Source organism: Harmonia axyridis, chromosome 7 (assembly GCF_914767665.1).
Source record: "Harmonia axyridis chromosome 7, icHarAxyr1.1, whole genome shotgun sequence".
Classification (NCBI taxonomy): domain Eukaryota; kingdom Metazoa; phylum Arthropoda; class Insecta; order Coleoptera; family Coccinellidae; genus Harmonia; species Harmonia axyridis.
In genome coordinates, this window is record NC_059507.1 from 14,388,272 (window position 1) to 14,676,629 (window position 288,358).

Consider the following 288,358-nt stretch of genomic DNA (forward strand, 5'->3'; position numbering starts at 1 on the left):
TATTATATAGTTACCTCTATCTGCGGTCTTTGTGTTATATTTATAGGATTCTTGTTGAAGCCACGAATTAAAATACACAAATAATCTTATATACTCCTCATTTAATCGGTTTGGTTTTTTTGTGACTGCCAAAGGAGCTTTCGAAAAGTTGCGTTCTATGAAGGCTGATGTTGCTGGGGTGGCTAGAAAGTCGCTCGCCATTTCTGATAAGGTTGCAAATGCAGTTTTTTATTGATTGATTTTGTATCTCCATGATTTTTCGTTTCTTTTTATTTTTGTAGATGATTGGAAAAGTCCAAACAAGTCTAAATCAAAATCGGTAACTTCATCAGACTTTTTTTTCGAAAACACTTACTATACATTCAGTTTGGGTTTTGGCTGACTCTTGGTCAGTGCATGGTGAATAATAATGTTTTACCAAAAAAAAATTTTAAATTTAAACAGCCCCTCCTGGGTGTTGCAGTTTCTTTCTCAGTTAAAATATCAATATCTTGATCAAGACTCTACATATTTTCCGAAATTTTGACACTAATATTTTGAACCTTGATACTAACGAGAAAAAAGTGGTATGCACGCACTCTCGGGGCCTTCTGTGCGTCAAGCCCGTGATCTGTCATAAAGGATGTGATTTAAATACATTGAAGTACTTTTCTCATTTGACTTCAATATTCTGCTTATAATTATACAGAGAGATAATCATTATTCGTCAATTATAAGGTGTGTGAATAAGTCTTTCCCGTTTTTTTTCAAATTTTGAGCCTTTATTGTGAAAAAATGGTTACAAATGAATTATTGAAAGTATTGGCCATCGCTAGCTACAACTTTTCCCCATCCTTCTGGCAACATACGAATCCCGTTGCGAAAAAATTCGACCGGTTTGGCCTCTATCCAGTCATCCACCCATTTTTTGGCTTCCTCGTAGGAATGGAAGTGCTGGCCAGCCAGGCCATGCGTCATCGATCTGAAGAGATGGTAATCAGACGGAGCAATGTCTGGACTATACGGCGGGTGGGGTAGGACTTGCCATTTGAGCGTTTCTAAGTATGTTTTCACCGGCTGTGCAACATGTGGGCGAGCATTGTCATGTTGCAAAATAACTTTGTCGTGCCTGTCGGAGTATTGTGGCCGTTTTTCTCTTAGTGCGCGGCTCAAACGCATCAATTGTCGTCGATAGACCTCGCCTGTGATCCTTTCATTCGGTTTCAGAAGCTCATAGTAAACCACACCTAGCTGGTCCCACCATATACAGAGCATGAACTTGGCGCCATGAATATTTGGCTTGGCCGTCGATGATGATGCATGGCCGGGTAGTCCCCATGAATTTCTTCGCTTCTGATTATCGTAACGGATCCATTTTTCATCACCAGTCACGATACGATGCAGAAAACCCTTTCTTTTATGTCGCTGAAGCAGCTGTTCGCAAGTGAAAAAACGCCGTTCGACGTCTCTCAGCTTCAGTTCGTACGGCACCCAATTTCCTTGCTTTTGGATCATTCCCATGGCTTTCAAACGCTTGGAAATGGTTGTTCGGTCAACTCCCAATGCTTCAGCAAGTTCTTCTTGCGTTTGACACGAATCTTCATCAAGCAAAGTCGCCAATTCTTGATCTTCAAAGATTTGCGGCCGCCCGGAACGCTCCTTGTCTTCCACGTCGAAATCGCCACTTTTGAAGCGTCGAAACCATCCGCGAACACTTGAATCATCGACACAACCTTCTCCATAAGCTTCCTGAAGCAACCGATGCGCCTCGGCAGCAGATTTCTTCAAATTGAACCAATAAAGTGAAACTTCCCGCAAATGACGTCGACTCGGCTCAAATTTCGACATTTTCACGATTTCAAAAATTTATGATGCGAAAAAATTTCAACTAATGTGTTAGTGTGGAATTGTTGACAGATGAATAAGCTTTGATTATGACATATGTAACCATTAAATACTCGCACAGTATTGGTGGCGCCATCTCTTACAAAAAACGGGAAAGACTTATTCACACACCTGATAAAATTCCAAATATTCAAACCCCCCACCAAAAAAAAGTTCGACGTCATATTCAATTCACACCGCAAACGTTATCATCCGGAATATTTTTTCATACCGACGAAACATTGGGACGAGATCCAATAATCTCGATATCCCGGAATCTGTATTCGCTATGCATCTCCTTCGTGATAAAACCAGATGATAAATATCCCCTCATTACTGGGGTCATTCCCAGAGCGCCAGACCAACCAGGCAGGGGCGCCGCAAGGGGGCCTGCATGGCCCCATCCACGACAGATTACACCGTCGGGATTCGAAGTTTGGGCCGCAACTTTGTTCTTAATCCGTGATTTGCAAACAGTTTATTCCCTTTGCGAACTGGAATATGAATCTTGCCTATAAGATATCATTTAAATCCGAATTATGGGTTTGTCGTTATTTATATCTCTTTAAAAGCTTTTCCGGATAGCTTAGATTCAAGTTGGCGGCTTGTTATTGATTCGGAAACGTGTCAAAAAGGTGGAAAGTTGGGGTGATAATGAACTATTCGTGCTTATCTTTATGGTAGATATACATTTTTATTGCGTCAGGAAAATTCCTGATATTTAGGGTGTTTCTACATTGATGCGAAATATTTCAAGAGGTGATACTACAATGAAAAGTGTTCAAATGAATGTGAATGAATTTTCAAGGGTGCAGCTTGCTTGTTGCTTCACTGTGTAGGATCTGAGTTTAAAAATAGTTTTTTATAATACAAGTGGAGAAGGCAATCACGAGTTCAAAATTCAATAACGAGTTAAAATGAGCCTTCAATACGAGTAATACTTATACATTATTTTCTCTAATTCACTGAATTTTATTGCAATAAATGGAATATTTCAATAAATATCATTTAGTGATTTTTGCATTGAGAAATATTGGTTGTCAGAGGAGTTTTCTATAACAAATTTGACAGGGGAACAGCTGTTTGGATGTCTAATTTAATGTGCTGAATTCAAATAACGTATTCATTTTTAACTAGGAGCTCAAATTTTTAGATATACAATTTTAGAGAAATATAAGTTACTCACATTAGATATGTTAACTCAAATCCATTAAGTGTAGTAAACAACAGTAGATACGAAATTTTTATTTCACTTATACAAAATACAATATTATGTCGTACTTACAAACAAAAAAAAAAAACATTGAAGAAATCAAAAAGTCACTCAACACTTCGAAAGCTTCTTTTCAGCGACATTCTTGAATGTTTTTTTAAACAGCCCCTTCTTGAACTCCAGCAGTAATCTGCCATCATGTGCATGTCCCATATTCCTTGGTAGCGTTCCTCTATAACTTCAATATCTTGGTGAAATCTTTCACCTTATTTCCCACTCATGTCTTATAAATTTTCTGGAAAACTGTCTAAGTAGTTTATTTTTATGCTCATATTGCACCCTAGGGATTTGAAACTATTAAGCATCTTGTTAACCAATTGAGCTTTATGTTTGCCTAGAAAACTGCAACAAATGATGTCCAAGCTTCTTGTTCAACTTGATTCATTGAATTAATGAAGGCAGGATCCTTAATTGATTGTCTTTTTTGTGGGGCTTCAAATATCCCTGCTTTGAGTTTTTCTGTCCTCAACTGATGCTTTTTTACCTATATATGCAAAACATGACCCATTCTTATCAAGCGCCTTTACAAATTACTTCATTAAGCCGAACTTCATATGTAACGGAGGAGGTATGATTTTTTCTCTTACTTACCCGAGTTAGGGGATTTAAAGTGACAGTGCAGGTACCTGATAGGCAATGGTTCCACTATTTATAGATTCACCTGGAATTTACTCAATTACAGACTGACAATACAATCATTGTACCTACATTAATGAATATATGTATAATAATTTTAGAACTCTCATAAATGAATATAGCGAATGAAACCCACATTGGTAGATAAGTTTAGGTATCTAAAAAAGCAGAGCTGATAAAGAAAAAAGGAATGCATGTACAGATTAAGCGTCCCAAATATAGTTAAAATCTGCTCTGAAATCCCAGGCATCAAAAAAATTTGTTGTTGTTGACCTATGATTTGCAGTAGAATTCTTTGATCCAATTATCTCTTTCATATATATAATATATATATTTTTTTTGGATATAAGAAATTTTCATTTACATACTCAGGAATATAAAAGCTGAAATAGATACAATATTCAAATTATGATTTTGCATCTTAATTCTACAAATGCCAACATTAGTAAATTCGACATATAATAGAAACGAGAAAAAATATCTTTAAACGCTTTCCAACCGAGGAAAATATTCATCAGTGATCCATTTCCGTTTTCTCATGATGTTCCTGTCGCAGATGCAGCCGAAGGGAAATTTATCTGAAAAAAATGCGTGTTTTGACTTTCCGCTCTCCGTATTGGAAGGTTAATTCGATTTTAATATAGCGGTTTCAATCGGAAGAGAATTAAGACCACCATCTCTGGCATCGTCTCACAGCATAAACTTCAGATATTGCACTTCCGGCGTAGCGAAAGAAATAGAAAACATTTCGATATTGAAGTTTTTATTCTGCCTTGCGAAGATTATTTTCGAATTAGGGGTATAAAATGCAGATATCGGTTGAGGGAAAGAATAACCCACGATGGAAAGTCCATGGGAAAGATGCTGTAAATTTAAAACAGAAAAATATTATATTTTTCCGAATGACTGAATAGTTCCAGTAATTATTGATAAATTTCAAAATAATTTTCATGTCTCATTTTCGCGAAGCCTTATTACTATTAAGTCCTGAAATTTTCGAATTTTTTTTGTTGGATACAGTAAAATTAGGCTCCATTCAAGCTATATTCTCAAATTGTTCGAAAATACTGCTTAAAACTTACGTTTTTAAAATAATTCGATTCTCCATAAATTGAAGAGTCTTAGGAAAAACCTAAAAAATTCGAAATTAAGGAATTTATTCAAATTAGATTTTGAAAATGAATACTAGAAGAACAGGGGTGAGTACTAATGACTTTAATGATAATCATTGAGAACTCTACTGGGTGTTCGTAATGAGACAATTCATTGATGACTTATTCAAAAGTTAATACTGAGCATACTCCAAATGGCACACCCTATATTTCTCTAATGGAAGAGATAATAAAATTTGCTACCTGATAAAAAATAGAATACATAGACGGTATGCCGTTGGGAATAAGTACAATATTAACTTTTGAATAAGTCATCAATGAATATTTTCATTTTGAACATCCATTAAAGTTCTCAATGGTTATCAATAAGTCATCAGAACTTACCTTCGTTCTTCTAGTAATCAATTTCAGGATTTCATTCAAATAAATTAGTTCAATTAGAATTTCCAAATATCCTCCAATTTATGAAGCATCAAACATTTCAGGTGGTGCACCCTGTATATTTTAGCGCTTTTGAGTTACGTGTTCTTGAATTTTCTTTGCAGGAGCCTCTGTTATTCATCTCAGGCATCTTTTAATTTTCATATGAAAACGTATTATTGAATTACAAATCACCCTGACAAATTAATTGAAGGACGTTTTATCGATTTCATCAAAAACTCCCTCAATTGTTTGAAAGTGGGACGCTCTATAGAAATCGTAAATGACTAAGTTCTTGAAGGTGCATTTTAGTACCTATTTGTATCTTCATAAATATTCGATTTCTCGAATAACTGATGAGGTGAAGAGAACGATATCTCCTATCTCTGAAATTCCGAATAATATACAATTATCGCATCATTCTCGAGTTTTTTTCAAGTCCAAAGAGGGCAAAATTCATTCCTTGTCTTTCCCCGAACACAAATTGAATAGAATTAACCATTTCATCAGATAATGCTGAAATGTTTCACTCTCGAATGTCTGGAGGAAAAGCCGTCTTTTCACAACAAAAGCTTCCTAAATCATTCCAGAAATGCATAACAAAGTTATTCTGTATTTCGTAGTAGTGTTCTTGCTGGAAAATCGCGTAATTAAATTTGATACAGCACATTAATTAGAAATTTTAGCCCGAAGTTATGAGGTAAGAGTTGAGCCCGCCTCGTTCGGCAAAAGATAAAATAAATTCCCTTGTTTGTGAGATTAAAAATTAAGATTCTATTAACTTTATGCGGAATCGGGGCGTCTTTAAATCAACTTAGGAATAAGCGCAGTCAATCTTGTTTTACTTCGTTCTCGACTAAGATGGCCGCAAGGATTTAACCGATGTTGGGTCAAGGGGTGCTTATCGGCTTTTGCGCGCGGTTTCGTTCGCGGTGGAACTGATTCATTTTGATATTTGATGGATTTCGTCCTAATTTGATGAAAATAGTCAACATAAATCATTGTACAGGGTGGGCAAATAAGCGAGGTAAGCGGCTATATCTCTGGATCCCCTCATCGTAGAGACTTGCGGTAAAAAATTTTACCACTAAAGTGTACAAGAAAACAAACATGAAATTGTTTTGCAGTTCATACCTCTACCGCTAGGGAGCGTAATAGCTACCGTCGAGTAGAAAAATGAATTTTACTCGAAAATGTTTCATATGAAGTTGAAGAAAAAATATCATCACTGTAATCCTTGGAAACTTCTCTATCTTTTTGAATTGTCACTTTCGATTTTACGACATCAAATAAGGGTAGGTGAAAGGGAGAAATCTGATTGATTGAAACGCCTGTAACTTCAGTTTGGCTCAACATTTTTGAGCAAATTAGATCTCGTCTGAAAGATAATATCTTGTTGATTGAGAACAAAATATAGTCATGATAAATTTGTTTTTGCTGCTTTCGATAGGGGGTGCTAAGTCAGAAGTTCATTGTTTTGTTCATTTTACTCTGAAATTTCTGCTGTAATGATAGGATTTTCTCAACAGAAACAGAAGTTCCATCAAATTTGCATGAAAACACCTGAAGGTCGCAAAGCGATAATTTCATGTGTTCTGAAGTTATGGCCGAAAGAAGATATTCTTCAACTGATGCACTGCGAAAAATCAAATTGTGTTTTAAGTTCTGACAGAAACAGAATTCCCATCAAATTTGTATGAAAAAACCAAAAGATCGCAAAACGATAGCTTCAGGGGTTCTGGAGTTATGGACGAAAAAAGATATTCTTCAACTGATGCACTGAAAAACTAAATTGTGTCTTCTTTCGGCCATAACTTCATAACGTCTGAAGCTATCGCTTTGAGACCTTTTGTTTTTTTCATTCAAATTTGATGGGATTTCTGTTTCTGTTGGAACTTAAAGACACAATTTGGTTTTTCGCAGTGCATTAGATGAGGAATATCTTCTTTCGGGCATAAATTCAGAACGCCTGAAATTATCGCTTTGCGACTTTTAGGTTTTTTCATGCAAATTTGATGGAACTTCTGTTTCTGTTAAGATAATCCTATCATTACATTTGAAATTTCGGAGTAAAATGAACAAAACAATGATCTTCTGACTTAGCGCCCCCTATCGAAAGCAACAAAAACAAATTTATTATGACTATATTTTTTCCTCAATCAAAAAGATATTATCTTTCAGACGAGATCTAATTTGCTCAAAAATGTTGAGCCAAACTGAAGTTACAGGCGTTTCAATCAGTCAGATTTCTCCCTTTCACCTACCCTTATTTGATGTCGTAAAATCGAAAGTGACAATTCAAAAAGATAGAGAATTTTCCAAGGATTACAGTGATGATATTTTTTCTTCAACTTCATATGAAACATTTTCGAGTAAAATTCATTTTTCTACTCGACCGTAGCTATTACGCCCCCTAGCGGAAGAGGTTTGAACTTCAAAATAATTTCATGTTTGTTTTCTTGTACACTTTAGTGGTAAAATTTTTTACCGCAAGTCTCTACGATGAGGGGATCCTGAGATATAGCCGCTTACCTCGCTCATTTGCCCACCCTGTACATCAGCGTACAACTTTCTCTCCGTCGTTTTTTCCAAAGTTTGAGGCTCTATTTTAAAAAATTGGTTATACATTTATGTGACTCAAAGTATTGTTCACCGCTGGCCACTACTTTATTCCATCTTTCGGGCAGCGTACGAATCCCGCGTCGAGAAAACTGATCATCTTTCGAAGCGATCCACGAATCGATTCAATTTTTTACATCTTCATAATACTGGAAGTGCTGGTAAGCCAGGACGTGTGCCATTGATCGAAATAAGTGATAGTCCGAGGGAGCAACGTCAGGAGAATACGGCAGGTCGGATAGGACTTCCCAAGTATGTCTTGACCACTTTCGCAACATGGGATCCAGCATTGTCATGCTGTAAAATCACTTTCTCATGTTTCTCGTTTCTCAGCTGTTCAAAAGCAAATAAACGCCGTTCAACATCTTTCGGCTTCAACTCGTACGGCACTGAATTTCTTTGTTTCTGAATCATTAGCGTGACTTTCAGGCGTTTTGAAATAGCTTGTTGCGTCACTCCCAATAATCCTGCTAATTTTTGTTGCTCTTGACACAAGTCTTGATCAAAGTAATTCCTCCGATTCAGCTTCTTGGAAAACCTTCTCTCTTCCACCACTATGCTGGTATTCGACGTCAAAATCACCGTTTTGAAGCGTTGAAACCACTCTCGGTACGTTCTTTCACGAATAGTAGCCTCACCAGCGGTATTTGAAAGCATTCGATGAGCCTCAGCTGCAGATTTCTTCAAATCAAAGCTGAGAACTAAAACCTCCTGCAAATGACTAGAATTTGGCTCGTAAGCTGACATGTTTAATAGAGAATAACAGAAATCGACTAATATTTCGGAAGCGTTATGTTTACAAATACCTAAGCTTATTGTATGACATCTACGATCTATTCATTTCGACTAAAATTTACCGCTACAGCCATCTATTGCAAAACGGCAAAAGCAAAGTTGTACACTTGAAGTACACTTATCAAAAAAAATTTGGGCGAACAAATTTGTCCCTTTCGTTCCCTGCTATGATTATTTTATTATTATTATTATTTTAATTGTGAAACATTATTTTATTTGAGAAATAAACTCTCTTAGCTTTCAGAAAACATATAATTTATAAGGGTTTTGTACGTTTCAATAAAAATAGTGGGCACCACATTTTCGTGGTTGAGGCTTGTTCACCTATACAGGCCTATGCAACACAAATAAGAAAAAAGTTCTGTTGAGATTTGTTTTTCATCATCGTCCTTTACTGTAGCTGACAAACAATGTTTAGCTATTGAATCAAGGAACGAGTCTCAAAGAAATGCCAGGCAGCTGAATTTATCGAAGTGTAAAGTGAATAAAATTTACCAAAGGTATAGAGAGATGAATTTGATGTATTTGCACATATAGCATTTGGAACACAACTACTTCACATTTCTCTTCAGCAAGGTCCTTATTGAAAATGCCCAATACATACTATTATATCATAATCATATAATGAATATAATTATATTGCCAAAATAATATTCTTACAACTACTATTTAAGTATACTAGTATACACTATAGAAAATAAATCATTATTAATACTGACGTACGTTTCGGAATTTTTTTATTTTTTACAAATTTTTCCCTATCAGAGCCTTTCGATAAGAAAATTCACTCAAATTCTCTCACAAGTTTCATCATAGATTCATAGAAACAAAATGAAATGTCAGTGATAAACCAGTGGCAAGTGGTTATGGACTAAAACGAAATTTTTTCTTGTATCTCCGAAAATTGTACAACTAGATGCCAAAGAAACTCACAAGAATCATCACAGATATGTATTTTTGGGAATTATAAACCAATATTTTAAGTACAAAAGTTGAAGTGAACTTCGAAATGAACTTGAATTGTTCCCTTGCCCGTGTCAAATCTGCGCCCCTGTTCGACACCAGGGGTAGTGCAGAGAGACTGTTCCCACGGCTCTTTCCTTCCCTTCTGGTCGACCTTGTCTAATCTGCCTTTTATATATACTTTTTACCAATATTTACCGAGACGTCAGCTCGGGATCTGCTTTAGCTATGATTAATATCCCCAGAACAGTTGACAAGCGCATTATATCGTCCATCCCTGTAGACAATGCCAAAAATTATGGTATTGTAACGGTGGGATGGGGAAATCATTTCAATTGCAATGAATGGTTACGGAATTTCTGATCTGGAAATCGAATTAAATGCCTGATGGTGACTATGCTGTCCAAGCGGTGTGAGCCGACCTTAATGGATGAATCCGCTTGTGTCGCGACAGCAAAACTAATTGAAAAATTTCATGAAATGGGGCCATCTGGTGGGTAACATGGAAATCACGGTGCATACAAGAATATTAAGGAATGAGGTTTAACATAAAGGTTCATCTACATCTAGATGGGTGACAGTGTGACCCAAATTCGATGCTCACTGAAAGCATCTCGGGAACTATTTTCTCCATTTCATTATTTTCCATCGTTTCATCAATATTTTCTAACTTTTCTTGTGTTTGTTTTTTTTTAGATCAGTATTATTTATTCGTTCGTTTGATCTTGTTCAGTTATAACAATAATTATTTTATCCATTCTATTCCATTTTTTGTGAATTCTCTTCCATTTTATTCTCTAAACTTCCTATATTTTGCTTAATTTCGTTTGTATTTTGATTTCTAATTTATTTTGTATTTGATTTTGATTTATTTTGAATGTCTTTGCTATTCTGTTTCATTTCTTTCCTGTTTACGTTATTCTTCATTTACATTTCTCCAATCATTGTTTTACTTCTTTTCCATATTAGCCCCAGGCGCCTATTGTTATGAATCGATTATATTGTTTTATATTTTCGAATAGATTGTTCAATTTGAAATTTGATATTACGATGCAATAAAAAAACCATAAATTTTGACTTTTCAAAATTCTACTTATTTTTCTCAGGGGTTTCTCAGGATCCAAAAAATTTAAATGAGAATGAAAAATTGAAAATGAAACTATTAAGTTTAATACCTCATTAAATTTAAAATTACTTATTTATAATTCTCCAATCTTCTAACTTCAAATTTTTATCCAATCCTCTTCTGTGGTATATACTTCTCTATATTTATGGAGCTTACCTTAATCTTCAATCTGATTATTTTCAAATTTTGATGACTTCTTTTAGTTTTAAATTTTCTGATTTGATATTTAATAACTTGATTTGAGTGTTGTTAACTGTACTATGTTTCATTACTAACTGACTGAATATTAGCCCCCCGTTGGGCGCCAATTGTTATGGATCGACTATATTGTTCCATATTTTCCAATAGATTATTCAATTATTTTACTCATTCTCCTTTCTATTTTTTGTGAATTCTCTTCCATTTTATTCTTCAAACTATATACCTATATTTTGCTTAATTGTGTTTGTTTTTTGTTTTCTAATTCTAATTTATTTTGTATTTTGTTTTCGCTATTCTGTCTTTTCTGATTGTCAATTAATTAATTAATAATGGTTTTCTCATACATTCTTCTTCAGCTACATTCTCTCCAATCATCGTTTTCTTTCTTGTTCCTATATTAGCCTCTCGTTGGGCGTTAATTGTTATGGATCGACTATATTACTTCATATTTTCGAATAGATCATTCAATTTGAAATTTGATATAACGATGCAATAACAAAACAATAAATTTTGACTTTTCAAAATTCTACTGATTTTTCTCATTTGTTTCTCAGGGTCCAATAAATCAATTTCAGAAATTAGAAAAAATTTAATTGAGAATGAAAAATTGAAAATGAAACTATTAAGTTAAATACCTCTTCTGTGGTATATACTTCTCTATGTTTTTGGAGTTAACCATCAATCTTCAATCTGATTACTTTCACTGTTCAATGACGTCTTTTATTTTTAAATTTTCTGAATTGAAATTTAATAACTTAATTTGAGTGATGTTAACTGTACTATGTTTTATTACTAACTGACTGAATATAAATTTTTGTTGTAGAATCCAATACAATATATCATGTTTAATGTTCTTTTGTAGTTTTTAACAAATAGTTATTGTTTACTGCAAATTGCTATAGATATAAAGTTACATATTTATTTTTTTTTTATTTCAGCGAACTTTTAGTAACCTACCTTGTATTATATTACTTAGTATTTAATGAATTTTCTATTATTCTTTCATAAGGTGGAATACTCGCAAATTAGTTTCAGGGTTATTTGGTAGGCGATGTTCTGGATGTGTATCTCGACGGAAATTCAGTTGTATTTTGAATATTTTTTTTTCATTATTTGGGAATATTCGTTGAAGGAGCAGTCAAAAATGAAACGACTGATCTGATTGGATGATCATTTTAATGTAATTTAATCAAGGAAGACATGACCCGGTCTACATACCGATCACCTAGTTCCCATACCGCCACCCCAATTTTTAATCGAAACTAATTTTTACAGTCGGTCGACCCCAGCTGAACTTTCCTATTACACGTATTACTTCCACCAAACGGGCAAGTCCCTTGATTTCAATCAGCCAAATCAAATAAATGCGTTACTCACGACGACGCTGATGGCCACCCCGCATTTCACTGAGACCGATCGCACAGTGAAAAGCAGTGCGGCACGTGACCTGTCGGTATCAGTGGCCGCAGCGGTCACGTGACACCCTATCGGTGCCAGATCTCCGCCATGATGGTTTTCGATGCGACTCGTAGTCAATGGCACATCTCTGCCATTAATTACCATAATCTTCGTCGGTGTGGCTACCGCGTCATTGGGAGGAAGTGGATCTGTTGTGGGGCTAGGGTTGGTGAGGTGTCATCGAAAAATTATTATGATAATCTCCTCTGGGAATGACTTCGTGGATGATCAGATTGGAGATCTGTATACAATGCTGGACTAGAGGGTTGTGAAAAGTCAATTCGTTCAAACGTGGATAATTGTTGTATTTTTCATTGCTCTTTTGTGCTGCTCATTTCGGATGTTAAGTTTGAATATCTAAGTCATCATAAGTTTACTGAGAAGTACTGATTGACTTGTGCCGAGTTGGAGATTAGGAAAATGTTCTGGATTTTAAAGTTAAGAGGGGTTTATACCACGTGGCATTCTCATAATCTTCCGAAGTTTAACTACTTCTCTCTTCTCCGTGTTTTTGAGATCCCACCAGTTTTCAGTATGAGTGAAAATTCATAAAGAAATGTATCTTCGGAAAGTTATATCATGCATATATTTGTTCTTCAATGAAAAATTCATCTGATTGTCTGTCGGAAACGTCCAGGAAGGTTTTGCTATGTGTTTGGTGGCATTAGCAGGGAAGTATCTACGAAAACCTGCTCTCCTAAGGCACAACTGTTAACTCGGAACTGTACTGTCAACAATTGCACCGTCTGAAGGAAGCAATCGCCCAGAAGCGGCCAGCTTTGTCCTGTAGGAGAGGAATTGTGTTTCATCAGGACAACGCCAGGCGCTATACATTGATAGTGTCCCGCCAGAAGCTCCGGAAGCTTGGTTTGTCGGTTCTTATGCATCCACCTAGCCCCAAGTGATTACTATCTGTCCATGGCGAACAATTTTGCTGGTGGAAAATTCGCTTCAACACAGGCTTCTGAAAATCGAATGTCTCAATTTTTTGCCAATAGGGACGAGTGCTATGAGAGAGGCATAATCATATTACCTTAAAATTGGCGACAAGTTATTCGATCATTCCAACTGTGAAATTTTTTGAACTTGTTTTTTACTGCAAAACTTTAGGAAACTGAATATGATATGATTTACTAAAATCCATCTTTCATTGAAAAAACACTTGACTCAGTAGGTACTAACAAAAAATCCGCTATTTTGCTAATTTATAAACCTTTAATTTCTATGAAATTCTACTTATAGATGCATAATAAACAATTTCAACCTTTACCTAGTCAGTGTTTTTCTTCTTAAACATAGATATTCAATTCTGGCATATAAATTTCGTGTTAAATTGATAGAAAAATATTTACTAGGTATAGTATCTGTTTATAATCAAGTAATTTAATCATATACAAATTCAAATGGAGATTCCGACGTGAAGTTCATCTTGATTTTAAGATTGTGCACATCTTCATAACTTCAGATACATTGGGAACACATTATATGGCAGTATAACTTTCATTCGAATATATCGTATTAAAGCAATTAGAGGACAAAGAAAAACCACCAGTAAGTATGCTAATTCCTTGGTCACGTGAACTATCATAATTGAATAAATAAATAATAATGGGACTCAAGACTGCACGCTACTTTTAAATGGGGCTCCAGAGTACGAATAAAATCAGAATTAAAATAATGCAGTTGTACGTTATTAACTCAATTTCAGTCCCGAATGCCGTTTTAATCTCAATTTGAATAGTATTTTTTGTTCCAGTCTGGACACTCTTTCAGGAAGTTTCTTTTGGACAACACCTAATGGAAAGAATTATTAGTCTAACTACTCAGAATGTTCTCTGGGGAAAATGAGTAATTTATATTCGGGAAAATCTAGCTGGTGGCATTCAGAAATGATGTCTCTTATTTATATCATACAAACTTGGCGGATTTTGATTTCCATCAGCATCCAGTGATAAGTTTTGGTCGCATCTCCGTTGAAATTCGTAACAAAGGAGCAATAGTTGGGTTTGTGCAATATTTCTGTCTGATAAGATTCTCTATGAAAAAATCGATATAGTTCTCAGAATCATAACAATTTATTTGTATGTATAACAGCGCAAATTTGAAGGTTCAATAATACATGGTTTTGCATAATTTACTGGTTTGGAAAATTCGGAAATATTCGATATTAAACGTTATTTCAGATTTCCAGACTCATGGTCCAGTGAAACAGCCCAACAACAAAAACTAATTCGTAATACGATATTGAATAAACGAGTGTTCTCTTTCAATGGCGAAGTGGGGACAGTCACGGTTGCGGCCAGTGTAGAGACTTGATAGCGAGTGTCAAATATTATTCTCTCTCCATTAGGATGCGATGGACTTTAACCATATTGGATGAAAATAAATACCACAATTTTATTTTATTGTATGCGAGGAATTTGTTTGAGACAATGAACTACACAAATAATTTCCTCTGAGAAAATGAGTATTTCAATATTACGAAAGAAATCGTGTAAGATCGTCAATGAGTCTTGTAAGTGATTGCCTAGGTTGAAGCTTATTCCGAAAGCAAAGACTAATTTTTCTACAGAAAAGATATTGAAATATTAGAGGAGCGTTGGAATACAAGAATCTTTCTTGATGGTGATAATGCTGATGAATAAAGTCGAATTTTTGGGGAAAATGTGTTATTACTGGTAGTGCTTGGGGCTCATTGAGTCAAGTATTACTATAGTATATAGTATTACTATAGTATATAGTATTACTATAGTATAGGTAAGCATCACGGCTCCTTTTCTTTCTGATTTTTTTTCTCTGTTTTATTATGTTTGGCTTCACTTGATGATTATAATTTTTTTTGTGGTTACTCAATTTTAAATTCGATATATATATTTCTGCTCTATAGTGTGCGGTGCATATATAGTTGATTATTCTGTGAAATTTAATAGTTCCTGGGAATTTACTCATAATCAGTTTATACTGTCGTAAGTATCCCTTTTGCAGACATTATGTTTTTCTTGTTTCTTTTTATATAAACATAATGATGTATCATAATTTGTACATTCTGCAAATAAATATTTACTTACTTACTTACTTAGGTTAAAGGTAGATATATCGAAACAACATTATTCAGTGAATGAAAGAACAATTAGATACTGAAAAATAGCAAGCTCAAGCCATATTAGTGTATAATAGTATTTTAACTGAATATGACAAAAAACTTGAAAACTAGGTCCAGTGCTATATCTAATCAATCTCAATGAAGTGCAAATACCTAAGTGAAGGGCAGCACTGTACGATGCCTTCACGAAACTTTAGTTTTATCTCTTTTGTGGTGATTTTTTGTGGGTTTTTCTTCACGAGTATTTATATATATATGTGCATTGTGCAAAGTAGGTACATATCATCAATTTTTCTGCGAAAATAGAAAAGTTACCAATATTTCATTTTGTTTTTCATTCGCAAATTAAAAATTTATTTACTTTCTTCCGAGTAGATTATTGTTTAAGGAAAGTATGTGAAAATCGGTGATTTGTAAGAAGAAATATCTCTAATTTCGTTTTGAACTGAGCAGCCACGTGGCAGTGTTCCCTCTTAAGGGAGTTTTCTCAATTTTTTTCATCTATATGGTAAAGTACAAAAGAATTTTTACTTTCATGAGTCACGTCATCCTTTTTTTACACCGACGACAACAAATAACCTACCAAACCAACGAAACCCCAAATGCGAAAAACCCTTGACCAATTTTTCCAACGATCCCGTTTGCTCTCCCAATTCTCCGCCAACTAAATATTTGATGTGATGAATCTGACAGGAGGTACGACACTTGTGTTATTTCACCCCCACTTATTCGAGGCAGGCCGAAGCTTTACGCGATGCGCGATTGTCAAAAGCTTCACAATTACAAGCTCACAAGCTACGATCGCGCTAAACGCTGCCCGATCAAAACACTCATTCAGAGTTTGCCCGTGCTGAGGTTAGCATCGCTTTTCCTCCGTGACTTCAGAAGCGCGCGAAATTTTCGAATTTCCAACGTGTGTATGTTCTTTGCCGGTTCCATTGGAACTTGTTGAATATTTGTGTGTCTTTTATTTGAACGTGGATCGTTTTTTGTGCTTGGAGAAGTTTGATTTGGCAGTAGGAGAGACGAAGGGCTGTTGATAGAACGTGTTAGCCGGGTGGAAAGACAAGACTTCACCATTAAAGCTGTAAGTGGACTTTTCTGGTCTTCATTCTCTTAATAGATTAGGAATTCGAGAAATGTTTGAAGATAACTTTAAATCATTTTTATGGGCTTATAATCTTCCAATATGACTACATTGGTTCTGCAATCATGAATGAAAGTTCGTACATTATGTCGTTAATGTTTATATTTTCGAGTTAAAACACATGCTAACCTATTTCCTCATTATTGAGATGCACTTATACACTAAGAGATTTATGTGTTTAAATGAGCTTAGTTGAGTATACTCCACTTGATGACGAACATGCACTTAAAAAACCTCTCAGTAACCAGATTTCGTTCTACTTTTTCTTGTATTGAAGTCAAAGATTGACAAACATGCGATATCTTTAAAAAATGTAGATTTATTCATTTATACAACTATATCTACCCCCAATTAGGATTATCAAGTCTAAGAGAATATATCCAACGAAATTCTGAGTGAATCCATCAAATTCATGGGACCTCAACATTGAAAGATTAAAAGCTCAATTATGTAGTCAATTATCAAGGTACACAATTTTGATTAACGAAGCATCATTGTTTATAAATACCGTGTTTATATTCGATATCAATGTGAATCAGTTTGGACTCCTATAATGAGGTATTATTTGATACGGTGTTGAGTAAATGCTGCCAGAATTATGATTTGAGTGGTTGTAAACAGATTACTCAATTTGCTTCGTGACTTAATGAATTTCTTGATATCAAATGAATGAATGCGTTTACGCTCAGTCCTCCGAAACTGTTATTATGTTGCTACATTCCCCAAAAACATCGTTATGTGTTATGATGTTGATTTAGAGTATTTTGTAGAAAATCTAAAGCAGTTGAACTTCGCGTGTTGTAGTTTGATTACTAATTCATTTGCTACACACATACCTATTCTTCACTTATGGAAAACACGTTGTTGCTTCGATAATGTTACACCATGTTATTATTATTGTGATTGATGCGTCCTCATTGAGATGAATACTTACTCACACAGCTCGGGTATTAAATATTGTAATTTACTGAGATTATCTACACCAGACTATTGTGTGTAGGAGGAAAGATATTGCATACTAACTTGAATCTTATCAGCATTCGTATGTTCATTAATTTTAACTGTCTTTGCAATAATTAAATGTAATAACATGAATGCACGTTTTTCTGTTCACTATCGGTATTCAAATGGAAATTCAAATTGAGGATTTTCGAGTTCATTCTGATGAAATTGTTACTTGCTTTTGCTTTTAATTGTCAAGATTCACTCACATTGTTACAAATTATTTGAATTAATGTTTTTGATTAATGAATTCAAATATTTCCATTGACGACTTAATAAGTGAATTTTTGGCTATTTAAAATAACTACACCATCTGAAATTTTTAGAATACTTGAAAAATATTCGATGAACTGTTTCCAACTATAACTTTTATGTTATTCTAGTAGAATGAGACAACAATAAATGCTTGATTTTTTGGTGTTTCTCCGTTTACTAAAAATGTGTAAGACTATTCTTTGGCCAACTTGATTACCCGAGCTATCACCTAGTGATTTTTTTGGGATATTATATAACCTGTATATTGGAATAATTCAAATGGATAATTTTTCTAATCCCTTCGAAATATTCATAATTTACGTTTTGCTATTTTTTGAATATCAAACAACATCTTCGAGCTCATCCTAAGCAGACCCATAGAAAGTTCAAGAAGATGAACAAAAGGAGAAAAACCGAGTATTTCTGTGACAGCAGATCTGGTCGTATTGAGGTTTTGCCTGTAGGTAAAGAATACCAATTTCAAGCTTCATGCAAAATTTTCTGTTGTTCATAGAAAATTCAAGTAAAATATAAAAAAATAATGAGAGAAGCACTGACAGGAAATCAGCAACAAGTCAGAATATTTCAAATTTCTGGCTAAATTTACTGATGTCATCAAAATCGTAAAAATAATAATGATAATTGGTCCTTATTGCAGTTGACAGAGAAAAAAAATACATCAAAGTGATTGAAAAATATGGCAAAGGGCGAATAGAAAATGGATTCTAACATATGAAATGAATTCTATATTTTGTTCATGATTATTCATGGTCCTCAAAATTTACCCGCATCTGCGATCGTCACTCAGAAAGAGGTGAAATATTTTTTGTAATTCTCTACATTCGATTTGAATGTTCAACAAAAGGTAGAAACCTATTATCACAATAAAAACAAAAAACTCTGCGTATTGGGTTTGAGATCTGAATTACAAGTTTCCTCAAAAAAAAAATAAGAAACCTAACGAACCTATATTTCGAATTTGATCTTAATATCTCAAAAACTGAAAGAGCTATGCAGAAAAAATTAAAAAAATTTTGAAATATCAACACTCTGTAGTTTGGTAACGAAATTCTAATTTTGACCTGAAAAATACGCACCTGAAATCTTGATACCTACTGAATTTACAATGATCTTATATATACAGTTCTGTCGTTTTCAAGGGTGCAATTAACGCATGAATGAACAAGCGTTCTAAAGCTTCTGACTTCACGTCAGTGCTCTCGTCGTTTTTTTTTTCAATATTAGAATTATTGAAGTAATCTATGAAATAAGAGGAAATACTAACAATTGTGCAAAATATGCTGTTTTTGCTTCTTAACCATCGAAAGTGTTTAATTCAAAAAGAATTGCGAAATTACTATTATTCACACAATTATTATCGTTCAATTGTTTCGTAAAAATGAATTACCGTTCTGTTTTTATGGGAAGCACGCTAAAATCGATGCCATTCTCTCTAGTATGTATTTTACTCGACTGTTGGAAATCGAACTGAGCGAATTGCTTGGAAAATAATTGCTTGCTTTAGCTACTGTACTAGTTCTCACTTCGCTAGGAAATTACTCAATAATTAATTTCATACTCCTGGAACAAATCGATTGATAGATACTAATTACACGATTCGAAAACGTCGGACGTAATTTGATATCATTTCCACAAAAACTGGTTCTCCATTCAATTTCATGTTTTATTTTCGTGAGTTACTAATGCGACCACTACTTTGTAATTTTACGGTTAGTTACGTCACAGTTGGATGTTTAATGGAGTATTCCAATTTGGTTCCGACTATATACATTTCTAGTTTTCAGGATTACATTTCTTCGATGTACTGCTGAATGATTCGGTTCATTATTTCCAATAATTATAAAGGTTCGAAATCATTCGAGGGAAAAATAATTCTGTTCGTTTTCCGTCCCACTTCAGCTCTTCTAGGAATTATAACAGTTACTTGCATGAAATTCTTCACAAATCCACTAATACCATAAAATAGTACAGCTGAATATTCTCCTCGTACATGCAAGGTTTTCCAATAAGAGGTTTCACTTTGAAAAGCTCGCTATCTGGGCAGCAGTCTCTTATGACTCTGTCATCTTTTGACATATGACAAGTGAAAACTATGCCATCACTGAATATAGAAAGATACACGGTTCACCAAAGTACTGAAATTGTTAAACATTATTACAAAAATTTGGAAACTTTTGCAGTCACAGTTCGCAAAATTGAAGCACTTTTGGGTAGTAGTGAAGCACCTTCTGGGCTGGCAATTGGGGATTCACGGCTTGGCTTGATTTTCAAGCTACTTTGCTTGAGCTTGACTTGATTTCAAGTCAAACTCAAGTCAAGTAGTAGTTTTTCAAAGTCAAGTCAAGTATTTATTCATCAAGTACTTGAATCATATCAAGCTCCTTGATTTTTAGCAGTTATATTGTGTAGTGTCACATCAAATTAAAAAATGATGAAATGAGAAGGAACCTTGCAAAAAACACTTTCACTTACTAAACTTATTGTATGAAAGAACCGAAAATATCAACTATTTGAACTGAAACATAAATTAAATCACTATAAATCATCACAAAATCAAAAATAAGAAAAAATAAAGTTCCTTAACATTGAGAAACCTCCAGACCTGTTTGATTTCATAATTTTCCATCCAGGATCTAAGTCACATGAGGCATCTTGAAGATTCGTCGCCTAACCTATTGCGGGTTTTTGTAACTGTAAAAGCAGCTCTGAAAAATTGTCTTTCAACAGGAGCTGAAGATGCTGGCGTTGATAAAAAATCCTTGGCCATTTTGGCCAAGTTTGGAAAGATATTTCTGAAACTACCAAAACATACCAATAGATTTCCTAGAAATAAGTAACACTGGCGAATGCTTTAGTCTCTCGGCGCTCGAGGAATCCCCTTATTCAGTCTAAGCGCGCACGAGATTGCAGAAATATATGCCGTGCGATGCGTGCATATCAAACTCAAGTAATATCAAGTAGCTTGATATCAATCAAGCAAAAAATATCTAAAACCAAGTCAAGTCAAGCTCAAGTAAGTAATTTTTCACGAGCTACTGCGTTTTAATTCGATGGAATCCATAATTTTTCAATCATTGTGTTGAAATGATAGTTAAACAGAAATGAGCGTTTAAAAAAACACGACTTACATAAAAGTTGAAATTGCTCTTCTTACGAAACCTCGAAGGAGCAAAATGATTAGAACTATATTGGCCATAATTACGCATAACATTGATTAGACATGGTAGTCATTAAGTTCGCATTAATTCAATCTGGTTAAGCTACGACATTCGAGCAGAAGAAATAATATTAACCCCAACCAATATGGAAATATCTTCAGATTAAGTCCTAGTCTATAATTTTCTCGAAATAGGTTTGATCAAATGACGCCGTTCTTGATGTCGATGTGTTCAAAGCAAATTACCAATCTTCTTTGTTATTCGGTGATAACTAAGAAAATCCTATAAATCATTAGTAATAATACAACATTTCATTTAATCACGAAGCCAATTAGAAATACTATTAGCGATAATTAATCGATAAAATATCATGGGGCAAGATGCAATTAATAATTTAATCATTCTTAAATTGCTCGATAGCTCTCATGTTTATCGACAGTCTTTCAGCATTTTACTCGTGATGAAATAGTAGTAAATCAATATCTAGATACCTATATTCAATTTTTTGATAGTAAAATAAGGTGATGCTTCGAATCTGAAGAATCTTTCACCTTTGATTTTTATTTCTTTTCTTGTTCTCTTTGTTTTCATTAGTCCATTATTGTAAACTACCCTAAATTTTTCATAATATACTATTTTTTTCATTGATTATATCTCTTTTTGATTGTTGATAACTAAACAGTTTATATCGATTACGTAGTGAGCTGGCAGGGAAAGGGTATCTTAATTATTTCTTGAGAAATTATTTGACGAAGTATCTAAGTTAGCTATTGTATCTTAATTCCTCTTATTTTTTAACTAAAAGCAACTACTTATATTATCTCATACCTATACTTTTCAAAACGAAAAGTATTTGTAGTACCTACCCCCCACTTAATTTATAAAGGAACTAAAACAGTATCTCATCAAGCTTCTGAAAAATATCTTCGTATCTTTTCAGAAATTAATATATTTCGTTACTAGATTGGTAGTTATCAAAAGTATTTTTGAAAGCTGTCCAACGGGATACCTGCCAGTCTTTGTTACGATTCATATTTACATGTGTTTTGTTTAGGACCGAGGCAAATACTATTCTGACGTCTTTTTTTCATTCTAAAACATTTACAAGTAGCCTGTTTCAATCGAACTAACACAATATACGTGTATATACTATGTATATACGTGTATATATTATTTATATACGTGTATATACTATGTATATACGTGTATATACTATGTAATGTAATTACTATTCTGATGTCTACTTCCATTCTCAAACGTTATCAAGCTACCCTGATTAAATCGGCCTAACACAATATATCATGAATACACGTGTATATTTCTGCTACGTATGAAGAGCGAAGAAGCCTCCATCCGAGCGTGGCATCTCTTGGCCATCCCCGCTTCCTGAATTAACTCGATACATAAAAATTTAACACTAATCAATTAGAGGCAAACAGCCGTTGCCTCTGCAATAATTAACACATTTCAGCCCGAGTCATAATATATTTAGAAGCAATTAGGACCGTAATTTGTTGCACTTGTTCCAGGCGCGAAATGAATTATTTCAAAATAACTACACTCATTGTTCGCGTACATATACGAGATAATTAAAATCGCTAAGTGCTGGCCCGGGCGTAATTGGTTCAATTTGGAAGATGCCGACTATGAATTGATTATCAAATATTCAGGATCCGGATCCGTCCTGGAGTTTGCTGAACTGCTGCTAGTCGCCCGTTTGGATTTCGCTAATAAAATAACGGGGATAACTTTGGTTTTCGGTAATTGGCGATAGATGAGGGCGGAGGTGGTTAACTCAGGGGCTAATTTGGTGGCAGACGCATTTTTTTTCGAAGGAGGTGAATTTGGGTGTCAATTTATCTTTTTTATTTCTTTTCTTCGTTTTTGAGCGGCAGTTCTCGGACTCGTCACGATAACTAGATACTTGTCCAACGTGAAGTTTTGAAGATATAAAATAACAATTTCAATCTCCGTGCAAAATTTCGTATTGAAAGCTTCATCAGAACCATGGAAAATTCGAGCAGATAATCTTAAGAGGGAACACCCATACGTGGCGGCTCAGTTCAATTCAAAATTGGAAATACTCCTTTTTAGAAATCACCGATTTTTATAGAGTTTTCACTTGACTTCCTCGAGTAAGAATCTACATTGTAGAAAGTAACTATTTTCAATATGCGAATGAAAAGAAAAATTCTGGTAACTTTTCGTTTTTCGCAAAAGAATTGATGATATGTACAATATACAAAGTACTGATATATTTTCAAAATATTGGTGAATAAAACCTTTTAAAAATCATAACTAAAGAGGTGAAACTATATATATATATATATAATTTTATGGAAAAAATAATCGACTGTCGCACAGTGATGCCTTCTAATTATTTGCTTCGAAAATAGGAAGAAGATAAGGTGAATGTACAACCAATGCCAGAGGGGAAATTGATGGGTACCAAAGTTTGACTGATACGCGGAAAGCCACGTGGTGGTAATCCCTCTCAATTCTTCAGTGACAACAGATCCGATATAGACATAAAAATGTAGAAAATCCAACGAGGAAAAAAATTGGGAGCTTTTGTGCAGTGGTTCATACAAGCATGAGATCAATTAAACCTATGCCTAAAGTTACGTGGTTTTGAAAGGCGCATTAATGATCGAGTGCTCAAAGGCTAGCCTTCAGTTGCTACTTTTCTTATTAATTTATGATTTTCGGCGAAAATACTTTTTGTTCTTTATTGGCTAGAATGTTAAATTGAGTATTATTTTTTCAAATAAATGTTCTCGGAAGATAAATTATATCAGTTAAAAAAGGAGAATTTCCATAATTATACCCATTTTAGAATACGCCAACGTTTTGGTTTGATTGAATTGAATTTTTTTCAATGAATCCCATATTATGCAATAATTGATAATGTCGTTTCTTAAAATATATTTCATAACATTGCGTACTTTGATAGAATTCTGGTATATAAATATTGGTATTTTAATCAAACAATACCAGATGCAATAAAACGTTACTAGTTTATGGGCATGTACCTATTATGAGAAGTGAAGTGGAAGATCCATATAAATGACTATAAACGCCAGTTCACAATAGCATATTGCATAAATTGACCAGAATACCAATAACGCAAGATGAATTTGAATGATGAAAGAGCTTGCAGGACATAATGGTTACAATCGTACCATTATAGGTGTTTTATTGAATAAAATCTAACTATATAGGACTTCGATATTAGCATAGGTTGAAAACAAAAATGAAGACGATAAAGAATCAGATTATGTAGAACAAAATATGAAGAAGGCGAAAGTTATTGGCCTCGTTATTGGCAATAATGAAAATGCTAATATTACATATTTCAATTTCAAAAGAAATTGAATGAGACATGATGAAGATGGAGTTTATACCTACAGGAAATTATAAAACGTTCGCCGATTGTAGAAATTATTGAAATCCTCATTTCTTAACCTTCTTCAAAAATATTCAAATTACCCGAATTCCTTGTTTCTGAATTATTCATATGACTTTCAGGCATTTCGATATGGCTTGTTGCGTCACTCCCAATGATCTTGCCAATTCTTATTGCGTTTGACACGAGTTTTGATCAAGTAATGCCTCCAATTCCGAATCTCCGAAAACGTTCTCCCTTCCATCGCCATGCTGGTCTTCAACGTCAAAATTACCGTTCTTGAAGTGTTGAAACCATTCTCGCCACGTTCTTTCACTAACAGCGGCCTCAACATTGGTATTTGAGAGCATTCGATAAGCCTCAGCCGTAGATTTTATCATATTAAAACAGAAAATGAAAACCTCCCGCAAATGACGAGAATTTGACTCGTTAGCTGACATGTCTAATCGAGAATAACTTTATGATGCAGACACAATTCGTCTAATATTTCGATGGCGTTATGTTTACAAATACCTAAGCTCATTGTATGACATCTATCATCCATTTATTTCGACTACCACTTACCGCTAAAGCTATATTTGATAATATAATTTTTATTTCATTCAAATACATTTTCATCAATAACTGTAACCGATGAGAAGTAAATATAAACATAAAATATACTATACAGTCAATAGCGGACATAGAACAGACATCGCAAAATAACTGCTGCACCGTCTCGTTCACGGCGCACACAGAAGATCACAACGACAGTGGGGTAACTGAATCGTAACCCAATACGGCCAACAAAAAAATAACAATTTCCCTTAACAGGTTTATTCAATCACGAAACACTCGAAATTATATTCAAACCAGACGCACGCATAAACAAATCCAATTAAGGGCGCATTTATTCTGACAAGCGAACCCTCCCCTTCTGACTGGTCGCATATGTGTTGCCGGAACCAGAGGGGGGGGTTCCGTTTTGCCAAGGGTGGCTCGTTTGCAGAGGAATCGAATCTGGGATCGAAGAGAGATGATTTGGAAGGGTTGCCAATGAGTGGCTGTGCGCAACTGGAGGTTCATCACAGTTTAAGGATGAGGAATCAGAATTTAAGAAATTTAAAGGAAGTTTTCCAATAAAATTTTCAAAAAAAAATTGAAAATTTATTTTCTCTATTTTAGTATCGTAATGAGTACATTACAGTTCTAAAAACAGTGCTGTAATGAACTTATTACAGCATTGTTTTCAGTTATATATTTCGTTTTGTGGTTGTCCACATTGACTTTCAATCCTGTCAAATTTCAACAAACTTCAATTGTCAATATAATTTGGATATAGTGAAATGATTTACAACTCATTCGCAATTTCTATTGACTCTGGTGGTGTTAAATCGATTTCGTCAAACATTCTCGAATTCAATGCTTAATTATAAATTAATTCAAAATTCTTAACGCACCATTGAAATTCATATTCCGTAATCTGTCAATTTTCGTAACAGTCACACCAACTGCCAAGATACAATACAAAAGTCACTAGGATGTATAATCTGAATTTTTCATTGAATTTCGACAATGTTTCACAAAACTTGACTGAAATAGAGAAAATAACGTCTAATACTCGTTGCAGAAGGCAATTCCAACACTCGAAAACTCGCTCCAACGTCGCTCGTTTTCGAATTCCGCTTTCGTGTTGGAATAAGAGCCCATTCTGCAACTTGGTTTAGAATATACTAAAAAAGATAATAAAATCAGCTTTAAGCTTTAAGCGCTCATTATTCACGCAGCAATTCCATTAGAGACCACATCACTGTATGTACGTATATGTGGTCTCCATGAGCGCATTTGATGCATGAAAACCCCCGTCACTTCACAGAAGGTATTAGAAAAATATTCTGGAAAATGAAATAATCAAACTTTTCAAGGTTGTCAGCAAATATAGCTTTACATTTTTATCATCTCTTATAACATGCTAAATTAAAAAGATTCAACCGATATCACAGAAACTTGAATCGATCAAAAACATTTAGTGTAAAGTTTTTCCCAATTCAAAATGATCCAAAGTATACCTCATTGCCTTTTAATAAGTTTAGATTTCATTTTACATTTTTATGCATCTTATTATTTTGTTCAATAGCAATCTAAAAATATCAATATGATGTAACCGTTCGAATTGAAGTGTATACTACTATCGTTTCATTTGAAACTATTTGCAAAATTCATATGCAAAGGATCCAAGATACCTTGGTGGCTACCCAGTATTCATTACGTTCAATTCCAGCTACCCAACGATTATCATATAAATGGCACAATGATGATATTCAACAATAACAAAGTGGGCGTGGGTAGGAGAAAATGACAATTAAAAAATATATAGATTACGTAGTTGTTGAGTTGCCATTAGGAAGGATGATAGCAGTCATTATATTCTGTCTGTTCTTTTTCCTTAATAAAGCATTTCTGGTCTGCTTCATACTTGAAGATATATAATTCCCTTGGAATATCGAGTCATTTGTATGACATCAATTTTATCCACAAATAAACTGCTATTATGACTTTTATTCCATTGTGTCTCAGAACATACCAACACAAAGGAATCTTGAAATAAAAATTAAGCTGACGATTTTGAAGTGGGTGTTTAGAATTTCGAATAAAAATTGCAAAACTCCAAAACGTTTTATTTGTTGTCGAACTTCTCGATAAAGGGTAAAATTTTTGTTCAAATAAATGGTATCAATTGATGTGACTAATGATTTTTGTGTTGTATCTTGGTAGTTGGTGTGACTGTTACGATAATTGACAGATCACGGAATTTGAATTTCAATCCTACCTTTCGAATTCTGCAATAATTTATAATTACGTATTGAATTCGTGAATTATGTCTGACGAAATCGATTTAACACAACCAGAATTAAGAGAAATTGCGAATAATGTTGCAAATCATTTCATTTTATACAAATGATATTATATTGACAATTGACGTGTGTTGAAATTTGATAGGATCGGAAGTCATTGTAGTCAACCACAAAACAAAAAATATACCTAACTGAAAACAATGCTGTAAGAGTCTATAACAGCACTGTGTTTAGTACTGTAATGAACTCATTATGGTACTGAAATAGAGAAATCCTTTCTATTGCACTCTGAAGGAAAATTAGTGAGGAGTAGACTGTGGAAAGCAAGTTTTTTGTACTAAATAATTTTTATATGAAAGGTGAACTTTTGAGTGATCTTTGTCTATGAATAAATAGGTTTGAATTGTGCCCGGATCTCACTGAATAATGGACTGAATTTTCATCTCATCGCCACATTTCTATTCATTAGGACAAATATTTCAATTCCATGTTAATCCATCAAGTGAACTTTACAATTAGCTACTCTGGTGCTCGTGGTGTACGTCAACAACATATCCCATTTCAGCTTTCATTCTATATCGCCCTTTTATATTCATATTGCTGCTTTCAGGTAATTCAAAGCTTATTTTTACGAGCTAATTACTTTAATGGAATCTACTTGTCAGCTTTTCAATTAAAAAGAAGGGTGGCAATTAGCTGTATTCGGTTACCCAGTCGCTCTCATTACCATTCTTGGTTCGTATTACACACGCTTGACTGTTTACCATCTCTGCAAGATGAATGGCAATTCTGGCAACAAAGGGATTCGTGCGATAATGTTGCCTGATTGGTGGTTGGCTCATAGGTGGAATTCGATGAATGGCTTTGGCCTTGGTCGCTTGTAAGTGCCTAGCCTAACTAATAAAACAAAACTTTTAGTCAGAACAGTCAGACGTCAATTTCATTCATCAATATAAGGATCCAAAATAATTTAGGTTGGGAGAGTCAAATTGATTCGGTTTGCAAGAGTTTGTCATCCTCATGTGACGCCCTATACAGATTAAAAAGTTGACAAATTTGGGAATAGTGCTGATGTACTATAATTCCCACATCTACTCAAAAATAAAATATGGCGTGATATTCTGGGGTTGTTCTCCGTTGTCTTTGATTGCAGAAAAGAGCTGTTAGGTTGATTGCCGGAGTACACTTCTTGTAGGCAATTATTATTGATCTAGCTCTTCTCATAGTACCGTGCATATATATAATGGAAGTATTGATGTTCACTTACTATAAGTTGAATAATTTTAGGAAGAAAAATGATTACCATGATTATTGTACGAGATATGGAAATGAACTCTCTATACCTAATCATAAGTTGACAGTTTGTGAAAATGACCCAGTATACATGGGAATACTAATGTAGAATAAACTGCCAGATGACATAAAAAATCCACATCAGAATATGCAAGAAAGCCGTGAAGTTATTACTTTTAAAAAAAGAATATTATAGTGTTAAGGAATTTTTAGATGATGAAATAGATTTAAAATAATGGAGGAATGTTGTTGATTGTTGTTTATTTCGACTTATCCTATATTGTATTATACAAGCGTTGGATTAAAACATTTATTAATTTATTCACCTGACAAAATTAAGATTTTAAATGAGTTCAGATTCAAGGATGCCATAAAGCGTATATTAATTGAGAAAGCTTATTACAGACGAAGGCTAAGGAATTCAAAAGGTTATATGAAGAAGCAATGCAGGCCTACAAAGCAAAGCAGGATGTAGACTAAAAGTTTAATCTTTTCAATGTTTAGATATAATTCTTTTGTACTGTGTGTATTAATATGTTAAAAGTGAATAAATAAAGTTACAGTGTGGGGGAATACATGATAGATGGTCATTTCAGATAATATTTTTTCACTTATTACGTATTAAGATTCTAATATATGTTTGTGTTAATTTTCTCTTAGAAATAGCTTATTATTTTGTACTTCATTATATATGACTTGTTCCATACATTCTTTGTAATGTCGAAGGGATCAATAAGAATTTTGAATTTGAGGCCTGCTTTCTTTCAAGATTCGACTGCCGTATTTCTTAATTCGTTGTCAAATTCATTTTTATCCGTCCGGTTTTGTCTGGTTGGCCGTAAACCATAGAAAATTGGGTAGAAATTTCATTTGTTCATGAAAAATAATCACTCCATATTCATAGGATTGTTTCATCAGAATATCATTGCGCACTAGATCTCGATAGACTGATAGTGAAGCTAGTTTCTTTCCCATCAGAATACAATGCTTCATTAACACACGAAATTCAAATTTTTAATTTTTTTTCGAATGAATAAAGTTTATACACTGAAACCACTGGCACGTCAACCTTTGGATTATCATGTAATAGTATATTAATAATTGACGTTTGAAAGACTTTGGGACTAAAAATTATATAGTTCTTTAAGTGGTCTCAATTTTATATAATATGGGCTATGCTACTACACGTTGAAATATTCATCACAGAGGTTAATATATTCCATTTCTGGACGCGCGTCTAGCCCTGCCATAATACTCTGATATCAATTAAGTAAAATCTTGTAGCGCCAAAGTGGTTTCCGGTCAAGTCTTACCCGAATCGGCAAAAAACAGATCGGATATTATCGACATGATACCCTGCAGTCTTCTTGGCTCTTGCTGATTGGGAGAATCATCCTAAGTAAACACATCTGGTCTAGAGATTTGGCCCACGAGTAAATCGATGTTGCTTCTACAATTATCTTGAGGAATCGATGTTTGGGGTAGAATTGACCTATGCAAATGTTTGAACAAGTGTATTGGAATGGATCAACCCATTCTTGAAAGAAGTGGATGTCAGATTATGGGGCCCGTCTCAAAATGGCTGTTGTCTTATCTGAAATTGATGTTTTGCTATTGATTCAACGGAGTTCATGGAATATCGATATGGATAACAATATGTATATAACACTGAGAATCTTCAATACGGGTGTTGTTTTTCGAGGTATATAACTTTAAATTGGCATTACTGTTCAAGATGGCGACCGATTTAACAGCTGTCAAGTGCTTTATTCTCAGTTTGGTTTGGCAATTCATCATGAATAGACTCACGCCTAAACAACGCTTGCAAATAGTGCAATTTCATTTCGAAAATAATGGTTCTGTGCGGAATACGTTTCGCGCACTACGTCCATTTCATTTTGTTTAACGATGAAGCGCACTTCTGGTTGAATGACTACGTCAATAAACAAAACTGCCGCATTTGGAGTGAAGCTAATCCTCAAGTGTATGTCGAAACACCGTTACATCCAGAAAAACTGACTGTTTAGTGCGCTTTATGGGCTGGTGGAATCATTGGTCCGTACTTCTTCAAAAAGGATGATAGCCAGAACGTTGCAGTCAATGGTGATCGGTATAGAGCCATGATTACTAACTTTTTCATTCCTGAATTGAACAACCATGATGTCCAGGAGCTGTGGTTACAACAAGACGGCGCAACATGTCACACAGCTCGTGCCACAATCGATTTATTGAAAGACACGTTTGGTGCCCGCCTAATTTCACGTTTTGGACTTGTGAATTGGCCTCCAAGACCTTGTGATTCAACACCGCTGCACTACTTTCTGTGGGGCTATGTAAAGTCATTGGTCTATGCGGATAAGCCACAAACCCTTGACCATTTGGAAGACAATATTTGCCGTGTTATTGCCGATATACGGCCACAAATGTTGGAAAAAGTAATCGAAAATTGGACGTTCAGATTGGACTACATCCGAGCCAGCCGTGGCGGTCATATGCCAGAAATCATCTTTAAAATATAATGCCACAAGATTATCTTGCGGATAAATAAAATTCATGTCAATCGAATAATCCATCGTTGTTTTATTGCAATTTAAAGTTCTATAGCTTTAAAAAAACACCCTTTACTATTTCAATAAATAAGTTCAATAAATAAGAGTAGAAAAATGACCAATATTCAGTTTTAAATAATTAATAACATCAGTAAATCACCCTATACAACAATTTTTCTCGAACAAATTATCGATTATAAACTGAATTGAATTTCTAGTCTATCAAACAAGCCTATTGGTAATACTGCCACATTTGGTATCAGTGTTGTATGTAGCATTCATTAATGTCGAGTATACTTCAAATTATAGTAAATACGCACGATTTTTATGTATTATTTCATGGAATTATTGAACTGATATAATTAAATTCAAATGAGTCTATACCTATCCACTTGATGAAGGTTATTCAATATAAATATTGAATTATTACAGAAGCCTCGATTTCGGATATTGTATACATATTTTTCCAGGGATATAATTTCAACACTGACAAAAATTATTATATCAGCCAAGAGGAATAATGAAATTATCACAATAAAAATTGAAAAAACATATTGATTTATTTATCAAATTTATTAACTTTTTTCTTGAATTGTAGGTTTGACAATTTTATATCTTCTCTTGGTTGAAAATCTAATTTTTGTCATTGTTGAATTTGTATTCTGTAATAATCTAATATTCAAACTGAAATTGAACCAAACAGATAAAATTTCAACACTGACAAAAATTACTATATCAACCAAGAGAAATAATGAAATTATCACAATAACAATTGAAGAAAACATTGATTTATTTATTCTATTTATTAACTTTTTTCTTTTATGTAATTTTCACAATTTTATGTCTTTTTTGGTTGAAATATTACTTTTTGTCATTGCTGCAGAATTCGTATTCTGTAATAATTCAATATTCAAACCAACCAAGTCGAAATCAATAGAAATGCAATTACAGGTTTTTCGTTTATGAAAACTACTTCAGCTGGAAGGATAACTCATGCAAACTGCAAACCTGATCAAATTTATAAATTTTCTCCCCCTTCAACTGGTATGATGCGTGTCTTGTTTAATTATGGATGGGGAATATTCATACATGGAGCCACTTATTATTCAGAAATTTAATTAAAATGTTCGTTACTTAAGAACCATTACTCAGGAGAGAATAAAGCTAGTCTCACGTGTACGGAGGATAAAGTGCCCACACAGGTAGGGTGCCCTTGTAGGAGTTGTTTTACGCTTCCAACTGTATTAGCTGATGTCGAAGAATATTAAATTTTCTTGATTAGGTCGGCAATGAGATGCAAACTATTTTAGGAAAATTCAACGAACGGCAAGTTACACAAGGCAGCAGATTGTCAGTTTCTCTCGTACTTGTAAATAATATGAAACGTATATTTCCTACGTGGCTTTTAATTGAGTTATATTCACAATGGGATTACAAATTGAACCAATTGAGGCTTCTCCAATTGCTTTGAGATTTCACAGAAAGAAATTCAAGTTGCTGTACTTCTTAGACCCTATGGTGTGTGGAGCCTTTAGAGCGATATCTTTCAGTTGGTTACCTCTAAATAATACAGCATAATTTCCATTAAAATTGCATACAGGAGCGAGCTGGCCATTACCAAATTGAATTAGTGTTTATAGAAAGGACCAGATGATGAGTGACTCACCTAGCTCCCCAAAGATGAAAAACTCATTCAGGAAATTAATTTCGAAGGGTCCGCTTTAGTTCCACACACAATAGGAGGACTAGAGAAGGGTAAACTTTTTTCATATTCTGTTGTTTCCCAAATTGCTTTTATTCGAAGTTGATGGCACTTGGGATCTTTGGCATGGTGAATAAGGGCTACCTCATTGATAACCTACGGTGAAATTGGTTATGTTGAGTAATTGCTGCCCTATCATTATCACACCAGATTTTTGGTTTTATAATATTTGATACCTTCGAAACGTTTTTGTGTTCTTGACAGTTCGACTGAACGAATGACAAGTTGTTGGAAAGCTCAAAGATGTGATTTCATTCTTTTCGATGTGTAAGATGTGTACAACTTTGCTTCCGCCGTTTTGCAATAGATAGCTGTAGCGGTAAGTGGTAGTCGAAATATATAGATCGTAGGTGTCATACAATAAGCTTAGGTATTTGTGAACATAACGCCATCGAAATATTAGTCGATTTGTGTCTGCATCTTAAAGTTATTCTCGATAAAACTTGTCAGCTTACGAGCCAAATTCTCGACATTTGCGGGAGTTTCTAATTTTCTGCTTTCATATGAAGAAATCTGCGGCTGAGGCTCATCGAATGCTCCCAAATACCTATGGTGAGACCTCCATTAGTAAAAGAACGTGCTGAGGGTGGTTTCAACGCTTCAAGAACGGTGATTTTGACGTCGAAGACCAGCATAGCGGTGGAAGAGAGAAGGTTTTCGAAGATTTAGAATTGATCAAGACTCGTGTCAAACGCAACAAGAATTGGCAGGATCATTGGAAGTGACGTAACAGCCATTTCAAAATGACCGAAAGTCATGGGAATGATTCAGAAATAAGGAAATTGGGTGCCGTACGAGTTGAAGCCGCGTTTGTTTGCTTGTGAAGAGCTGCTTGCAAGGCAAAAATGGAAGGGAGTTCTATATCGCATTGTAATTGTAGACGAAAAATGGCTTCATTAGGATAATTTCAAGCGCAGAAAATCATGGGAATATCCCGGCCATGCTTCCACGTCGACGGCCGAGCATTGAAAAACAAACGGCTGCAATGCAACGAGAGACATGATAAAGTGATTTTACGACATGGTGAGGGCAGAGTTGGAGACATACTTGGAGACGTTTGAATGGGAAGTCCTACCCCACCTGCCGTATTCTCCAGACGTTGCTCCTTGGGACCATCACTTGTTTCGAACAATGGCACACGGCTTGGCTGACCAGCAATGATGATGAAAAGAAAAAATTGGATTGATTCGTGGATCGCTTCGAAAGATAGGAGGAAGGAGTGGCCAGCGATGGACAATACTTCGAATCATACAAGTATAATTAGTTTTTTTACAATAAAGCCTCGAATTTCGAAAAAAAATGGCGGAAGCAAAGTTGTATGCCTATTATTATTGAAATTATGATTTGAGAAAAACGATTCCTGACCATAACGTGATTATTTCAGAAATAACATTCGATCATAAGAGTATTTTTGTGAGTTACCGAAAGTCTCTATATCTTCCAAGAAAAATTAATATCCGAAGAGCTATATCGGTCATTTCTTCCATCCACTGCAACATCCCCTCCTTCTCCTCCGCTGCTATAGGGAGGGAACGAATGAAAATAGCTTTCCCTCCTTAATCTATCAAATTTTAATATCCATATCCATGGAGTTACGGTCATTTGTAAGTCGGAGCTTTCAGGATATCGTAGCCTGCTCTGATTTCGTTATTATATTTCTCCCAATCTATGTGAAAGCCTTTCTCTCACCCCGAAGCCAAGCAATTCCATCAACCGATAACATCTAGCATTATGACGCATTACAAATATTGGATGGAAATTGAATTATAAATGAACTTCGCGTCAGGGCGAGCATATTGCGTTTTCAATCATGTTTGGAAAGAGGGTCCTGCAACGATGAAATTCATCTATAAAATACCAAGTTAGTCAGATATGTCAGCTAGACGTTCATGGTAAGCTTCGACCGTTCAAACGAGATCTTGGTCGAATGACCTTCATAAGAGGTCGTCATAAAATAGTGTTGCATTAAAACATCCCAGGACACCAGATATTAACTCTTTCCTGATTAACCAAATTTAAATCGATATTCTGATATTTTATATCATCTTTGATTTTTCTTGAATTTTGACTAGTGCTTTTCAGATGGAGGGTTTTTCAATAAGAACTTTATTTTGATATTTAGAGTGGTATATACTACTTGGCATTGTCATGCTCTGCCAAAAACTTCGTTCTCCCACTTTTCAGGAGGAGTGAAGCCATCTCAAACGTTCTTCTGATTTACCATGCAAGAATTCAAAATACGTTTTTACGTCTTTAATTTTAATTTCAGAAGAATCGCATTTTCAGCCTTCGACTAGAGTTTTTGTATAATATACTTATGTGAAGATTCATGAAGAAAATAAATGTTTATTCCGAAAGTTATATCATGCATATATGTATTCTTCAATCAAAAATTCATCTAATTATTTTTTTCCTATTCCAAAAAAATTAATAAATAAGAACTTTCTGCAATGAATCTTTTTTTGCCTCCCTCTTTTTCTTAACTTTCAATACAGCCTTTGAAGGTCCAGAATCACCACCGGCTTTAGGAGCTTTTTCATCATTATTATGAAGTTTGAAATTAGTTGGTCGGTTTCTGGGAGCCGAAAAAACATAAGCTTGCTGAGAAAGTATAGGTTGAGAGGAAGCGATGATTTGAATCTATTCCGAAGTTTTTTGTTCATTGAAAGTTTATTGGGAATATTTCTTCCAGGCTACATCAAATAATTCTTTATTAATACATGGTTGCTCAAGGAAAAGTGCACCAGAAAAGTGCCATTGTTGACCCTCAATCTTGGCAAAGTTTTGGCTGTAAAAGAATGTGTACTATCTGGTGACCATTTCAGCAATGTGGTATCTAGGGCTAAGCAAGAACCTATCTGTCTCCAATTGACTGTATCCCATGTGTAGATGTTTCTACTTCAATTACCAAATCCTCTCAATAATAACATATTGGCTTGTGAATTGTGATATACTGTGTTGAAAGACCCAGTACCAAGTTCAAAAACTGGCACGCATTTCAAATTTAATACTATAGCCATATATTACACAGAACTCCGTATTTTTTGAAGACCACACAAAACTATGAATAGGTTCTTCTTTACTCATTGTTAACCCCATTCAAGCCAATAAAATTAAAACCTTGTATAGTAAGATCCCATTGTTTTATCAACTTCTGTACTTGTTAGTGAAAGAATTACATATATATAGTCAACCATTTAGCTTTCATTGGATCGGGGTACTAACTAGCAGGTTCATAACCCAAAATAATTCCTACAAAGCAACTGTATCGAGTCGCTAGATTACACCAAATATAATTGACGGTGGAAAAAGTGATTTGGCGAGTAATATTTCAGATGGAATTCTCATAAAACGCCTTTAAAGTAGTCCAATACATCAAAAGTTGGATGATTTCACCTTCATGAACCAATTCCTGGTGATATTTTCACTCATACGAAAATAAGCGGACCACACACGCTTCCATGAAGACACCCTCACTTAGGTCTGTACGTAGTTCAAAAGCTAAACGCCACCCTCGTTACAAGGCATTGTTTTGGACGTTCATTGGTCGAGATAATAAGCCCACTGGTTCAATTCATCCTCAACGGAATGAATACAGCGAGTTAACTATAACTGAAAATTAGAAGTCTCGAAACGGTTTCTATCTTAATTGAACACGCCGATTGGGGCAGATATCAAATTAGACGGGAGAGATGAAAAGAAGGGGGAAGGGAGGCCAGGATGTGCAACACAAAATACCGACCGTTAAACCCATTGAGTGTGGCTTGCCTTATATTTCATATCCCCAGTCAGGAACTAAATTGTATTACATCTTCCAATCTATCCGAGAGAGCCAAGAAGCCTCGCTTGCCGCTCCGAAACAAAGCAATCCCATCACCCGATAGCATCGCACATTATGACGTATTATTAGCGCATTACCGCTATTGGAGAGCGATTCAATTATTGGAATAGCGCCGATGTGGCTGGCGGACAAACTACGGTCAAATATCGCGCAGATTTCTTCCCCAGATTGGGACTTTTTCAACGGGCCCCAAAGTAATCAAGTTGGCGTTTTTAATCAAACCTTATTGGTATGTCCGTCTTACGTATCTCGGTGTGGGTTATTGCAGCTAGCTCCACTTTATCGGATAAGGAGATATTGGCTTGGATTTCATCTCAAATACGGGAATCTCATGAAGGCGTTGTTTCTGTGAGATTTTGCTATGCTCTCTCGTCAACCAAAATACCCTAGCAACGTTTTTTCTGTTCGATACTGTTCTATCATTGAAATGTGTACTCAACGAAAGCTTTATTATTTACATAGTAAGCCATGTTAATGAGAAGAAGGAAAACCTTTTACTTTAATATAAAAGGTAGTTACTCCCTAGAAATGAGGATTTGCTCATAACTGGAGTAAATGGTGATTAATAAAAGTCACAATTTACTTTTTGCATGAACTACCTAACCCTCCAACAATGATGCATCTTGTCATTGACAGATTATTTGTTGAACTAAAAGGATGTGTTGTGTCTTGTAGTGCAATCTGGTTGGTGTAGTATGTACATATCTAGTAATGATGGCTTTATATAGATATTTCTCGCTACTACTCATATAGATGAAATCATAATGAAGACATCTGGCGAACCCATTCACTGTGGGCTATCGATATACAGGTTGGGACACAGTCGATGGTACTCCGAAGCCAAAGCCTGTGATTTTAAAGGAAGATAACATTTTGAATGTATTAACTTATTTTAATTCAAATCCTCATGCTTGCACCAGAAGTGTAGAAAAAGATTTAGGCATAGCCAGAACATCTAGTCGAAGGATTCCTCGAAGGTAACACAAGCTGCTGAACAAAATTGCGAAATTTCAAGACTTAAAGCCAGGAGACTTTCAGAAAAAAGTCAACTTTTATGAAACTCCTGAACATAATTCAAGATAATATCAATTATTTCGTCGTAAGAAGCGAATTTTTCTAGAGAAGGCATTTTCGATAGGAAAAATGAAAATTTATGAGCTGAGGAAAACCCACATATTTTACAAGAAAATGAGTTTTCAGAAGCAGTTCAGTTTCAACATATTTTGACTAGTGCAAGACGATAAAATAACATTTTTAATTTTTTATTACAAATTTTGAGGACAGTTTGAATAATTTTTTTGACTATCTTCCTCTTGAGCAGTGAGGATGGAGGTCATCTTTACCAAGTTATTGTGAACTTTTTCTAGTGGTTGATGTAATTTTTTTGACCTTATGATTCAATTATTTTACGGTTGTCCAAATTCCCTCTTGAACATTGGTTCTATGTCAGGATAGATCTCATTAAACTTTCATGTTCTTGCTATTATTTGCTACAAATCATTGACAGTGCAGAATAAAATATTTCTATATTGTCTATATTATTTATTGTCTTGCATTTGAATTATGTCTAAAATATTCGCTGTGAAATGATCAAGTGGCTATGGCTAACCGAAAAAAGTAATATATTCAAAATATCTGACTTGTTAGGACTTTTTGACATAATCGACAATATCGCAGCGTTGAAAATAAAAACCAAATTTTCAATATCTATATACGTATACCTAATCTTTGGGGCATATGAAACTGTTGAAGTTCATCATATCATCATCTCCACCCATCTCGCTTTTGGAGCACCTGAATTAGATTGAATCAACATCTGTTGATCCCTTCTCCTATCGATAATTTGAATAGGGAGTTCCTCATTCTGTGGCTCCACTATAAATTGGTTCAGGCTCGTGAGTAATCAACTATTGATTCTTTTGGTCAATTTATAGCCAAGCTATAAATCCGAATGTTTTAATTAACAATTCAATCAACCCACAAAAACAGATTTAATTTGTTCTATGCGATGAACAATTTGAGAAGGCTCATTTGAACCTGCCTCGTTTTTTTGGATCGAAATTGCATCATCTATTCGAATGGAAAAAAAGCTTTTTAAATGAAGTGGGCACGTTTCGAATTGCTTTATTAGATAATTAATCGATTGATTCATGGTTTTCAGCATCAACGTTAACCTCAATGTAGATTAACAAGAAAGTACCAGGAATTGATCTTCAAAAAATCATGATTAGTTTTAAAGTCATATATGTCTTCAAGTTTATTTATACTCATCTATTTTGACGATTTATCTGGGTGAATACTTGAACACTTACTACTACAGCAGTTGAAGGCTTGAAGTTAATTTCATGCTGGATACAAGTTTATTATTATTGAATAACATCATTTTATACCTTTTATGTTACTTAAGAGGCCTTTTTTTTGTTGCAACAGATTACTTCGATGTAATGACAATCATATCACTTTTTCAATTTTCAAATATCCACCTAGAAGTCAAGTTTGGATAATTCAGGCGAATTTTGATTTTTTTTTCAATGAGTACTCAACTCCTATAGTTCTCTCTTGGCAAAACCCTCGGATGTGATGACAACTATATTCGATTCCGAAGTACCTTTTAAAATGGTCATTGATGACCGTATCAGTGCAATGAACATAAATAAATCGCTTGAGCAAAAGGTCCTCTATATGGTATAACGATGGTTTAAAATCAGAAAAAGGCACAGGGGTATATGGGCTTAAAACGAGGATCTCTAGATGTCTGGAAAGTATGCCCTCTATCTTGTAAACCGAGACACTAGCTGACTATACGTGCGCTAAAAGATGTCTCAAAAGAAACTTCAAAGGGTGTGTATTCACATCACTACGGACAGCCAGACCACGCTGAGATCCCTGGGATCATATAGACATGGTAGTGACATAATGTTATAAAGCAACTAATCAGAGGCAATAAAGTAACTCTACTATGGGTACGGAGGCATTGTGGTATTGAAGGAAACGAAAAAGCCGATGAACATTCAAAAAGGGCATCATGGTTAACACCTGTTTGTCCTTAGCTGTTGGCTTGAAAAGACCGATATAAGATAGCAGTCCAACAATGGGAGTGGAACAATAGAAAAATCCTTTGGAAAAACACTCCGGATCTTGCTCAGACAAAAAAATTTGTGGTGCTTTCACCGACCTATACAAGGCGGCTTCTAAAGCTACCACGAGCTGAGCTTCGGGTGATGGTGGTACTACTGACAGGACACTGTCGGTGAAAATACCTTTTCTACCGCATGGGTAAGTCAGCATATGAGATCTGCATGCTCCGTGGAAAGGAAGTAGAAACAGTCGAACATATAGTGTGTAGATGTCCTAAGAATCACTTACATGAAAAAGTCAGGATTGGATACTCAAGAAGTAAAAGCCAAGGCTCCTAGGGATGTTGTCGGTTTCGTTAACCGTATCGACTGCCTCCCTAGGTTTGTATGAATAGGTAGGGTTAAGAACAAAAGATCAAATTAGTCGCAGTTCCCGGAAAAGCTAACAAAGCCGCAAAAGCATCGAATCAGTGAATAATAATAAATTAATGATTGTTTCAACAAAAACCGTTCAACATCACTCGACTCCAACTCGTATAGCACCCTTGTTTCTGAATCATTCATATGACTTTCAGGCGTCTTGAAATGGCTTATAGATTCACTCCCAATGATCCTGCCAATTCTTGTTGCGTTTGACTCGAGTCTTGATCGAGTAATGCCTCCAATTCTGCATCTTCGCAAACCTTCTCTCTTCCACCGCCATGCTGTTCTTCGGCGTCAAAATCACCGTTCTTGAAGCGGTACGTTGTTTCACTGAAAGAAGCGTCACCATAGGTATTTGAGAGCATTCGATGAGCTTCAACTGCAAATCTCTTCATATTAAAGCAGAAAATTAAAACCTACCGCAAATGACCAGAATTTGGCTCGTAAGCTGACATGTTAAATCGGGAATAACTTTATGATGCAGACACAAAACGACTAATATTTCGATGGCGTTTTGTTAACAAACGCCTAAGCTTATTTATTTTGACTACCACTCATCGCTTCAGCCATCTATTGCAAAATGGGTAAAGCAAAGTTCTACTCCAATAGGTATAACTCCGACATTATGTAATTTAGGTATACGGACATATCAGGGAAAATATTCAAAGTTGCAAAAATATACAAGGTGATCTATTTAAAATAACAAAGTTGAAAATTATCCCAGAAAAAGGAAAATTCTGACAATAATGTAAATACCATCGTAATATCGGAAATATCCATGTATATCAATAAAAATCGTTATTATCAATTAGCAATAATTTTTTTCAAATAAGTATGACCTAACGAGTCAACCTCTACTGCAAGTATCCAACAGATGAAACCAGAGCACAGGGGTCGGTCGACGGGCCATTGTACCCTTTATTCAGTTAATATCGAGGCAATATTTCCGACGTGGAGTTTTTCCGTTGGCGTATAGAGCCCGGGCCAAGATGGAGCGCGAGGGCCGTGGCCATGTGAGCGTAATAACTTGATAGGGTCCAGGGGATTGAAAAGCAATTTTCCGCGTCCAGCGGCGTTTCAAGAAACCCTCCGATCTATCGCGCGCTCCCCGAATTTATATTTGAATATTTCCCGTGGCACACTCGTCCACCGGATGAAATATCTCCTGCGTCGTTCTGTTTTGTTTACATAATTCATCAGTTTTTCGTCGTTCCTTCAACGTCCAACCGAATGAATTCCTCGTGTTACGCCGAAAACCGTTTGCTGCGGTCGGCGACTCGATGAAATTTACAAATTGAAATTTCTACGTGGAGGCAGATCCGAACGTGGGGCCCGATATTGGACGGATGTTCTTGCTGACTGCCCTCTTGGGCCGTATCATACGGGTAGGTTGGAGAAATAGGAATTATTTGGGTTTTTGGATTGATAATTGCTTGTGCTCACTGAAGTTCGTACTGATTTTGATGTGGGAACGTGAATTGGTGTTAGCTACACATATCGCCAAAATTCTTGGAATCCTCTCGTAAATTGTAAAACTAGTATTTAATGTGAATGTTTTTTTGTACATAGATTTAGATTCAATTAAAGAGGTTACGTTTCACTGCGACCTAATGGTCTATTGTGCCCCCCATCAGAGCTATTCTCTCCATAATGTGATCTGCAGCTCGCCTTCCAGTTCCAGAGTTCTGATGAACTCCAATATCTGGGATGGCTTCAAGGAGGTTAATTCATCACTTCTACAAGTTTCTTGTCCAAAGCAGATTTTGCGTTGGCTAGCGATGGCGAGGCATTCCGTCACCAGGTGATCCGGAGTTTCTTCCCCCTCCCTACAGAATCTGCACACGTCATTTTCTGTTAGACCCATTCTTATGAGGTGTTTCTTAAGGCGACAATGCCCTGTGAGGAATACAGGGAGGAGGTATAGCATATTCTTTCTAAGATCCAGGTACTTCTTGGATCTTGTAGAGTCAAAGTTTCGAAGAAACTTTTTTTGGAGTGATCCAAACCAGGAAGATTCCGCCAGAGTTTTTCTCTTTCGGTTAGTTCTTTTTCCTGAAACTCTTTCTTGTAGGTACATTTGTCTACACCACAGAAAGGTTCCGGGCCAATAAAAAGTTTGTGCTCCTTTTCTAGCAAGTGTGTAGGTTTTTTGTACACATAACCTTGATTTCTTCCACATGTGCCAGACATACAGGAAGACATACAGGAAAGTATACGAAAAAAATTTCCTCTGATTTTACATACCACTCTTTTAAAAGTGGTTCATATCGATTTAGCATTTATGAGAGATTATTGAGTTTTTTTTGCAATAATGCCTGGCAATAGATTGTCAGTGTTCGCTAGAGGAACAATAGCGGCTTTGCATGATGAGGATCTGTCGAATCATCAAATCGCGGATAGACTAAGGATTCCTTGCAATCCAGTTATCCGAATAGTGCATTTGTAGCAGGAAACTAACAACGTTCACTGAAGACGTGGAACTGAGCGTCATATATGGTAACTAATGCAAATGAAGATCGGTATCTAGCAGGATATGTAAGTCGGAATCAAACCATAACAGTCTCAGCTGTCCGAACTCATTTAAGAATAACGTTTGGTCACTTAATTTGCAGTAACACTATACGGCGGAGACTTGCTAGAGTCAATTTGCGATCCAGGAGACTATTAAGAGTATCCAGGTTTATTCCCAGACACAAGAGTAGCCGTTCGTCTACAGTCTATAGAAACACAGAGCCTTTTTTCGGACGAAACCAGAATTTGTTTAGTTAGTGATAGTTGGCGATACAGAGTTTGGAGAGGGTCAGTGCAACACGAAAGACTATCTTTTTCCAGAGAAGTTATTTCACACCAAGAAGAATCAGTTATGTTTTGGGGAGGCATGGAGGCATAATGCATGTTTGTCGAAAAGGACCAGAATGTAGTAATAAATGTTATGATTTCCATTATATTCATTTAAAGATAGCCACCCATTCTAAGAAAGAATCTGAAACCGAATGGATAGCTTGGATAGTTTGGATTGGATGAAATTTTTGGATTCACCAAGTGGTCAATGGTTTCTTCTACGCCACACTCACGTAGTAGGATTTCATTAGTATCTCATTTGCGAAGCAAACTATTGCAACAAGCATGACCACTCCTGATTCGATTTAATTTTCACCCAATTTTCTTAAGAAGATTGAAACCTGGATCTTTGTTTGAAGGATCAAGGATTAGAATTTTGTTGAAGACATTACCGGAATTCCATTTCGAACGCCAAAATTCCTTGTCCCTTTCATTCGATTGAAGGAAACTAGTAATCCATAGAGATTTACGTGACTTTAATCTGGCAGTTATTGTATCTTGGAGCTAAGATATAGTTAAATATAAGTTTCTTGACTGTAACTTGGCTATACGAATGTATAATGTATTATGCTTTTACTGGTAATTTTCATAACTCTCCTTAAAAAACTAAGAGAGTTCAAACTAAGAGTTAACTCAAAAAATTATCAAAAATGAAATATCAACCTTATTACCATAGCATGGCTTGCCGAGAAATCGAAGTGGAAAACTTATTACCAATAACACTTCTGAGGTTAATGTGTATATAATTTGAACCCATAACATCAGAGCTAGAAAAAGCATTAACTGATCAAACAATGGATTGATTCAACATTTTTTTCATTCCATAAAACCATTCATCTGAACAAACAGAAGAATCGCAAGAAGGCTACCAATCAATCTTCAGTGCTTTGAATCGTTATATTTCCTCTCATTGACATAACATGGAGGCATAAAGTAATAAATCTCTCGAAACAAATTAGAATGATCGAACTGCATTCTCCTAGTCTATTTCTATATTGTCCACAGCGTATTAGCTGATTGAAGAGGCCAATTTAAATATTTGCGGTGGCACCACATTAATTGAGCGAGTAATGTGAAAGACAAGGTATTTTAATAAGGATAAAATTAAATCTTATTCCGTTTATATTTACATACCTCCTAGTAATTGGAACAGGTTTTTCAATGAAAACATCTGCGCTAACTTTGAACAGCAGGTACAAATTGCCGAAGCAATTGGATTCATATGTTCAATTAACCAATTCATGTTAATTTTTTGTTATTTACATAATGTACCTTGGTTTTTCTGGATACATAAACAACGAAAATTAGATTGGTTTAGAAGAATTCATTTAAGTTTTTCAGCGTTTGGCCAGGTCAGTATCTGGATGGGTGACCTCATAAATTGATAACATTTTTTTTTGCTTCTCATTTATCTACAAACTGTCGAAAGTTACATTAATTGATAGAGAAATGAGTAGCACAAAACAATGTAAATAATTTATTAGGTCACCCATTCAGATACTGTCCTCGCCCAAAGCTTAAAAAACTTATTTGGATTCTTCTAAACCAATGTATGTTTTTCGTTTTTTTTCGTCTAATCTCAGATTATTTTCGATATTCCCTACTCATTTCTAATTAAATTCATCGTAAATTCGAATATACTTCCTCGAATTCACCCCAATCAGAGGATTAATTACTTCGATGAATATCTAGAAATTGTCACAACTCAGGAAAAGGCTTCCAATTAATTCTGTTCAGGAATTCCTCATCTACCCATTGAAGTTGAGCATTTCGATGGTGATCCAGTTTGACTCTTTGTTTTCTGAAATTTTGTTTTCTCAATAATTGTAAAATACCCACCCGATTGAACTGCAATTAAGAAATTAGTTAAGTTGTTCAATATTAGAACGGATATGATGCAGAATTTCGTGAAAATAGCGATTCTGGTAATGGGCGATTTTCTCTGTAAAATTTCTATATCACAGAATCTATCAAAGTCCACTGATATTTTGAATTATTACCAAGGTTATGATTCTTCCAAGGTTTTTGCTTCATCTTGCAACAAAATTTCAATGTGAGGTTTTATAAATCTATCTCTAAACTTCATGGACGAAAAATTAACTATGTAACAATTTATTACCACCTTATTTTCTAGAATCAATATTTGAAATCTTATTTTATTATCAACACCATTTTTTCTAAATGAGCAATTTCGAAACATGCGTAAAAGGATTTAGAAAAAAACTATGACTTTTCTGATTGTCAAAGTACACAGAAATAAACCACGAAGCTATGTTAACTTTTACATTCACATTTTGTGCTTGGTTTCGTAGTTGAAATTAATATTCAAGGATATGGATTTTCAATATTCAATTTGAAGGTTAGAAAGAACAGCAGAGTTTATATTTTGTTCATGACGTTTAGAGACAAATTTATAAGAATATTTCCCTCCTGTCAAAAATTCTATTTATGTGGAGAACAATTATCGAAAATTACAGCGATAATTGCATTGTAGGAAGCGAAACTTCACTGCGATAATTGTTCTGTTCATAGATGCATAGTTTCTATGCATCTTACACAGTTCGAATCTATGGCAATTCCATTCTACATCAGTTTGACAAGTAATGTAACAGTTCATTCGGGAAATATTCCTCCGAATTACACTCGTGCATCAAAATGACCGGATAATTTCGCATTCCAGCGTGTTTTCTTTGAAAAACTGCATTCGGTCATTTTCATTTATGGAGAAAGAGCCCTCCACCTTCGGTGTCGGGCTCTTTCTCCAAAAATGAAAATGAACTCATGCAGTTTTTATGACAACACGCTGTCATGCAAAATTATCGGTAATTTTGATGCACTTGTGCAATTACCTACGAATATTTCCCTCCTGTCAAAAATTCTATGTATGTGGAGAACAATTATCGAAAATTACAGCGATAATTGCATTGTAGGAAGCGAAACTGCACTGCGATAATTGTTCTGTTCATAGATGCATAGTTTCTATGCAACTTACACAGTTAGAATCTATGGCAATTCCATTCTACACCAGTTTGACAATTGATGTAACAGTTTATTCGGGAAATATTCCCCCGAATTACACTCGTGCATCAAAATGACCGGATAATTTCGCATTCCAGCGTGTTTTCCTTGAAAAACTGCATTCGGTCATTTTCATTTTTGGAGAAAGAGCCCTCCACCTTCGGTGTCGGGCTCTTTCTCCAAAAATGAAAATGAACTCATGCAGTTTTTATGACAACACGCTGTCATGCAAAATTATCGGTAATTTTGATGCACTTGTGCAATTACCTATGAAAACAACCTCACGTTGTATGTAAGTGTAGTAACAAACCTACACACTAAACTCGATTTTCACAGAGGTGTAGGATAGTTGTCATGAAAACATTAAAACCATTACAATAAAAACCATAATACGCATTCTACATACTAAGTATGATGATAAACAATGCTCATTGAACAGTTTTAAAGTGAAGTGATAAATATATTTTCCAATAACTTCAGAAGAGTTATACCTGCATTTATAAAACATGTGTATGCTCTTTTCTAGGCACAAATATTACTTTGCATTTATAGCTTAATTTTTTTTCCAGGTGAGTTGATGAGGCATTTGTGAGATATGCATGAACTGTTAACAAAATAGTAAGTATGTGAGAGAATTCATTGTTTTCGAAGAAAACATATCAGTAGAATAATAATACATTTATGTGAATAGTATTGAATTCACAGAATTGCCGAGGCCTTAAGCAAGCTGTATTTATTTCTTGAATATCTTGAAAAATTGACAGCTCGAAAGAAAAGGGCGAGAGAGTCTATAATAAGAGAAACAGACTAATGTCTATATTAGAAATAAGAGAAAAATACTAACTCCTCGTTTCAACTACATATTTCAATGTAAAGGCTTTTCCAATAAGAGGTTTCATTTTTGTATTAAAAAAAACGTTGTTTGTGGAACGCCCAATTCCCAAGATCGTCAAACCTGGGTTTTCGTCAACACTACAGGCTACAGAAGCAATTTTCTCAGTTGTTCTTGAGCGATGCATAGGGACTCGATCCTTACATCACCAACTTGTCCCAAAAACTCAAATTTTTCAACAGTTTCATTATTGCCTGTCGAGAAGGTGCTTTAGTTTTACGAACTGTGACTCCGAAATTTTTGTTTTATAGTGATTTTTAAAAATTTCACCATGTATGTTACCATTTTCAGTAGTGGCGTAGTTTAATTGTCAAATCTCAAAAGATGACAGCTGCCCAGATAGAAGGCTATTCAAAATTGAACATCTTATTGCAAAACCCTTTATTTTGCAACAAAGGGGGTGGAAATTGTAAAATTTGGAGATCACCTCAACACCTAGCATAGAATCTTCAACAGCTAGAGCCACTATGTTTGTGGCTAGTTTGGTTTCAATGAAAAAATAAAACGGTATTGCGAAAACCACATCGCTCTATAAATCTCGTAAAGCCTTCCAATTTGAGACACACTGTACAACTGCGTTTCCGTGCATTTCCTGTTCATCCTACGCATTCGCTGGTTTAACAGCTCGACCAAACGGTCAACTAAGACGAACACGAGCGGTAGGCACATAACAGGAATCACCTTCCCGATGTTAATAGGGCTACATCTCAATTATATCGGCATTCTCGTTAGACGGATCATTCCTGGAAGCGCAATTACTGGGAAAAACACTGCATAATTTCAAATACTGTAAAAAGCAAAATTTAGAGATCGACCTGTAGCACAAAGTCTACAACAGCTAGAGCCGATATGTTTGTGGGAACTTTGGTTTCAATGAAAAAATAAAACGGTATTGCGAAAACCACATCGCTCTATAAATCTCGTAAAGCCTTCCAATTTGAGACACACTGTACAACTGCGTTTCCGTGCATTTCCTGTTCATCCTACGCATTCGCTGGTTTAACAGCTCGACCAAACGGTCAACTAAGACGAACACGAGCGGTAGGCACATAACAGGAATCACCTTCCCGATGTTATTAGGGCTACATCTCAATTATATCGGCATTCTCGTTAGACGGATCATTCCTGGAAGCGCAATTACTGAGAAAAACACTGAAAAATTTCAAATATCGGAAAAGGCAAAATTTGGAGATCAACCTGTAGCACAAAGTCTACAACAGGTAGAGCCGATATGTTTGTGGGAACTTTGGTTTCAATGAAAAAATTAAACGGTATTGCGAAAACCACATCGCTCTATAAATCTTGTAAAGCCTTCCAATTTGAGAAAAACTGTACAACTGCGTTTCCGTGTATTTCCTGTTCATCCTACGCATTCGCTGGTTTAAAAGCTCGACCAAACGGTCAACACAACGGTGTCGTCCCAACTAAGACGAACACGAGCAGTAGGCACATAGCAGGAATCACCTTCCCGATGTTAATAGGGCTACATCTCAATTATATCGGCATTCTCGTTAGACGGATCATTCCTGGAAGCGCAATTACTGGGAAAAACACTTCACAAACTGACCAATACCATCCGTCGACGACCTGCCGTTCGGATTTCAACTGGCCAACCCCTCTCTCGCCGTACGGACAGACAATTCATTATTGCAGGAACGAAGTATCGGAAAGATTAATTAAACTCTGTGATTACTCTGGCTGTCCCGTGTATAATTAAAGACCACATCGGGCTCATTTCCATAGGAATCAATCGGAAACGTTTTCGACGCCCACTTGGTACGTAGTATGATAACTGATGGAATGAATTCCGACTTAATTGAATTGTTGCCGATTTGGGCTTGTCGTGTCAGTTTTTTATCGGATTGTCGTTAAGAATGTTCGTCTGTTGATTAGATTTTCTCGAACGTAGGATTCAACGTGAACGGTGCAACAAGGGGTGTGTGTTGTCCGCGATGTCGTATTTTTGAGGTTAATGAAGATTGTCATATGTCAATGTTATCGACCTTGAATTTCACCTGTTTTGGAAAATTGATCGGAAGATCGAAGGAAATAGTTTACGGAATCAACCAATTCATTGTATTTTCTCTTATTTTGCGGCAAATCCGTTCATTCTTCCATACCTTGTTGAACCAAATCAGCATCAAACAGATTTCATGGTTCTATTCCATTATTATATGTTACTACTCGAAACTCTTCTGTCACAGATCTATAGAAAACTGTTCTGTCAGCCATTATTTTTCAATGTTAAATCACTAAACGAAATTTATGGAATTTCCATCAATTTCAGTAAAAATTCTACCACTCGTTCCACTTCTCCACTTCGTGGCTTGGCTCTTTTTTGAATTTTGAACTCGTGGAAGAATACACTTCTACCACAGCCGTCTTCAACTTGAAGAAGGCTATGCTTCTACACTTCTTCTGAAACAAGAAATGGGAAGAATGGGCTCCTTTTCCAACACGAATGCGAAATTCGAGTACGAGCGATGAAGGAGCGAGTTTTTGAACGCATGAGTGTTGGAATTGCCTTCTGCAACGAGTATTAGAAAATATTTTCTCTGTTTCATTCAAGTTTCGTGGAATATTATCGAAATTCAATGCAAAATTCAGATTAAAAATTCTAGTGACTTTTGTATTGTATCTTGGAAGTTGGTGTGACTGTTACGAAAATTGACAGATTACGGATTTTGAATTGTACGTTTCGAATTTCGAAATAATTTATAATTATGTATTAAATTCGTTTAGTTTGTCTGACCAAATGGATTTAACACTACCAGAATTGAGAAAAATTGCGAATAATGTTGCAAATCATTTCACTATATTCAAATTATATTATATTGACAATTGACGTGTGTTGAAATTTGATAGGATCGGAAGTCAGTGTGGACAACCACAAAACGAAAAATAAAACTGAAAACAATGCTGTAATGAGTTCATTACAGCACTGTTTTCAGAACTGTAATGAATTCATTATAAGATACTGACATACATCTAGTTTTAAAATCGAATTTTATTATTTTTTACTTATCATTTATACGATGAGGGTGTCCCCCGAGTTATCTCAAATACATTTCCCAGAGCCAACATATACAATATCATTACAGAAAATAACAAACTTGAAACGAGAAATTTTTCAGACCGTTCAGATGCGAATCAAAGTCATTCAGAAGGGTCTTCAATTAAGTGAGGTTGGAACTGACAAGCAGGCTGACTTGAACGACTTGCGATAAATCGTTTGAAACTATCTGTAGGTAGTTTGAAGTTGGACCGAAGGATAGAATCCAGTTGGGCGTTATTGGAATAGAGCAGAGACTAGAGAGCGAGGCCAACGTTAATTGAATTCTGTGTTTGCGGATGCTTATTACCAAATTAGCAACGCTTAATTACCGATGTGTTTTATTAGTAAACACAACTACTCGCTTACATTAGACCGCATTAGCGTTTGGAGCCCCACACTTCTGCCAAATCAGCCAGTTTTATTTGGTGTTGTTTGTTAATCTGCTTTCGCATTTTCACGGCGTTTTGTTGAGTGTGATGGGGGCTTAACGATGAAAATATTTCGGCGTAATGAAAGTCCACCTGATGGAAAATTAGCGGAAATTACAGTAGAGAATTGGGTTGAAAAGAAGCAAATCAAGGTTTAATGAACACAAACATTTTCTTGCTTGTCTAATTTTCCCATCTAAATTTAAATTCAGCACGGAAATATTATTATTATTATTTTCTCTGCACTATCGTCAATACGTAGAAAACTGATCCATTTATCTAGATACTGATCGTGTTTTACGCCAATTAAAACTAATTATTACTGAATTACTGAAAAATAGTTTCAGAATTTTTTGAAACAGAAACTAAGATATAATCTTGTTCCTCACTCATGTCTCCTACATTTTTTGGAAAACGGTCTAAGTGGCTGTGTAAAAAGTGTATTTTAATACTCATATTGCACCCTAACGATGTGAAACTGTTAAGCATCTTATTAACCATTTCAACATAGTTTTGAGCTTTATATGTCCCTAGAAAATTTTCTACAACTGCAACAAATGATGTCCAAGCTTCTCGTTCACTTGATTCATTGGATTAATGAAGGAAGATTCCTTAATTAATTGTCTTATTTGTGGGCCGTCAAATATCCCTGCTTTGAGTTTTTCTGTGCTTAACTGATGCATTTTTACCTCTATATATGCAAAGCATAACCCATTCTTATCAAGAGCCTTCCCAAATTTCTTCATTAAGCCCAACTTTATATGTAATGGATGCAGTATGATTTTTTTCTCTTACTTACCCGAGTTAGGGGATTAAAAGGGTCAGTACAGTTACCTGACAGTCAATGGTTCCACTATTTATAGATTCACCTGGAATTCACTCAATTACAGACTGACAATTAAACCATTGTACCTACATCACTGAATATATAATAATTTTAGAACTCTCATAAATGAATATACTGAATGAAACCCACATTGGTAGATAAGTTGATGTATCTAAATAAGTAGAGCTGATAGAGAAAAACGGATTGCATGTACATATTTAGCGTTCCAAATATAGTTAAAATCATCTCTGAAATCCCAAAAAAACTTGTGTTATAAATGAGAGCGCAATGATTATCTTATTATTTGGCTTACCAAAAACAATAAGAAAATTAAAGTATGAAAATGCATATGTTCATTTATTCTTATTTCGAAATACTCCGCACTAGCCAAGATAAATATAATTCGAAAATCACTCCATAGCACAGAAATTATAGCAGCTAGAGCAAATTTGTTTGTGGTATATTTGGTTAAATTTAATCAAAAGATAATACTGTATCGCGAAAACCTGATCACTCTGTCTTATAACCAAAAAATCCCATTAAATCAACAATCAACATATTTAGAACTCTCTGTATCTATGTATTTGATATCAGCAAATATTCACTAGCGGTTAGTTATTCAGATACTGAAAAATGCTTTTAGTGTTACGATTCCTGTACAAATCTAGTGTCATTATTTCATTATTGATGAAAATAAGTACTCATATATTATGCCATTTGCAAAATGAAAAAGGTTTTCGTATACCATAAAATTGCCGGTTGAATGTTGAAAAGCTGTGGTTGAATTTCATTAATATATATCACTCCAACCTTTCCGTTGGGAAACGTATCCGACGTATTTTCCAAAGGATTTTAAAACCGTCACCACTAAACATAAAGATAACGAAATGCATACATATATCCCTGAAACGATTGCCTCGAATTATATCTGTATTCTTTCAACGAGAAGTACACTCATGCCTCAATAAATTACAATTAATCGTATGAATCCAGCGTATTCTCTCATTATTAACTGCGTACGTCGGCAATAAACTCATTGCCACTTACAAAATACCTGAAATATGAAGTGTGTTGAAACTAGAAGCGCATTTGTTTTAATTAAGATTTAATGTACCTTTATTGCAGTGCTGGCAGGAACATGTCGACTGACAGAATATTCGAATAGAATTATCGTTTTTCAAATTGAAATTTTCATTGGAAGACAACACGAGGAGACTTTATATCGGTGAATAACGAAATTTTATGGCTTTTTCTATTGGGACTTTAACGATTGACATGGGTTTGAATAGGGGATAACGTGTAGACAAAACACTTTTTTTCTGTCGGACAAATCACTAAACCACATGTTCTCGAATTTCAAACCACCAAACCATCGGATGTTTATAGTAATAAAACTTGTCATCTTCCTTTCGCACTACAAATTAGCTTCTACCCTCTATTTCCTGCCAGATCAACACCCAAGTCATAACAAAGTAATTTCACTTTGAGGGTAATTTGTAACTATTTGTAACATCCGGTCCCAATTGTAAATCTTATGATTTTTTTTATGGAATTCGAGATTATCAGAGTTTCAGTATTATCTATCCAATGTTCTATAATTTGATTTATTTGTTTTGAGATTGAAGATTTTTATTTCTTCTTCTTACGTTAGGCTTTAGTTCCATGTTTTCTGCAATGCTCTTTATTCTTGGGATGCCGAAGTCCAGCTTTCTTACCAGCGTTTTGGTGGTCATCCTAGGAGACATCCTATTGGGCATCCTATCTATGTGGTCTCTCCACTGTCTTTGTTTGTTCTGGCCCATCTTACCACATTTTGTAGACGGCAGATTTCTCTAATATCTCCATTCTTCCTATGATTGTGTAATGTATATCCTGTTATATTTCTCAGTATTCGCATCTCTGTTGTTCTTAGTTGTCTTTTGGTCATGATTGGTCTAACACAGGTCTGTGAATTCGGACATTACTAGATATACCCAATCGTTTGTTTCTCCTATCATGTCAAGAAGATATCCTGATATCAGAGAAGCTTTTGTTGTTTGGCTCTACACCTCATTTTTTAGATTTCTGCAACTTGTTATTTTGGAGCCAAGGTATTTGTATGACATTACTAGCTCTATAGCCTTGTCATTTTTATTTAATCATAATAAATTGTTGGCTGAAATACAATTTCATATCTGTTCAATACTAATGACTAAAACATTGCAGGGAATGTGGAACTAGCATTTTAATGGACAGTTGTTGAAGCTATTTTCCAGTTAACTGTTGAAAATATATTAAATGTTATATCCAGACAAATTGAGTTCATAAATTAAACTACAGCAAAACACTTTCCAGAAGTAATATAAATTTAGATAAAAGAGAGGGGTTCTGATCGATCTTTAAGTTGATATTTTATGCTTATTTCTGACTTGAAAAAGTCTTATAAATAAACTCGATTCAACTTTAAAATAATAATAACAGTATTTTATTTATTTAGTTAATCGTCTCCCAATCATTTTTCGAAGATTGAATTGAATTCATATATTACAATAGTTTTTCATTCGATTTAATACTTGGTAATTTATTTTTGAGTAGAATTTAGAGTACAATGTTTGCATTCTATTCTTCTTCTCTTTGAGTGCTTGTTCCGCGAATACTAGGTAGGTCTGTCATTTTCGTATATCTGAAATAATCACTCAAAAATCCATGCCTAATTTAAGGAGAATTGTATCATCACAAGTCCTTATCTAGATAAACCGAGAAATAAACTAATCAAAAACAAAGAAATCATAATAAATCACATCTTACATTTGTTTATTCGCAGACTATATTTTGAGGGGATTTTCCGCAATGTCCAAGAATATAAATAACCACTCTGAGCTATGTACAAACCTTTTTCCGACCAGAATGAATGAAATCATTTAAGCTCCTGGTTGAAGTAAGACATTCCCTTTTCTCTAAATATCATATCCTTCAGCTGTTGATCCCCCATTTATCCTGCTACGATAAATTACATCATGAAAGTTTGGAATGACTTCAGACCTCATTTAGCAACAGTTTCAGATGTTTCCAAATTTCTCTATTCATCACCATCTCACCTACATGGACGATTGAAAAATACGATTATGTATATCCGCAGAGTCCTTTGAGGATATAAAATCCTAATGACCGCTATTTTCGGTTCTGTTACATCAAATTAGGCTTGACCAGGTGTACGAGTAAAGAGCCTAAAGGCCGTCACACACGTAGGATCAACAATTGAGATGTATTTATATCGTGCATGTTTCAAACCGAAATTTTTTTTATGAGTGTACATATTTTATTACCTATGAGGTATGGATACATTCCAACCGAGATTACAACACACTGAGCAGCTGAGGAATGATGTTTCGGTGAAAATATTTGTATTTATCATGATCGTCTTAACATTTTATGTTACAATTCCCGAAATTCAGTTATATTTCTAGCCTTTGAAATTCATAAATTGAATTATCAATCTTGCTCTAAAAATCTAAGGGCCAGTTGCACCATTTGCCTTATCGTTGATTAAAACTTTAAACATTGATTACTTTCTGATTTCTCTTGCACCATCTGTCAAATGACGTTTAATGTGGCCTAATCACCGATTACACTAAACTGGAAAATTTGGACGTTTATTTTCCCGATTAGTTTTAAACAGGGTATTAGGTCTATGATTCTGCGCGACTCAAAACGTCAAAACATATGACTTATTACATAACCATAAACATTATGTCTTTATGGACATAACCTGATGGTGTCACGTCACATTGTATGTTTCTGTGTTTGGTTTTGTGAGGAATTTCAAAATTGAAATATGGATTCTGATTCAGATCGTGAATTATCAATCAATGACAATTTATAATAATAATTTGTAATTTATTTTAACTTTGTCACCACAAGAACAGAGAACATTATACTAGAAAATTGAAATTCCTGATTTTACTATGATCACCGTCGATATTTTGAAATGTTGCCAAACATATCTCATGTTTAGCTAAACATCGATTATTATAAAACGGTGCAATCGGTAGAAATTATAATCATCGATTAGTACTAAACATTGATTAGGTAAACAGCGTTTATTTTTTGAATGGTGCAATTGGCCCTAAACGGTTTATCAACCGATATGACATTCATCAACACCATTTATGAAGGAATAACAATACTATCCAGAAATTTATCCATACAAAACTACCTAGTTTTATGAACTACCAAAGAGAGCACAAATTCTGTGAGATATTCACTAGTGAGCTTTATGGAAATCCAGAATGAGTATTTCTGCTGAACTAGACAATAATTGATGAGGGTAAGAATTGAAAAAGTAACATAAATTAACACAGTTATGGATACTTCATTGTTAACGTTTCATAAATACCTGGATAGAGACCAAATGGACGATTTGAAAAAAGATAAACTTCTATTCAGTTGTATCGAACTTAATAACATATTAATTCAAGGAATTAAGATTCATAATTTGCGAGAAAGAGCTGCACTCGTCTTTGAGAGCTTTCAAGATACATTTCAAGATTCTACTCTGCACGAAATGTGAACTGCAAAATTTTGAAATATTTTTGTTTCGGAGTTTACAATTCGTTGAGTCGAACACAATCGTAAGAAACCACTCTAGTATTGAAATTTGAAAATTACAAACATTTAGGCCTGCTGTTCCCATGGAACAGGCACGCCAAAACGAAAATTTGAGTCTCTTAAGGTAATCGAGATATTCGAGTTATCCAAAGTAAGAATCTCGTGCAGAAGCAAATTGATTTATAAATAGGAACGAATTAAATACTCTACAGCTAGATGTCTGGATGCAATCCAGAAAGGTCCTAGCTTCCGTTCTAAATGATCCGACAAGAAAATCTGACGATTTATTGCTGCGATGGATTATTTTTCGGATAAAGTGCTAGAAGACCGCCCAGTTGTTGGGGTGGAATTAGAAAAATTGACTTGGGGGTGGTTCGAGATATTTTGGAAACAATTTTGGACACCCAATACTAATTTACACGAAATTCATAATATTCAATACTTGATGTGATTCTTATATACTCTTCTTGAAAACACTCATTTAATGAAAATTGCATTGTATAAAATGTGAACATTATTAATTCAGTAATATACAGGGTGTTTTCGAAAAAAAAAGGGAAGCATTTGCGAACAAAAATTATATAGAAGACTGTCATTAGTTTTTTCGTGTAGAACTACGGTCTGAAATTTGTAAAATGTAAACAAAATCGAAACTAGTCAACTCTGTTTTAAGAAGAGGTTTTGCTGTAACAAACTGATGCTCTTTCTGTTCGAAAACATCATTAATTTTAATAATTATTTCGCTCTTTTGAAAATTATAAGGTCTCAATTCTACAAGTATTTGTTTATTCTGTCAACAATCGATTCCAGAATTTTATTATCATATTTGAATTGAAATGGACCAAATAGCATTTCAAAATTTTACATAAATCATATGAGGTTTCAATGCCTGATAGGTCTCAAGGTTTGAAGAAAAAAATCTCATCATCTTATACCTGGGCCAACCTCCTCGATTCTTTTCTATTTTGCTAAATTACAGAAACAGCTGTTGAAATGAAAATAATATTGGAATTATCTTTGGAGGTTTCAGTGGAAGTCACGTTTCGGTTGAGTGAATCCTTCCAGATCATGTCTCTGGGGATTTATTTGTTTGTATAGGTGGCAAGAAAAATATTTATGTGAAACCCCGTATCATTAGTATAGCATCCACCGTGATATAAGTAGCCACAGGCTTAGGACCTCCACTTCAGAGTAGAATTTAAGACAGGAACGTACTCCTGAATTTCAACATAGTTCTTCTGATTTAAATTTCGTTTTAGTTCTTTTATTTCATTGAAGCCATATTTATTAAGAATGTTCTCTTTATTTTATTACATTGAATATTTGGTCAGTCACGATTTATTAAGAGAAAAATTATGTGATTGAATTTTTGTATTTATTTAACTAAAGGGTGTTTTTTTTCGAGGTATATAAGTTTAAGTTGGCATTACTGTTCAAGATGGCAACCGATTTAACAGCTGTCAAGTGATTTATTCTCAGTTTGCTTTGGCAATTCATCATGAATAGACTCATGCCTGAATAACGCTTGCAAATAGTGCAATTTTATTTCGAAGATAATGGTTCTGTGGGGAATACGTATCGCGCACTACGTCCATTTTAGCGATGAGGCGCACTTCTGGTTGAATGGCTACGTCAACAAACAAAACTGCCGCATGTGGAGTGAAGCTAATCCTCAAGTGTAGGTCGGAACACCGTAACATCCAGAAAAACTGACTGTTTGGTGCGCTTTATGGGCTGGTGGAATCATTGGTCCGTACTTCTTCAAAAACGATGATGGCCAGAACGTTACAGTCAATAGTGATCGGTATAGAGCCATGATTACTAACTTTTTAATTCCTGAATTGATCAACCATGATGTCCAGGAGCTGTGGTTCCAACAAGACGGCGCAACATGTCACACATCTTGTGCCACAATCGATTTATTGAAAGACACGTTTGGTGACCGCCTAATTTCACGTTTTGGACCTGTGAATTGGCCTCCAAGATCTTGTGATTTAACACCGCTAGACTACTTTCTGTGGGGCTATGTAAAGTCATTGGTCTATGCGGATAAGCCACAAACCCTTGACCATTTGGAAGACGACATTCGCCGTGTTATTGCCGATATACGGCCACAAATGTTGGAAAAAATCATCGACAATTGGACGTCCAGATTGGACTACATCCGAGCCAGCCATGGAGGTCATATGCCAGAAATCATATTTAAAATGTAATGCCACAAGATTATCTTGCGGTTAAATAAAATTCATATCAATCGAATAATCCATCGTTGTTTCATTGCAATTTAAAGTTCTATAGCTCTAAAAAAACACCCTTTACAACATTGAAAGGGCACATACTTGATAGTGATTTCTTGCTTCCGAATTTTCCGAATTTAATTTTGAAAACACTGTTGTGATTCTAAATATCATAACACGATAACCAATCAGCCCCGGGCCTGCCGAAAATATTACAATTTGCTGAAATCTATATTTATTTATATCCACTACTCTGTCCACTCTCATTGATCCCTAAAAAAGGCATTCTGTCGAAAATATTCATGTTTCGGTGATATCAATTTTCCATTATTGAGTCTATCTATTTAATGATACTTCCGCTTTCAATTTCCACAATGGACTTCACGAATCGCCAAAAATAAATCGAAGCAATCAATTTTTATTAACATTTAATTGATTTCTGAACACAATGAGTATTCATTGAATTCATGACGTGACCTGCAACAAAATGGAATGCTTTTATTAAATTGCAGAATGCTTCTATTTGTATCATCAAGTAGGAATTTTGTTTGATACACAACAGGAATAATTAAGAAAACAAATTATTATCCTAAGCCCTTTGAATCTGTTGGAGTGCTGTTATCAGGTAATCGAATATTCAGAATAAATTGGAAATTTGGTTTTTCTGGATGAATTATGAAAACGTTTTTATTGATTTGAGTACTGCTTGATGATAATTGATATTAATAGGAATTAATTAATAGGGTTGAAATCTCTGCTGATGATCAACAACAGAACAGTTGTAACAGAGGTAACAGAAATAAATTGGAAATTTTCAGATAACAATGACGTTTTGGCAACTTGTTCAAATCAAATCAAATAACAAATATATTTCAACCAATAGTCAGTATGAAAATCTTAAGAATTTTGAAGATTCAAGAATATGTGGTTAAAGGTTACTTCATGTTTCAATTCTAATGATTTCTGCTCTATTCTTAGTTAGATGTCAAACTTATTTGATACAATATGATTTCATGAATATTGAGGTTCACCAATTTTTAAATTATTTCTCAAAGTGACGTGCCATTCATTTATCTGAAAATGGGAGATAGGTATTTACCTGAGAGTAATAAACATAGATAGAGGGTGCATATGTCATTTGCAGTGAGCAAATTTTGTCTCCAACATGAACTATCAAATTTGACATAAAACGCGCGGAAATTAAAACATATCAGTGATTCGATATTTCACTTAATTCGCGAGTTTCTCCACAAAGAACGCACTTCTTTTGTCCCATAGTGAATGAACGTTCAATATTAACTCAAAATATATTTAAATAAATACCTAGATATATCAGAAATTCAGAAAACAAATAGAAAAAGAAAATAATAAACATTCTGCTTATTATAAATTCAACAATTAGGAAAAATATCGGATTCCAAATATTCAAATCTGCATATATTTCATTTAATATAATATACATTCATAATGATATACCTAGTAAAATTGTGGATTTGAAAATATATCAATCTGATAACGTAAACTAACTATGTTGGGAACATGTAAAAATTGCGTATACTCACTCTATCTACGTTTATTACTCTACGGTATCTATACCCATTACTTGAACACAAAATAATAATCTAATTCTTCTATCTGAAAAACGGTCTACAGAGTTGGATTTTTTGATACCATTGAATTTCTGTAGAATGTCAGCAAAAAGTACCTACTAAGTTTCAGTTCTTTCTTTTTTTAGAGAATCATTCTTTTCCATGAAATACTCATAGCGAAAAAATATTGAAACATTATTTTAACGGATCAGTTGACCAGTTTAACTCGTTGCCATAGATGCAGCTGTTTGTCTACAGACTAATTCATAAGGTCTACATTAATGCACCAATGAGTGGAATTGAAATTTTCAGTTAGCCAAAGTGCCGTTAAGTGATTCGAATTAAAAGCACAATTTATGCGTTGTACATCATCCAGACAGAAAGCTTTTATTTTTTGATTGGAAGTTTGTTTTTCGTTTTGTCGAGAGCGACAGCTCTTAATTCTATTCTACCGATTTGTTGATGTGTTTCAGGAATGAACCACTTTCGTAATTATTTTTAAGGTCAGACAACAACTGAAAAGCTTACATAAAAGTTGGTTGCTATCTGAATATCATTTTCAACAATCGCTCAGTTGGATGATCTACGAATTTGCACATTACAGGGTGTCTTCTATATCTTCTAGTTCAATATCTTCAACATCTAACGGGTGTTTTTTTTCGAGGTATATAACTTTAAGTTGGCATTACTGTTCAAGATGGCGACCGATTTAACAGCTGTCAAGTGATTTATTCTCAGTTTGGTTTGGCAATTCATCATGAATAGACTCACGCCTGAACAACACTTGCAAATAGTGCAATTTCATTTCGAAAATAATGGTTCTGTGCGGAATACGTATCGCGCACTACGTCCATTTTATTTTGTTTAGCGATGAAGCGCACTTTTGGTTGAATGGCTACGTCAACAAACAAAACTGCCGCATTTGGAGTGAAGCTAATCCTCAAGTGTATGTCGAAACACCGTTACATCCAGAAAAACTGACTGTTTGGTGCGCTTTATGGGCTGGTGGAATCATTGGTCCGTACTTCTTCAAAAACGATGATGGTCAGTCGTTACAGTCAATGGTGATCGGTATAGAGCCATGATTACTAACTTTTTCATTCCTGAATTGAACAACCATGATGTCCAGGAGCTGTGGTTCCAACAAGACGGCGCAACATGTTACACAGCTCGTGCCACAATCGATTTATTGAAAGACACGTTTGGTGACCGCCTAATTTCACGTTTTGGACCTGTGAATTGGCCTCCAAGATCTTGTGATTTAACACCGCTAGACTACTTTCTGTGGGGCTATGTAAAGTCATTGGTCTATGCGGATAAGCCACAAACCCTTGACCATTTGGAAGACAACATTCGCCATGTTATTGCCGATATACGGCCACAAATGTTGGAAAAAGTCATCGAAAATTGGACGTCCAGATTGGACTACATCCGAGCCAGCCGTGGCGGTCATATGCCAGAAATCATATTTAAAATGTAATGCCACAAGATTATCTTGCGGATAAATAAAATTCATGTCAATCGAATAATCCATCGTTGTTTTATTGCAATTTAAAGTTCTATAGCTCTAAAAAAAAACACCCTTTAGTTCAATATAAATGTTTTTTGATACTATCAATCCCAGAATTGAATCACAAGCTTAATTTTGCAGAACCCTGCTTTTTTGTCATTCAATCCTGTGAATAACCGATTCGTTCCTTCGTTCGTACGTCTTCGGCAGGGTTTTTCTACGAATTAATTCACTCGCTTAATGATCAATTAACGAAATTATCCAATCAGTCTTAATTGGAAAGGACTTAGTGTGTTCTACTCAACCAACGAGCTGAAATAAGGCCTTTTCCATTGATTAAAATCGACTTAATGAAATCGATGTGTTGTAAAGGGCCTGGAAAATCCATTGATGAGATCCAGAGTATGGTTTTGCCCGGGTTTGGCTCTGAAGTTGCGTTAAGCCCCACTCCCACTGGTGCTTCGTTATTGAGAAAGAATTTGCCAGTTGTTGGTTGTATGCTTCATTTAGGGTGTTCTTAAATTGGAGGTACAAACTAAAATGACAGATTTCTTGGATAATTTTAAGAAAAAAAGTCCTATAAACACGGACCCGCAAACTCTTTGTTATCGAGAGTGTTTCTTGTAGTCCTACTCTTTGTGATAATTATATGTTCCAGTTTATTGAATTTTCATTAATCTTCGCTACAGATTTGGTGAATATGTACCAGAAATTATAATCAATTTATTCATCATAGCTTACTAAATAGATCTTCATAATAATTTGGAATTGCCTGAAGATTACTAGAGAATTGTTTGAATTTTTTTTCCTCGAAATCGGTAGCAGATACGACAAAACTACAAGAAACCAAAAAGTGCAGAACTGGATCTAAGTTTCTTTTTGCATTTTTCAAAACTCTCAGTGGTCCATCAAACAAAAGTACAGTAGGAAAAAATCGTGCTTTGTTCGAGAAAAAATAGGACTTTGTAGATTTGCTTTCAAAATTAGCTCACACCAAATATGCTATTATTGAAAAACTCTATTTATCTACTCCTATTGAATTATATATTCATTACAACTGCTTTTGAGCAATTAATAGTATATATTAACAAACAGCGTGAGTTATTATAACACACTACTATAACTCACTATAATAAATCGGAAAATATATCTGTGCTTCCATACTTCTCTGCTTCTATACGATTGGCTGAAAGGAAACATTCCATTATTGTTATTGAGGGGAGGGATGTCCGAGGAAATGTCACTTTAATAATTTTGACGTTATCAAATTAAGTTGATATCTAATTATTGCAAATGTTTTGCTGAAAACGATTAATTCAGATAGTGAAGATGAAATATTATAAAGGTATACATATCCAAAAGATAAACAGCTAATGTTACCATACAGAATTACTTGCCCGAATATAATATAAAGGAGTTTGAAAAAATTTTCAAGACGGTGTAGCAGTAAGATGATTAAGTCATCGTTTACAGGAAATGTTTTTTGGTACATTTCAATTCATTTTTATAGGCAACTATTAAGGTTTTTCAAAAGAGTTCTATTTCTGTACTGTGTACTGGATTCGAGCTAGCCGAAGCTAGTTCGATTGTGATTGGTGACACTAAGTTTCCATCTCTCTTGTACTCGGGATCGAGCACATATGTTTATTTCTCGTTCCTTCTGTCTATATTCTAAGTCTGTATTTTTTTCTTAGTATTTATTGATATAGTCGTAGATAAAGTATAGTATTCAACTTGCGGTAATGGTCATAACTCACTTGATGAATTACAGCACTCGCCTGCGGCTCGTGCTGCAAATTTCATCTGCGTGAGTTATGACCTACATTACCGCTCGTCAAATTATTATTATCTATTTACTATTAATCAAACTTTAACACCCTGTATCTCGAAAACAGAGATAAAGTCATATTGTGTAAAATTTGCGGTGTTTGTTACAGCAGCGAAATCATCTTCAAACCTGTCAGAAAACCTTTCGGTTTAGGTGACAGAATAATTTCTGACCTATTCTTCTTCCTCATCTCAAACTTAGCATAGGTAATAAGATCAGGAGTAGAATAATTCGTGAGCATCAAGCCTAATGCGAAAAGTGCTACGACAATTTTAGTCGTCGTTCAGATGTTTGTAATTATTTTCCGAAGCACTCTAGGCTCTTAATTGCATTTGCATCTTGACAGTTTCTTGCTTGGTCGCTATGTCAGTGCGAGTTAAGGTAAGAAAGATATATAAGTGGGCTATGAATTATTCATTTTGATACTCCATTGTTAATTGGGTCTTCGGTGACGTGATTTTTGAAATAGATTGTTGAGCGTTCTGGAATCCACTTCCATTAACATCACCTTGTAGCTTTCAGAGCGAATATTTTCCTACTCGATTAACTCTGTCTCTAATCACTTGGCTGCAATTCATGAATTTTTTCCCAAATGTTTGTGTTTCAGGGATTTTAATTTTTAATGGGTGATATAGCTTGATGAACTTCAATCCTAATGTAAATTAATGCCTTTTTTCATCTTTTTCACCGGAACAGAACGGTATGTCCATAATTTGTAGGGATTCAAGGCTTGGCTTGATTTTCAAGTCAAGGTCAAGTCAAGTAGTAGTTTTCCAATTTCAAGTCAAGTCAAGTTTTTATTTATCAAGTATTTAAATCATATCATTTACTTGATTTTTAGCAGTTTTTTTGTATAGTGTCACATCAATAAAAAAATGATGAAATCAGAAGGAACCTTGCAAAAAGCACTTTCATTCATTAAAATCATTGTATAAAAAAACCGAAAATATAAACTTCTTTGAAGTAGAAACATAAATTAAATCACTATAAATCATAATAAAATGAAAAATAATAAAAAATTAAGTTTCTTAATATTGAGAAACCTCCAGGCTTTGTTTGATTTCATAATTTTCCATCCAGGATCTAAGAAACATAAGGCATCTTATATATTTGTCGCCTAACCTAAAGGGTTTTTGTAACTGTAAGAGCAGCTCTGGAAAATTGTCTTCCAACAGGAGCTGATGATGCTGGCGTTGATAAAAAATCCTTGGGCATTTAAGCCTAGTTTGGAAAGATATTTCTGAAACTACCAAAATCTACCAATAGATTTCATAGAAATGTGAGAAAACTACTAATAAAGTCACACTGGCGAATGCTTCAGTCTCTCGGCGCTCGTGGAATCCCCATATTTAGTCTAAGCGCGCACGAGATTGCAGAAATAAATGCCGTTCGACACGTACATATCCAGCCTAAGTAATATCAATAGCTTGATATCAAGTCAAGCAATAAATATCTTAAATCAAGTCAAGCTCAAGTAGTTAATTCTTCACGAGTTTGATTTTCAAGTCAGTTAAAATGTCAAGCTACTTGGCTTGATGAATCCCTATTTGAAACGGTCATTTTTTATAAACGCCCTGTAACTTGAGAATGAATCAAGTTTTCTTTGATCAGCTTTCTGAAATCTTATGACCTATTTCGAAAAAAGACATCAGGGGTCCTTGAAGATGATTTCTGTAAGTCTCATAGTTATCGAGATACTCTTTGTGAACATCGAATTTGGGACACCATGTACACCAAATGCCATCAAAATCGGATAAGAATTAAAGAAGGTAAAGCTGTCAAATTGGTTAGCGGATACACAGACAGACATAAACGAGACAAAAGTTGTTGGAATCGGATACGGAAAAAAATGTTATCTCGAAAGTGATCACAAAGCTTTCTTCATCTTCGGCAGATTCGAAAGCACAACAATAACTTTTAAATTTTAACTAAAAAAAATGCAGAACCTGCCAAAACCACAGTATATCGAATCGATTGAGAACCGCCAACTCAAAAGTCCCTAAAATTGTCCACACACTGAATCCGCCACTTCTCATACGAATCAACAAATGTAATACTTCAAACAAACCTTCACATTCGTCGTAAACTCCCCATACTCATTCTACGAAGTGATCCTGCTAAAAAGGTATGTTTAAACAGAGTCATTTATGTTTGGAGAGCCCGTCTACTCCCAGATCCGTTTCCATTAGACTCAACTCGTGTTTTCCTCGATGTTTTCGCACCTACGTACTGAATTTGGAGTGTTTGTCTTATATCCTTTGTATAATTAATATGGGAGATGACGAGTGACGTTTTAATGGTTGTTATTATCTAATTCATCAGCGCTAAGCGCCTTAATGGGGTCCATTAGAGGGAATCTGTAAGAAATGGCCCGTTGTGTGGAAAAGTTTCGTTCAGAGAATGTTTATTATTATTGCTGTGACGCAAGACGCATTTTTGACGGTTCAACTTTTCTATGATTGTGGTGGTCTAGTTGGAAAGCTCCTCATGTCTATTCATGAGCTGATAAATTTTGCTGCCGTATATGGAAATTCTTCGAATAGGATGATAAGGATGTTTCCTTATTTAGATTCTGGTTGAGTAGTCGCTGTCAAATACCTTTACCTTGTAGAATTTCGATTCGAGTGGTTTTTCAATTTGTAGAATTCATTCTGAATTCTGTTGATTTTTCAATTTATCAAGTCCTTTTTTTTCAGCGTTCATTTTGTTACATTGTTAATTTAGAATTCTGTTCGACTTATGCGAATCGGTCTTCAAACTCGATTTTGTCTGGCCATATACACAATAATTTTCGTACAGAAATTATTAGGAATTCATCAAGCCAAGTAGCTTGACATTTTAACTTTTAACCAACTACTTCACTTGAAAATCAAGCTCGTGAAAAATTACATACTTGAGCTTGACTTGATTTTAGATATTTATTGCTTGACTTGATATCAAGCTATTTGATATTACTTGAGCTTGATATACACGCGTCGCACGGCATATATTTCTGCAATCTCGTGCGCGCTTACACTAAATAAGGAAACTCCTCGAGCGCCGAGAGACCGAAGCATTCGCCAGTGTGACTTTATTTGTATTCTTCTCCGATTTCTATTAAATCTATTGGTAGATTTTGGTAGTTTCAGAAATATCTTTCCAAACTTGACCAAAGCGGCCAAGGATTTTCTATCAACGCCAGCATCTTCAGCTCCTGTTGAAAGTCAATCTCCCAGAGTTGCTCTTAAAGTTACAAACACCCACAATAAGTAAGGCGACAAATCTATAAGATGCATCAGGTGTCTTAGATCCTGGATGGAAAATTATGGAATCAAACAAAGTCTGGAGGTTTCTCAATGTTAAGAAACTTTCTTTTTTATTATTGTTTATTTTGTTATGATTCATAGTGATTTAATTTATGTTTCTATTTCAAAAAGGTTGATATTTTCGGTTCTTTATACAATGAGTCAAATAAATAAACTAATGTGTTTTGCAAGGTTCCTTCTCATTTTATAATTTTTTTATTGATCTGACACTTCACAATGAAACTGCTAAAAATCAAGTAGCTTGATATGATTCAAGTACTTGATGAATAAATACTCGACTTGAGATTGAAAAACTACTACTTGACTTGAAATCAAGTAAAGCTCAAGCCAAGTAGCTTGAAAATCAAGCCAAGCCGTGAATCCCTAAAAGTGATCCATTTCGTGGCTACGAAAGTCTACTTAAAAAAAACATACTTTCATTTAGAAAGAATATCGATCAATTTTTCATTTAAATTTGACGCTTGGATCTTGCCATTATGTGTCGAATACAATATCCTTCGAATGTCCTCAGCTTGATCTCTTACAGGACTCGATACGTGTGATACGATCCTCACCCAATTTCACGTATGCCTTCGTTCTGTTTTTTTTTTTCAATTCGATTAAATAGTTTTTTTTTACGATTTATTGTTAAACGAAATTTCAAATGTATAAATCCCTGAAACGTCTGGACAGATTTCTCTCAATATTAATTGACGATTCAGACGACAATCTGAATTTTCCATCTAGTTTTTTTTTTTTGAAGTTATCATTTCAAAGGACGGATATTTTACTTATTGGTTTTTACGGAAATATCTACATTTTCGATATTATACTCCTTGCTAAACGTCATAAACTAGTTGACGCCAACATCAACAACCAAATTGGGTTCGAAGTGAAAACAATAAATAACCTAAAATTGGTCCGCTTCAGCCTGTCAGTCAATCATTCTAAATCCCAGTAGGTCTCGAAATCCTCCCCATATGACTAGTTTCTCATCTAATCCCGCACCCCCTTGCTCTTAAAAACTGAAACCGGCCTTCGAGCTTATACTCAGCCCAGCCAGATGGTTGCTATTAGCAGACAAGTGTGAATTTGGTGTCCGCAGTACGGTGCAGTATTATTTACCTAGATCCATTAGTATAATTAGTAACTGAATACCGTAATTATGGAACATGACGTCTCGGCTAGTAGTCAAGAAGGGATTAGGGTGGATATACCTGATAGGATTCCTTGTCCGGATTGTATACCAGCTTCGGAACATACTCGATGTTCGATAGGTTATTGTCGGACCTTAGAGCTAACACGTTCGATGCTGTAATGGACGAGATTTATTCATGGAATAACAGTCAGATATTACCTTGTAATCATTGTAAGTGTAACAAAAAAAATTGTTTTAATACGATCTAAATATAATACATAGGTGGATTGTGAAAATTTTTGGATAATCGAGCAAAAATATTTCGTACTCATTATAAGTGCAACAAAAGAAAAATCAAGCATCATTGATTGGTATGCTAAATTGAAATGAGCACCGAAGACGGCGAACGCAGTGGACGCCCAAAAGAGGCTGTCACCGACGAAAAAATGAAAAAAGTTTACAAAATAATTTTGAATGACCGTAAAGTGAAGTTGATCGAGATAGCAGACATTGTGAATATATCATCTGAACGTGTACATCATATCATTCACGAATATTTGTACATGAGAAAGCTGTGTGCAAAATGGGTGCAACGCGAGCTCACAATCGATCAAAATCAACAACGTGTTGATGATTCAGAGCAGTGTTTGAAGCTGTTTAAGTGCAATAAACCTGAATGTTTGCGTCGATATGTAACAATGGATGAAACATGGCTCCATCATTTCACTACGGAGTCCAATCGAGAGTCAGCTGAGTGGACTGCACACGATGAACCGAGTCCAAAGCGAGGAAAAACACAACAGTCAGCTGGCAAGGTTATGGCATAGTATTCTGGGATGCGCCAGGTATAATATTCATTGATTACCACCAAAAAGGCCAGACCATCAACAGCGATTAATATATAGCGTTATTGGATCGTTCATAGGATGAAATCGTTAAAAAACGGCCCCATTTGAAAAAAAAATGGTTCATTAAGACAATGCGCTGTGTCACAAATCAATGAAAACAATGGCAAAATTGCATGAATTAGGCTTCGAATTGCTTCTGCATCCACCGTATTCGCCAGATCTGGCCCCCAGCGTCTTTTTCCTGTTCTCAGATCTCGAAAGAATGCTGGCTGGAAAGAAATTCAGCTCCAATGAAGAAGTAATCGCCGAAACTGAGGCCTTTTTTTGAAGCGAAAGACAAATCGTACTACAAAAATGATATCGAAAAGTTGGAAGATCGCAATAATCGCTGCACCGCCTTCGAAGGCAACTATGTTGAGTAATAAAATCGAATTTTTCCAAAAAAATATGTTTTACTATGGTAGACCGGGTACTTTTCCATTGGCCTGTTACTAGTAATTGAACGTTTAAGACTCGGAGGGATTTCTGATATTAAGGGTAGAAATACCGGGTGATTATTTTAAGTTGAATCCGAGGTTGAATCAGTCAAAAATCTCGAAAAGAAAGCAACTCACGAAAAAATGTTTCGAATAAAAGGTTGATGGACTCGTGGGGGAAGTCCACTTATTATTAAATGGTTCTGGCATGAATGGACTTCCATATCAAAACCATCAACCTTTCATTCAGAATATTATTCCGTAAGATAATTCTTTTTTTGAATTTTTGACTGATGAAACAAAAAAATCCCCCTGTATAATTCCTACAAAGAACTGTACATAGACCAATCCTTGAAAATGCAATATAATTCCATCGAAATCAATATCAGTTAACTCGACAAACTTCCTAGTTTGACTGGCAACGGCTACAAGACACTCCGGTGTGCCATTTCATCTCCAGAAATGACTTTGTATGTCTCACACGTATTAAAACCACTATCCAAATATCGTATATCATCTAAAGAGCTTCGTAACAGACCACCTCGAGATAATTCTGACGAACTCGGAATGCTGGTGAAATTTGAGAGGGTGGTGTTGAGTAGATTGCGATTCAGATGAAAGGAATATTTTGCACTTCTATGTGGATTCGATGGTTTACTGAAAATGACGGAGTGAAGCTTCGATTTAGATGAATATGGAAAGTGATATGATTCATTAGGCTGCTGATTCGAGAATAATCAAATAATTATTCAGTAATGATGTAGTAGAATAAAATAATGGCTCCGGGAGAGAAGTATTCACCTGCTCGTTTGATAATTTGGTTAATATAATAAATCCAAATGTGTATTTATATGTTGCCTTTCCACATCAAAAGAATCATCCGATAAACATTAAATTTTGCACACAAATAGAAGTCAAATACAGGAATCATCATTTTAATTTTAACTCCAAAAAATTGCATGCGAGGAGAGAAGAGATGAGGTCTGCCTCATTCGTACCTGAAGAGATGTCCTCATATCTCCATCTCAAGAGACCTGAAGTAAAAAAATTACACATTCCACGTTTGTTGTAAATATTTTTGTTTTGCTCAAATTTTTTCTCCGAAGGCAACGAATGCATGCCTCATGTACACAAATTCGTGAATGATATGATGTACAGTGCATCCCATTTTGGGTGAGACAGCCAGGTTTCTCGCTTGTTATTTAAGATAGAGCCTTGCGGTTTTCACGTTCCTGTCCTACTTTTTCGTGAAACTCAAATTGGTCTAATCAGATTTTGCATAACTGTTTCCATTCAAGAGATACAGGGTGATTTTGGAAATTGATACTTTTTGGACCCCTCCTTTATCTCCAAAGTTATTAGAAATAATGCTGAGGTAAAGACTACGTCTGAATCAGAATTCTGCGTAGAATCCAGTGGCGTACTCAATATTTTTTTTCGGGGTATGGTTTTGAAGATTCAACACAAACTTATGTTTTTTTTAATGGAACACCATGTGTATCATTACTTCGTTGAATTCGTTATTTTTTTCGCTTCAAAATGATATATGACACTATGTAGGTAGGATGTTCAGAAATGTTAAAAAAACACTAAAACATCAAATAATGATGATTTTTCGTTAATGGGCAATGGATTTCCCATAGAAAAGAAGAATCAATAATGATAACAATAATTTATAGCGATGACAGCTAGATCAGATTGGTTTTTTCCCTCCAATGCCTACTTGATAAAACAATGCTCCCAAATGCATAGTAGCCATAATAACAACAAGGATGTTTGTGTCATCAATGACCTACTACTTTTAAAAATTGGAAATAATAATCCTCTTATTGAAACATAGAAAATTCATGGCCCATTCACAAAAAATCATCATTATTTGACGTTTTAGTGTTTTTTTATCATTTCTGAACATCCTACCTACATAGTATCATATATCATTTTGAAGGGAAAAAAATAATGAATTCAACGAAGTAATGATATATAGGGTGTTCCATTGAATCTTCAAAACCATACCCCGAAAAAAAATATTGAGTACGCCACTGGATTCTACGCAGAATTCTGATTCAGACGTAGTTTTCAGCTCAGCATTATTTCTAATAATTTCGGAGATAAAGGAGGGGTCCGAAAAGTATCAATTTCCAAAATCACCCTGTATCTTTTGAACGGAAACAGTTATGCAGAATCTGATTAGACCAACTTGAGTTTCACGAAAAAGTAGGACAGGAACGTGAAAACCGCAAGGCTCTATCTTAAATAACAAGCGAGAAACCTGGCTGTCTCACCCAAAATGGGATGCACTGTACACGTTCAGATGATATCTTCACAATGTCTGCTATCTCGATCAACTCCACTTTACGTTCATAAAAAATTATTTTGTGAACTTTTTTGATTTTTTCGTCGGTGACAGCCTTTTTTTGGAGTCCACTGCGTTCGCCGTCTTTGGTGCTCATTTCACCACGTTCAAACTTAGCATACCAATCACTGATTTTCCTGGTGCAGACCCCGGAAACTCTTCATCAAGCCAAGGTTTTGCTTCAACTGTATTGTTTCCCTTCAAACAGCAATATTTTATCAGCACACGAAATTCTTTTTTTTCACCTTTTTTTCGAATAACAAAAGTAGCTAGACTCACAACGCAATATCTCACAAACTAATGGTCGGACTGCTGTCAAATTTTGACACGTATCGTTTGAAGGTTGGTACTAACTGAAAATCATATGGATTTAATACCAGCACCGCCATCTATGCATCAGACCGGGGACTTTTCAATTGGCCTAATATTTGCTCATGCAAACTGATTCCCAAATATTATTATTCGAAATGATACCCATTTGTGGAAACAATCATAACTCATCCAGGATATTGAAAACTCTAAATTCCACCTTATTAAAGGGAAGGTATGAGGCACATCGGTATGTATCACTTGAATATCCCAATAAAGCAGAATAAGCACCCATCAATTCGAATGTACATCCGATACGGAAGACGGACGGTCTAATATATAATCAGTAATAGAGAAATGCACTTAAAAGAGACGTCCCATACTTCCCGAAATTTGGAAATAAACAAGAAAAATTGGACATAACTCAGATCCATTCGTAGATGGAGAAACGGCTGCCCAAACCATTCCGCTAATAAGACTCGGCCATTTGCTGTATTAGAAATAAAAATAACACAAATTGCAATAATAAAATGGACTTGAGACGTCGTCATCAATAGTGTCCTATTGCTATCTGTAATATACTTAGAGGGTCTGCATATATCAAATATCTGACCATTATCCAAATTGACTGCTGTAATCAACTAGAAAGAACCCGTTTAATCTTCTTTTATAGACCTCCATACTTTTATCTATCTGTATTTTTATTGTGAACGGAAATCCAGTTGATTTGAAGATGTGTTCTTTCGGTTGAATTTTCGAACCTCAACTATCGAATCATATCAATCAATTAGTTTAGTTCGTGAAAGTTGAATAGATTCTGTTGAATTAGTGAACAAATTATTGATCAGAACTAATCTTATAAGGGGTTATTCATCATGAAGTTATTCTCGATTAAACATTTCAGCTTACGAGCCAAATTCTCATCATTTGCAGGAGGTTTCAATTTTCTGCTTAAATATGAAAAAATCTGCGGCTGGGGCTCATCGAATGTTCTCAAATACCTATGGTGAGGGCGCTATTAGTGATAGAACGTGCCGAGAGTGGTTTCAACGCTTCAAGAACAGTGGTTTTGACGTCGAAAACCAGCATGGCCGTGGAAGAGGGAAGGTTTTCGAAGATGCAGAATTGGAGGCATTACTTGATCAAGACTCGTGTCAAACGCAAGAAGAATTGGCAGGATCATTGGGAGTGACGCAACAAGTCATTTCAAAACGCCTGAAAGTCATGAAAATGATTCAGAAACAAGGAAATTAGGTGCCGTACGATTTGAAGCCGAGATATGTTGAACAACGTTTGTTTGCTTGTGAACAGTTGCTTGCAAGGCCAAGACTGAAGAGATTTCTGCATCTCATTGTGACTGGGGACGAAAAATGGGTTCATTACGTAATTCCAAGCGTAGAAAATTATGGGGATATACTGGCCATTCTTCCACGTCGACGGCCAAACCGAATATCCACGGTTTCAAGGTCATGCTCAGTATTTGGTAGGACCAGCTCGGTGTGGTGTATAATGAGTTGTTAAAACCGACTGAAACAATCATAGGCGATCGTTATTGAATGCAATTAATGTGTTTGAGCCGAGCATTGAAAGACAAACGGCCGCAATACAACGAGAGACTTGATAAAGTGATTTTACAGCATGACAATGCTCGACCCCATGTTGCGAAAGCGGTCAAGACATTGTTGGAAACGTTGAAATGGGAAATCCTACCCCACCCGCCGTATTCTCTAGACGTCGTTACCTCGGACTATCACTTGTTTCGATCAATGGCACACGGCCTGGCTGACCAGCACTTCCGGTCTTTTGAAAAAGTAAAAAATTTGATCAATTCGTGGATCGCTTCAAAAGATGATCAGTTTTTTCAACGCGGGATTTGTACGCTGTCCAAAAGATGGGAGTAAGTAGTGGCTAGCGGTGGACAATACTCAGAATCATAAATTTATATCCAGTATTTTACAATAAAGCCTCGAATTTCGGAAAAAAAAACGGCGGAAGCAGAGTTGTAAGCTCATGTATAATGGAAATAAAGAACCAATCGATGACTACCAACTCTTTGATGAGTCACTTGAAATAATTCGAAAACGCAGAAACAACAAATTTTCCGCTTCTGAACGAAATGATCGGACGTGGGTACAAAATTGCGTTGAGCCGCAAAATGGAAAAGAATAAGGAAATGTAATTCTCGAATAAAAACGAATCCTCCAATTTCATTGAATTATCTCAGAGACCGTCATCGGGCTATTTTTCTTTCAATACATATCGAATTGAAAAACGTAAAATAATTACTCAGAAACAATGGAATTGTAATGGAAAGCTGAACAAAACCGAGCCTTAGAAGAATTCCAATAAAAACGATATCGCTGAAACTCAATAAGTGAGTAATATCTGGAAACAATAAGTTCCAGGCCACAATCGCAATCGCATAAAGTCAAATATCAAAGAATCCTGAAAATTATTAATGAAAGCAAGCAGACAGCGCGGTTATCAGGACCGAGTATTTCATCGAATTGCGATTAAAGGCAACCACCCACGTTCGGTGATCTCCTTCGTGGAAGCGTTTTCTAGGATGAGTCATTTGTTTCAGCTATTGGTGGACAGTATCGAATTCTAGTCAACGAATTTCAATTTTGTAAGTGTTCGTACTGATAAACTTTTTTTTAATAAGAGGACATAGTTGTGGCTGAAATAACGACTCATTGATTATCTCAGGACAAATTGAGTTAGTAAACACCACTCAATATTATTCCACACGGTATTTTGGCCACACCTCGCTTAGTAGACTAATGAAGTTGAGCTTTTGAGGAGTCGTTTCTATGGACAATTTTGAATTTAATTAGGTACATTATTTGAATTATTTAAATTCGCGCAGTTGTAGCAAAAGTATAGTGTGCGACATGTGGGAAAAAGTACTTTTTTTACTCATGCGTTTGCGGCACTCGCCCTTCAGGCCCGTGCCGAAAACTTTCACACTCGTGAGAATAGTTGGACTTTCCCCACAATTTATTATACAACTGTTATGAAAGATATTCTTCAAAGCTTAATGAATTTCAAAACTATGTACTGCTCATACTGTGAGAAATATTATTTCTCACGGCACATTGCCCACAACTCGACTGATATACCAATGAAATTGTGCTTTTGAAAAGTCGAATTTGTGCAGTTGTAGGAAAAGTGTAGAGTGCAACATGTGGAGAAAGTCCTTTTCTCACTCGTATGCTTGCAACTATTGTTGCACAATATATTATTCTGCACATGTTGCACACCATTCTTTTCCTACAACTGCCTAAATTTAAATAATATAAGTAATGTACCAGATTCAATTAAAAATGGCTTCGTTGAAAGAATCTATGCATTTCTTGCTTCTCAAAAGTCCAATTTCATTGGTCTACCAAGCTAGGTGTGGGCAAAGTGCCGTGTGGATTAATATTTCTCACAGTATCAGTAAGCTATGAAGAATATGCTACTTTCCATGGCAGTTGTGAGAAAAGTCCATTTTCTCACTCGTGTGTTTGCAGCACTCGCCTTTCAGGCTCGACACTTCCACACTCGTCAGAAAAGATGGACCTCTTGTTGCGCAATATACTATTCCTTTCGTCTACATTTAAATTTGTTCACAATATAAATTCAGTAACTTGAATTATTCCGCATTAAGCAAATGGGAATTCAAAGTATGGTAAAAACGAATTTGTAAGCATTCAAGCAAATGTGAATCCAAAGTAAAGCAAAACTGACAGGATGTGAAGGGAGAATACATAAAATAATTTGTCAAATGCAACCTGCTTGGTGTTTTTTTTTATATTATTAAGACAACGAAACCATGTTCTTTCATAATTTACACAAGACCAGCAGTTGTTCGATTGGTAGAACTTTTGAGTCGACTCCTTTGTAGAGACTCCAATTTTTGGGAGAAGTTTATAGTTATCCCGCAGTGGCGTGCCCCCCCTTAGAAAGGAGCAATAGGCCGGTGGAACGAACGACTGAATGGCGATTAAGGCTGTTAAAAAGAGAGAGGAAGAGCCGGGGATTTTGAGGATCAGGGTAGCCTTTCAATTAGTTTTTTGATTGATTTTGTAGCCGCCAGGAGCTCCACTTAATTGGAAGCGTTGATTACAGTCGAGGCCCCCTTTGATGTTCGCTGGGTATAATTGGTCTCTTCAAGATTGATTATGAATTCTGTTAATCGATTCCTCAGAGTCGGTTGCAGTTGCAGATATTGAATTTGTAATGAACAACTTCGAATAACTGAAGTCCCCCCTCCTTTGATTTGATCTCCACTCTTGCCATGAAATATAATTAACTAATTGGTTGTCGCTCTGGAACTCCTCATCCCGAGTCCGGATTCGTTAATAATTTTCTGTGGTTTTGACAGGGACAGCCTTATATTGACGTTGACAGTTGCAACAGGATTTGTTTTTGTTTTGTTCTATGGAACTAGTGGGTGAGAAAGCATTGGTAGATTTTACTTTGGCGGTACTTGATACCCTAAAAATATTAAAAAAATAAAAGTAATAATGAATATAATGAAGTATTTTTCGATATTTTCAAAAATTAAAATGAATAAGAGATCCAAACAGAGCGTATGGCACCGATTTTATGTGTTAAATAAAGTTCATTTTACAGCCAGTGTAAGTCAATTGAGTTTTGGTAATTCACTTGTGAAAGTATCATTAGGTTATATCCTCTATTTCGTCAGGCATCTGTAAGTACCAAAAATAATTCTGAATTTTTTAAGGAATATAAGTTTTCATGCAAAAACATACTAAGTTTTATGAAACTCGTTGTCAATATATTATTTCATAAGTAATTAACAAGAAACTAAGAAAAATATGGTATTTCACATTAGAATGGTTTTCACAAAAATACATAGAAATCTGATGCACATTGCAGACGTAATGGCTTTATTTTTATTTATTTTTTCTCACCCAATGAACGAACATTTTTCCTCATTTATAATTGTTGTGGGAATTGAGAAACTATTCAATATTTATCGGAATTTTTGAAACCAGAAGTTATTTCAACACTTGTTCTGAAATAATAAAAATTCGGAGTATCATTCACCATTTTAGTATTCTTCCTTGGCGTAAAACTACTTTTTGAATCCCCAAAATATTATTTTTTTTAATTAGTCCTAATAGTTTTTAGGTTAATTAGTTATACAGAGACACTTGGTATAGCTTTTAAATATTGTATTACGCCCATTAATAAATACCATTGATTAATGAAGCTTTCCAAGCTAAGGAAATATATCATAGGTTGAAATAAATCAACTCGAATCCGGTCCTGTATGAGCTGCTCCTTCGACGCCTGTATCTTATACGGTTATTTTCAATTTAGTTAAAAGGGCTTTGGCTACTGTAAACTCAGCTTCTTCACAAGAATCGACACTTATAATGCTGAAATTATTACACTTTCGCCAGATTACGGTTTTAAACTTATTATGAGAATTACGAAGATTAAAAAACATTCACAGACATTGTTTTTCCTTCTCTCTCTCTTACACGGAGTGGATGGAGTTGGATTTGTGATGGATTTCCATTATTCCATTAGTGGTGCAGATTTTTATGTACCAGTTGGGATGGGTCTTCCTGGTATCTCATAAAATACAGATAATAATACGTTTTTCGTAAATTCAAACTTTTCCAATTTTCAACTTTTGTAATTAAATGAACATATGTTTTATTTCAATAATAGGTATTCATTCGCTGAAAAGTCTGTCAATACTCAAATTATTCGCAAACGCCAATAAAAAATCTTTCGCCATCACGAATGAGTATAGAAGAAGAGTATATAACGACGTTGAAAAAATTTGACAATTAATTGAATATTGGGTGGATGTTTGCGAAATCGCCTCCTCGTATTTGTTATTTTTTTATTACTTTCCAGAATTCTAGAATGAATATGGATGCCTTAGTGTCATCTGCTCACCAAGGGTTTGGTGTTCTACGACTGAATGTCTAGATTTATGGTACGCTGTTCTGACCTAATGAAGTATGGGATAGGGCAGAAGCAATTCGTTTTTGGTGGTACAGTCGTTCAGTAGGTAGCCTAAAAAGCGTGAGGCATCTACCTACCAATGACCTCCCTCTTTCCGTGGTTTCCCCCATAGCTGTTACGGAACTCAAGCCTGATGTAGTTTCCCTCAGGGACTTGGTCGGCAAGCCTCCTCCCTTAGAACTTATCACCACGTGGAGACGCCTTTTGACCATAGTCTGCGACCTCTGCGAACTAGCACGACTAAAGCAAATCCTAAGTATTGACACCACAGGATTCATCTTAGACTACGTCTCATAGTCTAGGTCCTAAACTGGCACCTGGAGAAAAGTAGTCCCTATTTTACCACGTACTCACAGCCAAATGTTGGCATCTTCTTGCTTCCTTCTCTGCCTCTTGTGTCTCGTTCTGCTAGACCTGCCAATGATTTCCACCTAACTTTATGGCCTCTGTCTGATCTGTTCTATCTCCTCTTTCTGGACCGAGCATGATGGCTGGCTTCTTTGCTTCTCTCCTTGTGTTGCTCGTTCTGTTAGAACCTGTCGCTTGGAGGGGTAGAGATTTGAGGATGTTTTTAGGAGAGGGCGAGGTATTGGAAGGAATGTGGTGTTTGGGGAAACATGAAATTGTTGTAGTATGGGGAATGCAGCAGGCCGGTATTAGCGACTCCAAATTTTCTAGTCAGTATTAGTTTCACTGTCTACTTTACAACAGGGCAGTTATTACAAGCTCTCCCACTACGGCAGGTGCTGACCTCGCGAGAGAACCGAACCTAACCTAACTTTACCTAACCTCACAGATCATTGTTTAGATTAGGTTAGGTAAAGAATGTTTTGTGATAGTTTTTAATTATGGCAAAGTAGTATCAATGCCGATTTTTACGATTCTTCTTGAAAAAAAATCTAATAATAATAAAGAACTTTTATCTACTCCTATTGAATTATATATTCATTATTCAACTGCTTTTGAGCAATTAATAGTATCTATTAACAAACATCGTGAGTTATAATAACTCACTATAATAAATCGGAAAATATGGATCTGTGCTTCTATACTTCTCTGCTTCTATTCCTTTGGCCGAAAGGGAACATTCCATTATTGTTATTGAGGGGAGGAATGTCCGAGGGAATGTCACTGTAATAATTTTGACGTTTTCAAATTAAGTTGATATCTAATTATTGTGAATGTTTTGCTGAAAACGATTAATTCAGATAGTGAAGATGAAATATTATATAGGTATACATTTCCAAAAGACAAACAACTAATGTTACCATACAGAATTACTTGCCCGAAAAAAATATAAAGGAGTTTGTAGCAGTAAGGTCATTAAGTCGTCGTTTACAGGGAATGTTTTTTGGTATATTTTAATGCATTTTTATAGGCTATTAAGGGTTTTCAATATAGTTCTATGCCTGTACTCTGTACTGGATTCGAGCTAGCCGAAGCTAGTTCGATTGTGATTGGTGACACTAAGTTTCCATCTTTCTTGTAGTCGGGATCGAGCACATATGTTTATTTCCCGTTCCTTCTGTCTATATTCTAAGTCTGTATTTTTTTCTTAGTATTTATTGATATAATCGTAGATAAAGTATAGTATTCAACTTGCGGTAATGGTCATAACTCACTTGATGAATTACATCAAACTTCATCTGCGTGAGTTATGATCTACATTACAGCTCGTTGAATAATAAACTATTATTGAATACATTTTTTGAATTGTTTTTGTGAATCATCTTCAGACTTTAGACCTTTCCAACAGTAAACGTGCTTTGCATTCATCATTTTATAACGTGTTTTCAAAGATTCTTCATTTTTCATCATTGAGACGAACCCAATCATTTATGATCATTTTTGGCTCATCATTCTGAAGCTGCATTACATTCGGCATAACAAGTGCACAAGAACATGACCATATACTTCAAAATCTAAGGTTTATTCCACCCTTAACGGTTAGTGACCTAGGGCCCCTATCTTCTCCTCCTCGATATAATCCTTCCAGAATAAAATCAAGGAATTAATTCGTCCAGTTAGGTTCGAAAGTCGAACCCCGTTCACTCAGAGACTTTCCGGCAACACAAAAGAATAATAACCTGAACGATAAGAAGCACCAAACTTGAAAGTATCTGTGAAATAACCCCCTTAATTAAGTTTGTCATTTAACTCTACACTGACGGGGCAAATTTGGGTTTTTAATTATTTTTGTTCAGCATTTCCTCAGTCGGTTCATTATATAAAATTTAATTAAGCTGCAGACTGGTTCTAATTTAACGCTACTAATCAAGTATAAAGTTTTTTCGTTTAGACTACAGCTCGTTTGGCTGTAGAATTGACGTACGTGCGCCGAGAATCAAGCGTTGCATTCTGTTCTGTTATCCCTCTTGTATAGTCACTCTCTGTCTTTTTTCCCATTCGGTTCCTCTGTTAGTGTGCTGGTTATTTAGTTCCCTTGCAATGTTTAATTAGAATTTTAATAGAGGTCAGAAAAAGGGGGTTTCTGCCCTTGTTGTTTTCTCGAATGGACGTGATCTATTCAAGTCGTATGTTGATCGGACAGGGGAAGATCCGCTCTTTTCATCGGTCTACTAAGCGAAAAAATTTCAAATTGAATTCATACCATGGCAATGTGTGTTCTATACTGGGAAAGTTCCATATGACATTTCATCCCATTTTGATGTTATGAAAAGATCATTCAACTCATAGCAACAAGGGTTATCTACTTATTGAATTTCGAAATTTTCAATTCAATTCAATAGTGAATTGAAATATTTTCATTCTTAGAACGTGTGAATATTGCTCATCTGGAGCGGTATCTGAAAATCATTCCAATTCTAGTGAATACTTTTGACCTCTCTGCTAGGTATCCTCTGGAATGTTGATTCCAAAAAGAGACTTGGTAAAATCTGCTTATATCTTATTTTTTGTCAATGCAAACATTTTCTTGAGTTGCGAGTAATATGATCATAAAGATAAAGATTTAACTTCTTTGGATTGCTCGGATTTCACAGGTATAACAGTTTATGCAGCAATAATTGAATTTTAGCACTGTCACCAACATAAATTCGAAAGTTAGAGTCCAAATCAAAAATGAACCAAAAAAAAAAACATAGATTACAGAGACAAATATCAAATATCATAGAAACCAGGCCAAACAAACAATTTCGTGAGTTGTTTTCATAGAGTAATAAACATAGATAGAGGAAGTATACGTAAATTTTACATGTCCCCAACATGGTTAGATTACGTTGTCGGATTGTGATATATTTTCAAATCAACAATTTTACTATATCATTATGAATCTGTATTATCTTGAATGAAATATATTTATTTTAGTGATTCTTGATTAAATAAACAAATTTGAATATTTGGAATCCGATATTTTTCCTAATTGTCGAATTTATAATATGCAGAATATTTATTAATTTCTGTATCAACCTGCTGAAATCCAAGATTTGGCAACTTTGGCTCTCCTAGTGTCATCGTTTCACTTCATTTGGCGCGCTTGAAGTTTTTTTCTGAATTTCTGATATACATATTCAGGTATTTATTTCCATATATTTTGAGTTCATATGAAACGTTGATTCACTATGGAACATGAGAAGTGCGTTCTTTCTGGAGAAACTCGCGAATTGAGTGAAATATCGTATCCCTGATATGTTTTCAGTTCCGCGCGCTTCATGTCAATTTTAATTGTTCATGTTGGGGACAAAATTTGATTACTGAAAATGACATATGCTTTCTCTATCTATGTTCATTACTCTGAGGATCTCTCTAACGGAAGGCACATATTTCGAAGGTCATTTTGAGCTTGCTTTCATTTAGTTTCAATATTTCTAAATTATTTCCAAATTACTCCAAGAATAGTAATTTATAATGAACTATGTATTTAATATGTAGTGAGTTTCATTCTTATGGAATCTTTATTTTTCGAGTTATAGATAAAAAAATGCAGATAGCTTCAATGTCGAAGACATAGAGCATATTCCGAACCCAAATATTTCAAACTTCTAGGACTTCTTTTTCGAAAGTGATCGCTCTCAAAATCGGCGATGGACAGAAGTTACTTTGAAAACAAATCAAACTATTTCGTGCTTGAAATTCGAAAATTACATCCTACATTCCACAGATTTGAAAAACTCCATCAACTGACGACCTGACGTTCTGCTCACAATTGCAGTAGGCATCTCCATAGGTTTTTTGGCCTTAGGTTGTTACTCGACATTAGATTTCTCCAAACCTTAGACTTCGGAAGAATTATATTGAATATTTCCCTCCTGTCAAAAATTCTATGTATATGGAGAACAATTATCGAAAATTACAGCGAATATTTCCCTCCTGTCTAAAATTCTATGTATATGGAGAACAATTATCGAAAATTACAGCGATAATTGCATTGTAGGAAGCGAAACTGCACTGCGATAATTGTTCTGTTCATAGATGCATAGTTTCTATGCATCTTACACAGTTCGAATCTATGGCAATTCCATTCTACATCAGTTTGACAAGTGATGTAACAGTTTATTCGGGAAATATTCCCCCGAATTACACTCGTGCATCAAAATGACCGGATAATTTCGCATTCCAGCGTGTTTTCTTTGAAAAACTGCATTCGGTCATTTTCATTTTTGGAGAAAGAGCCCGACACCGAAGGTGGAGGAAAATGAACTCATGCAGTTTTTATGACAACACGCTGTCATGCAAAATTATCTTTAATTTTGATGCACTTGTGCAATTACCTACGATAATTGCATTGTAGGAAGCGGAACTGCACTGCGATAATTGTTCTGTTCATAGATCCATAGTTTCTATGCATCTTACACATTTCGAATCTATGCCAATTCCTATCTACATCAGTTTGACAAGTGATGTAATAGTTTTTTTCGGCAACCGTCCGGGAAGTGCTCACTTCCCGGACGCTTTTTCTCTGAGAAAGTAGCATTTCCCGGCCTAGTCCGGAAAGTACGTACTTCCCGGACTAGGCCGGAAAAGAATCATAGAATCCATAGAAACCGAGATAACGGCTGACAGTTCATATGAAATTAGTTGTCAAAAATTTGTATGTTTTTTGATCGCAATCGCAATAAAATATGAAAAGCAGCAGCGATAGTGTTATTTTACATGGTAGCCGAAAAAATATTGTACGCAACACGCCCGAAAATGGTTTTTTTGGACTCACAGACTTCCAGGACTCGCTTACGCTCGACCTGAAATTTTGTCTATTCGTCCAAAAAAACCCTATTTTCCGGACTTGTTACGTAAATTACTATTTCGGGAAATATTCCCTCGAATTACACTCGTGCATCAAAATGACCGGATAATTTCGCATTCCAGCGTGTTTTCTTCGAAAAACTGCATTCGGTCATTTTCATTTTTGACCCCCAACTTCGGTGTCGGGCTCTTTCTCCAAAAATGAAAATGAACTCATGCAGTTTTTATGACAACACGCTGTCATGCAAAATTATCGGTAATTTTGATGCACTTGTGCAATTACTTACGAAAATATTATACCGAAATTACAGCCTTGTGGAAACTGAAGCGCATCGAGAATATATATAAAACTGAAATGCATAATTGGTAAAGTGTTTCATTCAATTCAAAAATTCTATGCTATCCAACATGTGAATTAAAACCTATTCAATATGGTTATTGAAAAAAGAAAAATAATAAAGTCCAACATAGAAAAATAGCAACAAAAAACATCTTGTTCTGCTCAATGCTCGTGTATAATGCCAGCAAATAAAGGTCTAAAGAGCTGTTTCGAATGTACCAGCCCCATGGAAAAACTAAACTTCAGCAGCAGCCACGTTTTTCATGTTCATCCATCCATCTGAAATATTCCCTACCACAAACAAATATCTCCCTAATTGGGTTACTCCATACTTCATTATAAGTTTCAAGGAACACGCTCATAATTAACGTAATGAACTCTTTGCTAATTAGCTGAATGCAAAGTTCGTTAGAGTGAGAACTCGGAATGGAATACCTGTTTCGATACAATGTATCACATAGAAATCTTGAATATACAACACACAGCTGGCCAGAAAGTTTATTTATAAGCTCGGTGTTCAATTAATTAAACTTGCGAAGATACTTCGAACACGTGACGAATTTTCTGTTTCGCGCGCTTGTTCGAGTATTGAGCAGAAACGCCCACTATTTACATTGTGTTGCAACCTGCCCCTCTTAAATTACCCAGTGGAAATGTTGATTACTGGGACATCAACATTTCCACGAATTGGAGTAATCAGAAGTTAATTGAAAGTTTTTAGAATTACTTCTAGTCTTTTATCATACCGGTTTCTTCGAATTTGTAATCAAAATTGATGAATTGACAAATTGTTCACTATAATGTAAGATTATCGAAATATAGCTTCTTTTCCACGAAAAATATCTTTGGATGTGAGGTTCTTATTGAATATACTTAGTCCAAAGAGTAGGTCATCACTTTATTTCAATAGATAAAAACGAATCAGAAAACCCAGCAATTGGAAATGATATAAGGGAGGCCAGCAAACATTTAGTGGGTCCTGGGCTCCTCCTTGGACTTCTTCCCCTAGCGACGCCACTGATCTTTCAAAACTTTGTCCCGAACAGTACAGAAACTACTATAGGGTGTTTTTTTTAGAGGTATATAACTTTAAGTTGGCATTTCTGTTCAAGATGGCGACCGATTTAACAGCTGTCAAGTGATTTATTCTCAGTTTGGTTTGGCCATTCATCATGAATAGACTCATGCCTGAACAACGCTTGCAAATTTATTTCGAAAATAATGGTTCTGGGTGGAATACGTATCGCGCACTACGTCCATTAGCGATGGAGCGCACTTCTGGTTGAATGGCTACGTCAAAAAACAAAACTGCCGCATTTGGAGTGAAGGTAATCCTCAAGTGTATGTCGAAACACCGTTACATCCAGAAAAACTGACTGTTTGGTGCGCTTTATGGGCTGGTGGAATCATTGGTCTGTACTTCTCCAAAAACGATGATGGCCAGAACGTTACAGTCAATGGTGATCGGTATAGAGCCATAATTACTAACTTTTTCATTCCTGAATTGAACAACCATGATGTCCAGGAGTTGTGGTTCCAACAAGACGGCTCAACATGTCACACAGCTCGTGCCACAATCGATTTATTGAAAGACACGTTTGGTGACCGCCTAATTTCACGTTTTGGACCTGTGAATTGGCCTCCAAGGTCTTGTGATTTAACACCGCTAGACTACTTTCTGTGGGGCTATGTAAAGTCATTTGTCTATGCGGATAAGCCACAAACCCTTGACCATTTGGAAGACAACATTCGCCGTGTTATTGCCGATATACGGCTCTATACAAATGTTGGAAAAAGTCATCGAAAATTGGACGTCCAGATTGGACTACATCCGAGCCAGCCGTGGCGGTCATATACCAGAAATCATATTTGAAATGTAATGCCACAAGATTATCTTGCCGATAAATAAAATTCATGTCAATCGAATAATCCATCGTTGTTTTATTGCAATTTAAAGTTCTATAGCTCTAAAAAAACACCCTTTACAACCTGTACATACATTTTAATTGATTTGAATGTACTCAATTAGATTCAATAATAACGGGACAATTGAAAAGTCCCTGGTCTACCATTGTTGAACACTTTTTTTTGGCAAAATCTTTCCAGCGAGCATTCTTTTGAGGTCCAAGAACAGGGAAAAGTCGCTGGGGGCCAAATCTGGCGAATACGGTGGACGCAGAAGCAATTCGGAGCCCAATTCATACAATTTTGGCATTGTTTGCATTGATTCGTGACATGGCGCATTGTCTTGATGAATCAGCACCTTTTTTTCTTCAAATAGGTCTTTCTTAACGATATCATCCTTCAAACGATCCAATAACGCTATCTAATAATCGCTGTTGATATTTTGGCGCTTTCGGAGGTAATTAATGAATATTATGCCCTGCGTATCCCAGAATACTGATGCCATAACCTTGCCAGCTGACTGTTGGGTTTTTCCTCGATTTGGATTTGGTTCATCGTGTGCAGTCCACTCAGCTGACTGTCTATTGGACTCCGAAGTGAAATGATGGAGCCATGTTTCATCCATTGTCATTGAATGATAGATAAGCATGATAACAAAATGCAGAATGGTGTATATCATTCATCTGTAATTAATCAATCATTTGAGAGTCAATTCATTGCGCTTGTAGAAAACACGTTGTTCCTAACTTTTGTGTTCATCAGTATGTGCTTTTGTTATGATAAAAATCAGACCTTATTTCTCAAGAAATTAAAGCAAGATAACTAATTTTGGGTTTTTCCACCTCTATTCCTTATAATAGCACGCATTTGGTTGGGCTAGCTTTGAATTAACCCCTGTATTTATTTTTTACACTTTCCAATTGAAGCTTTTGGAGTTGTTGCAGATAAGTTAGGGTATTATTATTGAGGGTTCGTATGTTTCTCTGACATGTTCATTTGGGTCTGCACTAATTGCAGGCCAGTTTAAAACTTGCATGTTAACTTCTTCAAGGTAGTCGCACACTATCCTGGCCACGTAAGGACGTGCATTAAGGTGAAATTGTATAATGTGGTCTTGTAAAATATCCCTTTTTCCTTTTACTTTTCCAAAGAATTATTAATAATGAAAAAAAATTGATATTGGCTAGACCTATTCAATTCTTTTTTTCTTAAACTCAGTGTAGGGGTGGTTTGAAAGAAACCAATGTAAAAAATTAAATGAAACGGTTACAAAGTTTGCGGATACACAAACCGACAAACAAACACAAAACCAATAAAGTTGTTCGGAAAGGAAAATTTTCGAAATCGGAGATCACAAATTTTTTAATCCCAAAGCTTTCTCCTTGTTCGGTAGAATTGGAAGTAAAATGCAGTGATTTTCTGTTGCATGTCCTGTTTGTTTGGAACGAAAAACCCCCTAGTAAAATCCAGGATTACAAAGTATAGACTCAAACCGTCCAAACGAACCTCATTCAGGCCTGAAAATGGACTTTGTGTAGTAGGGATCTGGAAAGCAAATAGGTAATGAGATGATAAATTGAATGAGCCTAATCTAAAATAAATAACCGGAAGAAGGAGAAAGCAAAACAGAATTGAAGTAAGTGGCACTAAACGAACTAAGTGACGGATGGGGGACGGACAAAGGGAGACTAAAGGGGGACACACACGACAAGATAAATCTGGACGCCTACCGAAGTTTTAACATCGGAGTTAATATATTTTATATTTTTTTTTTAATACTGAATTATCTCTCATCCTTAAATTATGCACTGGTACGCTGCTATGTTATTTTAGTTTAAACTTGAAATTCTATGTGGGCTAGTAACCACACACTTTCCATGGTATTGTTTCAATTTGTGTTTGATCCACATTTCGATGACAAGGTGATCCCCATCAGAAACCATAGGTTATTATTATACAGTTTATTTTATAACTGAACGAGCTTTGTATCGACATTCTCTTTTTTTTAAATATTACAGAAACGAACATGAACTATCAATTTGAGCTAGGAAATTGAAATTGAATGGAATTTACCAATATTTCATGGAGATCCTCGAATGAGCTGATATCAATTATCTTACTTTTTTCTTCACTGAAATAGCAGAACTTTATCCTTACCACTCAATTAATTTTCTATTATTTGCAGCGTTTTCAATACTTGTTCATCAAAATACTATAGTGAGCTTTGTTGTTTAAACATCAACCACACGAATTTTTGATTTACACAATGAAATTTACACTGAAATAATCTCATTTTGATAAGGGCATTGAACGCGTGCTTAGGAAGAAATGTTGATATGTTATTACAAATGTTACAAATTTTACTCAATGGTTCATAAATTTTCCCATCAAATTTATGAATTGAAAAAAGTATTCAACCTTTTCGGGACCGAAATTTGAGAATATTTTTACGGCTCTCATTCCACTAGGCTACAGTACAATCATGGACAATAAAGTTATAATATAGATGATATAAGCAATGTTTTCAGACAGGATATTCTTCTCTGAAAAACTCCGAAACCAATTGCGCTGAAATCTTGCGGTGAAAAATATCTTATTCAGTACAATCTCAGTATTACACGTTCAAAATCTCATGATTCTTTGTAATCAATTTATGACTTTTTCGAAATTTGATTCCTTCGTTTTCTGCTTTTAAAATTCATAGCTCATAACATAGAGATAGGAGGTGGATCAATGCGGTATAGCAACTGCTTTCTGTATCCCAATTTCATGCGAATAGCTTTCATAGTTTTTGAGAAGAGTTCTGGATGGCGAAAATGGATGACTTTGTTTCAATTCGAAATTTGGATTTTAAAATCTTCAAAATGTGTGCTATGAAAATTACAGTGGTGCTCTTTTTTTCTCCTTTAACGCTTTCAAAGGTTCATTATTGAAAATAATCAACCGAAATGACCAACAAAATATTGGTTGGGTTTTTTATTAAAATATCAATATTTCAGGTAGAATATCCTTAATAGACAATAGGAATCAGTATAGAAAAAAATTGTCAATCAATTTGAAACTAGTTTTTCGAATAATATTGTCATTCATTGGATTTTACACTACGACCGGCAGATCTTCGCGTGTATGTGACCCTTAGGCGGAAGGACCGAACAGAGAGCGCCGTGCCGAGGACAATATAACCGTGAAATTGATCAGAGATGCCTCTCGATGAGACCGCGAGGCCATTTCGAATCGACAATGCCGACAGTGTAAGCAAATCCAGATCGAACAACTTGCCAGCGTCGAATATCCACTATACGGAATGTTTTTCTTCAAGGTTGGGGGTACTTTTAGGTCTTCATTTCGGGTAATAAACCTTTGAAATCGTTGGGAGGAAATAAAAAAAATTTTTAGCGAACTGCATTTGTAGGTGGCCATCTGTATTATGTTATATGACAAATTTATTTGAACTATTTCTATTTCTTTCTATTTCTCGAAGAAAGTTTGAAATTTATTGAATATGTATTTATTTATAACTTCAGGCAATTCACTTGAATTGTTCTACACGGCTGCAACAGAAAATCTGAAAGCGCTACCTTGCAAACATAGTAAGTAGATAACCGGCCTCCGGTCTACCATAGTAAAACACATTTTTTTTTGGCAAAATTCGATTTAATTATTCAACATAGTTGCCTTCGAAGTCGATACAGAGGTTATAGCGATCTTCCAACTTCTCGATATCATTTATTTTTCGCTTCAAAATAGGCCTCAGTTTCGGCGATTACTTCTTCATAGGTGCTGAATTTCTTTCCAGTGAGCATTCTTTTGAGGTCTGAGAACAGGAAAAAGTCGCTGGGGGCCAGATCTGGCGAATATGGTGGATGCAGAAGCAATTCGAAGCCTAATTCATGCAATTTTGCCATTGTTTTCATTGATTTGTGACAAAGCGCTTTGTCTTATGAAACAGCACCTTTTTTTCTTCAAATGGGGCCGTTTTTTTACGATTTCATCCTTTAAACGATCCAATAACGCTATATAATGATCGCTGTTGATGGTCTGGCTCTTTTGGAGGCAATCAATGAATATTATACCTTGCGCATCCCAGAATACCGATGCCATAACCTTGCCAGCTGACTGTTGTGTTTGTCCTCGCTTTGGATTCGCTTCATCCTGTGCAGTCCACTCAGCTAACTGTCGATTGGACTCCGTAGTGAATGATGGAGCCATGTTTCATCCATTGTCACATATCGACGCAAAAATTCAGGTTTATTGTACCTAAACAGCTTCGAAAACTGCTCAGATTCATTAACAAGATGTTGCTTTTGATCGATTGTGACCTCGCGCGGCACCCATTTTACATACAGCTTTCTCTTGTACAAATATTCGTGAATGAAACACGTTCAGATGATATCTTAACAATGTCTGCTATCTCCATCAATTTCACTTTACGATCATTCAAAATCAGTTTGTTTTTTCGTCGGCGACAGCCTCTTTTGGGCGTCAACTGCGTTCGCCGTCTTCGATGCTCATTTCACCACGTTTAAACTTACTTAGCATACCAATCAATGTTGGTTGATTTTCCTGGTGCAGACCCCGGAAACTCTTCATCAAGCCAAGATCTTGCTTCAACTGTAATTTTTCCCTTCGAAAAGCAATATTTTATCAGCACACGAAATTCTTTTTTTTTTCATCTTTTTTGAAATAACTAAAGTAGCTACACTCGCGACGCGATATCTCACAAACTAATGGACGGACTGCTGTCAAATTTTAACACGTTTCGTTTGAATGGTACTAACTAAAAATCATATGGATTTAATGCTAGCACCGCCATTTGTGCATCAGACCGGGGACTTTTCAATAGGCCTAATATTGTTCTATGAGTACATTATGTATATAATTAAAAATTTCATGGGAAAGGTGTTAATTTTTTTCCTTCAGATGATTGCAAGGGTTGAGGTACAGTTGTAAATTATGGAATAAAATTTGGTGTCGATAATCTTTTTCGCTTGCTTCTTCAGATACTTTGTCCGAAGACTCCGCTGGCGCAGACTTTGATTCCTCGTAAATATTACGGATGCGGCTATCGTTCATTACTGCCAGACTTGGGGGCGCTACCTCAGATCGATCTGATCTAGTTAATGGATCCAATCAGCCAGTAGTGCTGGACGAACGACTCCAGAATAATTTCGAATTCAATCATGAAAATGTTCCAATTCACGGTTTTATTGGCTCACAATCAGGAAAGCAATATACGAATTGCATAGGATATTAATGATGTGATTCATGAAGCATGCCACGACCTCTTACGTCGAATATCCAGACGAATTGATGTTTTCCTGCATCTTCTAGATTCAACCATCAAAGTTCGTTGGGTTTATTTGGAAGGGACTGCTATGAGGACAAATCAAATTATCGTTACGTTTGATTGTACCGATTCGTTTTGATCTCAGGGTAACAAACATAGATAGAAGGAGCATATGTCAATTTTAGTAAGCAAAATTTGACCGCAACATGAACTATCAAATATGACATGAAGCGCGCGGAAATGAAAACATATCAGTGATACGATATTTCACTCAATTCGCGAGTTTCTCCACAAAGAACGCACTTCTTATGTCCCATAGTGAATCAACGTTTCATATCAACTCAAAATATATTTAGATGAATACCTAAATATATCAGAAATTCAGAAAACAAACTTCAAGCGCGCCAAACGACGTGAAACAACTGATGACACTAGGAGAGCAAAATTTGCCAAACCTTGGATTTCATCAGGTAGATACAGAAAATAATAAACATTCTGCTTATTATAAATTCGATAATTTAAAAAAATATCGGATTCTCAATATTCAAATTTGCATATTTAATCGGAAATCAAGTGAGGTTGAGTGGCACCTTGTTTTGAAGGTAATTCGATAGCTTTTTCAAAAATGCCACGCACTCCACCTTTTTTTTAGTACTTCCCAAAAATAGAAGAAAGTAGTAGAATAGAATAGTTACGATGGCGAGAGTTTAAAATGAAACATTAAAATAATAAAAAATTTTTAATTCAAAAGGTTTTGAAAGTGTTGTCCTTTATTTTGTTGACAAATATAACCTATTTTCAAATTTGGCCTTTACGTTATGGAAAACTTCATCTTGAATTTCTCAGCATTTTGTACATATTCTAATTTTAAATTTTTTGATCTCGAGGCTGTGTCTTATACACAACCGACTTTGAATGTCACCAGAGTCAAACATTGGTGGTGGCCAATCGGTCATCTCCTACCAATCTCTTTGGAATGATCTGTGAGCTATTGCTTATTTTATCCTTTTCTCCTCAATTTTTCGAAAGTATCAACCAAAAAGTCAAGTATACGTAATTTTTGAAAAGGTTATCAAATCACCTTCGAAAACTGAACCTCCCTTCTCATTTGAGATTTTGCTTTCACGAGCTCATTCACAGGGATGATAAAATTGATGGGAACCAACCGTGATTTCCAAAAAAAGAGTTCACCCTTTTTTGTATTTTTTCTGAGGGGGCCGAGATATTAAATGGTGCTACCTTTTCAAATTGACACACATTTTAACTCTAGTTTCCTAGCTCTTGTAGTTTAGGAAATATGAGTTTTTGAAATTTCCAATCTGATTTCAAAACTAATCAGTTCAGTAAGAATCCCGTTGCTGAACATTCATAAGAATTTTTTTAAGCTGATAATATTTAATTTTTCTCGACTCTTTTCGATATATTTCACGTTGAGAGAGAAAATTTTGAACCATATTGTGAAATTTGCCCTGTTCGATATTAAGCATCATAATACCCCATGAACTGGTTTTTGTACATAATAATTCATTGAAAAATTCTTTAGTCTCGCCCTGATAGAATCCTGTATTCTCTCCCCTATGCAGAATACATCGAGCTCGAGCGAAGCAATATAAATGCTTAATTAGTTTTCGCAGAGGTTGTTGAATGCTTAAGCCAAATCCGCCTAGAGTCTAGACATCTTCGATCCTAATTAATTGCAGTTCTATGTCCATGAATAAGAAAATCCTGTCAGTTTTTATTCAATTATTTGAGTGAATCGTTATCGAAATGAATTTACCTCATTATTCCGTCAAACTCTATTGTACGCCAAAGAAAAATATCAATCTGATGGATATCTCAAAAGCTCAATTAATGAATAGTCAATAATTTCTTCTAAAAATTTTTTGAACGAAGCTCAACTGTGAAAGATATTCTAATATAAGGAAAGCACTTACAGCTTGCTTGATGGATCATCAATACTATTATAGAACTTTCTCCTCGTATCAAGTACACAAACCAAAGATAATTCAAGTGATGAATAACAATTATTTTCACTGAAAAAAAAAATAGTTGTGAAAAACAACTAAGTATTAAATTCCTAAGCATTATCCATTTTTGACCGAAAGTATTTGAGATTCAATCCCCTTTAGATTTTTGTCGATTTCAATTTGGGGCTGCTTTGAAACGGAAGGGCACTCAAAAACGGAGTCATTTCAACATCAACTTTTCCAATCAGAACATGCTACATCTATTGCGGGTTTTATTGGAAAAACTTCTGCTTTTTATAAATTGCATCGCCTAGTACGTGCTTCATAAAACAGGGCAGATTCCATTTTCAGATATTAGGATACTTTATCCTACCTCCTGTTGGGTTTTATTAAATATCGTAATGTCAGTTGAGGCTCGTAAACTTCCTATTGAAGCTTCATTTGAGAGAAGAGTTTACGTCATGAGGTTGAAAATCATTATCGATAAAAATTGGAGAAAAGTAGGGAATAAATAAATTCGACAATATAGATAATTTATTAGCTTCTAATGAAGACTTCATTCATGCTAAATGGAAGATCAAGTATTTTAACAAAAAAATTATTGGTGTATATATCAATTCATGTCTATTGATGTGATTTATCAATAACAAAGTTGCCTTCGAGAGTGATAAAGCGATTATAGCGATCTTCCAACTTTTCGATACCTTTTTTGTGGTACGATTTGTCATTCGCTCCAAAATAGACCTCAGTTTCGGCGATTACTTCTTCATTGGCGCTGAATTTCTTTCGAGCGAGCATTCTTTCGAGGTCTGAGAACAGCAAAAAGTCGCTAGGGGCCAGATCTGGCGGATACGGTGGATGCAGAAGCAATTCGAAGCCTAATTCATGCAATTTTGCCATTGTTTTCATTTGTGACACGGCGCATTGTCTTGATGAAACAGCACTTTTTTTTTCGTCAAATGGGGCCGTTTTTTAACGATTTCATCCTTTAAACGATTCAATGACGCTATATAATAATCGCTGTTGATGGTCTGGCCCTAATATCATTCGAAAAGGCACTGTCAGCTGCGAGGCAGTAAACATTATGCAAAAATTAGAGTTTTAATATAATAAACATCTTACTAAATCCGCAGAAAAAGTTTCTCACTGCCCATAATTCACTTTCACGTGAAATACAGTGCTTTCAAAAGTTTCCAATATCGATAAAACCATAGTTGATCCAAAATTAACCAGAACTTCATGAGAATACCATTTCGCATGATTCAAAAGTAGACTGCGAATGTGCGAATGATAAAAAATTGAGAGAAAGAGGTTGACTTCATTCGAAACGTGGAGATTCAGTTCCACAAACTTGTCAAGGAAGTTCCGAGCACGTCTTGCATTTCGCTTCATCTTGTATTATAGCACGTGACTGATGTTTTTCACAGAAATTAATTCCTTTTGAGGGGAATCGACGTGAAAACCTCCAATGATATTCGAAATTCAAATGGAAAGTGAAATGGCAAATTTCGCGCTGAACAGGGGCGCGCGGAGTGAATGAGAACGGCAGAAACCTTATGAAATAATGGTATATTGCAAATATACTGACTGACAAAGAAACTGCAACACCCAGCTGCTTAGATTCTGAATTTTTTTTTGGTAAAACATAGATAGTATAACAAACAGTAACTGATTGAATTTGGAGAAAAACATCGTGAAGGTTCTTTCATGTTAACAATTTTTGTTACTTAAATATTGTAGTCCTTTTTTGCAAGTTTTTTAAATTTTACAGTAAACCAGCTGCTCGGAGAGATCCAAAGTCGATGTTTAGTTTGAAAGAGGTCGAATTATTGTTATATGGGAGGTGGGGTTGTCATTTCGAGAAATCGCTAACCGTATGAACAGAAATCCAACTACTGTTATGAGATGTTGTCAAGCGTGGTTTGATAATGCCTAAAATCGAAGAAGAGTTAGGCATCGGACGTCGAAGCGGCACAAATGAAGTTCAATATCGACGTCTAATACTTATGGCCATCAGAGACTGATTTGCGACAAGTCGATCTTTGGCTGATGAGTGGTTAGGAGAACAAGTCCATCCTGTAACTGTCCGAACAGTTTACCTCCGGATGAGGTTTTTTGAACTACAGCATTATCTACCCCATCTTGTGTTACCTCTGACGGTTGAGCATCGCCAACAACGATAACAGTGGTGCAGAGAACGTCAATATTGGAATGTTGAATGGCATCAGGTCGTCTTTTCTGATGAATCTCGATGCTCCTTGGATGCACAAGATGGCCGAAGAAGGGTTAGACGACGTCGGGGAGAAAGACGTGAAACTCAGTTTGATGTTGAGCGTCAAGTACATCGGACAGTAGGCTTTATGATATGAGGTGCTATTGCACATGCACGTAGGTCACATTCAGTCTTCATTCGAGGTAACATGACAGCGCTGCGTTACCTTCAAGAAATAGTGGAGCCATATGTTCTCCCTTACCTCAACTGGCTCGAGAATCCAATATTTCAGCGAGATAATGCCCGACCTCATATTGCCAGAGTTAGTTCAAACTATTCCGAAGTGACCCATGCGAATCTTTTGCCATGGACCCCCAGATCCCCCGATCTTTTGCCCATAGAGCATGTGTGGGACATTATGGGTAGAAGGCCCCAGCCCTCACGGACTTTAGCGGCTCTGAGACATAAAGTACAGGTAGCTTGGGATTGTATCTCCCAAGAAGAAATAGACCATCTTATTGCATCAATGCCAAGACGTGTTGGGGAGTGTATAGATGATCGCCGTGGACAGACACAGGTTTACAAAAATTGTGAACCTTTCGTTTTCTTCTCCAAATTTCATTTACTCCTTGCTATATTTACTATGCTTCACAAAAAAAAAAATAAAATTTGAACAGCTCCTTCTGGGTATTGTAGTTTCTCAGTCAGTTAGTATAATTGTTCTTCTCGTCGGAGACTTTGTTGCAGGCACTCATAAAACCGGAAAAAAAAGGACGAAAACTCGAATCAGCGATGACGAGCGAAAAAAGCCCCATGAAATAATTTTTCCTTCTGTGAGAAACTTTATTGCAAATATACCTTTTTTGTTCTGGGCCGAAATAATTAACTTTATAATGATAGGGTGGAATAACTGAACAACTCGAATGAGATTATGAGAAACGCGGCGAGAGAATTTTTAATTTTTAGGGTAGTAAAAAGAAATAGGTAGTAATTTTAATTAAAAACTTGAGAAGTATCTTTTGTTCCTAGTAGCGCGAACAAATAAAGTTTGAAGGGCGAGTGTTTTGTATCCCTTAATTAGTAGGAAATTAAACCTTCAACGGATGGTCATTCAGGAAAATTCTTAGTTTACTCCTTGTTGATTTACGCTGTAATTTAAACGCTTGTTGAAGCTTCCGTGCTTTCTACGCTAATTTAGAACTTTTTTCGATTCAACATTCAAGCTTTATTGCCAGCGAACTAATTTTCTGTATTCTCTTCAACTATTTTGAATGAACTCAGATATTAATTAAATACTTCATTCATTCCTGTGAAGAAGTATCGAAAAAAATAATATAGAATAGGTACTTATTGCCAAATACTCTTCGATAATTATCAAACATAATGTTCGTTGTTGATTTCCATGTCACATAACATAACATCTTGGACAATCAATAATGGTTTAAAAATGATTGTTTTATTATTGCTGTTGGCTCCCCCTTGATATAATTAATTGAAAAAATTTATTGATAATTTAAAAATGAATACAAGTGAACTTTCAAACACTCTCAACGAGTTTATTGCAAATGCTCCGATGGCGTTGTTTTTTATTATACTTATACGTTATTTCTGATTATACTTATACAGGTGTAGGTTGTTGTTTGAAGTGAAAAGCAAAATGAGAGTTTCCTTGTATAATTTTAAGTGAAAGAAAGCCTTTTCAACATAGATCCGCAAACGCTTTGTTTTCGAGATACAGGGTGTTTCTTGTAGCTGATTACACCTATTCTTCTTGTGTACTTCTTCGTGCTGATTACACCTATTTATCGAATCTTTATCAATCTTTGTTACAGATTAAGTAAATAAGGACCAAAACTTATAATTAATTTATTCATTAGAGTTTTCTAACTGGATCTTTGTAATAATTTGGATTCTCTTGAGGATTATCAGAGAATTCTTCGATTTCTTCTCGAAATATGTAGCCCATACGGCAAAACTACAAGAAACCAAAAAGTGTAGTACTGAACCAAAGTTTCTTTTCACATTTTTCTAAACTATCAGAGGTCCACCAAAAAAAGTTCTGGAGGAAAGATATCACCCTGTAGATTTGCATTCAAAACTAGCATATCACATGACAAAAACGAAATTCGAATATACACTGTGTCCGTAAAGTATGGAACAAATTCAGTTTTAGCTAAACAGACCTTTTCAAGAAATAATCTTGAAACACGTCGATTTTTGATTTAATTTACCGCATTTCAAAATAATAATCTAATATACAGGGTGAAATACTTTGGAGTAATGACGTCACCGTCTTTTTTTTTTGAATGGAACACCCCCATTTTGTCTCAATTTTCCGATTACTCTAGCTGAGCTGATTCCAAAAATGTATCACATGTTGATTCCAATTGGTACAGGGTTGACAAAATTACAATAGTTTTGTGTATGCTCATAAAGTAACGCGTAACATTCTTTATTAGTTAAATTAACAATATTATCAAAAATACTTATTGTCTAGCGGCAATTGGTTTGAATGTAACATCCTGTAGTTTGTTACATTTTTAGATTAATAAAAATGAGCGGTTTCCAAACAAGTTTGGTACTTGTGGTCTAGCAGACAGAATGTGAAAGAAATTATTTCTTATCAATTTGAAAGAAACATAGACGTCTAGTTTCTGTGAAATGTCATTATTTGTTTATTGCCGCTAGACAATAAGTATTTTTGATAATATTGTTAATTTAACTAATAAAGAATGTTACGCGTTACTTTATGAGCACACACAAAACTATTGTATTTTTGTCCACCCTGTACCAATTGGAATCATTTTGTGAATTTAGAGATATTTCTTCTTACAAATCACCGGTTTTTTGTTTTTCCATATTTTCAATTTGCTTATAAAAGAAATAATTCTGGTCTCTCTTCATTTTTCGCAAAAGAATTGATCATTACTAAAGGGGCAACACTCTTATTTTGTGAAAATTTGTAAAAAGACTCCTTCCTTTCGACGAAAGTTAGAACTATTGTAATATTCCTAACTTCTACTGATTATGCAATCATTCTAGCAACAGCGCACATTATTTTTGTCCCTCCTTCTCTAGGGAAATATTGATAGATCACGGGAATTCTAAAAGAAATAAATTCTCATGAACCTTTAGATGTTCAATTGTGAAAATCAAGATGTATGTAATAACATTTTCTCTTGCAAACTTGTAGCCTTTGGTACTTGAGAGTTAGATTTTTCAAATTATTCAAGATACCTAATCTGTGAGGTGATAATGAAGAAAGTTGACAAACCATTCTGCAAAATCGCAATACTTTCCATATGAAACCTCCCCAAAATACGAACCCTCTCCAAACTTCTTCAATATACGTGCTTTTCCCAACCCTTGTTTATTGCATCTATTGGCCCGTGCAATCCAGTTCCGACGCATTAATATTTGATTGTGACATATACGGAGTTCACAATTTTCGGACGGAGGGCAAACATCTGCATGAAAATAAAATTTCTAATTCTTTTATTAATATTGGATGCGGGACCGAATAAGAAAGGACTCCCCTACGTTCTCTGCCCCTGCAAGTCCACCCCGTGTAGCCAAAAGGAGAAGGCTTGACGTTTTTATTAAACTAGCGAGGTATGTTACCGCTGGCCGGACTTGCCATATTTTATTATTGCCTTACATTATTTATCCGCATACACTGGCTTGAAATATGCAGGGTTGGACCAGGACCACTTCTCCTTAATGGTATCAGAAAAATGTTCCATAATATGATATGAAAGAGTATATCCAAAGTCACTTGGGGAAGCCAGAATGTTTTGATCATATAAGGGTTGTCTAAGATTCCAGCAATTCATTAGAAACAAGGGTATTCATTGCCTAACATTACTTTCAAATAAACCTTGATCTTATAGCGGAACGTCTCTAGAACCAGAATGTGTTGATTTGGTTGTTTCTATTGGATTATATAGTCCACGTTCCACCGCATGCCGATTTGGTTACTTTCATTGGCTGCAGCTATCAATCCTTCATAATCTTTCCTATGATTCGCGTGGACCAGTGCAGTCCGTAGGTGGATTCATAAAATAAGCATTTGTACTCGGATTTAGTTCGTTGTGTAACTAATATTTTTCTTTTTATTCGGGTAAAGTATATTCACTATTTCTAATATTCAAGAGTTCTCCAGAAATTTAATAGGGAGCAGGGTCAGCTTAGTATTAATTGTCTTATCAGTCCTTTCCAATAGATCCCAGTATGCTAGTTCATCGTCATATGAAGTAGTATGTGTCGATTTGTTCACTTTCATTGCTCGAAATAGTACACGTGTTCCCGCGTGGAGATTTGATCTCCCTTATTAGTGGGATATGTGCTCTTCTTTCAAATATCATCAATAGAATTTTTTGAGGGGGGGTTATTAAGACTCATCAAAGAAAATTCAAGCAAACACTGACGAAGGATCCTACAGTCATCGAGAAAATGAAAGAGGTTTTTAATGAATTCGATTATGATGTTGGGCAAAATTGTGTGACACAATGGAAAATGAAGATGAATGTTTTGCGAACAAGTCTATTCCTCCAGATGCTTTCGAAGTCGATTATGATACTTGACATACTGAAGAAAATGAATTTGCATCCTAAAAACCGTCATACCACAGATGTAAAGACTGTTTTATCCTCTGCCTAGAAAATGGACTTCACACACATTCACTACTGGAAATACTCAACTAATACTTATTATAATAGAGTTTTCCCTACCTGGGTTCGCATTGAGATTCATTTCATTTTCATATTGTGTGTAGTCTTAGTCCAACTCTGCAATGATCCAAGAACGTCGTATTCGAATCCTCATAAGAAAAAACCTAAAAATCAGAATAAATTGAAAAATTTGTATACTTTTACCTGTCCCAGAAAACCTAAATAACACAAGCGCTCGTCAAAATAAAGTGGTTGTTCTCACCACTGAAGGAAATATTAAAATGCACCATCTAAATTGCATCTTCTATCATGATTTCACAAGACTACCTAACTCTTCTAGAAGAGTGAATACCATTTAGGAGATTACTCTCTCGGTTTCCCGAAGTAATGTTACCATTTTCACATCTTCCCTTTATAATAGTTGGGGATGGAATGCTGCAGTTGTTTTTGTTTCGGATCCGCTTCAGATTTAGTATACTCATTTCCGCCAGAGTGTTCCATGATATTTTAAATACACCGCTAAACCGATATGAGAAGTATTTAAGAAATGTTTCAATTTTTTTTTATTGCATTTTTATATAATTGTAGGGGATGAGTGCTTACAAACTAACGATTGTCAGGGGGCAATTCAACAATGCCTTGATACTGAACATCAATTAAATTCAATTCAAATACTTGACCATCGATTATTGCATCTGAACATGAATCTTGTGTTGCAATATGGTAAAATAAACAAGAAGAGGACGCTGAATTGAATTTTCTATGACATTGGTGGATAGTAATGAATTTTTTTATGAATTTTGAAAATATTTTTCTTAAATATGTGAAATTTCAACTCTTTCAAGCCACGGAAAAACTATTTTTTTTTGTTGGAATTCTGCTTTCCTGGATATAATGAAGAATAATTTCGTCTTTCAAGATGGGTATGATAATAAAAGATGAGAATCCAGAAGGACTCAATTTACACTGAAGAAAGTATTGAATGCATTTAGAATGATTTAAGTACAGCGTGCTGTTCCTAAAACAGGAATCTCTTTTGGCGGGCCTTACCGACATCTCGAGTTTGTTGTGGAGAACTAGTCGTAGAGTGCCCATCCTAACCGACTCCTCATCCTTATGAGGAGAATAAACTAGAATGAAGGAAACTGAAATTTTTGATAAGTAAACTAGAATTCTTCAGTATAAGTTGCATTCTTTTGAAATCGACTTCGAACCCTTTTTTGCATTTCTATTAAGATCTTACCTGATTAAACAAACCTTCTTGGGATCGAAATTATTCATCATTCAGGGTTTTTCGGAAGGAATGATATAATTTCCAATGGTTAAAATGGCAACTGTAGTTTTACGAAATTATTCAGTTAATCGACTCATTATTAATCGTATTTTTGACAAATCTGAAAGAGTCCGTTTCGGAATTTTATATTTTTCATTACAATTTCTCATCAGTGTTTGAATTTAAAATCTCACAACTTGTATATTCATGTCACTAACAGAAATGAACAGTTCCTTTAATACGATTTATAGAGATAGCAACCTCAACAGGTTTTCAAGGATCTTCTCTCTTACTATTCTGTGAAATAGATATGCAAATCAACATTTATAATTGAAATATAAATCTTTTGGTTGATGGTTATTCTAAGCAATGAGTGATTACTTCTAATTATAGATTTCAAATGAGTTTCCTTCACGAAGGCAATCTAATTCAAATGACCTAAAAAATGTAAAAAAATAAGTCACAGTGTTGCGATTCTGTTCTATTTTAAACTATAAAGGGTGACGTTTTTCTATAGAACCGGTTAGAAAAAACACTTTTGGCAAAATCCCATGTGTGATTGCGAAATATACAGGTTGTCTGCGTCTAACAGCAACTTTTTGGGTAGAAGTGGGAGTCAGTATGACTACGATGATATGTCTCGGTAGTTGAAACAGTATGTCTGTTCCAGTATATCTTCAAGAAATGAGGTTTGAAGAATGGTTGCAGTTATACCTTCGGAGTCTGGTTTTTCTCCACAGAAAGTTGATAACCAGACAATGAAATATTGATCCATGTTTGGAGCAGGCAATCTAAAATTCAGGGGATCCTTTTTGAATTGCCAATTTCATATAAATTCGAGAAAAATGTTGATGGTGTTCAGAATTTGTTACAATTTTGATAATAAATCTTATGAAATAGATATTAAAATGAGTTTCTTTTATCTACATTATGCCCAAGGGCCCAAAAGATCATGCCCAAGGGCATAATGTGCTCAATATTCTCTTCAATATTGTATCGGTAAATGAGCAATATTTTTTGCAATCTTTTCAATTCCCTTTTTTAGCAATTTTTTCAATTCCTTTTTTTGTTACAGATAAAGAGCCGGCCTAACGGCCCCATGATGACAATGGACGTGTCCAAAGCGGAGGCTCCAAAGCCTGGCTCCAACACCGGTCAACAGGAGTGTGCCGGCTGCTGCAAACCCATAACAGAGCGTTACCTTCTGAAGGCCCTGGACCTCTACTGGCACGAGGACTGCCTGAAGTGCGGGTGTTGCGACTGCAGGTTGGGCGAGGTCGGATCCACGCTCTATACCAAAGCAAATTTGATATTGTGCAAACGGGACTATCTCAGACTGTTCGGTAACACAGGTTATTGTGCGGCATGCACCAAGGTGATACCAGCATTCGAGATGGTGATGAGGGCTAGGAATAATGTTTATCATTTGGAGTGTTTCGCGTGTCAACAATGCAACCACAGGTGAGGGTCTTTTCACTTTAGAAATTTGTTGAATCTTATGTATCGGAGTAAGCGTTGAGCGCTTAGCTTTAATATGATCAGCGCCAAAGCCTTGGCTGTCTTCAAGAATTGACTTACAACAACAATGTCATCGTTTTTCAAACAATAACCACCTAAAATCGAGATCGAATAACGTAGAGAACCTTCCTCATCACATTTTATTTGATTTAAAAATCACCATAACTTGGTTAACACTACAAGCTAAGCATTATAATATTTAGAGGTGTTTCATCAACGAGATACACAAAACTTATATCAATATAATGTCTTGTTTTGACCTCTATTTGCTCTATTGTCATGGGTCTGTTAGATTCGACTTGTAACTTAAAATGAATAGACCCAAAAGTTCAGTCAAAGCACAACACCGCTCTAACTTGACAACAACCCAAAAGATCAAAAAACTTCTGAAACTTCTGAACTTCTCATAGTTCATTTGTGTCCAACTGATACAGTTTCATCTGTTAACTACTCTATCGAGGATACAATGAGCCTCTTCAAGCCTTCAAGTTCTCGAAATCGACATTCACTTCTTGTTTTTTAAGGATTCAATCAGAGTTAGTTGATCTACTATCATGTTACTCCTATATGTCAAACACTAGTATATTATTATATAATAAATTTGTTGTTATCAGCTAAAAATAATAAGGTCTTCCTACTGGTTACTCGGGAATCAAGGAAAAGACTAATACACTTGTAGAGAGTGAGTACGAAAGCCCTCTACTGGCCCGTAACATTTCTGTGGTATAGAAAAATACACCTATGAGAAATAGTTTCGAAAGAACTTGAAAACCGAAACAGAGAGATATACATCCTCTGGCGCAATCATCCTGAGATGGATCACTCCAAAAAGACCGAAAGATCCAAAAATTTGCTGGATCTCAGTAACAACATGCTTCATCTTCTCACTGGCATCCTTGAAGGCATTGCCTCCTCAGAAAGCACCTAATGAGTACGGTTTTAAGAAACTCACAAGTGCAGATTAAGCGTGGAGGAGGAAGAAACTCCCGTTCTCCTAGTCGAAGAATATATATATATATATATATATATATTGAATGAAATTTAAGGGTCTTTAGGCTCGGGTTTTGGGAGTAAATGATTGACTACTCTTTATTCTATGCCAAGCTTTCGCATTAATTTAATGCTTCTTCAGGGCTTCTGCAAAAGATCAATAAAATACAATTAATAAATAACAAATTTTAGAAAACAAACAAATTTACTCACTGAATGTGAGGTTTTACATGGATAACATCTGCCACAAACGTTGTAACTAATAAAAACAAAAAATTATATTTTAATTTCATAGGAATTCTCCAAAAACACGTCAACTAAATCTATTTCACAAATTTAAAAACTCTTCCGGTTTATAATCTTATTTATACGCAATTTAGTAACTCTCATCTAAGATAACACAATAATGACATTTGATGGTTATGTTTCTGTTATTATAGAAAACTAGTCTCTCACTCCTCTATGTTCCCTGTCTTCTTTATTCATCTATTGGGCCGTCATAAAAAGGTTCCATTTTTATCCTTTCTAACAAATAACTGTATATAGAGCTTAATTTGTTCGTATCTGTCTTCTTATTTATGGTTTCATCTTCTTTGTTTATGTTAATCATTTCGTGAATCAATCTTTTTTGATAATTTCTCTCTGTTTTGAGTACCTCAACACCTTCAAAATTCACATGATGGTCCAGATTATGCGCATGCGCAGCCAATGCACATCTCTCTGGGTATTTTCTTATGTCCGATCTATGTAGCGCCACTCTACTTTTCAACCATTGGGAGGTATGTCCTATATAACATTTGTCGCAAGTCTCACATTTTATTTTATAAACGACATTACTTTGGAAGGATGTTGGAATGGGGTCCTTTATTTTGGTGTACAATGACCTCACCGTTTTTTGATTTTGGACTGCAATTTTGATGTTTTCCTCTCTGAACACATTTTTCAATTTTCCTGTCAAGTTTGTAACATTTGGATACGATGCATAATGTGTTCTATCTGTTGTCATATTTTGTTCTTCTGTTTGTTCATTTTGAGTGGTACCATTAGCATATAGTAATTTCTTAATCATGCTGTTAGGATAATCATTTTCTTTAAGAATCTGGTGTAATTTTTTTAGTCCTTCATCTATGAATGATTTATGGCATATTTTTGATATTCTTCTTTTCATTTGGTTTATTGTGTTAATTTTCACATTTATGCCATGGTCTGAGTGGAAATGAATAATTTTGTCTGAATGTGTGTCCTTCCTATACCATTTCAATTTTACTATTTTATCTTGTCTATATGCTCTAGTGTCTAGGAAGGGTACTGAGTGATGGAGATCTTCTGTTTCTAGTGTGAACTGTAAATCTACACAAACCGAGTTGAACAAGTCAAGTGTCAGTTGAATAAATGTTTCTGGTACTATCATCATGATGTCATCCACAAACTTTTTTACGAATAGAACAGTATATGGTAATTTAGGTAAGATTGAGTCCAACTGATGGTCCATAACATACTGTGCCAGAATAGGGGACAACTTTGAGCCCATCGCGCATCCGAAAATTTGTTGATAAAATTCTCCCTGAAACGTGCAGTAATTATTTTCAAGAAGAAAAGTGATTATTTCCATAAATAAATTCATGTCTAAGTTCGTGTGTGGTCTTATATTTTCCCACTTAAGCTTTAGAATTTCGATGATTTTTTTCTTTTCCAAATTTCCGAACAAGTTGACAACGTCCAGTGATATTAGTCTGTGGTCATCTGGTATCTCGAAGTCATTAATTTCCTGTGCATACTGGAATGTGTCTTTGACGTAGTATCTATTGTCGGTATTATAAGCACTTTTTAGCGCATCCGCCATAAACTTCGACAGTGAATTTACTGGACTATCTACGCCAGAAATAATTGGTCTTAGTGGATGTCCTTCCTTATGTAATTTTGGATTTCCATAAATTTTAGGTGCTACTCCATTATAAGTTTTCATTTCTTTGGCCTGTTTTGGTGTTATATATTTCTTCCGTTTTAACGTTTCAATGTATGAATTGCACTTTTTTTGAATGCTCTCTGTTGGGTCCCTAGATAGCTTTTTGAAGTCCTTAGAATGAAGTATAGTTTTCATTTTTTCCTTGTATATTTGATGATCCATAATGACAGTTGTACCACCTTTGTCACTGTTTAAAACAACAAGGTCATCGTTGTTCTTTAGAAATTCTTTTGTCTCTCTAAACCATTCATTTGTTGGGTTTTTATTATCTACATTTTTATGTAAATAATTAGTAATAATGTTTGTTACTCTGGCTCTTTTAATATTCTTTTGTTCACTTTGTACACCTTGGAGAATATACTCGGTGTCTGCTATTAGATTTTTAACATTTACATCTTTTTTTGTAGTTGGAACGTTGAACTTTGAGCCCAAGGATAGGAGGTTTTGTACTGTTTTCGGTATTGGTTTTTTTGATAGGTTTTTTATCCATTTTTCTTGTGTTTTTATATATTGGATGTTGTCTCTGCTTAGGTTTCTTATTTTCTTCAGGTTGTCTTCCTTGATTTTGTGAAATTTCTTGTTATATGCTATATTTATTCTTCTTTTGTATTCCACAAGTATGTTTTCCGGTAAATTCTGTAATTTTCTTGATATTTCCTCTGTGTATTTCTTCAACTTGTTTACTTTCTGATTTACTTGGCTTAATTCAAGATTGATCAGAAAGTAAACAAGTTGAAGAAATACACAGAGGAAATATCAAGAAAATTACAGAATTTACCGGAAAACATACTTGTGGAATACAAAAGAAGAATAAATATAGCATATAACAAGAAATTTCACAAAATCAAGGAAGACAACCTGAAGAAAATAAGAAACCTAAGCAGAGACAACATCCAATATATAAAAACACAAGAAAAATGGATAAAAAACCTATCAAAAAAAACCAATACCGAAAACAGTACAAAACCTCCTATCCTTGGGCTCAAAGTTCAACGTTCCAACTACAAAAAAAGATGTAAATGTTAAAAATCTAATAGCAGACACCGAGTATATTCTCCAAGGTGTACAAAGTGAACAAAAGAATATTAAAAGAGCCAGAGTAACAAACATTATTACTAATTATTTACATAAAAATGTAGATAATAAAAACCCAACAAATGAATGGTTTAGAGAGACAAAAGAATTTCTAAAGAACAACGATGACCTTGTTGTTTTAAACAGTGACAAAGGTGGTACAACTGTCATTATGGATCATCAAATATACAAGGAAAAAATGAAAACTATACTTCATTCTAAGGACTTCAAAAAGCTATCTAGGGACCCAACAGAGAGCATTCAAAAAAAGTGCAATTCATACATTGAAACGTTAAAACGGAAGAAATATATAACACCAAAACAGGCCAAAGAAATGAAAACTTATAATGGAGTAGCACCTAAAATTTATGGAAATCCAAAATTACATAAGGAAGGACATCCACTAAGACCAATTATTTCTGGCGTAGATAGTCCAGTAAATTCACTGTCGAAGTTTATGGCGGATGCGCTAAAAAGTGCTTATAATACCGACAATAGATACTACGTCAAAGACACATTCCAGTATGCACAGGAAATTAATGACTTCGAGATACCAGATGACCACAGACTAATATCACTGGACGTTGTCAACTTGTTCGGAAATTTGGAAAAGAAAAAAATCATCGAAATTCTAAAGCTTAAGTGGGAAAATATAAGACCACACACGAACTTAGACATGAATTTATTTATGGAAATAATCACTTTTCTTCTTGAAAATAATTACTGCACGTTTCAGGGAGAATTTTATCAACAAATTTTCGGATGCGCGATGGGCTCAAAGTTGTCCCCTATTCTGGCACAGTATGTTATGGACCATCAGTTGGACTCAATCTTACCTAAATTACCATATACTGTTCTATTCGTAAAAAAGTTTGTGGATGGCATCATGATGATAGTACCAGAAACATTTATTCAACTGACACTTGACTTGTTCAACTCGGTTTGTGTAGATTTACAGTTCACACTAGAAACAGAAGATCTCCATCACTCAGTACCCTTCCTAGACACTAGAGCATATAGACAAGATAAAATAGTAAAATTGAAATGGTATAGGAAGGACACACATTCAGACAAAATTATTCATTTCCACTCAGACCATGGCATAAATGTGAAAATTAACACAATAAACCAAATGAAAAGAAGAATATCAAAAATATGCCATAAATCATTCATAGATGAAGGACTAAAAAAATTACACCAGATTCTTAAAGAAAATGATTATCCTAACAGCATGATTAAGAAATTACTATATGCTAATGGTACCACTCAAAATGAACAAACAGAAGAACAAAATATGACAACAGATAGAACACATTATGCATCGTATCCAAATGTTACAAACTTGACAGGAAAATTGAAAAATGTGTTCAGAGAGGAAAACATCAAAATTGCAGTCCAAAATCAAAAAACGGTGAGGTCATTGTACACCAAAATAAAGGACCCCATTCCAACATCCTTCCAAAGTAATGTCGTTTATAAAATAAAATGTGAGACTTGCGACAAATGTTATATAGGACATACCTCCCAATGGTTGAAAAGTAGAGTGGCGCTACATAGATCGGACATAAGAAAATACCCAGAGAGATGTGCATTGGCTGCGCATGCGCATAATCTGGACCATCATGTGAATTTTGAAGGTGTTGAGGTACTCAAAACAGAGAGAAATTATCAAAAAAGATTGATTCACGAAATGATTAACATAAACAAAGAAGATGAAACCATAAATAAGAAGACAGATACGAACAAATTAAGCTCTATATACAGTTATTTGTTAGAAAGGATAAAAATGGAACCTTTTTATGACGGCCCAATAGATGAATAAAGAAGACAGGGAACATAGAGGAGTGAGAGACTAGTTTTCTATAATAACAGAAACATAACCATCAAATGTCATTATTGTGTTATCTTAGATGAGAGTTACTAAATTGCGTATAAATAAGATTATAAACCGGAAGAGTTTTTAAATTTGTGAAATAGATTTAGTTGACGTGTTTTTGGAGAATTCCTATGAAATTAAAATATAATTTTTTGTTTTTATTAGTTACAACGTTTGTGGCAGATGTTATCCATGTAAAACCTCACATTCAGTGAGTAAATTTGTTTGTTTTCTAAAATTTGTTATTTATTAATTGTATTTTATTGATCTTTTGCAGAAGCCCTGAAGAAGCATTAAATTAATGCGAAAGCTTGGCATAGAATAAAGAGTAGTCAATCATTTACTCCCAAAACCCGAGCCTAAAGACCCTTAAATTTCATTCAATATATTTATTTTGGCTCTTACAACAATATATATATATATATATATATATATATTCTTTTGAGAAAGAGCAATACAAAATATTAATTTCAAACAATCAAGCATATGTGTCGATGAATCTCAGTATTAGCAGAGGAAATGTAACGGGGCATCATACATTTCAACGTATGATACAAGAGAACAGATAAAAACCTCAGCAAAAACTCTGTCTCCCCGTATCGGTGTAGTGAGTGGTTTGTGTAAACGTTTACAGAATAAGCTGACATAATTTATATTGAAGGACTTCCTCTTCAACCAAAACAAAATTTCCTTTATCCTCTCTTTTCGGTTGACGACTCTATAATTTCCAATTGGATCCTAAAACAAAAAGAAAAGAAGCAGAAAGGAGTACTAAATATTAGTTTTCATTATATCGATTTGAAGTTAACTACCCATTCTAAAAAAGAATCTGAAACTGAATGGATAGCTTGGAAACCATCATGAAATTTATAAATCGGACAATCATTCACCAAGTGGTCAATGGTCTCTTCTACACCACACTCACATAGTGGGCTATCAATAGAACGCCATTTGAAGAGGGTACTATTACAACGACCATGACCAGTTCTAAGTCTATTCAAAATACACCAAATTTTCCTAGGAAGATTGAAACCTAGAACTTTTTTTGAGGGATCAACAATAAGACTTTTGTTGAAAACGTTAGAAGAAGTCCATCCCGAACGCCAAATTTCCTTGTCGCTTTCATTGAATTCAAGGAAGGTGTTAGTCCATAAAGGTTTTCGTGATTTCAATCTAGCAGTTCTAGAATCTGGGAAATAGGATAAAATAGGAAATGAGTTCGGATAGAAATGAAATTTATCCCAAGATTTCTTGACTGCAACCTGTCTTCGAATATGAGGTGGAACTATATGTGATAGCACCGGTAACCAAACTACATTACAAGCAAACGCAACAAATTGCTTCGGACCAGAAACTTGCAAAAAAGAGGATGTAAACTCATTGAAGATATCCCAGATACTGGAGTTCATTAGAAGTCGAGAACTGGAAGGTGCAGTGGTCAGAACATCTCTGATGGGGCGCTGATAGATCTTGAGTTTCAGCCAAATTCGAGGCCAAATTTCAAATGCAAAAAAAATTGTCTTGGAAAAGAATATTGCACAAGTGAGGATTTGAACTGCTTGAACCTATTCCAGATACTAAAGTACATTATAACTCGGGATGTGGTGAGAACATCTCTGAAAAGATGGAAAAAAGTCGAAGTGTATTGTAAGCTCAGTCAGTTTTAGCCAAATTGGGAGCAATTCAAATCTTGCATCCCAAAACATATCTCAAGATACTAATACAGGTATTGTTTCACCTTATTTCATTGAGGCTTTATAGCGATATATTGAATTTTTTGTTTTTGCGGACGATTGTCTATTCAATAGAGTACAAAACATGGAGGTATTTGTATCCATTTGGATAAAATATATATCTATGTGTCCTAAAATAATTGAATGGAACGGATCAGAAAGAAAAGAATCATCATCGATCGAAACAGAGTGAAGGTTCCTTTTCAAATTCACGCACACCGACTCCGAAGGCAAAGGGAAAGAATTCCTGTTTTCCAATCGTCGAAAGGTAATCTCCCGGACCGGAACGTCCTAGAGAATTCCATTTATTGAATCACCTCGGAAGACGTATACCTGTCCCCGAGATTGCCGTCCATATCATGATTTTTTCATATTTTCATTCTTCCTGACACGTGCGCTCCGATGTAAAATTGATTCTAAACGAATGAAGCTGTCCTTTGTGCAAATAATTCGTCCTGGTGGGTCCTTGAAGGCGCGCAGGACAATCCGGAAAACGAACCGGCCACATATCTATCAAGTCTCAAAGAGCAAGGGGGGTTCTGTACCTGATGCAGGAATGATTTCCCATATGACCCCTAAAGTGTGTAAGGAAGACTGTGCTGGTCACCGTATATGGGATAAGGGGTGAGTGTATGCAAATAAGGGTAACTCGGAACGTCTCGTTGGTTCTAAGGGCGGCCAAATTGGTTGTGCCATCGTATTTTTATTGTTGGCAGACTTTTGATGGGCAGGAAAACGATATGCTGGCGATTTTTGTGGAATGAGTTTGTTCTCACTGGAATCAATGAGAAGTTCGTGAAGCATTTTAATCTATGTTCAATTTTTCTATCCCAACACTACCATGAAACATCTTGGAAACATCGGGACTAACTTACTCATCTGCAAATATGGCTAATTAAAATCTAACTAGAAAATGTCAATTCTCAATTTTCCCAAGAAACCAACAGTTATCCATCTAGGTACTGGCCGTTTCCAAAGTATCTTGGCCACCAAACCGAACAAACTTTAGTTTTTAAGTACACTATCTTCTATACTATTATCTTGAAAAAGTATAAAGAATTGATCGATAAGATAAATCATAATATACCATAGTACCCAAGACAGTTGTCCTACTCAACGACGAAAAGGAAATCGACGAAAATCACTTTAAGCGGGATTTTTCAATGATTGTTAGGACTTCCCCAGCACATTATTGATCCGCCTTGAAAGAGCACAACTTCCCAGGCGAAATTGAGTTGTTCAAGTCCGCCTGGACCTCTTCAAACCCTTTCTCGTCGACTATCACTTTGTAAACCGAATCGTGACTCTTTCGAAAAAAGTACGTTGCGCTATTGTGGTAAAAGCCAGTCTTGGTGGTGTTCTGCCATTGCCGATGGGTAGCTCTATGTCCAGGTGAGATATTCTTAAAGGTCTTCTTGCCTCTAATTTGAGGAATGCAACCGTCTCCTTATGGTACTCATTGAAACTACCCGTCTATAGGTCCTCAAAAAATGACTTCGAAGTGCTGTTACAGATATCGTTCGATTCCTTCGAGTAAAATTTGGCATATATTGGTCTTACCTTCAAGATGTTACTCTGGGTCGACCAGGCAACGGTCTCTGGGAAAAAGGCCATTATGTGCCTCACTGAAGTCTGTGGAATATTCAAACGTTGCGCAATCTGGTGGATCGACAAAGCTTCTTGATGTAGGGCTACTATTCTTGCCTGTTCAAACTGAGAAACTGGATGTCCACAGCATTTTCCACGGAATATTCTCAATATTTACAACTCTCAATCTTCGCTGAAAACTGATCAACTTCGAATACACTTGTATTCTCCCGAACAAGAAACATTTTTTGCTGGCTTATTGTGTGTATTTAAGTGACAAGATAGTGAAGATTCCACACACAAAAACTTGTTATGTTACATTCAACAAGTTGAGAGTTGATAGGAGGCCCAGGTTGGCTTCAAAAGTTGGTTCCTTGAGCTCTTCAAGTATCATTTTGGTATTTAATGGATTATTCAATGGATTTAATGGAAATATTTTGTCTCATATCTTTTGTTCATTTGTTATTAAGGATTCTGCATATATTTCGGCCACCTACGTAACATTCACTTCTCTTTTTTTTTCTACTCAATAGCCTGTTTATACATTTTACTCATATATCCAAAATGAATCCTAGAATTGTGACAAATACTGCTTTACAGCAAAACCAACAGGAAATGCTAAAACCCAAATAACGTAAAAAAACAAAACTGCAATCTCAAATGTTTCCAAGCGGTATCACCACGTTTTAACCCCGTGAAAGCAAATTGATGGTAGTCCGTTTGGAAGAGGACAGAGACCGAAGGAACAATACAACCAAATTTGCAGCATCTACACACACACACCACACATACAGGCAGATATATTTGTACTTTGAGGACGAAGGGGCTCTTTTATATAAACAGTTTAATTGGTGTTCTAAATCATCCTCATTACCCAGGGATATAAAAGCATTGTGTTGACCTACGCTATATTGGATGGAGCGCTGCTCTTGTGTCCAACAAATGCTAATACAAGGAAGAGCAGGCACGTCTCTAGCTTTATATCATATACATTTAACTCGGCGTTGCGTTCAAACAGCAATATAATATTTTATGCTTACGCAAAAAATTTCTATTTGCGTTCTGAAACTTGATGGAACAAAGATTGGTTCAGCTCAAAAATAATCAATAATTGATTGATTTATCAGCAATTTCATACAGGGTGGCCCACCTGAAACAGTTCAGTCGAATTTCAATCTAGTTAGTTTGTAAATGGCTTCACTATTTCTTGAAGGCAATGCAGCGCTGTCATGTTACCTCGAATAAAGACTAAAGGTGACCTACTTGCATGTGCAATAGCACCCCATACCATTACGCCTACTGTGCAGTGTACATGACGCTCAACATTAAACTGAGGTTCACGTCTTTCTCCCCGACGTCGTCTAACCCTCATTCGGCCATCATGTGCATTCAAGGAAAATCGAGAGTCATCAGAAAAAACGACTGGATGCCATTCCACATTCCAATGTTGACGTTCTCTGCACCATTGTAATCGTTGCCGGCGATGCTCAACCGTCAGAGGTAACACAAGATGGGGTCGATGATGCTGCAGTCCAATTGACCTTGTCCTGCGGTAAAGTCGTAGACGTCGATCTTGAACTTCATTTGTGCCTCTTCGACGTTCAGTGCCTACTTTTCTTCGATTTTGGGAATTAACAAACCACGATTGACAACATCTCATACAGATATTGGACTAAATAACGAAGATCACCATTCATTGCGCCTCGAAGAGGTGACATGCTCAGAATTTTACTGTTGTGTGGATTAATAAAAAGTTGTTCCAACTCTTAGGGCCTCATTTGCAGGGTGATCATCTGTTGATACAAATTTTGAAGTGATAACAAGTCCAAAATTTCATTGTTTTGTGGCTCAATAAAAAGTTGTCCCAACCCTTAGGGTCTCAGTTACAGGGTGAGCTCTCATTATTTCGAATAAGTTTCATCTACTTGAGAGAGAAGTATTTCTTCAATTCTATATTAAAATATTTCATGCAGAGACGAACTATTTCGGAATTACTTCTTTCTGGCTGACACTGTAGATAATGTTTTGCAAATTTACTTATAATCGATATGGGGCTGAAAGACTTTCAGAACTGACTCCTGCCCTGTCCTACCAACTTAAACTCCTTTATGATGGAACATCCACCACGAACAATGATAATCGCGAACAAAACATCATATGTTATTTAATTAATCTCGAATATACGCAGTTTCCTCCTGTTTTAACAACGTCATTCCATGGGCTCATATGAGATTTCCCTATACATGTATTGTAGGTACATGGTATGACTGTCCCTCTTCATTGAATTTCGGGTTATTCAGCTCTGAACGATATTCGCACGTGCAATATACTCAGAGAATTAGAAGTGCTAGATCCAGAAGGAAACGTACTTTCAACTCGTTTTGTTGAGATGTGGTAAAAATTTGCAGCTTAAGCTGTAATCCTAACTTCAACCATTTTGTCTTGCCAGTTCCTTTGGCATAGAAACATTAATTCTAATTAGCACATTCAAGTAGAATTTTTTTTATCTAGTACCTTTTCTTCGAGTTTAAATTACTGAAAAGTAGTCTAATATCTTAGAAGTCTCAAATATTTTTTTCCAAGAAATTAATTGAATTATTTAAAGGTTTCTATGACAATATGTATATATTGAGAATTAATTTATTCGTTCATTATCTAGCCTCATATGTACCTAATCCTCGCAACGAAATATTTCATTTTCTGCAGTGAAGTACAAAAATTTCTGGCATAAAGAAAAGAAATATTGTGATTTGTACCGATTTCCACCCGAACTTAATATTCACAAAATAGAATATCTTCCAGCCAAATACCTCTTGATATTCTGTGTGGATGTGGACGTTCCAAACGCTCCTGAAAATTACATTATGTCACTTGAGGGTGGGTATAAATCATTCCCCAGGTTTCCAACAAGGTGGAGTTACTAAATTAATTAAACTGTCCTACTTCATTATATTTTACGAGGAATTTTCATCCGTTTTATGATCGAACGCTCGGTGATAATTAAAATTGGTTTAATCGTTGTCATTGCACCTCTCTACCGACGAATTCTCAATTTTTGAAGGTAGATTGATGGGTATAGGGATCTCTGTGTGACATGGATAGGAGGGATTGTTGGAATATGATATTGCTGTAGTTACCTTTGATTTTTTGTCGAATTGTGATGGTTCGATTCGATATACTGTATCAACCTGTTTTGCTTCCGAGTATAACTTATGTAGATGAAAAAACTTTTTTGTTTCCGCTCACAAAATTAATTTCAGACTATCCCGAACAATTATCATTTCGTTCGAATCAGGTCAATAGTAACTTCCTCGGTGATTCAATAAAGAGAAACATGGGGATATCCCGTTCATGTTTTTTCAATCAATGGCACACGTCCTGGCGGACCAACACTTCCGGTCTTATGAAGAAGTAAAATATTGGATAGATTCGTAAATCGCTTCAAAAGATGACCAGTTTTTTCAACGCGGGATTCGTACGTTGCCCGAAAGATGGACAATAATTTGAATCATAAATGTATAACCAGTTTTTTACAATGAAGCCTCGAATTTCGGAAAAAAAACGGCAGAAGCAAAGTTGTACGCCCTCGTGTACGCCTATGTAATAATATTCTGTGTATTTGGTCGATGCCGACGACAGGAACTTCTGAATATTGTTACTCACGTAGTAATTAAAGTTAGTTCTATTGGTAAAAGTAGAAGAGAAAAATATTGAAAAAAGGTCGTTTTCATAATTGTTGGAGAGAAAGAGGAATAAATTTAAGCTGATAATAAAATACTTATTTTTGCGAACACGACATTCCAAATGTTCATTATAATTAAAAGGTTTGAAGGATGGTTTGTGACAGAAGTTATGGATTCTCAATCTTCTTTGGCCAGCAGGTAATGGAAAATCACGCCCAATTTATTGAACTGACAATACAAAAGAAAATACCGAAATTAATTGAAATGCACTATCCAATTCGATTGGTGCATCGTTCGTTTACACCGGTGCTCGTCTGAACGACGATTTAGCCATTGTATTTCTACGGCCATATCAAAACAGGGATGCTGTGTGTGTGTGTGTTTGCCGCTACACGACAATGCTATGGCAAACTGCAGCTGATTATCAACTTTTGTTACCACCAGATAACAGTAGTGCCCCGATTTAATTTGTACAAACATAAATTCAACAATCAAGTAAACAATGGTTGGTTTATCACGATGTTCAGATTTTGACTTTATGGGGGCAGTTAGGTGGAAATAGGCGCTAATAAACGAGAGCAAGTCGGGACAGGGGCGGACTAAGGGACCATAATCTAATTTGTAATATTCTAGTGTGCGGTTATGTTGACCACATTGTGGCAGGAGTAATTGCATTAAAATCCGAATGAAGCACTCCATAATTATAAACCTATTTATAATCTTTTCTTGGTCGAATGCTTCCTTTCCACACTAAATACAGGGTGTCTCATTTAAAAGTGTCCACCCTCAATAACTCAAAAACGAATCAGAATATGTGAAAACACTCAGACAGTTCGATTCTTGATGATCTGGGATACAAAGCTTGTTTCTTCTAGCAACCTCCTGGAGAGGGTTGTAATCTCATCAGGAATTTGAATAGGGAAAGTGGGTAGTTTTGTAGCAAAAATGTATGCATGGATTCAAATTTGTATGAATCTGGAGTTTGTGTCCTGTAAAGTAAATATTCACAAAGTTACAGGGTGTGTTTATGGAATTATGATACCGATAAAACTAAATGAAACAGAGATGTTCTAATTGATCGTATAATTTCTATTGGAAGAAAAATATTAACAAACAGGATTAGTAAAAATTTACCACAAATTCTCAAATTTCTCACCATTAGATTGCATGCAGCGATAAAACCGTGATTATCTTTTGTTCGAAGACGAAGCAAAAATAAACAATAAGGTGATTAAAGAGTGTTAAATGCCTTTTTTCTCTCCATGCTCATCAGAATCTGCTCAGCGAGGTGTAGACAATACGCAAAGAGGTTATTGCTTTCAGAAAATTTCAGTTCTCTGTATTGTAGAATTATTGGAGGTGCGTTTTATCAGTTCTTAATAAAAATTACAAAATGGTTTACACGTTGGGGGAAAGAAAGGAAATGTTGTTCTAGTTCTCTCCCCCAACGTGTGAACCATTTTGTAGTTCTTATTGAGAACTGAACCTCTAATAATTCTGCAATACAGAATACAGAAACGAAATTTTCTGAAAGCAATAATGCCTTTGCTTATTGCATACACCTACACGTTCAACATAAACATCTTAATTCTGTTTTTTTAATTCTTTCCGCACGCATATCCTTGCGGAAAATAAATAGCAGGGGTTTTTCCCGCACTGTGTGGAAAGATACATTCCTAAAGAGTTGAGAACAATATTTTTTCCTCCATAGTTATGTCATCCTTGACGTTCGAGACATGACAGAGTTTAATTTATTCTCTAATACTAGCGTGCGGGAAAGTGACTCTTTCTGAATTAAAATGCGTTTGGAAAAAGAGTTGAAAGCTTACGCTCGTAAAAAAATATTTTTTCGAAATTAATGCTTTATTGAAAACAATGTGAACAGAAGGGAAATCGATTGGAATGGAAATTGAAAGGTTTCTTAGGTACTTAACATTACGATCTTTTGATAATGGAAATAATAAAATTAATGACATAAATTACTGTGTAAGTTATCGAATAGTAATTCATTCCAATAAAACAAATGAACTATTCTGAGGAATTGCTTCAGTTGGAAAATCTCATTATCAGAATGGAATTTTAGATTCGTAGCAATTTATTTGATTACCATTAGAGTTCCAAATTTCTTAAACTAATTTTCATGAAATTGATAACGAGTATGAGTTCCTTAGAAAAATTCAGATTGTCATTTAAAATATTTTTGGTCGTTATAAAATTTCAGTTGAATAGTTACGAAAATTATGAAATGAATGGAAGATAACGAAGCCTTGATATTTTGGTGAGACTGTGCTAACATAAAGGACAAACTCAACCTGACTGAATATAATGAAAAAAAAAGTTGAAAAACATAGAACTTATTTTTTCAAATTGTGACATTGTTGCTCTTTGATCCCACCCGTCTCTGCAGAAGATCCAGTTATGAGGTCCACTATTGAAGTTATGTATTCAATATATTTAATGGCCGACTATTTTCTACGTCCTTTTTTCAGTGTGTATAATTGAATGGAAGGTCCGTTGGCGATAAATTCAATTTGTTATCTTCTTTTGTCATCGTTTTGTTACGGTATAGTAATGGCGGTGATTCGCCATTTTATGTCCATGGTTATGCCGGAAGTTGCAACAGATTTGCGACCGTCCGGCTAGATGAGGCTCAGAAGTTTTGATGGAATGGTGGAAATGCGCTGTCATCAAATTTTCCGTTCGAAAATATTGATTTAGGAAAGTTTATACCGATCTATCAACTACTAAGCTCATTATCATTAATGACGTGGATTTGGGTGCAAATTGGCGAATGCGCTGGTCATAAGATTATTCCCAATTTGTTTATTCTTTCTGATAATGATGGTTGTAGGTTAGGTTAGGTTAGGGTATTATGATACGTTGTGATTAATCTATCGATTGATATCAAGTATAGATTACATAAAAACATTTTGTACCACTTTCATCGAGTTGACTGAATATTTTTGAGCGCTCGTTCACCGAACACAGCTGTAACTTTTGAAGCCGTCATCTTTTGACATTTAACAAGTAAAAAAATTACGCCATTATCTACTGCAAAAAAGGCAATACACGCTTCAACAACGCAATGAAATTGAGTGAAACGATTCGTTCGCGAAACTGAAGCTTTTTTGGGCAGTCCTGAAGCAACTTCTCGTTGAGACAAGTTAGTGATGTGAAGAATCAAAACCATGTGCGTTGCACATTTTTGTAGTAGGATTTGTCTTTCGCTTCAAAATAGTTCTCAGTTTCGATTACTTCTTCATTGGCGCTAAATTTCTCTTCAGCGAGAATTCTTTTGAGGTCTGAGAACAAAAGTCGCTGGGGGTCAGATCTGGCGAATACGGTGGATAAAGGAGCAATTCGAAGCCCAATTCATGCAATTTTGCCATTGTTTTCATTGATTTGTGACACGGCGCATTGTCTTGATGAAACAGCATCTTTTTTTCTTCAAATGCGGCCGTTTTTTAACGATTTCATCCTTTAAACGATCCAATAATGCTATATAATAATCGCTGTTGATGGTCTTGCCCTTGTGGAGGTAATCAATGAATATTATACCTTGCTCATCCCAGAATACTAATGCCATAACCTTGCCAGCTGACTGTTGTGTCTTTCCTCGCTCTGGATTCGGTTCATCGTGTGCAGTTCACTCAGCTGACTGTCGATTGGACTCCGGAGTGATATGATGGAGCCATGTTTCATCCATTGTCACATATCGACGCTAAAATTCAGGTTTATTGCACTTACACAGCTTCAAACACTTCTCAGAATTATTAACACGTTGTTGCTTCTGATTGATTGTGAGCTCGAGCGGCAACCATTTTGCACATAGCTTTCTCATGTTCAAATATTCTTGAATGATATGATGTACTCGTTCAGATGCTATCTCGATCAACTTCACTTTACGGTCATTCAAAATTATTTTGTGAACTTTTTTGATTTTTTGGTCTGTGACAGCCTCTTCTGGGCATCCACTGCGTACGCTGTCTTCGGTGCCCATTTCACCACGTTTAAACTTAGCATACCAATCAATAATGGTTGATTTTTCTGGTGCAGACCCCGGAAACTCTTCATCAAGCCAAGATTTTCATCTGTATTTTTTCCCTTCAAATATCAATATTTCATCAGCACACGAAATTCTTTTTTTCCATCTTTTTTTAAATAACAAAAGTAGCTACATTCACAACGCAATTTCCCACAAACTAATAGTCGGACTGCTGTCAAATTTTGGCACGTTTCGTTTGAAGGTTGGAACTAGCTGAAAATCATATGGATTTAATACTAGAACCTAGAACATCTGTGCATCAGACCGGGGACTTTTCAATAAGCCTAATAGTATAGAAAAAGGACTTCAAAAGTGTCCAATTTTGCCCACCCTGATCATTTTTGTGCAAATTTCCCCCTTAGAGATCACATATCTATACACAATTATGTGTTACTCAAGGGTTCAATTGGCGCATGATCAACGAGCACTCAAAAGCTCCTGACTTCACTTCAATTCTTCCCTCATTTTCATCAGCTATATCGCGACAATAGCCAAATAACCAAAACAAACCTCCAAACATGAAGATCATTTGCAAACCACATATTTGATCTAAAAACGCGTCATTCTCAACCGCCGTTTTGTCGCTTTGTCGAAAATCAAATCCGCGTCGGAATCCAATAAATATTTACACCTGACACACCGAAAATTCATTATATCGGACAACGGTTAAACTGCAGCAGAATATGCAGGCCATCAACACCGCATTTAGGACCTTTCTGTTCCGATTTATGACAGGGATCGGTGTTAGTTTTTCATCGTGGGAAGCGATGTTTGGCGCCTTGATTTACGCACAGCGATATCGCATCGGCGGTGGTATCACGGCTGTTGAATGGATGCAGCGCCAAAAATGATTTAGGCGGGTATCAAGTCAATATTGAAACCGATTCCGACTGCCTTTTCCATTTATCAAAACTGAACGCCAGGATGCGTATTTAGGGGATTTATCTGGTCGACGATGGAAGGATACAAGGTGGAGCATTTATAATAACACTAGCGGAAGCGAAGCATGTTCGTTTTATTAGGCCAATTGTAAAGACCCCGGTCTGATGGATAAATGGCGGTGCTAGTATTAAATCCATATGATTTTTATTTAGTACCAACCTTCAAACGATACGTTTCAAAATTTGACTGTAGTACTCCCATTAGATTGTGAGATATTGTGTTGTGAGTGCAGCTACTTTTGTTTTTTGAAGAAAGATAAAAAAATAATTTCCTGTGCTGGTAAAATATTGCCTTTTGAAGAGAAAAATACAGTTGAAGCAAAATCTTGGCTTGATGACAAGTTTCCGTGGTCTGCAGCAGGAAAATCAGCCATCATTGATTGTTATGCTGAGTTTAAGCGTGGTGAAATGAGCACCGAAGACGGCGAACGCAGTGGACGCCCAAGAGAGGAGGTCACCGACGAAAAAATCAAAAAAGTTCACAAAATAATTTTTAATGACCGTAAAGTGAAGTGAAGTTGATCGAGATAGTAGACATTGTGAAGACATCATCTGAACGTGTACATCATATCATTCACAAATATTTGTACATGAGAGCTATTTGCAAAATGGGTGCCGCGCAATCGATCAAAAGCAACAACGTGTTAACGATTCTGAGCTGTATTTGAAGCTGTTTAAGTGCAATAAACCTCAACTGAGTGGACTGCACACGATGAATCAAATACAAAGCGAGGGAAGACACAACAGTCAGCTGGCAAGGTTATGGAATCAGTAATTTGAGAGGCACGAGTTGAAATATTCATTGGTTACCTCCAAAAGGGCCAGATCATCAACAGCGACTATTATGTAGCGTTATTGGATAGTTTTCAGAATGAAATCGTTAAAAACGGCCCCAATATAAGAAAAAAAAGGTACTGTTTCATCAAGACAATGCGTCGTGTTATAAATCAATGAAAACAATGTTTAAATTGCATGAATTAGGCTTCGAATTGCTACTGCATCCACCATATTAGCCAGATTTGGCTCCGAGCGACTTTTGCCAGTTCTCAGTCCACAAAAAAATGCTCGCTGGAAAGGAATTTAGCGCCAATTGAGAGGTAATCGCCAAAACTGAGGCCTATTTTGAAGCGAAAGACAAATCGTATTACAAAAATGGTATCGAAAAGTTGGAAGATAGCTATAATCGCTGTATCGCCCTCGAAGGGAACTATATTGAATTAGTTATTTATAATACAAGTGCAGAAGGCATTGATATTCTTCCACGAGTTCAAAATTCAAAAACGAGCCACGAAGTGGCGAGTTTTGGAATGAACGAGTGGTAGAATGAGCCTTCTGTACGAGTATTATACATTATTTTCTCTAATTCATTGCATTTTCTTTGAAATTAATGAAATATTTCCATAAATATATTTTAGTGATTTTTGCATTGAAAAATGTTGGTTGGCAGAACTGATTTCTTTAAGGCAAATTGATGAATTGACAGATAAAGCCGTGGCGGAAAGTTCGGAGTAACAACATAGAATAATAAAATATAACCATGAAAACTGTGCGTTTCTGATATATTCTCGCACGATTTTGTTCTACAAGATGTGGAAGAATGAACGGGATAACCACAGAATTAGAGAAAATAAATTCGAATATTTCCAAAAAAAAATGTGTTTTACTATGGTAGACAGGGGACTTTTCAATTGGCCTGTTATATTCACTATATGTATATCGCCAGGATCGAGAGAATTCAGGTTTATTTCTTCCTAATACAACTTTCGTTTTGCACCTAGAAATCCCGAAAACTATAATCTTCATTTCACTCAATTTCGTTTATTTCCCTAGGAAATAGAAGACAAATCAGTGATGTCCTTTTCCTATATAAGCTCCTTAATAATATCTTTAATTATGAGTTTCATGCAGAGATCATTTTTTTGTGATTCTATTCAATTCAATACTTGAAGTGAATTGAAGTTAAAATTGTTTTTCCTCCTACGATTCCAAAGGTTTGTTATTGGAAATAATTAAACTAAGTCAAGTTAAATATATATGTCCTTCTAAGTGTATATCATGTTATGTCGCAGTATGTATAATTACAAATTCTCAATTGCTCAATAGTTCTTTGATTAATCAATTTTTTCGAGTTTTATTGTCCCCGCCTCAACTCTCTATCTTTACTAAAATAGTAATTTACGTAACAAGTCCGGAAAATAGGGTTTTTTTGGACGAATAGACAAAATTCCAGGACGAGCGTAAGCGAGTCCTGGAAGTCTGTGAGTCCAAAAAAACCATTTTCGGGCGTGTTGCGTACAATATTTTTTCGGCAACTATCTAAAATAACACTATCGCTGCTGCTTTCCATATTTTATTGCGATTGCGATAAAAAAACATGCAAATTTTTGACAACTAATTTCATATGAACTGTCAGCCGTCATCTCGGTTGCTATGGATTCTATGATACTTTTCCGGCCTAGTCCGGGAAGTACGTACTTTCCGGACTAGGCCGGGAAATGCTACTTTCCCAGAGAAAAAGCGTCCGGGAAGTGAGCACTTCCCGGACGGTTGCCGAAAAAAATAATTTTCAATGAATCATATTCCATTGATATTCAAATTAAACTAGTTCCTTTTGGAACATCTTCGTTTCCTACATCTATTTCATCAAATCTATCCACGGACAAAACATAAAGAAACCTAAAAACTAATGGTACAATTCGCATTTTCCAGTTACCTTTTTTTTCCGAATAACGACCAATATATTCCAAATTTTCCAGAGAGGAATTGACCAATATTTCACGAGTGCCGTATCTGTTTTATTGTTTTGTTGTTATCAATATTATTTAGCTACGTTAGGGGAACCAGTAAATGTATTGACAAGTTTATAATTGCAGTTTTTGTTCAGTTTCCGATTCACTTTATTGCACCATTAAGCCTTTTTATTGCCGTGGAGCTTCGACCAACTGCATATTTTATTTGTTTTAATCATACGGGTAATTTGACAGAGAAATAATCGAGCCATCCACATTCAGCTGTTTTTAATTCGTGCTTTCGGTTCCATTTTTCGACATGCATCGAAAAGAGCGATGTCACTGAGCTTCAGCATATTCATGTTCGAACGTTAAATATTAATGAGTGCATTCGATTCAGTTATATCCATTGCTGGAATATTTAATGGAAATATGTTGACGGTTCCAAATGTTCGTTACTACATTGGCATGTTTCTTTGGTTACAGATTTTGTGTTGGCGACAGATTCTATCTTTGTGAGAACAAAATTCTATGTGAATACGACTACGAGGAACGTCTAGTTTTTGCAAATATGGCTTACAACCCACCACCACTGTCACATTTAAAGAGGCAAACTTCAATACCTCCTGTAAGTATCTATCAGTTTGTTCTTGAATTTTCATCCATAATATCAATCGAGGACAAATCATTCATTGGGATATTCATATCTTATACTATTCTCACATTCTCAACAAAGATAATAATAATAAAAATCTTTATTTCACTACTCGACCCTTGTAGTCTACAAAAATTACAATTGAACACAACTTAATCTAAAATGAAAGTATACAGGAATTAAAAGAAAAGAAGAAAAAGTATGACTATATAAACAAACCTAATTCACAGAGACAATTAAGAACTCAGGAGCAATCCAGGAGCTAAGCTTTTATTTTGTTTCAAACATATTTTGATTAAAAAGTTTGAAATCATTAGGAACACCATTGCACAGTCAGTAAATATTATAAGTTAGTTAGATTTTCTAACCCTTACAAGCTCTAAGCTTCTCAGACATGAATCTATATCAAGAAGCAATCTAAGATTCTCGCTCAACGAAGATGAACATTCTTGTATTCACCCTGAGGCTCATTTCTCACTTGAGCATGTTTTTCCTGAGTGAGCGCTCTTACCACGTCATTTCAAAATTTACAGTAATCTTTTCTGACACCTCATTTCTTATTGTTGCAGACATCCCTTCCCAACCATCTACTCAACGGACATAGAACGCCCTTACCACCCTCTAATGGCGATCACAATAACAACATGTCTGGTAATGGTTCACTACCACCTTCTTCAATGGCAAATGCCCCCTTTTCAGTATCTGGTCACTTGAAGAATCCACCGATGTCTTTGGGAGCTACCAGCTGAAGATTTTAGATTATCTGTGATGAAGTCCATACATTTCTATATAAAATATTAATGAAAGAACTCTCAGCTTCATCCTTGTGCAGAAAACATGGGAGATTGTATACGAATGCTGATGAGAATGAAAGAGATGAATGCTCTTCGACTTTCAATTTCCTATTGTAAATAAACCTTTGAATGCTCAACACAGTACGTAATCTGTAAATTATTAATTGTGCAATAGAGAAACTTGGATGAATGAATGATAACTACAAGGTATATAAATTCCTGGAGCTGTAGATAATTCTTGAATCTCGAATGAAATGTATCATCTCGATTAAAGGATGAATTTGTACATAATATTGTTAGTTTTAGAATGGATGTTATACCAGTAAACATAATTGTTTTCTAAATAGATGTTATAGTTAACGATTACATTTCATTTTGTTGACGTTGCCATTTTTATATTATTTAAATTATTATTGATCATTTCAAATTGTAAAGTATTATAGTCCTCGTTTTGTACATAATATAACCTCAATTACATGTTTTCGTATATTACGATGAATAGGTGCCAATTGGATTCAAATTCTACTTTATGTAGTACAAATTTACTGTCAAATGTATTCAAACTACCAATGATTTGACCAAAGAAATAAATTTTACAACCAACAATATCTTTGATTTCCTCCTACATGAACATCTCCCAATTCCTCATATCCAAGTATAAAATACAGAATAATCAGAAGGAATTATTTCAGAAAAAGCAAATTCTCATTGAATGCATCAGAAATTAGTTGAAAATATGGTGGTTTTACTTATTCTGAATACTTCACCATAGTAATATAAAATTTTCGGTTAATTATTTTCCTGCAGTGAAAAAATGTTCTTCATTTCTTTTTTATTTTTCTTTTTTACATTTCAAACTATGTAGAATCTAAAGCTTTCCTTGGATTCAAAAATGTTTCTTATTTGAGAAATTACTAAGAAAAGGATGGATTTTTATTTACAAAACTGCGGAATATGAAACAGTAAACAGTTTGGGTACATAAGGTAAGTTGCTTGAAAACACAAAAGCACTGATCTCAGCTCCGTGAGGGAGTGGCTGAAGAGTGTCTTATTTCTTGGGTACTCATTGACCTAGCTGAGGCTTTCTACACAGTTAGTCATGAATAGATGAAACTAGTACTCTAGAACGCTAGATTATGAGGTGTAGGGAATAAGCTCCTGGAAAAATAGAAAGCAGTTGGTACAAATTGAGCAGCTGAAAGCAATGTCTAATATGAAGTACCTCAGGGTATATTTTTAGGTCCTATTTCATTCAATTTATAAGTGGGAGCCTCCACTTTCGAAACAACAAATTCGATGGAGATCAAATTTCGAATTCAGATATGGAAAACAGTTTGAAGATCCATTCAAAATTTCGTGTTAATCGAGTATTTAGAACCAGAGAAACTTCAAAGAGAATATATAATGAAAAAACCCTATATATCAGTGACAACAAGTTCAAACGTGTTGAGGTTGGGAATTCGATCGATTGTACATAAATAATAAAAATTTCAAGTTTTGGTCCTTATTTACCCAATCTGTAGAGAAGGTTAACGAAGGTTCGATAAACTGGTACCATCATCACAAAAAAGTATAAGTACAAAAAACACCTTGTATCTCGAAAACAAAGAAATTTGTGGGCCCATGTTTGACCTTTTTTTCTCAAAATTATCCAAGGTATCTCTCATTTTCCTTTATACCTTCAATTTAGGAACTATATATAGAGTATAATAACTCTATGAACCAGTAAAAACTCACAATTTCTACGAAATGTTTCGAACAGGGTGGTCCAACGAAAATATAAGACATCGATTTTCCGACTCTAATATGAAAATGTGGAAAATCACTTGGACCCGTCAATTTATGATTCGAGGGGGAACAACTTTTTTGCTTTTTCTTTCCTGTAACTTCAACCTCCTAACGGAGGTGAGCACTACCTCTGATTTCGAATAGGGATAAGGGGTGTTGCGATAGCTAATTCTGAAGATCGTGTCGAGTTCTATTGGTCCCTAAATTTTCGTTTCAAAATATCCATCGATAATGCAATAACAGAAAAAATGGTGAAAGAGGCAATGTGGAATGTATCTCGAGAATATTATTCGTATCCGACTCATTTTAAAGGTATTTAGTAGTTGTAAAGGGTGTTTTTTTAGAGCTAGAGAACTTTAAATTGCAATAAAACAACGATGGAATATTCGATTGACATGAATTTTATTTATCCGCAAGATAATCTCGTGGCATTACATTTCAAATATGATTTCTGGCATATAACCGCCACGGCTGGCTCGGATGTAGTCCAATCTGGACGTCCAATTTTCGATTACTTTTTCCAACATTTGTGGCCGTATATCGCCAATAACACGGCGAATGTTGTCTTTCAAATGTTCAAGGGTTTGTGGCTTATCCGCATAGATCAATGACTTTATATAGCCCCACAGAAAGTAGTCTAGCGGTGTTAAATCACAAGATCTTGGAGGCCAATTCACAGGTCCAAACCGTGAAATTAGGCGGTCACCAAACGTGTCTTTCAATAAATCGATTGTGGCACGAGCTGTGTGACATGTTGCGCCCTCTTGTTGGTACCACAGCTCCTGGACATCATGGTTGTTCAATTCAGGAATAAAAAAGTTAGTATTCATGGCTCTATACCGATCACCATTGACTGTAACGTTCTGGCCATCATCGTTTTTGAAGAAGTACGGACCAATGATTCCAGCAGCCCATAAAGCGCACCAAACAGTCAGTTTTTCTGGATGTAACGGTGTTTCGACATACACTTGAGGATTAGCTTCACTCCAAATGCGGCAGTTTTGTTTGTTGACGTAGCCATTCAACCAGAAGTGCGCTTCATCGCTAAACAAAATAAAATGGACGTAGTGCGCGATGCGTATTCCGCACAGAACCATTATTATCGAAATAAAATTGCACTATTTGCAAGCGTTGTTCAGGCGTGAGTCTATTCGTGATGAATTGCCAAACCAAACTGAGAATAAATCACTTGACAGCTGTTAAATCGATCGTCATCTTGAACAGTAATGCCAACTTAAAGTTATATACCTCGAAAAAAAATTACCCGTTACTTTTCCCCTTCTTTACTTGTCATTTCGTTATCGATAGAAATTTTGAAGAAGATTTCAGGATCAGATAGTACCCGTAAGATCTTCAAAATGAGGTATCGCAACACCCATCATCCCTATTCGAAATCAAGGAGTTGTACTCACCCCCGTTAGGGGGTGGCTGTTATGGAGATGCAAAGAGCGGAAAAGTTGTTCCCTCTCGAATCAGAAATTGACGAGTCCGATTGATTTTCCACAATTTCATTTTAAAGCCGGAAAATCAAGGTGTTTAGTTTTTGTTGTACCACACTCTATACATATAAGCTGAACTAATGCACGTATCGAACAAACTCTTCACAAAATCAGAAGATCAAGGAGTTACAAGCAAGTTCATAATGAGGGTATTAGGAAGTTAGTAAGTAGCCCAAGCTACCATAATATATGCGGACACGTACCCTCATAAAGCTTACGCCAAGCTGTGAAACTATTAATTTTTTTTGTTATGTGTAATATTATAAATCCGGCTTAAATCACTGAAGGATTATTCAGAGTTTGCGTGAGGAAGAAAGAACGTCTGTGAGTCACGAAGGTACAGGAAAAGTAGATTTCATGTGGCTCACCACGTTGCATACATTGGATTGTTATTTTATTTTTATCACTCTAAATCTGAAGGAACTGGATCCGCTAAAAAACGGAAAGAGAAATTGTTCTTTCAAGGGTTTTCGTGTACAAACGACCATACGTTTACTTTGTTACTTTCTAAACTGAAAGAACTGATATCTTTCGGAAAAATCATTCACCTGGCGTTTTAATTTCAATATAAGTTATCCCTATAATCCGCCAAATGAAATAAGTTTTAGCAATTCTATTTTTATGTATGCAGAGACTTTATATTCGAAAGTATATTCGAAGGTTAACTTCCTCCCTCAATTGATATTGAAGCTATTCAAGAAACTGTTTGAAATATGGGCCATATCAAACTTCGTTTTTCTTTTATCTTAACAAATATCCATGAAATCTAACTGAAACTTATGTTGTTAAAAACCAACCACACAAAAGCTCATCTAGGATTTCGTTGGAATCCTTTCACTAGAAATTAAAAAAATCCTAGAAACGCTGACTTCAGTAGCTTTTGAGTGTCCGTTTATCCATGCGCCAATTGTCCTTCCAAATTCCTTTAAATTGGTGGTTTTTTAATTATCCGTCAAACAAAATTTTAATCGGCCATATTTATGGAACCCCTACTCTGATTTTGCTGATTAAAGTACTCAAGTCGTGATCCGAACCTTCAACAGATCCGACCGAATTTTAGTTTTTACGTGTAGAAATAAAAGAATTTTTTGTAAATTTATTTCACTAACTTGCATTCGAAAACACCGTAGGTTTACTGAAGTTGAAGTTTCTTTGGTGAGATTTACAGGGGTAGTCAATAGTCATACGTCTTTTCTCTTACTCTTCTGTGAAATGGATATGCTAATCAACATTTACAATTTTAGAGAATTCAATTTCATGTTTTGGTTGATGTTGACAATATATGATAACATTAAATGAGGAAGGTCAAATGAGTCTACTTGATGAAGACAATCTAATATAAATATCGAAATCGGACATCATTATAACAAAATTTATATTGTTTTGCTATGTAGACTTTTCTTATTTAGAAATACAATTCCAACTGACAGAATATCAAAACTCCAGTGTAATAAATAATGATAGAGGGAGCATACGTCATATTTAGTAAGTATATTTAGTCCCCAATATGAACTATCAAATTTGACATGAGGGCGCGGATATGAAAACATATCAGTGATACGATATTTCACTCAATTCGCGAGTTTCTCCACAAAGAACGCACTTCTTATGTCCCATAGTAAATCGACGTTTCATATCAACTCACAATATATTGAGATAAATGACTAAATACATCAGAAATTCAGAAAACAAACTTCAAGCGCGCCAAACGACGTGAAACGACCGATGACACTAGGAGAGCAAAAGTTGCCAAACCTTGGATTTCAGCAGGTAGATATAGAAAATAATAAATTTTCTGCTCATTATAAATTCGACAATTAGGAAAAATATCGGATTCCAAATATTCAAATTTGCATATTTAATCGGGAACCACTCAAATAAATATATTTCATTCAATATAATAAACATTCATAATGATCAAATATCAAATATATCAAAATCCGACAACGTAATCTAACCATGTTGGAGACATGTAAAAATTGCGTATACTCCCTCTATCGATATTAAATAATCTATGATCAAAACCAACCAGGTATTTGGTCAGTTAGAACTGTATTTCTAGACAAAAAAGTATACATCAAAAGGATACATCAGATAGTGAAGGTTTTGGCGGAATGATTTTTATATTAGGTTGTCTTCATCAAGTAGACTCATTTGACTTTTATAATCATAGAATTGTGGGTTGAGATCCTTACACTGTGACTAACCAGTAGTTCACGGCCAAGGACAAATAAGGAAAATGAAGGAAAGTGATATAATTCAATTTATTTTTAACCTACTAAGAGAAGGTCTGAAGAAGATGATATTTTGGCTTTATCGTTTTTGAAGGACGCTAGTGACTTGGGTCGTTGCAGGTACTATTCGCCGGTCTTGGGAACAGATGTTGGAATCTTCGCTCTTCTCGTTGTCGGAGGTACTTCGGTGCAAGTGTTGCTTATATATTGTAGATTCTCAGAGAAGCCCTGAAAAGCCGATTTTTATGGGCATTCAGGCCGTTTTCGATTCGACCGTTAGCAAGACCTTTCTACAGATCCCTTAGGGGTGTGATTTTGATAACTCCAAATTTTAAACCGAATTCTTCCGTTTTTAGGATTTTCGTTCGCAATTCAATTTTCGAGTGAAAATTCCCTACAGAATATTTCTCAAACATTCTCCATCGAAAGACGAAATCGTGTATTAGGATATCATTCATATTCAAAATCATCAGAAATCACATCACCTCCTGAATATATCCCAATAATCTATTCAGGATTTTATCTCCCACTAGTGTTATAACAAACGGCATCATATTCACCTCACAATAACCCGATTTATGCTCCGCGATTCCCTCCGAGCTATCGCCTTTCACACCTCCTGCATCCAAAGACTATCGGACCGATGTACACTCCATAAAATTTCAGAGAAACCCGCGAACTTCGCCGGGACCACACTATTTGAATTTTAAGCGCTCTTTACGATATTCGCGAGACCTTAAAGAGGACAGTAAATCCCTTAGTTATCCAGTTTTCGCGTCATAAAGTAGATTTGGAAATAAGTCGGACGTAAGACTCGCATAAGAGCGGTGTATCAATGCGATTTTAAAGTCGTACAAATACTGAATACAAATACATATTTCAGGACGAACGAGCATGTTGGGGTGGAAGAATGGTGTCTTCGTGAGCGTCTCAAATGGGTTGTAGAGGAGCATGAGGGAATGTCTGGTGTGGGGGATTTGATATTTTGTACGGAGTCGGTTTCAGAATAATTTTATTGGTGAGCAGTGATTTTTGAATTAGGTGAAGGTTTTATATATTTCTTGGATATGTCTCTGTGACATCAATTAAGAAGACGCATGGATGAAGGGCAAAATGAAAATTGGAAAGATAATCGTATTTAAAAAAAAGAAAAAACCACTGAAGTCAGAAGCTTTCGGGCGCTCGTTCATATATGCAACAATTTCAACTTTGAAGAAGACAAAACTGAATGTAACGGTTGTCTTTTTTCGAGGTATATAACTTTAAATTGGCATTACTATTCAAGATGGCGACCGATTTAACAGCTGTAAAGTGATTTATTCTCAGTTTGGTTTGGCAATTCATCATGAATAAACTCACGCTTGACCAACGCTTGCAAATGGTGTAATTTTTTATTTCGAAAATAATGGTTCTGTGCGGAATACGTATCGCGCACTACGTCCATTAGCGATGAAGCGCACTTCTGGTTGAATGGCTACGTCAACAAACAAAACTGCCGCATTTGGAGTGAAGATAATCCTCAAGTGTATGTCGAAACACCGTTACATCCAGAAAAACTGACTGTTTGGTGCGCTTTATGGGCTGGTGGAATCATTGGTCCGTACTTCTTCGAAAACGATGATGGCCAGAACGTTACAGTCAACGGTGATCGGTATAGAGGCATGATTACTAACTTTTTCATTCCTGAATTGAACAACCATGATATCCAGGAGCTGTGGTTCCAACAAGACGGCGCAACATGTCACACAGCTCGTGCCACAATCGATTTATTGAAAGACACCTTTGGTGACCGCCTAATTTTACGTTTTGAACCTGTGAATTCGCCTCCAAGATCTTGTGATTTAACACCGCTAGACTACTTTCTGTGGGGCTATGTAAAGTCATTGGTCTATGCGGATAAGTCACAAACCCTTGACCATTTGGAAGACAACATTCGCCGTGTTATTGCCGATATAGGGCCATAAATGTTGGAAAAAGTCATCGAAAATTGGACGTCCAGATTGGACTACATCCGAGCCAGCCATGGAGGTCATATGCCAGAAATCATATTTAATATGTAATGCCACAAGATTATCTTGCGGATAAATAAAATTCATGTCAATCGAATAATCCATCGTTGTTTTATTGCAATTTAAAGTTCTATAGCTCTAAAAAAACACCCTTTACATCTGAAGGTTAAACTGGCGCTTGAATGAATAGCTATCTTGATTCGTTATCGAGTTACGGAGTTTTTCTGAATTGTTATTTTAGTTATACAAAATACTATATTATGTCGTACTTACAAACAAACAAAACATTGAAGAAATCAAATGGTCACTCAACACTTCGAAAGCTTTTTTTCCACGACATTCTTGAATGTTTTTTTAAACAGTCCCCTTTTAAACTTCAGCAGTAATCTGCCATCATGTGCATGTCCCATCTTCCTTGGTAGCGGTCCTCCAAAACTTTAATATCTTGGTGAAATCTTTCACCTTGTTCCTCACTCATGTCTCCTAAATTTTCTGGTAAACGGTCTAAGAGGCTGTGTAAATAGTGTATTTCAATCCTCATTTTGCATCCTAAGGATTTGAAACTATCAAGATTCTTGTTAACCATTTCAACATAGTTTTGAGCTTCATGTTTGCCTAGAAAAATTTCAGCAACAGCAACGATGTCCAAGCTTCTCGTTCAACTTGATTCATTGAATTTATGAAGGCAGGATCCTTATTTAATTATCTTATTTGTGGGCCATCAAATATTCCTGCTTTGAGTTTTTCTGTGCTCAACTGAAGCATTTTTACCCCTATATATGCAAAACATGACCAATTCTTATCAAAAGCCTTTAAAAATTGCTTCATTATGCCTAACTTTATATGTTACGGAGAAAGTATGATTTTTTCCCTTACTTAGGTACTCGAGTTAGGGTATTAAAAGGGTCAGTTGATGGTACCTAATAGAAATGGTTCCATTTTTAAAAGATTTAATCAATTACAGACTGATAATAAATCTATTGCACCTACAGTAATAATAATACTTTCAGAACTCTCATAATATAAAATATACTGAATGGAACCTACATTGGTTGATAAGTTGATGTATCTAAAAAGGTAGAGCTGATAGAGAAAAACGGACTGCATGTTCAGATTGACAGTCCCAAGTATAGTTGAAATTAGCTCTAAAATCCCAGAAAAAATCAGAAAAAAAAATTTTGCCTGTGATTTAATTTCAAAATAAATGAGACTTCCTATATGTAAATGACTTGATTGCAAATATGCTATGTTCACAAAATGAATTAAATCTCGAAATGAATGAAAAATATAAGATGTCCATTAAAAATGAATTCGAAAAACTCAATATCTTTGAGTTGATGACAATTTTGAAAAACCGATAACGGTTCACTTTTGGACAAGTCTGCGGCTGAAAAACTGCGTTGAAAAATATAGGGTGAAAAAGAAAAGACGAATCTTTCTCTCTTTTGAATCTGTTATGTTATGTTGACGAATAGTCAATTTTCAAGATAAAATGTATTTTACTGGTTCAGCCCGGGCTCATTTGAAGGTTTCAGTTCCACACAAAAATGTTGAAGTACATAACCCAGCATCAGTGCTTTCCTAGAATTTTATTTTTTTCATCCTGAAATTCCACAACCAATTGTTCGTAAATTGTGAAAAAAAATGAATATTCAATGAGGAATCTGAAAAAATTTTCCTGAAGGAAAAATATTATTATTTATTGTATTTCTTAGTAATTCGACATAATAGTTTGACAACGAGATGGACGGAACTACTAAATATCAGTTTAAATTTGCATAGCAGCGACATATCGAAATTTCGAATTTTTCACGAATTCCAAACGGTGGGGCGGACCTAGAATAGGGGTTGAAACTACCTTTCCAGCTTATGTAAATTCCATAAACCACCATCTGCACCGTAATCCTTCTTCCTAACTTCACACCACCGTTGAAATTCTTGCACGAATAAATTAGTGAAGATCATAACTAAATTCACCAATTCAGTTTTACAACTGTATATAAATTAGTTGTTCAGCCTCCTTCAAAAAGTTATAGTGATAGTTCGGAAATAGGGATCCTCGAGCGTGTCGAGGTATAAACACAGGGGAGTTCCTAAGTAATTAGCATACTCAGATCCTAAATAATGGCCTGTATTAAGAAACGTTTAAATAATCTGGGAACAACCAGGTGGGATCTAACTTTATTCGTTAAATGCTTCTGTTCTTCATCGTAAACTTTCTTGAGTTTTCGCAGCCCTTTCACCCAGAGCCGGATTTAAGAACTTTACTGTTCGATTGATGAAATTTTATTATACTATCTGACAAAGAAACACACAGAAGGAGCTGTAAAATTTTTTTTTACTAAAACATACATAGTATAGCAAGGAGTAAATGCTTGGAATTTGGAAAAAAAAACGAAGGGTTCACAACTTTTAATAAATTTGTTAATAATGTGTTTGTCCACCGCAATTATCTATACACTCCCCAACACGTCTCGGCATTGATGCAATAAGATGGTCTATTTACTCTTGAGGGATACTATCCCAAGCCACCTTTACTTTATGTCTCAGAGCTTCCAAAGTCCGTGGAGGTTGGGGTAAATTTCCAAGCCTTCTACCCAAAATGTCCCAAACATGTTCTATGGGCGAGAGATCGGGGGATCTAGGCGGCCATGGCAAAAGAGTCACATGGGTCGCTTCGATAAAGTTTAAACTAACTATTGCAACATGAGGTCGGGCATTATCTTGCTGAAATATTAGATTCTGGAGCCGGTTAAGGTAAGGGAGAACATATGGCTCCACTTTTTATTGAAGGTGACGCAGCGCTGTCATGTTACCTCGAATAAAGACTGAAGCTGATCTACTTGCATGAGCAATAGCATCCCATACCATAACCCCTAAAAAATAATATTCAAGCCAATTCTGCCAAATTTTTTGGAAAGTGAGGAATTGTACTAATCGAATGGACCATGTAACTCGTAACCGCGGCATACATATGCCAGAAATCATATAGAAAATTTACATGCCATGAAATTATCTACCAGATTTTTATTATAGATTATTATAATATAAAACTCATTCCAACAATATTTTTGCCTCGTTTTATTTTTTAAGTTCTCAACATCCCGAAAAACACCCGTTACTACATTCAAGGAAAGTGAAACAAATCAATCGAAAATGAATCATCAAAATAAACTCTCATAAATGCATCCCCGAGACGGCCCTGTTTCATTCATTGGCTCAGATTTTCTCTTCCTGAATAAGTCTAAGCCTTTCTAGATTTGCATAAGATTAGTTTACGAACTGACAGTCTTAAATTCCAACTTTCCAACAGTTTTAAATCCATTGAAAATGTATATTCTCCGAGAATAACGAAAGTTTAGACTCTACGCATTCACATCAATGAAACCATTTTCTTCCAAATGTACACAATAGAGAAAGGCGTTGTATATATTTGACCATTATGATATACAGTTAATGTGAAGAGAACTATACTCCTGGACCTCCAAAGCTACTTTCAATGAGATCCCCAGTCAGAGCAATGTAACAGAAAGCGCCATCTTCTGGCACAGGTTGATTCTGAAGGAACTCATTTGCCATAGTACTGGTGGGATCGAGAACTGTGCTGTTATCCAAGCATTCCTTAGCCAGTTGCGCTAGAGGTGGAAGGCTTTTCCATGGTGGTTTCTCGATAAAAGGACCAACAGCTCGAAGATCTGATATGTACCTGAAAGTTATTCATTGTAAGTGGAACTAGAAGAGTTATGCATATTTTTCCATGAATATATTACCCTAGCAGAGCCATCATGTAGTCATTCCTAACAGCTTTCATACTGGAGCAGCAATTTCCTTGTATAGTACAGAGGGTTTGAAGCCAGCAAGCAACCTTCGTTCGATCTTCAGCGTTGAGCATCAAAGCTGCATATGGTCTCGCTAAGTACAAGTAAAATTGGAATTCTTGATCCAACACCTAGACGGTTCAAATAAAATATGAAATGATCGTCATACAATGACTATACGATCTAATAAGTTTGGTTTACATTGGTATAATTACTAGCAGAATTAGGTTTCACAGTGCTTATTATTCCCCTAGTAGAATAATGTTAAAGATTGTGCTAGTAACAGTAAAACTCTACAGATGCAGTGCAGGGGAGAGCAAAGTGAAATAGTATACTCGACTCTCCCACCCCCACTTACACAATCCAACTCAACTTTACTCATTTGCCAAATGTAAACAAACACAAGTTTGGTTTCAGCAGCTGATAGTGTCTTTCGAGATGCTTCTGTTATTCAGCCTTCGAACTATCTTTTCAAATTAATAGCAAACATGAATACAGTTACTCTATCAAAATGAGCATAGGAAAATATTTCAGAAAAAAGTATTGTAGTGAACTTTACTCTGTCTAAAGCATGATCTTTTTTGCAGTCATCCTTGTTTGCGTGAACCGAGCATTCCAGGGGTTTGAAATCTTCAGGAAGTGAAACCAGAACATCTCTCCATGTGTCATCTCTTTCCCAAGAAGCAGCCTCCACTCGGTATTCAGGCAAAGAACCCAAATCTCTTAAAGATGCTTCAGGAGGATCAGATTCGAAAACTCCGATCAGTTCATCATTAAACATCGTAAGTGTTAGGTATAAAAGGTACCTGCAAAAATTCAGTAACTCAGTGCAATCCTATTTTCCTTATTGCTGTCTTCAATTCCTTTTATATCGCAAACATAAATAGTCTTACCGATTCCTCTTCTCTCTTAGTGAAGACGAATGATACTCAGGTCTGAACAATTTTCTTATCCAGGGAATGACATGGTCTTGATCTGCATCACTTGTAAGTGTTGGAGCTATAATTTTCAGCACTGAACTGTAGTACAAGAACTCAGAGTTGAGCGCTTGGCTCTTCCTAAAAATGTTGTAGAATGAAATTGCATTACGAGAAAGGTAAGGTTACACTCACTTCTCATCCATTTGCACAGCAGGATCATTGATCTCTTTGTCTGGTTCTGCTGGTTCATCGGCCATTTCAACTGTGGATTTAGAATGATTTCTATCAATAAATTGTGTATGTCATTCAGAGATTTGACACTGAAAGGAGCTGTATCTCTTGATTTTTGTATATGTAAATGAATAAGGATATATTTCTATAGTTCCAATGTTGAATTCTTTGAATTCAAAGGTGGATTCAAAAATTGAATCAACTGAGCACAGTTCCCGCCAGTGTATCATATTGGATAATAGCTTTCAGATATGATGTAGAAAGCACCTCTAATAATTCTTTCGAGATTTTATCATTGTTGGATTTAATGAATTTGTACCGAAAGCAAATGAAAATATTTTGAGCATTTTGTATAAGTTAGATGAGTTACACTCCTCAGATATGAGAAGGTATATCTTCCTGTTCTTGAGAAATCTCACAGTGTTCCAGTAACAACGAATTCATCGAATTTTCACGTCGATCCATTTCATTAAATGTCATCTCAAACATTATGTGGTCTTAGGATATCAAAACCAATAATTTGATCAAAATCCCATTCGAAATTTGATTGACGTTTCTATTCCTGCTGTTCTGGTAAATGCGAGCGCGATTAAGTATTTAAAGTGAGTAAGTGAGGGATCAAGTCGACATCCAAGACTCGGTAGGCTATGTCAATCACAGAAGAGGAACAACGGACCTGTCAGCTAACACGTCATCCCTGAAAGTCTTTGACATACAGTTAATCAATGATTCTTCTTCAGAGGATTCATGAACGGACATAAGTGGGGTTCTAGATATACCTTTCAAAGAAAGGTAAAGTTTCCTTGAGAATGAACTAAGAACACTAGGAATAGAGAATATTACCATTAGATGAATCCTTTTGCTCTATAATTTCGAACTCTTGAGAATGATTGTAGAAAAATTATTTTGAAATTTTTTTCAATGACGACTCTTCAATGTGTAACATATTACTAAATAAGCCCCAGGTTGGTCGCTCAAATGGGTTATGCTGAAGTTCAGCTATGTAACCCTCTGAACCACACAATATTTTTAAGAGGCCTAATTTTATAGAGTGATTGGTTCGAGAAATGAGCGCTTTAAAACAGAATTTGGATCTTTTCATAACCAAATATATAGATATTGAAATTTGTATGACATTGAAGGTATAATATTTAGAGTACTGTATACAGTGCAAACTGATTCCAAAGGCACCCAAAAAGCGCTGTAAGGAGTAAGGATTTTTCACAAAATTTTGCAAAACATGAATTCTCATATCATTTTTGGAAGGCTTATCGTCCATTTCCGAAAGTTTCTCATTTTAAAAATTTCCTAAAACCATTATTCCAGTCATTTGGTCAAAACTACTTTCTTGAAAATATAAAAAGACGTGCCAGAAAGATCACCGATCCTGAAAAGCTGGATTGAAGAGAAGATTAAATGTTCTGGAAATGAGATGAATATTTTCCTCTATTTCAACTGCATTACATACTTGATAGAAAATCTTTGATTGTTACTCTTTGCTCTACACTACAGGATGAGACAAAATAGGAAAAATGAGAAAAAATCCAAATTTATCGATTATTTATTTTTGACTAATTATAGTTATTCCACAACTGAATCCAAATTCAATAGTCCATATTACCACCTCTTCTTTCAATAAACTGCCCAATACGTTTAGGCATACCACGAATCAAGTCATCAAAGACATTTTCAGGCATATCGTTCCATTTTTCCTGGAGGGCTAAACTCAATACCTGCAAAGTTGAAGTTGGCCAGTTCATTCTCCGGATACTGTTTTCTTGAAAAATGATTTGAACCCTTCCTGTGCGGTGTGGTGGAGCGTTATCATCCTGATAAATGAAAGTATCCCCAAATTCCCAATTCCCCAAATACAGAATTCAAAATGGCGGTTACTTGTAGTAAATGCTCTAAAACAATTAGTAGAAATGATGAGTCTATTACTTGCTCTGCTAATAGTTCTCATATATATCATGTTGAATGTGTCAAAGTATCCAAGGAAAGTGTGGTTCAGAGTGAAAAACAAGGCGTTCTGAAAGAATGGAACTGTAACTTCTGTTCCGCTAACATAACCTCACATTCGAATAATTTGGATCCAAACCAATCATTATTTCTATCTTTGATCGGGGAGGAGATGAGGAAGGGAATGGAAACTTTTCTTCATCCGATTCTTGAATCAATGAGGGCTGAAATAAATAATTTGAAGAGGGAGATTTCTGCCCTTACTACTGAAAACAAGGAACTGCATACTTTGCTCCATGGTTATTTGAAGGGTTCACAACAAACACATAAAGTGAAACATGGAACAAAAATTGGTTCAACTCACCCTACTGTAACACATAATAAAGAAAAATCATCTAACAGCGACATGGAGATACAGAACAAGTGTACTGAAGAAAAAAAGGCTAAATCTACTTCAAATCAAAAAAGTGTCTCGAGTGTATTATCCCAACTTATTCCGACTACATCTGCTGACGAAGAATTCAAGTTGGTCGAAAGCAGAAAGTCAACTCGACGCTCAACTAAAAGAATTATTGGAATAGGGAAAGGTGAAAAAATGACAATAAAGAGTGCGCCAAAATATGGTAATCTACATGTATGTAAGTTACATCCAACTTTGAAAACTGAAGATTTGACTACCTATCTGAAAATAAATGGTTTTGAAGATATTAAGTGCGAAAAGCTAGAATCAAATAGACCGGAAGAATATTCGTCGTTCAAGATCTCTGTGCAGGAGGGGACTTTGAAAAAATTAAAAACCCTGAAATTTGGCCAGAAGGTACATGTATAAATAATTTTTTATTTCGACTCGCTCGCCGAAATGTGAAAATTTAAATACTAAAGATTGTATTCTAGTCCATCAAAATGTCCAATCTATAGGTAACTGTCTGAACAGACTTGAAGTGTTTATAAACAATATTCGCGCAGGCTTCGTGGCTGTCACGGAACATTGGAAGAGTGGAGATGAACTACCGGCATATGTCATTGAAGGATGGGAATTGGTGTCTTATTTCTGTCGTCCAAGTGGGTGCCACGGAGGCAGCGCAATTTACTGTAGGTCTAATATTTCTTGTAAACAGCGAACTGATTTAACCTCACTTAGTGTTATTCGATGTTTTGAATGCTCCGCAGTGGAGGTTCAGTTAGGATCGTCAAAGTACGTAATAGTATGTATTTACCACCCGCCAACAGGAAATGATGAACTATTTTTTGAAAAGCTATATAAACTTCTAATTATACTAACACTTGAGGGAAAAAATTATATTTTAGCTGGAGATTATAATATTGATTTGCTTTCACAAACGAAAGAAAGTAGAACGTTTGTTTCACTAATAGAAGGATTTGATGCTAGATTTACTTTAAATAAACCGACTCGCATTACATCAACCTCATCCACTTGTATTGACAACATAATAACTAACCTGGAAAGCGGAGAATCAACTATAATTCCATCCCATATTTCTGATCACACTGCTCAGAAGTTCTCTTTTCGTTGCTCATCTGAGAGAGTGGTCAGGGGAAAGAAACGTATGCGACTGATAAATGACCAAACAGTCGCTGATTTCCTGACATTGTTAGCAACTATAGATTGGTGTGATGTAATAGACCCGGGCATTTCTGCTGATCGACAGTGGGATCAGTTTTTCGCGGCTTATAGAGCTCATTTTGAGCAAGCTTTTCCGGTATTTTGGTCCAGAAGAAGTGAAGGCAAGTCGAGAAATTTCAATGCAGAATCTGATGAATTGAGGGAATTGAAAAACCATCTGGACATTCTTTACACTATTTCTCATCATAAAAGTGAATATATGGATCTTTACAAAATAACAAAAACTAAATATGAAACACTCTTAAAAAAACTGAAACAAGAACATTTTCACAAAATTTTAACTAACTCGCATAACAAACCAAAGAAAGTATGGGAAATAGTCAATAACATGACCGGTAGGGATAATAAAAACCACAATCAAATAACAACAAAAAATCCTCAGCATCTAGCTGAAGATTTCAACGAATACTTCATCAATGTAGCCAAAAAATTAATTCAAAATTCCCAAACTAAGAAAAAATTTCAACCCTCTGAAAACAGAAGAAACGTTAAATCGTTTTTCGTATTTAATGTGACTGATGATGAAGTTATTAATACTGTCAAAAGAATGAAAAATAAAACTTCATTTGGCTATGATGAGATACCTATGACAGTTATCAAAAGGTCAATTCATTTGATAGCCAAACCACTGTCTGAAATTATATATGCTTGTTTCACGCAGGGAATATTTCCAGAGTCTTTGAAGACTTCAATAGTGAAACCTGTTTATAAGAAAGGAGATGTCAACAATATTGGAAATTACAGACCTATCAGTCTTCTGAGCGCATTCTCAAAAATATTCGAGAAAATACTATCAGTGAGATTAATTAAGTTTCTTCGCAAATATAATATCTTTGCGAGTAATCAACACGGTTTTTTGAAAGGGAAGAACACAGAGACCGCAATATTTGAAATGGTTGATGAAATAATTTCGGAATTAGAGAATGGAAATCCTTCAATTGGTCTGTTCTTGGATCTCAGTAAGGCATTTGACTGCGTTAGCCATGACTTGCTGCTGGAGAAGCTGTTCCACTGTGGGATCAGAGACAATCAACTGGAACTGATCCGGAGCTTTCTGAGAGGCAGGATTCAGAAGGTAAAAATTGAGCTGAATGGGGAAGACTATTTCTCGGCTGATCGGATTGTGGAGATGGGGGTACCCCAGGGAAGTATTCTTGGTCCCCTACTATTTCTTCTATACATAAATGACCTTCCTGATTGTGTCCAAAGCTGTCTGCTTCTGATGTTTGTGGATGACACAAACATCATAGTGTCTAGAAAACTGTTAGATGACGCAGTTGATGACATCAAAGCTGAATATGAAAATTTTTCGAAATGGTGTGAGAATAACCAAATAATAGTAAACTCGGAGAAGACAGAGTGTGTTTTATTTACGACACATAATTCCAAACTGACGTTTCCTGATAGAGTATCCCTGGAAGGTGGCGGAAAGATGTTCCAGTCTTCAACCAACTTTCTCGGTGTAATCCTTGATAGCCATATAAGCTGGAGCTCTCAGGTGTTAAACGTGAGAAAAAGATTGAACTCGGTAATATATACAATGAGAGTATTGTCGAGGAGAGTAGATTCTTCCTTTCTCAGGGTGGTCTACTTTGCCAACTTTCAGTCTCTCCTACAATACGGCTTAATGATATGGGGTAATGCTTCTGATGCATCTGATATATTTATTGTACAGAAATCGGCAATACGTATTATGAATAACATGAAATACAGAGATTCCTGCCGTGGTGTTTTTCGGAGGAATGGAATACTAACATTGACGGGGCTATACGTGAAAAAGTGCCTACTCTTCTTCCGGCAGCAAAGTTCTTATTTCGAAAAATTCAGAAATACTAATAGTACAAGGAAAATGATTCCCTTTCATTTTCCCCAACACTCTTTAACTTTGACTGAGAAGAATGTCAAATATATGTGCCTGAAATTGTATAACTCTTTACCAAGAAAGATTCAACAAATCGATAATTTCAAAAATTTTAAAAGAGAAATATCAAACTTTCTAATTGAAACTGAACCTTATAATGTTCAAGAATATTTAGATCACTGTAAGTGTAAAGGATTAGTATAGCTGATTTATATTAACTTGTATTCTATTTTTTGTTATTATGACATGTTCTTCTTCATGTATTGTACATTGATTTGGGAATAAATTATTTGATTTGATTTGATTTGATTTGAAATTCGTTGCGCTGGTGAACAATGATTGGTTCAGTGATGTTTTTTAAGTAGATGGCACCAGGTCATTGTTTGTTCAACGATAATAAGAGTGGTATGGCGACCAAACATTATACCCCTAAGCACATTATTGATCCGCCTTGACAGAGCACAACTTCCCTGGCGAAATTTTGTCTCTCTAGTCTGCCTGGACCTCTCGAAACCCTTTCTCGACGACTATAACTTTGTAAACCGAATCGTGACTCGTCCGAAAAAAGAACGTTGTGCCATTGTGGTAAATCCAGTCTTGGTGGTGTTCTGCCCATTGCCAACGGGTAGCTTTAAGTCCATGAGATACCCGAAGTATTCTTGAAGGTCTTCCTGCCCTTAAATTTGAGTAATGCAAACGTCTTCCTATCTTCCTATGGTACTGGTTGAAACTACCAGTCTATAGGTCCTCAAAAAATGACTTCGACGGGCAGTTGCAGATACCGTTCGATTCCTTCGAGTAAAATTTGTCATGCAGATGTTACTCTAGGTCGACCAGGCACCGGTCTCCGGGTAACGCTGCCAGTTTCCAGGAAAAGGGCTACTATGCGCCTCATAGAAGTCCGTGGAATATTCAAACGTTGCTCAGTCTGGTGGTTCGACGAAGCTTCTTGAAGTAGGGCTACTATTCTTGCCCAGTCAAACTGAAAAATTGGATGTCCCAGCATTTTCCAATATTAAAACTCTTGTTATTCGATTAAAACTGATTTACTTTGAATACACCTGTTTTCTTGTGAACAGAAACATTTTCTGCTGGTTTATTGTTCTCATTTAAGCGATGAGATAGTGAAGATTCCAAACACAAAAAATTGTCATGTTACATATTGAACAAATTGAGAGTTCATAAGGGGGGCCAAGACTTTTGACGATGTGACTACTTCCTCAAATTCTTTTCTCCCCCAAAAAACAACATACAAGTTGCGTAGCAATAAGCAGCGATAATTCCAAAGATCCATTTTTCCATTCAGTACAAGAGCATCATCTCTTCCTCCCTGGCACAGCCAAAATAATAGTGTACCCATTTTCTGTTCAGTAGTCGTGTGCAAATCTGCCGTCAGACCGATTCAATTACGATTTTATCTAGAAAATAGATGACAGTTATTTCCATGAAAGGGCAATACACGTTAAGTCCACCTCCCCTCATTCCAAAGCGGTATTTTCGCCCTTATTGGCATTGTGTGTGATTCGGGACTGAAGACGTTTTTCATTTTATTTAATTTTGTACGTAACCGAAAGATGACACCCGATGTTGCCCATTCTGTTTGTCCCGGTAATTGGTATTTCGTCCGTAGAACATATTCTCAATAAGATGAGGGTGAGGAGGGGGGTTCCCTGTTGGTGTTGGTGAAACTGAGAGCGTGTTGGAATAGATATGGGGTGAGATAGTATGAATTGATTTGAGTTTTCCGTGAATATCCTATTAAACTTGCTAGTTGAAGTCTGTAATTTTTTAATTTTGGACTCGAATATTCTCAAATAATAAGGTTCGACTCATTGATGACGAATCCGCCATTTCTTGAATCAAGGAACACCAGTCAGCTTTCAAACACTTTACAGAGAATTCTAATTCCCCTAAACATTTCTTGACATGAACCATATGTTCTCGCAACTAGAAAATTTTGAAATAATACACGTGGATCAAAAAGGCCGAAAATTTATTGGAATCAATAGTGGACTAGTCCTAGGCTGAGAAAAATGGTTACCGATTGATTTCGAACGTTAGTATGATCTTTTGAAAACTTTTTTCGCCACTTTGCAGCTAGAAAGTCTATTCTTCATTCATCGGTTTTTAATTTTTCAGGGTTATTCATCGTCTTTACTTTTGAGTTACATATAATTCTAAAGTAAATACTATGAATAACCCTAAAAAATTGAAAAACGATGGATGAATAATAGCAATAATGCTGTTATTATAATTTTTTGCCTTCAATATTTCGAATGAAATAAAACGAAATAATTTCCACTGGATTATTTAATTGTTAGCAACAATTGTTTCGTCACACTGTGGCTTCATCAGGCTACATTTCTGACTGATAAGAGTACAGAGGTCTTCGGAAACTTATATAGAAACAAAAAAATTGACATTGGCTGAAAAAGATTCGCCGCCTGGGATTTTCAAATTATCGGTAGAAATTCAACAAAGGGGAAGAGTTTACATCTGTTCAACAGAATATTTTTGGTATTATACCTGTTTATTTCTAGAGATTTTAAGAGTTCTAAGAGCTTTTATTTTCTAAATTAATAATTTCAAAGTTGTTATTGAAGGTGTGATCCAATTCTTTTAAATGATTTGCATAGATTGAAAACAAACTATCAGATGTATAACTCTTTTGGTGTTCGTTTATCGTCAAACATCTGATAGTTCGTTTTCAACCTATGCAAATCATTTAAAAGAATTGGATCACACCGATGAAAACGAACTATCCGATGTATAACTCTTTTGGTGTTCGTTTATCGTTATACATCTGATAGTTTGTTTTCAACCTATGCAAATCATTTGAAAGAATTGGATCACACCTTTTTTTAAAGTCAAGAGATTAAGAGTAGCTTTAGCTTATCTTCGCCTTTCAGAGCAAATGTATGTACATAGGTTGAATAAAGTCGATTTATTATTATTATTATTATTACCTTTAATAATCACTTTAAAATTCTCCCATTAGAAAACAGAATCAGAAACTGAATAGTAGCTTGGAAACCACCATGAAATTTGTAAATTGGACAAGTATTCACCAAGTGGTCAATGGTTTCTTCTACACCTCACTCACATGGTGAGCTTTCAATAGAATGCCATTTGAAGAGCATACTATCGCAGAAATCATGACCATAAGTCGATTTTCCTAGGGAGATTGAAAGCTGGAAGAATCAACGATTAGACTTATGTTGAAAACATTACAAGAACTCCATTCCGAACGACAAATTTCCTTCTCACTTTCATTAGATTGGAAGAAAGAATTAATCCATAATAAATGATGAAAGAAAATAATTAAAAAATGAAAAAGTTACCCATATCAATTTTGGCAGAATCAGACAGACTTGCTGGATAGTGTCATATTATCATTTTGCCTCTAATATTCCAATGAAAAAAGTGAAATAATACACAAATAAAAAAAAGGAAACATGGTATGAGCAAAACAGCTAAGCAGATACGTTTTCCGCTTAGTCCCTTAGTCATATAACTCATATCTGAGTGAAGACTTTTTTACTTTGAACTCCTTATAACTTGGAAACAAGTATTGACCAATGATTTCTGATCAGCTTTTCTCATTAAGAGCATAAAGTTCTACAAAAAACTATACTGACATTTGAAATTAACCGGTTACTATTTTTGATTTTTTCATTTAAAATAATTCGTCATAAATTCTTCCTGAAATCGAAACTCTATCATTACCTATAATACAACTGCACTTTTCTCTCTGGATCACAAGGGTGATTTTTCGTAACGCCACTCCGGTAACCTGCTTATATCCTTTTAATTTTGTTTAAAACGTTTTCGGTGTACCGATTTCAATGGCAGCAGAAACACTGCAACAACTGGGTATGTCGTGATCTCAAAAGTTGGCCGAATTATTGATTGCCCGAATCTCAATAGTCCATTAGATGACGTGAAATGTATTTCGTGTTTATTTTCGGCGTAGAAAAAATGGCGATTTCACTCTAAAAGCTCCATTGAAGTCGAATAGGGGACTTTTCGAATGTTTGAATTTCTGAAAGATAATGAATTGAAGCAAGATCTACATGAATAGTTAGGTATTTATTATACAAGTATAGAGGGCATTGATATTCTTCCCCAAGTTCAAAATTCAAATACAAGCCACGAAGTGGAGAGTTTTTGAATGAACTAGTTCTAAATTGAGCCTTCTGTACGACTATTATACATTATTTTTCCCAAATTACTGAATATTTATAACGATATTTCCATAAATATTGTTCAGCGATTTTTGCATTGAAAAATGTTGGTTGGCAGAATTGTATCTCTGTATCACAAATTCTACAGATTATACAGGGTGTTTCCTAAACATGCGGCAAAAATTCAGGGGGTTGTTCCTTGGACTATTTTAAGCATGTTTTGTCCTTGGATGATTTTTGAAAAACCTCTTTGTTTCGAAGATACAGGGCGAACAACATTTTTCATATTTTTAAAATTAATAATAGTTTAAATAAAAATGCGTACCGCACTGTGTTTACTAAGTAGGTACAATTTATTTTTAAATTTGTTTAACAACATTCCAATTACTAAAAACGGCCAGTTTTTTGACTAAAAATTGCTAATACATCACAAAACGAATTCAAATGAAAACCGTGTTTAATCTGTATTCCTTTACCATCTGCACTTATCAATTTTTAGTCAAAAAACTGGCCGTTTTTAGTAATTGGAATGTTGTTAAACAAATTTAAAAATAAATTGTACCTACTTAGTAAACACAGTGCGGTACGCATTTTTATTTAAACTATTATTAATTTTAAAAATATGAAAAATGTTGTTCGCCCTGTATCTTCGAAACAAAGAGGTTTTTCAAAAATCATCCAAGGACAAAACATGCTTAAAATAGTCCAAGGAACAACCCCCTGAATTTTTGCCGCATGTTTAGGAAACACCCTGTATATCTCATGTTCTGATGAACCAATAAAATCCGTGAATTTCCCATAATTATGGCGTATTGATAAGTGAATATACGACTCTAAGACGTGGTATAATCGTTTTGATGTTTCACCTCCTGCCATAGTGTGATCATTTACATAAAAACATTCTTGGATGTTCGCCAAAAAATAAGCTCAGTGAAATGTCATTGAATTATCAAAATGCAGTGCTTCGGTTATATTTATTGGAAATTATTCATTATATAATCGTAACGAATACCAAATCGAGCATAGGCAATATATTTCGATTATACGAACCTCTTCACTCGACGTAGTTCGCGAAACACCACTCGAGCTGCGCTCACGTGATGTTTCGCGAACTACGTCTCGTGACTCGGTGTATAATCGAATATTGTCAATGCTCTAGTGATATTTTAATTGATAATAGATAAATCCGTGATGGAAGAGTCCCCAGTACCAACATATAATAATGAAATACCTATAAGCATAAAATCTTCGAGACTCGGAGATTTTCCAGCACGATCTTGCTCTATCTAGAGATATGTTGTTGATTTTTTAAATTTGTTGCCATGATATTAGAACAAATTGTTTTCAAAGTTTTCGAGAAAAAGTATGGACAGCGGAAGGATGGATTTTTATATTTAACACATTTCAAAACCTAAACATTTATATCATCATGGGAGGTTAATTTATTTTCCATTGCCGATAATATTAAAGGTTTATTATTTGCTATTATATTCACTAATTTGGTGACTCTCGCAAAAAATATCATATAAAACGAAATAAAATCTGAATAGGTGTTTTCAGAACGGCATTCGTTCGCAATATCGACGATAAGTTGAGAGGTGTGTATGATAGAGGGATCGAAATCAGATATCCATTAGCTGGACAACAGCCATGGCGTACATTTCAGATGGAAAAATGGAAGAACGCTGTTTCTACTCCCTTGTGACAAGCTGGTCAGCGTTTGTCATGATTAGGACTTATTGAATATTGAACTAGACGGAGCTACCTACTTGCTGGATTTGTGGAATTTCCACCTTCCCTGTTCACATATCGATTTTCAGCCGTTTTTCATTGTTAGAGAAGTCGGATATTAGTGAGAGAGGTTGAGAATACGTTAATTTGATCTCGCAGCTTTTTTTCATCGATAGTGGATTTATGCTTCCACGTTGGCTTTTTTAGGGCTCATCCTTTATACTCATTTTCACGATGATAGTTACCGTTGTGACATCAACTATCGCAGGAACTATCACCATATAGTTACTATCGTACTATTGTGACAGCACTCTCTCGAACAGTACTTTCATGAAAATGAGCCTTTGTGTGAATGAAAATGAGCCTTTGTGTAAATAAAAATGAGCCTTTGTTTGAATGAAAATGAGCCTTAGTGTGAATGAAAATGAGCCTTTATGTAAATAAAAATGAGCCTTTGTGTGAATGAAAATGAGCTTTTGTGTGAATGAAAATGAGCCTTTGTGTGTATGAAAATGATAGGTGACTTTCGAGGTCATGAGATTTTATCGGATTTTATGCCAGATTCATAAAACCTTGAATTCCGTCTTCATCATTTTATGGAGACTTTCTACTCTACTACTTTTTCTTGAAAATTCGATTTTATTCGTCAACATAGTCGTCATCTTCAAAAGTGGTACATGTACTCTAATGCTCCTCTAACCTTGCAATACTATTCTGTAGAAAGATTCGTCTTAGCTGTCGAAATAGGCTTAAACCTTGGCAATTGTTTTTTAATAAGAGCCAAATTTTTTTCTCAGGAGCATTTTTTTGAGGTATGCAAAAAGCCAGTATTCACTGGGTGTCAGATCTGGAGTATGAGCTGAGTGGTCAAGCAGGTGGAAAAGAAATTCGTTCAATTTGACCATGGTTTTCATCGATTTGTGACAAGAAGTATTCTCACGTTGAAAGAGAATTTTCTTTATTTTGCATTTGAGGAGTGATTTTTTCATTTCTGCACTGAATCGATCCAATAAAATCACTAGAGTGGAGTGTATTATGTAGTATAATGTAGTGATGAATCCACTTTTCATCAACTTACATATATCGACAAAAAAGATCTTGTTTCTCCAGTTAGTTTTAAGCAGAAACAGGCCCATGAACATAGGCCCGCAGAGACTTTATTTTCGAGATACTGGGTGTTGAAATTTGATTTTTTTTTATTTTTTTTCATAGCATCTACACTTCACAAGATATTCAACTCAAGTTTACCATACTTATATAAATTTAGAAGTGTACACCACGTGATATGCCAATTTCGATTATAAATCTACAAGGTGAAATTTTTTCTGGAACAGTGCTCTCCTTGTTCCTCCAGAAATTCTTGGCGGATCACTGGTAGTGACAAAAGGTGAAAAAACATATTGACCTGATACTAAATATTTTGGTCTCTTGTAGTTTTGTCATATCTGCTGCTGATTTCGAGAAAAAAATTTCAAACCATACTCTCGAAAAAAAAAATCAAAAATCAAATTTATTTCGATTCCAATTACATGGTGCCTATGTACAATTAAGCGTTGATATAACATTTTACTGGATATCACCATCGACAATCGGAAGAAATCTTTTTGACACAAAAATGTTGTTTTCACCGCTCACAACTTTTTGTAGTGACATAAAAAATGTGCCAAGAGCTAATTTCATTGGAATCCCATAGGCGATCTCAACTAGTTATGAAAGTACAGATCTACCAAAATGCATATTTAAGAACTACGTCACCTTTTTATTATAGAGCATCATTCTTTCAAACCATTCAAAGAATTCTTTGGATGAAATGGACAAAACGTTCTGTGATAAATTGAAATTGAAAAGATGTCCGAGAGAAATAACGTAGGCTCCTTCAAAAAAAAAAATCCAGAACCCATAGTTCGAAAATTTGAATACAAAAACGAATGATGGCGCTAAAATGTTATCAACTTATTAAATCGTAAAACTTTTAGGAATATTTAGTAGCAAACGGTTGTCCTCCAAAGGCCTCAGCTGCCAGAAACAATATTTTTTTGCTAAACAGCAAAACATATTATTTTAATAGTATTTAATGAACGACTAGTTAGACGATTAGGGCGACGAATTTTTTTGGAGGAGAAATTTTATTGGCGGCGAAATTTTATTTTCCGGGGCGCCAAAATATTTTGCGGCAGCCCTGGATGTTCGGATCTCCAATACCGCGGTTGAATCCGATTAGATGTTACCCAAAATTCTATGTTGATGAGAAAAGTCAAGAATATAATATCGAAAAAAATTGCCCGAAGTTTGTGTGACCACGTTGTTTCCAAGAAATTAATCGATGATGTGAAACCAATGTTATACCAATACAAATAGATTAGGTAGCATTTAACCTAAGTAATTCTGCTTCGTGTAAACAAATCGGTTGTCGATTACAATTTGAATAGTGGCTGTGCATGATCACAAGCATGGACCAGGGATAAAACTACCCCAACTTTTAATTCCGTTGTTGCCACAAACGACACGTAAACCGTTCCTGTGGTTGTCGGTTTAACGAGATACTACCGCATAACGCTCGCAATCGGACATTAGCGCTGTTACAGGCAATATTTGTCACGTTTATAGGCTCCGCACCTTAAATACCACATATTTTCAATCAATTCGGCACAGGGATTGATATTAACACGAATTGATGTATCGTGGGATAGATGGAATCACTGAAGTTTGCACATGAATATTTCATACTGTTGTTGAATGAACCAATCAGGAGATCTCATTGTCGAACATCAAAATCAAGCAACTTGACTCTGATTGGCCTAAGTTCGGTGTTTTAAGATTCAACGTCAAATATACCGGTTGGTCCATCACAGATGCAGAACTTATTTTAAAGGTGTAAATATACATATTTTGAAATAGTATACCTACTAACTGACAAAGAAACTACATCATCCAGAAGAAGCTGTTTAAATTTTAATTTTTTGTTATGAAACATAGATAGTATAGTAAGGCGTAAATGATTGAAATTTGGAGGAAAAAAACGAAGAATTCACAATTTTTTTTTATAAATTTTTTAATAATGTGTTTGTCCACCGCGACTATCTTCACACTCTCCAACACGCCTCGGCGTTGATGCAATAAGGTGGTTTATTTCTTCTTGAGGGATACTACCCCAAGCTACCTGTACTTCATGTCTCAGAGCCTCCGTGGGGGCTTGGGTAAATTTCCAAGCTTTCTACCCATGATGTCTCAAAAATGCTATATGGGCGAAAGATTCACATGGATCGCTTCGAAAAAGTTTAAACTAACTCTGGCAACATGAAGTCGAGCTGAAATATTGCTGAAATATTGGATTCTCGAGCCGGTTAAGATAAGGGAGAACATATGGCTCCACTGGATACGATATCAGCCAAAAGGGCTCCAAGGCTATAGTTGAAGCACCATAGCCTTTTCATGAGATTTTCCAAGACCAATTCACCATTAGAGGTTGTATCTCCTCAATAACTTCACGAATTCCATCTTTAAGGCCTTAAATCTATAGTAGAGCATTGGCATAGACCCTATGATCCAGGTGGCCCTAAAGAAAAAACGTCTAAAAGTGTTGAGTCATAAGATCTCAGTGGCCAATTGTGATCAACTCTTCGAGAAATAACACAGCACGTAGCTCCGTCATTAGGGTGGAACAGTGAAGCAACTGTTTCATGGGCACTTCTATTTGAGCGGCGAAAATTCGGCCCAGTTTGCTGGCCGCCTTTTCATATTTCTCGCTTGATTCTTGAGAACAACGTGAGGTTGTTCCGCTCTGCTGCGTTTGTTAATGTTATCTGCAATAAAAATCTTCAAACCGCATTTACTTTATAATTAATAGCACATAGTAGCCTAACCAATAAAAAAAGAATTCCCTATTACCCTCATTGGAAGAGGAATAGAATCATTATCCATTTCACAAAGACGAAAAAACACTACTTTCGCTTTTGAATTATTTGGATTCGAAATTAGTTAATAATAATTAATTAATAAAGTTCCAAATGCTTTCAAGAGGTTGGATGAAAAGCGATTCAGTCTGGAGATGAAAAAGATGCTGTTGAAGACTGCTTTCTATAGTGTGCAGGAATTTTTAGACAGTGATATTTTTACATGATTCCTATTTATTTAAGTCTATAGTGTAATTATTGTATTTATAATGTGTACTTGTTATATACCTTATATGTTGTTATATTCATATGACGTCTTCCTATATCTTCATATAGAGAATAATAAATTATGATTATGATTATGATTAGTTACTGTGTATTTCGATATTTTTTACTCGTGTTGATGAATTTGTTCTGTTTAACTGTTTTCTTTCAATCGAAAACCTTGGAAATACTTGGTGTAATATTATACACATGATTACAAGATTCTTCATCGGAAGAAGGAAGTTCTTTATTATGCTATATTATTAGGTGCTGTTTTTTTTTGGGGGTGAAAGAGTGATTATGAGGGAGGTCATGTTGTTATTGGTGCTTTTTCAGCGAGGGAGACAAAAATTCTTTTCTTCAGGCGCCAAAATTAATCGCGCCGCCCCTGGAAAATCCCTGCATTTCCAAAATAAAAACACAAAAGCTAAAAGTCGATAAAATACCCAGAAACAAAGTATTCCAGATCGAGACCGCATATACTCTCCAACAAAATAATATCTAGTTAGTTCCTGTTTCTCGGAAAAAAATAACAGGCAAAAGATACAGCCAATAACAAGAGCAAATTTTCAATTAAGCATTTTTCCATGAATCGACTTCGACGATCGGACAAACGTTGATGTTATTGGACAGAGGCGAAATGAACCGTTTGAAATTTCGAGGCAACAAGAAATTCAATATGTAGCCTCTGCTTCGTTATAACAAGCGATTTCAACGATGCAATCAGAGTGGGCCATATTAAGCTGTATACACAACTGCCCTCTGATATCAACTAATAACGATAATAATGCAAATTCTACAACCTCATGCAATCACCACGCGGAGTGTCTGATCTAATTCGAAATTGTCCATTAATTAAATATTCCACTATCAATAGTCGCTGGGCAAAACGTGCTATCGAATCAGAGTCTGACTGCAGATATTAATTTGGGTCCAATAAACCGTTAACTGGCGAATTTCAGAAATGGTTCTGGTCAGAAGCGTTTATATTCAAAGCGAATTTGCATGGTTAATGTGAATGAGATTACCCATAGTTAAATACTGAAAATTTGGAGTTTTTGTTATTTGATATTTCCACCTCGTCTCGTAGATTAAATCTAAAAAATAGAATTTTTTTTTATGGAAATTAAAAAAATTTTCTCTTCAGGACTCGAACCCGCTCATACGACATCGCAATTGTGTCAAAACAACGCGTCGAGTCGAAGTAAGAAAAAATTTATGAACATTTTGTGATACAGTTACAGATACGTTTTTTTACATATCTACATGATACAATTTGTCAAGATAATAGTTGTCACATCGAAGTATCCACTATAATTTCATTATTATGAACTCAATTCTATTGACTAGTTGAGTATATTTTACAGTATCGTATAAATAAGCTGTTCGAAGATATTCGCAGGAAAATAAAATTCAAGAAACGTGCTCAAAATGATTCTATACAGGGTGGTTCACCGGGATGGCCTATTAGACGTTTATGGAAAACTAATAATAATTTTCAGCTGAATATTTGCATATTGGGGTTTGAGACAATCATCTTTCTCCCTAAAATATTTTCAGATCTCTACAACTTCTGGTTACATCGGAAGCATACTACTACTTCCTTATTTCAATCAGATTACAATTTCTGCAATATGCCATAACTTGGGATTTTTACGAAAAATAAGGTTGCAACAATATATGTACTCACATTTTTTCGAATATTTTGCAGAAAAAGTTTTTTCGAAAAACCTTCTCAATTTTGGATCCTGCCAATACGTGGTATTATAAGACTGTTTGCGGCTTGGCCCGAAATGTACAGGGTGTTTAAGAGAAAAACATGAACTTGGACAACTCAAATTAATCAGAACTCATGATTTTCAAATTACAACCCATATTTTTATTATTTCAGTCAATTCTACGTATAAAAAGAGGAAGTGGTTACTTACTGGGTGGAAGTGGGAGTCAAATTTAGTTACTTATCGAAAAACCGAATTTTAATTTATTTCTGTGTATTTCAGAAGTCACTGACTACTTGAAAATTGTGGTTTTCCCCATTTCAAATTCTTCCTCGATAACTCTTGAAGTTTTAATTTAAGGTATAGGATTTGCTTTAATATCCCCCTCTTTTCATACGTAAAATTGACTGAAAGAATAGAATATAGGTTCCTATTCGAAAATCTTGCGCTTTGATGAAATTGAGCTTCTCATAAACACCCTGTAAATTTGCAAACCTTCTCATAAACAACCTGTAAATTTGCAAACTGTCTCATAATACTACGTATATTGGCAGGATCTAAAAGTAGAAAGGTTTTTTCGAAAAACTTTTTTTCTATGGAAATATTCGAAAAAATGTGGGCCGTTAACTTTTACCCAAGTTATGGCATATTGCTGAATTTACTAATATACTGGGTGTACCATTTGAAATAAGAAAGTAGTTGCCTGTTTCCGGTATAACCGAAAGCTGTAGAGATCTGAAAATAACAAACAAATCATTGTCGAACCCCAACATGCAAACTCTCAGCACAAAATTCTGCTTAGTTGTCCATAGAAGTCTGAAAGGCCAACGCGGAGACTCAGCCTGTATATACAATTAAGGAATCAAATTTTGAAATATTCATATTCACAGATATTGACAATACATATTGAAAAAATGGAAAAAATTCAATGGTGTGATTGAACTGAATACAATATTTCTTATCCCAAGGTTGTAACTCAATCAGTTTTGGAGTTGAATTTTTCAATATGTGTGCTTTTTTACAATTCATAATTCGCTTCCTATTGAAAAATCTTTCGATTTGGAATCGATTGGAAAGAACTTATATTCTAAAATGCTTATTATTTTTTAAGAACAACCATGATCTGTTTCGGGAATATGAGAATTCCAATAGAACAAGGCGCATCCACCCGATTCACTTTCCCAGATATTCACTTTCACTGACGCAGAGAAATGTGGAATATATGTGCTTGAAGCTGTTTGATAAGCTCCCGAGGAGTTATCAAATACTAAAAGGAAACCTTTTCAAAAATCAAATCAAAAAATTATTGATAAATCTGGAACCATACAATGTCGAGGAGTACTTAATTTCTGTTTTCCAAATCTGAACGTTTTAGTTTTGCATAGTTTCTTTAGTTATATTGACGTATTTTCTTTTCAATGTATGTTTTGATTATGGAAATAAATATATTATTATTATTATTATGAAATAATAAATCTTTCTGGAAAATTTGCGGTGTTTTTGGATTTTTTACATTCTATAACGCAAGTTGAAAAAATTTCAAGTGGCCTAATTATTTGTCTGAAACATTTCCAAAGGTTCATATTACAAAATAATAAACATAAATCAGAGTTGAGATATCTGGTTGATTTATTGAGAGTCAGAAAACTTACAATTTTGTTCTCATTCGATATGAGAAAAAAATTCTTCAAATAGTTCGAATGTGAACAAACAAAAAAAATCCAGAAAAGCATTAGTCTTCACATTTTCCGATATTACATATGCTTGGATCTTCTAAGTAAATATTCTCAAGAACTAACTATCAAAGTTAAAATTGGATCAAATCGATATGTTTTATCAAACTCGATAATCTCAATTAATAGTCAGATGACCAGCTTAAATTCATACGCCAAAACAACTAGATAGTTATTTTGGTGTCTGAATTTAAGCTTGGTTCGCAGGTGCCCTAAACGCCATCTTTAATCGTAAGTAATTTCATAACTGACCACAGAGTGTGGACCACTTCGTTTGGCAATTAAACTAAGGACATTATTTTCCTAATTTCATTGCTATTCCATTAGAGATCTGCGCAAATGTAGATAGCGTAAGCTCGTGTACTCGACTGACCACGCCAGGGGGCTGATTAATAATCTGACCCTTAACGCTTCCCATATCTTAAGCCTTCAGGCCATTATCGGGTGGGTTCATGGAAATTGATAAATTATTATATTTCTGGATGTGACACTTTGAAGAAGTCGAGTTTCCACAATAGTTTGGATCCTGTTTGATTTCTATGGAATTAAAAGATTTCTATCGTTTTAAACAATTCTTTTTGAGGTTGTCCAAGAAAAAGTTACCCAGAATTGAACACGAAGTATTGTTTTGAAGAATTTAACGTTTCAAAATCCGTTTGATAATTTTTTTTGTCAATACAATTTTGTGATAATGATTGAATTGTCAGCATGATCGATCATGCAAAGTGTTGATTGGGATTAGGGATTCATCAAGCCAAGTAGATTGATATTTTAACTAACTTAACGACTTGAAAATCAAGCTCGTGAAGAAATACATACTTATTTGAGCTTGGCTTGACTTGATTTTAAATATTTATTGCTTGACTTGATATCAAGCTACTTACTTTATTACTTGAGCGTGATATGCACGCGTGGCACGGCATATATTTCTGCAATCTCGTGCGCGCTTAGACTAAATAAGAGTATTCCTCGAACGCCGAGAGACTGAAGCATTCACAAGTGTGACTTAGTTTTAGTTTAGTTTAGATTAGTAGTTTTCTCACATTTCTTTGAAATCTGTTGGTAGATTTTGGTAGTTTCAGAAATATCTCCTCGAACTTGCCAAAATGGCCAAGGATTTTCTATCAACGCCAGCATCTTCAGCTCCTGTTGAAAAACAATTTTCCAGAGCTGCTCTTACAGTTACAATAGGTAAGGCGACAAATCTATATGAGGCCTCATGAGTCTTAGATCCTGGAAGGAGAATTATGGAATCAAACGAATCCTGGAGGTTTCTCAATATTAAGAAACATTATTTTTTATTATTTTTCATTTTTTTATGAGTCATAGTGAATTAATTTATGTTTTTATTCCAAAAAAGATGATGATTTCGGTTCGGTTAATAACTAAAAGTATTTCCTGCAAGGTTTCTTCTCATTTCATCATTTTTTCATTGATGTGACACTAAACAATGAAACTGCTAAAAGTCAAGTACCTTGATATGATTCAGGTACTCTATAAATAAATACTTGACTTGAGATTTTAAAACTACAACTTGACTTGAGCTTGACTTGATTTCAAGTCAAGCTCAAGCCAAGTAGCTTCATCCCTACATCAAATAACAGCAAAGTGTGTTCAGTATTAGCTGTTAGTCGAATTAATCTGGCAAATATTTATATATATATATATATATTCATTGAAAGAGATTAACGGAGATTCAGTCCTGTCATCGGTGGCTAGATTTTTGTGTGAAATATTCGAATATATATATCAACTGAATAATCATTGCATATTTAGTGAATATTCATTGAATAATGACTGAATAATGAATTAATATTCAGTGAATTTTCATTGAATATTTATTGAATATTCATGAATAATCAGGCATGAATATTTGTTTGAATTAATTATTCGAATATTCGAATACATTTGAGAACGAATAGTCGAATACAAAGAAATGAAAAAGTCCCAGCCCTAGTTTCGATATCAGCACATTCAAAACCAGTTGATGGCTTTCGGGCACCAAATTTTTTTTCTAACATTTTATTGTTCTATTTTATCTGCGCTTAACTTTCCCCTATTTTAAATTGGCTATAACGTAGTGGATTTGTACCGTTTCCACCTCCTCATGACACAGTAATAAATGCAGTGCAGATTATACTAGTTCCCCGCTAGAGGGTCCATCCTCATCATTCAACAGCCGGAAATATCTATCGATGTTGGTACCCGTATTTGATCAGACCCAGGGCGCCCCATCAGGGTTGTAGTTTAGAATTAATCCTCCGCTGCATCGCTAATCTTTATTAATGATGCACTTAATTAAGAGCGCCGCCAGTCGTCCTGCCATGCAACTATCCCCATCCACCGTTTCTTCTTCAAACCATCCCTCAACCCTTTCGTCATTTACCGGCATTCAAATCTGGAAATGTTTGCATTCAGACGAACGGCCTGGATTAGCGTGATCGTTCCAGATTTACTACTGGGATCAAAGGATCCGCTGAAATATAACTGATGGTTGGTAAATTCAAATTATTTGTGTTTGTACATCTGGAATTATAGGAAGGGGTGAGAAGGAGAAGAAGTGGTTGAATGGTGATGAAATTTTGGATATTGAAAAGTTTTTACATTGGATTGTTGAGGGAATTGTGTATGGGGTGGTTTGTTTATAATATGTCGTATGATATTAGAATATTCGAAAAGAACAGAATGGTAATCTGTTCAATTTCTAATATCTTCTAATATATGGATTGGTGTGTATTATTTGCCGAAATGACTGAAATCTTTTAATTTTGAGCCAATAGTAGTCTTCAAAGACTAGTCTTAAGAGAAGTTCAACTCATTATGTAACTGCCACTTTCCACTATTTTTTATTTTTTTCGTCTTATTTTTATTCAGAAAAGAGCGTTTAACGAAATGGATGATACTTTACTTGTAGCAACCTCTTCTTATAGATAACTGCAGGATTTCGATGATCATATAGATAAATGATGAAACTCAGAAACTATAACTAGAGCATCATCGTAGCAACTAACAATATTCCGCAAATTGGAAAGTCCCCGATCTGATGCACAGATGGCGGAGCTAGTATTAAATCCATATGATTTTTAATTAGTACCAAACTTCAAACGATACGTGTCAAAATTTGACAGCAGTCCGACCATTAGTTTGTGAGATACTGCGTTATGAGTGTTTCTACTTTTGTTATTTGAAAAAAGATGAAAAAAAAGAATTTCGTGAGCTAAACAAATTTTGCTTTTTGAAGGAAAAGATACAGTTGAAGCAAAATATTGGCTTGATGAATAGTCTCTGGGGTCTGCACCAGGAAAATGAACCATCCTTGAAAGGTATGCTGAGTTTAAACGTAGTGAAATAAGCACCGAAGACGGCGGACGCAGTGGACTCCCAAAAGAGGCTGTCACCGTCGAAAAAATCAAAAAAGTTCACAAAATAATGTTGAACGACCGTAAAGTGAAGTTGATCTAGATAGCAGACATTGTGAAGATGTCATCTGAACGTGAACATCATATCATTCACGAATATTTGTACATGAGAAAGCTCACTATCGATCAAAAGCAACGTTGGTTACTGATTCTGAGCAGTGTTTGAAGCGGTTTGAGTACAATGAACCTGAATTTGTGCGTCGATATGTGACAATGGATGAAACATGGCTCCATCATTTCACTCCGGAGTCCAATCGACAGTCGCTGAGTGGACTGCACACGATGAACCGAACCCAAAGCAAATAAAAACACAATAGTCAGCTGGCAAGGTTATGGCATCAGTATTCGGGGATACGCAAGGTATAATATTCATTTATTACCTCCAGAAGGGCCAGATCAAAAGATGAAATCGTTAAAAAACGGCCCCATTAGAAAAAACAGGAGCTGTTTCATCAAGACAATGCGCCGTATCTTAAATCAATGAAAACAATGGCAAAATTGCATGAATTAGGCTTCGAATTTCTTCTGCATCCACTGTATTCGCCAGATCTGGTCCCCAGCGACTTTTTCCAGTTCTTAGACCTCAAAAGAATTCTCGGTGGGAAAAAATTTAGCGCCAGTGAAGAAGTAATCGCTGAAACTCAGGCCTATTTTGAAGCGAAAGACAAACCGTACTATAAAAATGGTATCGAAAAGTTGGAAGATCGCTATATCGGCCTGTTACTGAACTAGTACCTGGTGGCAATAAACTTCTAATTTTATGGTTATCTTTGAGTAGCATCCCCTAGAAATTCTATCTATTTTGAAGTTGCCAATCAAAGCAATAAATGATGCTGGGTTATAAATAAAAAACGAGAAACGTGTATCGTTCCATTTTTAGTAGTGGGGTAGTTTCATCCTAGTCAAATTTCAAAAGGTGACAGCTTCAAAAGTGGCAGCTGTCCAGATAGTGGGCTATTCAGAATGCGACCTCTTTTAAGAAAACTCTTCTGAAAAGAACATTCTTCCTTTTCTTTCTCATGGTGTGTGTATATATATATATGAATATACTCGCTAATTATTGATAGTGCTCACCATCAGGGCCCAGACCAACGCGAAATTTCCTCAAATGAGGTGAGTTTCTATTCAGGTGTTGTTACGTACAGGTTGGTACAATGGCAAAACATATCCATCTGTTTGTACAGGGAAAAACATAATCCTTCCCCAGGATGTGTACATGAATTCGAATGAAAGCAGAGAGAAATTCATAGACCATTACTGCATTGTTTGAGGCACTAAGTAAGTTGCTCCAGGCAATAACTCCATATTAATAATGTTAGTCTCAACTTTTGTGTCTGCCTTTGTTCTATCGCTGCACAAGGTCATATTTTATTTACACTTCCTAATTAGTATCCTTTCTTTGCCTCACATGCGCCCCACTTCAGAAAGCTGCACTCCACTTCAAAATTACAGCATGGTAAATTAATTGTATATGTGTATTGTTAGCCGACCATTCGATATGAAACGTCCTTTGTAATTACATTTACATTACTGTTTACCTAAACTAATTCATTTGGAGCTTTTCAATTAAATTTGCTATTTGAGAATATAAATGTGTACAATTAATTAAAATTTTCATTTCACATATGACGCCCACTTCAATTTCGTTAATTAAAAATTGGCTTGATATAACACAATTTGACTGAATACGTATCGATATTTCATCCATTTCGATTCATAATTGAGAGGTTGTTTAGAAGAACGGCACAAAAGCAATATTTTTGCATTTGATTTTTATTCCCGTTATAGCATATTGTGTGGAAAATATGGAATATTTGTTTCGATTAGCATTCATGTTTTTCGAGCATCTCATTAGTAATAATAGCACTGAATGTATAATGGAGGCTTACAATTGAATTTTGGCTTTGATAAGCGAACTCAATGGTGTTTTTGTTCTCGGATTATTTTTAATGCTCGTTCTCTTTTTTTCAGAAAAAATAATGACGTCTGCTGTGCACAATACTGTAAGGAAGGGGGAAAGAGTGAGCAAACATTTTTACGTTGGCAGTAGAGATTCACGGCGTGATTTGATATTCAAGCTGCTTGACTTGATCTGACTTGAAATAAGGTCATAGTTTCTCAAAATCAAGTCAAGTATTTATTTATCAAGTACTTGAAAATTCGTCGAACTACTTGATTTTCAGCAGTTTCATTATGTAGTGTGCAAATCAAAAAAAAAATGGTGAAATGGACAAGAACCTTGCAAAAAAACTTTTATTTAGGAAACATTTCTGGTAGTGCTTCTTCCACCATTCTAAAATATCTTCAGAACTGTCAACACGTGGTTCAGTCAGAAACGTGTCTCCTTATATAGATAAAGCCCTTCCACTAAGAATCCAGGTATGTAGGTACACAGAATCACAGCCTAAACGGGACCATCTAGAGCAAAAATGACAAGCCCCAGGAAAACTTCCAAACCTTCGATTTTCCTCGCGGTTTTCGAGTATACGGGGTGTTGCTTTTTTTTTATACGCATCTCTCGGGAAAAGACTGAGCTTATAACGCCCTTTCAAGCGCCCCGAGATGAATTTAGAAGAAATCGGTTTGTGTCTTAAACTGCTGTAAGTTGTAACCAAGGGGGAATACATCTTGAGGTAGGGTATTCCATAGCCTTGCAGTTCGGTAAAGAAAAACCTTCTGATACACCGATGTCCTAGCTGTAGAAAGATGCACGACAAACTGGTGACTATTATCGGCTAGCCTTGTTCGTCGATCAAATTGAGCCCCTGGAGGAATCATGGAGGCAATGGCAGCAGAACACCTTCCGTGGTAGTATCTGTAAAAAAGGCATAAGTCTCCAACCTTCCTACGGTGATCGAGACTATGAAGGTTGGCAGTTAACGTTGGATCGTCTATTAGGCGCACTGCTCTTTTTTGAATGGAATCAAGTAGGAGTAACGAGTGCTTAGGAGCTGAACCCCAAGCATGAGAGCAATATTCCATAGCTGGACGCACTTGAGCCTTATAAAGTAATAAAAGCTGCTTTGGAGTGAACAATTTCCTCGCACGAAATAGATAGCTAAGCTTCTGTGCAGCTGACTTGGCAACTGAGCAGACGTGCTCATGCCAGGTTGCTTTTGGACTGATATTGACCCCTAGAAGCTTAAGTCCATTGGTTGGTTTTATTGGTTTATTATCCATTATTAGTTGGGGTGCAACTGTCGATGTTTTCCTTGTGAGCAGAGTAGCCTGGGTCTTAGAGGCATTGAATTCAACCAGATTGTCAGAACCCCATTGTAGAATAACTTCTAGATCTTTGTTGATTGTCACAGTTGCGAATTATTTTGACATTCAAGTCTCTTTCCTCTGTAGACAATTTGAAAGTACTAAGACGAAAAATCTACTGAGGGTCACAATCTCATATTTGATTAGTTATTATCTCGATATTAGAGGTTTGATGTTTTCTTAAATGATAGAAACTTTGATACTTTTTCTTTCAACCATTTTTGTCTTAATGAAAAGTTATTTGCATCAAATATTTTCATGTGTGCAGGGGCGCCAAACGGTAGGTTCTAGGAAAAAAAAATATGGAGTATACCAGGTGGATCGTCTGAAATCAACTCACGATCCTGGGTGTCCGAAAAAAAAAATTACTCAGTGAGGGATCTACCGGCATAGTGACGGGTTCAAAGGGGAGGAGCCCCTTTCGGCGAGCAAAGCGAGTCCATAAAAGCCAATCCTTCATTTACTGGATTTACAGGATATTTCTTGAATAAACTTGGGAGATTGATGTATTTATTATTCGAAAATGATTGTCTTGTAAGCACGAGCTTACAGAAATATATACCGTGCGTATCAAGCTCAAGTAAGATCAAGTAGCTTCATATAAAATCAAGCAATGAATATCTTGAAGTCATATCAAGAGTCAAGTATATCATTTTTCACGAGGTTGATTTTCAAGTCGAGTATTTGTTTTTGGTTGAACTATCAAGCTACTTGACTTGATGAATCACTAGTTCTTAACTCGAATTGTATTAATCAACTGTTTGGTTCATTATTTCTTATAGTGTGGGTATAAAATCGGTAAAAAAAAATCCCTTCCCTGAATTTTTCACAGCTTCACCTTTTGGAATGTGTAGAACACAAAAATACAAACATTTTCCACTTTACTTCATTATTTACATCTTACTCATCCATATCAAACTACAAAAAATGTATTCAAAGTGTGCGTTTTGTTTACGAAAATTATACGATATTTCACCGTGCATAATAACTAATTTACTGAGGCTGTTTCCAGTAGTTGTAGGTTACTTATCAGAACACTGACGTTGTTTAAAATTCTTGCTCCGCACCTCCCTTTATATCCTCTTTATCAAAGAAGTGTCTTGAATGGAAGAGATTCAAATGAGGTCAATTCCTAACATTGTTTGTAACTGATCCAATCTCTCGATTCATTAATATTCCAGCTAAATTACTTCATAAAAAGTCCAATAAACACCTCAGATTTCTTTAAAGATTGACGTCCACCATATAAAAACTATTCATTACCTATATAATTCCGAGGCACATTAAACATACTATGAAAAAGAATTGGAAACTGATCGCAGATTGGCACATAAGTATAGTAATTATCGCAGTTAATTCAGTGAAAATTGAGCGAGTTTTAATTTCCCAAGTAAGCGCAACGAGCTAACCCCTTGCCAATGCACCCTTCCCCCCGTACAGGTAACGTGTTTAAAATAATGAGTATATGTAAATGAATCGCTTGTTATAAAATCATATATCACGCACGCTCACATGCATCAATAACCGGCATATTAATACGAGACTGAAGTCCATATTTTATCTGGACGATTTATCTAGAATGCATTCAGACCAAGTAGGAGGACTGTGTGCGCCATCGTTTATAATGGGGGGGTTTACCGCGTTGTTATGCGCTGATTTCACGCAGTTATCAGATGTAACTTCCACCCCAGTCTGGATTTGCCGTTCGTTTGAATTCTGAGGGATCGGCGGGGTTACAATTTTAGCATCTTCGGCATTGATTTGGATTGTGCACTGATGTAAAACAATGATAAATACTACACACAGATCTTTGAAATATATTATGTTTATTTACTCCCAAATTAATAGATTTTTCTTGGTTTATAAGTAGATATATAGAGCGATAATTTTTTCGCGACACCGTAGTACATAATTGTGCCAAAACCTTAACTATTTGATATATCTCTTTCCTCTTTGACATACTTTTTTGTCAAGAAATACAATAACAACGGACAAAATATCAAAACCAATCAAAAATAAAATGAATTATCCTAAACTGTACAAATTGAGAACAGAGTTAATGGATTCAATAACGAAATCAACAGAGAGACCGACGGGTTTCTTGTTTCTTTTCCCCATCAGTGTCTTATAGTTTGAAAAACTTACTGAATTCAATTTACAAACTCGCCTTTGAGTACACCGTAGGCTAACCGAAAGCAATGTTTCTCTAGTAAGAATTATAGAAACAGCATTCTAAACAGGTAGAGATAGATCTTATCAATTACTCTTCTGTGAAATGGATATACAAATCAACATTGAAATGACAATTGTAGGAAATTTATATTTATCTCTTGATTGATATTGACTTTAAACAATAAATGATCAATTTAAATTATTCAGAGGTCAATGAAAATACTGTAGACTAACTGAAATAATTGTATTTCTGGTGAAATATACAGCTATCTTAACAGGTGGTTAAAGATCTTCTCTCTTCCTCATCTGTAAAACAGGTATACAAACTGCAATTGAAATCACAATTTTAGAGAATTAATTTCATCATATGGTTTACGTTGATTAACGAATGAATGAATTCTTCAAATTATAGAATAATCATTGTGATTTAAAGTAACCATTTATTTACCCTCTACCAAAAGATATTGAATTCTATAAAATTATTATTCTAATTGTAAATGGTAGTTTGTATATCCATTTCACAAAAGAGTAAGATAGAAGATCTATAATAATAATAATATGGTTTATTCTGTAAGCTGCAGAATAAAAATAATAATTAATAATAATAATACTTTATTGAACATAAACATTCATCGCAGAGGCAAGAGCCTGTACGCGATTAATAATTTACAATTCTTCGAATATTTACAGTATATCTATTAAAAAAATATGAACTCCTGCGAACATAATAATAAACCAAAATTCCCTTATATTTCAACAATTTCAAGAATAAAAGATAGAGAGATAGAAATTGTTGAATCTCATCAAAGAAATATTTCTTACAGTTAGCCTACGGTGTCCTCAAATGCAAGTTTGTGAAAGTATACGATAAATGCTAGTTCCCAGTAAAACCAAAGATATTTCCTCTAGCTACTATTGTTTTTGTGCTACATGATGATTTTCAATATTTCATCATTTTACGACATATGTATATTTCATCTCTGCTATTGTGAAATATAAAATATATTGGAAATGCGAAACCAGATCTTTCTCGAAGACCGTTGGTTAGAATTGACTTGAGACAAACACTTGAAATTTCATAGAAAAGCTTTGTTGGGAGGGATTAATTCTTGGAAAAAAACTTAGAATACGTTCGACATCTGGTTTCACCGGAAATGATACCAACTTTCGTTTTTTGAATGTAATACCCACATTTTTCATTCGAAATCATATAATTCATCAAATTCTTCATTGCTCAGAATTATCATAATATGCATATGAATCTGAAGAAATTTTCGAATTTCATTCCAATGTTAATAACTTTGTGATTTTTACATGACAAATTCTAATTTTCAAGCTTCTGTCTGAAAAAATATCAATGCAACTCTTCCGTTAATTGAAAATTCAATTGAACATATTGATTTCAATGTCAAAATCGGCCATACCAAAAACCTCAAAACTCGATTTTCCTAAAGGAGAATCCTTTTTTTTCATTAGTCTGGTGGAATCTCATTTCCTATTTTATCCTATTTCCCAGATTCTAGAACTGCTAGATTGAAATCACGCAAACCTTTATGGACTAACACCTTCCTTGAATTCAATGAAAGCGACAAGGAAATTTGGCGTTCGGGATGGACTTCTTCTAACGTTTTCAACAAAAGTCTTATTGTTGATTCCTCAGAAAAAGTTCTAGGTTTCAATCTTCCTAGGAAAATTTGGTGTATTTTGAATAGACTTAGAACTGGTCATGGTCGTTGTAATAGTACCCTCTTCAAATGGGGTTCTATTGATAGCCCACTATGTGAGTGTGGTGTAGAAGAGACCATTGACCACTTGGTGAATGATTGTCCGATTTATAAATTTCATGATGGTTTCCAAGCTATCCATTCAGTTTCAGATTCTTTTTTAGAATGGGTAGTTAACTTCAAATCGATATAATGAAAACTAATATTTAGTACTCCTTTCTGCTTCTTTTCTTTTTGTTTTAGGATCCAATTGGAAATTATAGAGTCGTCAACCGAAAAGAGAGGATAAAGGAAATTTTGTTTTGGTTGAAGAGGAAGTCCTTCAATATAAATTATGTCAGCTTATTCTGTAAACGTTTACACAAACCAGTCACTACACCGATACGGGGAGACAGAGTTTTTGCTGAGGTTTTTATCTGTTCTCTTGTATCATACGTTGAAATGTATGATGCCCCGTTACATTTCCTCTGCTAATACTGAGATTCATCGACACATATGCTTGATTGTTTGAAATTAATATTTTGTATTGCTCTTTCTCAAAAGAATATATATATATATATATATATATATATATATATATATATATATATATATATATATATATATATATATATATGTCAAAAAAAAATTAGAAGTTTACAGCATACTAGTACTCAAAAATGCTCATTTCTCAATAGAAATATAGGATAAGAAACTGATCGCATCACTTCATATTCAATCAATCAGTGCATATATTATACGCTGAAACTATGGCACTTTCAACCAAATATCATCTGTTTTCATAAGGTATTGCGAAGCTGTTGAGAACCAGAAATAAGCGAAACCGGTCAATCGCTACTCACCATCAACGACAACACGTAGATTAACTCTCAAACAAGAATTTTCCAGCCCGATATGCTTTTTATATATTCTCTATTCTTCCCAATATAAACGTTAGTCTCTGTAATTTTTTGAATGCATTTTTGCGATTCTTGTGAAATTTCAAGCTGATCATACCATCACAACCATAGGAAATTGTAATGGGATATTGAAAATATATTACCATTGTTCCCCTGAGAACGGATTTTGCGAATATATTTAGAATGGAAATTCAATGCTTTTTGCAGAATTTGTCTCTTGTTTGCATTAATTCTTGATCCCACTGAGATGATATTTTGCAAATAAAAATAAAATAACAAGCATATGAAAAAAGTGCTTTTCTCGTGTTTTGAAACTTTTATCTCATCATTATACGGCTTTATATCCACAAATAGTACATTCATTCTTCATCAAAAATTGTGTGTGTGGGAGCACTATTCTTCATTTCTCCATTATTCAGGATATATATAAAATGTCAATTGTGAGTCTTTTCTTCACCCTCGAAAAGACATTAAATTGACAAATTCAGCCCCAACTAAGATCTTTATTGTAGGTCGATTCAGGAGACAAGCGCTCAGATAACTGTTTTTGTGCGTCAAACTTCTGACGTCTCCATTTCATCCCATGCAAGAAGCTCGACATTTCCTTTCCGCAAGAGTTCAGTTGTCTTTTGTTGTCATATTATTTCGAATCGAGTCAGTTCTGGCCGAAAGCCATTTTGGGGTGACCGGGGGTAGTTTCAGTATTCATTTATACGACTTTAGTAACTCATAATCGGTTTATGGTTTCTTTATGTCGATTTTCGGCGGCTTTCTCATCTAAATTCCTTTCGGCTATGGTTCGGTTGATGTTATTTTTGGGATACTCATCCGCTAAATGGGGTGGAAATAGAGAACATAATGGATGTACAAAGTTGAGGAGTGTTCTTCGAATGCTTTTGGTTTTAACTCGGCGGTTATTTATTTTCAAAGGAGGTAGGAGAAACTCAGGAAAGTTAATGCTCAGTAAATGCACCGACGTTAATTTTATATGTAATTTCACATGAAAAATTATACAGGATGAACCTAAGTTCGAGGTACAAAAGAAAAAGGAAAATTCCTTGGATGATTTCAGGAAAAAATCTCTATAAACATGGGCCTGCAAACGCTTTGTGTTCGAGATACAGGTGGTTTCTTGTAGTCCTACTTTTTGAACTCTTCGCTACATATTGGGCAAATCAGTACCAGAACTTATTAGGTGTACAATTTTGCTTCCGTCGTTTTGCAATAGATGGCTGTAGCGGTGAGTGATAGTTGAAATAAATAGATCGTAGATGTCATACAAGAAGCTAAGGTATTTGTGAACATAACGCCATCGAAATATTAGACTTGTGTCTGCATCATAAAGGTTCTCAATTAAGAATGTCAGATTACAAGACAAATTCTCGTCATTTGCGGTAGGTTTGAATTTTCTGCTTTAATATAAAGAAATCTGCGGATGAGGTTCATCGAATGCTCTCAAATACCTATGGTTAGGCCGCTATTAGTGAAAGAACGTGCCGAGGATAGTTTCAACGCTTCAAAAACGGTGATCTTGACGTTGAAGGCCAGCATGGCGGTGAATTGGAGACATTACTTGATCAAGACTCGTGTCAGACGCAACAAGAATTGGCAGGATCAGTGGGAGAGTCATGGAAGTGATTCAGAAACAAGAAAATTGTATGCTGTACAAGTTGAAGTCGAGAGATGTTAACGGCGTTTGTTTGCTTGTGAACAGCTGCTGGCAAGGCAAAGACAGAAAGAATTTTTGCATCGAATTATGACTGGAGACTTAAAAATGGTTTCATTTAGATAATCCCAAGCGCAGAAAAACATGGGGATATCCCGGCCATGCTTCCACATCGACGGCAAAACCAAATATTCACGAATCCAAGGTCATTATGAGTTGTTAAAACCGACTGAAACAATCATAGGCGATAGTAAGTGAAAAATTGGATCGATTCGTGGATCGCTTGAAAAGATGACCAGTTTTTTCATAGCGGAATTCGTACGCTACCTGAAAGATGGGAGAAAGTAGTGGTCAGCGATGGACAACACTTTGAATCATAGATGTATAACCAGTTTTTTAGAATAAAGCCTCGAAATACGAAGAAAAATTGCGGAAGAAAAGCCTATGTATAATTAATTCATTCAATAATTTGGATTTTCCTGAGGATTACTAGAGAATTGTTTTAAATTTTTTTCTCGAAATGGGTATTAGATACGATGAGACTACAAGGAAAAGTGTAGTACTGGACCAAAGTAACACCCTGTATCGCAAAAACTGATTGTTTTATTTTTTAATTATAGAACACTTTTTTTCAAATGATTCAAGGACTCTATCATTTTTTTTTCCTCCTCCTTTTTGGAAGAGATGTGACTTTCCATGGCTTGTCTTCAATTAGACTCCAAAAGAAGCCATAAAAAGTGACACTTTCTCTTTTCATGAAATACAAAGTTACCTATGAAAAGTGGCAGCATAGAGGTTAGCGAGAGATCTTGGTACGGAAGATCTGGGTTCAAGTCCAAAATTATTCGTTATTTTTTAAATTTTTCAATGGTTTTTTTTGATGATTTGAAATATTCTAACAGGGTTTTCACATGCGAATAAATAAATATACCTAGTGTGTTGCGGTGTTTCTATACAGTAGTTAATTTCGAGAAACAAAATTAGACATCGAAGAATTAGGATAAAAATTACCGTATCTCTGGTTTGGGGTCATTGTAGCTGCAACGAATTTTGGGCCTTGCGAAGTTACAACGAAGTGTTGAAGAGGTTATTTCACCCGGAAGAATAGGGACAATAAACGCCGTGATAATCATTATACTCTAGATAATTCTGCCGACGCTGTGTTTACAACCAGCTCAACAAAAGAGGACACAAAACAACTATTTGCTGGAATTATAAGGAAGCCGCACAAACTGGAACGTTTTCATTGATTCCTTGAATATCTGTACACCAGCCATTGTTTGTGAGTTCAAAGTTATTCGATAATTATAATTGGATTAAATCGAAGTGATCCCAGATTAATTAATTATCGTATTGAGAACGGAATTCTTAATTGCAAATCATTATTCAGTGATTATGAATTGATTCTACAGTCTTGAGTTATTTCAGGAGTGGTAGGTACTTACCTAACAACAAAATGAAAAATACAAAACGAAAATATTGCAACCATCTACCGATTCCATTTTTCAAAGAAAAACTGTAATTTTACTTTACACCAATATTTATTATTTCCTGTGGAAAAAAGTTCAATATAACCAATTCCTTCAGTTTTGATTTAATCTTTCGAATATTGAGAGTGACCTTTTTTCAGTTACATTTTTTTTCAGTTAGCATAATTAACTGAGCCTTCACAATGTAATCCCTCTATACTTTCCCAGATAAGTACGGTCGTTCATTCCTTCAATAAGCTCAGTAGTCGTCAGTAAATTAGATAGTTTTCATGTAATCTTTGGAAGTTTATTTACGTACACGATGAATAGTGTAGAGCCAAGATTTGAACCTTGAAGAAAACCAAAAGTTATTTGTTGTGGTAAAGAGACATTAGTATCATAATGAACGAACGTGTACGATAGAAAAGGAAGAAAGAAACCAGGTAAAGTGCATTTCCCTTATTCCATAGCAAGCTAGCTTTTCAAGTGAGATACACAGCCGAATACCATAGAAAGACCATAGAATATTGCAGAAACAGGCTCACCTCCCTCCAGGCAGTAGGATATGAACTCATTAGATGAATCGATGGACAGTTTCTTTCGAGAACCATTGACAACAACTATGGAAAATCCTCATGCAGCTAAGAAAACACCCTCTATAAGATGCATACCAGATGATACAAAAGCGTACAACTTTGCTTCCACCGTTTTTTTTCCGAAATTCGAGTCTTTGTTGTAAAAAACTTGTTATGAATTTGTGATTCAAAGTATTGTCCATTGCTGGTTGTCCATGTCCGGCTGAAAGTGATCCACGAATCAATTCTATTTTTCCATTGTGCCATTGATCGAAAGAAGTGATAGTACGAGGAAGCAACGTCTAGAAAATACGCCGGGTGGAGTAGGACTTCTTATTTCAACGTTTCCAAGTATGTCTTGACCACTTTGGCAACAATGAGGTCGAGCATTGTCATGCTCTAAGATTACTTTATCATATCTCTCTTCGTATTGCGGGCGTTTGTCTTTCAATGCTCGGCTCGAGCGCATTAATTGTTTTCGATAACGATCGCCTGTGATTGTTTCAGTCGGTTTTAACAACTCATAATATACTACGCCGAACTGGTCCGCCCAAATATTGAGCATGACTTTGGAACCGTGAATATTCCTTTTGACTGTCGACGTGGAAGTATGGCCGATATATCCCCATGATTTTCTGCGCTTCAGATCATCGTAATGAACCCATTTTTAAGTCAACAGTCACAATGCGATCCAGAAATCCCTTTCGTCTTTGCCTCGCAAGCAACTGTTCACAAGCAAACAAACGCCGTTCAACATCTCTCGGCTCCAACTCGTACGGCACCCAATTTCCTTGTTTCTGAATCATTCCCATGACTTTCAAGCGTTTCGAAAGGGCTTGTTGCGTTACTTCCAATGATCCTGCCAACTCTTGTTTCATTTGAAACGAGTCTTGATCAAGTAATGCCTCTAATTCCACATCTTCGAAAACCATCTCTCTCTTACCACCATGCTGGTCTTCGACGTCAAAATCACCATTCATGCTGTGAAACCACTCTCGGCACATTCTTTCACTAAAATCGGTCTCTCCATATATATTTGAGAGCATTCGATTAGCCTCAGCCGTAGATTTCTTCATATTGAAGCAGAAAATTGAAACCTGCCGCAAATGACGAGGATTTGGCTCGTAAGCTGTCATGTTTAATCGAGAATAACTTTATAATGCAGACAGAAATCGACTAATATTTTGATGGCGTTATGTTTACGAATACCTTAGCTTATTTTATGACATCTTCGATCTATTTATTTCGACTACCACTTACCGCTACAGCCATCTATTGCAAAACGGCGGAGCATATTTGTATCGGGTTTTTCACCAAAATTTGACACCCCCTTTACCTTTGTTACTAAAAGAGGTACAAAAAAATGTTTTCAACAAAAGTTTCATGATAAAACCGGGACCTGCTCCTCTTTTCGGTTAGAGGGTGCAGAGGGTTAGGATATCATTTGTATTAGGTGTAGGTACACCTAATACAAATGATATCCTAACCTAACCTAACCAAATGTTAATTAATCAAAATGAAACCACTTGGTCTCGCGGTCTTCGCCACATTTTCCGTCAAAAATATCAGACGGCTTCGATTAAACCTCCGATGACTGCCGATCACGACTCCCCCCTCCGCACCCTCTAACCGAAAAGAGGAACAGGTCCCGGTTTTATCAGGATGAGGAGGAGTGGTTGCGGTCTGCCGAATATAAACAGGCAATTGTCTGAAATGAAGCAATCAGTGGCTCAGTCGGCGATAAGAGCGCCGCATAACGACCGCCAAGGGAAACATTAACAGACTCCTCGTCAGATTACTCGCACATCTCGCTGCCACCGATGCCGACCCACGATCCCACCCTCTAAGACTGTCTGATGGAAGTGGAATAGGCACACACACTCCTTCCAGTCCTTCGCCAGGATCAGAGAACGTTGTCGTTCTTATGTCGGATTGAAATTGGATGGTCGTTGGATTGGTGTGGCCCGGGTTGGAATATTGGGTCCTGATGGGGTTGATTCGATTTGTCTTGGCGATTGGTGAAGATGTTGGGATGGTAATTGGGTATTGGTGTTTGGTTAGAGGGTGGGGAAAAGATTTAACTATGGTATATTCTTCCTTAAAACTCATAAAATACTACCGAAAAATCAAATGAAATTCAAAAAATAATTTTTGGCACTCAGGTTCGAACCTTAGCTTTCTGCTTGAAATACGAGGCGTGTATTTGAAGGAAGGTCTCCATTTATTTTTTTCACATTGAATAACATTTATTTACTAAGTTTTGTACATTGCTGTAAAGCTTGAAATCTAAGCTATTTTTCTACGTAATCGCCATTCACTTCGATGAGCTTCCTCATTCGTACGATCAACTTTTCTATCCCCTCCTCGAACCACGATCCCGCCGCCTCGCGCAAGAACGAAATGACCGCATCATGAACTTCTTCATCGTTCGCAAATTTCATTCCTCCTAGATGTTTTCATGTTTCATCTCCTGTGATGATTGAATCAAGAAATTCTTCCCCTTCCTCTTCAAAACTGTCGAGAAAGTCTTGGGCACATTGGACACGTTTGACTTTGTGCTCCGGGGTAAGCATTTTCGGGACCCACTTGGCTGACAATTTTCGGTATTGCAGGTTATTCAGCAAAATTGAATGAATAGAGTCTTTACTGCACACATCTTGGAGTTTTTCGGCCAACTCATTGAGAGTCAACCTGCGATCTTTCAGCACAAGCGCCTCAACTTTCCGCACTGTTTCGTCCGAGTGTGACGGCCTGCCGCTGCGCTCCTCGTCGTGAACTTTTAGTCGGCCAGCAGAAAATTCTCTACACCATTTTCGAACGTTTTTCACGTCCATACATTTCTCACCATACACTTCTTCTAATTGACGATGAATTTTTATAGGTGGAGATATTTTCGAGTGCAAAAACTTAACGTAACTCGCACCTGGTGGGAGCGACAACCAGCACTTATTGCAAATAGCTGCTACGTCAAGACTGAGCGTCCTAATGAGCTCCATCAGGTGTCGATTGGTGGAGGGGGCCTAACGTATACAACAGTGTTGCCGGATTTCATCTAGCGCTACTTGCGGCGATACAATGGCCTAGGAGACCTTACTTTAAATACACGCCTCGTATACCTGACCGTTACAAACTACACTACGGATTACATTGATTATATTGAGAACAATTATACAAACTATTACAAATGAAGTAGTAGCTTATCAACGAGTATAAACAATCGTCTCCTTTTACAAAGTTCCTCTTTTCAACGTCTCTTTTTCAAGGTAACAATAACAAAAATTGAGTTAAAAGTCAATAAAAATATTTTTTTACATATACTAACTGACAAAGAAACTGTAACACCCAGAAGGACCTGTTTAAATTTTTTTCGGTAAAACATAGATAGTATAGCAAGGAGTAAATTGAATTCTAAGAAAAAAATCGTAGAGGTTTCTCATGTAAACAATTTTTTTTACTTAAATATTGTGGTCGTTTTTTGCAAGTTTTTTAAATTCAACACCAAACCAGCTGTTCGAAGTCGATGTTAAATTGTTGTTGAAATGCCTAGAGAACGTGTACACGGAATTTATCGACAGATAAGTGAATTTCAAAGATCTCGAATCATTGATCTACTGGAGGTTGGGTTGTCATTTCGAGAAATCGCTAACCGTACGAACAGAAATCCAAATACTGTTATGAGATGTTGTCAAGCGTGGTTTGATAATGCCCAAAATCGAAGGAGAGTAGGCACCTGACGTCGAAGGGGCATAAATGAAGTTCAAGATAGATGTCTAGGACTTATGGTCATTAAAAACTGATTTACCACAACTCGATTTTTTGTCTGATGAGTGGTTAGAAGAACAAGGCCATCCTGTAACGGTCAGAACGGTTTACTACCGGATAAGGTCTTTTGGACTGCCGCATTATCGACACCATCTTCTGTTACCTCTGACGGTTGAGCATCGCCGGCAACGATTACAGTGGTGCAGAGAACGTCAACATTGGAATGTGGAATGACATCAGGTCATCTTTTCTGATGAATCTCGATCCTCCTTGTGTGCACATGATGGCCGAAGAAGGGTTTTACGACGTCGGGGAGAAAGACGTGAATCTCAGTTTGATGTTGAGCGTCATGTACACCGGACAGAAGGCGTTATGGTATGGGGTGCTATTACACATGCAAGTAGGTCACCTTTTGCCTTTACTAGAAGTAACATGACAGCGCTGCGTTACCTTCAAGAGATAGTGGAGCCATATGTTCTCCCTTACCCTAAACTGCTCGAGAATCCAATATTTCAGCAAGGTAATACCCGACATCATGTTGCCAGAGTTAGTTTAAAGTTTTTCGAAGCGATCCATGTGAATCTGTTGCCATGAACACCCAGATCCCCGATCCTTCGCCATTAGAGCTTATTTGGGACATAATGGATAGAAGGCTTAGACATTTACTCCAGCCCCCACGGACTTTGATGGCTCTGAGACATAAGTACAGGTAGTTTGGTGAAGCATTCCTCAAGAAAAAACACCAACACCAAATTTCAATCATTTTTTTTTCTACACTATCTATGTTTTACCAAAAAAAAAATTAAAATTTAAACAGCTCCTCCTGGGTGTTGCGGTTTCTGTGTCAGTTAAGGTAGTTGGTCCATGGGGATTTCCCCTGTTCAACAAAAAAAAAGGTAGGTACTAATATGCAACTCGTTTAAAATTTAGTTTGATTATTGTTAATACATCACCGTATTTTGTTTACTCAATTTTGAAAGAACCGACAATTATATCATGATATGCTCCATTGACACACTGAGAAATCAAATGTCATTCGAAACCATCATGTTTCGAATTCATTATTCTGAAGTCGGATCTGAAGATATCATTGAATGATAGACATGAATAATTCTCTCATCGTTCGATTGTTCGAAATACAAGAAAGTTAATTCCCAACTTGTATATCTTGTTTATTATGTCACGAGTCTGAGAGAAAATTGCGGCAAGACATCAAGTCGGCGCGGTGTGGTCATAAAGACATCAAATTCGCATTTCAACCTTCCCTCTCAACCCCCTAACCCCATCAGATGCAGGTCCGTAACGTGGATTCGACTCCCATTGAGCAAATTACATTTTCGAGAATTTTCATAGACTGGTCGATAACAACTGAAACAAGGAGGGTGAATATTTTCTTTCAGCTATTCGATATTACTATAGGCAATTGTTGGAGGAATCTCAGGTTTTGAATATAGCTGATCTCAAGAATTAGGTGTAGTAAAAAGGAATCTATTATTTTTCCAATAGATGGCTTTAGTTATCTGTATCTCGCGTTGTTTGAATCCGATCCACTAGATATCATTAGAAAGATGAGATTTCGTATTACAAAAAAAAATGTGATTAGTTATAATTATTATTTGAACTGGGGTCGTTGTGGCTCGGTAAGCCTTCCGGGAACTGTGACCATGTAGATATTTTGTTCTCTACCCTACTCATTCATGGAAACCCAAAGAGGTCGTCAATGACGTTGATAAAACTGACAACCTCCTTAGAGGCTTTGGCCATTACCTCTCGGGTATCCAGGACTGGCTTTCCCGTATGAATGGTTCTTAGGCCACTCAGCTTTGGGCACTTGTAAACGGTCTACAAATGAATGAGGAGAAAACACAAAAGATAATTTTTCACAACAACGCTCGTGATAGTTGTTGATTGACTTACCTTGGTCTTGAATTCCAGTCATCTCTTAGTTGGGGATTACACATAGATAACTTGTGTAAAAAATTGTCAACCGCGATATTCATGATAAGGCGGGTGAAGCAGATATCAGATTTGGAGACGGCAAGACTCACATATTTTTCTAGTTTCTATAGTCAGGCCCTATATGGAATAATAATTTGGGGACAGTGCAGCGATGCTTCAAGAGTCCTGCTACAACAAAAGAAGGCCATTCGAGTACTTTTCAGTATGAAAAGTACAGAAAGCTGTCGGGAGGTATTTAAAAGGGAGGGCTTGCTCACCATAACATCTGCCTATATACTTGCCTCAGTGAGCTATGTGCACCAACATCTGAAGCAGTATCCAGCGGGCTCAAATTACCATGAATATAACACTCGAGGAAAAAGCTCACTGGTGATACCTCACTCCAGGATAAAGAGGACCCAACAAGGTCCAAACTACACTGCGGTTAAACTTTACAATAGACTCCCTCAAGAATTCAAAACGCTTCCATTCGCTCAATTTAAAGGGAAGGTGAAAAATTTGTTACTCAAGGAAACAATTTACGACTTGAGGGAATTTTTTATCTTGTAATGTAATGAAATAGTTTGTATAAAATACGTCCTATGTTATATACATATTTGTAAATTTCTGCTGTTGTGACTTACCATGTAATATTGATGGTGCATTTTTATGCTTGTATCTCTACATGTCATAAATAAATAGTAATAGTAATACCATTTGTTCGGCTTTTTCTGCTTCTGATCCACGGAGCCTACAAATCTAATCTGCTGACTTTCCCATACGGTACAAATGATGTTTGTACCGTGCCCCGTCAGCAGTGCCACCATCACCCGAAACTCGGCTCGTGACAGCTTCAAGAGCTTTCTGGCGTAGGTAGGTGAAGTCATCAGGAATTTCTTGGTCTGAGTAAGTCCAGGAGTGTTTGTGGATTTTCCTGTTATTCAACTCCCATTGCTGGACAGCTACCTTATATTGGTCTTTTTCTAGCCCACAGAAAAGCTCAGGTCCAGCAGGTGTTAACCTTGATACACTCTTTGCAAGTTCATCGGCTTTTTCGTTTCCATCAACATCACAGTGCTCTGGTACCCATAGTAGAGTCACTTTATTGCCTCTGGTCTTATGGTGTTACGGCACTCCCAGGTCAACAGAGACCCCTGGCAGTATGATTCCAGGGATTGTGATGAGTTAACTTAGGTTAGTTTGAGCGCGGGCCAAAAATTGACACTAGCAAAGAAAAAGTAAGCTATATTATACAGTTTTTTTTTGATGAACGCAAAAATTCAGAAATGTAAAAGATGCACCTTGTACTGCAGATAAAATCATGGACTTTGTTGACATTGTGTAAGCGCACTGTTTTGATTGCCTAAGAGGTTAAGAAAGCACAAAAACTGTTTGGAACCATTAGCATATGACTGGTTTCAAGAAGAAACTTGATATATGGTTCCTCACGACTTAACGTAAAAAACCTCATGGACCGAATTTCCATCTGCGAATCGCTGCTGAATCACAACAAAGCGTAGCGTTTTTTCCTGATACGGCCCTGTAAACTCCCTCACAACTGCCACTTTGATAGAGCTGTGAGCACAGATAATTGTGGAAGCGAATTAGCTCAACAACAATGTTAGCTTTTTATGTAGACAGCTTGGCTTGTAAAAACGTCCGAGTAGAACTGAAAACTAACTTTGTTCGTACGGAAGCTATCTTTGATTCCATCTTTCCTGGAGACTAGGACCACAGAGCTGATAGATTTTTCTATCTCTTTTCATAACGATAAAAACTAGACAAAGATTGAATAGCGAGGACGATGTGCTGAATGGAGCTGACAGAAGTCTCATATCTTAGTGTAATTGAAGGTTTGATACTTTAATTTCGATTCCTGTTTTTTCGATAAATAATAATTTGAAATTAAATTCTAGATGAGCAATCAAGTCGAGCAAAATGCATTTTCTACTCCCCCTATAGAAACTGACGAAAATCATACAACTCGCCAACTTTTTAACTGTATATTTAAGTACTGTGCTTCGTAAAACTGTGTGATTTACATTGGCTTTGTTTCAGCCGTTTTTTCCGAAATTCGAGCCTTTATTCAAATTATCGTCCATCGCTGACCACTACTTTCTCCCATCTTTCGGGCAGTGTATGAATCCTGCGTTGAAAAAACTGGTCATCGTTTGAAGCGATCCACGAATCGATCCAATTTGTTACTTTTTCATGAGACTGGAACAGCTGGTCAGCAATGGATGCAACGTCTGGAGAATACGGTGGATGGGGTAGGACTTCCCATTTCAACTTTTTCAAGTATGTCTTGACCACTTTCGAAACATGGGGTCGAGCATTGTCATGCTGTAAAATCACTTTATCATGTCTCTCGTTATATTGCGGCCAATTGTCCTTCAGTGCTCGGCTCAAACGCATGAATTGCATTCTATAACGATCGCCTGTGATTGTTTCAGCTGGTTTTTTAACAACTCATAACACACTTCGCAGAGATGGTTTCACCAAATACTGAGCATGACTGCGAATATTAGGTTTGGCCGTCGACATGGAAACATGGCCGGGATATCCCCATGATTTTCTGCACTTGGTATTATCGTAATGAACCCATTTTTCCTCTCCAGTCACAATGCGATGCAGAAATCCCCTCCGTCTTTACCTTGCTAACAGCTGTTCACAAGCAAACAAACGCCGTTCAACATCTCTCGACTTCAACTCGTACGGCACACAATTTCCTTTTTTCTGAATCATTACCATGACTTTCAGGCATTTTGAAATGGCTTGTTGTGTCAGTCCTAATAATTCTGCAAATTCTTGTTGCGTTCGACACGAGTCTTGATCAAGTAATGCTTCCAATTCTGTATCTACGAACATCTTCTCTCTTCCACCGTTCTTGAATCGATGAAAACACTCACGGCATGTTCTTTCACTAATAGCGGCCTCACCGTAGGTATTTGAGAGCATTCGATGAGCCTCAGCTACAGATTCCTTCATATTGAAGCAGAAAATTAAAACCTTCCGCAAATAACGAGAATTTGGCTCGTGAGTTGACATGTTTAATCGAGAATAATTTTATCGACACAAATCGACTAATATTACGATGGCGTTATGTTCAAAAATACCTAAGCTTATTGTATGACATCCACGATCTATTTATTCCGACTACCACTTACCGCTACAGCTATTTATTGCAAAATGGCGGAAGCAAAGGTGTACACCAATACTTTACCGTAACAAAAGCACAATCAACAGCCTATACGGTAGCACCTGTAAAGTAAATCGCACGGCGAATAACCAATAAGATGAAACCTTCAGTAGTTGCCACGGAAACGAATAACAAACAGTTCGAGTAGCCGATAACTTTTTGACGTTTCGTGATTGTGTCGCGATTTTCCACCAGTTTTCATGGAAATGAATTTGGTCATAGGAAAAGTCAAGTATACAACTTGTGTGTGAGTTGTGAGACAATAATGCACTCCTCGAATTACGCAGAAAAACTGTTCTTTAGTGTGACAAAATACTGTGCAAGCAAAGCGATGGCTTTATAAATGTTATTAAGACTTTGATCCGTAGATAGCAACGGTTGAAAAGTGATCCAGGGAAAAAATTTGGCTCTAATGAAAAAGTGTTAGCCGATGTTGAAGCCTATTTTGAAAGCAAATACGAATCTTTCTTCAGAAAATGTAGTGAAAGTACATGAATCACTCTTGAAGGTGTATATGTCTAATTTACAAGAAAAAAAATGCATGTTCACTGGTTAGGTTAGGTACTTATTAAATGGAGTGTGAACTTGCGAATCAAGACAAGTTGACAGTTCCCACAAGAACCAACGGACAGTTCGATGGACAACTTTCGGTAATACGTGAAAATCATGATCAATATTCATATTTCTCGAACAATACGTGCGAATTTTCCTGAACATAATGGCCCCAGTAGACATCAAACATTCCCAGAATCAATGGTTTGTTTATCTCTTAATCGGTCCTTCATACAGCCAACTCTGCTCGATTCATAGAGATTCGTGTTATCGTTAACCTCAAAGGACGCCGAAATTAATTCATTTATTATATTCCAGTATTCCAGAGCAATTACTGCGAAATTGTCGTGTAATCTGATAGTGTCACTTTCATAATCCGCTCCTATTAAATTCCAGCATTAAATTGTCACAAAATATATTTCGGTTAAGGCTCGCATTCAAATGCAGATTACCCGAAGGTTTATATTGCTAAATTGATATCTGTACTCGCCATATATGAAAATGGGTAATCAGCGATTGGAATATGTTCAGCAGTGGAAGCGACAGGTGACAGATTAGTACTTGCTCATAATTAAATTCGTTTCTGGACAGCGTTCGGATTGGATGGACGGGATTTCAGCAGGTGGCCAACTGCAATCTTATATATAGGATGTCCCTTCTTTAGTATTTACTTACTTTTGCTTATGTTATTTCATCAAACATTAAAAAAAAAACATTTTGAATTGATACATGAGGCGCTGTCACTTTTGAAGCTGTCATATATTGACATTTAACAAGTAAAACTGCCACAACTAAAAATGGAACAATTCAATGGAATTCAACAATTTCAGTGCGTTGTTGAAGCGTATCAACAACGCACATTTTCACCGAGAAAGCAACGTTAATAAGCAGAATTGTCGCATTTGGAGCTCGGTAAATCCATGAATGATTGTTGAAAAGCCTTTCCATCCTCAAGGTTCAAACTGTTTGATGCGGTTTTTGAGCTGGTGGAGTAATTAGATAATACTTATTCGAAAATCGCTCTTATACGGTGAATGGATTGCGCTACCGAGGTATGGTAAGTGATATTTTCATGACCCTAAATGGAAAATATTGATGTAAACGACGTTTGCTTTCAACGAAACGGTTGAACATGACACAGAAGCAACGGAACAATCACAATCTTGTAAGAGAAGTTTTTGGCTGTGTTATTACTCGAAGATGCAAAGTTAGCGCATGAATGAATGAGCGCCCAAAAGTCCTTGACTTGATGTCAAGGTATTCACCATTTTTTTTTTTTGGTTTCTTGTTTTCTTCATTACGAGCGATAACATAGATTTACATAAGTTTACATCTTCAAAACTTTTAACCAACCACATCATTCGCAGATCAAACTGTGTGCAAAAGTAAGAGCAACTTACTAAACGCGCTACTAAGTGGTGGAGGTGCCAGTTTCTTTAAAGATATTTAATACGAGGTACTTTCTAGTCCTTTATTATTATTTTTTTTATTCATTTTGACTGAAGTTGGCACTGATGATTGTTACAATAGCTAACAAACAAATAAAATCACGTTAAATCACGTATTATGATGGCGCCAAGTGCGGACGTATGTGAAAGATGCTCGGAGAATTTTATAGTTTCAAACAAGTTTATAAAGTGCTTTTTCTGTGAAAATAAGTACCATGCTAGCTGTGTGGCCATCAAAGATAATTGGCTAAAAATTTTCAATGAAAATGCTAATATGTTATGGGTTTGTGATCCATGTAAAGAAGATCGAAATCCAACCAAGAAAAGTGGAGTAATTAATGATGTTCTTTCCGCTGAAAATGTGCTTTTACGTCAACTTATCGACGAAAAAGATTCTAAGAATTTGATCTTGGAGGATAACATAGTACTTCTCAAAGAGAAAATTGAAAATCTTGTACAAAAACTGCAAATTTCGGAAATGCAACAAAAAAATCATGAGATTGCCGGTGTAAACAAAGATAATTCATCGGATTTCATCGGTGTTCATCGGATTCCCATGTGTACTTATTCCAGTGTGGTTGAAAGAGACAGAGATACTTCAAATGTGACAATCAAACAAAACCAGAAAAGTCAAGCTGTCTCGAATCATAACCTCAAAATGAGTAACAATAATAAACAACCAGTTTTCAGAATAGAACAAGTTCGATCAGCAATAATGGAAGCTAATCAACTAAATAAAATGAAGGAGAATTCAACCACGAAAGACGGCGATAATAACACAGAATGGAAGTACGTAAAACGTAAGAGAAATCGTCAATTCGTTGTAGGGCAGAACAATAATATAGGGAATATTACAACTGTTCCCAAATATGTGTCTCTGCATGTTACAAGACTCCATCCACAGACTAAAGCCACTGATGTACTGAACATTCTGAAAGATAAATTTCCTGGAGTCAATTGTGAGATACATGAATCACGACACCCTGATAAATACGTATCAATGAAAGTCAATATTCGTCAAGAAAATCTCAAGGACGCATGGAAAAAAGAAGTTTGGCCCTCAGGCGCGTTGGTTTCGAAGTTTTTTGTCAAGAAGAGGCTGCAACAATTAGACCCTTAAGAATAGTAGCTCCTAGTGATCGTACATTCCAAGTGGCGAGCATAATTCAGCAGAATGTGCGGTCTCTGGGAAATAGTGTAAATAAGTTGGAAAAACTTCTGAAGGACAATCCTGAATGTATGATATTATGCATTACAGAGCACTGGAAATCACAGGATCAACTGGATCAATTGGGTTTGGAAAATTTCAAATCAATTGCAAGTGTATGCCGAGAAGCAGGACAACATGGGGGCTCAGCTATTTATGTAAGAAATCCTGTCATGGCAAGAAAACGTGAAATTATTAGTGATCTATCAGTTATAGGCGAATTTGAGTGCAGTGCTGTGGAATGCGTTATAAATAAGTTGTCTTTGGTGATTCTCTCAGTGTATAGACCACCTGGTGGAGGTATGGATTTATTCTTTGATTTAATGGAGAATATTCTATTTGAGAAAATTGTACCTAATAGCATAATCTTTATAGTAGGTGATTTCAATATTGAAATGAAAGATGAAAACAGTGTTAAAAATAGGTTATTCACACTATTCAATAAATTTTCAATAAGAGCTCAGATTGATGAGTATACTAGAATAACAGAACACTCTAAGAGTTGTTTAGACAACATATTCACTAATTTCTCTAGCGTAATATCAGCAGAGGTTTTAGAATACCATATTTCTGACCACATGGCTCAAAAAGTTTGTTTTCGTATTAGTAATAGAGTCGAAACTGAGATTGTTCGGAAACGGTTCATTAATGAGAGCAATAAAACAATTTTCATGCATAAGCTCGAAGAACAAACTTGGGATAATGTTTATCTCATTGACGAGCATGATGTAAATGAACAATGGCTTGTTTTTGTTAATCAATTTTTGAATATATTCAATGAATGTTTTCCATTAACACCAGTGTATAAAAATCGTAAAGTTATTAAGAAAAATTATAATATAGAAATTATGAAGCAACAATTAGATACTCTGATGGTATTATCTGGATTTGATGTTTCATATAAAATACGATATAATCAATGTAAAAGAGAGTATGATGAATTGTTGAAGTTAGAAAAACGCAAATCATATGATGAAAGAATCGGAAAATCTGACTGCAAAATAAAATCTATGTGGGCTATTTGTAGAGAAATAACAGGAAAGAACATAACGCATGAACAGAATTTTTGTGAAGATCCATTAAAGTTAGCTAATGACTTCAATAAATACCTAGTGAAAGTTATTCAGGATATTCAATTAGGTCGGGAAGATACCCCTTTTGTTAATATTATCCCAGAAAATGATAGGTCAATGTTTCTGAAACCTGTAAGTGTTGCTGAGTTGGTTGAATTATCGAATCATTTGAAAAATAAACACTGCAGTGGTTATGATGATATACCAGTTAGTATCGTTAAATCATCAATTACAGTTATTTCCACTATACTTTGTTATATATTGAATAACTCAATGAAATTCTCAATCTTCCCAAATAGGTTGAAGCATGCTCTGATAAAACCACTTTTCAAAAAGGGTGATCCAAATGATCTTGACAACTATAGACCGATAAGTTTATTACCCGCTTTTTCCAGAATTTTTGAATTAGTGATGTGTTCAAGACTGCTCAGTTTTATGAATGAGTGTAATCTTTTTTCCCAATGTCAGCATGGATATTTGCGAGGGAGATCGACTGATACTGCTATTTATCAGTTCATAAATGCAATTATAGATCATTTAGAAAACAAAAATTTAGCTTTGGGTCTTTTTATAGATCTGAAAAAAGCTTATGATTGTGTGGATCACGATATTTTATTGCAGAAACTTGATAGGTATGGTGTTAGGGGTAGGGCTAATGATTGGATACGGTCGTTCCTCTCAGATAGGTGTCAACAGATCGTTGTTGATAATAAAGTTAAATCTGAAGTTTCTTTTATTGATGTGGGTATAGCTCAGGGTAGTCTTGCCGGACCTATTCTGTTTATAATCTACATAAATGATTTGCCATTGTCATTGAATAAATATCTCATCACTAATTACGTTGATGACACCAACATTTTATTACATGGAAATAGTTCCAATGAAATAATTGAACAAACAAAGAATTGCTACAATGAGGTTGATAGTTGGTTTTCTATGAATAGGCTAGTGATAAATACTTCAAAAACAAGTTTGGTATTCTTTCGTACTAAACAATCACAAACATCTACACCAAGCAGTATTAATCTTGAAAATAATATAATAGAACCTGTATCAAGTACAAAATTCCTTGGCATACAAATAGATGAATTTCTGGATTGGGAGATACATATAAATAAACTTTGTTTAAGATTAGCCAGTGTTGGGTATGGAATCAGGGTTGTTGCTCAGTATATGAATGAGGGTACTTTGAAAATTTTGTATCATGCAAATTGTGAATCGATCATTAGATTTGGAATCATTTTCTGGGGTGGCAACTCTAGAGTCCAATCAATATTCATAGCTCAGAAAAGAATTATTAGAACTATATGCAAAATGAAGTACAGGGATTCATGCAGAGGTAAATTCAGAAATATGAATATAATGACGGTATATGCTTTGTATATTTATGAATGTTTGTTGTTTGTTTTTAAAAATAGAGATAAGTTTGATATGGGAGTTAGTCATAATTATAATACAAGAACTCAAGATTTATTATATCCTTATCATAGATTAACCTTGAGTGAAAAAGGTCCTTATTACATGTGTATTAAAATATTCAATAGACTACCTAATTATATTAAATGCTGTGATAGTTTATATAGATTTAAGAAAATTGTTAAGAAAATGTTAATTCATTTGGAACCTTACAATTGTGGGGATTATTTTGTTTCTGAAAAATTGTGTATTTAAGTTTTTTATTCTGACGTCATTTCATCTTTTATGTAGCTTTTGTTGTGTAAAACTTGAAATAAAGAAAATTATCTATCTTATCTATCTATCTATCTAAATTAGTCATGTATAAATTTTCATGTAAGTAATATCGTTTTGATTTTCCATCTTTTTTACGTGAATTTTTTCTTACCCTATTTGCATCTAGACTCTAGATAGAGAATGGGAAAAACTCTGAAGTGGAGTCAGGAGTTTGTGAGGACTCGCTTATTTATGTCTCTTGTCTCCAAATGCGCAGTTGGCGCATGAATGACGAGGACTCAAAAGATCCCAACTTCACATTCGTGATTTGCTTATTTTTTCTCTATATTCTGCTTAAATTCGTTTTGATTTTGAAGCAGCATCAAGACTAAATTTGGCTTGGAATTGCTATTCTCTACAAAATCTCAACTCATTCTGTTGTGACTGAAACTTTTGGGTATTCCTGTTGACTGTTGAGACATTCAAGATTCTAAAGGAATTTTAGATCTTTTGAATGTACCATATGCGTTGCGCATGTGTATATAGCACTTCACTAGTTTCACTACCGACGAGCTAGAATGCTTACTTTTTAGAAGTAAAGAACGAGGTAGTATAGTGCCTCACTTATTTGCAGAAAATTCTTCGCTACTTCTTACAAATGAAATATTTAATACTTATTTCAAAAAATTTTGAGGTTCTACGTGAATAAAAGGAATATTTCGTTAACTTGTTCGTCCTCTCACTCCTTTTCCACCTTGTATCTGTCTTTAAGTTGTAGTGCCTCTCCATGCCCGAGAGATGGCGTTGCTGGCTTTGCATAACTTTCAAGCGAGGCATCGGTGTGTTCATAAAGAATCCCAGAATTTTATGCAGACTCACCTCTTCACGATAATGTGAGAGGGTGTTTCTTGGGCAGAGATCGCTGGATAGCCCAACTGATGAGTCCACCAGCGATCCCTTGAGAGAAGGCTCACCTACGACATTTGGCTTGAGATCATCTCACCAGAAAGTGATGTTTTATGTACAACCTTCCTTCAAGAAGCTTATTACCTTCACATCATCCCATCAATAATGCACTAGTAATAATCGCATATTGAGTGAGTGGATCTAGAGAATATACATCATACACTACTTGTACCAGTATGTATCGGTGCTAAATGGGATATGTATATACAATGTAAGATCAATTATGCCGATAAATTGTATTTGCAGCCATAATTGAATGGAAGATTAACGAATATCATCTATATCTAGACGATGATCTATATTCATGCGTCGTGAGGATGGGTATTATTGGAAATGTAATCTGACATTATTAGGCAACATATAGGAGTAGTGGAGCGGGTCGCTGGAAGGGGCAGGGAGAGGGAAATGACGAAAAGGGGACGAAAGGAGAACGAGAAGAGCTGCATTGCATACGAATAGACCTGTAAGCCAGCAATTAACAGTTTCTAACAAGATTGGCAATTTGCGCACCACCGCCAATATACCTCGGATCAAATATAATCGACGATTTTTCTCTTTCAGTTAATTATTTAACGTCAAAGCTATTCTCCCAGACACGCTCTTCACATTCTAATTGGATTTTCGTGTAATAATAGGAGCCCACCATGTTCTACTTTAACAACTTGTGACATTCCTCTTGTATTACATACCGTTGGAATAGGTTCGACTATAATTTCTGCTTAATTAGAAACCGTGTTTTCGATTTGTTTCGATCATCTATTGAATCAATTGTTTCGTCATTCTGATTTCGAAATTATTGAAAATAAAGATTTAAGAATTATGGAAAATTAATTACTTGAGTGGCGCATATGCCCTAATCCAAATAAAACAGAAGTTTCCTTTTTCATTCGAATAATCAACAAAATATGGAAAATTGAAAGTAACTATCAATTATTCCTTCTTGAATCAGAGTTATACTCCAGAATATCTTGGAGTTGAATTTGATTCTTTTTTGAATTTGAATGTCAACTAACGTTTCAAATTGACATCGAGGAATGATACCTTTCAAAAAACTAACCGGTCTTTCATGTGATGCTGATGCCAGCACTCTTCGTACAGCAGATTTGGCCTTGGTTTTTTCTGCTGCTGGATACTGTTCTTCTTTTCGATTCAATAGTGCTCATGTTCATCAAATTGATGAATCTATGAGAAAAATCACTACTAGATCTACACTTTTACATTGGTTACCAGGGCTATCACATATACTTCCGCCTCATATTCGACTGAGACAGGTCTCAGTCAAGAAATCTTGGGAAAATTTTCATTTCTACCCTAACTTATTTTAAATTCTATCTCACCTCCCAGATACTCATACAGCCAGATCAATGTCACGCAAACCCTTATGGATTAATACCATCCTTCAATCTAATGAAAGTGACAAGGAAATTTGGTGTTCTTTTAATGTCTTCAACAAAAGTCTAATTGTTGATCCTTCCAGTTTCAATCTGCCTAGGAAAATCTGGTGAATTTTAAAGCGAGTTAGGACTGGTCGTGTTAGTTGTAATAATATGCTCTTCAAATGGCATTCTATTGAAAGCCCACTATGTGAGTGTGGTATAGAAAAAACCATTGACCACTTGGTGAATATTTGTCTAATTCATTAATTTCCTGGTGGTTTCCAAGCCATTCATTTAGTGCGTTATTTTTTTTCAGAATGGGTCATTAATTATGAATAAAAATAATGGAAGCCATAACATTTATTACTCCTTTCTGAATATTTCCTCTTTTGAAATTTCTAAAATTGTTATTTCAATTCTAAAAGTCGATTTGTATATGTAGTTCACGAGAATTACAAGAAAAGAATACATATATGACTTCCTGATGTAATTGTTTTCTTCGCGAATCCTTATTAGAAAAACAGTTACGTTTAGTTCGTTTGAAGTTCCTCAATTGCATTTTTTGTGAATTAGATATACATGTGGTGAGTTGGTAATTTCAGTAATTTTTTCGAACTATAACGCACTGATGAGGAAAGATATTGTATTGATAAATACAAAATTCCGAAACTTACGTATGTTTTCATGTTAATTTGGTCATTCAATTTGTGAACCGTTTAGTTATTTTGAATATTCTTTTGGTTTGTTGATGATTTCGTCATTTTTAAAATCGAAATTGTATAACAAGACAAAAATAAACCAAATATTCATAAAGATATATTATTGTGAAGGGAACGGACACAAATGTGTCAATTTTTTAGATTTTATTTTCAAATGGCTGAATTTTATATATAGATATTTTGTAGAATACTACTCTGGAGTTATATCAGCAGCGTCAGACGCTTTTTTATATTGAAGGTATTTTGTAAAATATCCCTCTCAAGTTATATAAAAATTTAGTCCGATGCTTTGAAGTTGATGAATGCCCTTTACTTCTTTCTACTTGTCTGATTTTTCAATAAGTTATTCAGACAACTAATACCAATTCATATTTAATCAATCAAATGAATTGTAATGTAACATCCTCTAAATATTGAAATTATTCATTCATGATTACGAGTGCAACAGCACTATGCATACGCTACAGAATAAAGAATTTTAAAATTTTCCTTTTTTTAGTTATGACTCCTCAGTTAAAGTTGCGAAACTTATATTTTTTTCAAATAATGATACTTCGTAATTAAGAGAATATACATATTGGCATGACTACAAACTTTTGATTCTGGAAGAAGCGGTTCCTCGATATGCGGTTGGAACTTCCTCGGTAGCTCATTGGTAAGCTCTGGACTAGCGATTCAGAGGTTGCGGGTTCGATTCCCGCTCGAGGAGGTACTTCGGAGTTAAAAATTGTCTGTCATGCCAATATATTTTTATTCGTTTTCTGGAATCTTCTCTCTCCAAAACGTCAACTGTAAAAATTTCAAGAAGGGTTAAAAATTTATTTCATTATCTGATAACAAATATTTATCATTGAAAATAATAAACAGTAATCAGATACGAACATGTAACACACACATATTACCGATTTTCACTCAAGTCCCAGCTAAGCACCCCATTGCAACAAATCTCGCCGCTATCAACGACTGTGTAAAGGCGGCATTAGAGGACAAACAAACGACACCTCGTTTTAATGCGAAGGTACCGGGGGATGATATGTGGTCCTAACTAATGACCGGCAAGTCCGGTGATTTATCCGGGCCACAGATTCCGGTATCTATGATACTCGCGGCGGGCGTTTAGGTTATGTTTTGATGCACGGCCAGCCCTTATTAGTTGTAATCCGCCGTTAACTCAATTACGAATGCCGGGCCTACGAGTAATTTATTCCCAGGGTGGATGCGAGAACCTTTCAGGTCCATTTGGGCCTTGTCGGGACCGGAAACGGGACTGATAAGGACGGATGGCGGGATTTCGAGTTATACGCGCTGTTGGGCCGGATCTTTGGAGTGGTGGAAATTTTGAGGGCGGTTATGATTGAATTATATTTCTGTATGTGGTTTTTTATATATTTGTTTTTCAGAACGCCTCTGACTGAAGATAATGATTTATTGAAATCTTCTAATTCAATATAAATATAAAATAGATAGTAAATTAATTTCACGGCATTCAGACAATTTTTTAATTCTAGAAAAAGTACCTCCCCGAGCGGGACTCAAACCCGCAACCTCCGAATAACTAGTCCGATGCTCTCGCCTTTGAGCTATCAAGGAAGTTGAAGATTCTTCGAAATGAGGAACCATTAAACCTAGAATTGTGTGTTAAAATGCCTCGATAGCTCAACGGCGAGAGCATCGGACTAGTAATTCGGAGGTTGCGGGTTCGAGTCCCGCTCGGGGAGGTACTTTTCCAGAATTGAAAAATAGTCTGAATGCCGTGAAATTCATTTCATATATTATTAATATACACAGGTTTAACTATAATTCATCTATAATTTGGCAATTTTAGGGACGAAGTCTAGCCAAGGCTGCTGTACTCAACACCCGACAAAATACGAATAAAGAAAAAACAAAAATGGAAATTAATAAAAGGGAATACAACATAAATGAATCCAATCAATAAACATACAAAATCTGTAACTGGCTCAAAAATAAAACATTCTTCAATTCTCTTCCCAATGAGTTCAAAGAGAAACCACTACATGCAATTAGCATCTCATTATGTAATTTCACCGCATTAAAGGTGAAAGAGCGCTGAAACATAGCTGAACCAATAATAATATAAATATTTAAAAAGATCATATAAAAATTATTTTTTAATTTTCATAAATTTTTCATTAATTCAACAATTGTTACGCCGACTGAGCACTTTGCGATGTGACCTATTCTTGATGAAGCCAAATTCTGGCTTGGAAAGCCATGGAAATTGAAGAAGTGTTTATATTTATTTCTATCAAATCAATATGAATTTCCATCAAGTTGACGTCGAAGACCAGCATGGCGGTGAAAGAGTGAAGATTTTCGACGATGCAGAATTGGAGGCATTACTTGATAAAGACTCGTGTCAAATGCAACAAGAATTGGCAGTATCATTGGAAGTGTCGCAACAACTATTTCAAAACGCCTGAAAGTCATGAGAATGATTCAGAAATAAGGAAATTGGATGCTTTACGAGTTGAAGCCCAGTGATGTTGAACGGCGTTTGTTTGCTAGTGAACAGCTGCTTGCAAGGCAAAGGCGAAGAAGATTTCTGCATCGCATTGAGACTGAAGCCAAAAAATAAGTTTATTACGATAATCCCAAGCGCAGATAATCATCGTGATATCCTGGCCTTCCTTCCACGTCGACAGTCAAACCGAATATTCACGGTTCCAAGGTCATGCTCAGTATTTGGTGGGACCAGCTCGGCGAAGTGTATTATGAGTTATTAAACCGAGTGAAACAATTATAGGCAATCATTATCGAACGCAATTAATGCGTTTGAGTCGAGCATTGAAAGATAAACGGCCTCAATACAACGAGAGACATGATAAAGTGATTTTACAGCATGATAATGCTCGATCTCATATTGCGAAAGTGGACATACTAGGAAATGTTGAAATGGGAAGTTCTACCCCATCCGCCGTATTCTCCAGACTTTTTTCTTTCGGACTATCACTTGTTTCGGTCAATGGCATACGGCCTGGCTGACCAGTACTTCCGCTCTTATGAAGAAGTAAAAAATTGGATCGATTTGTGGATCACTTCAAAAATTGACTAGTTTTATCAATTCGTACGCTGCCCGAAAAATGCGAGAAAGTAGTGGCCAGCGATGGACAATACTTGAATCATAAATGTTCAACCAGTTCTCTACAATAAAGCCTTGAATTTCGGAAGAAAATCGGCGGAAGCAAAATTGTAAGCCTATGCAGCTTTCTGTTCTGGGAACTAGCGCTCAATAAGAGCTAATCTGACAGTTGTAAATTGTAGAAGATAATAAATAAATTAAATATTGGTGCTGAAAGCTGAATACAAATACAACTGAATCCAAATGCAATTAAATCACATTAAGTTGTTTAGTAATTATTCCAAGAGAGCCAAAAATGTTTCAATTTCCATTCCAATTGCATTTGAATACAAATTTAGCAACGTTTCAGTCGATTGTCTCACTCCACGGCCAACTCAATCCAAGCAACGTACTCTCACCCTCGGATAAAGTGACTTTCTAATTCGAGCCTTACATGACAATTGCCGAGTTTAATCTAAAGATCTAACTCCCTGAGTTAATTCTTTGCTAAAGGAAGGGGAAAATGCGAGGCATACTTTATTTTATTAATGAAAACTTTGTTGGTCTAATTAGTACAAATTTCTTTCTTTCTATACAAGGAATGAAACGAAGTTTGCATATTTCACGAACGAGTGGTATTTTTGAAAAGGCAAATATAAGAACTTTGGTTTTCGTTGTATGATGACGAAAGGATTTATGGAATTGAGATGTTTTTCATTCATTGAAGAGTTGCTGCGAATTTTAGTATTTTATCAACGACAAATTTATTGAAAACAAGAATAAATACCCACAGAAAATTGTCAGAAAATATTTTCAAGATCTGAGATACTTATTGGTTCAAATTCGATGTGTAATAATGAGATCTCAAGAACTAGAGAAGCTAAAGATATCTAATTATACGATTTTTTTTCGAGTTTTTTCGAGTTTTGTTTTCGAGAAACGTAAAAAATTGAAGACAGAACTGGCATCCATATTTCCTTTGAATCTCGAGATATGAAGGAAAATTTGGAATTATCATAACTTCCTGTTGTTATCACAATGAAACAAAAACATTATTTGAGTGAAATTTTTTATAGGAATTGATGGTTATGACGAAAAAATCCAGTTTTGTGTTATAATATAAACATATGTTTTTTTCAGAGGAAACCTATGAATTCGATTTACTATTATTGTGGAAAACGAATTTCTTCAGCATTCATACGATTTTAATGAAAATATCGTTCAAATAATGCTTTTGTTTGAAAATCTGTTGAGTTGTCAGAAATATTTCTTTAGTGAAACATTCATTTTCAGGATCCACATTAAATCATGAAATTATATTTTGTAGCGAACGGCAGTTTGAAACCATAGAAGATACATTTTTTGTTGCCGGCTTCAGAGAATGGCTGACATTATCCTGAAAATTTAGAATTGTGGAGCTAATTTCATTTCTGTTTGTAATTTCGACGACAGATTCGGGAGTTTCTTGTGCTAACGGTTATTGTTATCGATGTAGTTATCTGATGGAAATTTGAATCTCTGAACCAAGACGCCTTGATATTCTTATTAGGGGATGGGATTCGAGTATACTATAAAATTTTATTAATCCTCTGTGTTCGTTCCTGCGAATTAATCGGTTTATGAATATTTGACTCGAAGAGAGGAATTTCAAAATTGGAAAACTATAAATAATTTTCAGGCCCATAACTGGAGATACGAATTCACGAAATATCTCAGTAGATGTAACGTTATTCAAGAAAATACATAGGTTAATTATTGTTTTTCAGATATATTTCAGCATCGACTGCCAGGTTCATTAACCTGAACGTGTACATCATTCACGAATATTTGTAAATGAGAAAGCTGTGTACTAAAAGAGTGCCCCGCGAGCTCATAATCGATCAAAAGCAACAATGTGTTTATGATTCTGAGCAGTGTTTGAAGCTGTTTAAGTTAAATTAACCTGAATTTTTGCGCCGATATGTGACAATGGATGAAACATAGCTCCATCCTTTCACTCCAGAGTCCAATCGACAATCAGCTGAGTGGACTGCACACGATGAACCGAAACCAAAGCGAGGAAAAACACAACAGTCAGCTGGTAAGGTTATGGCATTAGTATTCTGGGATGCGCAAGGTATAATACTCATTGATTGCCTAGAAAAGAGCCAGATCATCAACAGTGATCATTATATAGCGTTATTGGATTGTTTAAAGGATAAAATCGTTGAAAAACGGCCCGATTTGAAGAAAAAAAAGGTGCTGTTTCATCAAGACAATACGGCGTGTCACAAATCAATGAGAACAATGGCAAAATTGCATGAATTGGACTTCGAATTGCTTCTGCATCCACCGAATTCGCCAAATCTGGCCCCAAGCGACTCTTTCCTGTTCTCAGACCTCGAAAGAATGCTCGCTGGAAAAAAATTTAGCGCCAATGAAGAAGTAATCGCCGAAACTGAGGCCTATTTTGAAGCGAAAGACAAATCGTATTACAAAAATGGTATCGAAAAGTTGGGAGTTTGCTATAATCGAAGGCAACTATGTTGAATAATGAAATCAAATTTTGCCAAAAATATGTGTTTCACTATGGTAGACCGGGGATTTTCCAATTAGCCTGTTATATTTATAACAATTTCCATTAAATTCAGAGAAATCGAACCTAATACAGGGAAGGAAATTCAAGCAATTGCGCATAACAAGGCGCATCCGATATCTGAAAAAAATACATTTTCTATCCTTTGAAAACCCCATGGAATTCAATTAATTAAAATCAGATAAGAATTGTAAATTTTAAGACAATTAGAACGATCTGTGGATACACAGACAGACAGACAGACAGACAGGCACAAAACTAAAGTCGTTCAAGATGGTCTGAAATGCATTTGGCGATTGGAAATTTTGGAATCGAACACCGAAAATGTTATTCGTCTAAAAAGTGATAACAACTAACTTCTGTTAACTCGTAACTGAAACAAATAACAATAATCACCTTCCAATGAAAACCCATTATTTTGACAGGACTGTATCTACCGCCACATTTCGTAAACTGACGCCATAACGGTAATTTCGTAACAGCGTTTTTCAATATCACTTCCACCGGCGCGCGTCACATAAAGAAAATTGGTTGTTGCAAAGTACTCCCATCGCAGTAATTTTAAATGATGAGGAATCGCTCTCAACGACACCTGCACCACACTCGTCGTAATTACCTACAGTTACACAGACATTTCTGCTATTACTGCCTACCCCCTAGACATTTTAGCTCAGCGTATCTGAATGGGAATTACGACGTGTACGTTGGATCTTTTCTGTTGGAGATGCACACAAAAAACAGCCATCGAGTCATTGGAGGGATGGATCTAAATGAAATTCGTCATTATTAGCGGATTGTTTGCTTACTCTCGTTTATAACAAATAGCGACCGTAGGAATAATTCTGAGAAATTCACTCGAAATGGACACCTGTCAAAAATCCAAGGATATTGTTTGTTTCATGAAATATTGAATACTACGCTACCCTTTGTCTGCCCAATGGCTTAGTTTAGTGATGATGATAATACTATATTTGACACGATAGAATTAAAATATAGAGCAAAACTGATAAATCAGTGAAAAAATTTTGAAAATCCATCAATAAATGACTGAGAAATAGATTATTTGAATTTACGTATTTTAGCGCGGAACGTCTTTGGTCTGTTTCTTCACGGCACTTGCCTGTGATCGCTACACCATAATTTACGTTTGAATACTTAGCCGCGCCAAGGCTCTCGCGCCGTTTGTAGTTGTACAGTGTAGTTTTAACTTGAGTTTTGTTTTTATGTCACCATAATGGAAGAAGGCTTCGGGAAAGGACAAAGTGAAAATTTGCCTAAAATAGATATATTCGCAGTGATGGAGTTTTTTTCTTCAAATCCATCTTATGTCAGTGCTGAAATAAAAAGAGTTAAACTTTTCAAGTAAGTATCTACTTTTGAGTTTGCTCCATCATTTAATAAACGTTTCATAAACAGTTTGTAGTTGAGTACTGGTTGTTGAAGTCTATCAATGGCAAAACATATTTATGTGAGGAGTAAAAAGTAAAAAGAGAAAAAAGTAATTTATATGTATGTATATAGTAAGTTATTTCAGCCATCGTGTAACGAACAAAACACGACACGAACGGCACAAGTGATTGTACACCAATGAATTCGTAAGCACTCTGCGAATACCAGTCGTCTAGTGTGTGACGTCACGCCACTTACACGTACTATGAAATTATTCTTCCAAGCGCAACTTCAGTCCCATAACTTTTTCATTTCTAGAGATATTTCATTGATTCTTCCATATCTTTGTTTCATTTTACTTAAATTTTTAGAATTAATCCTTAACAAAAAAATGAAAACTAGTCCATTGTGAACAAGTTGTTACCATATTGTTATAATAGTGTTTTTATGTTGAAAAAAAATCGTATTTCTCATATTTTTTTTCTCATTTCTCTACCTTATTCATCAACTTCCGGACAAAAGTCCCTCTCAGAAAATTCAATGCCTCTCTATTTTGTGCTTCGATCACCCAATTTTATCTTCTCCATATCGTCAACCCGTTGTTTATGCGGACGCTCTTCATATCTGCCACCTAGAGAGACTCTAAACCAGTTTATTTATATGGTATGAGAACTTTAGTAATGACTGGATTTTTATTCCAAAGAATTTGAGGTCTTTTCGGAGTTCATCCTTATTCTATTGGCAGTAAACCATTGTTGAGCTTCCGTCAATGTCTTTCTAGTGCTATCATCTAGTTCCAGTTGATTGAAGGCCGAATTGAGGAAGCTGGTGTCATCCACAAAGATAACCACATCCACCTGTTCTATATTCGCGGGCAGATCATTAATAAACACCAGAATTGGCCCCAAAATTGATCCTTGTGGAACTCCACTTAAAATCAGTTCCCTGTATTTTTCGCCTGTTTGTATTTGTTGGTCATCAACTTTATAGCTACTCCCCTTATACCATAAATTTTCAACTTTTTTAACAGGAGTGAGTGATCAATATCATTGTTGAAGAACTTGAGAGAATGGTACAATTGCAACAACTGCCAATTGTTTAGATCTGCAGTATCGAGATTAGGCATAGCTTTGATGATAGCTAAACTTCGGAACGAAGACGGCACTTGAAGAAGAAGAAGTGATCAATGCTGTCAAAAACTTTGCTAAGATGAGGATAACTCATATTTCCTTCCTGCATCAATGACGTCAGCGATCTTTCGGAGGATTTCTGCTAGGGCTGTTGTGGTAGATTTGCCCTTCAGGTAGCCAGGTTGTTATCAACTCCAGATATCTTATTTTTTGAAGAAGTTCCCATTGCTGGTTGTATGGTTATTGGCCGGAAGTTACTCAACTCTCATGGGTCTCCCTGTTTGTCTATTGAAATGACTCGGCTCTTCTTTAGTTGGTCGGAAAAGAGTCCCTCAGACAAAATTCTTGAGAATATTCCACTGAAAAGAAAGGCGATTGAGGGAATGATTTTTTTCAAAACTTTAGTGGATAGTCCATAAATATCTTTTGTGTTCTTATCTTTCATTCTTCTCACACATATAATGTTATTGGATCGATTGATTGCCTGAATAACATTAATCACCAGATCAGCCTCCACGTGATTACTGGCTTTTTGTCCTGAGGCAGAAATTTGGCTCTAATGAAGAATTGTTTGCCTAGGTTGAAATCCATTTTGAAAGCAAAGACGAATTTTTCTGCTGAAAAGGTATTCAGCGTTGGTGGTTACTATGCAAATTTGTGTTTACTGGTTAGGCCTGGAACTTATTGAGTAGTTTCAGCTGTAGGTATCATTGAAATTTTCTACTTCTTCTTCTAACAGCTCTCCTTATTGCTTCTGGTTCGTTCTAGTCTAGTGGTGTTAGTTCGGGGACCAAGACGTCAACTTTCCCTAAAAGCTTGAATCTGCCAAGTTGTTTCGTTTGAGAGTTCTCATGTTTACGATCGGACGGGCGGAATTTGTGAACGAGGAAAGAGCTCTCACTGTGGCCATTGATTTGTCCATTTCACAATAAAAAGATATTATATTATATTATAAGAATTACTTCACTATTAATTTTGCAAATAATCATTGCAGATTTCGAGGAATTCTGAAATATTTTGTTTTGGTAATGAAGAATTTGTTGAAGTTCAGTTAACATTCTTCTGGTTCAATTATTTCTTCAGTTGAAGTACCTTAAATATTAATCACATCAGTAAGCAATTTCTGTTCGAGCAAAACCACGAATTTCTCATCATTCAGCCCAGCTGACGTCACTAAATGACGCCATAGTATTCATGAACGTAATAATCGAGAACCTCTCATTAAACGCAGAAGACAAACGGCATGGAACTGATATTGAAATTCGAGAATGCCCAAAACCGAGACATTAAAATAAATGACATGCCTTCAAATTTGAAAAGGATTGGAGTAATGAAAAATATCAGACAAAGCCTCCGGAAAATGCATTTACATTTAAGCAATATTAATGGTGAGAGGAAGGGTTGAATCGGGAAGGCTTATCATATTATATTTCTCACTCATAATTCCTTTGTGAAATGATCTGGATCTTTTAATGCCAAAATCTTAACTACTGCACGCTATGACATCTCGACAAAGAGGACGGAATAATTGGAGACGATGCCAAAGGACAGGGTTGGATTCTGAATATTTCGGGTTTGCTCTTTCTGTTCACTCGCTCCAACATTTCCACATTGATTTGTCAAAATTGAAATATGGCTAGTTTAAATGTTTTGCAATCTGAAATTAATTGGATTATAATGAATTCTCATTCATAATTGATGGTTAGTTCACATTTCAGTTGAATTATTGGGTGTACAACTTTGCTTTCGCCGTTTTGCAATATATGATTGTAGCGGTAAGTGGTAATCGAAATAAATAGATCGTTGATGCCATACAATTAGCTAAGGTATTTGTAAACATAACGCCATCGGAATATTAGTCGATTTGAGTCTGCATCATAAAGTTATTCTCGATTGAACATGTCAACTTACGAGCCAAATTCTCGTCATTTGCGGGAGGTTTTAATTTTCTGCTTTAATATGAAGGAACCTGCGCCTGAGGCTCATCGAAATCTCTGAAAAACCTATTGTGAGGCCACTATTCAAGAACGGTGACGTCGAAAATGGAAGGTTTTCGAAGATGCAGATTTGGAGGCATCTGAATGGGAATTACGACGTGCACGTTGGATCTTTTCTGTTGGAGGTGCACAAAAAACAGCCATTCTCGTCATTTGCGGGAGGTTTTAATTTTCTGCTTTAATATGAAGAAACCTGCGCCTGAGGCTCATCGAGGCCACTATTCAAGAACGGTGACGTCGAAAATGGAAGGTTTTCGAAGATGCAGATTTGGAGGCATTACTTGATCAAGACCCGTGTCAACCGCAACAAGAATTGGCAGGATCATTGGGAGTGAAGCAACAAGCTATTTCAGAAAACCTGAAAGTCATGGAAAAGATTGAGAAACAATAAAATTGGGTGCCGTACCAGTTGAAGCCGAGATATGTCGAAAGGCGTTTGTTTGCTTGTGAACAGCTGCTTGCAAGGCAAAGACGAAAGGGATTTCTGCATCGCATTGTGACTGTAATTGAAAATTGGGTTCACTACGATAATCCCAAGCGCAGAAAATCATCGGGATATCCCGGTCATGCTTACACATTGATGGCCAAACCGAATATTCACGATTCCTAGGTCATGCTCAGCATTTGGTGGGACCAGCTCGGCGTAGTGTATTATGAATTGTTAAAACCGGCAGCAACAGTCACAGGCGATCGTTATCGAACGCAGTTCATGCGTTTGAACCGAGCATTGAAATACAAACGGCCGCAATACAACGAGAGACATGATAAAGTGATTTTTCAGCATGACAATGCTCGACCTCATATTGCGAAAGTGGTCAAGACATGCTTGGAAACGTTGAAACAGAAGTCCTATCCCACTATCTCCAGACGTTGCTCCCTCGGACTATCATTTGTTTCGATTAATTGCACATGGCCGGGCTAACCAGCATTTTTGGTTTTCAGAAGAAGTTAAAAATTGGATCGATTGGTGGATCGCTTCAAAATATGACCAGTTTTTTCAACGCAGGATTTGTACGCTTCTCGAAAGATGGTGAACAGTAGTGGCCAGCGATGGAAAATACTTTGAATCATAAATGTATAACTTGTTTTTTACAATGAAGCAAATTTTTACGCCTATGTAACATTAAAGTTATCGTGATGAACTGATATAGCAATATCTTCGGGGAACGAGGACTAAATAAAAAGAAACCAAAATTCAAAACTCAACATAACTCCTTCAACAAACTATTCTGTCGTAATGGATCCTAAATATTTTATATTTAGTCAAAATTTCTGATTCGATTACTATTCTCTTTTCGAGTGCTTCAATTACATTTAAAACTTGTGAACAAATTGTACTACTAGATGTTTGAATGAATGTTGACTTAACTTGATTCGTATTTTTGAAATAAATAAATTTTTCTGACTCATTAATTCTTCAACTAGAATTCATCTTTCATCTTTGAACACAACCAGAATGCCCTTCATTAGAATGCTCGTGTCAAGTATAGCAGAGGGAAAATAATCAGAGGCCTGCAACACCTTGGTATCGGGTTACACCCCTGTGCCCATACTTCATCTTGCGCGAAACGAAGCTATTTTTGGTCCTTGTTCAGCCGAATTGGACAGGAAACCCAGCAAGGACGCGTCACTATACTATTGTGTTAATTAAGAGAAAGAGTTAATTATGCTTAACAAGTTATTCCGTGAAATTTTCTTCTCTTTCTACCGCCGAGAGTTTGGATCGTTATTTTTAATGACATTGCTTGTCGACTGGGGCAATCTCATGAGGGGGTGATAAGGAGAAAATCGGATATGGAGAAGTTCTGACTTTGTTTTGCAGCAATTCAGTTTTCACGAGTAGAAAAAAAATTGTGGAAATTTCACGCAAACTTGTATTAGGTATTTCGTTTTTTTGATAGTTTCTCTTGTTCTTTGCAGATAATCACAATTCTGTATGTTTTGGATACTGATTTAATGAACAAATTCATGAAAAGACAAGAAAACAAAAAATATAAAGGTCATAGAAAGGAGGTTTATTCACTATTTAAAATACTCAATTCAACATGTGTATTATGAGCAATTGGAAATATTCCATCTACAGAATCTTTAGCTCAAAGTATGAAGATTTAACTTAGATATCCTTGATCAAATGTGGCTTCTGTGTAGGATACAGTATGTTTTATTTCAAAATTGATACATTTGTGCCTGTGCACTGAAACTATTTGACAAATTTCTAGGATATGTGGGTAGTGAAGGGTGTTTTTTTAGAGCTATAGAACTTTAAATTGCAATAAAACAACGATGGATTATTCGATTGACATGGATTTTATTTATCCGCAAGATAATCTTGTGGCATTACATTGTAAATATGATTTCTAGCATATGACCGCCACGGCTAGCTCGGATGTAGTCCAATCTGGACGTCCAATTTTCGATGACTTTTTCCAACATTTGTGGCCGTATATCGGCAATAACATGGCGAATGTTGTCTTCCAAATGGTTAAGGGTTTGTGGCTTATCCGCATAGACCAATGACTTTACATAGCCCCACAGAAAGTAGTCTAGCGGTGTTAAATCACAAGATCTTGGAGGCCAATTCACAGGTCCAAAACGTGAAATTAGGCGGTCACCAAACGTGTCTTTCAATAAATCGATTGTGGCACGAGCTGTGTGACATGTTGCGTCGTCTTGTTGGAACCACAGCTCCTGGACATCATGGTTGTTCAATTCAGGAATTAAAAAGTTAGTAATCATGGCTCTATACCGATCACCATTGACTGCAACGTTCTGGTCATCATCGTTTTTGAAGAAGTACGGACCAATGATTCCACCAGCCCATAAAGCGCACCAAACAGTCAGTTTTTCTGGATGTAACGGTGTTTCGACATACACTTGAGGAATAGCTTCACTCCAAATGCGGCAGTTTTGTTTGTTGACGTAGCCATTCAACCAGAAGTGCGCTTCATCGCTAAACAAAATGAAATGGACGTAGTGCGCGATACGTATTCCGCACAGAACTATTATTTTCGAAATGAAATTGCACTTTTTGCAAGCATTAGTCAGGCGTGAGTCTATTCATGATGAATTGCCAAACCAAACTGAGAATAAACCACTTGACAGCTGTTAAATCGGTCGCCATCTTGAACAGTAATGCCAACTTAAATTAATATACCTCGAAAAAAACACCCTATATTATAATTAATTCTATGTTTTGAATTCCATCACAAAATCCCAAAACTAATATGAATACTTGCGTATCCCTCATTTCTAAAAATGAAACATCTCTTTGGAATACAGAAAAAACAATAATAATACGAAAAAGAATCATTTTTTCAATAGTAAAATGAAACCACATATTGGTATAATCTTTACAAGACAAACTTTTTCGAATCTCCTCTGTCTCTGTAAGAAACATTATCGAGAGGAGTCAAATAATCGATATTGATTATCCTCAAAATGTAATATGTAAAGGCAAATCCCATCATCAAACTATATCTACAATTTGACGAAGAATTTATCTTTCAAAACTTGTTCATTCAGGTATTTTTGATACCAACCTATTCAGATAAAATCCGAATATGAGGTGCATACTTGGTAAAGAAATTTCAGATTCCTCCCGTTCAAATGTCTCGACTCAAGTTGTTCAATAATGAACTGTTAATTAATTAATTTGGTAAACAAAGTATTCTACTGTCAAGCCTGAAATTATTTAGAGAGAAAAGTTACCATGGGATACGAGACTTGGAGTGGCGTTCTTGATGAAGCGAACACTGAAATCTCATCAAAGTAGAGAAAACTTTATAATCGACGCCTTCTCACCTGTCAATTTGAGATGATTCTGCTTCGCAGTATTCGGCTTGTACATTGTGGAGGTTTTGCAGTCAGAGCTCAAGATTTGAAATCGCTATTTTGGCTGTTATCATGAAACATTGAAGGATTTCGTTTGGTCGCCTTTTTCTTAGATATTTCGCTAGATAATAGTGTAAAAACAGCGAACATATGCAGCATAAGAAGAATTAGAAACACAAAACAATATGTCTATACTTTGTCCGTAAAATAAGGAACAAATTCCTTTTCAGCTAAACAGACCATTTCAAGAAATAATCAGGAAACACGTCGATTTTAAATTTACCGTATTCTAAAATAATAATCTAATATATTGGGTGAATTACTTTCGAGTAATGACGTCACCGTCAATTTCTTCAAATAGAACACCCTCATTTTGTCTCAATTTTCCGATCACTCCAGCTGAGCTGATTCCAAAAATGTATCACATGTTGATTCCAATTGGTACAGGGTGGACAAAAATACAATAGTTTTGTGTGTGCTCATAAAGTAACGCGTAACATTCTTCATTAGTTAAATTAACAATATCATAAAAAATACTTATTGTCTAGCGGCAATTGGTTTGAATGTAACACTCTGTAGTTTGTTACATTTTTAGATCAATAAAAATGAGCTGTTTTCAAACATGTTTGGTACTTGTGGTCTAGCAGACAGAATATGAAAGAAGTTATTTCTCATCAATTTAAAAAAAACATAGTCGTCTAGTTTCTTGTGAAATATCATTATTTGTTTATTGCCGCTAGACAATAAGTATTTTTGATAATAATGTTAATTCAACCAATAAAGAATGTTACACGTTACTTTATGAGCACACATAAAACTATTCTATTTTTGTCCACCCTGTACCAATTGGAATCAATATGTGATACATTTTTGGAATCAGCTCAGCTGGAGTGATCGGATTATTGAGACAAAATGAGGGTGTTCCATTTAAAAACAATGACGGTGACGTCATTACTCGAAAGTAATTCGCCCTGTATATTAGATTATTATTTTAAAATACGGTAAATTAGAATAAAAAATCGACGTGTTTCAGGATTATTTCTTGAAATGGTCTGTTTAGCTAAAAATGAATTTGTTCCACACTTTACGGACACAGTGTATATTCTAAGAACATTTAGTTAACGAGGAATGAAGTAGAGGCAGCCCAAACAAATCATAAAATAGAGATGAATAATGAGATATACTTTACAAAGATCTGGAAACTTGATGAGAGAATAAAAAAACGAAAAAAAAATCATTCAGAGGAAAATAAAATCCGGGTGGTCCTTGATCAGAGAGAAAACTGGAAAGAAGGGAAGAATTGGATCGAAAAAATCATTCGAGGATGCTCAAAACTGGTTTCACGCAAACAGCCTTCTACTAAATGCTGGGAAAACACATAGATAACTCTCCACTGATAGAGAACATAACTACCAACAAATCTCTCTTATACTGGGGAGTAACTTTTCAATCCTCATCATCTTGTAAGGAACACATTGATGAACTGATCCGGAAACTGTCAACTTCCATCTACTAAATAAGGAGAATAAGAAAAATATCTTACACTGAAACAGGTAAACTTACGTATTTTTTCACTTTAAACAACCTAATAATGTATGGAATCATTGTGTGAGGACAGAGTAGTGTTGTAGAGAAGATCTTCTGAAACAAAAACAAACCATAAGAGCCTTATATGAAATGAAGTCAACAGATAGCTGTTGGGAAGTATTCAGAAGAGAAGACATGTTACTTACCAGCGTTTCTTTCTTTATTCTCACTTGTTTAAATCTGTCCATCAACATCAACACAAATTCCTTACAAACTCCTACTTCCATAGTCATGATACACGAGTGAAGGAAAACCATTATCAAGACTGAAGAAAACACAACATGGTTTGAATTAAACTTGACTGAAGCTATACAATAAACTACCAGACTGTCTGAAAAAGTTAAGTGTGATTGGGTCCATAGAAAAGGTCTTCCATCAGAAAACACAATTTATAACATTAATGAATTTTAGAATATTGAGAAAATATTGGATTCTCGACATGTACTTGGTTTTACTGAAGGAAAGTGGTGATTTAAACTCCAACGTTACTGAGCGGGTTGGCGAGTGGTTTTTTAGGAATATTGGTTTGGATAGGAACTGGGTTGGGACAATGGTTTCCTCTTTTACGGAAAAAAAATCAATTATTGGGAGTTGGGAAAATAATACGCTCAGCATGGGCAGCCTTCGGCAAAGTGAATTTCATCTTTAAGGACAAAAATATTTCTATACACTTAAAACGCAAAACCTACGACATCTGTATATTACCAGTGGTAACTTATGGTCTAGAAACTATGGCAATAACGAAAAAAGTGGGAGAACAACTTAGAGTAACTCAAAAGGCCCTGGAAAGGATTATGCTGGGTATAAGCTTGACGAACAGAATTCCGAACACTGAAATACGAAAAAAGACCAAAGTAACTGACATAATGAGTGAAATAGCGAAACTTAAGTGGCAGTGGGTGGAACATGTTACAAGGCAATGTGTGGAGAGATGGTCACACAAAGTGACGTTTTGGAGGTCTCGAGAGACAAAAAGCAGCATAGTAAGACCGAGAAAAAGATGGATAGACGACATGATCGATATAGCCGGCAACCAATGGATTAGAACAGCAAAAGACAGAGAAGCATGGAAAAAACTGAAAGAGGCCTATGTCCGACACTGGATGAAGAAGAGAAAATATTGTTAGTCTTACCTGTTCATGTGATAAATTCATCTTATACTCATTGAATAATACAAATATGCTTTTCATTTTCAACTACTCTGTGTTGACATATCGTGTAAAGCTTTGACGGTAAAATTATTTGTCTGTTATTTTACTTTGTATATTTTAATGACAAATAACTATGTAAGCATCCCAGGATTTTTGGTGAATACCTATTAACATTTCAAGAAATATCTTCTCCAGTTTTCAATATTTGCCTAGATATTGAATGGAATGTTACAAGAAGTAGTTGAGTATCAAGCAGTGCACCCTTTGAACTATTTCCACTCCCAAATGGCTCAAATATGTTCGGAGATGACCTGTAATTCTGATTAGCAGAAGTTCCAACATAACAATTCGCATATATGGCCCTTCGTGGTTCAAGTAGAGCTGGTAGGCAACTATGTCCACATTCTGTTCAACATAGCTTATATCGAATTCAAGTTACATAACTGAATGGACGCTTGAAAGCTATCGTTATGAGCTGTATCGGTGGGCACAGACAGAAATTCCATTAAATGCATCTGAAACGGTAAGTAATTGGTTCACTGTGCAAGTGATTCATGATGTTGTGTATATTTGCAATTCTGCATCAAATGCCGAGTTTACCGAAGTATTAGCTGCATGATTGAGAGATTCATTAAGCTGCTGAACTAATTCGACCTTATCAATTGGGGTATGCTCTTGATTAAATTCTATTTTCTATGTGGATCGAGAGAAACTTGGATAAACGTTTTCACGAAAATTACTAATAGACATTTTACTTTTCATAGAATTTCAGATTTTGGAATTTGAAAAGAAAAAAGTCCAATATTAATTTATTTCGAATAGCCCGAAATATGAACAGCTGTCAAGCTTTAACAACGCAGTGGAATTGTTAAAATTTACTAAAAAAATTGGGAATATTTTGCATTCAAAGTTCACACAACTATCACATTTGGTTCGTCATGAACACCTTCTCGGTCGGTAATAGTGAAACTGTTGATAACATTTCAGCTGTTGGGCGAGTAAGTGATGTGAAGAATCGAACATGTGTGCGTCGCTCAACAAAAACTGAGAATGTAGTGTTAACGAAAACCCAGGTTTGTCGATTGAGAAGGTTGAGAATTGGAAGATATTATTGTTGACGACGTTTATTTTCAATGAGACGTCGATAGGTGCCACACAAGCAACGAAATAATCACAATTTTTCCATGTTATTTCTCGAAGAGGTGATCACTATTGACTTCCAAGATGTTGTATTCGACATGCATTTTTTTTCTTTGAGACACATGATCTTTCATTTTAGAATAGGCCTTTTTGCTCCACAATCGATTCAAGGTTAGGTCTTGAAGGGACCCTCAAGATGAAATTCTTACAATAACTTACATTCTCACTTGTATGTACAAATTGTGAAATCGCCTACCATTACAAATAATGAATCCAAAATTTTCACTGACAGACGAAATGAGTTGATTCAAATGTGGCACAAAAAAACACTAGCTGTTACACAACACTTATAAACAACAATTATAAAGAATGATATTATTTTTCTCAGTATATGACATTGCATAGCACTCAGAAACATCTATCGACAGCCTATTCGTTTTATACCATCTTAAGAAATTATCAAGCGCCCCCTGCAATCGAACACAATTAGCAATAGAGTATATCCTACAGAAGAGCTTTGAATCATCAGCGAACATCGAAATAAAACTGTCTATATCATCGAGAATATCATTTAGAAACAGAATAAATAGCAAAGGTCCCAGGTTAGTGCCCTGGGGAACGCCAGATGTAGCACATAACTCAAATAAAGAGATTGCTCGAACTACATAGAACATACTCTTTCACCTAAGTATGACTCCATCATTTAGGCCAGCGAATGTACCGTATGTTGACGGTTATACAGAAATATTGGGAATGTCTGGGTGTTTTTCATGTGTTAGGTTATCAAGTCAAGTCAAAGGACGTACATAATCAAATGTTCGTCCTCATTGAGTCGAACCATATTTTTTGAGGCCATTTACGGTTCAAAATCAAAAAAATTACAGACACTTTCACAAATCCTTACAACCTTAGTAGAAATCCTTGGAACATCTCAAAAGAAAAAACCAACGCGAACAAAAATGGCCGGCCTTAATTGCGTTATTTGACAGGATGAAAGTTCCCCGAGATTAACGAAAGGTAAGGTATTTCAGTCCAAATATTTGAATGGATATCGAAGACACAGTTAATTAAGGCATTCCGATGAGTGTAAACCCAGCCTAAATAACGTGAAACAAGTAATAAGCAGTGGAAAGGGCTTGGGACAATTTCGAGGGCTCACGCATAGGAGCGCACAACCCTTCGCCGCCAACGCTTCAGGGGGTTAAATTAGAAAAGCCAATTCAACTACTAACGTCGCTTATGCTTGCGCAGGTACGTATCAAGATGATGTTGTTCTTGAGGTTTGAATTGAAACAAAATATTTTTTCGAATTTGTTTTTTTTATTGAAGCAATGTGATGGGTATTTTTTTTAATAACTTGAGAACTCTAATGCGGCACATAACGTACAATGATACTGTACAATATTGGGAATTGTGCAATAATATGTGTATATGATATTGAAAGATTGGGCAATATATTGTACAAAATCAATATAGTAATATATTTATTATGTGGGAAAATATTGCATTGTCTAAGAGTGATATTGTGCAATGTGCCGTCAGTTGATGTCAAAGACGGGTTCGCTCACGATATCTTCTAAAAATGCCGATATTCAATTTTTGCTAGATTTGATAGAAGTTCACTACCATCTTTGTGGGACATAAAGTGTAAAGACTTCAAAGGAGGGGAAAAAAGAATGAACAGTACGAAGTACTGATCAAAAAATACTGGAAGAAGTTTCCTGAAGTAATAAAAAAAGTCAATTCTTTGCGGACAAACTCACGCAAAGAACTGAAAAGGATTTGAGATGCTGAAAAAAGTGGTTCTGGTGCAGAGGACGTCGAACCTTCACTCTGGTATTTCGAATAAATGATGTTTCTTCAAAACCTGTAAAAAAAAACAATCTTACAATTTTTGAACGTTGTGGATCTTTTCATGATCAAAGGGCACAATTTACTGAACAGAAATGTCAGAAAATAATATATGTTAGTATTAAATCCATGTGATTTTTAGTTAATACCAACCTTCAAACAAAACGTGTCAAAATTTGACAGCAGTCCAACCATTAGTTTGTGAGATATTGCGTTGTGAGTGTAGCTACTTTTGTTATTGAAAAAAAAAAGAAAAAAAATTTCGTGTGCTGATAAAATATTGCTTTCTGAAGGGAAAAAATACAGTTGAAGCAAAATCTTGAGTTGATGAAGAGTTTCCGGGGTCTGCTCCAGGAAAATCAACCATCATTGATTAGTATGCAAAATTTAAAGGTGGTGAAATGAGCACCGAAGACGGCGAACGCAGGGGACTTCCAAAAGAGGCTGTCTCTAACGAAAAAAAAAAGAAGTTCACATAATAATTTTTAATGATCGTAAAGTGAAGTTGATCGAGATAGCAGACATTGTCTGCTGTCTGAACGTGTACATCATATTATTCACGAATATTTGTACATGAGAAAGCTGTGTGCAAAATGGGAGCCGCGCGAGCTAACAATCGATCAGAAGCAACAACGTGTTAATGATTAGAGCAGTGATTGAAGCTAATTAAGTGCAATAAACCTGAATTTTTGCGTAGATATGTGACAATGTATGAAACATGGCTCCATCATTTCCCTCCGGAGTCCAATCGACAGACAGCTGAGTGGACTGCACACGATGAACCGAAACCAAAGCGAGGAAAAACACAACAGTCAGCTGGCAAGGATATGGCATCAGTATTCTGGGATGCGCAAGGTTTCATATTCATTGATTACCTTCAAAAGGGCCAGATCATCAACAGCGATTATTATATAGCGTTATTGGATCGTTCGAAGGATGAAATGGTAAAAAAACGGCCCCATATGGAGAAGATTTCATCAAGACAATGCGCTGTGTCACAAATCAATGAAAACAATGGCAAAATTGCATGAATTGCTTCTGCATCCACCGTATTTGCCAGATCTGACCCCAGCGACTTTTTTCCGTTCTCAGACCTCAAAAGGAAACTAGCTGGAAAGGAATTTAGCGCCATTGAAGAAGTAATCGAAAGACAAATCTAACTACAAAAATGGTATCGAAAAGTTGTAAGATCGCTATAATCGCTGAAAAGCCGTCGAAGGCAACTATGTTGAATAATAAAATCGAATTTTGACGAGAAAATGTGTTTTACTATGGTAGACTGGGGACTTTTCAATTGGCTTGTTAAACCGGGATCTGAATGGTTAACGGGATAATACTGAAGTGGGCTGAATCCGCCCCTGTGCGTTAATCCGTTCGAAATCGCAAAACACACAATGGCGTATTCGCTCTTTATGGCACTTTTGAGCCGTGTTTGCGGCAATTATTGCAGACTGAAATATCTTGACGAGAAATTCTCGATTGTGTAACTCCGTGCGGTATCGTTAATTAAAAACCTTGACAAACTTGAAGAATTTCATTAATCATTCAATCATTGTTATCTGCATCCATTATTATGACCAGGGGTGGAAGTCTCTGCTACAGCTACATTGAAATTGAATCTCTCTGCCACATAGGAGTATGGAATTTAAAGAGAATGATTCAAATTACATTGAAAAATAAACAGTTTTTGGTTTCATGGTTGCGTTTGTTTCTTTGAAATGTCTATAGTTCACGTTAGGTATACAGGGGGATTCACCGCAATGGCCTATTAGACATTTATGGAAAACTAATCATGAGTTTGTGCTGAAAATTTGCATGGTGTGGTTTGAGAGAATGATCTTTCTCTCTAGAATATTCTCAGATCTCTACAACTTCCGGTTACACCGGAAACAGACTACGACTTCCTCATTTCCTAATTTTGGACATCTATTAAGATCAAATTTGGTACAAAAACACTGTAAACCATAAGAGCAATACATATTTCAAATTCCATTTTATATTTCGTGAATTCTAAAAATCGGTCGTATTTTTGCCAAATATAAACGAGCTGAATTCTATAAATTTTCAGTTTCAAAAAATTTCGAATACCGTTCGCTTTCAAGCACTCAAATGAAACACTGCATTGCTTTCAAATCAGGTTCAGTTTCAAAAAGCCATTTCTAACTTTTTCATTATCCCAATAGGTAAATTGATCGATGTCTAATGACTCGACTTGAAATTGACCGAATGCCAGGATAATTTGATTAGGCAATTAATTACTTGATCGATGTGTTTCAGCGAAAAACGGAAAAAGGAGGCTTTGAACTTGTGTATACTGTCACCATGCCGTATGGATTTCTTTTTCACGAAGAATGAAATTCGAAAAAAACTATGAATAGCGGCAATGATGCTGGTTGAAATCTTTTGCATATTTGTAAGACTTTTGAGCATAGAGTATTAAACATAGATAGAGGAAGTATACGCAATTTTTACATGTCCCCAACATGGTTAGATTACGTTGTCGGATTGTGATATATTATCAATTCAATTATGCTATATCATAATGAATGTATATTATATTGATTGAAATATATTTATTCGAGTGATTACCGATTAAATATGCAAATTTGAATATTTGGAATCCGCTATTTCTCCTAATTGTCGAATTTATAATAAGCAGAATATTTTTTATTTTCAGTATCTGCCTGCTGAAATCTAAGGTTTGGCAACTTTTGCTCTCCTAGTGTCATCGGTTGTTTCACGTCATTCGGCGCGCTTGAAGTTTGTTTTCTGAATATCTGATATATTTAGGTATTCATTTCAATATATTTTGAGTTAATATGAAACGTTGATTCACTATGGGACCTAAGAAGTGCGTTCTTTGTAGAGAAACTCGCGAATTGGGTGAAATATCGTATTGATGATATGTTTTCATTTCCGCGCGCTTCATGTCAAATTTGATAGTTCATGTTGGAGTCAAAATTTGCTCACTGACAATGACATATGCTTCCTTTATGTTTATTACTCTGAGGCTTAGTCCTTATCTGTCACGTGGCTCCAAAGAATTGTCCAAAAGTGTTAGATCACAAGATGTTAGGCTCCTGCTTGGTCCTTTGAACAAAGACACAACAGTTCCTGATTTTATAATTGTTATTAACAAAATTTCTTGACACTGTAGAATTTGAAGTGTTTTGGAAATCACTGAAAATAATCATCGAAAGACGTAGATAATAAATGAGAAATCCATTTTGATATTATCTCTTACGAAACATTACGATACCTAACTAACTATGCCAAAAAGATTAGCGATACGAACGAATACCGTGACTCATCCTGCTATTTCCAACATGTCCTCCTCCATCCAATTCATCATTTTTGAGAATCCCGAGAATTAATCATCTTGTTGAAAGAACAAAAGCTCGAAAATTCATTTTCATTGTTTATCATTGTGGTTGTGAGCAGTTTGCTGTATTATAGTCTCGTCTCTCTTGCGAAGTATTCGAGAAACTTTTCCGAATACATAAATTGAAACTTCGAAGTGTAATTAATTTAATTTCGAGGCATCAACCGATTTAATAAAATGAATGCCTTTGGAGGAGAGGCCTGTGCACAGCAGAAACAACAATGATTTATTAATTAATGAAATTCTTCAGGTTCGCCTTTGTTTCATAGAGCCCAACAGGAGAGACGATTGAACAGCTCATTCATGATGGATTCATATCCCTCGCACGTGAATAAGAACAAAGACAAATTCGCGTAATTGTTGTGTACCCGGTAGTGCGGAGGAATAAACTGCCATACAGTATGTGCCGAACTCAATATTAGGCCATTTGAAAAGTCCCCGGTCTGATGCGCAGATGGCGGTGCTATTAATAAATCCATATAATTTTTAGTTAGTACCAACGATACGTGTCAAAATATGACAGTTCGACCATTAGTTGTCCGATATTGCGTTGTGAGTGTAGCTAATTTTGTTATTTGAAAAAAGATGAAAAAAAAATTTCGTGTGCAGATGAAATATTGCTTTCAGAAGCGAAAAATACAGTTTAAGCAAAATCTTGGCTTGATGAAAAGTTACCGGGGTCTACACCAGGAAAATCAACCATCATCGATTGGTATGGTAAGTTTAAACGTGGTGAAATGAGCACCGAAGACGTCAAACGCAGTGTACGCCCAAAAGAGGCTGTCACCGACGAAAAAATCAAAAAAGTTCACGAAATGATTTTGAATGATCGTAAAGTGAAGTTGATTGAGATAGCAGACATTGCGAAGATATCATCTGAACGTGTACATCATATCATTCACGAATATTTGTAGATGAGAAAGCTGTGTTCAAAATGGGCGCCCCGCGAGCTCTCAATCGATCAAAAGCAACAATCTGTTAATGATTCCGAGCAGTGTTTGAAGCTATTCAAGTGCAATAATCCTGAATTTTTGCCTCGATATATGACACTGGATGAAACATGGCCCCAACATTTCACTCCGGAGTCCAATTGACAGTCAGCTGAGTGAACTGCACACGATGAACCGAATCCAAAGCGAGGAAAAACACAACAGTCAGCTGGCCAGGTTATGGCATCAGCACTCTGGGATTCGCAAGGTATAATATTCATTGATTACCTCCAAAAGGGCCAGACCATCAACAGCGATTATTATACATATAGCGTTATTAGATCGTTTAGTATAGAGGATGGAATCGCTAAAAAACGGCCCTATTTGGAGAAAAAAAGGTGCTGTTTCATCAAGACAATGCGCCGTGTCACAAATCAATGAAAACAATGACAAAATTGCATGAATTGGTCTTCGACTTGCTTCTGCATCCATCGTATTCGCCAGATCTGCCTCCCAGCGACTTTATCCTGTTCTCAGATCTCAAAATAGTGTTCGCTGGAAAGAAATTTAGCGCCAATGAAGAAGTAATAGCTGAAACTGAGGCCTATTCTGAAGCGAAAGACAAATCGGACTACAAAAATGGTATCGAAAAGTTGGAAGATCGCTATAATCGATGTATCACCCTCGAAGGCAACTATGTTGAATAATAAAATCAAATTTTGCCAAAAAATGTGTTTTACTATGGTAGACAGGAGACTTTTCAATTGGCCTGTTATCAAGACATTTTGCCGCCCCGGCGAAATAAAATTTCGCCGCCAAGAATAAAATTTTGCTGTTCTATTGTCTAATTAGTCCTTCATTAACTGCTATTCAATTAATCTTCTGCTGTTAGCAAAAACTGTTTTTGGCAGCTGAGGCCTTTGGGGTCCTTTGATTCAATAAGTTAATAAAATTCAAGGGCCATCATTCGTTTTTGTATTCAAACTTTCGAACTACGGGTTCTTGAATTTTCTTTGAAGGAGAAGCAGCCTTTGTTATTTCTCTCAGACATCTTTTCAATTTCATATTAAATCTTATTTTTGTGCTTCGACTTTGGATCACCTCGAACAGCTGGTTTGTTGTAAAATTTATAAAACTTGCAAAAAACGACTAAAATATTCAAGTAAAAAAAATTGTTTACATGAAAGAACCTTCACGATTTTTTTCTCCAAATTCAATAATTCACTCCTTGGTATACAATCTATGTTTTACTAACCAAAAAATTGAAATTTAAACAGCTCCTTCTGGGTGTTGCAGTTTCTTTGTCAGTTAGTATAGTAAGTAATAACTGGCCACTTATTACTCGACTATCAGTGAAATAATTAACGAATATTTCCTCCTGTCAAAGATTCTATGTATATGGATAACAATTATCGAAAATTACAGCGATAATTGCATTGTAGGAAGCGAAACTGCACTGCGATAATTGTTCTGTTCATAGATGCATAGTTTCTATGCATATTACACAGTTCGAATCTATGGCAATTCCATTCTACATCAGTTTGACAAGTGATGTAACAGTTTATTCGGGAAATATTCCCCCGAATTACACTCGTGCATCAAAATGAAAGGATAATTTCGCATTCCAGAGTGTTTTCTTTGAATAACTGCATTCGGTCATTTTCATTTTTGAAGAAAGAGCCCTCCACCTTCGGTGTCATTTTCTCCAAAAATGAAAATGAACTCATGCAGTTTTCATGACAACACGCTGTCATGCAAAATTATCGGTAATTTTGATGCACTTGTGCAATTACTTACGAAAACTTTCTAACATAGTATTATGCATATCTGAGTTGATTCTGTCAGATTCAGTGTTGAGGTAAGACGAAAAGTAAACCAGTCATACACATAAAATAGGTCTTTCTCGTGGATACTGTATAAGTACAAAGTAAACAGAAAACCTAATCCCTATTCTTCAATCCCGCTGTAAACTTTGGGATAAACGCTCGGAATGTCACTAAACACTGCTTACTACATGTTATGTTTGAACAACACGTGCTCCGTGACGTTTATGCTGAAAATACGGCGTTATATTTCACGTTTTATGTCTTTTTTTCAAGGGAGAAATTGCAAAATTTGTGAGATCCGATATTGTTAGTTTGAGTTCGAAAGCTCTGCAATGCCCAAGGTCCGAGAGCTATTATTATGATTCAGATTTTATATCCGGTAATATATGTCCCTGCATTTCAGACTGCCGAGAAAATATTGGAATTATGTCTTACGGAAAAGTGTATTATGTTCGAATAAAATTGGAGGGAAGTTTGTTATTTCCTTCTAATAAATAGAAGTTTGAATTGGTGGACACAGGTGTTGGAAATGTGTAGTAAATAGAACAAAAGGGGCCGAATGATCCTGCGATGAAATTACAGCTATTTTCTATTTGGCGGTATGATTTCAAATATATCGATTTAATTTTTTGAGGAGGTTGCACAATCGTATATCTTTGAGTTTTTTAGCACGCTGCATATTATTTCAAGAAAAGTATAGTATATATGTAATGCGTATTGCAAAGCCATTACAACAAATCACAAGGAAAAAGCTGTTTCGGTGAAGAGGTTTTTTGAGCTGATACCATATCAATTTGATGTCCTCAATTTAAATAACTCAAATTTGTAAGATATACAATTTAAGAGAAATATAAGTTATATTATTTCAACTCAAATCCGTAAGTGTAGTAATTGAAAATAAGATACGAGATTTTTATTTCAATTATAAAGGGTGTTTTTTTTAGAGCTATAAAACTTTAAATTGCAATAAAACAACGATGGATTATTCGATTGAAATGAATTTCATTTATCCGCAAGATAATCTTGTGGCATTAGATTTTAAATATGATTTCTGGCAATATGACCGCCACGGCTGGCTCGTATGTAGTCCAATCTGGACGTCCAATTTTCGATGACTTTTTCCAACATTTGTGGCCGTATATCGGCAATAACACGGCGAATGTTGTCTTCAAAATGGTCCAAATCGTGAAATTAGGCGGTCACCAAACGTGTCTTTCAATAAATCGATTGTGGCACGAGCTGTGTGACATGTTGCGCCTTCTTGTTGGAACCACAGCTCCTGGACATCATGGTTGTTCAATTCAGGAATGAAAAAGTTAGAAATCATGGCTCTATACCGATCACCATTGATTGTAACGTTTCGGCCATCATCGTTTTTGAAGAAGTACGGACCAATGATTCCACCAGCCCATAAAGCGCACCAAACAGTCAGTTTTTCTGGATGTAACGGTGTTTCGACATACACTTGAGGATTAGCTTCACTTCAAATGCGGCAGTTTTGGTTGTTGACGTAGCCATTCAACCAGAAGTGCGCTTCATCGCTAAACAAAATAAAATGGACGTAGTGCGCGATACGTATTCCGTACAGAACCATTATTTTCGAAATAAAATTGCAAATCTGCAAGCGTTGTTCAGGCGTGAGTCTATTCATGATGAATTGCCACACCAAACTGAGAATAAATCACTTAACATCTGTTAAATCGGTCGCCATCTTGAACAGTAATGCCAACTTAAAGTTATATACCTTGAAAAAAAAACACCCGTTATAATGAATAATTTCAATAACTATAACCAAAGCAATGCATTTTGATAATTCAATGACATTTCTTTGAGCTTGACTTTTATTTTTTGTCGTACGTCCAAGAATGTTTCTATGGAAATTATCACAATATGGCAGGAGGCGAAACACCAAAACGATTACCACGTCCTCAAGGGTATATTCACTTTTCAACACGCTTTAACTATGGGAAATTCACGGATTCTATTGGTTCATCAAAACATTCGTTATATAACCAAAATTATAGTCATAATTGTTTCCGGTGCGACAAATCACACTTCATTTGTGCCAACTTAAGGGTAATTACTGGTGTCAAACCGCGTTTAAGGGGGATAACTGTTGATAAAAAGGGATTTAAAAAGTCAGGGGTATAAGTATGGCCTACCGAAACTGTCGTCCTACGCGCTGAAACTTTTCCTCGCATATTTTCAGCTCAATTTGCCGTTGGCTCATCGTCTTAACGACTTTGAGGTGCTTTTTTAAATTTATCAAGTTCCGCTTAGGAACAGTTGACTACGTGAGTGGAGTTCTGGATTTCGATAGGATGAATAAGAGAGAAAATCGCGGCGTTACCTGAGGTGGTGCGCGGATAAAGAAGAATTATGTTTTTCTGATAGCATGGTAGGTGGAAGAATGTGTTATCGCTGGATTTACATATGTATGTTTCGAGGAAGTTTGAAATGGGTGATTTCTTATCTATTCCTGATGGGCTAAGAAGTACCTATCCGAATGAACTTTTAATCTGAGTTTCCAACTTGGGGATAAATTCGGGAAATTCTAAGGTGAAAATTTTCTTCTGAACGTTGATCCAAGGAGGGTTTCCGAATTTTCCTACAAAAGCTGTAACATAGCCAAGGTGTTTTCGATATATTTAATAGATCGACCAATTAAATTATATTTTCGAAATAATTCACGATTACAATACGTGATTGTAAACAATATTGAATTTGTTCAATCCACTTCATGAATAATTTCTCACACGTTTGGATTCGTTCTCGAGTTATATAGAGCGTTTCTGAAAATTACAGATTCAAATATTTCTCTATACCTTGGATTCTGTTTGGGATATTCGAAATGTTCCAGGCCTTTTTTTTTCAATAATTTGTATGGTCTATACATGCATAGGCGTACAACTTTGCTCCCGACTTTTTTTTCGAAATTCGAGTCTTTATTTTGAAAAACTGGTTTTACATTCATGATTCAAAGTATTGTCCACTGCTTTGTTTCATCTTCAGGGCAGCGTACTAATCCCGCGTAGAAGAAACTAGTCATTTTTTGAAGCGATCCACGAATCGATTCAATATTTTACTTCTTCATAAAACCGGTTAGTGCTGGTCAGACAGGCTGATCGAAACAAATGATAGTCCTAGGGAGCAACGTCTGGAGAATACGGTGGTTAGGGATGGACTTCCCATTTCAATGTTTCCAAGTAAGTCTTGACCACTTTCGCAACATGGGAGCGAGCATTGTCATGCTGTAAAATCACTTTATCATATCTCTCGTTGTATTGCGGCCGTTTGTCTTTCAATATTCGGCTCAAACGCATTGATTGCGTTCGATAACGATGGCCTGTGATTGCTTCAGTCGGTTTTAACAACTTATAATACACTACGTCGAGCTGGTCCCACCATATACTGAGCATGACTTTGAAACCGTGGATATTCGGTTTGGCTGTCGACGTAGAAGCATGGCCGGAATATGCCCATGATTTTCTGGGCTTGGATCATCGTAATGAACCCATTTCTCGACTTCAATCACAATGCGATGCAGAAATTCTTTCCGTCTTTTGCTTGCAAGCATCTGTTCACAAACAAACAAATGCCGTTCAACATCTCTCGGCTTCAACTCGTATGGCACCCAATTTCCTTGTTTCTGAATCATTTCCTTGACTTTCAGGCTTCTTAAAATAACTTGTTGCGTCACTAAAATGATCTTGCAATCAACACGAGTCTTGATCAAGTAATGCCTCCAATTCTGAATCTTCGAAAACCTTCTCTCTTCCACCGCCAAGCTGTCAAAATCACCGTTCTTGAGGCGTTGAAACCACTCTCGTTCATTCACTGATAGCGGCCTCATCATAGGTTTTTGAGAGCATTCGATGAATGACCGCAGCAGATTTTTTCATATTGAAGCAAAAATTAAAACCTCCCGAAAATTACGAGAATTTGGCTCATAAGCTCACATGTTTAATCGAGAATAACATAATGATGCAGACACAAATTGACTAATATTTCGATGGCGTTATGTTCACAAATACGTAAACTTATTGTATAACGATCTATTTATTTCGACAACAACTTACCGCTACAGCCATCTATTACAAAATGGCGGGAACAAAGTTGTACACCGAATAATATTTTCCTGCAGAATAGATTGAAACAACGCGTTTCTGGTCTTTTTGTGAATAATATGCCCAAGGTATTATATTTTTAGTGCCTTGATGCTATCTATTATTTCCAATTCCGTCTTAATTCTGAGCTTTTTCATATGAAGTGTTGGCTGTAGAAGGGATTTTGAAGATTCTCTTGAAGAAGAAATGTTTGAACATGAGTACATGAGTCATCAGAAAATTATCTAAGTCATTATTAAGTTAGATGTCTAAAAGCCAAGCCAGCTACTTAAGAAATTGAATGAAGAATGTTAGAAAAAAAAACTGCTCGAAGCATCACCAGAAATTAAAATTTGTCACTAAGGTTGGGGACCTACACGGGGAAAACTAAAAACTTTGAAACACTTCCGATCTACTTTCACAAAAATAACACTCAAAAATGCTGATACTCTACTATCCACGGATATAGAATACAATAGTTATCCCTAAATCACAAAAATATAATCTTACACAGGGAAAAGCAATTATTCCTACAACCAAATGGTTGGTGAAAATCCAGGATTGTCGGGTCGCAAAATAGTGTGAAGTCGAAATCATGCAATTAATGCTGAAAATATATCCAATCAGACGTCGCGTGTTGAGCAAAGAACGACATAGCTTCCGGTTGACTAGTTTGTCGAGGAGTAATAGCGGGTGATTCGGGGGACTTGGAGGCAATTAAAAGGGGGGCTCTCATATTACATCGGTCAACTCGACTATTACATGCGACGGGAGGAAACTAAAGGAAAGTCTGCAGTAGATCTCTGAACGGTTCATAAAAATTTCAGTTTTTCAATTGAAGAGCTTTTCAGGCGATATGAAATTCTTTTTTATTCATTATGAAATGGGTATTGATAGGAATAGAATAGGAATAGGAATAACTGTATAATTGATTTTATATGATATTATCATGCCAGAAGAATAGGCTTCATGAATGGTTCTATATGAAGTCATAATTAGTCAATTTTTTTCTGAATGTTATGGATATGTCATACTGGTGGCAGGGAAGTAACTAAAACATGATTAGTAAGCAAAACTCTTACAATAGAATGAATGAATTAGAATTATATTTTGTTTGATTTTGTCTTTACCAACTTGATGGAAATTTATTCAAATTGATAAAAAAAAGTCATATTTCCTCACTATTGTCGAATAATTCATTAAGTTAGATAATAGATGGAATTAAAATAACCGTGATTCAATAGTAATTAATAATAGAGCCTTTATTTGGCAATTTTAGGGGCGACGTCTAGCCAAGGCTACTCCACTCAACTCCGGACAAAATACAAATAAAGAAAAAATAGAAATAGAAATTAATGAAAGGAAATAAAACATAAATGAATCCAATCAATATACAACTTGAATATTACCAAAAATGAACATCATTTACAAAATCTGTAACTGGCTCAAAAATAAAACATTGTTGAATTCTCTTCTCAATGAGTTCAAAGAAAAACCCCCACATGCAATTAGCATCTCATTATGCAATTTAACCGCATTAAAGGTGAAAGAGCACTGAAACATGGCTGAACCAAATCGAGGGAGCATGTGCCTATGCCCATGCCTTAAAGCAACACTGCAAACATCTCGTCTGTGGACCAACCAGGCTTTCAAATGAACCCATTTATTTCATCACTGATCCCCCTATCGTACTTGCTCAAACCTAAAACGTAGCAGAAGCACAAATTCTGCAATTTTTGCAACCTATATTTCTCGACAGAAACTAGATAAGGATAAATAACTGTCAATCCATAGCTCAGCTTGGACAGCACAAGTGTTTGGCAGAGGTACTTAAGTGAACGAAAATTTAAAAACTGTCTCTAGCGATACAAATAGCGTTGTTCCCGAAAAGAAATTCTCAACAGCATCGAGATATGCTCCCTAAATCTCAGTCGGCAATCGAAAAAGACTCCAAGGTTCCTACTGCAGAAGGAGGATGGAATCTTCTCAACACTTATCATAACCTCATCCTCGCATGAAACGTTCTCGGAAAGAATGGTATATAGAAACATTTTTTAACGTCTATTCTCAGATTGCTCCTTCTGCAATGCTGCACAATGCTTGACAAATCTTCATTTAACCATCCGACAGCTATAGAAATGGCAGAGGAAATGAAAGAGAGGCACATAGACCGAAAGCCAAACCAAGAAAGAAGAAACCAAAGTTGTTTAGGTCGGAGATGCATTTGAAATCGAAGACCAAAAATTTTTTTCATTCTGAACATAATCACAATTCTTTCACTATTTCTGGTAGACTTGAAATAATGAAATTCAATGAAGAATTAAAGTTGAGTAACTAAATACATAATATATGGTAGGTACTAAACGATCTACAATTGATAACCAGAATTCAGCACTAAGACACCAAGAGGTAATGTATGTAGATGTTTCTGCAATTTTTGAACATATCTTCAAGTGTTTATACGTCTGGATCTGTTCATTTTCAAACCTTCTATCTCCATCTTCTATATTTGACCAAATCATATTCACTGATGGGGACTTCCATTCTCCCACCCATTCTTTTAACATTCGGTTTACCAATTACACAGACAAGACAACATGAAACCACTGCCAGTTGCCACTATAATAGTATTTGCGGCAACGCGCAATTAGCAGCTAAATCCAGCTTTTTTCTCCCTCTGCTAAACTCAGACCACTAATTTGAGGCAACCGTTTTCAGTCGATAGCTAATATAGAACAGTTTATACGTGGAAAAATTAATATAATCATCTGCTCTGTTGTATTATTTTATAGGAGATTTCTACTTGAAGAAAAATTCAATAAATTTGAATGAATAAATAATATGTATATTTACATTCATGACAATTGTAGTATAGAAAGAAAGTAAAGTAATTGATGCAAAAATGTGAGCTTCCTAAGAAAAGTGGGTTATTTCTTTACAATTCCTACCATATTTGTGAATAACCGTTGGAATTTGTATTTCCTTTGCTTCGATTCGAAGCTTGAAAGTCTATGACACCTTTACCAAACATCACGCTGTTGGATTTTTCATTTTAAATCAAGGCATCAGCACGCTAATCTGATAAAGAAACCTTCTAGTTGTTCTATTTGTTCTGGTCGAAAGAGATGTCGTGCGAATAGTATATAAAATATCCCCAAACACTCTAGAGTGTACCTGCACCTAGAAATAATGTTAATTGGGTCAACTTCATTGATTCCATCTGAACAAAGTATTAAGAAAAAGTTTGATTTGTTCGATTTGATAAAAATTTTCGACTTTCCGAGAGTTTTATCAAAGTCATTTAATGTGTATCACTTTGTAGCAATACACAACAAAGCACTTCAAATCATAAAAATATTATTATCATATTATCGATACAATATCTTCATAATAGCAACATGATATCAATTCATTATATTCTTGAGATTTTCTGACTGTATTGTATTCAACAATCTTACTTTTGAGCTATATACAGATATCCCATTGTATACAGGGTGTTTAGTAATTTGACATGATCCCTTGAAGGGGTAAACAAATTTAGTCCAGTCAACTAGGAAACGAAAGTGGATTGTTCCTGTGAGTTGTTTCGGAAATGAATTAATTGTGTAATATATTATATGTCTTTTAGTTCTCGTGATGCTTTCATTGAGCATCGAATTTGCTAGACCCTTTAGAGAACAGAAAGAAGAACTTTCAAAGCAGTTTATTGCCTAAAGCGCCTTCGTCATTTTATATCAAACAAAAAAAATTATATTTCATAATATTATTATATAATATAATATTTCGAACAGTCAGTTATCCATAAGTGATATCCAAGCACCCCTTAATAACAGTTGGACAACACCGAATAACGTATAAATTCATTAGCGAAACTCTAATTCCAGTATGTGAGATATTTTAATAACTTCGATAATTAACATTCTCAATTTATACCGAGCAAAACGTTGCCTATTCGTTCCAACAACTAGGCCCTGCAGATTTAGAATACCTCTACATATACCGGACCTATCAGTCCCTCCAAACCCTTTCACAATGCTCCGAAAAAAGAGAAAAATTGAAGATTTTTTCTCCAACTCTAATAGTTCTCGAGATTCTTTCAGAGTGCATCAAATTTGGGACACCCAGATGTAAAGAATAGTGATTCACGGCTTGGGTCGATTTTAAAGCTACTTGGCTTGAGTTTAACTTGATTTCAAGTCGAGCTCAAGTCAAGTAGTAGTTTTTCAATCTCAAGTTATGTCAAGTATTTATTTATCAAGTACTTCAATCATATCAAGCTACTTGATTTTAAGCAGTTTTATTGTGTAGTGTCACATCAATAAAAAAATGATGAAATGAGTAGTAACTTTGCAAATAGCCCTTTTATTTATTAAACTTTTTGTATGAAAGAAGCGGAAGTATCATTGTTTTTGAAAAAGAAACATGAATTAAATCACTATAAATCAAAACAAAATGAAAAATATCAAAACAATAAAGTTTCTTAATATTGGGAAACCTGCAGGATTTGTTTGATTTCATAATTTTCCATCAAGGATCTAAGACACATAAGGCATCTAATAGATTTGTCGCCTAACGTATTGCGGGTTTCTGTACCTGTAAGAGCAGCTCTGGAAAATTGTCTTTCAACAGGAGCTGAAGATGCTGTCGTTGATAAAAAATCTTTGGCCATTTTGGCCAAGTTTGGAAAGATATTTCTGAAACTACCTAAATCTACCAATAGATTTCATAGGAATATGATAAAACTACCAATAAAGTCACACTGGTGAATGCTTCAGTCTTTCGGCGCTTGAGGAATCCCCTTACTTAGTCTAAGCGCACACGAGATTGCAGAAATATATGCCGTGCGACGCGTGCATTCAAGTAATATCAAGTAGCTTGATATCGAGTCAAGCTATAAATATCTAAAATCAAGTCAAGCTCAAGTATGTAATTATTCACGATCTTGATTTTCAAGTCAAGTAGTTGGTTAAAATGTCAAGGCTTGATGAATCCCTATTGCAGAACAAAGAGTAGGACTTGTAGAGCAGTATATGGTCTAAAATGTTATCGCAATTATTATACGAAACAAAAAAATTCCCCGTAATTTTTCCTACGGTCAGTTATCCATAAGTGATAACCAAGCACCCCTTAATAACTGGACAACACCGATTAACGCATAACCCTCCATAAAATTCATTAGCGAAACTCTAATTCCAGTATGTGAGATATTTTAATAACTTCGATAATTAACATTTTCAATTTAAACCGAGCCGAAACTTTGCCTATTTATTTCCGACAACAAGGCCCTGCAGATTCAGAATACCTATACAAATACCGGACTTATCAGTCCCTCCAGATCCTTTCACAATCCTCCGAAAAAAAGAGATAAATCGAAGATTTTTTCTCCAACTCTAATAGTTCTCGGAATGCTTTCAGAGTGCATCGAATTTGGGACACCCTGATGTACAGAATATGCATTCACGGCTTGGCTTGATTTTCAAGCCACTTGGCTTGAACATGACTTGATTTCGAGTCAAGCTCAAGTCAAGTAGTAGTTTTTCAATCTCAAGTCATGTCAAGTATTTATTTATCAAGTACTTAAATCATATCAAGCTACTTGATTTTTAGCAGTTTTATTCTGTAGTGTCACATCAATAAAAAAAATGATGAAATGAGTAGTAACCTTGCAAAAAGCACTTTTCTTTATTAAACTTTTTGTATGAAAGAAGCGGAAGTATCATTGTTTTTGAAAAAGAAACATGAATTGAATCACTATAAATCAAAACAAAATGAAAAATATCAAAACAATAAAGTTTATGATATTGGGAAACCTGCAGGATTTGTTTGATTTCATAATTTTCCATCAAGGATCTAAGACACATGAGGCATCTAATAGATTTGTCGTCTAACCTATTGCGGGTTTCTGTACCTGTAAGAGCAGCTCTGGAAAATTGTCTTTCAACAGGAGCTGAAGATGCTGTCGTTGATAAAAAATCTTTGGCCATTTTGGCCAAGTTTGAAAAGATATTTCTGAAACTACCAATAGATTTCATAGGAATATGATAAAACTACCAATAAAGTCACACTGGCGAATGCTTCAGTCTTTCGGCGCTTGAGGAATCCCCTTACTTAGTCTAAGCGGACACGAGATTGCAGAAATATATGCCGTGCGACGCGTGCATTCAAGTAATATCAAGTAGCTTGATATCGAGTCAAGCTATAAATATCTAAAATCAAGTCAAGCTCAAGTATGTAATTATTCACGATCTTGATTTTCAAGTCAAGTAGTTGGTTAAAATGTCAAGGCTTGATGAATCCCTATTGCAGAACAAAGAGTAGGACTTGTAGAGCAGTATATGGTCTAAAATGTTATCGCAATTATTATAGGAAACAAAAAAATTCCCCGTAATTTTTCCTACGGTCAGTTATCCATAAGTGATAACCAAGCACCCCTTAATAACTGGACAACACCGATTAACGCATAACCCTCCATAAAATTCATTAGCGAAACTCTAATTCCAGTATGTGAGATATTTTAATAACTTCGATAATTAACATTTTCAATTTAAACCGAGCCAAAACTTTGCCTATTTATTTCCGACAACAAGGCCCTGCAGATTCAGAATACCTATACAAATACCGAACTTATTAGCCCCTCCAAACCCTCCCACCGCCCCCGTTTAATTCTCTTAATTGCATTCAAACAAAGGGGATGAGAGGGAACTACTTATTTAATGCATTAATTTATTTTGTTTCCTTAAATCCATATTTGCATTTTTTTCCGGGACAACGCCGATTCAACAACGGGCTGAGATTATTAATTATACTCTCTGGCTGGAGCGCAGACACAGAAAAACAATTAAATCTGCCAGTTGATTTGAAAAATATTCACTAGCTTGGCAGTATCGGTGCGTCGTCCTCTAGAACATATTTGAAATTTAGAAGAGGGGGAGAAGCGGTTCGGTTCTTTATTATCATTGTACAGACTTTTTTGCGAGTTCAATCCCGGAATTTTTTCATTTAAAATGTTTCATTGTCTGAGGTCTACTCTCGTCTAGGTTTAATATAGTAGTTTCAATATTTGGTGTTTTTATGTTTTCTATATCCATTCTTCTTGCATTTGTGAAACCTCTCTTCTAAAAGGTACAGATGTGTAGCTTTCGCTAAACACACTCTCTTCTTATCTTGAATAAATTACATCAGGTGTGACCCAGGGGTTAGTTTTGGGGACGATTTAATTCTTTCGTAATACATATTTCTGATTAGCACTTATTGTGCTATTCTCACATGACTGGATAGTTCTCTACCTTCACTCTTATTGTTGTATCTATCCTAAATGAAGTATTTTCAACACTTTATAGTGAAGTAGGCCTCTCAGAATCGCTGGCTTAGAATTAATCTACTGATGGCTTCTAATCCTTTTGACTTTTCAATCTGAAACACCAACCACATTGTACAGGGTATCCCAGACTTAAAGCCAGAATCGGGTTACAGGTAGAGTGAACAGTGATCAGAAAAATATCGAAACAAAATAATAATGTATTTTAAAAATTGATAACATTTAGAAAATTTATACAATTTACCCGTGAAGGTCTTTTCAATCCTGTTACAACAGATGTTCAATTTTTCAATCAAGGTTTTATTATGTAATCCCGAATACAGGTCTGAAATTTAAAGTCGATTGCTCCGATTGGAAGTAAATGTCCAACCAAAAACTTAAAATTAATACTTAGCTCATTTTTCATTCACCATTCTGAAAGAAATGTTACCTATTACATTTTTTTTAACTCCAAAAGTAAGCCCACTCAATAAGATTTCAAAATGGTATGATCCTTGCTGATTAATTTATTAAATTGCGGACTAATTTTTGAAAAAAAACTCAAGGTTCAACAGAGTTTTTTCTTACTCATAGATGTGATTCTAATGTACCCGGGTCTTCCTCAAGGTCGTGACTTTTAGGTTCCAGTTGGAGTGAAACAGGCAGAGTAATTTTACTAATTGTGAGCGAGACAGATAGTGATGCTAACATGATAGATACGGAAGGAGTCACTTTAAGTGTAAGATTAATATTTATGCTGCGAAATTCAATTATTGAATCAAATATTAATAATAATTTGGGTACTTCAATCAACATCTTCAACATCAATTATTTGGATAACAATAGATGTTCAAACTGCCTTTCCACAAGAATATGCACGCAAAATACCAAATCAATCAAATCAATATCATCTATAGGTATCATACTTCCTCCCTTACATATGAAGTTAGGCTTAATGAAGCAATTTGTAAAGGCTCTTGATAGAAATGGGTCATGTTTTTATAGGGGGTAAAAATGCATCAGTAGAGCACAGAAAAACTCAAAGCAGGGATTTTTGACGGCCCACAAATAAGACAATTAATTAAGAATCCTACCTTTATGAATTCAATGAATCAAGTTGGACGAGAAGCTTGGACATCATTTGTTGCAGTTGTAGAAAATTTTCTAGGCAAACATGAATGTCAAAACTCAGTTGAAATGGTTAACAAGAGGCTTAATAGTTTCAAATCCGTAGGGTGCAATACGAGTATTATAAAATATACCTACTGTTTACACAGCCACTTCACAGTTTTTCAGAAAATTTAGGAGACATGAGTGAGGAACAAGGTGAAAGATTCCACCAAGATATTAAAGTTATGGAGGACCGCTACCAAGGAAGATGGAACATGCACATGATGGAAGATTACAGCTGAAGTTTAAAAGGTACTGTTTAAAAAAACATTCGAGAATGTCTCGTAAAAGATGCATTCGAAGTGTTGAGTGACTTTTTGATTTCTTCAATGTTTTTTTCTGTTTGTGAGTACAACATAATATTGTATTTTGTATAACTGAAATAAAAATTTCGTATCTATCATACTTTTGTTTCCTTCTTGAAATTTTTATTTCATACACCTAGATGCCTCAAATCCCAACTGATTTTTTTTCGATTTTCTTCTTAAATTATCTATAATTCTGGTTGGATCGATCATCTTAGAATATTGCACGATTCTTATAACTACCATTTTATCTACAGATGTGAATTTTTCTCTAGATCAAATTATGCAGTTTTGAAATAAACAGGAACACAAAATATCCCATTTTCCATCATCATCAATATTTTGATTTTAATCAAGTATTGGCAGCAATTTATGCAGTTTTGAAATAAACAGGAACACAAAATATCTAATTTTCCATCATCATTAATATTTTGATTTTAATCAAGTATTGGCAGCAATTTCCTGATGAACCCTGAGTAACAATAAACAAATAGACCTCCCAGAATCAAAGCATAATTTCCTTTTTGATCACAACCATTCAATTCTCGCCTAGCCTTCCTTGCCAGTCTCTTCAGGACTCTAATTAATTCTGAAGGACAATGAATGCTCCAGGACCGATCAGGTGACACACAGTAAACAAATTACAAATAGCTCCATCCTTTTACCCTGGAAACCTGAAACTTCCAACTATCAAAGTATTTTTCACGGAAACGATATTTTTAATTGAAAGGTATCAAAGTCGAGTCTTCGCTTCGGCTGATGCCGATCGTGCCGAGCCTACAGCTGGTCCACTGTGTACAAGGGGAACCTCCAATTAGTGGCATTAATTAGCAGACACTTGAATCCTTGCCGCCAGAGATTGCAGGCACAGTATAAGCCCCATGGCACGACGCAAGACGGGTGGACCGACAGAGTTGCAATGAGCTCAAGGAGCCAACTATCCTCCAGAATTAGGTATTTTCCTATTATTTTGAGCCTTATGCTAGCAGTTACCATTTGATAGGGAATTTGAAATTAAGATTCCTGGATTGGGCTGAAATTGTTACAAGACGTTTCCTGGCTAAAAATTCCAATATAACAGGCCAATTGAAAAGTCCCCGATCTACCATAGTAAAACACATTTTTTTGGTAAAATTCGATTTTATTATTCAACATATGTAGTTCCATTCAAGGGTGATACAGCGATTATAGCGATCTTCCAACTTTTCGATATCATTTTTATAGTACGATTTGTCTTTCGCTTCAAAATAGACCTCAGTTTCGGCGATTACTTCTTCATTGGCGCTAAAAATCTTTCCAGCGAGCATTCCTTTGAGGTCTGAGAACATAAAAAAATCGCTGGGGCCAAATCTGGCGGATACGGTGGATGCAGAAGCAATTCGAAGCTCAATTCATGCAATTTTACCATTTCTCTCATTGATTTGTGGCACGGCGCATTTCTTGAATAAACAGCACCTTTTGTTTCTTCAAATGGGGCCGTTTTTTAAAGATTTCATCCTTTTTACGATCCAATAACGCTATCTTATAATCGCTGTTGATTGTCTTGCCCTTTTGGAGGTAATAAATAATATACCATGCGCATCCCAAAATACTGATGCCATAACCTTACCAGCTGACTGTTGTGTTTTTCCTCGCTTTGGATTCGGTTCATCGTGTGCAGTCCACTCAGCTGACTGTCGATTGGACTGAAATGATGGATCCATGTTTCATCCGTTGTCACATATCGATGAAAAAACAAGCTCCAACCAATGCTCAGAATCATTTACATGTTGTTGCTTTTGATCGATTGTGAGCTGGCGCGGCACCCATTTTGCACACAGCTTTCTCATGGACAATAATTCTTGAATGATATGATGTAAACGTTAAGATGATATCTTCACAATGTGTGCTATCTCGATCAACTTCACTTTACGATCATTCAAAATTATTTTGTGAACATTTTCGATTTTTTCGTTGGTGAGAGCCTCTTTTGGGCGTCCACTGCGTTCGCCGTCTTCGATGCTCATTTCACCATGTTTAAACTTAGCATACCAATCAATGATGGTTGATTTTCCTGGTGCAGACCCCGGAAACTCTTCATCAAGCCAAGATTTGGAAACTATTGTATTTTTTCCCTTCAAAAAACAATATTTTATTAACAAACGGAATTCTTTTTTGCATATTTTTTCAAATAATAAAAGTAGCTACAGTCACACCTCAATATCTCACAAACTAATGGTCAAGCTGCTGTGAAATGTTTACACGTATCGTTTGAAGGTTGGTACTAAATAAATATCATATAGATTTAATACTAGCACTGCCATCAGACTGTGCATCAGACCAAGGACTTTGCAATTTGCCTAATAGCAAATGTTGGGACTAAATGATAATTGATAAGGCAATCTATTCGTTGAAAGAGCGCTTAAAATATTAGGAAAAATTCATTGTCAACAATCTATGAAAGATAAACTTCAGATGTAGCCTACTGCAGTTAAAGGCAAAGGTTTTTATGAAAAAAAGAACAATGTTGAACTATTGAAAGGCAAGAAGCTAATAGTATCTACACTAGAATTTTCCATGTACAACATTCCATCTTATGCTTTCATATTCCAGGCATATAGAATATTTTCTTTGGAATGGACAATAATAACTTTTTGTCCGCTTCTTGAATCTACAAGTACATATTTATTCCAAAATGTCTGCAGGTAAAATATTCCTAAAGTGATAAACTGTTCTGAAATGTGCTACACTTGGAATAGATGAGATTGAGGATGGTCAAGTTATAAGTCAGCTTTTCGCAGATGAAAATAGTAAAATACGCAAAAGTGTATCTATACTTGAAGCGAAATTTTAAGGTCAGATAGTACTCTACATGGTCTTCAAAATTAGTTTTCAAAACAACCGGGGATTATTGAATTACAGGGATGAAAAAAAACGGAAAGTTGTTTCCCCTCGAATCAGAAATTGACGGGTCCGAGCTATTTTCTACATTTCCACTTTAAAGTCGGAAAATCGAGGTGAAGTTTTCGTTGGACCTTCCTGTATATCTTATAATATATTCCACGATATATGTTCTTGATGTGAGTTGGTTTGAAGCGCAAATTTACCTATTATCCAAAGTGTTCCTATATAAAAAACCATATTTAGAGATCAGATTATTTTGTGATCTAAATTTGCTCCAAGAAAGGCATTCTTGCACGATTCAAGAAAGCTACGGTTGGTTTTTATAATGCCGCTTCTGAAACAAAATTCACCATTCGCATTAGTCTTGGAAGAGTACGGCCCTGTTCCTACTCATGAGCGATAGAATTCCATTCTAGCGTTCTTTCAATGACGCTAATTTTGATATCTGCCTAAAAGAACCACTCAAAACTTTAATTATTCAAATTGCATTGAAATATAAAATCGGAGCGTTTCCATAGCGGAAAAAGGAAATCATTTAAACTACCTCTTTAAGCCCGACTAAAACGTAGATTGCTGTGCTGCATCCAGAGATCGTTTCAATTAATCAGCTGTGATTATTAATATCGCATTCCAGGCTTTTCCATGGAAAAACTGGAAATGCCGGAGATTTGATGTGATTACTTGGTTCGCAGTCGCTTTTCAGTGGGGTAGTTTTGATTAGATAGTGCTCCAGGATTCCATTATGAGATTTATACAGCATCGTCCTATTATAACTTCATACCGTATTTCACACTGGGATGGAATCTTTAGGTTTTCACATTGATAGGTGGCACATTCACATGTATTATTTCATTTCAGTGTATCAGAAATGTGTATGAAAAGGTTTCAAAAGGGGTTTATACCACGTGGTTTTCTCGTGATCTGCCAAAGTTTAACTACTCCTCCCTCCTCAGCGTTTTTGGGATAACACCACTTTTCAGGATGAGTGAAGCAAATTCAAATGTTCTCTGATTTACCGTCCTCTTATACCACATGCCAGAATTCAAAATACGGCTTTACGTCTCCATTTTTAATTTTAGAAAAACCATTTTGTTAGCATTTGACGAGACTTTCTGTATAATATTTCTATGTGAAAATCCATAAAAAAAAATAAATGTTTGCTCGGAAAGTTATATCATGCTTATATTTATTTTCCAATAAAAAATTCATCAATTTTTTTTTTTAATTCAAGGAAGTAAATAAAAAAGAATTTCCCGCAATGATGTACTCTTTAAAATGAATGATAGTGAAAAACCTCGATGGCCTCTAGCGTAAAATAAAGCTAACTAATTTTTGTACTACTTGCTGAAAAGTTATAGACACCTCTTAAGTTATATATCTCTCTTCTGTAATTTCTTTCGATATTCTTCTTGAATTGTTGTGATTGAGTTATGCGATCAACACAAATTTTCATTTTAAATCCAAATGCGAGTTTTCAACTCGATCAAATACGCAGTTTTGAAATGAAGATAATTTCAAACGACCATGTAAACGAAACTATGACACCTCTAGTCCAATTATGCCTATCAACTAAAGTAACCATTCAAAAGCCGAACCTATAATCAAAATTGCAAGTATCTGCCTAATGCCTATATCTTTTCTGGAGTTATCCATCAACAAGATATAGTTAATTTCAAAATAGTACAAATTTAAAGAAGAGAAGATATAACACATATACAAAATACCATCGAGATAAAGAAAAAGGGACCTGATATGATTACAAAAACCAAAAATTAGTACTAAATTGAACTATTAACAACTTGTGCCACAATAATAGACTAACAGCAACCTTAAAAATAGATTGTTTTGCTGGTTATTTTTGTATTTTCCGAAATTTTAGTAAGTGGCGATGTCCTCGCATATTTTTATTGCACCTTAAATACGAAACATAAAGCACAACATATCCTCTTGTAGTCTAGTAGGTGGTGTGAATTAAAGAGTGAAAAAAGTTCTATTGGGGATAGCATTCCCTCAACAAGTCTAGCAAACAGTAATACATCACTCTTTTTTTTTCCAAGTTTTTAGAGTAGGCAAATAAAGTATTGCTCTATAACAAGAAACATAGGGAATGCACAATCTGTAAGACATGCTAAGAAGGAACCTATTTTGAACATTTGCTACTTTAGCATAGTCAACATAAGTGTATGGACACCGAACACAGGAGGCAAACTCCAAGTGAAGTCTCATTAGACTAACGTAGTGATACTCAAGTGTGCTTATATCTCTTAATTCGTGTAAATGTCTCAAAATGAAACTAAGCATTTTTAGACTCTTGTTGACTATGCTGTCAATATGCCCACACCACTGTTCCAGTTTCTTCATCTCAAGTAGGCTGTTGACCACCAAAAGAAGTGTTCAGATCATCAGCGAATGAGTGGAATTTGGCATGTCTGAAACAAGTAATTATGTCAATAATATACATAAGGAACAGAAAAGGACCAAAATTGTTACCTTGCGGTACTCCCGAGTGGACCACGTATAATAGAGAGCAGAATTTTGACCTTCTGGGTTCCTGTTTAGGGACAGACAGACGGACCTAATTGAATTTGAGAACGGATTTGTGGTCAGTGAGTCAAACCTTATCGTTTGAGACCATTTCCGGTTTGAAATTACTCAATTTGTGAAGAAACGATCTGTCAATGAAAGAGTGTTCAAAATACGCTTCACGGATATGTATTTTCATCATCTTCACCACTCATGAAATGAGATAGGGCTGTTTCGTTAATAATCAACACAATATTCTGATTTATTCGAGCTTTCACCGTGATTATCAGGGGTATTCAATATAGAATTCAGTGAGTACGTTCAGTAAATGGAATCCAGTTCATTAAACCAATCCTCGATACACAGCTCCTTCGATTTCAATTAGTGGGCCATCCTTTGTGCAATTATTTCCTCAATCAGCCGAATTACCTAATTGAAAATCTTGCAAATGATTCGTGCAAATGGCAACGGGGGTAACTAATTGAATTAATTAATTTAAATAACTTTTATGAAAGGATTAGAGCTTCGCAATTCCCCAGTATATTATTGGCAGAAGTTATTGGAGAGTGAGTTCATTACACAAAGCGCTCACAATGACAGGATTGACAATACTATTTAATTAATTTTAAACTGGAAACAGAGAGAGAGAGACGGGGGAGACGGCAGCGTTATTTAGAAACAATGTAGCAATAGACATCAATTAGTACGCAGCAGTGAACTTGTTTAGTCCCAATTACACGCAACAGACGGCTAGTCGGTGTGCGCGATGTTGATAACCGTCAGCCGTTTCCAAATCCACAACCGACCCCATTTTGCAACCCTTGATTCGAACCCGCGTCAGCTATGATTCTGACGTTTCCGATGCGGTGTAGGTTACCCAAAACGGACTTGGTGTCCGATTGCACATTGGCACATTCATATTCAGATATTCAAATCAGGCTAATTCCTTTTTTTCTTTGAAATTTTGTAATATTTTCGTCATTAAATTACTGGGTGGGCCATGGTTGATGGTACCCTAGACTTTTAGGGGGAACGAAAGGTACGATTTTATTGAAAATTGGGTTTTTCTCCGATTGACAGCAAAGAATTATTATAGGTATACAACTTTGCTTCCGCAATTTTGCGATATATGGCTGTAGTTTTAAGTGTTAGTCAAAATAAATATGACTTAGATCTCACACAATAAGCTTAGCTATTTGTAAACATAACGACATCGAAACATTAGTCGATTTGTGTCTGTATCATAAACTTATTCTCGATTAGACATGACAGCTTACGAGCGGAATTCTCGTCATTTGCAGGGGGTTTTAATTTTCTGGTTTAATATGAAGAAATCTGTAGCTGAGGCTCATCGAATGTTTTAAAACACCCACGGTGCGGCTGCTATTAGTTGAAGAAAGTGCCGGCAGTGGTTTCAACTCTTCAAGAAGGGTGATTTTGATGTCGAAGACAAGCATGGAAGAGAGAAGGTTTTGAAAGATGCAGAATTGGAGATATTTCTTGATCAAGCCTCGTGTCAAACGCAACAAGACTTGGCAGAATCATTGGGAGTGACTCAACAAGCCATTTCTAAACGCCTTAAAGTCATGGGAATGATTTAGAAACAAGGAAGACGTAAGAGTTAAAGCCGAGTGATGTTGGAGACGAAAAATGGGTTCTTAACGATAAGCGCAGAAAATCATGGGGATATCCCGGTCATGCTTCCATGTCGACGGCCGAACCGAATATTCACGGTTTCAAGGTCATGCTCAGAATTTGGTAGGACCAGCTCGTCGTAGTGTATTATGAGTTGTTCAAAAACCAACTGAAAACAATCACAGATGATCGTTATTGAACGTAGTTAATGCGTTGGAGTCAAGCATGGAAATACAAACGGCCACAATACAACGAGAGACCTGAGTGATTTTACAGCATGACAATGCTCGACCCCATGTTGCGGAAGTGGTCAAGACATACCTGGAAACGTTGGAATGGAAAGTCGTATCCCACCCGCTGTATTATCCAGACGTTGCTTTCTCGGACTATTCCTTGTTTCGATCAATGGCACATGGCCTGCCTCATCAGAGCCGGTCTTATTAAGAAGTAATAAATTGGATCAATTCGTGGATCGCTTCAAAAGATGACCGGGTTTTTCATCGCAGGATTCGTACGCTGCCCGAAAGATGGAAGAAAGTAGTGGCCAGAGATGGACAATACTTTGAATCATAAATGTATAACCAGTTTTTCACAATAAAGCCTTGAATTTCGAAAAATAACGGCGGAACGAAGTTGTACGCCTGTGTACTTTTCTGGCCTAAGCAGCCTACGAGTTTTTTCCTCAATGAAATGAACGTCAAACAAAAATTGTTTAGCATATACTAGAATTGAAAAATATTTGAAAAATTTTCAAAATTATGTTTCACTCGATGACCCCATTTCTTGAGAAGGTTGCCATCCTGCCTAAGGGAATATTCCATGAATTTCAAATAACAAAATATCCTCTGCAGACCGAAAGTCGACCTGTCTCGGATTTTTCTGGAAAAACTGGTACACACGGAAATATTTGGCTGAATTGATTTTTGATGGCCACTCTGTATATAACTACCTATAAATAAGTCTTATTGAATAAAACACCAGTGCATATGAAATTATGATCTGAACATGTAATGGGTTATTTGATTGGATTTTTGATTAAATTACGGGATTTTGATCCTTGCCTCGTAGATTAATATCTTCAAATGATATCATTGAAATGATAGGTTCCAACCTATATTTGGTATATCGATTTTGTTTAGAATCGTTATTGAAAAGATATCATATTTAACAAGTTAACTCAAGCACCAATTAAACAAGGAAATAGTTGAGTATTTTATTTTCAACTGGTCCTCAAATTGATACTTCAGCGATACATATAACCATAGATATGAAATGTACTGATAGGATTCCACGAAGTGTAAAATCAATTTTTCGTATAAATTTACGTTATTTATATTTTCAAATAGTTTTCAGAATTGCAGGATGGATTCCTGTAAATTTTTCAATTAATCATGTACAGAATCCTTTTTAATCACAATAAAAATTTTTAAAACAATTTACCTAATCTATATATTGCATTTAATATTATTATAACAATATTCAACTCAAAAAAATTTTAATATCAAATTATTCCTAATTTTTTGTGGCTTCTACTTCTTTAATATGTGCTTATTTGTTTTGTTACTTTTTTTTTCTCTTGCCACTATTGACTGTTTATTGAATTCAAAAATATGCTCTGGTATACTGGAATATAATTGTTTTTTTTTATTTTTTCTGCTCTCAGGCACTGCTTTCAATCCAACGTTAAATAATCAATCTACTTCATTTGATACAAGTTTCTTTAATAATTAATTACTGAATTAACATACAGACATACGTACCTTTCGGGATTTTTGTATTTTTTGATCACTGATCATGTCTTATATTCTCTGAAATTTTTATTACAATGGTCAATGTTGATTTCTATTTATATTCACAGAAAAAAAGGGAGAAAATCTATGACTTCCTGTAAAATTGCTATCTTTGTAAATCTATACAGTTTCTTTCAATTAGCCTACTAATCATAAAATGCAATTTTTGTGAATTAAATATACAAGATTTGAGTCGATAAATTCAGTACCTGAGGTTTTCGAACTATAAGACACTAATGACAAAATATTTTATTAAAAATACGAAACGTAGGTACGTCTGTCTTTATGTTCATTCAGTTGTACAGTTTTGGAATATTTATTTTTTTTCGGTTGATTTTTGATATTTTGGTTTTCGGAACTATCACAAAGATATATCAAGTAGTGAAGGTTAGCGCACACTGATGTAATAATTTTGATAATTATATCAAATTGCATTCATCAAGTACACTCCTGCAATTTCAAAATTTATTTGAAAATACTTATGAATGAATACGAGAGATTGTTTCACACTTCGTGGAATTATATCAGTACCTATAGATAAGTCTATAGATATTGAATGAAAGCTCAAGTGCAGATGAACCCATGAACTGAACAAATGAATCATAGGCTTTTTGAATTACGCAATTTTGATCCTTGCCTAAATGATTCTTATCTCAAATAATATCGATCGTATCCAACCCAATTTTCACTGCTAATTTCCAATAAAATCACCATTGAACAGATATCATATCTGAGGAGATAGCTCATGCACCAATAAAACGAGCAAAAAGTTATTTTTGTTTCGACCGGTCCTCAAATAGATACTTCACATAACCTCAGATAATTGTAGTTACATTATTACATCATCGCAGTTTGAACTGAGAACGGGCTAGCCTAGCGAACAACGTGTCGGTCCTTTTAGATTAACGCGAAAAAATTATATTGACCTTGTACTCAAGGCTGAACTCATCATTCATCTTCGAACAGATATTTATTTAGTAGGAAATGGAAGGGAACTTTGTACCTGCGAAAATAATATGTAAACATGTTTGATCATCGTAGTATAGTCAGTTTATCACTTCCATCGGTAGAAGCGATGTTTAACCCGCAGTAAATATATAATTGTGTTAGTCTCTGAACAGCAATTACCAAACGAAATGGGGCCGAAATCAGTGTTAGCCATAATTTCATTGTTTTTAATAGTCCACTGGGCTAATGGTTCGAATATATTGGTGATCTTCAGTTCTGTGAGTAAAAGCCACAACGTTTTGGGTGTGAAACTTGTAGAAGGACTTCTGAAGAGGGGACATCATGTTACCTTTGCGAATCCCTTTCCAACTCCACAGATGGAGAACTTGACGGTTATTCACATGTCATCGATCAGCAAATTTTTCACAGGTATTATGATTTTTATGCTCATTTACTTTCTATGGTTGTTTGAATTCAGAATTTAGGTTAATTTGATTAAGCCGGTTGTTCAGCGTTTGGAATTCATTTCAAATATAGTATCACAATGAAATTAATCTTATTGACTTATAGTGTGGATTTCATTACTAAGTTATTAAATAATAATAACTTTATTCATCACTCTTTACAATTTTCATCAACAAGATCTGAGGGATTCTGTCTAATCTATAATTGTTCAAATATTATCAAAACACTTTTCATTTGTAATTACGCACAGGTAAATATTTCGCGAAATAAATACCTCTGTAATGTTTTAATGTTTATTTTGAAAAAACAATATTATTATTATTCAGATATTTTGATTGAGACCAAAACCAAATTAAAATGAATCAGGTGAAAATATGGAGTCTATAATGAAGAAATTCGAAAGGTAACAAATGCCAATGAAATTACAGTACTAATTTTTTTTTCATGCCAAATTATTTTCGAAAAATTATGAGTCTACTCTGTTAGAAGTGGTATACAAAAAATTGTAAATTAGGTAGATTAAAATACAATCAAAAGTGAACGAGTATTACTGTTTATTTATCGCTAGTTTGGGTAAACTAATTGCCAAATTTGGGATATTGGTTATAGGGGTCCTCTTTTACTCTAACATTACGTTGTACAATTAAACAACATTTGTCAACCTTACGTAATATGTATACGAATTCATTTACCAAGGAAATACTTGAAATACATACGTTTGAAACAAAAATAAGTTAAATATTAATGCTTTAAATTTTTTCAACAAGTTTAAAAGAAGTATTTATTTCGTTGATATATTCAATAAATATGTTGTGGAAAATTAAACAAATTTCATGGACCAACTTGAAAAATTGAAGCTTCAAAAAAGGACACAATTGTATACCTTTATGAAACAATTATCATTACCAATGGAATTGAGACTACTTTCTCACAGTATCATTTGATGAAATGTCTGTGATTTTTCAAATTGTTAGCTAATTGGGTTCTACCTACTCATTGATTGAAAATTTGAGGTAAAAATCGATATCAATAATTCGTAATGTGATCTAGACTTGGAATCTTCATGGTAGTTTCAGTTTCTAAGACGATAATGGGTTCAGAATTTTATATCAATCGAAATTTGTGTTTTCAATAATTGAGGAAATACCCTACTACATTCAATATAAGAATGATCCAGTACATGGCAGATGGTCATATTTTGACCTTGAATGATTGACCAGTGAGTCCTTTGATATAATTCTTAGCTCAAAACCAGAAAATTATAGACATTGGTGCAAAATAATAATGCCTAAAACTATTGCTACTATTTTACACTTCCTCAGCACTAAGTACTCAATAACAACTCATTGGCTTGTTAGGCATAATATGCCGAATGTTAGCATCATAGATAAAATGCATTATAATCCCTTATATTATAATATTTCAGATGTGACGTCAAAACCTGCACCATTTGAGGAAGGTTTCATGGGCAATTTTCAACGCATTAATCTCTTCTTAACTTCACCAAATGAAATGTTTTGGAGCGATACCAGCATACAGAAAATAATCAAAGAAAAGCCGAAGTATGATTTGCTCATAACACTAACCTTCTTCAACGATGCTATACTTGGACTTGGACATCATCTAGGAGTACCTACAATAGTTTTCAATTGTATTGGTACCTTCACCCTGTTCAACAATTTTGTTGCAAATCCTACTATGGTGTATTCAAGGAATGCTATGGCTGGTTTGGCAACAGATACATTCTGGGGAAGACTTAAAACAGTTACTGTAAATATGGCGATGGGTGCAATTGACATCTTTATAGTTTCCCCGTACAATCAAGGTATGTATGTTGTTTCAGTTAATCATATACAGTATGCGCCTGCACTGCTAGTTTCCATATTTCAAAGATTGAGGAGCAATCTCGGGAGCAATTGATGATGAAACCAGCGAAACAACCCAAAACTATATTTTCTTCATTATCTCTTACTCTTCTCTCAAGCGTCTTTTGAAATAGTTGAAGCCAGCCATGTTGCTCCTCTTTCTAGTTAGAATAACTTCTATATTTTCTATGGGGCATTGATTTGCTATAAGAAGAAGAGATCCTTTTGAGTGCCACAGCACATTTCATCCAAATTCAACGACTAAAACTTTACGATGGTTCTTCTTCTTAGCAATTACGATGATACAAATCAAAATCTCATGTGATGCGAGGAAATATTTCAAATCACTTCCTATTCTCATTAGTGACTAATTGAATTCAACTTTTTTTTATATATTCCCTTTGTGTTTAGGACTCTTGGATAAACACCTTCCCAATTCTCCTCCTCTGAGTGTACTACAGAAGGAAGTTTCTCTCGTTCTTGCAAGCTCACATTACAGCATAGAAACAGCCAGACCATATGTACCAAACATGATTCAAATTGGTGGATACCACGTCCAGAATGTCAAACCTCTACCCGCTGAATTCAAGAAATTTTTGGACAATGCTGAGAAAGGTGCTATTCTCTTCTCATTAGGAGGCAACGTGAAAGTAGCAATGTTAGGACCGAAGAAGGTTGAAGCCATGTTTAAAGTACTTGGAGAATTGGCTCCGATGAGAGTTATATTCAAATCTGACATGGAACATGATAATGTACCCAAAAATATCATGGTCAGGAATTGGGTACCACAAGCTGATATTTTAGGTGAGTAAATTGGAGTTGTTATTTTTGAATTTCAATTGATGTGGCTTTGAAAGGCCAGGGAAAATAAAGTTTTGAATTAATTTTCAGCACATCCCAAAACAAGATTGTTTATAGCCCATGGTGGTTTGGGAGGTGTTACAGAAAGTGTTTATCATGGTGTACCTATTCTGTTTCTGCCATTCGTTGGAGATCAAACAACAAACTCTCAAGAAGGTAAACTAGCAGGTTATGGAGATATCCTGAAACCAGATGATATAACTGAAGAGACTTTCCGAGATAAGGTCAATAATATGCTCAAAGATCCAAAGTGAGTATAAAATCATAAATGAAAAATTCAGAAAATGTCAGGAGATTTTGAGCGCTTGATCTTTTATGTTTCTATTGCTTCCTTGAATTGTATATCGGTATGTTCACCTAGATGACGAATTGTGTCATCTGAACCCTTAAAAATGATGAAAAGTATAGCTCCACTCTTGAGTAAAACATCTTTAATAATATTTTTATGCTTATTGATACTGACCATAAATTGATGTTACATAGCATTTCAGAAGTCGACTGGAAAAATCAAGATTATATCTAATGCAAGGTCTTTATAAACAATTGTATCATCGCAGTAGCCCCTGAAAAATTTCGATGCACTTATACCAGGTTTGGAAGCAGAGAGCACAAAATTTGAACACACAAATATAATAAAAATAATGAAGATTATATCGAAACATCGTAAAAAAATACAAACATATCGTAACAACCGATTCGATTGAGTTAAAATTCACTGTGTGAATTTAAAATGATAAATTCAAGCTGTATGTAAATTTTTAGAATTGATTGCGAATCAGAATTATAGAAAATTATGGAAATATTTGATATTTTTATCTATATTTGCCAGAATTTCGGACTGAGTCCAAATTTAGTTTGTAATCATATATCTAAAATAACCAATCAAAGTTTCATGACGATTGTGTCATCAGAATCATAAAATTTGATTTACAAAAACAAGCGCTGATGAGGCTCTCCTCGCAAATTTTTTATAGTTCTGATTATTTTTGAAACTATGAATTTTATTTTGTTTTCAAAAACATGTCCACTAACATCCACACCTTTCTTTTTTCATCTCATACACTTAATAATTCAATTAACCTTGAATTTTTCTTGCCACATTACAGATACACAAAGATTGTGAAAAGTCGATCTGCTCTAATGAAAGAACAGCCTGTGACGCCAATGGAAAACGCGATGTTTTGGATCGAACATGTCATCAAGTATGGGGGAGGCAAACACTTGCAGAATCCTGGAGTGCACTTGACCTGGTACCAGTTGTACATGGTGGATATTTATATTTTCTATACAGTTGTTCTTCTTTTGTTACTTGTTATAAATATTTATGCTATTAAATTTACGATAAGGGTTGTGAAAAAACTATTAGGTAAGAGTAAACAACAGAAGAAACAGAAAAAATCGTAACAATAAACTACTTTTGATGGTTGTTGTGATCATTTTTATTTTCAAATCAACTCAATTGCATCGGTCTTATATTGGGAAGCTAAAAGATCCAATCCAGGCAAGACAAATACCTCCTATGATCCCAGCTACTACTTTCTGTGAGATTTTGAGTACTCTTATACTTCTCTGAGAGATTGATGAGAACCTCATTTCTTCCCTAAATGTGCACCATAAGAGATGAGCTTAATATTCAGATATGTAAAAAATTTAATTTTTGTCGATTTTTTGCATATAACTCGAAAAATATAATTTTTTCGTGAATGACCTTTCTAGACAAAAATTTGATTTTGATTACCCTATTTCATAATTATGAAGACGGTACTATCTCCTCAAATTATTCATTGAAATCAATATAAAGAAAAAAAATCCAAGAAATGATTTTGAAAATGCCTTTTTACTGAACTGAAGATGGCTTTATAGTTTTAACCTTTCTGGATTGCATTGAAAGAAGAAATCAGTGAGTAGAAGACATGCCATCAATAATAAATTAAATTTTTGGAGTGGAAAATGTGGGTTTTTGTAGACAGATAATGTACGCCAATTTTCAACTATCGTTTGAACCAGAACGGTTTATCGGATAAATCACACTGATGAAAAAAATTTGTAGCGAATTTTATTTATTTTGTTTTCGTATAGGAGGATCATTCAAGAGAAATTCATATTTTCTAAGTTATATGCAGAAAACCCAAAAAAATGATATTTTTAATTTTTTTTCGAAGTTCCGTCACGGAATTCAGGTGGAAAATATCAGATTCAGATTCAGCACCTCAAAAAACCTATGAAATCAAAGAAATCAAAACTACTCCAAAAAGTGGGTTTTTGCAGAAACAGTAAAATACGACAATTTTTAACTATGACAATGAAATAATGAACAAACTCTATAAAAAAATTTGTAGAAAATATTCACCTATTTGTTTCTCTATAGGAAGTTAAAAATTGATATTTTCCGAATTATACGCAAAAAAACACCAAAAATTATATTTTTTACATCTTTTCAATATTCCGGCTATTCAGATTCGGATTGAACACCCCACAAAAGCATATACACTGAGAGAAGTGTTTATTCAATATTATCGAAAATGCATTATAAGTAGTTAATAAATCATTTATTAGATATATGGACAAACAAATATTAGTTTCATGGAAATAAATATTTTTTTTGAAATCCCACCAATAATCATCATTTATTATTACACTTCATTTATTTACTCATAAATTATATTAATAATGCTGAAGAAATATCCATTTGAAGGAAATAAATATAGTTGAGGTTAATATATCACTGAATAATGATTAATAAACCTTAGTTATATGTAATATGTAGATATCCATGCCGATTAAAAAAAATATATTTCAATTCAGTAATGGTTAACGTTAACGATTGTTAGGGTCTGTGAAGAACCATTTGCCAAATTAGGTTATTTTTTAGAGTTCATATTGAGGCATAGTCATCTTGATTGCATCTGTTCCCTCTAACTACTGTTCTGCCAACATCACTAATAACTAGGCAGGTACAAACGACCTAAACCCAAAATTCAGTACAGATGTGCTAAGCGGCGTTCAATAAGCCCATAGTAACACAGATTTTATGTTTAAAAAGGAAATTTAAATCAAAGGAAAAGTTCAAGGACAGATCCTTCAAGGAGATTCGCTTCTCTTTGCTATAAATAGCAAATGTTCGTTAACTACCAGTTGAAAATTTGTTGATAATGAATTTTGTTATTTGTGGAGATAACGTGAGTTCATGTAAATTATTTATGACCGAAATATATTAAATATTATCAAATACCTTGTAAACAAATATTTTATTCTCTATTAATAAACTTTTTTGAGTGCATAATTTGACTATTAATGAATATATTAAATATAAATCTGCTATAAGAGTTGTGAATGAATAACCTCCAAATATGGATTTCTCTCAGTGTAGGCGACAATTGTTTTACTAGGCAGTAAAGTAGTAGATTGACTGCCGCGGCCGATAGTTCATTGTTCATTGTGATTATTCGCATTGAGAATAATCACTGCTGTCTAGGCAGGAAAAGTAATACTTTGCTAATTAATATGTGTCTGCAAAATCATTATTTGCAGTCAATCGGAGAAAAAATTTTTCTTGAACTTTTTCACGGCTTGATCATCGAATAGTTATTTATAATACAAGTGCAGAAGGCATTGATATTCTTCCACGAGTTCAAAATTCAAAAACGAGCCACGAAGTGGCGAGTTTTGGAATGAACGAGTGGTAGAATGAGCCTTCTGTACGAGTATTATACATTATTTTCTCTAATTCATTGCATTTTCATTGAAATTAATGAAATATTTCCATAAATATAATTTAGTGATTTTTGCATTGAAAAATGTTGGTTGGCAGAACTGATTTCTTTAAGGCAAATTGATGAATTGACAGATAAAGCCGTGGCGGAAAGTTCGGAGTACCAACATAGAATAATAAAATATAACCATGAAAACTGTGCGTTTCTGATATATTCTCGCACGATTTTGTTCTACAAGATGTGAAAGAATGAACGGAATAACCACAGAATTAGAGAAAATAATAAACAACCCAAATCCATCAGATCACAAAGCCCGAAATCTCGCGCGCTTCATGGCAGTCCAACCAACCAAATTTCGCCCATAATTTCCGTATGGAATCCAATCAATCCAGTCGGCCCTGGATATTGATGAAACCCTACAATGCGACCGGTCGCATCTCCAACTTTACCACGCGTTTCTCCCGTAACGGGATTAGCCTAGTCCCGTAATTTATAGGCAGGATCACATTCGCGCGACGGATAAACACGCCGGCCCCACCCCGACAGCGGGGAAACCCCGGCAGGGCCGCCAACGTCGCGCGACTTTTTAATCCCCCGGCCTGCTATCAATTGTGGGATTTTTACCTGGCTCATTTATATCGTTTAAATCTTTTATGTTCGCGGCGCATCAAAAGCGCGTGGAGCTTCCTGTGGGATTTTAAAGCTGATTCAGCCGATGATTTAGGATGCGAAGTGTTCGAAATTTTTCGGGTATCGTGTTGGTGTCGGTAAGGATTCGACGTAATGAGGCGGGTTTGAAAAAAGGTAAATCCGGATATATTTCGATACGTTTTTGGAGGATTAGGCGTTGTTGGTATTCAGTTAAGCCAACAAGTAGCTATTCGTATTGTTTAGTATGTTTATTGTTGATTGAATGTATGTGTGAAGTGAATAATTCTATAAATATATTAGGCCGATTGAAAAGTCCCCGGTCTGATGCCCAGATAGCGGTGCTAGTATAAAATCCATATAATTTTTAGTTAGTACCAACCTTCAAACGATACGTGTCAAAATTTGACAGCGGTCCGACCATTAGTTTGTGAGAAATTGCGTTGTGAGTGAAACTTCTTTTGTTATTTGAAAGAAAGAATTTCGTGTGCTGATAAAATATTGCTCTTTGAAGGGTAAAAATACAGTTGAAGCAAAATCTTGGCTTGATGAAGAGTTTCCGGGGTCTGCACCAGAAAAATCAACCATCAACAATGAAGAAGTAATAGCCGAAACTGAGGCATATTTTGAAGTGAAAGACAAATCGTACTACAAAAATGGTATCGAAAAGTTGGAAGATCGCTATAATCGCTGTTTCGCCCTTGAAGGCAACTATGTTGAATAATAAAATATAATTTTGCCAAAAAAATGTGTTTTACTATGGTAGACCAGGGACTTTTCAGTTGGCCTGCTACTTCCCCTCAAATTGATTTCTTCATAATATACTTTGAATGAAAATCAAATTTTGCGCTTATAAGCTCTGTTTAAGGGTGTTCAATACCTTGTTCATACCACTGCTATTTCAGTGCTAATTTCAGTGCATTCCAATTCCAAAGTACAGGTCGGATTCATTTCATTTTTTGAGTGAACAATGACGTGATATAGTGAACTTGAAGATCCCGTCTCGATTTCCAAAAAAAAATCGATAGTATTCCGCAAATCGAACTTTGAAATTGAACACTTTCTTTAAATGACTATTCAGCTTCAGAGAGACTTCTCATTTCAAGTAACTCATCCACAAATGTTCAGTGATATTATGTGTTTTGAATTGGTGCAAAAATTTTTTTAAAATTGCTTGATTTGCTCTAATTGTAGATGATTTTCATATGGAATTATGCTTTTTGGAACGCCTCCCAAAGGTTTACGCCTTTTTGCAACATGAACGCCAATAGAATCTTGGACTGTATTTTATGGCTCGAGATGAATGACACTTTTATGATTTACGAGGGTAGGGTTTCTCTGATTGGCTAAAATTGTGTACATTACTAGTTTATGACAATATTGCACTGAAGAATAGGGAAAGGTAGAAAACTTGTTATGAAATCATTGTTAGAATTAGAAACGATACTGTTCCTAAAATATATATGCTAGCTGATTTTATTCGTAATGATGTCTGGAGAATTACATTTTGAGCGCTTAGTATCATAAAGAAAATTTCAAAAGTCATAAAGAAATTAAGATGAAAAAAAGGTATCTGGATTTTTGCCGAAATGTGGAAAATTATTAATATTTCAGAAATCTGACAAAAAATTCTCAAAAAAAAAAATTTCTTTTGAAAAACTCCCTATTCCCGAAACTCTATCTACAATATTTACCATTTAAATTTAACCCTGAAAATAGGCAATTCTTGATTAAGAAAATTTTCTCGTACTTCCTTCATTAATATTAACTTGAAAAAATTTAAAGTAAAAATTTTTCGCTTCGTGAAGCCATTCTTGTATACATACCTCCTTGAAAATTTCATGTCATAAAAGTTTAAGAAATTGCAATATTTTTTTTAAATAATCTTTTTCGTTAGTTGATTTATTGCCCTAGAGAAAGAGAACAATATACATCTCTTTCAACTCGAAGAGTTGAACGTTAAATCGTTATTCCAAATTTGAATTTAAAGCAAAGAATTGTGAAAAATATTGAGAATTTTTCTACCTGAAGTAAAAGAAATATTACCAATTCAAAAGATGATTGAATCGAATATTACTTATCTTCACCTATAGCCAATAAGAGTATTGCTGATTCCTATAAGCAATTATTTATATGTATATTATATTTCCTTGAGATATTAACGAGTCCAACTCATTGTTACATTAAATCCTGTTCTGTCCCCACAATGTCAGAAAGAAGTATGGTCTAAAATTTCTCAATTTTCCTGATTCACATGGTAGAAGTTCATCCAAATATATGCCATATTTTATTCCAACATTGAATTAGGCAAATCGAAATGATAAATATAAAAAAGTATGTAAATTTCATTCTATTCAGTTCATAAAACGTATAAAAAAATATCATGTCTTTATATCTTTCAATCAGATGATTTTGACATTTGACCATCTCAGTGTAATAAATCACCTATTTTATTGCTTTTAGGTTCTTGACAGATTGCCCTCAGTAGCATCTCTGTTCGAATCAAGAGAAATCATATATTCTTCTCTCTGTAATGCTTTCTCCTCTACGAGCTTCTGAAAAATCACGTGACACTAGGTCCATGGATATTAGGTCTATGTGTATGACTCACTGATGACGAATCCGTCCTCAACTTCGATTCTGGTCAGTCCTATTTATGACAACTAGATGGATTTATGAGGTTCTGAAAATAGTTTTATGATATGCAGCCCTTTCTCACTATCTATAAATCAAACTAAAACCTTATGAAACGTCATTTGTTAGAATATATAAGAACAGATATTTGTAGATAATTCAATTTTGAAGGCATAACTTATTCCATTTATGAAAAGGAGCTGTCTAATTAGTATATTTTCTATATGCTGAGTACCTACCTATATATTCGAATGGATGCAGCCCTTTCTCACTATCTATATTTTCAAATGAATCTATAAATCAAGTTAAAACCTTATGAAACGTCATTTCTTAGAATATATAAGAAAAGATATTTGTAGATAATTCAATTTTGAAGGCATAACTCATTTCATTTATGAAAAGGAACTGTCTAATTAGTATATTTTCTATATGCTGAGTACCTATATATTCGAATGGATGATAGAAAAAATATTAGTTTACCTGTGGCTGTTCAATAATAATAATAATAATAATGTGAATAACAGTGCATTCATTATTTATTTGTGATATTTGTTATATTATATTAATTTCGTACCTCAATTATGGCGAAGCGCCCTAATTCAGCAAGAGTGCCTAAAAAAACGTCCAGATCAAGATTAAATAAGAACCTGCAGATAGCAAGGTATGTACATAATATGTAGGTTTATATTTGAAACCATTCTGTAAATCAATGTTCATCGACAGATTCTAGAATTTGGATTACATTTTACCCTTTTTCAGAGCATTGGCCTTTCAAAATATAAAACGAAATCCTAATCCACTAATGCAATCAACAACGTCTGTAAGAAATGAGTAAGTAAATTATTTCTTCTGTAAATAAGGAAGTATTGAAAATATTTCATTTCAGATTTGAACAAGATTACCCTGCATTAGAAATAGAGGTTGACCAGTCTTATAAGTCAATAAAACATTTGTTGAACGGTCGCCGCATTGTAAACTTAGGTCACGTTCTCAGTGAATATGAGAAAATTTGTAAGCATGGAGACAAATGTACGATGGGAAAGATGACTTTCGTAAAAGAAACAAGATTTGGATTGACTTCAAGACTGCATTTTTTTTGTGATAATTGTGAAGAAGCCACTGTATTGAGCACTGATCCAAATAATGGGGAAAATGAAATAACGAAAGCTGTTGTATGGGGCAATATGTCAATAGGAATTGGTAAATATCAATGTGAGGAATTATTCGCCATTATGGACATTCCGTTCATGACACAAAAAACGTATAGTCAGACTACTGCTGGAATAAAAAAGGTAGGACTTGTAAATTGTATAAGCTACACAATTAGCAAAATTTTTGATTTTCAAATAATTAATTTATTGATCTTGACTCCCATAATGAGGAACATTTATAATAAAATATGTTAATTCTTTTTTATAAAAAAATATTGAGTATGTTATTGATGTTTTAGATTTGGGAAGAAAAACTTTTTGAGAATATGCAGAAAGCGGGAGAAGAGGAGAAGAAATTAGCATTGGAAAAAGGCAATGTGAATGCCGACGGAACGCCCTTCATAACTGTAATTGTAGATGGAGGATGGAGTAAAAGAAGTTACGGGCATGGATACAATGCTCCTTCAGGAGTTGTAAGTATTTAAGTGTGGAATAAAAATAATATCTGACTTCATTGCCATTATATAATATTGTTAATATTTATGCGTACTAATCAATAACTTTTCAGGGAGTCATAATTGGTGCTGAAACAAAAAAACTTTTATTTGTAGGAGTGAGAAATAAAACTTGTTCCTCATGCTTTTATTATAAAAAACATAATTTAGCCCCAAAGTCACATGATTGTGCACTCAATTTCAGTGGTCCTTCAACAAGCATGGAGCAAGATATAATAACAGATGGCTTTTGCAAGAGTATCGAACAGCATGGACTTCTATATAAATATTTGATAGGTAAAAAACCCAAATACATAATTATCGATTACTACAATGTATATATGTACCTTTGATGTTATTTTGTTATATTTATTTATTCAGGTGATGGAGATTCAAGTGTATATTCAAGGGTTGTTGAAAAGGTCCCGTACGGTCGGCAAGTGATAAAAATTAAGTGTGCCAATCATATGACTAGATGTGTGAGCGATAAGCTCCACAAATTAGCTAAAAATACATCATTTGAGATTTTCAATCGAAAAATGTTAACAAAAAAAATTAAAAACATAACTAATGTGAAAAGATTGGTTAAATCAGTGAGAATTATTGTGAAAAATAATAAAAATGATGTGGTGATGTTACGCAGGGATTTGGGAAACGCTCCTTATCATATATTTGGAAACCACGAGAACTGCAGGTGAATTGTCCTTCAAATATACTCGAAATTATCAGATTCATAATTTCATATTTTCAGGGACACATATTGCAAAAGGAAAAACGACGGGGAAGAAGATTGTACTAAGATAATGAGTCCGCTCTTTTTTCAAGAGATTTTGAAAATCTTAGAGCCTATGAAAAATAAGGCGGATAGATTGGCATACAATGAAACCACAAACCAAGCAGAAAGGTCTGTAAATTTATGAATAATTGAAGCAATCTTCTATCATTTTTCTTATCATATAAAACACTCATTCACCCTTTTAGGTATATGGCTCTTGTAGCAAAATGTACGGGAGGAAAGAGAGTCAACTTTGGCCGATCAATTTCATACACCTGCCGTGCCTATAGTGCTGCACTTTCCCATGCTGATGGTCCTTCCTGGCATCTGAATGCATGGAAGGGGAATAGCAGCAATCATATGATACAATTTTGTTTGAAGAGGAAGCGGCATAATGAGCAGAGGAGGGAGAGGATTATTCCGTCGAAATCAAGAAAACTATGTGTTGGTCCTGATTCCAATTACGGACCAAATGCTTCGCAACCGGACATGGCTGAAATTGAAATAGAGGAGAAGAAAATAATTTTCCTTCAGAACCTACGGGACAGAATTTCAGGGGATTCATCCATACAAGAAATAGAGATGAAAACAAGAGGACAACACGATAATGTATTGTGGAGGGAATATCGACAGGATTATCTCACATCATCGAATTTCGGAGCAGTGGTGAAAAGAAGAAGGACAACACCCTGCCATAATTTGGTGAAATGCCTCCTCTACAAAAAACCAATAAACACTCCGGGAGTTTTATATGGCAGAGTTAATGAGAATCGGGCTATTGAAATATATGAAGCCACAAAAAATGTTGAAGTAACACGCTGTGGCTTCATAATAGATCCCGATTTCCCATTCTTAGGTGCCTCGCCTGATGGACTGATCAAGCATGATGGTCTGATAGAGGTCAAATGCCTTCAATCTGTAAAGGGTAAGCTTAGTGAAAACAAAAAATCGAAATGCTATACTGTTCATCAGGATGGATTAAGGTAAGAAACATTTCATGGATTATAATGTTGCATTATAATTATGATACGTCACATTGAAAATAATTTTTACAGGTTGAAGAAGAATCACAACTACTATTTCCAGATTCAGGGCCAATTGAACATATGCAGAAGAGAATATTGTGATTTTATTCTATACTGCGACAACGATTTTCACGTAGAAACCATTAAAAGAGATGAGAATATCTGGAAGAATATTATGGTACCAAAATTGAGAGAATTCTATGAAAATTGTATTCTCCCGGAGATAATAGATGGGAGAATTCCAAGAGGAATGCAAGTTCGCGAGCCAGAATCTTGAACTTATGCTTCAACGCGTAGGGCTTTCCCTCGCTTACCAAAAAAAGTTCTTGAAATTTAAATACACTTATAAAATATTTTTTCTCCGATTGACAACAAATTTCAATTTTGCAGACACATATCAATCAGTAAAGTATTACTTTTCCTGCCTACGCAGCAAAGTAAGTACTTTCATGCTTAGGCATCATCAGAAATGATTAATGGAAAAAAAAATTTCAAACTACAATTATTATGGACATATACATTTCCATAGCAACCAACCATCGAACAATTGCAATTTGTATGAAATTTCATTTCAATTTATCACTACAAAAAAAATTAAAAGATCAATACTTATACATGGCCGAGCGTAGCGTGACTAGGAATTCAGCTGAGGTAGTCAATTTACTGCTTTGCCGCCTAATAAAACAAATAACTATCAAAAGTGACTTTTATTTGACAATAACCTTTTTTATCCGATTTGAAAAAATTATTAAATATTGAACTTAGATGAGCTGAATATATCTGTAAAAACCCCAAGTGTTCCTTTTCTTATTGCCTTCACTCATTTTTTTACGTGTCAAATGTCAAATAATCATTTTGAATTTCAGTAGAATATCAGAAATTCTCATCTAGATAAACAAACCGACAACAATAACCTAATAAATCACATGTCTTATATTCCTATACCCACTTTTGTGGTCTCCAAAGGCGCATAAAATGAGAACTCAAAAGCTTCTCGAATTTTTCATTCTAGAAATCTCAATATGCACTCTTTATGATTTTCTCTGTGAAATCATACACTCAGAGATAATCATATATTTTTTTCTATTATCCATATTCGATATACGTCCATGACAGTGGTTCATTGTCATTTCTGTATTCACAATATTTACAGTGATTATCTTATTTAGTAATATATAACTAAACAAATATAACAAATTTTCCTTCTTTTGAAGAAGTTTTCCAAAGAATTTTGCTTACTCATAATAAGATTGTGATATATAAGGTTGTTACATATAATGGATATTCCTTCTGGGGGGTATATATCCCCCTTATCCCCCCCTAGGATACGCCACTGTATCTAAACTGAACTGAATTTCTAAAGTTTACAGAAACACAAATTTACTCTTTGCTGGGCTTCATCGAGAGTTGAGATTTTATTAGGGGCAATAAATACCAAACAGGCGGTTCTTCAAATTGAATGGGTGTGTCAGGTACAAATCTACCAAAAATTTTCGGGTAGCTCCATCTAGCGGAATTGCAGTTTCAGCGCAAAGTAGTCTACAACCTTGGGCTTGTTATATCAAACAGCAACATCAACCAAAAAGAAATCATCGAGTCTACCTAATAGAGCTTTATTGCTGTATATTTTTTTGTTCTTCAGAATATAACTATATTATTATTATTATTATAAAAGATGTGCAGCATGGCAACACTGCACTAAAATGCCATAATAGAAAACAACTGAGACATTTCTGACGTCAAACTTAATGAAATCACCCATCATCGTCACCGACAATACCAAATCTAACTGACCAACAGCAACAGCCGCTGTTGACATTCAGAAATCAACGAAACGCTGTGACTGCGAGGATGCTAGTGACACGTTCCAAATCACACTTTCCGTTATTTTGTGATATATTCGCAATTACCAACAGCGCAAGGACTCGTGGTTGAATTCATATTAATAAAATACGCCTTGTTACACAACATAATTAAAGCAAGGCCTGTCCTGGTCGGCCCTGTTCTAGACAGATTGCTGTCATGTAAATATGCCCGTCGACCAGATTTAATTAACAATCTGCATATCGAAAATAACGTAAGCCGATGGACGACAGTGGCGTGGCAGGTGTTGGGGTTTGGTCGAATGTAAAATGGATGGATGTTTTGAGTTGTCTCGTCGAAGTCATGTGTGAATATTATATTCTTCAATGACTTGAAAACATTGGATAATATTTTGATGAATTATGTATTTCTTCTTCACATTGTGTATACATATAATAGGATATCACTGCGGTGTCTAACTTTTGATCTTTGAAAATGAATGTGCTTCAATGACTTTGATAGCGACATATGGAGGAGAGAAAAAGTGCCCTAAAAATATATTTTTTTTTAAGCATTACCTAATGTGGATGAATTTTCAAATGTTTATATGTCGTAGCGATTGTAAAATTTGTTTTTCCTGGAATAGTTCCAAAGGTTCATTATAGGTAATAATAAACTTAAGTGGTAATGTCTGAATCCTTTTAAAAAATGTCATACAGGTCTTTAGTCCGTTGAAATATAATACGGAGCAATATAAATTGAGTAAATCGCATTGTTTGGGCATAGGGAAACATTTATTGGTCAAACGTTCATAACTCAATTGCAAATTGATGGCTTGTATATCCTTTTCACAGAAGAGTAAGAGAGAAAATCTTAGGCTTTACTTGTGGAGATATATACTGACTGACAAAGAAAATCCAACACCCAGAGGGAGCTGTTTAAATTTTATTTTTATTTTGTGAAACATAAATAGTACAGCAAGGAATAGATGATTGAAATTTGGTGAAAAAAACGAAGGGTTCACAATTTTTTTCAATGAATTTGTTAATAATGTGTTTGTCCACCGCGATCATCCATACACTCATTAACACGTCTCGGCATTGATGCAATAAAATGGTCTATTTCTTCTTGAGAGATACTATCCCAAGCTATCTGTACTAAATGTCTCAGAGCTGCCAAAGTATATGGAGCTAGGGTAAATTTCCAAGCCTTCTACCCATGATACCCGAATAGGATACCCGTACTAGGAATTATTTCACAATTCCATATCACAGAGTAAATGCAGCTCAGATGAGTATAAACCACTTGGCTATCAAATTGTTTAATAAGATAACTTCCAAACTTAAAGAAGCCAAAAGAGAGAAGTTGAAAGTGGAGCTCAAGAGGATGTTGGTGGAGAGGGCCTACTATAATACCCAAGAATTTTTCAATGATAACCTGGAATAAAAGAACCAGCCAAAAAGTATATCCGTTTTTATTCTCAATCTTTGTTTGTGAAAATAATGTGAACTCTGTATTTTACTTAGATGTTATATTTTGTTGACTCCCCATGTAAAATTTGATGGGTCAATAATTTATATATTGATATATTTATGTAAATTAATAAATAAATAAATATCACAAACATGCTCTATGGGCGAAAGATCGGAGGATCTGGGCGGCCATGGCAAAAGATTCGCATGGGTCGCTTCGAAAAAGTTTAAACTAACTCTGGCAATAGAGGTCAGGCATTATCTTGCTGAAATATTGGATTCTCGATTCGGTTAAGGTAAGGGAGAACATATGGCTCGAATATTTCTCGAACGTACTGTAACGCTGTCATGTTACCTCGAATAAAGTTTAAAGGTGGTCTACTTGCATGTGCAACAGCTCCCCATACCATATCCGGTGTATATAAGGTTCACGTCTTCCTCCTTCACGTTGTCTAACCTCTCTTCGGCCATCATGTGTACCGAAGGAGAATCGAGATTCATCAGAAAAGACGATCTGATGCCATTTCACATTCCAATGTTGACGTTCTCTGCACCAATGTAATCGTTGCCGACGATGCTCAACCGTCAAAGGTAACACAAGATGTGGTCGATAATGCTGAAGTCCAAAAGACCTTATCCCGCGGTGAACCGTTCAGACAGTTACAGGATGGCCTTGTTCTCCTAACCACTCTTCAGCCAAAAATCGAGTTGTCGCAAATCGGTCTCTAATGGCCATAAGTCTTGAACGTCGATCTTGAACTTCAGTTGTGCCCCTTCGACGTCCGGTGCCTACTCTTCTTCGATTTTGGGCATTATCAAACCACGCTTGACATAATCTCATAACAGTAGTTGGATTTCTGTTCGTACGGTTAGCGATTTCTCGAAATGACAACCCCGTCTTCCGTAGACCAATAATTCGATCTCGATTCACTGACCTGGAGATGAATTCTGCGTACACGTGCTTTAGGCATTTTAACAACAACTAAACATCGAGTTTGGATCACCGCGAACAGCTGGTTTGTTGTCAAATTCAAAAAACTTGTGAAAAACGACTGCAATATTTAAGTAAAAAAATTGTTCAGATGAAAAAACCTACATTTTTTTCCACAAATTCTATCATTTACTCCTTGCTCTACTATCTATGTTTTACCAAGATAAAAATTGAATTCAAACAGCTCCTTCTGGGTGTTGCAGTTTCTTTGTCAGTGAGTACATTTTATGTTGAGATGTTTTGTATATTTCATAAATTGTAGATTAATATAGAGTACCTACCAATTATTCGATTATGTGAATTATCCTAACTTCAACTCTGGAAGGAACGTACCAGTTCTCTTTTGTTAATGCTGCGTCTCATATTTGAACCACTATATAGGTGAGTGGTGAGAGAAAACATCGAACATTTCACAACTAGATATCAAAATAAAGAAGCGCTCCGCCACTGGCCTTGGACTTTCTCTATATGCGGTGCGTTTCTATCTCCATCCCAATTTCCGGACCCCTTCAGCGAATTAATTCCGATTTGTTTTGAGCCATTACCCTGTTAATATCGTCGATATTGGCTTAATTAAAAGGAGTAATTGGATATTCGAACCCTTTAACGTCACCAACATGTTTCCTTCTTAACATATCGACCTGGCATAAACAACGATAGCGAATTTTCATGAAGAAGACAGTTTCAATTGATAAAATGACAGGGTGCTTAGATAACCTGGTTCTATTTCTCTTGTAGGTAGCTTGAGAGTTTTTGTGATTATCGCTTTGCGGATCGTTGTTTTTTTTCTACTCCAGAAAGCTGGACGGAAAATGTGATACTGCAAAAAACCTATCATAAACATAGGTCTATAAATGAAATATTTTAGTAGGGGAGGGTTGATACAAGGGGAGGTTTGATATTCGTTCATATTTCCCGCCTAGGTCCTTCAAAGAAGGCGTAATCACGTGCAGTGCCTCTTTGAGTGTGGAAATAATGTCAGTTGAATTGTAGGAAGGATCGTGTGTTTTCTACATATTCGCTGTGAGAATTTGCATAACAAACTCCAAGCTTTATTTCTTTATCAACAAAACCTAACGAAATTCATTACTTTATTCTTGATGCGCATTTTTTTTAGAATATAGACACCAATAGAACAGATCTTCAATCGAATATAATAATAAGAAGACGAATTTGTCTTCTAGGTAGGTTTGATACAGTAAATCTCACCTCAAAAAAAAAAACTTTAAAAACAAAAAAAGTGTGTTTGATGATTTGTATCCTTTGAGGACAAAAATGAAAAAGATCCATTTTCTGATGAACTCCGAAAATAATGAATTGGCGTTGATGCAAGCTGGATCGTCATCTTCATCAGAAAATGGAGTGCCACTTAGCCTGTGCAAGTGTCAGTAGTAAAATAAAAATGTTTACTTGCAAATAATGTTGGAATCAGGTAGTGTTATGATAATAAAAGATTGATTTTTTTATGGCTTGTACCTTATTTCTCATTGTATCAAACCCCATATATAGGGAGGTTTGAGACCGTCAATTTCAAGAACTCATAATCAAGGTTGAATATCCATTATCAGTTATTTAATAATGCTAAACGTTTAAGCGAAGTCCTTAAATTTCACTATGACATAAATGGATTATTAAATGTTTAACACAAATTTTTTAATAACGATTTTGTGAAAAATGTATCAACCATCCCCAGTCTCCCCTACTACAGGATGATTAAGATTTCTGTGTAAAATCTGCATTTCTCTAGATATTCACGTGACATTAGGTGAATATATTTCAAATTGATGTCAACATTATTCAAAACATCGGTTTACCTTAGACTATATAAGTCTGATATATAGTCTAAGGGTTGAGCCATTGTTTTTTTTTTAACCCGAACTTTTTTGGAATGTAAGTATACTTGGTTGTTTAAAAAATATAAAAAATATTTTTGTATTATTTGAAGACTTCTTGTAACCTTGAAATTTGGGGGCGTCTCTTATTGAATCTTCTGTTCTTAGTCTCTTTCTTTTTCTCGAGTTACTGCTCTTTGAAATTGCTGGAAACATTTTATTTTTATTTTATTCATATGAAATAATTTAGAAGAATGAACTTTAATTTTCAAATAATACTTTTCGTCGCTTCTGACAACTTTTCAATTACTAAATGTCATCAGTAAGGGGAGGAAATAAGAAATACCACAATATATCGGATCAGAACATTCTCAAATCGAAAAGTTAATCCGAAATGACAAATAATATTGGTATACAACTTTGCTTCTGCCGTTTTGCAATAGATGGCTGTAGCGGTAAGTACAAGTCGAAATAAAAAGATTGTATTTTTAGGTATTTGTAAACTTAACGCCATCGAAATATTAGACGATTTGTGTCGCATCATGGTTAATCTGGATTAAACATGTTAGCTCACAAACCAAATTCTCGTCATTTGCGGGAAGTTTTGATTTTCTGCTTTAATATAAAGAAATCTGCGGCTGAGGCTCATCGAATGCTCTAAAATACTTATGGTGAGGCCATTATTAGTGAAAGAATGTGCGGAGAATGGTTTCAACACTTCAAGAACGGTGATTTTGACGTAGAGGTCCAGCAAGGCCGATGGGAGAGAAAAGGTTTTCGAAGATGCAGAATTGAAGTTATTACTTGATCAAGACTCGTGTCACACTCAACAAGAATTGGCAAGATCATTGGGAGTAACGCAACAAGCCATTTCAAAATGCCTGAAAGTCATGGGAATGATTCAGAAACAGGAAAATTGGGTACCGTACGAGTTGAAGCCGAAAAATGTTGACCGGCGTTTGTTAGCTTTTGAACAGCAGCTTGCGAGGCAAAGAAGGAAGGGATTTCTGCATCGCATTGAGACAGGAGACAAAAAAAATGGGTTCATTACTATAATACCAAACGCAAAAAATCATGAAGATATCCCGCCCATGCTTCCACGTCGACAAATTGGTAATTTTGTAATAAAAAAATAGTTTAACAAATTCTTCTTTCAGTCACAACAAGCAATGTCCTCTCATTTGATATATCACAATATATATACACTGTGTCCGTGAAGTTTGCTAAACAGAACATTTCAAGAAATAATCCTGGAACACGTCGATTTTTGATTTTAATTTACCATATTTTCTAATAATAATCTAATATACAGGGTGAATCACTTTCGAGTAATGACGTCACGGTCATTTTTTTTTTAATAAAACACCTCCATTTGTCTCAATTTTCGGATTATCCTTGCTGAGCTGATTCCAAAAATGTATCACATGTTGATTCCAATTGGTACAGGGTGGACAAAACAATAAATCGACGTGTTTCAGGATTATTTCCTGAAATGGTCTGTTTATCTGGAAATGAATTTGTTCCATACTTTACGGACCCAAAGTATGTATTCCTATTTGAAAAACACAGTAGAGGGATGTGGACCGTGAGGAGTGTAGAGCGTAAATTCAAAAAAGCATAGGGAGACCTCTTTTTGAAATAAAATGTCATGGATTATTATTATTATTATTATAATTAGATTTGAATCAAGGCCATGGTCCTGTGAGATTCAATATACAAAAAGAGCATTACACGGAAAAAAATGTATTCTCAAATCAAGAAATAGAATATTCTTGAAATATTAAACTTGATCCAAGTATATATTGAATCGGAAAAAGTAAAGTAAGAAATTTGGTATACTTGGAATGAATAAATAGAATACCGAATACATATACTTCATAGAAATATATAATACTCCATACAAGTAAATGATGTATTCAAAATGAAGGAATAAATTTATTGATTCAAGAATACTGCTACATTTTGTTTGAACATACGATATTGCGACTTCGAAGATATCATTTACTCATTATGAAAATTGAAATATACTCATTCCAAATTATATTTTTGAAGAATTGGTTTACAGATTATAATTATTGCGAGTGATACATTTTAGTTGTAATTAGAATATGCCCAAGTCACAAAGATGAATTGGAGACCTATTTGCTCATTTTTCATGTTCGAGACTAATCAATAATAAATGAAAATATGAAATTTTGTGGACAAAATTTCGTCATAGTGAGACATATTTCATTTTAATATTTAAATATTAGGGTTTGAGTGTTAGAAGGGGAGTGAATAATTCATCTGAAATCCACCCTGTGATTGAATTAGCAGATAATATGAATTTTATTTTTCTTTTTATGTTAATTGTAGCTAACCAACTCAATAAAGGCCATACTAGATAATTTGTTAACATACCGTTTCACAATACATCTAGTTTCTGACGCTAAAAATTGTCATAGCGGTACCATATTGAAGTAAGTTATGTGATATTTTGAGATGTGTTAATAATACATAAAAATATAAGTAAAATTGATTCTGGTGAGCAATCATGAACCTAAAAAATGATAAGAAAAACACATATTTTCTTTTGAAATAACTTTTGTTTCAACATTCAAAAATGGATGAGGTATACTAGCAATTAAACACCTGGGATTGCCCCAGATAGCAAGGTTCTTGTGACCGACACAACATGGGAATAATCGTTAACAGTTTACGTTATATGTGTGATATAGAATAAGCCAAAAATTATTTAATGGATATAAATGTATTTTACAAAATATAATTCCTTTGAGAGGTGTCAAATGACCCAAGTACTTGATGAGTGAAATATTTAAATAAAAAAAAAACTAAAATATTTTGATCACGGATATCGTTTTGAATAAGATGAGTGACAAAATTTGTTTCGATTTTTGAAAAATTCAAATGATCCAGTTCAGAATAAACCATTCATAATCTGAATTATATTTGCATGTACTAGATCTGAGTATATTATACCGAAATATACTAAAACGCGAGTTCTTTTCCCTGCATCTTCGTCAACATGATTCGACTCGTTTGATATGCCGCGCCAATGAAAACGTTCCTATCCACCTGTTGGCAGTATTTATCGAAATACAAGTATATAAATGCTTTCATCCACTAGATTCAAGAATATTATTCGAAGATATACTAAAATGCGCCCTCTGTGCAGTTTGCATTAGAAAATATCTCTTTCGATCCCCTTCAGTCTCATTTAGGTGATAGGACTGATCGGTCTACGGAAGTTTTGATTGTGTTATAAGTGTTAGATACTGAATACATACTGCAAAAAGCAAAATTTAATTAGGAATTAGGGATACATGGAGTGTCTGAGTGGAAAATTTCGAGGTAAGTTTTTATTGAGAAATAATTTCAACTCATTTAATTTTTTTTCATTAATTCGGATTTCATTTTCCTTTTTATGATGCTCTTGGTGTTTTTTACTATTGTAATTCAGCTTGATATCTTTGTATTATTTCTTTGAGGACTAGGTATTTTTGAATTGATATTTTCAACAAAATTCTTACTTTTTCAGAACAAATGCGTTAATATCTAATAGGGTCTGTTATAAAGATTTTCTAGAGATTTCTAATTATTTTTGAAATATTATTGCACTTTTTGAATACAACTTCCTGTTCATAATTGTAAATGTTAATTGAATTTGATTCTTTTGCAGAATATGGAAATTGTTCATGAATAATTGGGAGTTACGTTATCATTTGCTGATGAAAATGCAAATCAATAGATATCTATCGATATGAGTGAGATACAATTTTGGAATAATTCTTCAGGACCAGGTAGTATTTTTCATTCGAAAAAGTCCACGATAAAATTTATTAATCACAAATTTCTTCTTTCTTTGCAGATCTCAAATGATATTGGACAAATCATTCAAGAACAGAAAAATAGAACAACACAAAGGAATCAAACCGCCAAGCCCAACTTGTTTTTGGTATCAGGGGAAAATCTATTATAGCCGAAAAGTTTCCAAATTGTTGTATAGATGTAGATGAACTTTTAAGAATGTATCTCGAATTCTCTCCACCTAAATAATTTATTCTTTAGGAGATAACTATGTTCCTTTAATCCTTTGTATAGTACAATGTTTTATCCTGTATTTGTATAAATGTAATACAATTTTTTTCCAATGTAGATATTATTTATTTGTTGGTTTCTATTTATTTTATGGTGATTTGAGAAATAAATTCGTTTTTTATATATGCTGTATTTTATTTATTAATCAGATTAAGAAATCTAATGGATTGGATAGATAATTGCATTTATTCTTTCGAATAATTTCAAAGAATTGATTTGAAATTAATATTCATTTCAAGTAAGTTTACTGTTTCTTCGGAACAACCATAAAATTAATTTTGAATTTACCATATTACATACTTATTCTAACACTAACTTAATTTTGGTTTGAGTATATCAATTCTTTCATTCTCCATGTGAATGCGAATGTGAAAAGGTGTTTGTAAATCGTAGTGGAATAAAATTGACAATACTTGAGTATTCGGCGTCCGAATTTCTTGAGTGTGCTAAGTCAAGTAGTTAACAGTACAAGGATTACCGTGAGCATTTTATCAACTTAATTAAGATTGCAATACAGTGGTAAATTGGATATTTGAAGACACTTTTCTTAAACTGAATTCACATTCAACGAGAAAACATCTGGAACACCTTATATATGTTGGCTATCGATAACGATAATACATATCGTTCATATCAGTAAATTCGAGATAGGAACCAGACGGTAGATTTATCGGGGATTCCCTTTGTCTGACCAATTGTTTACTGTATTTTTACCGCGGCCTTCCTGTGTTTGTTTTGAAAAGTCTCTTACATAGGCCCGTGAGAGTGAAGGGTGTGTTTTCTTTTCCCATTTTTCCTACCAACGTGTGACAATAATTCCTTTCCCGATTATAGCGTCCGATATTGTTGAAATTTGAGAAACTTACTGTTCTGTTTTTGTTTCTTACTACAAAACTCTTGATAAATTGGATAACTCCTTCTCTGATCACGATATGAATGAGGAGGCAGTTGAGAGAATTCTTCAGGAGATGCAAAAAAACAAGGACGAATTAAAAAGCGCAATATTGTCAAGTGAAAAAAGATTACTGTTTCAAATTGAAAACTTGAAAAGCAGAGTCGATACTCTAGAACAAGAAAACAAACATTTAAAGAATAAACTCGATTCATTAGAGAAAAATTCGAAAGCAAATAACATATTATTATTTGGGTTAGACGTAGAACCTAAGCAAATCACAACTGATTTTGTTGTTGAAAAACTAAATGTTTTGTTGAATGTAAATGTTGAGAAATCACATATAAATAATATTTCGTGCTTGGGGAAGTCAAGGAATTGTCCAGTAAAAGTTGAATTTATATCTCGTCTTGAGAAAACGGAAATTTTCCGTAGAGTAAAAATCTTGAAAGGATCGGGTGTATATATTGAGAACGATCTCACTGCCGCTCAACTTGAAGAAAAGAAGATATTGAGGAGACATCTGCTGGTTGGGAAGGAGAACAAGAAGATTTGTTTCATCAAGGGGAATAAACTTGTTATCGACGGTACTGAATTATCAGTTCCTCAATTATTACAGTTGGAGAGTGGTCAACAGGAACAGATCGGACCAACCACCCCAATCCAAAAGTTGAATTACAACCTGAACCAGGAACAATTTGAACCTCCCGCGGTTAGATCAAGGGAACCCACACCTTTTTCGACAGGAGCAGTGAAGAAGACCCAGAGACCAATTAAACCAGTCGCTACTAGACCTGCCAAGACGAGGTCGACTTCAAACCAAGAACACTAAAAAATTTAAATTAAGGGGAGGAAAAAAAAGGGGAAAAATTTTTTTAACACTGAATTGCTGTTTTTCTCCTGTTTCTTTTTTGTTTGGTGTTTATATGATATATTCTATTTCTGTTCGTATTTGTGGGTATTCATTCTGAATTACCTAAAGCTGAGTTTTTTGTCTGTGTGTATTTGATCGATTTTTTGTTTGTGTGTATTTTATCTTTATATCTATTTGTTAACATTTCATATTTTCATTGGTTCTGTTTTTACTCATATTATCTATTTATATTTTTTTTTTTTTTTTACTATATATATACTATTCTTTTGCTATTGTAGTTTTATAATGGATTGCTTCGAATCGGAATTGGATGACATAGAGAACAAATATTTTAGTGTTGATGATGCTAGAAAGGAGATTGAATTCGATAGACACATGAATATGGTACATTTTAATATACGTAGTATACGAAAAAATTATGATGATTTAATGTTATACTTAAATGCCTTAGAGTTTGATAATTTGGATGTGATTGTTTTGTCTGAGTGTTGGGATTTGTGTGTGGAGTCAGATTATGGCATTCCTGGTTTCAATGTATATTATAATGGTTCAAAATACAATAAAAATGATGGCTTATTGGTGTATGTGAAATTGACTATGGATGTGTGTGTTCAGGTTGTTAATTTCTCGGAAACTAATGTGCTACATTTAACCTTTGAGTTGAATGGAGCAAATTATGGTTTGACTGCTTCTTACCGACCTCCTTCTACGAATATGAAACTTTACATTGAAGAATTGGATAAGTATCTGATGGGCATTAGTTTTGCGGATGTGGAAATTTTTGTGGGTGACGTTAATATTAATATTGGTGATCCAGTCACTAAGGATAGTTTGATATACCAAACGTGTATGGGACAAAATGGCTTTATTTCTCAGATTAATTCAGGTACTCGGGTTGCTAATACTTCTGCCTCGGTGATTGATCATATTTATGTAAAACTCAGGAATAAACCTCGTAAAACTTTGTTATTATGTCCTGGTATAGTGAAAACTTCGATCACTGATCACTGGGCGGTTTTTTTGTCGGTAAAATCAGCTTCCAATCAAAAACCTAATGTACTTAATTACCCGACAAAGAGAACCTTCATTGATGAAGATAAACTAATCTCTCAACTAATGAATGAAAGCTGGGGGCAGGTCCTTGATGGTTCAGATCCTCAGATGGCATGCACTATCTTTTTGAAATCTTTGATAAAATATATAGAGAGTTCATCCTATATCGTGAATAATAAAAGTGGTAAATTTAAGAAAAATCAGCCCTGGATAACCGTCGGGCTTGTAACGTCTATTAAACGGCGCGATAAGATGAAGCTGTGGCTTAAAAAGAATTTTAACCCTGAAAATAAAAAAAAATTTTGTGAATATAGAAATTTGTTGAATAATTTGATAAGGGAGACTAAAGAATCGTATTATGTGAAACAATTTAAACTAGCCGGTAATGATACTAGGAAATACTGGAAAACTTTAAATGAGATGAATAATACATGTAAGATTAAACAAGATATTCCTCAGGTAATAGTTGATGAGGATGGATGTACTGTCAGGAACTTGGAAGAGAAAGCAAATATTTTCAACGAGTTTTTTATTGATATCGGTAAGCGATTAGCTCGGGGTATAACCAGATATTCAGATTCTGATTTTCTGAAGGTTCCATCGAATTCCTCGTCCATATACTTGGAGCCTGTTGATGAGAATGAGATTGTAAACACTATCTCCTCATTAAAGAATGGTGCCAGCCCCGGACCAGATGGAATCACTTCATCCCTCATTAAGCATATTCATTTGTTCGTTCTGAAGCCCCTCGTGCATATAGTTAACTTATGTTTTTCGACCGGTATAGTGCCAACTGAATGGAAACAGTCATATGTAAGTTGTGTTTTCAAATCTGGCGATAGATCCCGTATGACAAATTATCGCCCAATCTCGGTTATTAATAATTTTGCGAAGATTTTTGAAAAATGCCTCAAAAAAAGATTGACATCGTTTCTTGAAAAGAGACAAATACTGAGTAACAAACAGTTTGGTTTCAGGGAAAACATTTCAACCACTGATGCGATTCAGGAACTCGTTGAGAGGGTCATTCATAATATCGATCATAATAGAAAAGTCCTTGCCGTGTTTTTAGATTTGACCAAGGCGTTTGATACGGTGGATCATGCTTTGCTTCTTAGTAGATTAGAGGGTGCCGGTGTTAGGGGTGTTGCATTGAGGTTAATCGGGAGTTATTTGAGCGATCGGTTTCAGAGTGTCAAGATTGGAAATGTGTTGAGTCGTCCACTGCCTGTTGATATTGGTATACCACAAGGAACTGTTCTTGGCCCAACCCTATTTTTGATTTTTATTAATTGGTTACTTCTTGCTTCAGACCTTAATGTAATAGCTTATGCTGACGATTCTGTTATAACCTTCGAAGGAAACACTTGGGACGAGGCTTATCAGACTGCGGTAAAGGGTTTGAAAATTATTTATAAACAACTGTCACATTGTCTATTGAGTTTGAATACCGAAAAAACTAAATTTATTGCGTTTTCACTCAGAGCATCTGATCAGCCACGCTTTCAGTTTGTACGTTTACATGGGGATCATTGTAACCTGTTGGGATGTCAGTGTCCAGCAATTGAAAAAACTGAGTCAATTAAGTATCTTGGTGTCCTCGTTGACCAACATCTAAGATGGAGTGAACATGCAGCCTGTCTTGTGAAGCGTCTCAAGAGACTATTCTACATCTTTTTCAACATCAGGAATGTTCTCTCCACGAAAGAATGTTTTCGTGTTTACGAGGCTCTTGTACTTTCTGTCCTTAGATATGGAATTGTAATATGGGGTGGGGCGAATAGGTATAACATGGGATGCCTTGAAGTTGTTAATAAGGCTATACTTAAAATAATCCTTAAGGTGGGTAGAAGGTTTGCTACTGAGAGGCTTTATGTAGAGTCTGGTCAATTAAGTATAAAACAACTGTACATTTATGAAGTTATATTGAATCAGATGAGACAGAGGAAAAATTTTATTAAGCACGAGTTTCAAACCAGACAGATTCTGCGTGGAGATCTGTTTGTACCAAGGTTCCATAAAAAACACTTGCAGGAGAGCCTGTCATATTATGGCCCAAAATTTTATAACCTCCTCTCCCAAGAACTTAAATCAACAACCAATGTAAAAAGTAAACTTTTCAGATATCATCTCCGAAATTATGTAGTTCTTAATTCTGATAGATTCGAGGCCATCCTATCGGCATGATTTTTTGTTTTCTGTTTTTTTTTTTTTTTTTTCATTTCTTTGGCTTGTTATGCCTTTCAATTAGTAATCTATCTTTTTGTTGTTTCTCTTTCAACAAATGTATTGATTTTTTGTTTAACTGGGGAGAATGTTCATCAGTTGTAGAAGCAGATAATGACAGCATACAAGCTTGCTTAGGCTGTATATTTCTGCAAGTGAAGTTTTTGTATGATGTATATATTTATACCTATTGATGAATAAATTGAATTGAATTGAATTGAAATTGAGTATATGATTCACTACCTTCAAACGAAGAAATGATTGAAATTGAGGAATTCAATATCTTGTCTTGAAAATATTTTATATTCAAACGAAATTTATCAACCACTCATTTCAAGTATAGTCATTTACTCACAGCAAATATAAGAATTTTCTTTGGACCAATAATACCGACTTTATTAAATTCAAGAATATCATATACTTATTTGGGATACTTGGTATATTTAAATTTGGAGAATAAAGTATACTTGACCCAAATTTATTATAGTCTTGCTTATATATGAATCTATCATATACTTCAACCAAATATTATTCACTCAATTTGAGAATAGATTTTTTTGCGTGTACAGTCATACAAGCAGTTGGGCACAAGAGAAGTACATAGCAGTGTTTAACAGACATATAGAAACAACCAAAATATGTAGGAAAAGAAAAACAAGAAAAATAAAGAACAATGATGAAAGCAAAGATATTCCAGCGTGTAAAAAAAAAAACTAAATATCGTCATATCGATTTTTAGAACTGTTTATAGATGGAGCATTCACAACACTAGGCGGAACGGAATTCCAGTACTCAAAAACCCTATTGGGGAGGAAATTTCTCCCTGCAGTGGAATTGAATCGTTCCTTCTTCAGCTTCAGGTTGTGACCGCGCAACCGAGTATCACAGTTCAGTGAGAAAATGGAGTATAAATCAGCGTTGATGAAATTGTTAAGGATGCGGAAAGTCATAATGAGGTCGCCACGAAGCTTGCGCCGTTCGAAAGTGTCGAGGTTTGCGATAACCAGTCGCTGCTCGTACGAAGGCCTTACCCGGCCGAACGACATACGTGTGGCAGATCGCTGAACGGACTCCAGCAAATGACGATCGCGCACTATCCCGGCACTCCACACTGGACCCGCGAACTCCAAAATTGGTCTGATGTAGATGGTGTATAGTTTGACCGCCGTGGAGAATGACAAACGGGAGAAAGATTTACGCAGAAGGTACATTGATGAATTAGCCCGTCTGCACACCGAAGCTATATGACTGGACCAGGTCAAATCACTCGTCCAATCACTCCCAAATCAACACTGGATAGGGGGATGTCATCAATTCTATACTGGAGTTTTGGGTTTGACCTGCCGATATGCAACACGACACACTTCGAAATATTCAAAGGGAGCAACCAGGTTCGACACCAGCTCCGCAACTCGTCCAGATCACGTTGAAGTTGTAGAAAACCAGTGCAGGGGTCAGCATATATTTTGGCGTCATCAGCGAAGAAAGAACTCGGCGACCTCAGAAGGCAAGGGATGTCAGCAGTGTACACCAGAAACAACAGTGGGCCAAGTACGGATCCCTGAGGAACACCACTCAAAACCGACCGACCGTGATTTTCACAGGATTTTAGAAAAGTGGGTTATCCAAAACTAAATCCAACTAATGCCAACGTTTCGCGGATATATTTCCACTTCTTCGGGGCTACAAGAGAGAAATTTACGAAGATTGAATAATGTACAATCATTTCTTCAGTTAACATTAAATTATCAATTTCTTAAACTGCTACGAAACAATTTCTAAACACATATACAATAAAAGATGATAAAAATATATTGATCTAAATACATACTAAAATTCGTAGATTCGATTTTTTTTTATTTATCTTATTATGGAATTGACTAAAACACTACCAATCAACTCGCAAAACCTTATCAAAGTTGAAACTTATGTTTTCCACATAAAAGATCTCAACATGAGCTTGTTGAGCAAATTGAAACAGAAATAAACATCAATTAGGAGAATTTTGTTGTGATCTTCCATGAAATCGATCATCCTCTACAATACGAAATGTCATCATCAATGAGAGTGTCAAACTGATGTGTTTACTTTATTCTTAAACCTGTTCAACTACAGGTCGAGTCTGCAATATGTTGTTAGAATGTAGGAATACTGATTCACGGTGATAAATATCTGTTTTTGAAAAGATTCAAAATGTTGTTGTATATTAAGCTCAAATTTTGTGTGTCCGTTCGGCAATTAACAGTTTCATTCAGTTTAATGTATATCATTTCACTAAGGTTTCGCTTTACATAATTACCTTTTACATCCAAAACAGTGACAGCTTGAAAATTAAATTGATGTTTTTCATTAAAATAGTGAGTTGCAAGGGCTGTTTTGGCATCCTTGGACTCGAATTTTTCGTGACAATCATATTTAAGCTGTCTTACTCTGTTTCTTAAAAGTTGTTTTGTTTGACTTATATAACATTTTGAACAATTGTCGCACGGAATCTTGTAGATAAATTCACTGCGATCCATTATGGAATCGACATCCTTCAATCTAGAAAACAATCTACTGCAAGTTGAAATGTTGTAAGAAACCAATTTCACATTGTTATAAACCGAATTTATGAGTATATTAATTTTATTAGTGAGTCCAGAGATGAATGGAAATTTTATATATACTCTTTTTTCCCCATCTTCATTTTTTACATTCTGACGTAACTGTCTACCAACAGCGCTGCTATTTACAATAATTTTATCACTCAAGAGAGTAGAGTATGATCGATTTCATGGAAGATCACAACAAAATTCTCCTAATTGATGTTTATTTCTGTTTCAATTTGCTCAACAAGCTCATGTTAAGATGTTTTATGTGGAAAACATAAGTTTCAACTTTGGTAAGGTTTTACGAGTTGATTGGTAGTGTTTTAGTCAATTCCATAATAAGAGAAATGAAAAAAAATCGAATCTATGAATTTTAATATGTATCTATTTAGATCAATATATTTTTATCATCTTTAATTGTATATGTGTGTTTAGAATTTGTTTCGAAGCAGTTTAAGAAATTGATAGTTTAATGTTAACTGAAGAAATGATTGTACATTATTTAATATTCGTAAATTTCTCTCTTGTAGCCCTGAAGAAGTGAAAATATATCCGCGAAACGTTGGCATTATTGAATTTAGTTTTGACTAACCCACTTTCCTAAAATCCTGTGAAAATCAAGTACAATATGACCTCACAATGAAATGAATCTTCAGACCATATTCCATGGATTCATGGATTTCCCTTGATAATTAAAAAATAATGCTCTGATTGCAGTTACAACCACAACCAATTCTACTTTTAGACACATTGCTGAATAGGTTAATTAATTTACCTTTCAGTTGATTTATCACAATCCATATATTCCCATTAAAAAAAATTAAGTAGAGAGGGGTGCAAGGCGTAGAGGGTGAGAAATATCAAATTCAAAAAAGCACAGGATAAATTTTTAATAGTTTTTCGAACAAGAGTGTTGGAGAAACAAACCTAGATTTTCATAATACGCGTTAAATTATATGGTATCAGGAATCTAGTTCGTTATCTCCCCCCATAAAAAAGACAATTCGTCAGTCATAAAAGACAATCGCTAAAGTATATATGTACCGCCGCTTATTTTTTCTGCTTTTGTTTTCGTTTTTGCTTTACTATTGTAATTTCGCTGAAATTAGTGAAAGTGCTGTGCTGCTGTGCACAATTTTCTTCGTCCAAGAGGAAGATTTTCTGTACTTCAACCTTCCTTGAAATTTGGAGTTTTTGAATAAGATAATGATCTTTCTGCCTAAAATATTTTCAGATCTCTTCAACTTCCGGTTATTCCGGAAACAGATTACTTCTTCCTCATTTCAAATGGCACACCCAGTATCTTTTTGCATCGTTGGATCGAAAATGTTCAGGGAGTTTATAACTCAAATTCATCAAAACTCAAGATTTTCCAATTAGAACCTATGTTTTTTATTATTTCAGCCGATTTTTTGTACAAAAATAGTGGGGGTTACTTCAGCAAACCCTATTCCTAAAATGAATACTTTGAGAGTTATCGAGGAAGGAATTCAAATGAGGAAAAACCACAATTTATAACTATGTGAAGTAGTTTGACTCCGGAAAACACAGAAAGAAACTAAAATCCGATGTTTCCCAAGCTAAATTTGACATTTCAAGAATTTTGATGATTGAAAATTGTATGTATTTATGTATTTCTCAGCAATCTCAACGAAAAATTAATTAAAATTCATGAAATGTAAAATTTAGTTATCCAAACATCGAAATTTTATTTTCTTTCTGCGTTTTCCGGAAGTCACAGACTTCTCCAAGGTTCTTCCTTGATAAAAGTATTCATTTTAGGTATAAGATTTGCTCTAGTAACCCCCATTATTTTTGTAAGTAGAATTGACTGAAATAATAAAAAATATAGGTTCTAACTTGAAAATCTTGAGTTTTGACGAATTTGAATCGTCCAAGTTTATGACCTTCTTATAAACACCCTGTACATTTTTGGTTCAAATCGCAAACAGTCTTATTATAATACTACGTATTCGCAGAATCGAAAAAAAAAATATTTTTCCGAAAAAAGCTTTTCCTGCCGAAAAATTCAAATAAATTAGACTCTTCATCCGGGACAATTTTTTAACTAATGAACCGTGGAGTGTTTACCCAAGGTAAGGCATATTGCCAAAATTATTGTCAAAAAAGCTATCAAATGATGCGATAATATACTGGGTGTGCCATGTTGAGGCCATTTGAGAATCGCGTATCATCTCTCTATCTTTTTTCATAACCGAGGGTTAGAACCAAAACTCAAATTCAAAACCGCAAAAAATTAGCAAAATTTTACATTATGCTTCATTACCTATCTCACATTCAACACCAGAAATCAATGAAAAAAATTCATATTCTGCTAGATTTTCCTATGGTTTTTATGAATCTAAATCTATTGAACAATCAAAATTATACAATCGAATGTAGAAGGTACATTCCGAGTATTCTCTTCGTTTGGCATTATATGAAGTTACGATGCGTTATTTAGGTGTATTTGTTCTCAGGAAACCACTCATTAATGAATAAATAGGATGTCCGTTGGTCCTGATGACAATAAGGGTCCCTGTACTACACACATGATGGCTTTAGCAGAGCCAACTCATCGAAATACTCTAAACTTGTAATATTGCTAGGTGTGCTCTTCAGCGCTGGTATACCAGTGTGGAAAAGCCAAAAGGAATGAATTAATTATCTTAGTTACTGTACATATTAATGGAAAATCCCGAAACATGTCAAATTTCAATTTTTTAATCATTCGTCTCCATAAAAATGTGAACCCTACCATCAACCCTCTTCGAAAGACAGATACAACACTCTAAATTTCATCATGCGAAAGGTATCTTCATTCTCTACTTAGAAATGTTATAATTTTCATTTTTGTTGCAAAAATTAAAATAAAATCAACTGTTTTTTTAATAGTTAAAAGATCGAATAACGCTTGCGATTAGGTTGATCACTTCTGAGGTGTAGAATATTGTTGGAAGAAATTTTAATTTGAGGTAAGGATATTGCCAAGGCGTTCGCGGTGAACAATTTGAACACCTAGTTCACTAAAATTCATAATTTTTAGCTGAATTTCAGTTTTTGGTATTGTACCAAATTCCTCTAGTCAGCGATTGTTTTCCGCTGTTTTATCAATGGTGTTCAATTCTTTTCTTCACGAAATTTCATCTGTGGAAACTTCTTCATTTATTATGTATAATATAAGGAAATAATATAATCGAAGTGAACGAATGCGAAATCCTGAACTGCATAGCATTTGCTGTGTTAATTCGAAAAAATACAAAAAAACTTGAACTTATAATAATATGTCAGTCACGTATGTTGAAAGATCTAAAGAAGACATAATTTTTAATATTCCGATCCGACTTTTATTTGCATTCAATTCAATTTATAGTTTCATTAGTTGATTGATATATTTCGATATAAAACATCGTCCAATATATCTTACAAAACACTTGTGAAAGACTTGAACGCGATGAATCTAAGAATGCTGTTTGTGGTATTAGTTGCAACGATTATAATGAGTTCAATCGAAGAAATTTCGAATTGGGAGTTAGAAGAAAATCCTCAATTGAAGGATATATTGAAAAAATTTGTACATAGGAAACCAGGATTCCTGTTTTGTGCATTCATTGATATAGACGAAAAAAATTTTCTCACAGGAAATGTTTGTCCACATATGAATTTGAATACAAATTCAAATATTCAACTGAGTAATCAAATTCCGAATCACGTAATAATTTTTTTAGATTCTCCTGAAGATATCACTGAAAAACTATCATTTCTTTTAAGTACAGGGTTTTATAAACCTTCTCTATCAACAGTTTTCTTTCTGAAAAATCATATGGAAGATTTAGAATTTCTAAAAGTAGTTGAAGAAATTTTGAGGAAGCATCGAATCTTCAGGTGTTTGATTATATTTTATTACAATGGAATAGAAGCTCTGTATTATAACGCATTTAAAAAAACTTTCAGGGATTTTGAATATAACCAACAAATCAAATCAAATTCTTTACACTTTTTAAGACTTATATCCGGCTCAAAGTTCAGAATGGCCGTTTTCCAGAATCCTCCAAGGACGTTCAAGGACGATGCAGGACAATGGCATTTTCGCGGGGATGATTTCTGGAAAACTATCCTTAAAGATTTAAATGGGTCTTCTGAATACATTGAAACAGCACCCTATGACTTAGATAATGCAAAAAATTCTATTATGAAAGGTGAAACTGACTTATGTCCAATGAGCTACTTCAGAACCAGCATTCCAGAAGATCTTGATTTTGCTGATCCCTTATGTAGTGAAGATTTGATGATTATGGTACCCGAATCAGGTCTCATAGCGAGGCATAAGTACATTTTTATGGCTTTCTCGAAATCTGTTTGGTTTTTCATACTAATTTCGGTGTTTATTATGGTTTTATTTTTAGTGGTCGTTGGAAAAAAAAAGAAATCTCATAATCAATCCATATTTGCAACAGTGCTGGATGTTACCAACATACTGCTTGGAAAATCTGTTCAAATTTACCCTCATTTCAGTTGGTTGGAAAAAATTCTTCTGGGATTATGTCAAATGAACAGCATTGTTATTATAGCTGCTGTCAATTCGGCCTTGATTTCATCTATTTTTTTGGATAAACATAATGATCAAATAGATACTGTGAAGGCTCTCATCGAATCTAATCTGACACTTTATGCTCTGCCAGAAATGAAAAACATCGTTGAAAAATTTTCACCCTCCTTAAATAAACAACTAGTTAAAATACCTAGAAGAAACTATACTTCTCTATTGAAAAACCAGATTTATGGACAAGCTCTTGTTATGCCCAGGTCATTAACACATGAAGTTTTGGAAAATGTCAACGTCAAAGGTTCTGATATTGAATATAGAATCATGCGCGAACCAATCACTACAGGCTTCAGTACGTTTTTTTTCAGGAAAAGTTCACTATTAGTGCCGATAATGAGTGAGATAATCAGAAGAAATTCAGAAAACGGAGTGATATTGAAATACCAACGGGTATATTCTAGTGAAAAACACGTATCTCAAAAAAACAGACCTCTATCAATGAGACATCTTGGAGGAATATTTGTGTTCTGGTTGATTGGAATCGGTATATCAATAATTGTATTTATTTTAGAAAAATTTCATATGCTATCGTAGATGATGTTTATTGTGAAAAGTTCAGTTGTTCTTGCACTACTGGCACCTTTTCTTAATGATGAATTTAAGAAAATCCTTTCTTGGATGTATTGAAAGTTTTATCACTTTTATCGCAATAAATATGTATAATGTGTTTTGATCCATATGCCTTTGACCTGGTTGCTAACCAAACATACTTGCTATACTATCTAGGTTTCGCCAAAAAAAATTTAAACAGCTCCTTTATCTGGGTGTTGCAGTTTTTTTGTCAGTTAATATAAATTGTCACATACATGTCTAAAATATACCACATGAATCAGAACGATTATTTTCGATCGATATTTTTTTCAATTTGCACTCCAGCAGCATTACTTTCAAGGATTTCTCCAACAAACCCACAAAACACGTGTCATAAGCACTCGAAAATAGGGTGGCAGTGTTTAGGAAAACCGTTGTTTTGCAATTTGATATCAAAGTGACTGAGTAAACATGCGTAGCCATTTCGAAATTAAGAGGCTGCATTTACAAGTTAGCATTCCACATTAATCAGTTGAGATATTTGCCAATCATTCATTTCCAAATGAAGTTTATCTTCACTAAAACAAAACCATCTCTCATATCTCCTTTCGAGCGGTACCTATATGAAGCTCTCTGATCACTTTCGATCAAAATAGACTATGTAGACCAGACTTGAGGATTTCAGAGAGTAAAAAATATACAGGGTTGTCCATTCGAAATAACGAAGTTCATTTTTATTCCAAAAGAAGAAAAGATCTGACAACAGTGTAAATAGGCCATGTCTCAAGTTCCTTGCACACCAAAATCTATGAAAATTGGGCGATCCGTTCCTGAGATAATTGGGACGGTCCATATATCCCCATATATCCCATATAAAGGGTGTTTTTTGGAGCTATAGAACTTTAAATTAATAAACAATAAAACAACGATGGATTATTCGATTGAGATGAATTTTATTTATCCGCAAGATAATCTTGTGGCATTACATTTTAAATATGATTTCTGGCATATGACCACCACGGCTGGCTCGGATGTAGTCCAATCTGGACGTTCAATTTTCGATGACTTTTTCCAACATTTGTGGCAGTATATCGGCAATAACACGGCGAATGTTGTCTTCCAAATGGTCAAGGGTTTGTGGCTTATCCGCAAAGACCAATGAATTCACATAGCCTCACAGAAAGTCGTCTGGCGGTGTTAATTCACAAGATCTTGGAGGCCAATTCACAGATCCAAAACGTGAAATTAGGCGGTCACCAAACGTGTCTTTCAATGAATCGATTGTGGCACGAGCTGTGTGACATGTTGCGCCGTCTTGTTGAAACCACAGCTCCTGGACATCATGGTTGTTCAATTCAGGAATGAAAAGGTTAGTAATCGTGGCTTTATACCGATCACCATTGACTGAAACGTTCTGGCCATCATCGTTTTTGAAGAAGTACGGACCAATGATTCCACCAGCTCATAAAGCGCACCAAACAGTCAGTTTTTCTGGATGTAACGGTGTTTCGACATACACTTGAGGATTAGCTTCACTTCAAATGCGGCAGTTTTGTTTGTTGACGTAGCCATTCAACCAGAAGGGCGCTTCATCGCTAAACAAAATAAAATGGACGCAGTGCGCGATATCGTATTCCGCACAGAACCATTATTTTCGAAATAAAATTGCACTATTTGCAAGCTTTGTTCAGGCGTTATCTATTTATGATGAATTGCCAAACCAAACTGAGAATAAATCACTTGACAGCTGTTGAATCGGTCACCATCTTGAACAGTAATGCCAACTCAAAGTTATATACCTCGAAAAAAAAACACCCGTTATTACTGAAATTCTTATCGAATAAGCTAATATGAATATTGAAAAATTGACAACTTTGTGTCTATTCCTTCACAATAATATATCCTTATGATATATTTGGTTTATTTTTGTCTTGAAATGAAATTCCAAGTTACAAATTGCATTAATTCCATTGACAAAATTAATAACCAACCAAAATAAAATTCGAAATAACTGAAACTGTAAAAGGTTAACAAATTGAATGACTAAATTAACATAAAGACAGACGTACGTTTCGGAATTTTCCTATTTACTAATTGAGATGTTCAATTTGTTAACCGTTTATTCTATTTCTACAGTTTCAGTTATTTTGGTTGGTTTATATTTTAATTTTGTCATTTTTAGAGTTGAAATTATATTCCTGGACAAAAATAAATAATATATCTTAAAGATATATTATTGTGAAGGAATAGACACAAATTTGTCAATTATTTGATATTCATATTGAATATCCTCAATAGTCTCAATAAAGTCTAAGCTAATAATGCAATAATATACAGGGTGTTGAAATAAGGAAGTCTGTTTCCGGATTAACCGGAAGTGGTAGAGGTCTGAAAATATTTTAGGGAGAAAGACCATTGTCTCAAACCCCAATATGCAAATTTTCAGCACAAACTTATAATTGGTTTTTCATACACATCTAATAGGCCATCCCGGTGAATCATCCTGTATACATGCAATTTTAAATGATGAAAATGTGTCAAGTTTGGTATAACAATTGTGATATTTCAATTCGAATGACATTAATCAACTGATGGAACCATAAATAATTGAATTTATAAGAGTCGAATAGAAAATTAAAAGTTTTGTTTTCTTAAGAATTGTAAACATGATTTGAGTGACATACGTTTGCCTCTTTTCAAATTCTTTGAATTAACTCTGCAAATACCATGCAGTTCAGGATTTTGTACACTTTTTACATGAATTTTTTTCTAGTTAACGGTCGTAAAGTGATATTTCGGATATTGGTAATTTTGATATGAATGTTTGATCCTTACATGCCATACAAGAGATTTTTTAACATTCAGGATTTCTGACACTTTCATGATTTTATAAGAAAATGATATTCTTTCGTTAGATCTTTTCCCAATTGTTGTCTATCTTCGAGTAGAAACTTGTTTCACCATTAAGTTAGTATAAGATTCGTTCTTGTATCGTCCTTTGTTATTCAGACAATATATAGGGCGAGTCTTAAACATTTATTAATTCACAAGTTCGACGAAGAATCGACAAACCAGGGTTTTCATCAACCACTTTAAACGGGCAGCGATATTCTAAGTTGTTCTTGAGCGACGTACACGGTTTCGATTCTCCACACTACCAACTTGTCCTAAAATTTTTCCACCAGTTTCACCATTGCCCACCAAGAAGGTGCTCCACGATGACCCAAAAGTGCTTTAGTTTTGCTAGCTGTGATTGCAAAATTTTCACCACATTTGTAGTGAATGTTAATAACTTCATTTCGTTATTGAAACGTGTATTGTTCCATTTTTAGTATTGGCATAGTTTTCACTTGTAAAACTTCAACAGATGACAGCTTCAATAGTGGCGGCTGCCGAGATACCCATTCAAAATTAAAACTTTTATTCAAAAACCTCAACTCATAAATCATTCAGACCACTAGTATTTTTTTCAAACATCTTAGGGTCCCAGTATCTGCGATTATACCGCCTCTGTATTTCTATTACTTTCATCAACTTTTAGTTACACTACTGTTTTAATTTTGAACAAATTACCTCATTTATTTGTAGTTTGTACATCATTTTGGTAGTTAGTTTATTGTCATTGTGTATAATTGAACGTATACTATTTGAGTCTTTTTTTTTTGAAAAAATTATATTTATTCGTTAGTGGTCATTTATTTTCATATTGGGTAGGCCATTTTTGGTTAGCAACCAGGTCAAAGGCATATGGATCAAAACACATTATACATATTTATTGCGATCAAAGTGATAAAACTTTCGATACATTCCAAGAATAATTTTTTTTTCATCATCAAAAAAAGTGCCAATAGTGCCAAAACAACTTTTTTCTCACAATAAACATCAATTGAGTCTACGATAATAAATGGAATTTTTCTAAAATAAATACTATTATTGATATAACAATTCCAATCAACCAGAACAAAAAAATTCCTCCAAGATGACTCATTGATAGTGGTCTTTTTTCTTGATTTACGTGTTTTTCACTAGAACGTCTCCTCTGGGCCCAGTATTTTCCTATCACCCCATTTTGGCGATTTCTCTTAATCCTCTGACTAATTATCGGCACTAATAGTGAACTTTTCCTGAAGAAAAATGTACTGAAGCCTGTTGTGATTGGTTCGCGCATGATTCTATATTCAATATCAGAACCTTTGACGTTGACTAATCCTAGAATATCGAGCGTTAATGACTCGGGCATAACAAGAGCTTGTCCATAAATCTGGTTTTCTAATAAAGAAGTGTAGTTTTTCCTAGGTATTTTAACTAGTTGCTTATTCAAAGAGGGTGAAAATTTTTCAACGATGTTTTTCATTTCTGGCAGAGCATAAATGGTCAGATTAGATTCGATGAGATCCTTCATAGTATCTATTTGATCTTTATGTTTATCCATAAAAATAGATGAAATCAGGGCTGAATTGAAAGCGGCTATAATAACAATGCTGTTCATTTGACAAAACCCCAGAAGAATTTTTTCCAACCAACTAAAATGAGGGTAAATTTGAACAGATTTTCCAAGCAGTATGTTGGTAACATCCAGCACTGTTGCAGATATGGATTGATTTTGAGATTTTCTTTTTTTTCCAACGACCACTAAAAATAAAACCATAATAAACACCGAAATTAGTATGAAAAACCAAACAGTTTTCGATAAAGCCATAAAAATACACATATGCCTCGCTATGAGATCTGATTTGGGTACCAAAATCATCAAATTTTCAATAACTAAGGGTTCAGTAAAATCAACATCTTCTGGAATGCTGGTTCTGAAGTAGGTGATTGGACATAAATCAGCTTCACCTTTCATAATAGAATTTTTTGCGTTATCTAAGTCATATGGTGCTGTTTCAATGTATTCAGAAGAACCATTCAAATCTTTAAGGATGGCTTTCCAGAATTTATTTCCTTCAATTTGCCACTTTCCTGCATCGTCCTTGAACATCCGTGGTGGATCCTGGAAAACGGCCATTCGAATCTTTGTACCAGAGATGTTACTAAACGTTAGTATATCATTTGATTCCAATTGTTGGTGATATTTGATATCCCTCAGAGTTCTTTTAAATGCGTCATAATACATAGCTTTTATTCCATTATAATAAAATATTATCAAACTTTTGAAGATTCGATGCTTTCTTAAAATTTCCTCAACATCTTCGAGAAAATCTAAATTCGCCATACGATTTTTCAGAAAAAGAACTGTAGGAATAGTAGGTTTATAAAACCCTGTACTCAAAAGAAATGATATTTTCTTAGCGATTTCTTCAGGAGAATATAAAAAAATGAATACCTCTTTTGGAGATTGATTACTCAACCGAATTTTTGAATTTGTATTCAAATTCATATGTGGACAAACACTTTTTCTGAGTAAATCTTTTTCAATACTCGGATGAAATATATCTATATCAATGAATGCACAAAACTGGAATCCTGGTTTTCTATTAAAAAATTTTACCAGTGTTTCTTTCAAGTGACGATTTTCATTCAACTCCCAATTCGAAAATTCTCTGAGTGGACTCATTATAATCGTTGCAACTAACACTACTAACAGCATTCTTAGATTCATCGTGTTCAAGTCTTTCACAACTGTTTTGTAGGATATATTGGACGATGTTTTATATCGAAAGATATCAATCAACTAATGGAACTATAAATTGAATTGAATACAAATAAGAGTCGGATCGGAATATTAAAAATTATGTTTTCTTTAGATCTCTCAACATACCTGTGTGACGTTATACGTTCCAGTTTCTTCGTATTTTTTCTATTAAAATGGCAAACAGTTCAGGATTTCGTATTCGTTTACTTGGATAATAATATTTTCATATATTATGTCATGAGTGAAGAAAAAAATTTGCCTTAGATAACATTTCGCCAAAAAGAAAATTGAACACCATTGATAAAAAAGCTAAAAACCACCGCTTTGAAGACAGAATTATAAGTTTCTTCATAAATGAAACGACTGCAAATTTAATACCATAGTTTATCATTTTTTCTTATCACGAAGATTATTCTGTTGTGTCTCTTGAGACACGACATGAAAGCAGAAATGTCGTCGATCCATTTATTATAGATTAATCAATTAGAATTATATCGACTATTTCCCTCGTCGTAATTTGCACCAATCAGAAACGCGCAATTTTGAATTACAAATGGTTTCTAGGTGGAAAAACTGTTTGGCAGGACCTTTGAAAACAAACGTAATTATAATCTCCAAGGACACCAGAAAACGACGCTCAACAATTTTTTCTGATTTTATTGTCAAGTGCTAGTTAGTCAGCTTATATCGTGAAAATGATTCGCTTTGGAAGCGATTGTTTGTCTAATATTGATCTGGCGATTGAGAAAAGTATACCGTATAATACCCTCAGAACTCATACTTCAATATGGAAATAGTTCATGACATTCTGCAAAGCAAAGAACCATGAGCTTATGGAAAACACAACTTTAGAACAACTAAACCTAATTCTGAAAGATTGGGCGTGGAATATGAAGAAGGAAAACGGTGAAAATTACAAAGAACTAGTTGTGAAGACAATGTGGAACACCGTTGCAAAAAAAATGCAAGAAATGTATTTTGTGAAGTGGAAAATAATTTTTGACCCATTTAAAGACATTATCTTTAAGTCTAGTAGGGAAGCTCGTAATGCGAAAAGAAGGAATTTGCAGACGTGTGCAAATAAAAGGAAGTGCAGCTCTGCTTCATTGAAATTGGATGAGTATTATGCAATGGTTTCATTATGGGATGAAAACACTCCAGCAGGACTCCAACGGAAATTTTACCATATCGCTTCAGTGGAACTTGCCTGGAGAGGTGGAGAAGCAGTAAACTGCAAAGTTCATTATTTTAAAGAGGAAGTGGATAATTCTGGGATAAAAACAGGTAGAATACACATTTTTTTAAATAACTGATTTTCAAAAATCCAACTTTTTAGGAAGAGTAGAATATAATCCTCTCTTCAATAAAACGGCACAGGGTGGAGAAAAAAAATGGCCGAAAGTAAATGGCTGGTCCCTAACACGAAGAACCCAACCTTTTGTCCATTCCGCCTATTTAAAATTCTGATGGTTAAACGTTCATCTAGAATAACAACTGATAGATTATTCTTAACGATTAACCCATCATGGAACAAAGAACTTTCAAGTGGATGGTACAAAAACACTCCAGTGGGAAAAAATGAACTTTCGAAATGGACCAAAGAAGCGGCAGAGAAAGCAGGATTGAATACAAAAGGAATAAAAATAACAAACCACTCTATGCGGTCGACAGCAGTCAGTAACTTAGCTAAAGCAGGGGTAGGTGAACAACAATTAATTAAAATTACTGGCCACAGTTCAGCCAACTCAATTAAACCTTATCTGCAAATGGATAATGAGCACTACTCCAACATCATAAACACCCTTAGAAGTGACGCCTCAGAACCTCCAGCTAAAAAGCAGAAAACAGAAGATCCTGCAGTCACTCCTCCCGCTTCTCACTCAACAGATTACATTAATGATGTACCTACACCCCACATCTTCAATGAATCAACAAAAGTTTCAAAAAATACCCCTACCGTGTACCAAAATTGCAATTTATATTTTAATTGTACCATAAATAATTAAATTTGTAGTATTTTGGATGAAATAAAATTGAGTATCTGTTTTTCAGTTTTCAAATCAATATCTACCTATACATAGGTAATGCATGCAGAATAATCTGTTACTCAGGAAATAGTCTTGTCAAATACTATTCGGGCATCTAATTTTTCGTGTGAAAAAAATCGAAAAAACACATTGCAAAGTAATATTTTTTGACACAAAACATTCGTGCAGGTGCAAAAATCCTCGTCTTCGACTCGGATTTTTGTTGCCACCAGCACTCATGCTTCTTGTCAAAATATTACTTAGCAACGTGTTTTTTCGATTCTTTCCGGAAAAATTAGATGCCCTTATGATATTACTTACGACTATTTCCCTCCTGTCAAAAATTCTATGTATATGGAGAACAATTATCAAAAATTACAGCGATAATTGCATTGTAGGAAGCGAAACAGCACTGCGATAATTGTCCTGTTCATAGATGCATAGTTTCTATGCATCTTACACAGTTCGAATCTATGGCAATTCCATTCTACATCAGTTTCACAAGTATTGTAACAGTTTATTCGGGAAATATTCCCCCGAATTACACTCGTGCATCAAAATGACCGGATAATTTTGCATTCCAGCGCGTTTTCTTTGAAAAACTGCATTCGGTCATTTTCATTATTGGAGAAAGAGCCCGACACCGGAGGGCTCTGAACTCATTCAGTTTTTATGACAACACGCTGTCATGCAAAATTACCGGTAATTTTGATGCACTTGTGCAATTACTTACGAATACATACGTTATTAGATCAGCTACTTATCGGCATCAAATAAACTCGGGTGTCCCAAATTCGTTGTCTATAGTAAGGGGGAACTCAGAATCCCTTTGAGTTAGAAAAAAATGAATGACACATTTTCGGGCTTGATTTTTGAAAAAGTTAATTTATAAGGAATTCAACTCTGAGTTAATTCAGACTTGAGGAAGAATCAAATCACCCTCTATCGCCCTTGAATATTTGGAACGACACCATCCAGGTAAGACTTCTGATACCATTCCTTTTTCAAATACCCACCTCATCTCTCAGCTTAAAAGCTATCGTTTTCGCCAACAAAGAGTTACGTTACTTTTTTGGCACACTGTTATTTATACGATAATACGCAAAAACCACCTCATAATCGAATATCAGTATTTTATCAGATTTGACAGACACAAAGGATTCCTGCCTGACCGACAGGGGGCAAACGTTCCCCACCACCGCTCTCTCGCCACCCCCCCCCCCTTCCAGTTGATATATTGGCGAGATGTGCCCCAAAGGACGGGTTTTATGAAATCAATCAGTGCACCATATTGGCCTACTAGGCCCCTAATTGCCTTAATTTCGAAGCGCAACTGATGCGACCATGTTTATTTTTAAATTTGAAAATCACGGTCTGCTACAGACCCCTATCTGGACTGATTCGGACCAGATAAGCTGATTTGCATCGATACCCAAAATCGAACTTGATTCAATTGATTTTCAAAGGTGAGGTAATCGAATATCGAAATTTGCGGTGGACCAGTTGGTTCACGTTTGATAGATATAAAAGTCGGGAGATGAATTTTTTTAATTTTTATTGTATCTGCCCGAATATGTAGGATAATTTAATTTTTCGTAGACAAATGTTATGCATTTTTTATTGATATCAATAGATCCACCATACTTTCTGCTTTGCTATATAACAAAAATACATTGTGATCAAATTTATCATCGAAAAGGGAAAGAAAAGTGTTGCTATATCAACGATGAAATACTTTTCTGTCTGAAGGAGGGAAAAGTGTTGCCGAGCATTAATGACTATTACACTTAATGTTTGTCAAAATTAATTCAGTAGGTATGACAACCGTAACAGAGCAAATCTTCGAATGATGTTCCAAAAATTATAACAATTGTTAATATTGGTTCTTTAGGGTATCACGTTGTCGTGGGGATTATTAAAACACTGATGAATGTCAGATGAGACCTTCATTAGGGTACAGCACTTGGAAAAACCTTGAACACTCTAATAACTCAACTGGTCAGCACCTCGTAACTTACTCTACTGAATTCTCCTTTTCTCAGTTTTATTCACAACATAAGATCCTATTGAACACCGTGAATTTCTTCTTCCTTTTCTTATTCTCTAAGTTGTATGCCTGCACAATGGTATCATAGGGACTGCACACTAATTAGGGAAGGGAAAGATATTCTCTTTTGTATCTTTCTGAGGAGCCCATGAATGAGAAAGTACCACGAAAGACCATTGTTACACTAATGCAAGTACATTTATATTTAGTATTGTGTCGACAATTTCTCCTCATGAAATAATATAAAAATAACGTTAGCCACAACATTTCGATTATTCAAGGGTTGTCCTAGTTTCCAGAAAAACCCTTGGGGCCAGTGAATTTATTGCGGTAGTATTTAGCGGATTTAGCTGAAACCAGAATGTGTCGATTTGGTTGTTTTAATTGCCTGAAATAGTCCACGTTCACTACGGCGGCGTTTTGGGTTACACTCATTGGTTCCATCTATCACTTCTTAATTATCTTCTTATGATTCGCACAGACCACTGCGCTCCGTAGAGGATTAATGAAATGAGCATTTTAACTCTGTCTAAGGCCATGGACTATTATTTCTTTTTATTTCGAATGAATATATTCGAACTCGCTTGAAGTATGCCAGAATATTTCTAATAAACAAGGATTTTTCAAGTTCTTGGAAGTTAACTAGTGAGCAGGTAATATAATTTTTCAACCATCCTGTTGAATAAATTCCAGTATGCTAGTTGATTGTCTATCTGAAGAGTATGTGTCGATTTAGTTACTTTCATTGCTCGAAATAGTACACGTGCTGCCGCGTGGCAATTTGGACGCTCTTGTTGCATTTCTCATCAATAAAACTGGTTTGAGGAGTTATTCAGAGCCGTTTGAAGAAATTCAAACACCGCTGAAAAATTCTACAGTCGTTGGGAAAATGAAAGATGATTTCAATGATTTCGACGATGAAGTCTGGCAAAATCATAGAATTTTGCCAGACTTCATCATTCATCATTCTAGAAAAATTGAATATGAATATTTTGCGATCAAAAATATTCCTTCATTGACTTCAAAGTCAGAAATGATTCGCCAAGTTCTGGAGGAAAATCTATCGCATCCTACGGACCTTCATACCACTATAGAAAAGATTTTTTTAAGAAATATCATAAGGGCATCTTATTTTTCCGAAAAGAAATCGAAAGAAAACACGTTGCTACTTAATATTCCAACAAAAATCATGATTACTAGTGCTAACAGTAATTGGACCTGCACGAACGCTTTTTGTTGAAAAATATTACTTTGCATTGTGGTTTTTCGATTTTTTTCACAGGAAAAATTGACTTCCCGAATGGTATTTGACATGACTATTTGATAAGACCATAATTATTAGTTTCAAAGATATTGTAATATTTCATGATGATAGCTGTCAAGTTTTGAAGTCGGTAAACTCGAAAAAACTGCTGGCAGTTGCTGTCATCTAAAAACCATTTTTAATTCAAAATTGAGATTCGTGATTGGTAGAAATTAAGACGAGGGAAATAGTTGATGAAATACGAAAAGGACTAGGTGAAATGAACCAATATAATTTTCACTCTGATTTTATCAATGTTATAACTAGTTCGGGTAAGTATGTAAAATAGGCATAGGAATTGAGATCTTCTAATCTGCTACGACGAAATTGCAGCCTTGTTCCCAGAAAAATTAATCAGGTAAGTATTTATAGTATTTTATAGAAAATATAAATATTTCACCATTCTCCGCTATCTGAAAATTGAGTCCATCTCAATTTTCAGATAGCAAAAAATGGTAAGCTGAAATTCAATTTGGAATCAAAAAATCAAGAACATGGCAGTTTTTCCGCAAATTCGAATTCTGCGACTGTATATTATGCTTGTCCAGTTTATAATGAAACACCCAGGTCTTCATAAGTGCAATTTGCGCTATAAAAACGGTCAAATTTTGAAATTACGCTCTACGCAATATCGGAAAGTATGGTTTCGATCAAGACGTTTCAACGTCAAACAAAATCACAATATTAATGAACATCCATAAAATATCGTATACACCGTTCCCAGAAAGGCAATTAAGTTCGCCTAAAATCCAACTGAAAGCCAAAACTATCCGAGCGTTCCCAAAGAAAATATGTATTTATGAAGTAGTATAAACATAAAGGGGCTCGGTATAATTCAAAGACTGCTTAAAACTCTGGTTAGGCGCTCAAATTCCAGAACCCTGTACGTTGGATCGTTTGAGGAAAGCTCTCGCATGCTCGCTTAAGTATTTGTCATACTATGTTTTAATTAAGCACATATTTCACGAAGAGGAGCTAATTTGAAGCAGGCACATTCCAAGGTAAGGGTCGTTCCGACATGTCGACATCAAACGACAACAAAAACAGGAGGGAATTCCTGACGTGTTCAGCTGAGCGTTTACTCGTTTCAATTCTGCATTGATCCTTATTATAACCCCTTTACATTCTGACATTGTGATTTTTTTTTTTCATTTTAAATTTTTTTCTGAGGTGTTGAATCGATTTTTAATGCATGTAGGTATAATATTTTTGATGCATTCATAGAACTTTAAGGATTCTCAATTTTAATTTCAAATAAAATACTAAGTTCAGATGCGTAACCCAAAAATTTTTATTCAACTGAAAATGCAAAACGATAAAAAATTCCCCACAATACTATTGGAGAACAATGGCGCTGTCAGGGTGTTGTTTTGAGGGACTGAACATCGAACGAATTAGTCAACACCAAGAGGTGTTGATTGGATGTAGGTTGTATACAAAATTTAAATAGAAAAAATTCATTCTTTAATTCGGAGATTGAACTGAAGAATATACTAAAGATAAAGAAAATGAGTAATTTTAAATATTCAGGTTTCTATCATATGTTCCTATGTATAATACATTCTCAATATCGAATTCAAAATCGTAATAAATATGCAACACAGCGAAGCCAGTGAATCTCTCACTTCCCAAGTTTTCTCCGAATTGTGACAAGCTTTCTCCGAATTGTTGTTTTTTTTTTGGGAGGGGGTCTGCTGCAGATCCAAAGTTCCCCTAGGTGCGATAGTATTGGGAAATATTGGAAATAGTAAATTCCGTAAATCCTATGTGTCATGCTTTTTTCACACATTTCGACCAGTATCTCACGAATGTTATCTCTCAAAATAAATAACAAATAAACGCTTATAACTCAAGGCTATAAGTAACCGCACAGAAAAAGGCATATGGACGAGTAGTGTCAATATTCCACGTTGGATTTCAATATATCCTTTACGGTTTCATTATCTTCTCAACCATTCATACGAATTTACATAGTATAAAAGTAACAATGAAAAATATTGAGAAGCAGGGCCACCGCAAGGACCGGCAAACCGAACATTTTGCTGGGGCGTCAAAATTGTAGGACCGCAAAGTCGGTTAATAAAACAATACGTTCTTAGTAGTACTGTTAATCGAATAGGAGCTCTCAACTATATTTATAAAAATACAAATAGGTAATAATATGCACCTTCAAGAACTACGTCGTATTTTTTCTATAGACTAATAGAGCGTCGTACATTTAAACAATTCCAAACGTTTTTCAATGAAATCGGCAAAACGTCACATAATAAATTGGACAAGGTGATTCTTAGTTGAAAAAAACGATTTCAAATCAAATCAATCAAAAAGATGCCTGAGGGGAAAAACAGACGCTCCTTCAAAGAAAATTCAGATAAATAAGGCAAAGCAGGGCGGCGAAATTTTAATTTGCTGGGGCGCCAAAATATCTGGTAGCGGCATTGTTGAGAAGTGGGTAAAAAAATCCAAAAGTAATATTGAAAAACAGTAGAACTTGATCATAACAATTTTTAATTTTTTGAATTTGATGAAACACTCATCGACATCTTCCGTTACTGAAGATATATCTTAAAGGTGCTTATAGGATTAACGGCAAAAGGGTAGAATAATGAAATTGGATCAGGGAATATTATAAATTAATAATGAGTTGATTAGGCATTGGAGGAAAGAGAAAAATATAATTCAACAATGAGAGAGATTCAAATGAAAAACATACACTATTGAATCGTAGAATGTAAGTGAATCGATTATACAGGATCTATCATAAGTAATTAGAAATATTTTACCTATAGAATCATTAGTAAATATCGAGCTCATTTGTAACGAGGAAGACACATTTTCTCGAGATATTTCAATGTTAACATGAAGCTGAACAATTTTTTTACATCAATTATGAATTAATATGTAGAACGTTTGAAAGAATCGAAAAATTATGATAAAAATGCTGTTCCGTCAGTTGCGTAGAAGTATTTTTTTTCAATTTCCCCCTTCTTCTGAAACTCTTCATTAAAAGTGCATTTTCCCATAATTATGAGAAGTACTTTCGTAAGAAAATTTCGATGATTGATGTTGAATATACCACTATATTGTTTTCAATCAGAATTCTTGCGAATATGTTTAATGATGTATCTCTTAAATGTAAAAATATTGTCACTATGTTTCATCTACTTTCGGCCAGATCCATGTTTTCAACCTCAAGCTTTTCTTCATTTGTGAAAAAAAGTCTATTCATTTCATTATTATTTTGATCTTCATTTATGTTATTTTGGTAGTGATAATGTAATAGCTCATCAAAAAATGAAAAAGATCGACGAAAATTATTTTCCAATAGTTATAAGTGTTCCAAGCAAGCTATAATTCTTGTACAAATGATTATTGAGAAAAATCCTTCCTCCTGTCGATTTCCTTTTTCGAAATGAAGTAAATCCATGCATTTTTGGATCAGTCGAAAATCATTTCTGATTATAATATGTCCATACCTACCACAGAGAAGTTAAATCACTGGTTTATAAGGAAATCGAATCTCAAATAATGTCAATAATGTAGACTAGCTTGTTCCCTATTCAATAAGGCTACTTGACTATATTTTTAATGATATCCTTCGGAGGCTCATAGTTTCTTTGAGTAAGTAAAGCCTTTTTC

At 35.2% G+C, this 288,358-nt stretch overlaps 6 protein-coding genes, 1 long non-coding RNA gene and 1 other non-coding gene across 9 annotated transcripts; 6 read left to right on the forward strand and 2 right to left on the reverse strand.

Moving 5' to 3' along the window:
- The first annotated feature begins 16,354 nt into the window (after window positions 1–16,354).
- Window positions 16,355–124,600, forward strand: LOC123684446 (LIM domain only protein 3-like). Of its 2 annotated transcripts, XM_045623718.1 has the most exons (5): window positions 16,355–16,656; window positions 46,766–46,814; window positions 101,482–101,867; window positions 123,035–123,176; window positions 123,773–124,600. In XM_045623718.1, exons 3-5 carry the CDS (start codon window positions 101,506–101,508, stop codon window positions 123,950–123,952), a joined length of 684 nt encoding a protein of 227 aa, XP_045479674.1. In that variant the 5' UTR covers window positions 16,355–16,656; window positions 46,766–46,814; window positions 101,482–101,505; the 3' UTR covers window positions 123,953–124,600. The 2 variants fall into 2 exon arrangements, with proteins under 2 accessions (XP_045479674.1, XP_045479673.1); XM_045623717.1 differs by lacking the exon at window positions 46,766–46,814.
- Window positions 124,601–134,931: 10,331 nt separating this feature from the next.
- LOC123684225 lies at window positions 134,932–136,598 on the reverse strand. The gene is made up of 5 exons (XM_045623401.1): window positions 136,458–136,598; window positions 136,239–136,403; window positions 135,905–136,151; window positions 135,298–135,476; window positions 134,932–135,233 (listed from the first exon to the last, which is right to left on the reverse strand). Exons 1-5 carry the CDS (start codon window positions 136,520–136,522, stop codon window positions 134,996–134,998), a joined length of 894 nt encoding a protein of 297 aa, XP_045479357.1. The 5' UTR covers window positions 136,523–136,598; the 3' UTR covers window positions 134,932–134,995.
- Window positions 136,599–161,471: 24,873 nt separating this feature from the next.
- On the reverse strand, window positions 161,472–176,373 carry LOC123684567. Its single transcript, XM_045623860.1, has 3 exons — window positions 176,352–176,373; window positions 176,202–176,276; window positions 161,472–162,196 (listed from the first exon to the last, which is right to left on the reverse strand). Exons 1-3 carry the CDS (start codon window positions 176,371–176,373, stop codon window positions 161,472–161,474), a joined length of 822 nt encoding a protein of 273 aa, XP_045479816.1.
- A 12,848-nt stretch (window positions 176,374–189,221) lies between these two features.
- Window positions 189,222–189,292, forward strand: Trnaa-agc. Its single transcript has one exon. It is a non-coding gene; the product is annotated as a tRNA-Ala (tRNA).
- A 47,617-nt stretch (window positions 189,293–236,909) lies between these two features.
- Window positions 236,910–241,727, forward strand: LOC123684365 (UDP-glycosyltransferase UGT5-like). The gene is made up of 5 exons (XM_045623595.1): window positions 236,910–237,539; window positions 239,002–239,400; window positions 239,852–240,244; window positions 240,332–240,551; window positions 241,408–241,727. Exons 1-5 carry the CDS (start codon window positions 237,299–237,301, stop codon window positions 241,703–241,705), a joined length of 1,551 nt encoding a protein of 516 aa, XP_045479551.1. The 5' UTR covers window positions 236,910–237,298; the 3' UTR covers window positions 241,706–241,727.
- Window positions 241,728–247,877: 6,150 nt separating this feature from the next.
- Window positions 247,878–251,596, forward strand: LOC123684568. The gene is made up of 9 exons (XM_045623861.1): window positions 247,878–247,957; window positions 248,056–248,127; window positions 248,183–248,588; window positions 248,747–248,920; window positions 249,016–249,276; window positions 249,323–249,381; window positions 249,522–249,635; window positions 249,693–249,845; window positions 249,923–251,596. The coding sequence occupies exons 1-9, from the start codon at window positions 247,878–247,880 to the stop codon at window positions 250,701–250,703; spliced, it is 2,100 nt and encodes a 699-aa protein (XP_045479817.1). The 3' UTR covers window positions 250,704–251,596.
- A 7,932-nt stretch (window positions 251,597–259,528) lies between these two features.
- Window positions 259,529–261,060, forward strand: LOC123684835. Its single transcript, XR_006748197.1, has 3 exons — window positions 259,529–260,190; window positions 260,519–260,639; window positions 260,708–261,060. It is a non-coding gene; the product is annotated as an uncharacterized LOC123684835 (long non-coding RNA).
- Window positions 261,061–280,220: 19,160 nt separating this feature from the next.
- Window positions 280,221–281,281, forward strand: LOC123684273. Its single transcript, XM_045623460.1, has 2 exons — window positions 280,221–280,626; window positions 280,679–281,281. Exons 1-2 carry the CDS (start codon window positions 280,233–280,235, stop codon window positions 280,807–280,809), a joined length of 525 nt encoding a protein of 174 aa, XP_045479416.1. The 5' UTR covers window positions 280,221–280,232; the 3' UTR covers window positions 280,810–281,281.
- Window positions 281,282–288,358: the final 7,077 nt, after the last annotated feature.

Coding starts and splice junctions, on each gene's coding strand:
- LOC123684225 (XM_045623401.1), bottom strand. CDS start 136,522: ATGGCCGATGAACCAGCAGAACCAGACAAAGAGATCAATGATCCTGCT. Junction 136,152..136,238: donor CTAAGAGAGAAGAGGAATCG/GTAAGACTATTT, acceptor GAATTTTTGCAG/GTACCTTTTATACCTAACAC. Junction 135,234..135,297: donor TACATGATGGCTCTGCTAGG/GTAATATATTCA, acceptor AATAACTTTCAG/GTACATATCAGATCTTCGAG.
- LOC123684446 (XM_045623718.1), top strand. CDS start 101,506: ATGATGACAATGGACGTGTCCAAAGCGGAGGCTCCAAAGCCTGGCTCC. Junction 101,868..123,034: donor TGTCAACAATGCAACCACAG/GTGAGGGTCTTT, acceptor CTTTGGTTACAG/ATTTTGTGTTGGCGACAGAT. Junction 123,177..123,772: donor GGCAAACTTCAATACCTCCT/GTAAGTATCTAT, acceptor TTATTGTTGCAG/ACATCCCTTCCCAACCATCT.
- LOC123684567 (XM_045623860.1), bottom strand. CDS start 176,373: ATGACTGGAATTCAAGACCAAG. Junction 176,277..176,351: donor GACTGGAATTCAAGACCAAG/GTAAGTCAATCA, acceptor ATTCATTTGTAG/ACCGTTTACAAGTGCCCAAA. Junction 162,197..176,201: donor CAGTCCTGGATACCCGAGAG/GTAATGGCCAAA, acceptor CAATCAACAAAG/ATCTAGAAGTTATTCTACAA.
- LOC123684568 (XM_045623861.1), top strand. CDS start 247,878: ATGGCGAAGCGCCCTAATTCAGCAAGAGTGCCTAAAAAAACGTCCAGA. Junction 248,589..248,746: donor CTACTGCTGGAATAAAAAAG/GTAGGACTTGTA, acceptor TTGATGTTTTAG/ATTTGGGAAGAAAAACTTTT. Junction 248,921..249,015: donor ACAATGCTCCTTCAGGAGTT/GTAAGTATTTAA, acceptor ATAACTTTTCAG/GGAGTCATAATTGGTGCTGA.
- LOC123684365 (XM_045623595.1), top strand. CDS start 237,299: ATGGGGCCGAAATCAGTGTTAGCCATAATTTCATTGTTTTTAATAGTC. Junction 239,401..239,851: donor AGTTTCCCCGTACAATCAAG/GTATGTATGTTG, acceptor CTTTGTGTTTAG/GACTCTTGGATAAACACCTT. Junction 240,245..240,331: donor ACCACAAGCTGATATTTTAG/GTGAGTAAATTG, acceptor ATTAATTTTCAG/CACATCCCAAAACAAGATTG.
- LOC123684273 (XM_045623460.1), top strand. CDS start 280,233: ATGAAGAAGGAAAACGGTGAAAATTACAAAGAACTAGTTGTGAAGACA. Junction 280,627..280,678: donor TAATTCTGGGATAAAAACAG/GTAGAATACACA, acceptor CCAACTTTTTAG/GAAGAGTAGAATATAATCCT.